General features: G+C 51.1%; 3 protein-coding genes and 1 non-coding gene across 6 annotated transcripts; 3 read left to right on the top strand and 1 right to left on the bottom strand.

Moving 5' to 3' along the window:
* Window positions 1–59,970: 59,970 nt before the first annotated feature.
* On the top strand, window positions 59,971–214,641 carry KSR1 (kinase suppressor of ras 1). 3 transcript variants are annotated; one of them, XM_012781601.3, is made up of 21 exons: window positions 59,971–60,356; window positions 139,787–139,927; window positions 167,286–167,433; window positions 171,483–171,942; window positions 173,746–173,750; window positions 176,606–176,666; window positions 180,344–180,427; window positions 181,809–181,870; window positions 181,972–182,078; window positions 186,000–186,168; window positions 189,790–189,831; window positions 192,189–192,243; window positions 193,062–193,110; window positions 193,998–194,377; window positions 196,928–197,024; window positions 200,187–200,320; window positions 201,370–201,501; window positions 202,401–202,536; window positions 206,307–206,440; window positions 209,675–209,755; window positions 211,597–214,641. In XM_012781601.3, the coding sequence occupies exons 1-21, from the start codon at window positions 60,132–60,134 to the stop codon at window positions 211,670–211,672; spliced, it is 2,778 nt and encodes a 925-aa protein (XP_012637055.2). In that variant the 5' UTR covers window positions 59,971–60,131; the 3' UTR covers window positions 211,673–214,641. The 3 variants fall into 3 exon arrangements, with proteins under 3 accessions (XP_012637055.2, XP_012637057.2, XP_012637058.2); XM_012781603.3 differs by lacking the exon at window positions 209,675–209,755; XM_012781604.3 differs by lacking the exons at window positions 59,971–60,356; window positions 139,787–139,927; window positions 167,286–167,433; ... (2 more) ...; window positions 189,790–189,831; window positions 209,675–209,755 and having other exon boundaries at window positions 176,531–176,666.
* LOC142862322 (small nucleolar RNA SNORA65) lies at window positions 114,471–114,583 on the bottom strand. Its single transcript, XR_012913388.1, has one exon. It is a non-coding gene; the product is annotated as a small nucleolar RNA SNORA65 (small nucleolar RNA).
* Window positions 214,642–235,795: 21,154 nt separating the features above from the next.
* On the top strand, window positions 235,796–236,701 carry LOC142861934 (small ubiquitin-related modifier 2). Its single transcript, XM_075994327.1, has one exon. It carries the CDS (start codon window positions 235,885–235,887, stop codon window positions 236,170–236,172), a length of 288 nt encoding a protein of 95 aa, XP_075850442.1. The 5' UTR covers window positions 235,796–235,884; the 3' UTR covers window positions 236,173–236,701.
* A 4,939-nt stretch (window positions 236,702–241,640) lies between these two features.
* LGALS9 (galectin 9) lies at window positions 241,641–258,181 on the top strand. Its single transcript, XM_012740799.2, has 9 exons — window positions 241,641–241,791; window positions 247,993–248,084; window positions 250,182–250,383; window positions 251,216–251,326; window positions 252,291–252,383; window positions 254,975–255,016; window positions 255,451–255,539; window positions 255,694–255,856; window positions 257,375–258,181. Exons 1-9 carry the CDS (start codon window positions 241,753–241,755, stop codon window positions 257,519–257,521), a joined length of 978 nt encoding a protein of 325 aa, XP_012596253.2. The 5' UTR covers window positions 241,641–241,752; the 3' UTR covers window positions 257,522–258,181.
* Window positions 258,182–261,082: the final 2,901 nt, after the last annotated feature.

Here is a 261,082-nt window from a genome sequence, read left to right as displayed (position 1 = left end):
CGGGGCTCAGGCCAGACTCCACAGCAAGACTGGGAGCAAGGGCCACGTGGGCACTGCCCTTCCCCAAAGCTGGCTTCTCCCCGTGCTCAGTTCTGCGTCCTCTGCATCCTGAAGGGCTGTGTCAGAGCAGCAGAAAGACTTCCAGCTTTATAAAGGAATTTGTTACAGGACTTGGGTATTGCACCATTAATTGTGCAAATAGTCAGTGTAAAGCTGTTGACTTTGCATCCAGCGCAGGGGCTGTAAGTCGGTGGGGTAGGCAATGGGCAGGGAAGATGGGTGTGGAGCTGGGTGGAGCAAGGACAAGCTGGAACTCACGAAGGTGGGCGGAGACCCGTGTTGGCTCTGGTTTCCTCTGACCTTGCGGGTGCAGGCGTCATGCGGCAGAAGCTGCTGACCACACACCTGGCCCAGGGGCCCAGGAAGCTGAAGGCAGAGCAGTGGCAGGCCCAGCTGCTGCCCTGGGTGTGCCAGCAGGTAAGTGACAACAGGTGTGAGCTACAAAGGTGCCTGCCCTGACCTTCTGAGCATTAAAAAAAGAAATCTTTATTAGTCATCTATTGCTGTGTAACAAAGTATCCCCAAACCTAACAGATCAAAACAGCATGCATTTCTCATCTCGCACAGTTACTGTGGGGCAGGAATCTGGAAGTGGCCTGGCTGGGTGGCTCTGGCTCAGTGTCTCTTACGATGCTGTGGTTCAGGCCTGCCACCAATGGAAGGCTGTGGCTGGAGGATCCACTTCCAAGACGGGCCACTAGCACAGCAGGTTTCAGGAGTCCTTAGTTCCCTGCCACATGGACCATGCCCAAGGGTTGCTTGTGTGTCCTTTTTTTTAGAGACAGAGTCTCACTTTGTTGCCCAGGCTAGAGTGAGTGCTGTGGCATCAGCCTAGCTCACAGTAACCTCAAACTCCTGGGCTCAAGCAATCCTCCTGCCTCAGCCTCCCGAGTAGCTGGGACTACAGGCATGCATCACCATGCCCAGCTAATTTTTTGTATGTATATTTTTAGTTGGTCAATTAATTTTTTTCTATTTTTAGTAGAGACGGGGTCTTACTCAGGCTGGTTTTGAACTCCTGACCTCGAGTAATCCTCCCGCCTCTGCTTCCCAGAGTGCTAGGATTATAGGCGTGAGCCACCATGCCCGGCACTTGTGTGTCCTTATGACATGTCCACTGACTTCTCCCAGAGAAAGTGACTTTTCCCCAAGAGAAAGTAAAGCAGATGCCATGATTTGTTTTATGACCCTGCCTTGGCCATCACAAACCAGCATTTCTACAGCATCTTACTTGCTGCACTGTTCAGTCCTACTCCACGTGGAGGGGATAAGTGATACCAGGAAGTGGGGCTCAGTGGGGCCCTCCTGGAGGCTGGTCACCACGAGGGACATCAGAGCACTGCTGGAGTCAGGGGACCCCAGGGAGCTTTACCAGGGCATCCTGCCCTCCCAACAAGCCTGAGAGCTCTTCAAGTTCATGGGCAGCCTCTCACATCCTGACGTCTCCCACAGTTGCCAGCACCATGCTGCCTCAACGTCACCATCTGGAAATCCAAGAGGCACCTCACACTAGCGTGTCCAAGGCTGAACTTGGGAATTTCCCCTAAGCCTTCTCCTCCCACACTTGCTCCCATGTCAGTTAGTGGTGACTCTTGTGCTTACTCAGGGCCACACTGCGACACCAGCAGTGCTCTTCTCTTGGTCTCATTTGCCATGTCCAATGCACTGCAAATCCTCTTAGATGTACTTTCTTTTTTTTTTTTTTTTTTTGAGACAGAGTCTCGCTTTGTTGCCCAGGCTAGAGTGAGTGCCCCAAGGCGTCAGCCTAGCTCACAGCAACCTCAAACTCCTGGGCTCAAGCAATCCTGCTGCCTCAGCCTCCCGAGTAGCTGGGACTATAGGCACGAGCCACCATGCCCGGCTAATATTTTTGTGTATATATATTTTTAGTTGGTCGATTAATTTCTTTCTATTTTTAGTAGAGATGAGGTCTCGCTCAGGCTGGTTTCGAACTCCTGACCTTGATCGATCCGCCCGCCTCGGCCTCCCAGAGTGCTAGGATTACAGGCGTGAGCCACCGTGCTCGGCCTAGATGTACTTTTAATGTGTGTCTGGAGACACCCTGCTGCTGCGCCCCGGTATCAGCCCCATTCTCTCTTGCCTGGGTCACTGAGGTTTGACTCGCTTCTGCTTTTGCTGCTTGGAAAGTCTCTCCACACAGCAGCCAGAGGGAGCCCGTTCAAAGCAAGTAAGGTCACGTCACTGCTCGCTCAAAGCCCTGCGATGGCTCCCACTGACTCGGAGAAAGAGCCAGTCTTTATAATGGCCTGCAAGGCCCTGTGCCATCGGCCCCCCGCCCCCACCTCCACCTCCACGCCCGCCGACCTCCTGTCTCCCCTCTGCTCCTTGCTCCCCTGCTCCGGCCACACTGGCCCCCTTGTTCCTTAGCATGCACTGCCCCCTCCACCTTGGTGCCTCTGCTGTTGCAAATGCCATGAGGATTCAATACACGTGCTAGTGAGCCTTGGATGTTTCCGAGGGAAAGGATTCCAGACTGTTCCCTCCATCTGCAATCTCTTCCCTCGGAAACATCCAAGGCTCACGCCCTCACTTCTTCAGGTTTTATCTCAAATGTCACCTACTCCTTGGGCCCTTCCCCCTAACCCCATTTAATCCAGCAACCCTCACACCCCCCACGCCCTGTCAGCCTTCCTTGATCTATTTCCTTCCACTGTAATTCACATTCCTATCCATTGCACAATTTACTTGTTTATTTGTTCACTGTCTGTTTCCCCATCTGGAATGTCAGTTTGACGGGGACTGAGGTTGTTGGCTGTTTTGGTCACTGTGTCCCCAGAGCCTAGAGCAGTGGCTGGCAGGTGCTCAGAAAGTGCTTGTTGAATGAATAGCAGGTCCTAAAGAACAATTTTTTTTTTTTTTTTTTGAGACAGAGTCTCGCTTTGTTGCCCAGGCTAGAGTGAGTGCCGTGGCGTCAGCCTAGCTCACAGCAACCTCACACTCCTGGGCTCGAGCGATCCTCCTGCCTCAGCCTCCCGAGTAGCTGGGACTACAGGCATGCGCCACCATGCCCGGCTAATTTTATATATATATATCAGTTGGCCAATTAGTTTCTTTCTATTTATAGTAGAGACAGGGTCTCGCTCTTGCTCAGGCTGGTTTTGAACTCCTGACCTTGAGCAATCCGCCCGCCTCGGCCTCCCAAGAGCTAGGATTACAGGCGTGAGCCACAGCGCCGGGCCCTAAAGAACAATTTTTAAAAGGACAAATGAAGGACGATAATGAGTCATGTGTTTCTTCCCAGCTGTGTGGCGTTAAATGAGTCACTTCACCTCTCTGAGCCTAGATTCTGCATGACCAGACACAGGTTCAACCAAAAGGATGCTTATTGTCATAGAGCAGGCTCTGGGCGGTTTGGGGCTCTAGCTGCAGTGGCTTTGCCACTTGCCGGTGGTGAGATCTTGGGCAGGTCACTTAACCTCTCTGCCCCTTGGTTTCCCCCTCTGTAAAATGGGAACAATCATAATGAACACCCTAAGGTGTTGTTATGAGGATGACACGAGTTAAAGGCCCAGCCCGGTGCCTGGCACACAGTAGGTGTCCACAGAGAGGAAGGAACATTGTCCTGCGCGCTCCACGGGTCTTTCTGTCCTGGTCATGGGGCGACTGCGCAGCCAAGGCTCTTGGCCATCTGGGATTTTCCAGAGCCTGGATCCACATCTGTTAGGATCACCAGTATTTTTCCACAGCGAAGGAATCAATCTCTTCAAGTTCTGCCCCCTGGGAGTCAGGGACAGCTGGGAAAGGCACGCAGGGTGTCCTTGTCCACTGGGAGACTCCGATAGGAGAGGAGAGGATGCTTCACCCCGTGTGACTGCAGATGGCAGGCAGTGATCTCGTCACCCACAGGCCGGATTACAGAAATCACTGGAGACAAGCTCACCCGGAGGCTGCAGAGTGGCGGCCAAGGGCTGGATGGGAGGCACAGACCAGGTTGTTCTGTTGGCCTGTGCCACATTTAGAAAATAACAGTATCTGAATGCCTGTAGGTAACTAGGGAGAGCCGGGGGTCCACAGACCCCACCACTCCCTGTTGCCTCACACCCGGCCGGAGTCGCACATTTGCTGTTGTCTGGACTCCAGGCAGCCGCCTTCGCATTCCACAAGTGGGACTCTGAGAGAAGCTGACCCCTTGAGAAACCATCTCAGCCGCCTGCTACCAGGCTCATTTTGGATTCCTGTCCAGCCAGCAGTGGCCTCTGTCACCTAAATCCATGGGGTCATCCCCAGCCTCTTCTTGTTGGTTCTTGACTTGCTCCCCTATTTTTCATACTCACCTCCTAGCCATGTCCACTTAGTTGTAAGAGGAGGGGAGGGAGCCCGCTGGCTGTCCCCTCTGCCAGGGTATCCTCCTTCTGCAGCCAGCCTGATCAGCACCTCCTCACAACTCCGGTCCTGCACCACCTCCTGTGAGAAGCCTTCCCTGACTGCCCCCCTGCCCTGCCTTGGCCCCCAGCCAGCCTGATCCGACCACAGTGCTCCTGGATGGCTGCTTATCAGGGGCCCTTTCCCTCCTGATTGGGCTGGTGGTATGGGTCTGCTTGTCCCACGAGACTGTGCACTCCTCCAGGGCAGGGGCTGTAGTTCATTCATCTCTGTGGACCTAGGGCTTGGCTCATGTAGGTGCTCAATAAATTGGCCCTGAAAGTGTAAATTCCTTCCTTCCTTCCTTCCTTCCTTCCTTCCTTCCTTCCTTCCTTCCTTCCTTCCTTCCTTCCTTCCTTCCTTCCTTCCTTCCTTCCTTCTCTCCTTCCTTCCTTCCTTCCTTCCTTCCTTCCTTCCTTCCTTCCTTCCTTCCTTCCTTCCTTCTCTCCTTCCTTCCTTCCTTCCTTCCTTCCTTCCTTCCTTCCTTCCTTCCTTCCTTCCTTCCTTCCTTCCTTCCTTCCTTCCCTCCTTCCATTAATTTGTTCTTTGCTTCCACATATTTGCCTGGCAGGGTCCTGTCACTTTAAGTGCCAGCCCCCGGCTGTGGAGGGTGTGTGTCAGCCCCCACGGAAGAGGAACCTGGTTCTTGGCCAGCTTGTACATAACACTCATCTCGATCCCACCCTGATCACAGTGTCACACCCAGTTTCTTTTTTGAGACAGTCTCACTCTGTTGCCCGGGCTAGAGTGCCATGGCGTCAGCCTAGCTCACAGCAACCTCAAACTCCTGGGCTCAAGCGATCCTCCTGCCTCAGCCTCCCGAGTAGCTGGGACTACAGGCATGCGCCACCATGCCTGGCTAATTTTTTCTATATATATTAGTTGGCCAATTAATTTCTTTCTATTTATCGTAGAGACGGGGTCTCGCTCTTGCTCAGGCTGGTTTTGAACTCCTGACCTGGAGCAATCCGCCCGCCTCGGCCTCCCAGAGTGCTGGGATTACAGGCGTGAGCCACCGCGCCCGGCCTCGTGAACATTCTTGTACGTATCTTAGGGAACATACGAGTACATTGGTGCCGGGTATGTACCTAGGTGTGGAAGTGCTGGGTCATAGGCAAGGTGTACCTGCTACGTCAATGGAAACTTGCCATGTGCCACGGCAGCGTGTGAGAGTCCCTGCTGCTCCTGTGCTCACGCATACTTGGCATTCCTGGGCTTTGGGTTTGTTGTTCAGCCATTCTGGCAGGAGAACCGTTCCGTCATTGACCGCATGCTCCAGCGCACTGGCAGTCCAGTCCGATCCCGCTCTCTGTGTTTGGGGTGCGTTCTAGAAAACCAGCCTCTCTGGTTCTTGATGCTTGTCCTGCAGTTTTATCTAGAGTTAGTCTCCACCCTTGCAGACCTGGACAGGCCTCTCTGCTGTGCGAGGGGACACCCTTTCCTGAGGAGCACTCCAGCCTCGGATGACAGCTCCCACAGAGCATGGACCCCTGTGAGGGGAGGACAGGGGAGGGGACAGAAGGCATCAGAGACCTGTCCCCCCAAAACCCACACAGGCCCTTCCCATGACCATAGCTTATTTCCTGACCCAACCTGTGGACCCTTCTCAGCCTATTATACTCAAAACATTCGGTGGGCAGGCGCGGTGGCTCACGCCTGTAATCCTAGCACTCTGAGAGGCCGAGGTGGGTGGATCGCTTGAGCTCAGGAGTTTGAGACCAGCCTGAGCAAGAGCGAGACCCCCGTTTCTACTAAAAATAGAAAGAAATTAGCAGGACAACTAAAAATAGAAAAAGTTAGCTGGGCATGGCAGCACGTATCTGTAGTCCCAGCTACTCAGGAGGCTGAGGCAGAAGGATCGCTTAAGCCCAGGAGTTTGAGGTTGCTGTGAGCTAGGCTGACGCCAGGACACTCTAGCCCGGGCAATAGAATGAGACTCTGTCTAAAAACAAACAACAAAAAAACCCCAAAACAAAACAAAAACCAAAAAAAACCCCAAAACATGGGGTAGGTAAAGAACAAATATAAGTGCTAAGACTGTGAAACTCTTAGAAGAAAACGCAGGGGCAGTCTTTTGTGACCCTAGGGGCAGCAATAGTTTCTTAGCTACGATACCAAAAGCAGAAGCAGCCAGAGAAAAAATGGAATTGGACTTCATCAAAATTAAAAACCTTCTTGCTTCACAAGACACTATCAAGAGAGTGAATGGACAATCCACAGGACTGGAGAAAATATTTGCAAGTCATATATCTGACAGGGGGCTTGTATGTAGAATATATAAAGAACTCTTGGAGCTGAGAAGCCACCCGAAGCCGGAAGGGGCAGCAAGGATCCTTCTCCAGAGCCTTCAGACGGAGTGCACCCTGCTGACACCTAATTTCAGACTTCTGGCTGTCAAAACCACGAGAGAATAAATTTCTTTTGTTCGAAGCCACCAAGTTTATGGTAATTTGCTGTGGCAGCTCTAGGGAGAGAATGCAGGAAGTTACACTGAGAATGCAGCAAAGCTTTTGAAAGCCTGTTTCCTTAAGAATCTGTCTGTCTGTCCTGTCCCTGCGTGCGTGGCAGCTGTACCTCCTGCTCCCTCCCAACATCTGCCTTTCAAATAGCCTCAGCTGAGCTTCTGTAGGCCCTTCCTCCTCCTCCTCCTCTCCTTCCCCGTTACCATGAGCCTTTCAGCATTTTCCGTGGAAATCCAGCCACCCCCCCCCCCCACAGTTCTGCTGCCACCATGAAGCCCAGGGCCCCAGGGCGGGCTGATTCCAGAGCTTTCCTTGGCGGTGGAAGGAGGAGGAGGAATGTGGAGGCCTGTCCTGCTCTTCTCTGAGTAGATCTTTCTCGGAATGGCCATGCGGTTCTCCAGCTGCCCTTGACTCTTCCCTTTCCCTCCTTCCCAACATGCACACCATCACTGTTTGCCTTCCCAACAACCCTGGAATCAGCCCAGGCCCCTCCATCCCATCGCCTCTCCCGGGCTCAGGCCACCAGTGTGTCCCTGTGGGCACCTCCGGGCACGCTGTCCCCGACCCAGCCTTCGCTCTTCAGCCAAGGAGCTTTCCAATGCACAGGTCTGAGCCTGCCGAACCCCTGCTGTGCCCCCTGTCCCTCCCCTCCCTCTAAGGCTGAGCCCAAGCTCAGTAGGGCTCACAAGGACCTTCCTCCCCCCTGCCAGCCCCATCCAGGCCTGTCACCTGGGCCTGCTCCTCTGGAACCACCGTGATGATGCCCCTTCCTCAAGCATCGCTTGCTCTGCGCAGGCTGTCTCCTCCTCCTCAGTGTCCTCCCACCCATCCAGCACCGCCCCCCCATCCTCTTCCTAGGCCTTCGGTCCCCAGCAAACACCTCCTCAGAGAAGCCTTGTCTGGCCCTCTAAGTCAGGGATAGCTGTCCTGCCACGTGTCCCTAAGGCTGGGGGTAGGATGGGTTGGGTAGTGTGTTTTTGTTCCAAGTGACACAGGACCCAACTCAGGATTAAGCAAGAAAGGGAATGTGCTGGTTTATGCGACTGAGAAGCCCTGTGGTTGGGTCTGGCCTCAGGCATGGCTGGATTCTGGATTCAACAGTGTCTCCCAGACCAGACCGCCTTGTCTCTTGGTTCTTCCCTTCTTAGGGTTCACACCATGTTGTCACCCCGGCAGCCCTGGGTCCTTTTCTCACGGTGGCCAAGTGGCTGTAGTACATCCCAGTGCCCTAAGGCCAGTGGGACAGCGAAAAACTCTTTTCCAGGGGCTCCTGCAAGAGCCCGGCCATCCAGCTGATGACCAGCTCGAGTCACTGGTTTGTCCCTGAGCCAATTGCCATAGCCAGAAGAAGGCAATGTCCCAGTGGTTTGAGGATCCCACCGAATGTCGGTCCTGAACGAGATGTGGGGCCTTCCTGAGAGCAGGGGAGGGTGGAGCCCTGAGCGAGGACAGGGGATGTTGCTGTAAGATGGGGAATGGGGACCAGGAGGCAAGTGACAAATGCTCACCACCCTCTCTTCTTTAGAGGCTGGGACGTAAGGCACACGGAGAGGGAAACTGACACCCCAGGCCACACTGCTGGTGCATGGCAGAGCTCAGACTTGATCCCAGTCTCCTGACTTCATGTAGCTCTTTACACAAAGCCACTCTGCCCCAGGGAGTAGACTCAGACAAGGGGGGGGGGCCTGGAGTCCCTACCCAGAGGTCTTTCTTTTATTTTTATTTATTTATTTATTTGAGACAGGGTCGCCCAGGCTAGAGTGCCATGGGGTCAGCCTAGCTCACAGCAACCTCAAACTGCTGGGCTCAAGGAATCCTCCTGCCTCAGCCTCCCGAGTAGCTGGGACTACAGGCATGCACCACCATGCCCGGCTAATTTTTTTTATATATATATTTTTAGTTGGCCAATTAATTTGTTTCTGTTTTTAGTAGAGACGGGGTCTCACTCTTGCTCAGACTGGTTTCAAACTCCTGACCTCAAACGATCCGCCTGCCTCGGCCTCCCAGAGTGCTAGGATTACAGGCGTGAGCCACCTCGCCCGGCCCCGGTCTTTCTTTTCAATCATAGGGTGTCGAAGCTATCTCCCCACAAACTAGGCTTTAGTCGGTGGGTCTGAGCAAGGAAAGGACTGCACTCTTTGCCCTGGAAATCTTCCTCTTTCTTGATTCTCTTCTTTTAAGAAAAATTCCTCTCCCTTCCCAGTCATTCCAGCCCTTGGCAAGGATCCTCTGGGCTCCAGACAGGGCTGCTGCTTGACAGATGAGGTCAGCTCAGCAGCAGCCGATATCGGGAGCGTCTCGCAGAGCAGTGCTGTGTCCTGCCCAGGGTTCACTGCAAGCACTCAGCACCCGCCTCTCCTCCCGGGCTCCTTCCTCCGTCTGCGCCGCCTTCCCTCCTGCTGGCTGGAGGGCAGACGGAGCAGCCAGGAAAAGCACAAGACAGTCTGGCGACTGAGGACAAACCAGGTTTCCGTCTGGGGCTCTGTCCCGGAGCCTGAGGCAGCCCGGCATTCTCCCTGGGGCTTGGGCTCCTTTCGCTGTCGGCTCCGCCCTGCCCTCCACACCCTGAGCAGGGACAGTCCACTCCCCGTGCGTGCCAATCTCTGTTCAGCTTCCTTTTGCTGGATTAGTTTCCATCACATTTGGTATCAGGTTGAATTGTGTCCCCCAAAAGATACATTCGGCTCCTAAGTCCTGGTACTTGTGAATGTGACATTATCTGGGAACAGGATCTTTGCTGATATGATCAAGGGAAGATGAAGTTATGCTGGATTAGGTTGGCCCCTAGACCCAGTGACTGGTGTCCTTGTAAGAAAAGGAAAATTTGGACACAGAGACACGTACAGAGAGAGAAGACGACACATGGGGAGAAGGTCACATGGAGGCAGAGACTGGAGTGACGTATCTGGCATCTGCAGGCTGAGGACAAACACCAGGAGCAAGAAAGAGGCAAGGAAGTGTCCCCTCCCAGAGCCTGCAGGGCGGGCGTGCCCCGGCCAACGCCTTGATTTTGGACTTCTGGCCTCTGAAAGTATGAGAGAATAAATTTCAGTTATTTCAAGCTACTCAGTTTAGGGTAGTTTGTTGCAGTAGCCATAGGAAATGGATGCAGAGTGAACAAAGGGGCGCTGGTAGCATGGAGCCATAGAAAGGCCAAGACAGCCGTGGGCTCAGATAAGTGGCTCGTTCACGTCTTAGCTGTGTGGACTTGGGCAGGTTACCTCCCCTCTCTGAGCCTGCATTTCTGTTAATACTCAGTGGTTGTCAGTAAATATTAGGAGTTGGCTAGGGCCCTGGGCCAGACTGGGTGGAAAACAAACACTGTCTTCAAACACTTGAAGGCTGTCAAGAGGACAAGCCATTTGATCCATTCTGTGTGACAAGCACCTCAGGGGAGAAGTTAAACTGAAGGACAGGCAGGGAAGAACTTTCTAGCAAGGAGACCTGCCCGGTCGTGGTCGGAAGAGGCAATGAGCCCCCGTGACTGGAGGAGATGACGCAGAGGCTGAAGGACTGACTGAGTGACATCGCCCACCACCCAGGGCAAAGCTTGCCCCCCTTTCCTGTGTCATAGGGTGACCAAGGACTGAGGTGTTTACTGGGACGTGGGACTTTCGGTGCTGAAACCAGGAGGGCCCTGGGCAAGCTGGGCTGAGCTGCGTGGTGAGGAGCCCACAGCTGATGCCCTGCCTGTGTCTCAGGCAGATCCGGGAATCCCGGAGTGGGTTTGCAGGCAGAAGCCACAGGAACTAGTTTTTTCCACTGGCTCTGAGACACAGGGGTCCAAGTCGCCCTGCTTTGGGGCCCGGTGACAAGGACAGCACAGGCGTGGAGAGAGGGGACGGCTCCTTACTGCAGACTAAACATGGCTTCCCACCCCTGTGAGGCCCACAGAGCCAGCAGCACCAGGAGGCCAGGCAGCTTCGGACATCACGAATCCAGGCCTTTCCACGAGCAGCGGCCTTCCTGGGGCGCCGGCGGCATGGCAGGAGAGAGGCCCTGCCCTCACGCAGCTCCCCAAACAGCTGAGTCACTGAGGGGCTCTGTGAGGAAGGACAGGGGAGGGGGGTTGCATGATGGTTTGCATGAGATACATCCGGGTGCCCCTGGAATTAGCCGAAGGGATGGGAGGGAGGCCTGCTGGCAGAGCCTGGCTCGGCTCCGGGCACAGTCTCAGCCACCTGGGAGTCTCCAGCTACACCACCTGCTCTGCCAGGACCCTGAGGGCAGACTCAGGCCTCCTCCTTGCCTTCTCTCTAGCCCCACTTCCAGGCAGTCTGCAGCCCTCTGGAGTCTCCTGCCAGGAAGCCTCTGGAATGCCTCTAGTCTTCTCTCTGACCACTGCCAGGCTGGCACAGTCCCTACCCTCTCTCTCCTGAGCAACCGCCTGGCTCCTGATGCCTCCCTGTCGGCCTCTCCCTGGCCCTGCTCCCCTCACCGGCACCGAGCCCCGGCCACCATGCAGCCCCTGCGCTTTCTCGGGGGCAGCTGCAGCCCTCTTGCCCCCCAGTCTTTGCGTAAGTGGGATCCTTTTCCAGAATGCCGCTCACCTTCTTTACTCTGCTAACCGCTACTCAGCTTTGGAGATTCACCCAGGTGCTACCTCCTCCAGGAGGCCCTCCCCAAGATCCTTCTCTGTCCCCAGAGCACCCTGTGCTTGCCACTGCCCCACGCCAGTCACGAGGTCATGCACTAACAGAAAGGGTGTCTCTCCTAACAGCCTGGGAGCTTCCTGAGGGCAGGGGACAGGTTTCCTATTTGTGTATTCCCAGCACCTGGGGCAGAGTAGGTCCACAACACAGAAGGAGGGAAGGCATGAGTGAATGAATGCATTGTCCTGTTTGTCCTGTTAATCCTCAGGGCTGAGGGGCCCCTGCTGAGCTGTGCTGGGGACCCCGAAGCAGAGGGGAGTGCAGGGCAGGGAAGCCTGGGACTCCTCAGCTGCCGCCTCCTCTTACCACTGCTGTGCTGGTCCCTGAAGACCCCTGAACCCTGGCCAGATCACACCGGGGTTTGTGTGTGGGGCTAACGTGAGGCGGGGAAACTGGAACAACCTGCCAGGCCTCAAGTGTGGAAGGGGACTGTTGGCCTGAATATGATGCATATCAAAAAATCCCAGGTAGTAGGGGGAGAGGGGGAAAGGGCATTTATTGAAACCTTAAAATCTGTACCCCCATAATATGCCAGAAAAAAAAAATCCCAGGTAAAGGACTGTGGCTGTCTGCCCTTCTGGGTACCTGGGTAGGATAAGAGGAGGGGAAGGCTGAAACAGAGGGAGACTCTGGCTCTGGAAGTGGGAAGAGGACCTCCTACACCATGGGAGCCAGGCAGGGAGGGTCAAGCCTGGGTCCCAGAGGTCATTTGAATGGATAGGGTGTCCCTCCATGGTGACTGGACGATATCAGCCCACTCCTCCTAGGCTGAGTGAGAAGCTGTCCTGCCCGTCCCCACTCCCCTCCTCCAGCAGCCACTGCCATCTTTCTCTTTTTTATTGAGACAGTCTCACTTTGTTGCCCAGGCTAGAGTGCTATGGCCTCAGCCTAGCTCACAGCAACCTCAATCTCCTGGGCTCAAGCAATCCTTCTGCCTCAGTCTCCCGAGTAGCTGGGACTACAGACATGCGCCACCATGCCCAGCTAATTTTTTCTATACATTTTTAGTTGTCCAGCTAATTTCTTTCTATTTTCTGTAGAGATGGGGGTCTCGCTCTTGCTCAGGCTGGTTTTGAACTCCTGACCTTGAGCGATCCTCCCACATCAGCCTCCCAGAGTGTTAGAATTACAGGTGTGAGCCACCACGCCCGGCCCATAGCTATCTCTTAATCTCATGACAGCTCTGTGCAGGGCGACTGTGCAATCTCCACTTACAGGTGAGGAAAGCTTCTTTCCTGCCTTCTATTGATTTGTTTGAAAATTCTTCAGAATTCCATTTTAATTACTGTCTTCAGTGCTTTCTCTAGGAATTACAATATATATTCTTAACTTTTCATACTCTCCTCAGAGTTAATCTTGCATTATTTCATATGCTACTCCCAATTATTCACCATGGCCACCGTTTATCACACTCCTGTCTGTCCTTTATGCTAGAATCAACCTATGTATTATATTTACATACTTTGTGAACTCTGTAAGACTATGCTACAATTTTTTTCCTTAAAGAGTTATATCTATTTAAAGAAATTAGAGGAGAAATCACCTTATATAGCTACCCAGATATTTACCATTTCTAATGCTCTTCATTTCCTTGCTGAAGATTTGAGTTTTCATATGGTATCATTTCCTTTCTACCTGAAGAACTAACTCCCTTTGGCATGTCTTATAATGCAGGTCTGCAGTGATGAATTCTCTTAGTTTTTCTTAATCTGATAATATCTTTCTTTTATTTTCATTCTTGAAGTATATTTTCGCTGGGTATATAATTTTATACAGAAAAAAATTCTTTCATCACTTTGATGTTGTTCCACCATCTTCTGGCTCCATAGTTTTTGAAGAGATGTCAGCAGTCAATGAAATTCTTGGTGCTGTGTATCTAGTGTGTTGTTTTTATCTGTCTATTTTCAAGAAAGACTTCAGAAAAAGTCTTTTTCTTCAGAAAAAGACTTTCTCTGTCTTTTTCTCTGTCTTACTCTTTCTCTTTGGTTTTCAGATATCAGTTTGACTTGATATTCCTTGGCATGGCGCTTTGGAAAAAACACTCCCCAAATTGTCCTTTCCTCTAATACCACAACAATCAACAAAAAAAAGAGGACTTCTGTGACCAAACGTGGGGTTTCCCACACAGAACAAGCAGCAAACACCAGCTGGGTGTCCTCTAATTCAATTCTGACATCGTCTCCCCAGAGACAGCATTAGGTCCCACAGGGAGAGCGCGCAATCCCTAAGACTGATCTCTTCTTCCCACCAGTCACAAGTCCAGGCCTGCAGAACTTCCGACCGACTGGCTTCAAGTTGGTGTTCCCATGACCCCCTCTTTGGGTTTGATTAATTTCTAGATTTGCTCACAGAATTCAGGGAAACATTGACTTACACGTACCAATTTATTACAAGGGATGTCTTAAAGGATACAAATAAACGGCCAGATGAAGAGGTATATAGGGTGAGGTCTGGAAGGGTCCCAACACGGGAGCCTCTGTCCCTGTGTAGTTGGGGTATGCCACCCTCGCAGCACGTGTGTGAGTTCTTTTTCCTATTCCTGTTCACCTGCACATGTGCAGCTCTCCAAACCCTGTCCTTTGGTCCTTTTATGGAGACTTCACTGGGTGCCGGTGACTGAAGCATGGACAACCATCTCAAAATGTGATTGGACAAAAAGTGCAAGATCTAAATGCAGCAAGGCCTGTCTGTTCAGATTCTTTCTGGCCTCTCCCTGCAGCGTTCCTTCCTCCAGGGTATGGGGCAGGACCTTCTCTGGAATGGATCTTTTGATCCACAATCAGATTAGAGTCCTGCCTTGGGCAGGTAAAAGGAAGACGGGAGAAGGTCAGAGAGAGATCCTGTCTTCTGGGGCCTAAAGCACCCCAACATTGTAACAAGGACTATGGGAGTTATGAGCCAAGAACTGTGGGTGAATATATATATATATATATATATATATATATATATATATCATAACACCATCCATGGTTTTCTTTAAATTTATCCTGCTTGGAGTTTGGTGAGCTTCCTGAAATTTTAAATTTGTATCTATCAAATTTGCGAAATATTTGGCCATTTTTCTTCAAATATTTTATTCTGCCTTGTCTTCTTTCCTCTCCTTCTAGAACTCCAATTACATGCATGAAGTCCTTACAATTACATGTAATTGGCCTACAGGTCTCTGAGACACTGTTTTGTTTACTTATTTGCTTTTAATCTTTTTTCTCTGTGTTCTTCAGGTTGAATAATTTTTATTTATCTATCTTCAAGTTCACTAACAGGTTTCTATTCCTCTCCATTCTGTCATTCAACTCATCCAGTGAATTTTTTCCTCTTGACATAAATAGACAGTGTTTATTTCTGGTCTTGAATTTCCATTTGTTCCTCCCTACACCTCCCCATTCCTGCAGTTTGGTTCTTTAAAAAAATAATTTCTATTTCTTTGCTGAGATTTCATTCATTCACAGATGAGAAGCTTTTAAATTTAACAAAGTTCAATTTGTGGATATTTTTTCATAGATCATACTTTTGGTGCTATACCTAAAAATTCATCACCAAAGCCAAAATCCCTGAGATTTTTCTCCTGTGTCATCTTCTAGAAGTTTTATAATTTTTGCATTGTGTATTTAGATATATGCTCCATTTTGAGTTAGTTCTTGTAAAAGAAGTGAAATCTTTGTCTAGGTTTTTTTTTTGCATGTACACACCCAATTGTTCCAGCATCATTTGTTGAACAGACTATCCTTTCTCCATTGAATTGCTTTTGCTCTTTAAGTGTAGGTCTATTTCTGGGCAAAAACATAGATTATATAGGGCTTGGTACTATCTGCAGTTTTAGAATTCCACTGGGGGTCTTGGAATTTATCCACTGTGGAAAAAGGGGCTGACTCTATTAGTAATGTGTGTCTTCCTTATTGTTTTTGTAGTTAGCCTGGCTGTTGGTTCATTATTTATATTGATCTTTTCAAGGAACAAGATTTGGGTTTTATTTATTTTCTCTATTTTCTGTTTTCAATTTCACTGGTCTCTGTTCTAATTTTTATTATTTCTTTTCTTCTGCTTGCTCTATGCTTAAGTCACCCTTCTTTCTCTAGCTTCCTAAGGTAGAAATTTAAAATTATTGATTTTAGATCTTTCTTTTTTTTTATAATAATGCATTCAATGGTATAAATGTCCCTCTAAGCACTGCTTTTATGGCATTCAACAAATTTTGAATTTGTATTTTTATTTTCACATAATTCAAAAATTTTTTAAATTTCTCCTGAGACTTATTTGACCTATGTGTTATTTAGAAGTGTGTTGTTCTAAATAACAACATGGGCGGTGGCTCATGCTTTATAATCCCAGCACTTTGGGAGGCCAAAGTCAGAGGATTGCTTGAGGCCAGGGGTTAAAGACCAGCCTGGGTAACATAGAGAGACTCCATCTCTAAAAAAAAAAAATTTTTAAGTTAGCCAGGCATGGTGGCATGTGCCTGTAGTCCCAGCTATGTGGAAGGCTGAGATGGGAGGATTGCTTGAGCCTAGGAGTTCAAGGCTACAGTGAGCTTGCCATCGGACTCCAGCCTTGGTAACCAAGAGAACTTGTCTCAAAACAACAAAGCAAAAAACAAAACAAACCAACAAAAAGTGTGTTGTTTAATCTCCAAATATTTTGGGATTTTCTAGCTAGCTTTCTGTTACTGATTTCTAGTTTAATTCCATTGTGTTCTGAGTACATACTTGTAGAGCAACAGGACATTGTGCATGTTACGTTGTGGGAGGTCTCGTTTCTGTTATATTCCTCCGGTATGTGTTTTATTTTATTGTTTTATTAGGCAATTAACTTCAAACTCTGCTCTTGGATGGCAGCTCAAATTGCAGTTCAGTTCTTTTTTCTCTGCAGAAGTGTTTTCCACGCACGTGTGGTTGGGGGAATCAGCCAGAGGTTTGGACAGAGTTTTTTTTTTTTTTTTTTTTTTTGAGACAGAGTCTCACTTTGTTGCCCAGGCTAGAGTGAGTGCTGTGGCATCGGCCTAGCTCACAGCAACCTCAAACTCCTGAGCTCAAGCGATCCTCCTGCCTCAGCCTCCCAAGTAGCTGGGACTACAGGCATGTGCCACCATGCCCGGCTAATTTTTTCTCTCTCTATATATATATTAGTTGGCCAATTAATTTCTATTTATAGTAGAGACAGGGTCTCGCTCTTGGTCAGGCTGGTTTCGAACTCCTGACCTCGAGCAATGCTCCCGCCTCGGCCTCCCAGAGTGCTAGTGGACAGAGTTTATACACGGGATCTAGAGCTCCCTGTCTCTGGGTCTCTGCTTTATGGGACTCCCTCCTTCACTCTCCAGTGGCTGCAGTTGCCCTAAATTTTGTCCTCTGGTTCTTCAGGCCAGAAAGACTACAGGTATCCTACGTGCTGTGCTGACTGGACCCCCCCCCCCAAACCACATGCCAGTCCCTTCTTCCAAGTGTTGACTCCCAGCCAGAGGTTGCTTTTGCTCACTGTCCAGGGCCTTGAGGTGTTTTGTTTTGATTTTGGTTTTATATTTTGTCAAGAGTTGTTATCTGTGGGAAGGTCAGTTCAGTAGGATCTTAGTTACACTGCAAGAGAAATCTCCGAAACCGAGGCATAAGAAGGCAACATCACTGGCTTGTGATGACCCAGCTAGCAAACTGCAGAACTGGAATTCAAACCCAGGCGTAACCAACTTCCAGCTCTTGCAAGTACCTTTTCTTTTACTTACCTGTCTTCCAACCTCTTGTTTGTCAACCGAGAGCCCTAGAACTTCTTTTTATTTATTTTTTAATTGATTCCTTATATTTTTACTCTTTTTTCTTTTACTTTGAGTCCAGGTTGCTGCATGATAGAACTTCTTATAGCTTGAGTGACAACGGTGGGGTCTTCCAGCATTTCTGACTTTCCCTTTGCATAAAATCCAACCAGATTAATAAGGGGACTTTATTCATTGCCTTTTGTCATTCTCTGTCCTGTGAAAGGATGGTGTGATCACATTGTATCAGCTTTGAAGTTAGAGATATTTGTGTTCAAATTCTGCATCTGGATTTATATGCAACCTTGGGCAAGGCACTTCCGTTTCCTTATCTGCAAAATGGGGGAACCAAGAGTATTGACCTGAAAAGGTTGTGGCGAAGATTAAACGAGATACTTCATGGGAAGTTCAAAGGACTGATATATCTTAAGCACTCATTACGTGGGACCTGTTGGGGATTTTTCCTACTCTGAGGTAGCCGGGTGGTCCCAGTGGGATGCTGCATTAGGTATTTTTCTAAGAAGAAGTTACACAGGGGCCTGAGCCCAGGGCACTGCTTTAGAGGCTGGTCCTCCTGCGAGGTCAGCCCTGTTAAGCTGGGCTGCTTCTATCATCTCAACCCCGGTGGCACAAGAGTCTAGGTGTGAGCAGGTGCTCCTTGCAGGGAAAGACACCCAAGTCCAGAAAGCCTTAGCTCCCGCCTGAGGGCTGTAGCAGAACCAGGAGGGCAGGCCAGCTCCCCTGAGCTCTGCCTCCTCCATCGATGGTGTTTCCTTTCTGTTGAGATGCCCATGCCCGTCACAGGGGGAGCCCCGGGCCCAGGGGCTGGGCACGCAGGGGTGGGGTGGTGTCGGGGTTCTCAGAGCCCAGGGGGCCCAAAAGAGGGGGCCGTGAGCTCTGCCATAACAGAAGATGGATGAGGAGGAGGTTTCTGCTTTATTTTTCTCCAGCAGGCTGGAATGCTTTCTAGAAGGAACACAGAGAGGAGGAGAAGCCACCGAAGAAAGAGGGAAAGGCACGGGAGGCGGGAGCAGGGGCGGGTGGCACTGCTGGGTCCTGGGGAGCAGGCATACTAGAGACAGAACGAGAAAGCAGGGCGGGCGCTGGGGGGACCCTCTGCCTGCCCATCCCCGGCTTGCCAAGGAAATGCCCCTGCAGTGAGCACGGACCATATGCTGCCCTTCACCCACCTCACGTGTTTAAGAACTGCACCCCCCTCCAAAAAAAAAAAACCCAAACTCTCTCACTAGACAGCCTTACAGTGGCTTTTTTTTTTTTTTTTTTTAAGATAGGCGTTGTGAGGCTCAGAGAGGGTAAATTAGAAGCTGGAGGTCACAGCTGGTAGACAGCAGGACTGGGTTGCTCCAGGCCCTGCACCAAGCTGCCTCTAGCATCCCAAGCCGTGGCGTGGCCTGGCGTGGGAGCCAAGGGGACAGCACACCAAGGTCTTCTCAGTCTTGCTTCTCTCCTTGAAAGCAGCCCTCTTTCATCGTTTACTCATGCCAGGCATGTCTCCCTGCCACCCGGCCACAAGGGGGCGCCGTGGGGACCGGGAGCAGCATCTCTAGGGCTGTGCCCACCACACCCCCCTGTGATTTCCAGGCTCTCCAGCTGAGCCTCATGCTGGCCTCTTGCGTCACCATTTCTCTCCCTTTGTGCCCCAGCCCTACGGGGAGGGCCGATCTGACTTTTCACCTGGGCCATGTCTTGATGCGGCCACAAGCCACTGGGAGGTGCTTGGCTGAGGCCTGGGCCTCAGGTCTCCGCTCAGGACGGTTCTCTCCTGGGAGCCTCTAGATGCCCTCTCCCCGTCCCCTTCCGCCGACAGCCCAGCGTTTCCAAGCCATTGATGCTGGGACCGCGGCCGGCCTTGACGGAGAGAGACCAGCTCTGAATCAGGCAAGTTAGCTGGGAGTCGCCACTCAGCTGTACTTGAAACCAAGGCTCTTGTCCTTAAGTTGATTCCTGTTCCAAATGGCAAACGCTGAGGAAAGCACCGAGGCAGCGGATTCAGATCTTCTGACCTTCTGTGGCCCAGGGATCAGAGTTTCGGGGGAGGTAAAAGGAAGACAGACCCAGCAACTGCATGCCAGATACGGTGCTGCGAGAACTCTTCATTTTCTCAATCCCGACAATGACCCTGCGCTGGGACTTGTTTTCTGTCTTTTACAGAGAAATAAACAGAGACTCAGAGAGGTTAAGTAACTTGCCTAAGGACACACAGCGAGGAAGTAGCAGACCTGGGACTCCAGCACCAGTGCTTCTGCCCCTTCAGGGCACTGCAGTGGCTTCTGGTCTTCCTACTGCCCTCTCTGGACCCTGCAGACAGCACAGTGCCCTCCCTGTCCCTCCTTCCGCCTCTCACCTCCCCAAGTTTTTGAATGTCGCTCCTCATCTGCTCCTCCACCCGCCTGCAGACAGTCAGGGCCACCTTCCCCATTAGTACTGGGAGGGTTTAAAAGAGAAGCCCAGCACCTCAAGGCCACAGACAGGCTGGGGCTCTGTGTGACTCCAAAACACAGTTGTCTGGATAGATGAAGTGACCTCTCACTCACCATATAGCCCGAGCCACGGAGATGCTGGACAGTGACCAGAGAGAGCCACGCACAGAGAAGGAGCGCTAGAGAGATGGGTTGGAACAGGAAATGCTCCCATGGGAGCCAGGGGCCACTGCGGCTGCCCGTGTGACTGGGAGGCCACATTTCTCACCGCCCGTTCAGCCCTGGCCACAGGCTGCCTTAAGCCAGGGTTATAAATAGCTGGGAATATAAATGTTGGGCGGGGAGAGCTGGATGCAGCCTGCTCATGGGCCGGGAAACACGAAGTGGGAGTGTGGGGATAGCGGCTGGTCTAGAACCAGGCTCAGGGTCTGCAGGAAAGATCTGTGTCCTCCTCCAGAGATCTGGGTTGTGAGCTATCTTAGGCTTGGGGAGGCCTCAGTGGGACCCTGGGTTTCACAACCACCCTGCTCTGGGTACTCAAGGGTACCTAACTGCATTCTAAATGACACCGGCCCCTTTGGCCTCTGCCAAAGGGGAGGAAACTCGCCTGCATTGAGCACCTACCAGGTGCTGGGCACTGGGTACATCATGATGCCATCACTGAAATAAAAGCATTAATAGTAACCACTTCTCCATAGCTGCTACATCAGGAAGCACGTCGAACACTTTCCATGTCATGATACCGTTGTGTTAGGATCGTTAATGTCAGCGGTAACACAAGCTAAAATTTCCTGAGCACCTTGTATGCTTCAGGCACTGGCTTGGGCTTTACAGACCATCATCACCACCATCAGGCCGCCATCTGTGGGCTACTGACAGCTGCTGTGTTTGGCACTTATCAGTGACTCTCATGCTGTCTAGTTAAACTTAATTCTTTTGTCCACCATGTGAGGGAAGTAGTCTTACACCCATTTTGTAGACGAGACTGAGGCACACAATGATTAAATGATTTGCCCACAGTCACATGCTAGTAAGTAGCAGATGAGGATTGGAATCCAGCTCTCTGACTCCCAAGCCTTTCTCCTCCCACCACACGTCCCTTCCCAAGGGCAAGAAATGCTTGTTGGACGAATGAATGGACAAGCTCAGAAACATGTGATGGGTGGAATTTCCAAGCCCCAGGAGGTTAAGCAGGTTGTTCAAGGTCACGGAGCCAGGCCGGGCACGGTGGCTCATGCCTATAATCCTAGCACTCTGGGAGGCCCAGGCAGGCGGATTGCTCGAGGTCAGGAGTTTGAAACCAGCCCGAGTGAGACCCCGTCTCTACCAAAAATAGAAAGAAATTAATTGACCAACTAAAAATATATAGAGAAAAAATTAGCCGGGCATGGTGGCACATGTTTGTAGTCCCAGCTACTCGGGAGGCTGAGGCAGGAGGATCGCTTGAGCCCAGGAGTTTGAGGTTGCTGTGAGCTAGGCTGATGCCAAGGCACTCGCTCTAGCCTAGGCAACACAGTGAGACTCTGTCTCAAAAAAAAAAAAAGTCACGGAGCCAGACAACAGTGAAGTGGGGAGGGGTCCGGCTCTGGTGTCTCGGTGCAGGCTTCTCTCACAATCTATCTTGTTACTTTGAGCAGAAGCAACGTCTTTTTGGCAACCGTTTGGCCCTGACTCATGCCTGGGCTAACAGTGGACTCCGTGTGCATGCAGGCTCATTTCCCACCCTCAGGGAGCCTGGCGGGAGGCCCAGCAGCTGGGCCTGCCCCTCCCCAGGCAAGCCATCAAACGGCAACCGCTGGCCAGGCATGGGAGAGTGGTTTTATTCTCCCTCCCTTTTTCTGAGGTCCTTCCAGCTGGAGGGCTCTAGAGTTCCTGCTGGATTGGTAGGGGTCCCTGGGGGCCTCAAGGCTGGCGGGGCACCTTGGACTTCCCTACCCAAGCTTCTTGGGGCCGACTGCCGGGGAGGGTCACTACAATGGCGTGGGGACAGTTTTGTGGCCTTGGGTAACCAAAGGCCCTTTTCCAGGTCTGTTCTTGCTTATCTCCCAAATTGCAGGGACTGGGATTGGAGTAGTTGCCCTCTGGGTCAGCACTCAGTGTCCTGGGCTCTTCCTGAGGAGTCTGTCAGCCTCACGTGCAACTGCTCCAGCCTCACTCTTGCTTGGATGGGGGGGCGGGGCAGGGCCTAGTCCGGGCCTCCTAACCAGGCTCCCTGAAGGGCGGGAAATGAGTTGGCATGGAAATTAGAGTTTGCTGTTAATCCAAGCGTGAGTAAGGGTGAAATTGGTGCCAAAAGTTTCTGCTCGAAGCAGCAAGAGAATTTGCGACAGAAACCCTGTGCTCAAAGACAGGGGAGGCAGAGAATCCTAAAGAACTTAGTCCCGATGCTGAACCAACATGGCAACTGCCTGCTTCCGGAGTTCTTTTCGTGTGAACAACCACTGTGGTCAGGCCTCCGTCACTCATGGGGAAACCAAGTTTCTAACTGATACACTTGAACTACTCGAGACTGGTTTCTTCACGGTCAGGGAACGTGTCTTCAACAGCTCCGGGCTTACTTCCTCAGTGCTTTATAGCCAAAAGGAAAATGAGTGTCTCTCCCTGCTGGAACTTGAAAATGCCTGGGGAAGGACTGTGATTGGCCAGCTTGGGTCATGTGCCCCTTGCTGTCTCGGAAGCTAGGAGAGGAGGCCCTTTGATTGGCTCAGCTTGGGTCACGTGGCCTCCCCTGTGGCCATGTTGCAGAAGAGGAAAAGGGATGATGGGAAGACAAAACAATAGTGCTCAGAGCTGCATCCGACTCAGACTCCATCTGATGGCGTGTATCTGACTGCCTCACTTTCAGCCGTGTTAGCGCTACACCTCGGGGGATTTGGGGACCCTGAGCAAAGTCCATAGATCCACCTGGAAGGGCTATTGGCTGCTATTTAATGATGAAATATAGTGCCTGCCACCCTGTCAGGCACATAGACAATGTCCTCTCCCTTCCTGCAGGGTGAGAAAGGGCCCTGAGACTTTCAGCTGGGCTTCTGTGTCTCTCGATGTGTCCCCTTGCAGGGAAGAGCCCCTCCCGTCCTCACCAGAGTCCCCAGAGATTCAGGTCCAGGAGCTCCCCTGATGGGCAGTCCAGGGAACTGCCTGATATTGAAGGGTTGGTTGGACCTGCTCTTGCTCAGTCCTAACGAGGTGGCCTTAGGTGAATCACTCAACACATCGAGTCTCAGTGCCTGCAAATGGGGATCAGACCTCAGTGTGCTGTGGTGAGGGGTGACAGAGATGCTGTGTGGAGCCCGCTGAGCTCCGTGCCTGCCACGCAGTGAGGGCTCAATAAATGTTACTATTAATGATCAGTCTTGGGACTACTTAGACTCAAGCGTGGCCACCGCAGAAAACACAGTCCCGGGGTGCCCCAGAGCTGGAGGGCGGCCTTCGTCTGGACCCCCTAAGCCTGGTGAGGGTGGAGAAGGCCCTCTCAGGCTCTGGTGGCTTGGGTACCACGTGGGGGACGCTCTGAGAGCAGGTGACAAACAAGATGTTGAAACTCCTGATGCTGCCACAGCAGAGGGGATGCAGGGAGGAGACGCGGAAGAGCGGGAGAGCGAGGCTGTGGTCACTCACTTGTTGAGGGGATCCTCTGTTAGCCACGTCACCCCTCCAGACAGGCTGGTCCTGATCCTGCACACGTTGACTGATTGGAGGCAGATGCTGGCTACAGCCCACTGGGGCATCAGCCTGGGGCAGCAGGGACAAAGAGGGCAAGGCCACACGACTGAGGTCTTCCTTGTGCTCCAGCTCAGGGTTTAGAGCATGACTCTGGAGCCAGGCCGCCTGGGTTGATCCTCACGCTTTGACTAGCTGTGTGACCTGGGCCAGCACACTTTACATCTAGGTGCTTCCCTTTCCCCATCACTGCCCCCCTCTCTCTCTCTCTCTCTTTGGCCAATTAATTTCTTTCTATTTTTAGTAGAGATGAGGTCTCGCTCTTGCTCAGGCTGGTTTCGAACTCCTGACTTTGAGCGATCCACCTGCCTCAGCCTTCCAGAGTGCTAGGATTACAGGTGTGAGCCACTGAGCCTGGCCAACTGCCTCTCTTATTTAACATGCTCAACCACCCACAAAGGCAGTACAGTCACTCTAACTTAGGAGAGAGTGGGTAACCTGGTCTAGATCCCACAGGAAGGGCGGGAGGTGCCACAGTGTGGGCCTGATTCCAGAGCTGGAGCTCTGACCTGACACACCAAGTTCCAACCCCGATCCCGCACCATGTTTTCATAAGCTTCACAGAGGCACAGAGGCCACTCGGGCCCCGTGGGATATTCAGACCAGAATCTGATGCACGGCCATGGTGTGAAGGTTTTGCTGGAGATATTGCCTCCCTGAAAGGACCATGGCACCAACAATTTTTGCCTCCAGAGCTCACTGGCTTCATTCCAACCTAAGCACTTCCTGGCAAAGTCAGTGTCTGTGTCCCCTCCTCCAGGAAGCCCTCCTGCTCCACCCAGAGAATTCCTGTATTCTCAATACTTGACACTGCGTTTGCACTCAGCGCCATTCACCTCTCCACTTAGAGTCAGGACATCCCGACAGGGTCCTTCCTGCCTCCCCTCCCATCCATTTCTCAGGCAGGAGACTACAGTCCACAGAGGGGAAGGGACTTGCCGGGGTTCCACACCGAGTGGCAGGGCAGGGTCAGAACCCAGTTCTCCTGCCTTCCTGACGTGTAGAAAGCACGGGCATTTGGGAATCTGGCAAACATGAGTTCATGTCTCAGCTCTGTCACTTGCTGGCGTTGTCACCTGTCCTCTCCCACGTGGGAGGGATCCCATATGCAGAGAAGGTAGTCAATAAATGTTGGTCCCCTCACTATCCGTCCTCCTTGGGGCAGGTGGCAAGAGTGCTCCTTCCTCCAGCACACCCAGCCTGCTGGGGAAGGCCTCTCAGCAGCAGTAACATGAACAGAAAAGGAAAAAAATAAAATAAAAACAAACAAAAAGCACACGCAGACACGGAATAACAAAACCACATGCTGAGAAAAGCCTGGAAGGAAACATACTAAACCTACTAAAATGTTACTAGTACTTTTTTCTGGATGCCATTATTCTTCTTAATAAGAAGAATAATTTCTTATTAAGAAGAAAACCAAACTTCTATATGGAGAGTGCATGTTGCATGTGTCTATTTGTGCATGTGCATGCATTATATATGTGTCTGTGTGTGCATTGTGTCTGTGCAGATGTGTGCTCATGCTTGTTGTACATGTGCCTGCATGAGGATCTCTGCCTGCATGTGGGTCAGGGAGCCTGTCCCCCTGTGGCTCTGTGAGGCTGAAGGGAGGACTAGGGAACCTGCCAGAATCATCAAATACTGACCAGGCCCGTTCATGGAGTCTCTGAGGCAGTGGATTCACATGGTTGTTCCTTCAGGGCCCTGGTTAGATGAAACGGGGCTGCATTTGTCAGTTGTTAGCATCAACCTGGAGTGGGGACAGGAAGTGGCCTGGAAACATTGGTGCAGAGTCCCATCCCCCGCTCAGCTGCGAGCTGGGGCTCAGGCTGTGCTCACAGGGGAGGTGTGGGGAGAATGACTGGAGAGCAGGGGTGTCTCCAAGAAGGTGTATGCAGGTGCCTCGAAGCTCTGTGGCTGATATGCCTTCAGTCACCTGCGCCTGCATGGCCAGTTTACAAAGTTAAAGTGGGGGGCTCTCAGCCCTCGTTGGGCCCCCTCCCAGGATATCTGGCTGTGGTGGTTTCTCCCTCAAAGTGACCAGTAGAAGTTAAGCAGTTTGATTGATTTTTTTTTTTTTTTTAAGAAACAAGGTCTTGCTCTATATCCCAGGCTGGAATGCAGTGGTGCAACTGTAACTCACTGCAGTCTCGAACTCCTTGCCTCAAGCAATCCTGCCGCCTCAGCCTCCCAGAGTGCTGGGATGATAGGCGTGAGCCACTGCACCTGGCCTGGATTGCTTTTGAGTGTCAATGTTGGGGATGGGAAGCAGCAATAGATGTGATCTCCCCATGTAAGGCCATTTACTCAGGAAGCGAAGACATGCAAGGTATGTATTTGCTGGGAAACGCCGGATTTGAGCTAGAGAGTCGCCATGCTCAAGAGAGGCCGGAAGAGAGAAAGAGAACAGCCCATCTGCAGTAAAAGCAGCCAAGCGGGGAATAGTGCTGCCCCTACTGCCATTCACTGAGCACTCTCCAGGAGCAGGTACTAGCTGACTCTATGGGTTGTATTATTCAGGACTGCTTTGGTTGCAAGTGACAGAAACCTCTGCTCACATTGGCTTAAGTGAGAAGGTAAATGCACTGGTTTACAGTGGGGGTTACAGTGGCTTCAGCTCTTGCTGAGGATTCAGGGCAAACTCGCAGAATACAGACTCAGTGGAGCTCCTCCCAATTGTGCCAGTAAAAGCCCCAGGACTCACTCTCATTGGCTGACCTGGTTCCCATTCCCATGCCCAAGCCAATCACTGTGGCCAGGGAGAATCCTGTGCTCTGATTGGTCAGGCCTGAGTCATAAAGCCACCCCTGGCCCCAGAGAGATGTGGGGGAGTCAACTTCACCTGGAACCGCACTAGCCGGGCTGGGGGCAGGAGATCCTCCAAGAACATCCTGGGCTGGCAGAAATGCATATGTCTCCTCACGATTTGACCCCCAGTGGCAGGTCCTCTCCGCCCCATTCCTCTTCCCATATCTGGGGCTTCCGAATCCCACTGCACACTCAGCCTTATCAGAGACCTCGGGGTCTTAGATGCTTCGGCTCCACCCCGTGGGACTCAGTCCCCAGTCACTAAGACCTTGTGCCCCATTCTGAGAGCCCAGCCCCTGTCCTGTCTCCCACATCTTAACCTTGTAACCCTATTTTCTTCAAGGAATGGTCCTTCTTTCTTCTTTCTCAGCCAAACTTTTCCAGAGTGTCTACACACTCTGCCTTTGCTTCCTTGTCATTTACCCTTTAACCTCTTGCGATTGAGTTCCCATTCTCCACCCTCCTGTCCCCTTTCTTAGTTTTCATCCCAGTGACTGTTCTGTGGCACTTGACCTTTCTGACCTCACCATTGCTCTTGTGACACCCCTCACCCCCATTTTTCCTCTGACCACATTCTCTCCATCCTTTCCCACTTACTCTTAAATGTTACTGTTCCCCAAGTGTGTGTTCTCAACTCTCTTTCCTATGCTTCCCGCCCGCCTCTCATCCTCTCCCAAGACTCTGAATTCAGCCCACATCACTCCTCTGAGCCCTGGACCAATACAAGCTACGACACTGTGCTCTCCCAATATTGTCCTGAATGACCCGTAGCCGCTCAGATTCGACATGTCCCAGCCTGAACACAACCGCTTCCTCCCTAAACCTGCCTTCTGAAGGCGTGGTCAGCCACTGGCTGCTTAAGCTGAAATATTAAATGCATCAGGTCCTTTCTCTGTCACCCCCACCCTCCCTTCCCTGCTCCATTCTAACCTGTCTTGAGAGCCTCTTCTGTGACCCAGATATCTCCGTACTCCAGCCCTCTTTACGTCCTTCATTCAGGCTCTCGTATCTTCTCACCAGACCACTGCACACTTTCCAACAGGTCTCCCCCTATTTCAACCCACCCAACCCTTTCTCTACATAGTGGCCTGAATGACACAAGTTGGGTCATGACACTCCCGTGCTTAACCTCTGCACGGCTGTCAGGGAGCAGTACAAGCCCATTAGCTTGACGTACAAGGCCAAACAGGAAGACCCATTCTCTGCCTTTCCATCTCTTGCCTCTCTCTTACATTCCCCCATAAAGTCTATCTTAAAGATTTGAAAAACCTTTAAGCTTTATTGAATTATAGTTTGCAATCAATCTCCTTCCCCAACCGCCAGCCCCAGGCAACTATTGATTTGATTATGCTTGTATTCCAGAGTTCCATAGAAATGAAGTCGTACAGTTTGTTGTCTTTGTGTTTGACTCATCTCATTTAGCATAATGTCTTTGGGATTCGTGCATATTGTTGGGTGAGTTAATATTTCATCCTTTTTATTGCTGAGCAGCACCCTTTATATGAATATATTACAATTTGTTTATTCATTCATTTGTTGGTGGACACTTGAGTTATTTACAATTTTTGGCTAATACGAATAATACTGCTATGATCATTCCTGTACTAGGCTTTGTGTGAATGCATGTTCTAATTTTTGAGGTGGTAAATACCTAGGAGTGGAATTACTGGGCCCTATGGTTGGTGTGTGTTTAATTTTATAAGAAACTGTCATAGTCTTTTCCAAAGAGTACAGTGTGGTGGCTGTAGGATTTTGCATTCCCACCAACAACATGTGAGTACTCGAGTTGCTCTAGGTCCTCTCTAACATTTGATATTGTCAACTCTTTTACACTTCAGCCATTCTAGTGGGTGTGTAGTGCTATTTCATGTCCCAGTCGCCACTGATGTTAAGTGCCTTTTCATGTGCTTGTTGGCCACTCATATAGCTTCTTTTGTGGAGTATCTCTTAAAATCTTTTGCCCATTTTTTATTGGCTTTTTTTCTTCTTCCTCGTACTTCCTTTCCTCCTCCTCCGTCTCCTCCTGCTTTTTGGTTCATTTTTAGATTTATAAGAATTCTTCATGGGTGCTGGATACAGCGCTTTGTCAGACATATGTTTTGCAAATATTTTTTCCCCCTGTTTGTCAACTTGGTGGTTTTTAAGCTGTGGCTCATGAATCACTAATGAGTAATGAAATCAATTTAGTGGGGTGGGACAAATATACAGTTGATCCTAGAGCTATGTGGGGGTTAGAGGCACCTACCCCACACGCAGTAAAAATTCTGCATGTAACTTTTGACTCCCCCCAAACTTAACAGCCCACTGTTGATCGGAAGTCTTACTGATACCACAAACTCTCAATTAACACATATTTTGTATGTAAATGTATTGTGTGTTGTATTTTTACAATAAACTAGAGGAAAGAAATGTTGTTTAGAAAATCATAGGAAGAGAAAATATATTTCCCATTCATTAAGTGGAAATGGATCATCGTTAAAGTCTTGATCCTCATTATCCTCACATTGAGTAGGCTGAGGGGGCGGAGGAAGAGGAGGGGTTGGTCTTGCTGTCTCAGAGACGGCAGAGTTGGAAGGAAATCCACCTGTAAGTGGACCCATGCAGTAAACCTGTGTTGTTTGAGGGTCAACTGTATATTTTTTGAGTGAAGTAGAATAGAATAGCCACAGGGCACACACAGTAAGGCTGGGCGTTGGTGCACACACTTTTACTTGTGTATGTTGTGTGTGGATACTGCATCAAGAAGTAAGATGTGCCGGGCGTGGTGGCTCACGCCTGTAATCCTAGCTCTTTGGGAGGCCGAGGCGGGCGGATTGCTCGAGGTCAGGAGTTCGAAACCAGCCTGAGCGAGACCCCGTCTCTACCAAAAATAGAAATAAATTAATTGACCAGCTAAAAATATATACAAAAAATTAGCCGGGCATGGTGGCGCATGCCTGTAGTCCCAGCTACTCGGGAGGCTGAGGCAGTAGGATCGCTGAGCCCCGGAGATTGAGGTTGCTGTGAGCCAAGGTGACGCCACGGCACTCACTCTAGCCTGGGCAACAAAGTGAGACTCTGTCTCAAAAAAAAAAAAAAAAAAAAAAAAGAAGTAAGATGTGTTCCTTCCTGTGGCCAATAAATGCTTGAAAACCTCTGCTCTATTCATGTGTGTTTAATGAACAAAGAAACAAATGCATCGACTGCCCATGGCCTGGGAAAGTCTCCCAGTCTGCTAGATTTCTCAGAATTTGGGGGCATTTTCAGCTTACAGAACACACCCTCCGGTGGCAGCAGCAGGAGGAAGGCTGGAACCCTTTTTACAGTCTGTTTCCTTTGAGTTGAGTTCCTCCAAATTGGTGGCTTCTTTTCAGTAAAGTCATTATATTCCCAAGGGTGTACTTTGACAAACACATTCCTGGAATCGCTTCATTTCTGTGTGAAGGATGGTGGAGGAACCCTGGGAAGCACTGGGTCAAGCAAAGATAAACAGGTGCCTTTATTGTAAGGACTTCTCAGTGCCTTTAATATGCTAAGGAACATTGTGAATCTCCAAGAGGGAGGCAAAGCTGGCATTACTTCCAAAATTTATTTGAACACAAACCTTTTCTTAATCATATTAGCCAAAAGATGGAAATAACTCAAAATGCCTATCAACTGAGGAACAGATAATCAAAATGTGGTATATTCATACAATGGAATATTATTTGGTCATCAAAAAGAATGAAGTATGGACACACGCTACAACATGAATGAACCCTGCAAACATTACCCTAAAGGGGAAGAAGCCAGACACAAATACCACATGTGATGTGATTCTATTCATATAAAATGCCCGGAATAAGAAAATCTATAAGATAGAAAGTAGAACTGTGGTTGCCTGGAGCTGATCAGGGGAAAGGGGGAAGAGGTTTGGAGGGTGACAGCTATAGAGTAATGGGTTCCTTTTGTTTGTAATAAAAGGCTCTAAAATGGATTGTGGCGATGATTGCATAATTCTGTGAATATACTAAAGACCATTGAAGTGCACACTTTAAATGTGTGAATTGTATGGTATGTGAATTATATCTTAATAAGGATGTTACCAAAAAACCCCAAAAGCCTTTCCTCACGGAGCTTTTGGAAGGACCGGTGTTTTAAGGAAATTACTTCGGGAAACAAAGGTCTAAGCCAAGCCACGGGGGGCCCCCTGGTAGCCTGGGGGACCACATTCTCCTGTGGACCCTGAAGACTCCCCCACCCCACCCCACCCCACCCCACAGTCAGGCCGAGATGGTAGTCTTTGCCAAGACAGCCAGAGTTAGGGGAAGTGCCCTGCACAATGACATTCCCTCCTGATGAGCACAGGGACAGAGCCAGGGCTGGGTGAGTGAGTGTCTAGCGCATTCTTGTCCCTGTTTATCTGTGCACGTGACTGTTAGCTGAGAGACGTGCTGAACTCTTCCAGCCTGCGCAGCGATGACAGGGCCTTTGGCACCCAGGTACCAGGCTCACCCGGGCACCAGCAGACGGTGCTGCTGCGCCCGTCCTGTAAGTGCCCCCCGTCCTGGCCAAGGGCGCCAGTCAGGCGCCAGTGGCGCAGGCTGGGCCACCAGTTGGGAAACCAGATGGGAAAGTCTGGAGCTCGGAGAGGAGCAGACACGGTTTGTTCCCAGTTCTGCTGCATGTCTGCGTGACCCTGGGTGCAGTGTTTAATCTTTCTGGGCCTCGGCTTTCCCACTCACTGTGCAACGAGGCTTCTGGAGGAATCCAGGCTGAAGTCTGTCAAGGCTGGAATGGACTTTGCCGCTTGAGCCTGTGCCCCTCTCTGCCTACCAAGTGCTCTGCTCCCCCAGGGCCGGGGACTCCCTGCCTCCCGTCTCATTGCTGGAGAGCCGTGGCTGTCAGGACGCCCCTCCTCACACCGGACTGGTTTCTGGGAGCTCCCCCCATTAGCCTCAGCTCTCCTGTTGGGCCCATGACATGTGACGAGCCACTCTGCTATGATGCCCAGCAGGGCCCGCTTCATTCGGCCCTCTGACTTCCCTGGGTGCCAGCCAGGGAGCCGCTGCCCACCCAGGGCAAGCTTGCACGTTCCTGCCTTGCTCTGAGCCAGCGTCCTGCACCATTCCAGCCCCCAGCCTCCCAGCCTGTCCCTCACCTCCCTGGCCTGGGACATCTGCCCAGCCTCCCAGCACTTCTCAGACCTGCTGTTGTACGATGCCCTGGGCTGCTCCACTTCCCAGCTGGGACCTCCACTTGCTGCTCAGATGAACACTCTTCCTGATTTCTGTAAGGAACCCTCAGCATCCACCTGGCCCCAGGACGCCCTCCCTGTCCCACTGTGGCTGGTGTTCCTGTGGGGTTGTCCCAGCCTCTGCAGAGGGAGTCTGACAACTGGACAGCCCACCGGCTCCTTAGAGATACTGACCATGCCCATTCAACTGTGTCCCCATCCAATGGTGAACCTGATGTCCGTCCACACTCGACAGGAGCACAGTGCTTCCAGCTGATCACAGCCCCTGGCACAGCCTCAGCAGGGCATCCTGACCACAGCAGAGCCAGGCAGGACAGAGGAGCACAACCTGTCTCTCCTTCTGTTTATTTATTCATTTTTATTTGACTTTTTTCTTTCTTTTTTTGAGACAGGGTCTTGCCCTGTTGCCCAGGCTAGAGTGCAGTGGTGTCATCATAGCTCACAGCAACCTCAGACTCCTGGGCTCAAGGGATCCACCTGCCTCAGCCACCAAAGTAGCTGGGACTACAGATGCATGCCACCAGGCCCCGCTAATTTTTTTTTTCTTTGTAGATATAGGGTCTCACTATGTTGCTCAGGCTAGTCTTGAACTCCTAGGCTCAAGCGGTCCTCCTGCCTCAGCCTCCCAAAGTGCTAGGATTACAGGCGTGAACTACTGCCTGTCTCTCCTACTAAAAGCCACCTTCCATTATCACCCACTTGTCTGGGGTGATGGAGAGAGAACTCACTTGCCATCTAGCAATGCCATCCTTCTTAGGTGGTGGTTGTACCCCATGCCACTGCTGTCTCTCTTCTTCCATGTTCTGAGGGGCACCATCCCATCATAAGAAGTCCCCACCATGGTTCCCTCACAGTGTGACCTCCCCAGGTCCTTGCCCTGGTTCTCCAGCCCCCGATGAGAAGTTGGTTTGTGCCGTAGGTGAGCCCACCTGGCTCTTGGGACTGGCACCCAGGCTGTCCTTCCCCGGCCCTGCGTCGGCCGTCCCTGCTGTGTCAAGAGATTCAGCCGACCACAGTCCCTTTCCCCGTCTGGCTTGCTCGAAGCAGCCACATCCCGCACATGGCTGCTGTCTCCGTGAGTCACTGCACGACGGCATGTTTATTAGGACGGCGGGAGCTCCGTTTTTGCCAACTTTGGAGCCACAGGAGCTGGCTAAGTTTAGAACAAGCCTTGAGCGTGAGGACGTCGTGTTCCTTCTCCTTCTGGCAAACACGAGACTTGAGCTATTCTTTTCGTCTTCATTCTCCCAGACAAGCCCTAAGCGGCACTTACCACTAGAGCTGCCTCCTCCCAACACAGACTCCTCTATAATTAAGAGGAGAAGCTCCCCCCAATCATGCTAAGGTTGAAAAGCGTTGGATCGTTGGCTTGTTTTAAGAAATATAACAAAGGCTCTAAAAAATGGGGTGCTTTGAAGCCTTAAAGCAGATGTACTTAACTCTGTTTCTGGGGCTGGGTTTCAGGGGGTGCCCCAGAATTCTTGAATTCTTCTGTGAATGTGCTTTTCCCTGGGGAAAGGGCCCCATAGCTTTTATCAGATTCCCAAAGGGGTTCTTGACTCCCCCTAAAAATAAATGTCAGATTTAGAAAAAGATGCCCACTTGCACTTGCATTGCAGAGTGCTCCCGAGCTTTGGGGTTTCCACTGTTAAATATTAAATCCCTCTCAGGGTCTGTGCTGGGACCAAAGCCCCCAGAACCTGGTTCAGGCTGGGAGGATAGTCGCAGGCACCATTGGTGGAGGTGGGGAGAGAGATCTGGAACATTCTATCTGCCCGGAGGGAAGTGATGTCATCAGTGGAACTTGGGCGCCAGGTCAGATGGGCCAGGGCAAGTGACGCGAGATAAAGAGGGTAGTAAGAGGAAGTGAGGGGCCAGCTGGGATGTGCCAACACCCGAATCAGACTCCGAACAGGTCCAATCGCGGCGCTACGTACTCCATGCAGGGATCTGCTATTTTCCACCCTGGAGAAGATGCACTTAGACTTTGTGGCACCTACTTATTCTCCTGTTGGCTGCCTTCAATCATCTGAGCTCCTCCCTGCTCCCTCGTCCCACCACCCTAATCTCCTGTGTCCTGCAAACAGTGGAACTCATGGTCTCGATATGCAAATTCACGTGAATGTAGCTGAGGTCACACTAATTCGGGAGGTATGTCTGCTGTCCAGATAAAACAAGCGATGTGTTTGGGTGTCAAATGCCTGTGACCTTTAGCTTATCTACGACACCAACAGGCCTCCTTCCTAACCCACAAGGTTAGTAGAGAGTTATATGCATCCTGCCCTAAGTGTCCAGGGTATGAAATGGAAGCGGTGGGAGGGGCGGGGGGAGCTAGTGCCCAACGGTGATCAACACATTAGTCCTTGCGTTAACATCTCTGCCTCCCATTGCATAGCAGTCTGGCCATTTAACTGATGGCTGCTGTCTGTTTAAGGGCCATGTGGGATCGAAAGGCCCAGACTCAAATTCGAGAACTGCCATTTGTTGTGTGACCTTAGGAAGGTCATTAAACCATTCAGAACAAATAAAACATTGAGGAGATAACAAATCCTTGCCTACACACCCAGAGAAGAGTTTGGGAGAGAAAAGAACTAACATTTATTGACTATCTACTGTGTGTCAGGCCTTCCTGTTTGTCGTCATTTTTTTCTTTTTTTTTTTTTTTGAGACAGAGTCTGGCTCTGTTGCCCAGGCTAGAGTGAGTGCCGAGGCATCAGCCTAGCTCACAGCAACATCAGACTCCTGGGCTCAAGCGATCCTCCTGCCTCAGCCTCCCAAGTAGTTGGGACTACAGGCATGCACCACCATGCCCAGCTAATTTTTTCTATATATATTAGTTGGCCAATTAATTTCTTTCTATTTATAGTAGAGATGGGGTCTCACTCTTGCTCAGGCTGGTTTTGAACTCCTGACCTCGAGCAATCCGCCCGCCTCGGCCTCCCAGAGTGCTAGGATTACAGGCGTGAGCCATCGCACCCAGCCTGTTTGTCATCATTATCCTTTTTAAACTTGATAATCTCCAAAAATATCCCAGGGTTGCTCCGAAAGCCCACTGAGAACAAATATTTAACAACTGTCTAGGTACTGGGGATACAGCTGTGAACAAAACAAAGTCCCTGTCTTTGCGGAGTTGACATTCTAGAAGGTGAGACAGACAGTAAGCAAATGAATATGAACATTGTCAGGGGCAGGGGTGGGGAGATACGAGTAATGGAGAAAGGTAAAGCAGAGGGAAAGAGAGAGACAAGGCAGGGTGTGTGTGCTGTTCTGTGACAGGGTGACATCTGAGCAGCACAGCGGGAAGAGAAGGAGGAAGCCAGACTCTGGGAGAAGAGGGTTCTAGACAGAGAGAACTGCCAAGTGCAACAGCCCCAAGATGGGAACGTGTCTGGCTTATTTAAGGAAAGGTGAGCGGTCAGGGGACCTGGGGCAGAGGGGTCCGGGGGGAGAATAGTAGGAATTCAGGACAAAGTAAGATCCCAGTGAGGGCTTTGGGTACGAGCACCATGGATATAAAATTGTACTGCAAATAGTTAAGCACTATCTACAATAAATGCATTTCTCCATTTTCTGTCTTTTAGGACTTGGGAGTCTTACTTTTAAAAAAAAATCTATTCTATTTTTTCTTTTTTTGAGACAGAGTCTCTGTTGCCCAGGCTAGAGTGAGTGCCGTGGCGTCAGCCTAGCTCACAGCAACCTCAAACTCCTGGGCTCGAGCAATCCTCCTGCCTCAGCCTCCCGAGTAGCTGGGACTACAGGCGTGCGAGCCACCACACCCAGCTAATTTTTCTATTTTTAGTAGAGATGGGGTCTCACTCTTGCTCAGGCTAAAAAAAAAAAAAAAAAAGGAGTCTCCAACTCCTGAGCTCAAGTGATCCTCCTCCCTTGGCCTCCCAGAGTGCTGGGATTACAGGTGTGACCCACTGCACCTGACCAACACTACATATTTTTAAAGTGCCATCCAATACAACCACCACACAAATCAAGATACAGAACATTTCTATCACCCCAGGAAGTTCCCTGGTGCCATTTTCCAGCCGATAGTTCACTCCCCAGAGGCAACAAGCAACCATCTTTCAGATATTTATCACTAGAGATAAATTTCCCCATTCTTGAACTTTGTATAAATGGAATCATACAGTGTGTATTCTTATGTAAGGAAGGTTTCTTTCACTTGGCATGAAATGTTTTGGAGATTCATTCATAGCTGTAATTAATTCCTTTTTATTGCTGCGCAGTATTCCACCTACCCAACACTTGAAATTGTCAGTCTTTTTATTTTAATTCACGTGCAAGGCTATGAGGTGGCAACTCAATGTGGTTTTAATTTGCATTTCCCTGATAACTAAAGATGTTAAGCATCTTTTCATCTGATTATTGGCCATTCATATATCTTTTGAGGAATGTCTGGTTAAGTCCTTTGCCCATTTTTAATGTGGATTGTTTGTCTTTTTTTATTGATTTATAGAAGCTATTTATATGTAATGGATACAAGTCCTTTGTTAGATGTATCTCTTGTGAATATTTTGTCCCAGTCTCCCAGTAAAGAGTGATGTGCATTTTTACTTCTTAATTGTGTCTTTTGAAGCTTCTATTTTTGATGATGACAAATTTTTTTTTTTTTTTTTTTTTGAGACAGAGTCTCGCTTTCTTGCCTAGGCTAGAGTGAGTGCCGTGGCGTCAGCCTAGCTCACAGCAACCTCAAACTCCTGGGCTCAACCGATCCTCCTGCCTCAGCCTCCCGAGTAGCTGGGACTATAGGCACAAGCCATCATGCCTGGCTGATTTTTATATATATATATTAGTTGGCCAATTACTTTCTTTCTATTTTTATGGTAGAGACGGGGTCTCGCTCAGGCTGGTTTTGAACTCCTGACCTTGAGCAATCCGCCCGCCTCGGCCTCCCAGAGTGCTAGGATTACAGGCGTGAGCCACCGCGCCCGGCCGATGATGACAAATTTATCCTTTTTAAAAAATGGTTAACACTTTAGCATCCTGCCTAAGGAAATCTTTGGGTACTCTAAGGTCAAGAAGATATTCCCTGTGTTTTCTTCTAGAAACCTGATAGTTTTATCTTTTACACACAGGTCTGTGATCTATCTTGAATTAGTTTTTGTGTCCGGTGTGAGCTCGGGGTAAAGGTTCGTTTTTTTTCCCCATACAGAAATCTATTTGTAGAACATGGAAATCATTTTGGTTGAATCTCACACATAAATTCTTTTGGATAAATTGTGCTTGTCTTAGCACTCTGTCTCCCAGAACTGATTACCTAGCTGCCACTGATAACCTCTGAGTAGGCTCAGAAGATGAAATAGTGACGGTGAAGAAACAAACGAACCCCTAAGTTGAGAAAACCAACACCAGCAAAAACACGAATTGCCCTTTTATCATATTGTCCTGCCTTTAGCCTCTCTCACGGCCCAAGCTGCATTTCACTTCCCCCGGCCAGAGTGGAGGAGGGCAGAGGTGAGGGAGAAGCAAAGCGTGGAGCAGGATGAGGGGAAAATAGGAGCAAGAGTTGGAAAAGCCCCCATAGGGCTGAGCCAGCCTAGGCCGGAAGTGGGCTGGTTCTTTGGGGCCCTGCTACGGTGTGAGGTTTTGTGTTCCCTCCAAAATACATGTTAAAAGTTAAATCCCCAACGCAACAGTATTAAGAGGTAGAGCCTTTAGGAGGTGATTAGGCCATGAGGGCTCCACCCTTATGGGTGGCATTGGTGTCCTATTGAAGGTTGGAGGGAACTAGCGAGGCCTCTTTGTGCCTTCTACCTTCCACCATGCGAGGATGCAGCAAGAAGGCCCTCACCAGACACCACCAAATGCTGGTGCCATGTGCCAATGGCTGCAGAGCTGGGCAGCCATGGGCCAGCGTTCCTCAGCCTGCCTCCCATACTGGGACTAACAGGTGGCCTTTAGTTTTTCAGTGCCCTAGATAACACTGGAACCAACATCTTTGAATGCAGAGCTTCCCTCACTCCATATTGGGATTATTTTATTTTTATTTATTTATTTTGAGACAAAGTCTCACCCTGTTGCCTGGGCTAGAGTGCCGTGGCATCAGCCTAGCTCACAGTAACCTCAAACTCCTGGGCTCAAGTGATCCTCCTGCCTCAGCCTCCTGAGTGGCTGGGATTACAGGCATGTGCCACCATGCCCGGCTAATTTTTTCTATATATTTTTAGTTGTCCAGCTAATTTCTTTCTATTTTTATTAGAGACAGGGTCTCGCTCTTGCTCAGGCTGGTTTCGAACTCCGGACCTCGATCGATCCTTCCCGCCTCGGCTTCCCAGAGTGCTAGGATTACAGGCGTGAGCCACCACGCCCAGCCAATATTGGGATTATTTAAAAATATATATATATTCTGACGCCACGGCACTCATTCTAGCCTGGGCAACAAAAGTGAGACTCTGTCTCAAAAAAAAAAAAAAATATATATATATATATATATATATATATATTAATAATAGATTACCAAGGCATGGAATTACTGAGTCAAAAGGTTTCTGTGCTTTTAAATGACTGTTTTCCCAACGTTAATAATAATAGTGTACCCCAAGTGGAGTAGACAGCTGCTGCTTTTTGAATCCACTCTGTCAGGAAACTGCTGGTTTTCAAGCCATCTGATCCTGATGGGCTGTCGCTCCAGCTGCCTGTCCCTTGACCCAGGTTCCTTGTCTTGGGCGTGGGCACACCATCCAAAGTGGCCACTCAGAAAACCCCAGCCCTTGGGCACAGCAGTTGGTCTAGAGTAGATATGTGACCTAAGCAGGTTCAATCAGAATCCTTTTACAGGTGTACAAAAACAATTTTTTAAAAACAACTTTAGATTTATAAAAAAATTCTAAGTACTATACAAAAACCTTTTTTCCCCTGAACCATTAGAGAATACGTTTGCAGACACAATGCCCGTCACCTCCAAATACAAACTTCAGTGTGGATTTCCTACACACAAGGCCATTCTGCTACACCAGCTATGAAAGCCAGGAGGCTCATGCTGGTGCGGCTTTATCATCGAATCCTCAGATTGCATCCCGGCTTCTCGACTGTCCCGGGAGTATTCCCTCCAACAAAAGGGTCTGTTCGGAATCACACGTCCAATCCGCAGCTGTTCCTTGATCTTTTCTTGCCTCTCATGACCTCAGCCCAGTAAGGATGAGCCACCAGCTATTTTGTAGAATCGCTTTGTGTGGCGTTTCCTTTTGATTCGATTCAGATTCTGCGTCGTTGGCAGGAATATCCCAGAAGTGCAGCTGTGTCCTTTTCATTGCATCTCATTGGGGTGTCGTTTTGATGTGCCCCATTATTGATGCTCTCACTTTGTCACTGCATGAAGGTGAGGTTGGCCAGGACTCCCCACGGGGAAGTTACTCTTTGCCCTTTGTAATTAGTAAGTATCTTGAGGGGGGTTACTTTGAGACAAGGTAAATATCCTATTTCTCATGAAGCATTCAATTTATGTGTTTACTTATTTATATCGGTAAGGACTCAGTGATTGCTGTTTTATCCAGTAGGTTATAATCTATTATTTTTATTATTTATTTTGATGCTAAAATTGTCCTGGATTTGGCTGGTGGAGGCTCCTTCAAGTCAGCTTCTGTGTCCTTTTGATGTGTCCCTGTCTTTCTTTAAGTGCTTCTGTGTTTTCTAGTTTAATAAGATATTTCAGGTGCGTATTGTGCTTTCCCAGGATCAGCCTTGGAATTGGCTGTTTCTCTAGGGCATTCTAGTTCCTTTTGGCATAGAGTTGCATTTAGAAGCCACGCTTTCTGCCCTAGTTGTGTTCATTGTGATTGGGGGACATGCTTTATCTCTCTTTCTGTATTGAACACCATGGGTTTACATCTTTTTGGAAGTTTTATCATGGAATGTGGAACAGAGAGTCTCTCTCTTTGGAATTACAACTTCTAAGACACTGTAAACCTGGAGCTACTGGAAGACATCTCACTATGACTAAGAACCTGTTGGGGAATGAAGTCAAGCAGAGGCAAGTGGATCTGACAGACAGAGAGACACAGAGTCCCATGACACTATTAGAGCTAGCCATGCCTGAATCCCTCAAATGTCCTGGCTACATGAGCCAACACATTTCTTTTTCATCCAAAGCTAATATGAATTGGCTCCTTTGCAAATGAAGTATATATGAAGTAGCTCATGAGTGACTAGTCTGTACCGTTGTGTTTGGGAGGTAGGCTCCAGCTTTCAGCTTTGTCCCCCCCCAGTTTTGAGGGCAGAGGGAGTTCGTCTCCGTCTAGTTCCCGTCTATCAAGGAGGCTGTGACCACACTGGGACCTGGCTCCCCAGTCACTCTCTTCCACATGGACCTCTGCCACTTTGCTGCCAGTCTCTCCTGAAGTGATGCTGCACCACCGTAGAGGCCTCAGAGAAGGTGGCCCATGGGGATGGCTGTTAGCTCTCCGGGGGTCTGCCCCGAGTATGGACACTGGCTGTCCTTTAACACCCCACAGCAGAGACTGGGCTGCAATGGTCAACCCAGCATTGTTCCTGAGGGCTTGGCAGTAGCAGGAGAAGCTGCCAGGCTGGAGAAACAGACTCGACACTGCAGGGCAGCAACAACTGCCCCAGGGGCAGCCCTGCCAAAAGTCCCGCCTCATCCCCCACTGGCCTCCTTCACCTCTCGAGCAGCTGCCCTTTTTCCTCCTCCCCAGATGGGGAGGTTGACCTCTAACTCCTCTGCTTTGGATCTGCATTCTCTACCCTTAGATTTGCCCCTTTCTAGAATGACTGGTCGAAGGACTGGTGGCTGCTCATGTCAAGAAACAAAACTCGACCCCTCCCAGGACAATCTAGAAGAATCCATGACAGTCTGCGACTGTCATGAACCAAAGCCTGGGAGCTTTTTTCTGGAATGACTCCAGGGGGCTCTGCAGGCCCTGCGGAGACTTGAAGACATCCGTCACCAACAGGAGATGAAGACAGAGCCTGGTCTCCTGGACAGAAAACACCTGCCACCCCCCCCCCCCCCCCGCACACGTCTCGTACACGCCACTGGCGCCACCCACACGCCATATCCATGTACTCACATGCTCACACACACACACACGCTCTTCTCCCAAGAACAATTTTCAAAGTAGTGCAGTCCATACCTCTATACCAAAAGGGAGAAAAATCTTATTCCTAAATATAATACCACGTAGCAGAATTCCCATCTGTGCCTACTCAAGGCAGTCTTTACAGCTGGTCCTGGTCCACTCCAGAAAAAGATCTGGTCCAACCCCTGGCCAGCCAAGGTCCCTAGGGGTGTTTCTCCCAACACAAGAGGGACCCGTGGCACAAAGGCTCATTTAAGACTTTGCCTCCTCTCTCAACACAGAAAACAAGGCAGCTTTGAAGTTAGTATTTTTTTTTTTCCTCTAAGAAAAATTTTCCAAAGTCTCAGATAATTGTTTTAGACAAAGCTCAGGGCTAAAGAGCTTGGGCTTCCCATTCCCCTCGGGACCTCTGCAAGCAGAGAGTTGTCCCCCGCCTAGCCCAGCCCTGCTTGAGAGGAAGGTGAGGGAGTGGAAGAGGCCGCCTCCCCCTGCAGGGCAAGCCCCAGGCACAAGGTTGAGCATCTCTGCTGTCCTTACTACAGCTGCTGGAGACGGTGCCAGGCTCTGAGGGAGGACTGTGCTCCTTCTCGGATGACAGTGGAGGCTCTGAACAAAGTAACCCCGGGGCATGCAGTTGGTAACAGGCTGAACTGGGATTCCAACCCTGGGCTGGCCGACCCCGACCCCGGAGCCTAGAGCTCCCAGGTTGGGCCAGCAGCCTCTGCAAACTGCTCTCCACACAGTCTGCAAGTCTCCCCGTCTCCTGGCCCCACGCTTCCTTACTCTTGCCCTCGAGGAAGCTTCCCCTTTTCTGTCCTAACTTTCTCTTGCTGCCCATCTCTGTCCTCACACCAGCAAAAATCCCGCCCTCGAGGCCACGAGTTTTAGAACAAAGTTTCCTTCCAACCCTTCCCCGGGTGTCACTTCTGTTTCAACAGTTACACGTCCTTTGTCATCTAGTTCTTTCCATCTCATTTTTGTAAGTCATGCAATTCAACCTGTTCTTTCCACCTCCCCTGCTGCAGATTTCTGGAGGCTCCCACTGTCGCCATTTCCCGCAGAGCCGATGGCTTCAGTCAGTCCAGGACTACGGCAAAAATGCACAAGTTCTGGGGCTGAAAGATGTGCATTGAATTTGCCTCGACTGCTTACCAGCTATGTGGCTTTGCAGGAGTCTCTGGCCCGCCCTGAGCATCAGTTTCCTTGTCTCTGACCCTCTCTCTTCTCATTGGACTCTTGTGAGAGTCGACTGGGATAAGTGTTTCTTTCATTCCAGAAATATTTCCTTTTCGAATGACTGACGTGTGTCGAGTGCCAAGCCTCGGACCCTTACCTGCAGTTTAGCAGCTTGCAACCAAGCAGGTGAGGCGCCTCGAGTGCGTGCCTGACACACACCAGGTGTTCAGTAGTGGTGGCCCCTCCTCCCTCTCCAGACTGGGAGAGATCTCTTTGTATTTATTTCACTGGAAATTTTCCTATTTCTCTGCAGTTTCCCAGGAACAAGCAGTCTCTGCCTTAGTTTGCAAATTAGTACATCCCTCTGCAGATGGCAGGCCTGAGATCAGAGTACACCATGGGTACAAAGTCACATGGCAGGCTGGTGGGTGGTTGACAAGATGGTCCCAAATCAAGCCAGAAGATTCTGCTTCCCCTCCCCATCCCCTCCAACGTCACTTGGATGGTTCCAGGTCTTGCTGAGCTCCTGCTCGACCCTCTCTCATCTTCTCCGTCTAGGTGTTCCTGCTTTTCTCCAGCATACACCTGCTCAAGTATTAATAAAAAGAGAACTTATTAACTTGGGCACCTGGGAAGTCCAAGGGCAGTTCAGACATGACTGGATCCAGAGCTCAAACAAGGCCTTCAGGGTGGTCTCTGTCCACGTCTCCTTTCTACTTCCCTCTCTCTGTTGCTTTGTGTGTCCACAGCTGGTCTTCTTCACGTGGCAAAAAAATTGTCCCATGGCAGCCCCAATTCTGTTTCCAAATCACTTAGCACCTCAGTGGAAAAGACCATCTCTCCCAATAGATTCAGCACAAAAATCCAGGGAAGGCCTCTGATTGGCCCTGCCTGGTCACATGCCTACTTCTGAGCCAATAGCTGTGGGTGTGAGGATGGGTGTTCTAACCAGGCCATGTATCTCTCTTTGGGAGCTGGGGTGAGAAAAGAGCAGGGTCAGCTCACCGGAACCACACAGAAAGAGGGACAGGCTGCTGGAACGGGGAGGGCTATGGCACAGACAGAACGAGGAGGTATTGCCCGTCATCACTCTGACTTCCAAAGCCACAGTATGTACCCACAGCTGCCGCAGGACCTCTGCCTCTTGTTCACAGAAGCTACAGGGAGAAAAGAGCATGGTTGGTGGGGTCAGGTAGGGCTGGGTACAAATGGCAGTTCTGCCCCTTATTGAGCTGTGTGACATTAATCAAATTCCTTAACCTGCTGAAGCTCAATTTCCTCATCTGTGACATGGGATGATATTAATAAATCCTACTTCACTGACTTACCATGAGGATTAAAGAAGCCAAACACCAAACCCAGCCCACACACAGAAGGGGTAATTCATCCACATCTGAGCTCCTTGCCTGTGCTTCCTGACCTCCAGCTCGGCTCCTGCGTCCCAGCTCTGTAAGTCAGATCAGGTGTGTCTCCATGGAGCCCCCCCACCCCCACCCCCTGCTCCTCCTCACCGCATGGAACTCTCAGGGGCCTCACCCTGGTGAAGTGGCAGAGGTGTCACTAGGAGATGGTGCACATGTTTTTCTGTTTGTTTGTTTTTTTCTATCTTGATAAAAAATGTGCAGTTTTTACACTGTCACAGAACAAATAGAACCTTGACATATGGGCCTCTATTTATGTGCCTGATTTAATTAATCATGTTTCATGTTCCATCATCTTAAGAATGCTATTTTTCTCAGGGATCTCCTTCCTCCCTCCCCTCCTCCCGTTCCTTCCTTCCTTCCTTCCTTCCTCCGTCCCCTCCCCTCCCCTCCCCTCCCCTTCCTTCCTTCCTTCCTTCCTTCCTTCCTTCCTTCCTTCCTTCCTTCCTTCCTCCCCTCCCCTCCCCTCCCCTCCCCTCCCCTCCCCTCCCCTCCCCTCCCCTCCCCTCCCCTTCCTTCCTTCCTTCCTTCCTTCCTTCCTTCCTTCCTCCCTCCCTCCCTCCCTCCCTCCCTTCCTCCCTCCCTCCCTTCCCTCCTCTTTCCTTCCATCCCTCCCTTCCCTCCCTCTTCCTCTCTCTCTCCAAATACTCCCTTAGTGCTCATTCTGTGCCAGGCTCTAGAGGGTTCTGGGGTAGTGAACAAGACGGCCACAGCTCTGTCCCCAGAGAGCTTCCAGTCTAGCAGGAGATTCTGATGTTAAATGATACTCATTAAAGTACAATCATGGATGCTATGAAAGAGAAATACACAGGGCTATGAGAAAGGAGTTCGGCCTGGTCTGGCTTATCCAGAAGGGCTTCCTGGAGGAGGTAGCTTTTGAGCTGAGCCCCTTAGAGTAGGTGGCGTTATCCAGTGAAGGGACTGGTTGTGGAGTTAAATGAGGTGGGGGTTTCCACAGCAAAAACAATGTGATGGAGAAGAGAAGGGACATCGCGCCTTCTAGAAAAAGACGGAAGGCCGGCATGTCTGGAGGAGACAGGGCACTCAGGAGAGCAGCTCCAGACCAGGCTGGAGGGAGGAGGGGGAGGGGCAGGCCACACAGGGCCTTAAGGCCACAGGAAAGCTCTTGGTCCTCATTCTAGAGCAAGGAGACTTAAATAGTTATGGGACTGCACTCTGACTCCGAAGTGGGAGCTCTCACCAGGAGGTGGCACTTAGAAGTTTTGCTTGTAATTTCCGACTAGATGAAAAACTGTCCATTGCTTGAAGTCACAGAGCAGGGAGTGTGGCAGGCTCATGGCCTGGGTGCTGGCGTGCACTCTGCTTCTGTCTACTTTCCCTGGACGCCACCTCTGGCCAGCTGACTCAGAGGCCCTGCTGGCCCCTTGTCCTATGCAGCTGAACTCCAGAGACAGAGTCACCGAGGCTGTAATTATCAAAAGGAGTTTTATTGTCTAGCTCGAGCTAGGGTCTGAGCCCCCAGAGTGCCAGCGCAGTGGCCTCTTTTCCGGGCAGGGACCCTCCTTTGTGTGTTAGTCCTCTTTTTATAACTCAGTTGTTTACACACTGGTCATGCATCCACCTCCACAGTGATTCTTACTTCATCCTGCCCCTGATAGGCTCTAACCTGTTCCGGGTCCTAGCTGAGAGACTCAAGTTTCCGCGTTCTTTGTCTTTTTCCTCTGCATCCCATAATGTACTCATAATGCCTTGCGGTTAGCAAACAAGCAGTAAACAGAAGCTGGAAGGTGTCTATTGTCCTTATAGCCCAGTATCTTACACCCCCACTCTACCCCCCAGATCCTTGGGCCTCCATAAGGGGTTTTGGAGAACATCCATCTTTGAGTTAGAGGACCATCAAACTCAAAGTAGTCTAGTTCTTTCTGGGACCCCTCCAAAGGCATTCCTGACAAGGGGCCGCCCCACCTCTGTCTGAATGCCACCACTCCAGGGAGCTTGCTCCCTACTCTGCTGGTGGCTTGGGCGTGGATGCAAAGCTTTTTAACAAAAAGAGAGGGGACGGTGCCTCCCGCCTGTCTAGCCTGAAGTTCTTTCGGCTGGCTCACCTAAACATCGTCGTTGCCATCTAAGCTCACTTTCTGATGTCCTCCCAAGACACGGCAGGGAGTAAGTTTTAGAAAATAGTTTTGAAATTTTTTTTTTTTTTTTTGAGACAGAATCTTGCCTTGTTGCCTAGGCTAGAGTGAGTGCCGTGGCATCAGCCTAGCTCACAGCAACCTCAAACTCTTGGGCTCAAGCGATCCTGCTGCCTCAGCCTCCCGAGTAGCTGGGACTACAGGCATGCACCACCATGCCCGGCTAATTTTTTCTATATATATTAGTTGGCCAATTAATTTCTTTCTATTTATAGTAGACATGGGGTCTCACTCTTGCTCAGGCTGGTTTCAAACTCCTGACTTCGAGCAATCCGCCCACCTCGGCCTCCCAGAGTGCTAGGATTACAGGTGTGAGCCACTGCACCCGGCCTAGTTTTGAACTATTAAGGGCCTTCATAAGCATGATACACAAAATTTGGAGGGAAAAAAGTTACTGTGCATGACCACATAAAATTCTAAACCTTTATAAAGGAAAAATAAAGATAAGTTTTAAAAAGCCAAATAATAAGGAATATTTGCAGCGCCTATATAAGACATCTAATATGCCAAGAACTCTTACAAATTAAAGAGTGAAAATTCCTACAGAAAAATGGGCAAAGAATGTGAAAAACCATTAGACGCATTATTTATATTCTATGAATGGCAAATTAAATCAATAATACAATACTATTTTTTCCATCAGAATTGAATGAGTTAAAATGATTGATAATACCCAGTCTTGGCAAGAGTGTGGGTAAACAAGAAATTTCATTCACTCTTGGCAAAAAAAAAAAAAAAAATTGTTGGCAAAAATTGTCTTGAGCTCTTTGGAGAGCAGTTTGGCAATATCTATTGAATGAAAAGCGTTCACCTCTTTTGACTTCACAACCTTACTTCTAGGAATTTGTTTGTCTATGGGCATGAGCTTGTATGGAATGTACAAAGTACAGCATCGCTGCATTATAATAATTGCAAAAAATGAAAAAGGGGGGGGATGCTTCATCCATGGGGATTGGTTAAATAAGTTGTGATCAATCCATGCAATGAAACTCTAAACATCTATTTTAAAGAATTAGGCTCCTCTCTATGTGCCGTTGTACATGTGTACTGAGATGTAAGTATGTAGTCTCCATGCACGTGGAAAGAGTCCATAATGTATTAAGAGGAGAAAGTGTGTGGTAAAGTCAGTATTTCCCTTGTGGGGGTGGGCAGATGGCTTGCACGTGTGAGAGAGAGAGTGCATTAGTACATGCACAACAAACACACCTGGGAACACGCAGCACAAACGCTCATTAATGGGGAGTCGGGGTGATGGGCAGCTTTCACTTTCTATGTCATGTATTTCCATTGGTTTGACTACTTATAATGGGTGTCCGTGGCTTTTGTACTCCTGAAGAGGGGACGGCATGTGCAAAGATCCGCAGCGATAGGTGCACTGGGGGAAACACTAAAACTGGCCGAAGGAGGGTGGCAGGAGACATGAGACTAAAGAGGAGGGCGGCGGGCAGACGGCCCAGGGTGGTCCTCGCTGTGCCTAGGGTGTGGGGTTCATCCTAGAGCAGCAGGGTGTTTTTGTCCTCACTGACAGCTGCTCTCGGTCTCTGATGCTGCCTCCTCGTCCTCTGCACACCTCTGACTGTGGAGTCTCCGGGGCGCAGTTCTGCTCCTGTCGCTTCTCCATGTACACTCTCCCCTCTGTGACGCCCCCACGCTCCTGGCTGTGAAAACCATCTTTGTGGGCCCACTCCGTGCCTTCTCTCCCGCTTGCTCTCCTGCCTCCTTGCCCCCTGCATCTGACAGGCATCTCAAACGCAACACGTCAGGAACTTAGCCACCTGCCAACCTTCCCTTCCTCCAATCTTTTTTTTTTTTTTTTTTTCCAGATAGGGTCTCACTTTGTTGCCCAGGCTAGAGTGAGTGCTGTGGCGTCAGCCTAGCTCACAGCAACCTCAAACTCCTGGGCTCAGGCGATCCTCCTGCCTCAGCCTCCTGAGTAGCTGGGACTACAGGCATGCGCCACCATGCCCAGCTAATTTTTTTCTATATATATTTTAGTTGGCCAATTAATTTCTTTCTATTTATAGTAGAGATGGGGGCTCGCTCTTGCTCAGGCTGGTTTCGAACTCCTGACTTCGAGCAATCCGCCCACCTTGGCCTCCCAGAGCGCTAGGATTACAGGCGTGAGTCACCTCGCCCGGCCCTCTCCTCCAATCTTGATCTCAGTTAGTGGCGCCACCATCCCCCCAGCTGCCCAGGGCCAGACACCTCGAATCTCCTTGGTGCCATCTGTCCTTCCCTGCAACCCCTCCCCCTTCCAATCCATGAGCAAGGTGGGCCTGGTTTATCTCCAAAATAGACCTCAATGTATCCCCTTGTCCCCATCACTCTTGCCACCCCCAGTCCAAAGTGCGGAAGTAAACAAAGAGCACTCAGATGAGAACAAGCAAAGCGGTCTACTCACAGCTTGCTATAGAGAGGCAGCGGCCACCATCACCTGCGTTTGGCAGAGCCTCAAAGGCAGGTGGGGGTGGGGAGGTGGGGAGGCTTGCGAGCGGACAAAAGGCAAGGTTCTGGGGTGCCCCGACTGCAGGCTGTTGGGGTGGGGAGCAGAGGTGGGCAGAGGAGAAGTGGGGCCTCCCGGGCGGTTGGTCTGGGGAGCATATTTGGCTTTCTTGGGTTGGTCCTAAGTCGGGAGTAAGGATGGGAAGGCGCAAGTGCGGGAATCGGGCAGTTAGTGTCCAAGTCCTGGCAGGTTAGGACTGATGGCCGCAAGTGCTGTGCTTTGTCCTGTTGGACTGGCTGCTGCAGGCTCGGGGCAGAGGGCTATTTTCTATGGGCTCTGGCTTTTGTCTGTGAGTATGTTTAGTCTCTAGAAGTGACCATCACGTCTCGCACAGCCATCTAGCCATTCTGTGCATCTCTTCTTCCTCTTAGGGCTCTGATTTACCTTTTAAACAACTCTGGCCTGTGTGACAGCCCAGCTGTAGGAGAGCTCCTCTTCCCTGCCCCCTCCTATGGCCGCGCACCCCACTCAGAGCAAACTCCAGCCTCTGACCACGTTCTGTCTTCTGACCTCCCAAGGCCCCACCCCAGCCCCTGCCCTGCCCTGCTTGTTCCTGCCTCAGGGACTGTGCCTGTGGGTTCCCGCTGCGTGCGCACTTGCTCATCCCCGTGGCTCTGCGGGTGGCCCCACCAGCAAACGCCACCTGCTCAGACCACCCTACCTGAATTTACTTCCACGTAAATCTCTTCAAAGCACTTCTCAAGATCCAAAGTTATCCTGTTCCTTTATTGCTTCCTTGTTCATTGACTGTCTTCTTGATCGGAACATCATCTCCATGAGGGCAGAGTCCACGAGTGTCATTTTCAACAGAGTGGCCCTGGTCCTTGTGCCGAGCTTGGAATCTACTAAATACTTACTATATATAGAATGAATGAGTGAATGAATGAATAGAGAAAACCCATTTAAGGTAGGCTAAGCTATGATGTTCGGTAAGTGAGGTAAATGCAAAAAATGCAAAAAAAGTGAGGTTGACTTACATTTTCAACCTACGATGAGTTTATCAGGATGTGACCCCCTCCTAACTGGACAAGCATCTGTATATAATTTGGTGTGTGTGCTTATCATTTTGAAGTCTAGGTAACAGGATTTGCTGGTGGATGGGAGGTGGGGGAAAGAGAAGAATTAAGGATGACTCCAGCGTTTTTGGGAGAGCGAGTGGGAGAGCAAGATGGGGGAAGACCACGGGATTGGAGCTCCGTTCTGGGCACTCTGAGTTCGATCGTGTCTGCTAGAGATCCACGTGGAGACGCGAGGGGTGGCGGAACCTGGAGTTCTGAGGTCAGCTTACAGACGGGATGGCTGGGGAGGTGGCAGGACACCACCAGGGGCGAGAGGGTGGACAGCGAGGAGGCGAGGAGGGAGGCCCGCCCCAGGCCTCTGCAGGTAGAGGTTGGACGGTGAGGGAGACTCAGTGAGAAGACCAGGAGTGGCCAGTGCGTTGCAGCTAATCGTGCTGACGTCAGCTTCCCTGGTGGTAACCAGGGATTAGTAGTTAATAGTGGCTCCTTCACAGGGCAAGGCGAGGACCTGCATGTGCCCTGAAAGTGCTTGGAGCAGTGCCTTGCCCGTAGGAAGCCCTCGGTACATGTTAGCTCAGAATAAGGACCTTCTCTCTGAACCCTCTAAGGACCTGCACATTTTGGGCTTTGGTCTTGGCTGTGAGGTGACAGCACCTTCGCAGGGGATTGGAGCTCAACTGTGCCAGGTGGCCTGGGCAGCACAGGACGCTGCCTGCTCTGGTGGAGGACCGGGCACCCTGCTGAGCCAGCCGCCAGGCGCCTGGCGCTGTAGGCCCAGCCCAGGCATGTCGCCGAGCCAGCAGGTTTGTGCAACAAGCCAGCAGGTTTGTGCAACAGGCTGGACTCCCAGAGGGAGGCCCCGACACCCGCAGGGGCAGGCCTGGCTGCGGACCGTTGTTGAGGAGGGCGAGAGTCGCAAGTTCTTGTAATGTTGCTGTTAAACAGAAATGTGACCTCAATTTTACACTCCTGAGCCTTGAAGCCTGGGTGTAAGGACTAACCTTCGGTGGACGAGGCCAGGTTCCAGGACTGGCTATGTAATTTGCAATGCCCAGTGCGAAATGAAAACGTGGACCTCTTCATCAAGCGTCATGAGGAATTTTAGAACAGTTATAGCAGAGCATTAAACCTGGTGTGGGGCCCTTAGCGTAGGGCCTTGGGTGACCACACAGGTCCTAGGCCCACGAAGCTGGTGGAGCTGGTGTTGTCGGGCCCCATCTGGTTTGCAAAGGATGGGGGTAGGGGGGAGCCTGGAGGGTTTGAAGAAGGAGCACTGAGCACTAGGTACTTGGGGGTTAGAGAGGCCGCTCTGGCTGCAGTGTGGAGAGTGGTCCAGGTGAGCAGGGGTGGTGGGGGCCATTGGAGCTTCCTGCTAAGATGCAGGAAGGGAGTGGATGGGCGAGGGGCGGGACCCTCTCCCTGGGGAGGTTGCCCTGCAGCTTCCTGCCTCTCCAAGTTCCCCACTCACTAGGCCCTTTCTGCTTTCCCCTGGGGAGTTCTCCTGAGACTGCCATTTTGGCATGCGGGTGTCCTTTTATTCCACTCCCTTTGGCAGGGTGGGAAGCTTCCCCACAGGTGTGGGGGCTGAGAACAGATTCTCCCCGTTAACTGTGACATAGACACTGCAACCCTTCCTCGGAGGCACTGTTGACATGCCACTGGGAACTGCAGCTTGGGATGTCCTATTGGGTCATCTCACACCCAGACTCTCACGGGCAACCCTGGCACACCATGTGTGTGACGACATTCAAAGACAGAAAACAAGCAATTCGACTTAAAAAAAAAAGATGAGAGCAATGTCATCAACATTTTGGCACAAGGGGCCTGGGTACTGGGCCACCAGGCATTTCTCTGAAATGCCAGGGCACAGGGAGCAGATGCAGGTCCCTGCATTTCAGTCTCCATGAAATGGGGACAATGGTTACAGTATGTGCCTAATTGTAGGACCTAATGCCTTATTCCTGGAATAAAACCCATGGAGCTAATACTGATTTCCTTCTGACTGCCAACCACATCTGGGAGATGTGGAGTAATATAGGTAGATAGTAATGGCAAGGTCATAGGTGAAGGTATTTTGCAGAATTTAAAGAACAATGGGACAGGCTAAGGCATTATATGTAACCGAAATGTTTGTACCCCCATCATAGTCTGAAATAAAACGAAATAAAGAACAATGGGACAATAGAAATGCAATGCACGATCATTATTGTTATTGACAATATTACAGGTATAGAAAATATCTCTCAGCACCCAGATCCTAGGAATTTTTGAACTTGTTCTGGATTATCTGTAGACAGGCAACAACACAAGGGTATTGAAAAAAATGAATTTGGCTTCAATGAATTTATCTAGAATCATGCAATCAGAAAATCTAGAAAGAAGCTATTTTCATTTCAGCAAACACGCAGATTTGTGTTTTGTGGGTTTTAGTGTTAAGTTTTTTGTTTTGACTCATACTTGTAGGAATGGACACCATAATCTCTTCAATGCTTTGACCCTGGAAAGAACATTACATTATCCTGCGTTTCCAGTTGCTCCCCTCCCGTTTCCAAACAACCTGCCAGAAACAGCTGTCAGCCCTCAGCTGCATGACCTAATCCACATTCATGACTCCCTTTTGCAGCCTGTGATCACTGGAAGTTTCTGGAATCAGGAAAGCATATAATGATATAGAAACGATTAGTACTATCACGGCGTGCTTGCACGCGCCAGGCTCCGAGGCTGAGGGATTGTGTGCATGGCTCACTTAATCCCTGTGACGACCCTGCTCAGCCACTTAACACACGAGAACCCGCTGCTCAGAGAGATAAAGTACCTTGGTTAAGGTCACATTGCGAATGAGGGCTAGAAACGGAGTTTGAACCCAGATCTGCCTGGTTCAGGAGCCCTGGCCCTTGGTCCTTCTTCGTGCTGCCTCATGGAGGCTGGACCCAGGGCGGGGGAAGAGATGATCTCATTATTAGTCCTCACTTTATGGAATTACATGACAATAATATGGGACCTCGCCGGGCGGGCGTGGTGGCTCATGCCTGTAATCCTAGCACTCTGGGAGTCCAAGGCGGGCAAATTGCTCGAGGTCAGGAGTTTGAAAGCGAGACCCCATCTCTATTAAAAATAGAAAGAAATTAATTGACCAACTAAAAATATATATACAAAAAACATTAGCCGGGCATGGTGGCGCATGCCTGTAGTCCCAGCTACTCGGGAGGCTGAGGCAGTAGGATTGCTTGAGCCCAGGAGGAGTTTGAGGTTGCTGTGAGCTAGGCTGATGCCACGGCACTCACTCTAGCCTGGACAACAAAGCAAGACTCTGTCTCAAAAAAAAAAAAATAATAATAATATGGGACCTCATCTATTTCCAAATCCAGATTCTCTGCTTGGGTTACTTTCACATATATGTGTAATACATGCAAGTATAAATTTAATAAGAGAGGAAGTTTTCTTCAAAAGACCCAGCAAGTCCCTATTAGGAAATTCAGTCTTGCAAAAGTAAAAGTGTTCTTATTGATGTTATCTTGCAACGTGACCTTTGTAAAGACCCTTACTATTCATTCATTCAGCAACTATTAATATTTATTTAGCAGCCACTGTGTGCCACGCACTGTTCTAAGTACTGGGAACATAGGGATGGGCAAGACTGCCGGAAAACAAGTCCCTGCATAAACAAGGAAACAAATCCATAAACTCACCAGATTGACAAATGGTCATAAGGTCAGATTGACAAATGGTGATAAGGTCAATGAAGGAAACAGGCAGGCAGCATGACACAGTGACAGGGGCAGGTAGGGAGTGACTGGCTCTAGAGAGCTTGCCCAGGGGAGGTGACATTTGAGCTGAGAGCTGAAGGATGAGAAAGCACCCTGCACCTGGTCGAGGTGGGCCAGAGAGGGGACACAAAGGAGACAGGCCGCACGGGGAAGAGAAAACCACCCCAGGCTGAGCTCTGGGGCCAGCAGATTCAGAGGAGACACCAGCGAGGAAGACCAAGAAATTGGGGGCCGGAGGGGCAGGAGGGGAAGCAGAGGCACTTAGGGTCAAGGGAGCCAAGAGGACTGTTTCCAGGGGGATGAGGCAACTATGCTTGAGAGGCTGCTCTTCGGATTTGGAATGTGGAAGTCGCTGGTGACCTTGAAAAGAGGAATTTCGGTGGAACGCTGTCAGGCTGTATGACGGAGAGAAAGCTAGACTAGCAGCTTGGAGAAAATGAAGTGTGAAGTGAAGACTCCGAGTGCAGACAACTCTTCCAAGAAGTTTTGCTATACACGTAAGCGGAGAAGCAGGGCAGCAGCCGGAAGGGGATTTGGGGAGGAGGGAAGGTGTGCTGGCCAACCTCCCACCCAAGATCCAGTCTCTGCCATTTGTGTCCCACGCTGGGCCCTGCCAGAGTGACCCTTTTGTGATGCATCACCAGGGCTCTTGTTAGAACACGTCCAGATGGGTTCAGCCAAGGGGAGGCAAAGGCAGGAGGAAAGAGAGAGCGGGTGACTGTCCCCTCTCCCCCTCCACTTCCGTGCCTTGTCCCCTGCAGGAGCTGGGCCCCACCCCCACCCCCAGCCTGCCGTTCCTTCCGGGCTGCCCCTCCTCCATGGCTTCTGGACACTATTTCTTCCCCTGGGCCTTTCTGCGCCAGGAGTTACCACTCCATCCACCATCGCTCATCTGCGGGTGCCCCAGCACCCTTGTTTGTTCCCTTAACTTTGGAAGTAGCCCCTTTGACATCAGTGGAGCCATCTGAGCGAATTCTGATTCCTGCCAGGCCCTAACTGATGCAGAGGTCCCTCCTTCACTTCCTCCCTCTCTCTCCCCCTTTCTCTCTTTCTTCCATCAAGGGAGATCCTAGAACACGTGTGTATGTGTGTGTGTATGTGTGGAATGGAGGCCTTGAGCCTGCTGGAGGGCCAGCGTCCAAGCAGGAGGCCGCTGCCTGCCCCTGGAGCAGGAATCCTGCGGCCCCGGGAGGAGGGGCAGGAGGGCTGGCGGATGGGGTCTGGTGGCTTCCAGTTTCTCAGTGAAGTATGAACCGGGACCATCAGCTGAGCAGTGCGAGGTAGTTTGCGGAGTCAGAAGGAAGGGCGAAATACCCACCTCGGAGGGCAGGAAAATGAACTTTCTAGGAAAGGTCGGTAGGGTTGCCAGGCATGAGGAGTGCCCATTTGAGGTTTGTGGTCACGAATTTAAAGAGCAACCGCCAGCAGGGCTGTGTGCTTTCCTCCTGCATCATTGGGCTGCTCCGGGGGGAGCCTGGAGAAGGGGGGGGCAGGTTTTACGAGGGTTGGGATTTAGCCAGGTTGGTAGTGTGGGCAGAGAGGGGGCAGGTTGACTGAGGGCGTCAGCCAGGGAGTGACAGCTGTGATGAGCGTGGGGTCTACTGGGGCTAGGAGGGAAGGAAGGGCATGAGCACGTGATGGTAAGGGAGGTGATAATGAAATTGGGGGTGGAGAGGAAGCCAGAGCCCATGATAAACGGGCTGCAGTGATTGGGAGATTAGTACAAAACCCCACAAGACGAGGGAGCACTCGGTGTACCCTGATGGCATTAGGCGGGCAAGGATTTGGAAAGTGGGGGAGGACAAACATCCTGGAAGGTCACTAGGAGAAAAGAGGGCACCCACATCACCTCCTGGCCTTCCCTGGCCAGTTTCTTCCCTGGCCCTGCATGTCCCAGCGTGACTCTCTTTCCTGCTAGGTTGCCTGAAAAAGCCCATGACAAACGTGTGTGTCTTCAGTTTTAAGGCTGAGAAGGCCATTTTCCCACAGCCCGGTTCTGGACACACCGCACAGGTGGTAGTGACGTGTCTTCCAGAACGAGCAACCTGTGGGCCCCTCGGGAGTCAGTATCCCAAGATACAAGCCCTGGCTTCCATGCCATTATTTGTTTGTTTAAACTCGAGTTAAGCACCGTGTGTCCCAGGCCTGCCTGCTTTATTCTCCCCCTCGCAGGAGGGAGGGATGATTACACTCATTTGTACAGATGAGGAAATAAAGGCTCAGAGAGGTGAAAAACTTAGCCAAGGTCACACAGGGTCTATCTGAGGTCAAGGCAAGAACGGCAGCCTGAGCGAAGACACCGAGACACGAAACTGTGGCGTGACCAAGGCTATGGAGCAAAAGGCAGAGAGCACAGCGTGGGGCAGGTGCCTGGCCTTGTCTATAGGCCTGGGGTTCATGGACAGCCTCGAGGGGGGCCCCAGAAGTTCCAGCACAATTGTGAGTATCTGTGTATCATTTTTTTTCTGAAGAGAGGTTTTTTTTTTTTTTTAATTTTTTAATTTTCATCAGATTCTTAAACTGGGACATTTACTCAAAACAGCCTTGGGTGGCAGATAAGCTTGGAGAGGTCAGTGGGGCCCAGGAATGCAGGACCTTGTAGCCCTGGTTCAGGAATTCGTACTTCACCCTGAAGTCAACAGGGAACCCGTGGGCTTTTCTAGCTGGGAAGTGACGTGGGACCAGTCTTAGGAAGACAGCAGAGGTTTGCTGTGAGCTCAGGTAGACGGGAAGTCCTTTTATAGACTATAAAGTGATGTACTATGTACCTCGTATCCCCAGAGCCTGGTACAGTGCTGAGCCTATACTGGGGGCTCAGTAAATATCTGTTGAATGAACGAATGAGTAAATGAACTAATGAGCACAGGTGTATGTAACAGCAATTTAAAAAGTGCATGAGGAAGGAGGAATGCTTGAGTCCAGGAGTCTGAGGTTGCAGTGAACTGTGATGATGCTACTGTACACTACTCAGGGTGACAGAGTGAGACCCTGTCTCAAAAAAAAAAAGTGCATCTCTCCAGGGTAATTCCATGCATTGTTGGATGATTTAACTGAAGGTGAAATCCAGGAAATGCAACCTTCTCCCACCTGCCCTAAGCTCTAACGGAGACCTGCTGAGTGCTGAGATGGGTGGAGGTGGGTGTCGGGGAGAGTGGACGTGGCACTGGAGGGTGTGGCCACACCTGGCCGCAGCACAGGGCTCTTCCCAAGTGCATCTTTGGAGGAGTGCCGGGATGGCCAAAACCCTTTCTTTCCTCCTTCTGCATTTAACCCATCAGCGTGTCCCGTTGACTCTGTCTCCAAAACGTGCCCCCTGTTCCCTCTGTGTCCTGCAGCTCCTCCACTCCCACCCAGTTCCTGCTCCCCCGCCTCGCCTGGGCAACTGCAGCGGTCTCAAAACCAGTGCCACTGCTCTGCCCTTGTCTGCTACCAGCCCTTCTCCATGTGGCAGCCGGAGGGATCTTTTAAAACATTTCTGCAAAGAATGTGACTTTCTTTCCATGTGCTTCTAAAACTGCAATATATATTAGGGTCGAGTGGGAATTTTGCCAAAATGCAGGCTGCGATTCCGTTGATCTGGAGTTGGGCTTGAGACTGCATTTCTAACAGGCTCCTAGGAAATGCAGTTGCTGCTACTCTCGGACGATGTTAGAGTAACAAAGGCTTACAGAAAAACCCAAACTTCCTTCCCATGTCCTACTTTAGCTGGCCCCTGCCCAGCTCTCCCACGTCATCTCCAATCCCTGTTCTTCTCTCTCATCTTGCTGTCGCCACACTGGCCTTCATTCTGTTCCTGGAGTGTGCCAAGTTGTTCCTGCCTCAGGGCCTTTGCACATGATGTTCCCACTGCCTGGAATGAACCTCTCCGGAACTCCTTTTCTTTATTTAGATCTTAGTTCAATGGTCGGTCAGAGAGTACTTCTCTGACCACTTTATTTAATGAAGTACCTCATCCCCCAGGGACTCTCAGCTATTTGCTTTTTTTTTTTTTTCCTTCATAGCACTTATCATTCCCAATTTATTTTGGTAATATATTTGTTGACTTGTTCATTTCCTGTTTCCACCCTCGTGTATGTTGCACTTGGATAATGACTTGGTTTCCTTCACTCTGAGCCTAACCCTGAGCCTTTTCACATCTGTGGGGCCTGTGCATGAACATGCTCCTGCCAGTGTTTAGATGCAGGCTAGCTGGAAAAACTAAACGGAGGTGCCTGAGGCAGAGGGGAGGGAGGAGGGAAGGAGCAAACTTTCTCTACTCAGGGGCTGCAGAAAAAGTCTTAAGAACCTGGAGATGATGGTGAATCTAAGAATCAACATGTAACAGATGAATTCATCTAACCAGAAGAAACTGGAAGGCAGGAGAAGAAAGTAACTAATGTTAGTTAAAGGAATTAATAAGGTATTTGGAACAGTGTAAGTAAAATAGTGTTTACCGAATAAATAAATATGTGGAACCCTGATTTTATGACTATCACTTCACATAATCTGTTCATCCTCACCACACACAAGAAGCTGTGCTGTAAGATTAGATTTACTCAAGGTCATATAAGACTTGCCCAAGGTCATACAGCGATTCAGAGACCGAGCTGACAACCCCACTCTCTAAAACAGCTCTATTCCAAGTTGTAAACGCCATACTCCCTGTCCCTGTCCCCTGCTTTATGCGGTGCCGTGCCATCTGTTACCTCTTGATACTCCATGCATTCTACTTGGTTGTTTATTTTCTCTCACCAGAATATAAATCCTTACCTAAGGGTAAGGATCTTTGTTTTGTTCACTACTGTTTTCCAGAACCCAGAACAGGGCCTGACACATAAGTAGACACTTAATGAATACTTACTGAATGTTAGAAGGATGAATGAAGGGGTGATTTAAAAATCCTTGCTTTCTCCACCTCTGCGTGTGGCTGATGGAACCCTCAGATCCAGGGAAGAAGGTGGGAGTCCCACTGCAATGAACTGGGACGGAAAGCCGTGGCCCACCAAACACTTTCCACATTCAGAGGGAAGACTGTATCCGCAGAGGAGGGAGGCTGCACCGAGCCTGGTGGGAGAGTAGCCAGGGAGCTGGCGTTTGTCCAGTCTCCAGCTCAGACTCCACCGCTGTGGTGGGGTGGGTGGGCGTGGAGGCCACAGGCTGGCCATGGCTCTTCTCAGGAAGTGGCTTCCCACATAAAGTGGCCCTGGAGGGAGAATGTGTTGACCAGGCCCCAGTGGCAATTATAAGCTTGATGTAAGTGCATAAATAGGCACTTATCAGATAATCTCTTGTGAATTGAGTTAGAGTGAGTCGGTTGCTCAAACCTGGCAGCTCTGGCTGCTGGCAAATAGAGGTTCTAACCAGCCAGCCTGAGCCCTGGATGGCTCTTCGAGATAGTTCTCTCGGGCCCACTGACCTTCTTCCATGCCAAGGCTTCTCAGAGTGTGATCTCCAGACCAGCCATGTCAGCACCACCTGAGAACTTGCTAGAAATGCAAATTCTCTGGCCTCATCCTCTGATCTACAAAATCAGAAGCTGCAGGGGTGGGATCCTTCAGGCCCAGAGTTAACAAGCCCTCCAGGCGATTCTGATGCAAGTTCAAGTTTGAGAGCTATGATTACAGTTTCTCTTTCAGGGCAGTAATTACTTTGCTGCAAGGGGTAGGGTGGAGTTCAGATAACAGTCAGGCATGGGGGGATTTATACATACAATGCATGGTGTCCTGTTATACATCCAGTGAGGATTGGATCAGTGATTCTTAGTGGGAAGAGTCAGGGGTTCAGGAGGAATACCTTTGGATTTCACAAAATCTCCATGAGTTAGTTTGCAAAAGCACATTTTAACATTATTGTAGTTTTGCTTTTTAGACTTGATATTTAATTTATTTTGAAATGACAAATGATATTAAAAGAAAGTGTAATGTAAACTGCCACCCAGGACTGATTGTTTTAGTGTCTATAGCTCAAGTGAGAGTACACTGCTTGGATCCCAACTCCTGTCCAATCCTCATCCTCAAAAAAAACCACAAAACATTTTTATCTATGCGCGTGCACACATGTGTGTGCACACACACACACACACACACATACACACCCTTACTAGCTACCTAGGCCTCAGCTGCCTGAGAATAAGAGAAACATGACTTGGGACCTTTCTGAAAGGGCTCATGAGACAGGCTGCAAACTTTACGGAACCCAGTGTGCCTTGCACTCTATTTGGCTCTGTGAAGAGGTGCAAAGATAAATTAGCCAGTGGTTTCTGCAATCACGACGTTTGCAAGAGAATATTCACGAGGGAGACATTTCTTCCGGTTGGCAGATGTTTGAAGTATGGAGATCGAGACCTTTGATCAGTGTCTTGGTTTTTCAGTTTCACCTGATAACAGGGCACATGAGGTGAACTGATGGGAGAGGAGGGTGAACAGATGGCGGGTTAGGAGGCGCAGAAAGGCATAGACAACAGAGGCTACCAGTCCCTGGCAGTACTGTTCCCATGCCGGCTGCTTGGGTCCAGGGCCATATTTAGGAGATCTGAGGTTAGACTGTAACAATTGTTAACATTTATCCGGTGGCCACATGTGCCAGTTAACAGTCTAGATGCTGTTCTTATATTTAATATTAACTCGTTCTTCATAGTAATCCTATGAGGTAGGTCTTTGACTGATCAGGCACGCAGAGGAAAGTGAACTTGCCCAAGATCACACACTAGGCAGCGGTGGAGTCAGAATTCGAACCCGGGCTGCCGCACGTGTCCGTGTCCGGCGTGGCCTGCTGGGTCGGGGACGGTGGAGGAATGGAACACTTATTTTGATGAGTAAAAGGGGCCCAGAAGACCGCCCTTCCGTCTTTCTCCATGCCTGAGCATTCCTCTTGGTGGACAATCGAGAGCAAAGTGCTACGTGAACAGCTACAGGAAAATTACTTTAAGCCCTTTCCCACTAGATGGCGGCCCCTAAACCCACATAAAAATCCCGAAGCCTCCACCGTCCCCGTCCTCCAGGCCGGGCCTGCGCCCGAGGTGCCGCCGGACGCACCCCCTCCCCGCGCCCAGTGGGGCAGCGGGCTCGGCCCCGCCCCATCCGGGGGTCGCGGGAAGCTCCCGGGCCGGGTGGGGGGCGGGCGGGCGGGGAGACGAGCCCCCGACCCACCCCCACTCGGCGCCCGAGGGCGGAGCCGGCGCGGAGCAGCCCTGCCGGGGCGCCCAGGCGGGGCCTTCCCGCACCGCGCGCGCCGGCCGGGCAGGGAGCGCCGGGAGCGACGGCGGGGCGCGGCCGGGCCCCGAGGGCGCGGGCCGGGCGGCAGGTGCGCGGCGCGGACTACAAGTCCCAGCATGCCCGGCTGCCCTGACCCGGCCCCCGCTGCCGCTTAAAGGCTCCGGGAGCCGCAGCCGTCGGGTCGCCGCGGCTTTCGCTTTGCCGCCGCGGCTGGGCGGGCGGGAGGAGCAGCAGGCTCGGCGGCCGGCTCTCCTGGGGTCCCGGCGGGGCAGCGCCGCGTCCAGCCCTCCCGCTTCGGGGATTCCCGGCCGAGGCGCCCGCGCCCCCGGGCTCCCCGCCTCGGCCCCCCGCGGCCCCGATGCCGAGGCATGGATAGAGCGGCGCGGCGCGCGGCGGCGATGGGGGAGAAGAAGGAGGGCGGTGGGGCCGCGGCGGCCGCGGATGGGGGCGCCGGGGCCGCGGCCAGCCGGGCGCTCCAGCAGTGCGGGCAGCTCCAGAAGCTCATCGACATCTCCATCGGCAGCCTGCGCGGGCTGCGCACCAAGTGCGCGGTGTCCAACGACCTCACCCAGCAGGAGATCCGGACCCTGGAGGTAAGGGGGCCGCCGCGCCCGAGGGTCTGGGACCCGGGCTGGGCCCCAGCCCCTCCCTCCGTGGCCCAGCTCACGCCTCCCCGAGTTGCATCCTTGAGCCCGGGTCGCACCCTTTGAGGCTTCTTCTCCCTCCTCCACTCTCTGCTGCGGCAGCTTGGGAACCCAGGACCAGCCCTCACCTTTGGGCAGGTTTTGGGGGGCGGGTGTGCAGTGGGAACTGGGACGGAGGAGCCCGTGGGCCGGGTGGGCGGCGTGTGGACATCCCCTTCTCCGCCCCCACCCCGTTTCCAGTTTGCGGGGCCGCAGGACTCATTCTCCCACTGAGTCACACGCTGGACTTTTCCTCGTGTGGCTGAGTCGAGCAGCCGTGGGCCGGGGTGACGGGGAGGTCCCCTGAAGTGTGAGCGCAGGCCTGCCGTCCTCTGCCTTCCCCTCGCGCCCCAGCCTCCGGCTTGTCCTTTCCTCTCCTCCAGGTCTTGTCTGCCGCTATTCAAAAAGTGTTTGCTGAAACTGCATTTTTTTGCCGTTCAGGCGTTTGGTGCTTTCCTTTCGCGTTCCCACAGTTCACTGCTTAAAATGTAATTACCCACTGACTCCCCCCCACGTCCCCCCAAAGATTGGATTTTGGCTTAGGGAGGATTATGCTGGGGAAGGAAGCCTTTGGTGGGAAGATGACACTATTTAAGGGATTGTGCTGCAGACAGCCTGGAGTGTAAGGAAGAAATAAGACATACGGGCCCTCCTCTCTCAAATTGTAGCCGGGAAGTGCAGTATTAGAAGGATTAGGAAGATCCAGCCAAAAGGGTTGTTGGGTTCTCAGAAGGCTGAGCCCCGCCCCCCACAGCCCCCAGTACCCAATGGAGGGAAACTCTTGCATTCCCAATTTGCTTTTGTCCAGGGACTGGGCTGTGAAACTTCAGGACCAGTTAACAGCCACCCTGTCTTGAAAGAAGGGGCCTCTCACCGTCTTGCATTGCCACATCTGGCTTTCTGCAGGTCTGAGGGTGTTTTGTTTTATTAGAGCCTCAATTTCTCACCCCCCTCCCCCCTTGCTAATTGCCTGTGCCAGCTGTCATAGGGCCCAGCGGTGGTTGTGGTAATTATCATATACAAGACCAGTCCTCCCGCCATGCACACCACAAGCCTGAATCCTTCCTTGTTCGGTTCAAAATGCTCAGGGGTGACTCTCCCGCCGTTTTATTTTCTTAAAAGCTACGAAGGCCAGGGACATTGGAAGAGTCCACAATCAGTGCTTGCTATTATTATTTTTTTTTAATCACAGTTGCTATAGCAGTACTGACCAGGGCTTCGCTTGAAAAACAAACCAACAACCCCCCCCCCCCCCACAACTGGCCCTTCTGTGTGCTTGCTGCTGCTTTCCACGCGGCGAGAGAAACTGATTTCTTGAACGCAGCTGTGAGTGTGTTTGCCCAGCAAAGTTCGGTTTTTAAGCCAACACAATAGGGGGCTTGTGTGGCTTAGTTCCGGGAGGAGGGGTCGTTGTCCAGCAGTGGCTGTCTGGTTGGACTGCAGTGTTGTTGGGCTGAGAGAATGTTCTCTGTGTTGGCCTCTGGCGGATTGTCCCCACGTCCCTCTGAAGTGCTCCTGGCTCCCAGAGTGTGTATATAAGGAGAACCGTTTGCTGTTCATTCTCTGGAAATGGCCCTTTGTCCTCCAGGTACCCTGACTTCCAAAGTCACTCTTTTTGGTGAAGGTGGGGCGTCATGACACCCCAAAGCATACAGCTATTTAAGTCTCCAGTGGCTTCCCCTCCTTAGTGTTTGTTTGGATGATCGTCTCTGAAGGCCCAAAGGGGATTTGCAGTGTAAATGCAGCTTCTTCTTTCCACCATGATGTGGATTCAGGTTCACGCTACTTGTGGGAAAGGCGGGGCCTGAGTTGTTTGTTCGGATGGGACTTTAGACCCCTGCAGCTGGTTCCCTGGGGCTGCCACCAGCTGGTTTGGAAGAATCCCCTCATCCCAGAGGCCTCAGCCTCCTCACCTGCAAAACTAGGAGGTCGGAGTGGACTCAGGGCTCTTGTAGCTCTAAATTCTGTAGTTTAGTGAAAGAGACCCAGCTGGGTTGAATCAAATGTTTGCGATCACTGTCATACATACCCCCCTTTAAAAATATCCCTGTTTATGAACGGTTCTAAAATTCAGATTTACCAAACTGATAAAGTAAGGGGGTAAGTTTATAACTACAAGATTCTTTGCCCTAAAAGCAGCATGGTGAACAGAAAGCCCATGGCTTTGAAATTGGGTCTGAGTTCTGTGTGCGTGACCTTGGGCAAGTCCTGTGACTTCTGAAGCTCAAGCTTGCCTCTCTGTAAAGTAGGGATGAGGCTGCGTCCACCTGCCAGGTTCTTGTGCGTCTGTCAGTCTGTGCTGTTATTACTGAAAGATCTGCCTATAAGCTTTCCCTAGTGGGAGTCCGGTAGCATTTATGTCACAGGACACCTTTAGGGGAAGGCACGTCTACAGCTGGCTCTTATTTCCTAGAGGCCGGTGACACGGGCCAGGAAACAATCCCAGCAAGCTGGGTGGAGGTGGCCCACCCCCAGCAGCACGTGGGGAGGCCAGGCAGGCCAGTGGCCGTCCATGCTGGCTTTCTTTCCTGTTCTGTGGGTTCCTCTCGAACTCCAGGCCAGGGCCTCCCGAGACTGTGCTTGTGACATTGGATTCCTGGCGTCTGAAGAACAATCTGACCAGAGGGCTTGGCTTACGCAACTGTACCAGTCTGCTCCCCGGAAGCTTTGGAACCCCAGCCCACTTTGGCCTTCATTAAATAAGCTCTCAGTGGGAGAAGCAGCATGTGAAATGTCCCTGGAAGTCCCTGACCTGGGACGGGCTGACGTTGCCCGAGATGCAGGTTGTGCTGGTGTGCGGGGTCAGCGTGTCTGGCTGCCCAGGGAGGGCTTTGCTCTTTGTGAAAGGGGTAGAAGGAGCTGAGCTGTAACGTTCGCCTTCTTGCCAGCAGTGTGCCGGACCCTTCTCCACCTCATACGATTTCCTGCAGACCCACCGGTCTTCTTCACTCACACACATTTCCCCTCTCTACATGGAAAGGGAGGGAGGCCAGGGTCTTATCTGTACACAGAACTTGTGAGGCTACTTCATCCTGGCAGGACCCGGTGTTCGGTCTCCCTTAGAGCCTTCCAGGGGTCCGAGAATTCTGCCAAGGCAGGTGGATTGAATGTTTTCGTTCCCCGGATGTGCTCACGCAGGCACACCTGGCCTGCCTCGTAGCTGGGCCTGGAGCCCATGCCAGTTCATTCCTTTATTCCTTCGTCCCCTGTGGGTAGAATCTGTGCCCAGCACTGCACTGGGGAGACAGGGTATGCAGAAGCAGACACTCATGTTGCCTTGTGACAATTCACTTTCTGGGGACATTGCAACTTGCCCTTTCCTGCCAGGCCACTGGTACTTCCCAGAGACAGGCTGTGCTGCACCAAGTCTCCCTACCTTGTGCTCTTATAGGTACCAAAAATCTCCCCTAAGCAAGCTGAGTTGGCAAAAGGGGTTTCCCAAAGGACCTTGACCATAGCTGGGGAGGAGACACCGGGAAGCTGTGATAGCTACAGTCTCTGCTTTGCTGCTTCTCTGAGCAGTTGCCCTGGAGCCAGGAGGTGTCTGGAGGAAGGTCAGAGAGGCCTGACCCTTGCTCAGCTCTGCGTGGCAGAGGTCAGAGCTTCGCTGTGGGGAGGACCTGAGCTCTCCCTGTGTTCTCTGGAAGCATCTGGATCGTGGAACTGCGGGGAGAGGAGAGGGGTGTATGTGCTCATATTGGGTTCTTAGGGCATGCATGGACATGCATCCACCGGCCAGACCTCCCGTTGTTATTGATTTGCTTACTGAGCTCCTAGCCGGCAGCCGCCTGGCAAGGGTTGTGAGGGAGGCGGGATGCTCTCCCAGTCTTTGGGCTGTAGGGGCACTGTCCATCTAGGGGGAGCCAGACAGGTGCACCGTGGTGACTCTAGTACCACAGCTGGCAGGCCGTGCATTGGGAATACTACTGAACCCTTGACCAGTCCAGCCTCCTGTTTTTATGGGAAATATTCCCAGAGTCTCGGTGACTTCTCCCAGATCACACATACCTGGCAGAACCGGGAGTGAAACCTGGCTTTCCTTTCCCACTCAGCCACTGTCTAGGGGGGTGGCATTTCAGTGCGGCTGTGCGCAGCCATAGCTGTAACCTCCTGCCTGAGCGACTCCAGTTACCCCTGAAGGGATGTGGACCTGGGGCACTGTGCCTTTTGGTGTCCACTTTTACCTTGGCAACGTTTTCCCTGGTGTAGCCTACTTCCCGAGTGTTCCCGGGAGGCGCCCCGCAGGGCCGGGGTGCTGGAGATAGGCCTTAGCAGACCTGCAGCCCAGGCTGGTGTGGGTGCCTGCGTGCAGACAGCGGGGGAAAGGCCTCCTTCCCTTTCAGGGTTGTGTCCTTTCCTCTGAGTGGTCTGGGTTGGCTCCAAAGCCAGGGAAGGGGCATTCATCCACACCACAAGCACCCTGGTCCTGCCCGCTGGCTGTGGTCTGCAGGGGGACGGTGCAGAGGTGCTAGCCCTCGATGGCAGCGTCTGCGATGCTGGGGACGAGTAGCAAAGCCTGTGGCCAAGTCCCTCTAAACTGTGCTTTTTAAAAAAAGACACCCTTCCAGAATAGGCTGGTTGAGATCTTTTTTCAACCTTTAGTTCAAGGGGAAAGCTGCGTAATGCCTTTGGGGTTATGGGAATGCCCTTCGAGTTGAGAGGGCAGACGTGGAATGAGAAGTGTTCTTTCTTGGTCACCTGTTCTGTGTTGAGCATGCCGCTGGCCTTTAACACTCACGGTGACCCTCTGAGGTTTTCTCAAACCCAGTTTGCAGACGCGGTCATTGCAGCTCAGAGGGATAAAGAGACTGTCTGAGTTAGTTGGGGGGTGGGGTTGAACCTGAGCTGACTAGTCTTCAGAACTCATCTTCTGAACTCCACAGCTCTCTCTATCGTGGGGGAATTCTGGCCAAGGTCATAGCTGTTGAAGTCAAGAAAATGGCCTCTAATAAAAAGGGCCAGCCCAGGGGCATTTGGTGGCTCAACTCCAGGTTTCTGGGCTGCCTAGTGGCCACCCAGGCTGTGCAGCCTCTGAGTTCAGACGTGGGGCTGCTTCTCTGTCGTCCAGCCCAGCACATCCTCAGAGGCGGTCCCCGTCTGCAAACTGTGATGCAGCCGGCTCCATGCTTGTCTCATTCTGAGAAAGGAGTAGCTGCCTGGAGATCAACTTGCTCATGATTTTTTAATGGCTATTTACTTTATTGTTTCTCATCAGTTCTTCTGATAATAGATTCTTTAACTTTCTACTTTTAATTAAAATATTTTAAAAATACATAATGATATATGTTCACTATAAAAAAAAGCACAAAATGAACAACATCAAAAATCACCCATAATGCCACCTTTCAGAGTTAATTCCTATGAACATTTTCCTGTATATTCTTTCAATCTTTTTATTCATTGCATTTGCATACAAATGTACATGTGTATATTCATGAAGCATACCATGTGCATTGCCTTTTATTTTATTTTTTTTTTTTTGAGACAGAGTCTCGCTTGTTGACCAGGCTAGAGTGAGTGCCATGGCGTCAGCCTAGCTCACAGCAACGTCAAACTCCTGGGCTCAAGCAATCCTCCTGCCTCAGCCTCCCGAGTAGCTGGGACTACAGGCACATGCCACCATGCCCGGCTAATTTTCTATATATATTAGTTGGCCAATTAATTTCTTTCTATTTATAGTAGAGACGGGGTCTTGCTCTTGCTCAGGCTGGTTTCGAACTCCTGACCTCGAGCAATCCGCCCGCCTCAGCCTCCCAGAGTGCTAGGATTACAGGCGTGAGCCACCGCGCCCGGCCTGCATTGCCTTTTAAATGTCTTCTGTTTAGATCAGCACATACACATATGTATTGTCACTATTAGTGGCTGCATCGTGTGGTCATACCACCCAGTGTTGGCCATTCAGGCCGTTTCCTCGTCTTGCTTTTATAAACCATGCTGCAGTGAGTGTCTTACTAGTAGTGGAATTTGCCAGGTCAAAGTGTATGAATACATTTAACGTCTGTCTGATTCTTTACAATCTTTAGGGCATAGTATAACCCTCCTCCTCAGCAGGAATGGCAGCCGTTGCATGTTTCTCCCTTTGCCACTGCCTCAGTAGCCACGCTGAAGTACGAGAGTTTAAAAAGGAGAGGGGACGTGGTCCCAGGGCTGAACTTCTGAACTATGTGGCAGGAATTATGGGTTCTAGCTTTGCGGTTGCTTGTGTCTGAGGTTCTGGGTAATGTGTTAGGGATTGTAGCGTCTAGTTTTGTGGTTACCTGCAACAAAGGGAGGGCCCTGGGCTGACCAAATAGAGGAGGGACCTTTCCTTGCTCCAGGAGAGCAGAGGGAGGGGCTGGGTTTCAGGTCTCTCCGTGTCAGGGGACTGCTCACCTTTGGGCAGTACACAACCAAATGGTAAGGTATTGGTCACTTAAGGCTCGTGAAATGCACTTTAACTGCAGCCTTGGTTTCATCACCAATCACACGTTGATCAGACAGCTATTTGTGCTATTTGTGGTGCCTGCCTTTGGGGATGATTTAGTAGAGTTGTGGGTTCCTAAGGGCTGCAGAGGATCTTAGGATTTCCATCTGGCTCAGCACCCCCATCTTATAGGTGAGGAAACTGAAGGCCTGGGGGTGGAGGGAACTGACTTGCCAGGAACCCCTGGTAGGGAGAGCTAACAAAGGATGTTGATAAGGGAGCACTGAGTTAGGAGTCAGACCTGGGGGCCTGCTTGAGTAAGACATTATACCACTTTGAGCCTGGTCTGTTGATTGAAGGTGACCCAGCAACCTGCCAATTCCACCCTCCTATGACGATGGGGTCTCCACCTCAAGGGATTTCCTGCAAGAGAACGCAGGTGGTTTGCTTTCCTAGTTCTGTCTCAATGCCTTAGGGACCCTGAGGACGGGAGAGATTCTTGGAGGGACATCTGGGGTATCCTGTGGGTGGGCCTTTATTGAAAGTCAGTCCGCCCACTGGGCTGGCTCATCCCGAATGGGCTGTCTTGAGTCTTGCACTGTCTGTGTACCTTCACTGGCTTCTCATCTTTCTACCAAAAGATCCCCTGGAAATGAAGTGGGGAAAACTTTACTCCTGTAAAGCCTAGTGTTTGTCTTAGAAACTAATGCAGATTTTGCATTTTGTACAACCCATTGTTGTTCGTTTTAATATAAAGACAATGTTATAAATTCTTTACAATTGCTTCTAGAAAGAGCAGCCTTTTAATCTAGTGTCTTCTGTCCATTTTGGCTTTCTCCCCATTCCAGAACTCAGCGGAGATGCAGAGGTACACCCTGGGGACAGCTGTTGAGATTAGAGAATGCTTTGTCATGTATTCCCAGGCATGACTGTCTCATCTGCATTGAAAAAGTCCCAGTTCAAACTGCTGCCCTGTAATAATACCTACATATTTATATACACTTGCATTTCTCTGTTGTCTTGGTCTTGGTGGGCAACAGTGTGTTTTAACTGGGCAGATTGCCTTTCCACATAACAAAGCTGAAGCCATCCCACTTGCTTGCCTTTTTTCTGCCCCATTCCATTTTCCTACCCTGAGGATAATTGCAAGAATGAATTAAGACTTGTGTTTAAAATTAAAAAAGAAAAAAAAAAAGGAAAAGAAAGTATAATTCAGTATGTGGACTTGTACCAGCTCTGCTTGGGAAAAACAACTTTTCATACAGCATAAACTATAGACTTGTACTGGCAACATAGTGATCATAAAGGTTTTGCTTTCTGCAGATCTGATGAGATAAGCCGCTTTAAAAAGTGGTGGGGCTTTCTTCTGCCTGGCAACTGGGGGTTTTGAGTTCCAATTTACCCAATTAATTTGGGTTCAGTTTTGATATGGATAAGCAGGGCTAGCTTCACTCATGGTGCACACAGAGTTTTGCTGATAAGAAAAAGAAAGTTACAGGTAACTTTTAAAAAGCAACCTGAGTGTTCCTACTCATTACACACTATCTTGAGAACTCCTGCCCCCCCCTTCAAGACTGGAGCCCCTGAAAGTACTTACTGCATCCTTTCCCTCTATTCTGTGTTCTGCAAGATGCTCCTGTGAAAGAGGGCTTCAAGGAGTTGAGAATGTGCTGCATCAGCCACCTCCCTCCTGGAGATCCCTGAGGAGAAGGAGGATTTGTGTTTTAAAGGCTCTGATAAGTCCTGCAGCAAGGGTTCCCAACCTTGTTTTTTTTTTTTTTTTTTTTTTTCATTTGAGGTTCCAGGTAGAATTGGGTGGGTTAATTGGGTGGTATCCCTGCAGACTTACCCAGTCTGGAGAGGTTGCCTTTTGTTGAGGGAGGTGCTTTACAAAAGGAAGCAGGGTGTCTTCTGGGAACTACACCAGCACTTAAAGATATTTATCACTCAATCCTTCCCGCAAGAAGAGGAAAACTTGCCCAGAGAAGCCTGCTTGCCTGGAGTCAGCACCTCTTGCCTCCTGCTGGCCCTGGGTGCATTTAGCCTGGTGTGAAGGGCATGCTCTGCGGCAGGGTCTACCAGGAACCTCATGATCCCCTTGGTGGGCAGAAAACAATCCAGTCCCCGAGAAATGCAGATGGCTGTGGGTGTGTTTGAGCCTAGGGCTGCAGTGGGGAGGGGAAGGGCTGGGCTGCAGAACCGAGGAATGCTTTTTAAAACAAAAAAGGAAATGCTGGCTCTGAATGGAGAGGAAAGGAAGCAGCTTCCTGTTTCTGGCAGTGGCTTTTTGAAAGGAGGAGCTCTTTCTGGCCCCGTGGCCTATGGCGGCCTGGGCTAGCTGGGGCCACTCTAGGTGCACGAGAGTCCCAGCTCCCACACCCCTGCCTGAGGTTTCAGAAACAGAGCACTAGTTCTGCCCCATTTCATTTTCCCCAGGTCACTGAGTCAAATGGATGTGTGGTTTCCAAAACGAACCTCTATACCTGTTGCAAAATGGGTGTGTCATAATAGCTGACGTTTTCTTTTACTGCGAGCTTACTCTGTGCCTGGCCCCATTGCCAGGGCCCGTATGTGGCATTTACTTCTCCCAAGAACCTTATGAGGAAGGTCCTCTTGCCATCCCCATTTTATAGATGCAGAAACTGAGGTGTAGGTTAAATGACTTGCTCAAGAGTCGACACAGCTGAGACTGAGCTGTGACTTGAACCCAGATAGTCTTAATTACCTGTCTGCCCTACAGTTACCTGCCTGTCCTGCCCAACTTGCATTTGCTAACTCCTCCAGCTGGAAGATCTGTTAGCATGGAATAATTTTTTAAGACTCTGATGGCCTTTGTCTGGACTCTGGAGGGTAGCCTCACAGCTCCGGCCATGTCCTGGTGATTCTCAGGTGAAATGCCTGGGTCTGAGCTTACGTTTTTTTTGAACGTTATTATGGAAATGTTGAGACACATACAAAAGTGGAGAGAATGGCATGATGACCCCTCCCCTCCAATGTGGTGATTCTCCAGCCTCTGCAGTAACCAGGGCTTGGGTCACCTGGTGCATTTATGCTCCAAATAAGCCCGGTTTGGTCTCCGGGAAGCAGAGTGACCCTGGGAGGTCTTCCAGCGCAGCCTTCTGCCTTTGGGCAGAGCTGTACTTATCTCAGCAGACTGGGAGGAATCTCTTTACCTTTGGTTTTAATTTTTTCCCCCACAAGCTTGCTCTGGCTTCTGCAGCCTGTACGTTGTGGGGAGTCCGTCTCACTATCTCACCTGAATCTCCTGCTGCACCTGAAACCCGATCTCGGGTGGCGGAGTGCCTTCCCTGTCCCCACGGCGCTGCCTGAGACCGAGATGAGAGTCTTTAACAAAGCAGGGCCACCAGCCCCAGCAGAGTCACACTGTGACATGTCCTGATTTCCAGTGCGCCCTTCTGCGTGGCTCTAGTATCTCCTCTTCTGCCTTTCCTTGTTGCTTTATCCCCACTATGAGGTCAGTGTATTTCAGCCAGCGTTTATCGAGCACCACCGTGCGTGGCCCCTGGGGAGAAGAGCCGGAGAGTACAGGCAAGCGACAGTATTCCCTGGGAGCCCTGGGTGAACCCTCATCTCTGCGGTTCCAGCCTGGAAACTGGATCCAGCACCTGCAAAGGGGCTTCCTTGCCCTTGGAGGCTTTTCTATCATGGTTCTGCTCAGACCTTCCCAAAGCCTGGTTTTGCCAAACACTCTGGAATGTCTTTTCGCCATGGTCTCTTGAACCCAACAGTGGTGGTTTTCGTTTTTGTCTTGTTTTTTGCTGTTTTCTCTTACAAGTGTGTCTCAGGTGCCATATCACTTTTTGCTGGCTGTTTGAGATCTCTGGGTTTGGCCTCCCCAACACAATCATGATGTCATTACGGGAAAGGACCACCTCTAGCACTTAGTGGGCGGTTGAGGCACACATTAAGGACGTCTGGGCTCTGGAGAGAGAACAACACTTTCATATCCTGACTCTATTCCTTGGTGGCTCTGTGACCTTGGACAAGTTCTTTAACTCTCTGGACCTCAGTTTTGTTAAAAGGGGATAAGAATAGGCTTGTTTTGGACTCTTGTGAGAAGTTACTGACATACAGAGATGTGCTGGACAGTTGAATTCTTACAAAGAAATCAATATATATATTTTTTGACCTTCTCTCACTTAGCATTATTCTAAAACACTTTTCCATGTTGCCCTATTATCTTCCTCTGGTCATTTAAATTGCTGCATGATATTCTATCTAGTGGATATGATGTAATTTTGCCAGAGCATCGTTGGATATTTCGGTTGTTTCCAGATTTCTGCTATTATAAACAACGTGACTGGAATCATCTTTATTACAGGAGCCTCTTTATTTTTGTTCCTATTCTGAATTCATTTCCTTGGGATAATTCCCAGGGATGGAATTACTGGGTCAAAGAGCATGGATCTGTGTGTGTGTGCACACGAGTAGTAGGAATTGCTAAACCATTCTCCATGTTATGCCTTTTGAACGATGGCTATCTTAAAAGTTGTATTCCTGAGTAAATATCTCATTTTTTTTAACAGTCCTTTTGGTCTTTGTGCCTTTCTTCCCATCTCCTCCCATTTTTTTGGTTAAATCATTCCCCATCTTGAATTTGCTATCTATTTCTCTCTTCTGTCCATTCATTTGGTGACAATCATTGAACATCTGCTGTGTGCCAGGCACCGTTTTAGGTACTGGGGAAGGGACAGGGAAGACAGGGGGCTTCCTTTAGTGGAAAGAGAAAGAGAATGAACAAGCTGACAGACAGAAGTGGTTTGAGAAAAAGAAAACCAGAAGTGGGTTGGAGAGTGGGGGGCATGGGGCGGAGGTTGCTCTTTTACATCAGGCGGTTGGGAAAGGATGTTTGAGCTGAGTCTTGAAAGGCGAGAAGGCCGCTGGAGCTTTGAGGAGTGTTCCAGGCAGAGGGACCACGTGTCCCTTGAGGCAGACATGAATGTCATGTGTTCAAGGACCAGGAAGGAGGCCGGTGTGCCTGGAACAGTGTGGGGAGGCTGATTGGCAGCCAGGTCGGGGAGGCAGGCGGAGGTGTGGCTGTTTCTCCAATGCTGGGCCCTGGGGAAGAATACACGCACTAATTCAGCAAATGGTTGCTGTCCCCCCCACCCCCCACTGTTCTGGGATAGGAGTGAATGGGGAGTGTATTGTGCTCCAGAAAGTCAGCTGAGCGGGGAGTTTGTGGATGAGTAAGCCAGTGGAAGGTGCTAGTGAGGTGTGAAGGAAGGCCCGTGAGGCCGCAGGGCTGACTCATCTCTGCACTGAGGTGTGTAGGGACTTGGGAAACGTTTCTTGATCTGCACCTAGCCGCGCTCTGTGCTGCCAGCCTTCGCCGTGGCAACTGAAACTCGGTTCTCTGATGTGAGGCCTGGCGGTCTCGGCGGGGTTGGGGGCACCCTGGACCTCTGCCAGGGAAGGGGGCCTGCGAACTGAGGTGCCAGCTCAGATGTGGGGCTCTGATCCGCGGTATGAGTGTCTGGGTACCCACTTTCGGGAAACAAGCCTGAGAAGTGGCCATGGGAAAACCCCTCCCCACCAGGCTGCTCTGCCCTGACCCGTGCCTGCCCCACAGGGGCCTCTGGTGTGTGGCTCTTGCTGGGAATGTGGACTTGGGGACGTTGTGCTTTTTCGTGGCTTTCTTCCCTTAGGACGGGGCAGAGAGGGGCTGTGGGGTCTGAGATGATGCTTCAGGAAGCGTCTGGGACAGCTTAGCATGCATTCCCTTGGTGAGGGGTGGTCTCACGGCAGCGCAGGAAGTGGCCGGTGGAAAGGGGTGGGCGCCATCTTGTTTGGAGGAGGCCGAAGGATTCATGAGTTCCAGGGGCTCTGATGCCGTTGACCTAGGGGCCGGCTTTGACCAGAGTTAACCAGCCACGTGGGTTCCTTGCATATGAGCTTGTTGCTCCATGGGAAGGGAAGGGCAGATCCTGGGAATGTGCTAACTCGGGGTCTCCACTTCTTCGCCCCCACAGTTATGGCTGGCTGGGGCTGGAGCTGCCCAGGTGTAAGATAGCGGCTTTTGACAGGAGTTCTCTCAGTTAACGTTACCATAATGACCACTTTATGAGCCCACCTGTGGATGAAGACGTGAGGCCCAAAGTCACACAGTAATTGGCGGAGCTGGGGTTCAAATCTAGAATTGTCTGAATTCACATTCGAGTTCATTTGATGGCACCCCTCAGAAATCCACTTGACCCTGGGCCTTGTTCAGGGCAGGAGGAGGTCGAGAAGGGCTTTGGTAATGCTTACGTGCCATTTTGGAAGAAATAACGCTGATGGAAAAGCGTTTGAAAAATCTCTCCTTTTTCACAACTCATGGGAGTACCTCAGAGTTGTGAGCAGGACTAAGTAACAGGGCGTGGGGATCTGGGCAGCAGGTGACCATTTGCAGAGAGAAGGCAAACAAGAGGGGCGTCCTGGCTGAGGAGGAAGGTGGGAGAGGAAGGGCCTTGGAAAGAGCAGCCTGCAGATGGGGGTGGGCCGGAGCCTCTTATCTGATCATCTCAGAGAATTTTGCCCCTGCTTTGAAGCTCTGGCTGGAAAGGGAGTGAGTACTTGGGCCTGGGGGCACCGGCTTGCAGGCTGGGTGGTATTTTAAGTGTTGGTGGCAAAGCTTAGGAGGAGGAAGGTGACAAGTCTCTGGGGAGATTCCCCTTGGTGGCCCTGACTCACCCTGGCCGAGGGGACAGAACAGAGCAAGGAAGAATCCATCAGCGAATGGAAACTTGTCTTTTTAGGGGACAGGAAGCCTTTTCTGTGTGGTTAGCCTGGTGGTTATGAGGAGAGGTGAACATTTGAGACAAAGCACCAGGCCACTCTTGCAATTGCATCTTTGACAATTTTGAGAGTTTTAGGAAGTAGTTTTAAAAAAAGAAATGAAAAGCCAAAGACGTCATTTACTCACAACACCTGTGCACAGACAGCCGTGTGGGCTGCGACCTGCCACGGGACTGGTGGAGACTCGTTCACCTGCACCCTCCCGCCTTGACCCCTCTGCCCGAGGGGGCTTCTGACTGTTCTTAGAGAAAGACTTAGGTGGCCTCAAGTGACCAGGCCTAGTCTTGGGCATCTAACAGCTTAAGCTCAACTTCCTCTCTGGCCCTGTTTGGTTTAAGCAGTTTCCTGGTCTGGCAGGATTTGTTATCTTAGCACCCAGCTTGTCAAAGCCCCGTCCCACTTGTCACAGCCAACAGGCCTTTGTCACTCCCTGGCTGCAAACCAGGCCGTGCTTGTGTTCTAAAAGTCAGGCCTGCTGCTCCCCTGGGGCTCCCAAGGCCACTGCCTGGGCACACTGCTTCTGCCTCCTCTTCCCCCGTTTTTGTCGCAGGATGGGTGCTTGGTCTTGTTCTGGAAAGCTCTGCTGGTCCATGGGCAGCTTCTCTCTCTGAATGTAAGGCACCCCATAGTTGAGCAAGAGCACAGGTTCTGGCGCTTGATAGCCTGGATTCAAACTGCCCTCCCTTCCTGGCTTGCTGTGTGTCTTTGAGCAAGTTACTTAACCTGTCTGGGCAGTAGTTGCCTCATCTGCAAAATGGGGATTATAATAGGGTTGTTGTTCACCTGAGATGAGCCATGTCAAGCACAATGCCTGGCACAGAGTAAGAGTATTTTTATATTATAATATTGCTATTTATTTTCTCAACAAGTGTTTCATCAGCTCTTACTATGGACTGGGCCCTATTCTAAGCTGTGGGGAAAATAGCAGTGAACAAAATGGACAAAAACGTGGCCTTTGTGGAACTCACACTTTTGGGTTGGGAGGAGACATTCAGACGATAAATGAGTAAGTAGAATACATCATCTGTGCAGTGGTGAAAGTGCTATGGAGAAAATGAAAGCAGGGAGGGCGCCAGGGTGGGGAGTGGTATTATTGTAAATGAGGGGTCGGGCTGGCTTTGCAGAGAAGGTGATAGTTGAGTAAAGACCTCAGAAGGGTGAAGAGGGCTCCGCGGGCTGAGGGCTTAGAGCAAGTGCGGAAGCTCATGGGAGTGAGCCTGGGTTGTTGGAAAACCCTGGGGCCAGGGGCGAGGCTGGGGGGGGGGGGCTGTAGGCGTGACACTTAGGCCGGCACCGGCTCTCAGGTGCCTGCTGCAGTCACATGATGACTCTGAGCCTAGGCTCGAGGCTGGGGGGGGGAAGAGCAATGAGAAAGGAAGGTTGTGAGAGATGCAGGGCCTCACGTGGGCTCTTTAGCAGGCCTTGCTCCCCCCTGTAGAATCCAAAGGGACTTGGAAACCTGGCCCTCACTTCTCATTAACAAGTGGAGTTTGGGGGCCCCGCCACCAGTCTGCGGACTTACAGAAAGTGCACTTTCTGGCCTCGTGGCAGGTGGCAGATGCCTGGCCTGCGGCGGCCGGTGGCTCTGCAACCCACTAAGGGCGCCACCTGGGTGAGCCACATTTATTCGTTCCACAGCATTTATTGAGCACCCACTGTAGTAGATCACACCTGCGCCCTCCTGGTGTGGCTCTGCTTGTCTGTAACACGAGGATGGTAGATGCCCTTTGATCGGGTCCATCCTTCCCAGGGTGTCTGTCCTAATAGTTCAGTAGAAAAGAAAACCGGAACTTATGAAGCTATTTGCACTATTTGTGATACAGAAAAAAAAAATGAAAACAAGGTAGCTGTCCAGTGGTAAGGGGATGATTAAACACACCGTGGCGCAGCACACGATGGACGGGTTATGGCGCCACCGATGTCAGTGATAAAGGCCGGCTAAGAACGTGACCGTATTTATGATACTACATTGAGGGAAAATATACAGTATGTAAAATGGCATGTATGCCACATTTGTACATATGTATTATAAATATATAAAAATACGTGTGCACATGGAAACATTAGAAGTGATATGGGTTGTGTGTGGTGGGACTGTCTTCCTTTTGGAAAAATTCCTTTATTATTATTGTTTTAATTTCATCCCTTGGCTTATTAAAGTGATGACTATCTGGGTGCCCACTGGCCTCAGGCACCGAGCAGCAGGTGCTCAGATAGGGCGGCTAGGGTGGCCCCTGCAGCCCCTCCACTGGCCACACCAGATGCTTCAGGGACAGCCCCCTGTTCTCTACGAAGGGTGACTAAAGCCCTTCAGCTTCAGAGGCAGGAGTTCCTCTCTCTTCACGGGTAAAGACCATGTCATGACCTTTCTATCCAGAAGTCTCGGGGCCTGGTACGGTGCCTGGCACATGGCGAGTGCAGAGGAATTGAATGAGGGCTCTGAAGAGCAGACTGTAACCAGCACTAAATTAACCTCGTGACACTCCTAGAAGAGTGATGTGAATCAGGACATAGAGAATGGGGCGCAGGGCGCAGGGCTTGGAATGTGGCCCCTGGGATCAGATGGCCGGGTCTGACTTGCGCCTAACCTTCGGCAAGTTATTTTGCTTTTCTGGGTGCCAGTTTCCTCATCTGTAAAGGGACAGTCATAGTACCTACTGGTCAGGCCTGTCGTGAGGGTCATTATTATTGCCGTGTTTGGCATGATGTCACCGTATCGATCAGCGATGATGTGAGGATCAGTGAGTCAGCGTGTAAAGTACGGGGACCAGGGCTTCGTGCCCAGGAGGCACTTGGTAAACGGGAGGTGTCCTTTATTGCTGTTGCTGTCTCGGAGAATCCCCGGCTCTCAGGTGTGGGCTCTTACCCGTCCTTGGCTTCGGAGTCCAGACCTCCCAGCCGTGGAGCACTGTGGGTGGGGCGGGCCGGGCTGGGGGCTCACCACCCCAGGAAGATTAGGCGCATCTCGAGGTGGGAGGTCTTGGGCAGCCCCAGGTCCGAGTCCCCCAGTGTTGTTGAGTGCTGTGACCCCGGGTAGTACCCTCAGCTCCTGGGAGCCCATTACCTAATCCGAGAAATGGGAACGACCGTTGCTGGGGTCAGAAGAACATGGTCGATGCCCAAAGCATCGTCACAGGCCCTCAGGAAGCGTTCCTCCTTGTCCTAGAGGACAAGGGCCACTGAGACTTGGCGAGTTCCCCAGAACCCTGACAATAAGGAGAGAACGACGCATAGCCGGTTTCTCTTTCTCACTGCAGCACCCCAAGGCCGACCATCCTCACTCCCCTTTCTGTGCTCTTCCTTGTGTTCCTTCCAAGGCAGGTGGGGGAGGTGGTGCAGAGGACGGGTGGGCCAGCCTGCCCCGCTCCGGCCCCTCCGCCTGCTCTCCCTGCTCAGACAGCTGGGCCCTCTTTCCCCTTCAAGCGCCATGGGGCAAGAATGATAGACACTTGGGCTGTCATTCAGGCTTCCCTTGAAAGGTGGGCACCCCAGACCTCTGCTGGGGCCCCGGAGAGTGTTGGGTGGGTTCTAGTCGGAAGGAGGAAGGGCGTCGGGGGGATGTGAGCTGCCAGCACAGGAGAGGGTCACCGCTGCGGGTCTAAGCAGCTGGAAAGAGGCTGTTCCCAAGGCCCCTGCAAGCGCAGGCGCAGTGGGTCCGCAACTCGGGGTCAGGGGATGAGAATGAATGACTAATAGGGGGGCAGCAGCACCATATAGACATTAGGGGTGGCCTGTGCCACCCAGGGCATCGGAGTCAGACGTTCTCCGGGGTGTGTGTGAACGTGTACGCGCCTGCACGTGGGTATGTCTGAAGGTAGGTAGGAATTCAGGAAAAGATTTAATGATAAGAGGGTCCTTTAAAATGCAAGTCAGCTCATGTCGTCCCTGATGGGAACCAGTGACTCCCATTCATTCCCCTCTGAAAGCCACAGTTTCTGTCCTCCTCCCATGGCGTGGCTCGTCCTGCCCCAGCCCGGCCGGCCTCCTTCCTGTTCCCACTCTTTGTCTCTCCTGGAATGTTCTTCCCCCATGTGCTCCAACATGAAGGCTTTGCTGAGTCCTCACCCCAGCGAGGTCTTCTCTGACCACCCCACGTGAGGGTCCCCTCCCCGCTTGGTCTTCTCTGCAGTCACCTCTGTGGAACACGCCGTGTGGCATCAGTGACTTGTTCATTGGCGTGAACGTTCTTCAGTGTCCTTTTATTTTTCTTTTACTCACTGAGAGATCCTCAACACCCAAACAGACTAAGTAGATTCCCCAGTAATATTCAAATGAACGAAAGAAAGATCAAAGCAAGTTGCTAAGAAAACTGCCAACACCTAGTGCAGTTGAGCCGAGTAGGACCCATGGAGTGAATTTTCCAATTTTGGAAAGTTGGAGTCGTTGCGGCACCAGTCAAGCTGCCGGTGGGTCTGGGCGGGAACCTCCTGTTAGTTGCGTGCTTGCGTGTGTGGTGTGCTCTGTGCGTGTGTGTTTTCTTCTTTCGTGTCAGCCAGGATAATGCTGGGTGTGTCCCAGGCCTCTGATTAAGGTTGCGAAAAGACTCTGTTGTCAGTTTTACAAAATAAAACTACCTTTGACTGAAACACTTTATTATGTCTTTATTGTTGTTATTACCATTATTTACATCTCTTCATTTTTTTTTTTTTTTTTTTTTTTTGGTCAGATATAGCAGAGACATCAGATCAAATCCTTGATCAAAGTCCTGTAAATAAGACAGTCAGTTTTGTGTAAAATCCAGGTAAGGCCGGGCGCAGTGGCTCACACCTGTAATCCTAGCACTCTGGGAGGCTGAGGCGGGAGGATCGCTTGAGCTCAGGAGTTTGAGACCAGCCTGGGCAAGGGCGAGACCCCATCCCTACTAAAAAAAATAGAAAAATTAGCCAGGCGTTGTGGCATGTGCCTATAGTCCCAGTTGCTTGGGAGGCTGAGGTGGGAGGATGGCTTGAGCCCAGGAGTTTGAGGTTGCTGTCAGCTACGATGACACCATAGCACTCTACCTGGGGTGACAGAGTGAGGTGAGACTCTCTCTCAAAAAAAAAAAAAAAAAAGAAAAAAAAACCAGGTAGAAATTAATATTTTTGGGAATTCTTATGAGTTTTGTGTTTCACATACTGCTGTGAGTTATCTCTTGGACCACTAAGTTGAGGAGCTGGTTTTGTGACCCAGATTCCTAGAGCCTCAGTTTCCTTCTTTGTGGAAACAAGTTGAGGGAATTGGACTGGCTGATTTCCTCTGAGAACCATTTCAACTTTGTAATTCTGTCTCTCATGGGCCAAGCTAACAGAGATAGCATTTAAGTTCATAGCACATGCGTGCCCTATTTTAGCCAATAAGGCATGCTGCACTTTGTATTTTAGATGCCGTTTAGATACTGAGGCCCCTCAATCATGGATCAGCCTCATGCCTTCCTGTCATGTGGTTTGGGGCCTATGGAGCCACTAGCCTTACTGCTTGCCTCCCTGGTAACGGGCAGCGTGGTGGCCAGGGCCACCAGCATTTGTATAGCCATCCCCGTCCTATGGAAACTCATCCATACGGGGCTTTAGTCTACTGCCTTCACCAGAACTGTAGATTTTATTGCCAAAGTTTGAGTGTGGTGACATTGGGCTTTGGCTTTGATTTGGTTTGAATCCTGAGTGCTGTCATGCCAGCTTTGTGCATCAGTTGGATTCCTTATGATGAACCTCAGTTTGCTCATCCATCAAATGGGGTCAGCAATTTCTCCCAGAATGGTTTTGAGGATTAAAACGTGACAGTGCATGCCAGCTGCTTAGTAAAAAGCATAAATGTTGTTGATGGTGACGATGATGAAGAACTGCTGTGATGTGTGGGTGAAGAATATCTCCAAAAGCTGAAAGGAGCTAAGAGAATCTTGGGAAATCTGTAATCTATAAGACCGGTTTTTTAATTTAAAAGATCCACGGCCGGGCGCGGTGGCTCACACCTGTAATCCTAGCACTCTGGGAGGCCGAGGTGGGCGGATTGCTTGAGGTCAGGAGTTCGAAACCAGCCTGAGCAAGAGCGAGACCTCGACTCTACTATAAATAGAAATAAATTAATTGGCCAACTAATATATATAGAAAAAATTAGCCGGGCATGGTGGCGCATGCCTATAGTCCCAGCTACTTGGGAGGCTGAGGCAGAAGGATTGCTTGAGCCCAGGAGTTTGAGGTTGCTGTGAGCTAGGCTGATGCCACGGCACTTACTCTAGCCTGGCAACAAAGCGAGACTCTGTCTCAAAATAAATAAATAAATAAATAAAATAAAAGGTCCAGAATTAATTGCATTAATGCCATTTGTCTGTAAAGCAAGTGATAAGTCAGATGAGATTCCAGGGGAACCTGGGGAAGCCAGTGCTCTGTTTTCTAGGCAGGTGCCTCTGAGTGTCTGAGGCCACACAGGTGGGAAGACACACCTCGCCTGGGCTGGGGTGTGGCCCATCAGCCCATCTTGGGATGCAGGAGCTGGGATTCGCCAGCCGTAGAACACCAGCAAAGAGAAGGCCCCATCTTTTGGAGTTGCTGGAGCCTGTATGTCCTCTCTCAGCTGGTAACCCCATGCTGCAGGCGTGAAGAACCCGATACATAGGTTTGTAAGATGCCAGTTCAGTAAAGTTACGTGAGTATAGGCGCTGGGGATTTGTGTTAAGGACCAGCCAGGATTTAAAAAGAATTTGGTTCCAAGGATGTTAATTGCAGCATTACTTACACTGATGAAGAAAATAATCTAAATATCCAATATCCTAAACATACAACCCTGGGATGTTGGATAAATAAAACTGGAGCACCTTTAGACCTATGGCCTTTAAAAACACCAAAAACTTGCTGTAAAGAATTACTACTTGATTGTTCACAATAATGGAAAAAAATGGGTTACCAAACAGCATGCGTCTAATTAATTATTAAAAATGAAATAGGTGGAGGAAAAGAGAAGGAAATGTATGTAGTTGTTAGTGGTGGTTCATCCACTATTAGTGGATGATGGCATAATAGTTATCTTCCTCTTGGTGGTTTCTTTCCTTTGCCAGTTTTGCTTCAATAAACCTACATTTCTTATGTATTGGGGGAAAATCATGTTATATTTAAAAAATATTTTCGATGGATTTTCGTGTACTTTAAAATGTGATGTTTTTCACATTTTATTTTTGTGCCCACTGTAAAGTTTTAACCATTTTTTCTTTTTTTTTTTTTGCCCAGACCTTGTCCCCAGCTTGATGTGAATATCTGCTCATGTGATGTGGCTTGAGTCTGCAGATCAAAAAATAGATTTTTTCCCCCCCAAGTGTGTGAACTTGGAGCTTGAGAATGATGAGGGAGAAAATGGAAAATTCACAGAGCAACTCGTTGACAGGTTTTTTGAAGTGAAATTATGTGATCTTAAAAATAATCTAAAACCAGGAAAGAGAACGTTAGATCCTATCAGCTCAGTTGTGAGAAACATAGAAATAACAAAGTGCTTTTCCTCTGTGTCTTTACGTGTCATTTCTCTCTGAGATCATGGGACTCGTTTTCTGTTCTAGAAGAAGCTCTTCTAGAGGGGGGACCATTTGAGAAGGCTTAGTGTGCCGCCCGGCCCACCGCGCACAGAGCTGAGCCCCAGCGGCTGTGAGTCCCGGCTGCCAGCAGCTCGTGGCTGAGTCCCTGTCCTGGGATTGCCTTCGCGGACGGGAGTGTGCGCTCCCAAGGTGACCCCCACCCCATCCAACGTTAAGTGTCCATCATAAACATGACACATCCACCAAAATGCACATTTGAAAGGATGAGATAAGGAAAGCTCTGCTTTGAGGCCTCTGGACGGGAATTCCTAGAGTGAGAACTTGTGTGTGTGCAGGGGAGTTGGGGGCGGGCCTCCTGTGTCCTCAGCCCCAGGTACGGATGAAGCCGACTTTGCTTTGTGGCGAGAAGCTAGCTGGGGTGGGAGAGTCGTTTCTGGGAAGCAGACAGAGCAGGGAGGTTGCAGTGGTCCTGGTCTGTCCCAGTGTTGGAGGGCCCCGTAGGGAGCCACTTCCCCGGGAAGGTTCTGTGTCACTTCACAGGTTTCAGAGGGTGATGATGATAATACCTGTCATTTATTTAGTAAACACTTATTGAGCACCTGGTGTATGCCAGACACCCCCAATATATATTGTGGGTACAGAGGACATCCTTAAAGAGTTCTATAAAGTAATTCTTTACAGCAAGTTTTTGGTGTTTTCAAAGGCCATAGTTTCTAAAGGTGCTCCAGTTTTATTTATGCAACATCCCAGGGTTGGAGAAATTGACTAGATTCCTGTTCAGGGTGACAGGGAGGTGCCCTGGGAACAAGAGGCACCTGCAGGGGGAGGGGAGGGCTGATGTGCACAGGAGGGCATGGACAGCCTGCCTCGGGGTGGAGGGGTCGGGGGGTGCCTCTCAGAGGAGCTGGCATTTGATCTGAACCCTGAACCTTCCCATTCAGAAGTGCATAGAGGATGTTCCAGGCACAGGGCAGTCATCGAGGGAGCCGCACGTTCTTGGTCATGGCCGTGGTGTACAGGGAGTGGTACCTCACGTCTGTAAGATATGTCTCGGAACTTTTTTTTTTAAGAGACAGGGTCTCGCTCTGTTGCCCAGGCTAGAGTGCAGTGGCACGATCATAGCTCACAGCAACCTCAAACTCCTAGGCTCAAGTGATCCTCCCACGTCAGCCTCCCAAGTAGCTGGGACTATAGGTGCATGCCACCATGCTTGGCTAATTTTTTTTTTTTTTTTTTGAGAGATGGAGTCTTGCTGTGTTGCCTAGGCTGGTCTCAAACTCCTGGCCTCAAGTGATCCTCCCGCTTTGGCTTCTCACAGTGCTTGGATTACAGGCGTGAGCTACTGTGCCTGGCCTTAGAACTCTTTTTAAGAAGTTTATGTGAATAGGTCACTTTAACAAAACTCCCTTCCCTGTGGGTTTAGGGATGGAATATCACCCCTATTTTTATAGGTGAGGAGGAGACATCCCAGAGAGGTTTAGGGAATTTCCTGAAAAGGGTTGGCAGCCTGGATTGACCCCAACTCCCCACATCCTGCCCCTTTCCCCAGCCCTGCAGCACTGGCCCTGCCCACAAGATGGTCTGCCAGCCCTTGGGCCATGACTCTTGGCCAGGAGGGTAGAGTTTGTCCGTCCCGGACGGTTCTCCTTGCATGAGTCCTCCTCTCGCAGACTGCCAGCCTGCCGTGGTGTCAACATGACAGGGGCTCCAGGACCCTAGGTCTGAGCTGAGGCAGAGAGGGCAGCCAGCGTCGTGGATGGATGCCTGGCTCGGGCTTTGTTTGGAACTCCTGGCCAGGTGCTCCCTCTGACCCGAGGCGTGGTCAGCCTGGCCCCCAGCCCTGGGAAGCTGCCGTTTCTGCAGTTCCGAGGACGGGTAGACTTGGGAGTCTGGGAGCGGGGAACGATGGGCCTGCCTGGCCCTCTTCAGGCAGGGCGGAGTTAGAGGAAGCCCAGAGCCCGGGAGAGGGGTTGCTCCTTGAGCACAGGGCCACGTCTTGCGCAGTGGGCCGGGAAGGGGCGTCGGAGCCAGACAGACCCCAGCTTGCCATTTGCTGGCTCTGTAACCTAGGATGGGCGACTTAACCCCAAAGCATTGCTTTCCTTCTCTGTAAAACGGGACTCTCCCGACAGGGCCGCTGGGAGGGCCGAGCGAGGCGCTGTGCAGGCAGCTTGGCTACGAGCCTGCGGTGTGTTAAGCTGTACGGCAAGTGTCCTCCGCGTGTTTGTTCTTGTAATTATTCCCAGTGACCCCAAAGTGCCCGGCTCACAGTGAGGTAGTGTTTGTTGAAGAGGATGTATGAACTCAGGTTTGCGAGCATTTGTTAAGTAAGGAAGTATTAAAGTTTGGATTGAGTTATTTCTGGCCACTAATAAATGAAGCAGGCATGGTGGATTTTGACTCCAGGGAAAACCATCCTGTTTTCTTAACTCCCCCCCGGCTCTGAAATTTTATGATTCTTTGGCACAGCCCTTCAAGGATTTTCCTTAATGTAAACACACCGACAAGGGTGGTATTAACAAGCAGAGCGTGGTTTGGCTCTGGGCGCCCACCCATTGGCTTGGGTCTGGTATCCAGGGCTGTGTCCGGGGCCTGGTTACTGGCAGGGAGGCATCAGGGTAAGTGCTTTTCTCCCCCCTCCCCAAAATGTGGTTGTGACTGCAAAGTGGCCAGCATGTAGAGCTCCCCCAGTGGGTTTGCTGGGCAGCAGTTTGCCAGGAGGATCCCCTGAGGAAAGGCCACACAGGCAGACAGTGCCCTGAGTGTCAGGATGGGAGCGGGGAGCCTGCCCTCCCATCAGGGTGCCCACGAGCTGGAGGCAGCAGCCTGGGGGGTGGGGTGGGGAGCTCCAGAGCTGGCACCTCCAACCTTGACTGTGTCCCTTGAGTGCCCCCTGGGACCTGTGGGCCCCTCCCCGGATTGTCCCTGCCCCGCCTGAGACTGCAGTGGGGGAAGGGGCTGCAGGAGGGTGTGACCCAGCCAGGCAGGTGGTCCTTGGGTTTGAGCAGTCTGGGAGTCTCTGGGTGAGAGAGCGGGCTAGACAACAGCGGCTCGCACGCGTGCAGGAGACTTGTCCTGTCCTCCCCAGCCTACCGCCCATTTGCTGTGCGCCCTTACACAGGACGCTCAGATCCCCTGGGCTGTGGCTTCTTCAGCTGTAAAATGGGGAAACTGGCCCCCTGGGTGCTTTCCCGACCTGTGATGCTGAAACACCCTGGAGAGTTGCCAGCGCCCTGTTTTTTTTTTTTTTTTTCTAGATAGGCAATTCATGCATGTGGTAAAAGACATTGAAAAGTTTTAGAAGGATGTAGAGTGAAAGAGTAAACCTCCCTGGTACCCCATCCCACTGCCTCCCCGTTTCCCTTCTTGGAGGCATTCACAACAGTTTTGAGAGATTTTCTGTGCACTTGCACCCATAAATGTGCATACACGTTCCCACTTTTACAATTTTTAAATTGTGAAATATCATATATTCAAATGCACATACAAGGCATATGTACAGTTTAAAGAATGATAAACTGAATACCCACGTACCCAGTATTCAGGTTAAGGAATACAATGTTCCCAGTCCGTAGAATCCTTCTGTGTCCCTCAGCTCTTTTACTCAAATGGAAATATGCTATTTTTTTTTTTTTTTTTTTGAGACAGAGCCTCACTCTGTTGCCCAAGCTAGAGTGCCGTGGCATCAGCCTAGCTCACAGCAACCTCAAACTCCTGGGCTCAAGCCATCCTTCTGCCTTAGCCTCCCGAGTAGCTGGGACTACAGGCATGTGCCACCATGCCCGGCTAATTTTTTTCTATATATTTTTAGTTGGCCAATTAATTTCTTTCAATTTTTAGTAGAGACGGGGTCTCACTCTTGCTCAGGGTGGTTTTGAACTCCTGACCTTGAGCAGTCCTCCTGCCTCGGCCTTCCAGAGTGCTAGGATCACAGGCATGAGCCACCATGCCCTGCCGGGAATATGCTATTTATGCTCTTCTGTGCTTTTTTGTTGTTTACTTATTAAATCTGGGAGAGCAGCTCACATGTGTCGTGTTCTTTTTAATAGCTGATAGCATTTCCACTGTATGGATGTGCCATTATTATTATAATAGTCTGTTGTTTATTTGTCAATCCCCTCTTGATGGATATTTAGGGTGTTCCCAGTCTTCTGCTGTTACCAACAATGCTGCAATAATTTTCCTGGCTTCCAGGAACTGACATTTATCAAAATGTGCTAGGAGAGGTCATATTGCATCAGCGTCTCTGACCTGTCAATCATCTCCAGAACAACACGGAAACACTTGAGGCAGGGAAGCTCTGCATGGCTGTCCTGTGCCACTCTCCCGGCACCTTGCTGGTGCCAGCAGCGTTCCTGGCTGATGCCACACCTTCCTGGAAGCCCCCTGGGGCTGGGTCTCCAGGAGAGCATGGGACTCCCAGGTGCATCCTCAACTGGGTGTCCGGCGTGGGTGGGTGTGGAGAAGCAGGCTGATGGGAACCTGGCTGCAAGCTTTGCTCCAAGAAGAAGGGTTCCTTTTCTTTTGATTTTGCAATGTCCCCTCGAGGGATCTGCATCTGTTCTTCTGCTTTTCTTCATGTCTCTGCAGAGGGGAATGAGGCAGCGGGGCTGCATTAGGGGTTCCAGTCCAGGCCACTTGTGTTTTTGAGATGAGCCTCCTCTTCTTCCTTTTCTAGCTTCATCTGCCTCTTCCTCATTTCCTGTTTCCCTTTTCTCTCTTCCCTTTTGTTCTTTCTTCTTTGCTCTTTCTTCATCCCCTCTTTAGACTAAATTTCCTGGTGACGTGGCTAATTCTTCAGTCCACACATGCGAAAGTTCTGGCTCTTCTTTCCCCTCTCTCCTGCTTCTGAGTGCGGATGACGCCCATTGAGAAATTGTAGGGCAGTAGAGCGAAGGTCAGAGGTCAGCAAATCAGGGCTGGGGACCTTGGCTCCCTGCTGCTTCCGTCTCCTGCCAAGCTGACCTTCCACCATCCTCGTGCAGGTGTGTGGCTGTGAAAGGGGGACAGATCTGCCCTGGGGAGGTCGTGAAGGATTGGCGGCGGGGGTGCTGGAGGACCAGAGGCAGAGAGGTGGCTGAGAGGTCTCGGGAAGAGGAGGAGGTGCTGCCACCTCTCGCAGTGAAAGCATTCCCTTGGTTCACCAATCTGGGCAGAGAGGGACCACCCAGAAGCTCGTCACATAGAGTTGGTTCAAAGAAGTCATTAGGCTGAGATCTGGGAGCCTTTTGTGTTTGTGTGTGTGTGTGTGCACGTGTGAGCATGTGTGTGCACGTGTATGCATGCAAGGTGGTAGGTGCTGGGCAAGTGTGTGGACTGTGGAATCAGATTGCCTAGGTCCAACCTGCTCTACCTTTCATCAGCCCCTGGTGGGACCTTACGAAAATAACTTCTCGACGTTTCTCTTTCCCGATGTCTCAGTTTCTGCATTTGTAAAACGGGGCTGAGAGGATCAGATGGGATTATCCTTGCGAAGTGTTAAGCACATAGGAAATGCTGCATAAATGCTAGCAATTTATTAATTCATATTTTAGGTGGTTTTATTGATGCTTTCTGTAAAAGACTGCAATAGGCTAGATCCCTTATCATAGAAAATAAGGTGAATAATTGTGAAATGACTAGAAGGTTTTATGTAAAAGTAACTACATTATCCTTCCCCATTGTCTAAGAATGCAGGTGAAAGGAGCCTTAGAGTTCATTTGGTGGTTTTCAAACATTTTAGCCAGAGCAATTGCCCTTTCTTTCCCAAGTGAACTCTTATGTGGGAAGCCTGTATATAAAGAAGGTGAAATGGAAGCTCTACTGGTTGAAAGGATGGGGAGGGGGTCAGAGAACGTGGGCAGCAGAGGCTCATGGGGCTTTCTGCTGGCTCCCTGAGCCCATACATAGTTGAGCTGTGCAAATTGGTACCATGGTGTTGGATGGTAACTTGACAGTACTTACTAAAACTGCAAATGTATGTTTCTTAGGATTCAGCAGTCCAACTTGTGGGAATCTGACACCTATGGGAACGATAGCCTGTGCATACAAGTATATGTACCAGACTGTGAATTGTGTAAAAGGTTAGAGACACCTGAATGTCCAGAAATAGGGGAAAGGCTCAATCAATTTCAGAATTGATTATACAACCATAAATGGACAAAGTAGACCTATGGACTGTCTTGGAAAGATTTTCATGATATATTAAGTATAAACAACAAAAACAAGATGCAGAACGATACATATGGTATAATCCTATTTTTAAAAGCATATATATGTACTTGTGGGGGGAGGGAGGAATGGGCATTTATTGAAACCTTAAAATCTGTACCCCCATAATATGCCGAAATTAAAAAAAAAGCATATATATGTGTGTCTATACCTATATGTGTATGTATATATGCACACAAATACACAAAGCATGCTAATGCTCACTGCTGTAGGAACCAGCTGGGAAGGTTACAGACCAAACTGCCAACAGTACTTAACTTTGAGGGGATGGAGCGGAAGCTGGCATTTTTTGCTTTATGTAGTTTTCCCCTCCCCAAAAAAGGCTGGCACTTTGTATAATTTTACTTTCTAAAATGGATGTTTTCCTCTGATTTAAAAGAAAGAAAAAGAGAAATAAAACTATCAATCATCTTAGAGGTAAGGAAACACTGCACCTGGGCAAGGTGCAGTGGCTCACACCTGCAATCCCAACCCATTACGAGGCCGAGGTGGGAGAATCACTTGAACTTGCCAGGAGTTCAAGTCCAGCCTGGGTAACATAGTGCAACCTCGTCTTTACAAAAAATAAAAAAATTACCTGGGCATGGTGGTGCGCACCTGTAGTCCCAGCTACTCGGGGGGCTGAGGCCGGAGGATCGCTTGCACTCAGGAGTTGGAAGCTGCAGTGAGCTATGATCGGGCCACTGTACTCCAGCCTGGGTGACAGAGTGAGAGAGACCCCTTCTCTAACAAAAACAAAAAGAAAAACAACTCCCTGAAGGGTGGTGGATTTGCCCAGAGTTGCACAGGTCTTTGCAGAAAGGGAGCTGAGGGGCTCTGATATTGTTAAAGTTTGCCTGCTGAATGGAGGCCCCATGCTCCTGCCTTGTTTTTGCCCTTGGCAGGCTGGCTCTGTGGGCTGCCGAGTTCCTGCTACCCTCTGCTCACCATCTGTTGAGGAAGCAGTTGTTAGGCTGGGAGCAGTGCCTCCCTCCCATGTCTAATTTAACAAGCCACCCTCCTCTCAATAGGCCTCCACTGAGGCTGTTGGATCACCCTTTAATTATTTACAGGGGTCAGCCACCTGATGGAACTCCCTTGCTGGAGACAGACGGTACTGACAAGCAGATTAGTTGCAGACTGGGAGGAGGGAGGGAGACAGGAGAGTGCGTGCAACAGCCAAGATTGGGTCACAATAGAAATTCATGAAGTATCTAAGGGTAATTTTAAACACCGATCATTTAGAGGCTATGGTTTAGGGGTCAGCCAAGCTGAAGGCAGCCTGCCCAGCATGCATTGGGCAAGCTGGCCTTGCTTTCCTGCCAGACTTGGGAGGGAGGGGTCTGCTCAGCTCACCTTTGCATTGCTCTAAAACCAGTGTCTGTACATAACTACACCTGCTTGTTCCTAGTGCTGGCACACTCCGCTGGGAACTGTCGGGGCATTCATGGGCAAGATCTTCCTCCAGAGTCAGTAAGTAGACCTAGGCCTAAACACCAGCCCTGTCTCTGACCTGCCATGTGACCTTGGACAAGAAGCTACTTCCTCTTCCTTGGGCTGAATTTCTAACACTCCTAAATCAGGGAATCAGAAGCTCTAGAACGTTCTATGAGTAATATGTCCACGCTTGCTGTTTTCAGGGAAAGAACCCTGAGCTAGAAAGAGCCCCAGAATTCAAGGCACCGTGCCATCAAGCAGACCTGTCGAGTCCTGATCTGTTGCTTATCTGCATTGAGACTTTGGCCTGTAATAGGGAGCAGGTGTGGGACGTGTTTCAAGCCTGGGTCCCCCATGTACAAAGTGGGGCTAACGACTTGCCTTGTAGGATGATGACGATTCCTGAAAATATGGTTAAGTTCCTGGCACACGGTAGGTGCTCATTAAATGGTGTTATGCACTTAGTACTTGGCATTCCCAACTCTGCTTTTTGTCTTAGCTGGAAAATATATTCCATGTGGGGAGGGAAATGGGAATGATCTTGCTTTATAGATGCCATTTCATAGAAAGCACTGGCACCAAGACTTGCCACTCTTTTCCAAAGCAGTGTACATTCCTGCATCATTCTCATTCTGATTAACACTCAGGGAGCAATCGACTGTGTGGGTGCACTTGGTAACCCCAGTAGTCTTTGATCCTCCTGAAATCCTGTGAAGTAACAGGCACTATTATTGTCTACACTCTGTGAATGAAGAAAGCTCTGTGAAGTTAAGTGACATGCCCACGGTCACCCAGCCAGTACGTGGTGACTCTGGGACTGGAGCCACATCTTTCAGATCTTAGAGTCCTCGTTCTTGACCATGAACCTGTGCTTTTCAGGATGAGGAGGGCTTTAGGGGGCTGGGAAGAGCTCTAATTATGAGGCAAAGGCTATAAAACACCTGGGCTATAAAACATGCCCTTGAATTTTTAATCCGGTAGGTTTTCTACGTCAGAGACATCAACTATCAGCCCCGTGCAGTGTTTTCGGCTTGTGTGACCCTGGGAGGTGGTGGACACCATGGCCCACATGGCCCAGATGATTCCGTTTTCTGTCTTGTTTATTGCAAATGACCTTGAATTACCTAAAACCCAGGGCAATGTGTTCTTAATTTGCCCTTTTAACAATGCTGATTTTCCTCTTCTAACTTGGATTTATATAACCCTTCTCTGTTGTCACACACACACACACACACACACACACACACACACACACACACACACACAAAAAGCAGCATCATAAAAAAACCCAACCCCAAACTTTCTGTAATTATGGGGTATGGCGAGGAGGGAGGGGCACTGAATAGGAAATAATGGGCCCGTCGGAGCATTCTGAGTTGCACTGGTTATATTCGGCAGCAGAGCTGAAGGTTTTTGCCTGCTGCTGGGAAAGTTCAAAAGCAAAACAACCCCTGCCTCAGCCAAGAGCTTTGGCCCTTGAATGTCCTCCCTTTAATTTGAGGCACCTGAGGCTCCTGCTTTGCGGTGTGGTTGGCTGGGCTCTCAACCACCTCTTCCTTTCCCTCGTGGGAGAGAAATTTGGGGGTGCTGAGGCGGTTTGGGGCAGTTGCCGTCAGCTTTGGCCTTTGATGGCCGCAGTGGTTTGGAACAGGGGCCTGGAAATGCTCCAGAGTCCCTGAACTCAAGACAGGGCTCTTTCTCCCACTCCTCTGACTGACAGCAGTGCACCAAAGTACAAAGAGCTTCCAGGAACCTGTAGGGATTATTTTTTTAAGACCCTTAAATAAAGACTTGGAATTTGAGGTTAATGCTGTGGGGTTCTGTGCATAGAATTCTTCCTGGAGACGGGGCATGGCTGGGGCTAGAGCTGCGTAAAGTATCGTTTTGTGTGGCAGGCCAAGCAGGTGAGCTAGCTTTTCCAGCCAGTTGGAAGAAGGAAGAGAAGGTGACAGCAGGTGGCAGTAACTGGGGAGCACACTGCTGAGTGACATGAACTAGAATGCGTTGGTCCCGGGCGTTAAAAGAGTGAGCGAAAGGGACAGATTTCTCAGGGTCACGTGCCTGGTTGGTGCCTTAAGTGGGCCCGGGATGAGGGCCCCTGTCGGCCCCTCTGCCTCGGCTCCAGCAGGGTTAATGTTTTGCCAGAGACCAGTTGAGGCACCGATATTTGGGATTCGGAGACATGAATGAACAGGCCTTCTGATTTACATTCAAAATCAGTAAAGAGCAGGAAGGAGGTTTCTGGCATCTGTGCAGTTTCAAAACCAACTAGACAAAAAGTCTGGACGGAGCTGTTTCCCGGTCGGCTGGCAGCTTTGTCCGCATAGACGGCGTGACAGTCAGGACTTCTCTGCGAGCGCGTTGGGCGGTGCCCCTTCCAGGTTCTCCAGGAAGCCAGTTTTGGACCCTGGCCGCTGACTCAGTGCGGCGTGCTGAGTGGCTCCCTGCGCCGGGGAGGCGGCCCTGGCAGTGTCTGGGCCCAGCCCATGAGCAGGTGCCACAGGTGATCCTGCCCCCACTCGGTGGCTGGCGAGGCAGAGGGAAGGGCCTCCGGCGGGCAGGTCCCAGGCGGGCGCAGCTGGTAAGCGGGTGGCCGGGCAGGGCAGGGGAGGGAGGGCGGAGGCGTCAGGTGTGCAGAGTGGGCGTGAGTTCTGCGCAGGGCCGGAGGCTGGGAAAAGATTTCTGCCATTACCCATTGGGCAGGGAAGGACGTTGGAGAAAGTTGAGCTTGGTTTTGGAGAGGGACTCTGCTGGAAGCTTGGCTTCAGCAGGGCCGCAGCTTGCCGGCTTTTGAAAAGAATGTGCGCCTCCCCGGCAGAGGGGGCCTGGGGGGCGGCGTGTTCAGCAGCTGCTCCTCTTCCTTCTCCCTGAAGTCTCCAGTGCCGATCTCTCCCTTCCCCGGCCTCATCTGATGTCTTGGGTGGCAGAAGAGCATAGTTATATATGTGCGTTTGTCTTTGTGTGAGACTGTGTGTGTGTGTGGCCGTGGCTGTGGGTGTTTCTTTAACTCAGAAGTCCAAGAAACCCCCTTGCTTGGAGGGTGGTGAAGTGCGGTGCAGTGACAGCCTGGGCCACTGGAGCGGGAGGACATGGGTCCTGTGCCTGCCTGATGACGACTTAGGTCTAGTCCCTTGGTCTCCCAGGGACACAGCCCCTGATCTGCCCCAAGGGTGGAGATGGGCAACAAGCCGGAGGTGTGGTGATCATTCCTAGTGTTCCTTCCAGCTCTGAAACCCTGCGGACAATGTCGTCCAGTGAGACTGTCTCCACCGAGTAACACATGACTGCCAAGTGGGTATTTTAATCACTGTGCTTTCAGCATAACAGGGCGAGTTCTCACGGAGGGTTCATTGCTTCGTCGATCATGCAATCCCCGTGGAACCTGAGTTGGTGGCGGGTCTACAGTCGGTTCGTTTTTCTTGCAGCTGTCTATCATTGGTCTGGTGTAGACATTCTCTTCAAAGCCTGGAATCATAATTTCTTTTTTTTAGGTGGCATTATATTTGCCCATTATGGTTAGTAAAGTTTTGTTTCAGAGTTGCCCCTGAGAGCCCAGGGGGAATAGTTTGCAAAAGTGCTTCCCTTTTGGGATGGGCTGGCAGTGCCTATAAGCGTCTTTCCACAGGCAGATAGTAAATGGTTCTGGAACCTTCTGAGCTCTGCCCCTATCCCATGAGCCACCTCATGGACCAGTGGTCAGGCTCTGCATGTTGAATCCCTTTTGGCCAAGCTCCCGAGATAGACGAGATAGACCCGTCTTTCCCTTAATCACTGCAGCATGAGCAAGTCTTATTTTGGGTAAGAGACTGAGGCCCGGGGTGGTGGTTTCTGTTTGCCCGAGGGGGATGCCTCGTCTCCAGCCACCCAGATAGGACGGGAGACAGCCTCCATGCTTCTTTTGTCTCCAGTTATGTTTAATAAGACGAGGGTGGGAGGGGGGCAGAAGGGGACATATAACAGATACTTCTAGTCAATGGAACCCCAATTTCCCCTCAGATTAGAAACCCTGAAACTCCTGAGTTGACTAGGACAACCTAGATAACTTGCTTTCCTCTTTCTCTGTTTTGTTCAGCCTTGTGGCTGAGGCTGCCTGATTTTTTTAAATCTTTGAAATGTGTCACAGCCAGATTTCCTGGTCCTCTTTCCTCACCACCCTGCCCTCCTCCCTGCCCCCCTCCAGGTGCGGCACAGCCTGCCTAGCAGGGCCTCTGGCTGACAGCGACCCAGGGCAGGAATCTGGGAACCGGGCTGGGACTCTGGGGATCTTGCAGGTGCCATAAGCCAGCCTGGGGGACCTCAGGTTAATGAGACCTCAGCTCTTCCTGGAGATGAGGCAGTGGCCCTCAGCATTCCTACCCCTACAGATGAAACTGTCCCTGAGGGATACGGAAGGGCTGGCAGCTGCTAGCAGCTGCTAGTGAGTTCGCTGGGGTCCTCCTCTAAGGTGAGAATGTGGCCCAGCAGGTTAGAATAGCTCTAGATAGCTTCGTGGAGGTGTGGCTGCTCAGGCGTGCCCTGAAATTCAGCTTTTGTTTTGTCAATTGCATAGAAAGTTTTAAAAGCTCACATTTGTTATCATTGAACAGGAAGCATCAGATCCTGCCTGCTCTGGCATTTTCTAGGGGGCAGCAGTCAGTGGGCTGTGCGGGCAGGGGCTGTGAAGCTGCTCATTTGAAGTCAGCAGGGGAGCAGATAATTGGTCTTCAACTCTTTGAGTTGCACCTTTTTTGTGATATGGGACAGTGGACATTTGTCTAGGGCTTGCAGTTTGTGTTATTGGTAATCCCATTCCACCATGTAATACCTCCAGAGGGTGAAGGACTGTCACCCCCTTGTATAGTCCCAGCGGCTGAAGCTGGGGGAGACTGAGGAACTGGCCTTGGGGGTGGGCTTCGTCCTCTTGTCATCATGGGACCGGCCACGTCTCAGTACTGTTGTCCTTTCTAGACCACTGAGCCTAGGCCAAAGTGAAGGGTGGCGCCCCAGACAATTTCAGATGAGGCATGAATGACCTTAAATCCCATAAAGAAGAAGCCATCTCTTGGCAGTCCCCTCCCAGTCCTCGAATAGCCTCTAGGAGAAAGCCTGAATGCACCTTTCTAAAAAGCAAGGCTCAGGACCAGGAGAACACAGGCCTCGGGATCCCAGCCTTCTTCAGGCACTGTTTTGTGTTTTTTTATGGACATCATCTCTGTACTATAAATAGTATGGTATACAGTTTCTTTTTTTAAAGAGTAGATTTAAGAAAAAAAATAGTAGTACAGTAGCATATGCCAAAAGTGGACAAGGAACGGTGGAGAAGGCGTGTTCGGCTACAGCAACACGTGTGCAACGAGGAAGAGCCACAGTGTTGGTGAGGAAGCTCCGAGAGGGACTGGGAAGGAGAGATGTTGTTCTGGAAAGTCGTCTGGCAGAGTCAATGCAGGAAAACACAAAACCGACCGACGGGTGGCAGTTTCTTTCCGGGATGGGCAGGCAGGTTCCTACAGGTTTTGCTGCAAAGATGGGGAGTGTGTGCGTGCGTGCGTGTGCAGATTTTCCCTTCAGTAGTAGTGAGACATCGAAATGTCTCTCTACTTACAACCGCAAGTGACAATCCTATGTAGGTGATTTTAACCACAGGGAAGGAGCCCAGGAGCTTCCAAGGAGAAATCCGGATTGGCCAAATTCCTTTTTCAAACTGTCTGATGTCCCATTTTTGAGACAGTCTGTGATAGTTCTCGAACTTTCCTCGTTGTCAGGATCACTTGGGGAGCCTGGTGGGAGACAGAGGCTGAGGACCTGCCCTGCCTCCCCCAGCCGGGCCCTGTACACACCAGCGTTTGGGATTGTGGTTTGGGATTGTGGCCTTGGTCTTGCATCCCAGCTGGTCACCTGGAGAGATGGCCTAGATCGAGAGGCCTAGACCTCACCTTACAGAAGCCCAGCCCCAATCTGGGGTGGGACCTGGACATTGGAATTTTTTTCCCCATCTGTAGGACTCTGCTTGATGTGCAGTGGGATTTTTAAAGTGCTCCCCATGTGATCGGGTTGCGTGGGCATGTGGAGACCCACTGGCCTTCGTAGACTTTTAGGCAAACTCAGCAGACATGGGAATGTTCTTGATGAAGAAGCAAAGGGAAGCATGAGGCATCTAAAACTAGTGTGGCTGCTGGGGAATCCCTTGGATCTGAGTTCAGGTTTTAGAGGCTGTCTGTGCAAAAATGCAGTTAGAAGGCAAGTAGGCCAGGGTGGGCCGGGGAGCAGCCCCAACCTCGTTATAGCAGGGTGGGGAGGTTGGCAGCTTCAGGAAATGCTAAGGGCATCAGGAGGGCTCTCGAAGATTTGCTCAGAGCGAGAGGAACAAGGGCACAGTAAGCAGAAGCCCAGGCAGTGCCGTGCTGTTTTCTGTTGGGCCTTTGGGTAGCAAGCTCAGCCCAACAACGAGCAAGGGGGAGCTGAGGCAGGGACCACAGGCTGCTTTAAATGAGGCCACCCTGTTTCTTCCCCAGGACTTATTTCCCTGCGCACTTAAGAACCTGATCGTTACCATCACTGGGCTATTAGTCAAATTAAGGAGCTGGGGAGGTCCAGGCACTGAAAGAACGGGAGGAGGCAATATTATTCTAGCTTTTAAGATGTTAGGAAAAAGTGAATTCCAGAAACCATAATCTGCTGAGGTTGGCCTCTATTTCCAAGAAACTTCCAGAAAGCATTATTAAGCATATGCTTTGTGAGCACATGTTGAACCCCGGCTGGGTCAAGGTGGGTGGTGGCCACTTCCTTTTTTCAGGACGAGGCATGCAGGCTCACCGTGCCTGTTCTGGTGGGTAGTGGACGCTGGTCCCTCGGCAAAGCGTTTGCCAAAGCTCTTGGGACACCTTCACAGGCTCCCCAGGGTGAGGCTGGGTCTGGCTCAGGTAGGCACTCAACGCATTTGTGACAATCCTTGTAGAAAGGTGGGGAAATGGGAACTGAGCGAGATACGGCTGTGTGTCTTTGGAGTTTTAAATTCATCAACCACCACCAAAGCAGAGGGGCCCCTGAAATGGGATGTAGAAAGGGCGTGGTGAGGCCTTCTCCCTGGAAGGGAGACAAAGGGCATTTGTCTCAAGTTAACATCTGTGGCAAGCTCACAGTTCATTTAGAGCACCTGTTACCTGAGACTGGCCTGGGAGGACTGGCAGAGCTGGCGGGGGCTGAAGCCACTTGCCCTGTCTCTGCCAGCACTGCTCTCTTCTTTTGAGTGGACGGACCCGGGTCAGTCCGGAGAAGGCACTTTCGGCCTTTGCCATTCCGTTGGATCATCCTGGATAAAGGCGTGTTTCCTGAAGACCTAGGTCAGGGAGGCCTGAGCCAGGATGGGAGACCAGCGAGCTTAAGCCCCTGCCAATCACAGGGCAGATTCCATGCTGTGCAGTGCACCTGGTCAGAAGGCCCCTAGACCCTTGGTGAAGCCTTCGTTTTAGCATGAGTGTCAGAAGTGGCCCTAGATCTTAGAGATGATGAGAACTGATGCTGGAAGTGACATTTCCAAGGCCACCTAGCCAGTAAGTGTTAGCTGTGCAAGTAACTTGATGGAACAGTCTAGGTTTGATGGTGTGAGAAAGACTGAGATTTCAGTTGCTGTCGTGTCCAGATAGTTCCGTGGAGGTGTGGCTGCCAGCAAAGCAAAGGCCATCTTGGGCCACACCAGCAGAGGCTTGGTATGTTCAGACATCATCAGGGCTCTGTCCACCTGGACCAGCCAGACCACATCGGGATGTTCATGCTCTGTTCTAGGTACCACACTCTATTTTTAACTGATTTGGTTGAATTAGAGGCCATTATTTTGAAAGAATATTTTAAAGTTCTAAAAGTAGCATTACACAACAACTAAAAATTTAGGAAAAAGTGGGGGTCACATCTTGGAAGAGATTTGTAGGTAATTGGGAGGTGGGCGACAGGGGCTGCCAGGCCTGGCTCTGACTCTGCCGTGGCTGGCACCAGCTACTTTATATGTGTTAACTCCAAATCCTTGTCATAGCTTTACCAGGAGAGCAAACTTACATGAAGCTCCATGACGCAGGACTTAGATCAAAGGCTGTGCACATGTGTGATAATAATTGCTGATGTTTGTCTAGCTCTTCCCTTTGCGCTAAACCACTTGCATACATTGTCTCATTTAATCCACATTGCAGCCCTTTGAGGCAGCATTTAGGCTTGTTCTGGTTGCTTTGGAAGCAGAATGTTGGCCAAGGCTATAAATTAAGCCATCCTCTTCATTGGGAGCTGTCATAATTTTCATCACAATGATTGTTGTGCCTGGCACTGCTGAATACGTCGCATACATTGTCATCAATCTTCATAAAAGCTCTGGAGATCTGGGGATTATTATCCCCATTTTGAGGTGGAGGAATTGAAGGTCAGGTGGGCCACTGGAGCATAGCATGCTAATTTTATGCAAACTACTAAAAGGTATCAGGGCGGACCACTCCAGGATGCTGAGCTTGGTGAAGATCGAGCGGGCTGGCTTCCTGCCTCCATGCCTGCCTTCTTGACTAGGGCCTCAGTGCAAGGCTTACTTAGACTGTACAACTGTAGGGGATAGCCCTGAAGGATGAGTGAGGCTGAGAACTTGGCAAAGCCATGCAGCTAGGAAATAGCAGAGCTGAATTCCAAGCCGGGTCACCTGCTGATTCTGGAGCCATCGCTCCTAAATCAGTGCCAAGGAGAGAGAACCATGTGCCCATCAGAACCATCCAGTGTGGCCTGGACTGTCCTTGGGAGGGCTTGCTTTGGAAGAGGTCTCTCAGAGACAAGGTGGCTGTCTGTCAGCCCTACAAGACAGACAGTGGGTAGGGGGAGGGTAGGCTCAGTGACCCTGAAGTGCCCCCTGCAGATTCTGAGAGCCTGTGACTCAAGTGAGACATCTGTCAAAACCTAACATCTTAAAATCTGACATTTCTCTTGCACTGTCTTTTCCTTTTCCTTTTGCTAATTTAAAATCTACTCCATCCTCCCCTCCTCTCCCCTCCCCCTTCCTCCCTCCCTCCAGCCCTGGGGGAAAAGGCAGGGGTGTGGATGCAGGGAGGGGCGGGCTGGCCTCCAGCCGCGTGCAGCCTCACAAACGGTCATTGTAGGCTCGTGGGTGACCGAGTCACTTGTCAGGAGCCCTCCTTTGGGCAGACGCTGGCTTGTCATCTTTCTGTGCTTGCCCACACTTGAGTGTCAGCACATTCCGGGACCTACCTCCACCAGGGTCAGCATAATCATGACACAGATGTCCTGTGACTTTAGTCGCTGGAGGCTGCAGTGCAAATGGCAAGGATTCTGCAGCAGCCTTCCAGCCTCAGATTCCTGCCCCCAGGACAAGGATGACCTTGGGTCAAGTGAGTGGCTCCTGGCTCCAGGCTCCTGGCGCCTGGCTTTTCCCATCTCCTCTCAAGGACAGCAGTGCTAGCAGTCACACTGATAGTGACATAACACACAGCTTGAAACTCACAGGCCATGTCATCGCTGCTCACCCTTACCACGTGCCAGGCCTGGGCCGAATGCTTTACAGCAGCGGTCCCCAACCTTTTTGGCACCAGGGACCGGTTTAATGGAAGACATTTTTTCCACAGGCCGAGGAGGGATGGTTTTGGGATGATTCAAGTGCATCACATTTATTGTGCAGTCAGACCTCTCTGGTAAAGATAATCTGTATTTGCAGCTGCTCCCCAGCGCTAGCATCACCGCCTCAGCTCCACCTGAGATCGTTAGGCATTAAATTCTCAGAAGGAGCCACAACTTAGACCCCCTGCATGCACAGTTTACGGTATGCTTCGTCCTTCTATGAGAATCTAATGCAGCTGCTGATCTGATAGGAGGCGGGGCTCAGGCAGTGGTGCCAGCCATGGGGAGCGGCCGTAAATACAGATGAAGCTTAGCTGGCTCACCCCATGCTCACCTCCTGCTGTGTGGACCAGTTCCTAACAGCCCATGGACTGGTACTAGTCTGGAGCCCTGGGAATTGGGAACCGTAGCTTTATAGGCATTTGCTCCTTATTGATCCTCACAATGACTCTTGCAGGTGGGTGCCTATGTTATTCTTATGTTGCAGATAACAACACTGTCCCTTAAGATAGTTCTGAGTAAAATATCTTGAGGGAGGAGAAGGATGTCATTATTTTCTTTGCTCTTTAAGAGAGATTATCTTTTTTATACGTCAAAAGCAGAAGTTCTCAATCAGGGGTGATTTTGTCCCCTGGGGCACATTTGGCCAGTGTCTGGAGACATTGTTGGCTGTCACAATTTGGAGTGGGAGTTTGCCACTGGCTTCTCCTGAGTAGAGGCCAGGGACGCTGCTAAACATCCTGCGGTGCAGTGTGGGGTGGAGGGCAGCCCCGTGCAAGGAAGAATTTTTTGTCCCCAAATGTTACTAGTTCGAGGTTGAGAAACTGATCTAAAGAGAGTAAGAAACTGTATTCAACCTCTCCCCCAGTTTGACACCGTTAACTTCTGCACAAACCCTGCTGTGGTCATTAGTGCAGCTCGCCATCTGTTTCTGGCTCCCTTTCTACTGAGCACAGGGTGGGATGGCACTCGCCTGTCTTCTTTGATTAGGTGTGGACATGTGACTTTCGCTGGCCAGTGAACTGTGAGCAGGAGGTAACATGAAACCTTTAAGGGGCCATGCGTAATTTGCCACCTTCCTTAACCTTGTGCTCATCAGCCTAGTCCTGGTATGAGCAGATGGGACTAGAGCTGCTAGTGGGTTCACAATGGACCTGTAGTGCGAATGGGCTAGAACCTTTGTTATTTAAACCACTGAGATTTGGGGGTTGTTTACCAAGGAATAGCCTATCCAGTCTGACTGATGTGCTCTGAACAGAACACAAACACAGAGAAGTTGGGATTTAGATTCGGCAGGTGGGTATCTGGGTACTGTGGATAAAAGCTCAAGCATCTGGTATTTACGGACTGCTGACTGCAGTGAAGATACTGTGTTAGAGCCTGGGGGACTGTGGAGCTGCTGGCAGATGGCTTTGTATGAGAAATGAAGGGAGTTTAAAAGATCAGTCTCTGAGGTCTAGAGAGGTTTAATGACTTACCCAAACATCTGTGAGTCCCCTGCTGGGATCCCAGCTATACCCAGGGTGGCTCTCTGAGGCTGGGCCGCAGTCAGCCGGCCATACTCACCCAACTTAATAAAGGGGTTCAGATCAGTTGCTGGTCTAGAAATGTTTCCAGGGCAAAGTCCATCTTTGCGTCCTAGGGCCTGGCACAGGGATGTTTGTTGAGTGGGTTGGGTGTCGTCGGGGGAGGCTAGACAGTGAGCAGTGCCATGATGGGGTGCAGCTGGGGGGCTTTGAGGGTTCTGGGGGAAGAGGTGGCCAGAGGTGGCTGGCAGGGACCCCAGAGCCTGCTTGAGGGGTGGGTACATTATGGGATGGAGCCTGGCCAGGGAGGAGAGAAGGGCTGGGCCTTCCTCACTTTCCTCTGCGTTTCAGATATGAAGGAAGCAGCCCAATCCCGAGGGACTCTGGAAGGAGCAGTGCTGTGGGACGGGGTGTTCTCTCGGAGACGGTCCTGGGGAGGGTCTGGCTGCCCCATCATCTTGCCTGAGCAGGTGCTGCCTTACCTGAGTAGCTCGGGCCCTGGGGGGGTGTCACTGTGCAGGAAGTGCTCTGAAGGCTCATTCATTCTGTTCGCCTCCCTCACAGGCTCAGGGAATGATGATTTCGTGCCAGGAGCAGGCTTATCCTGGCCCAGAGCCAGAGCTCTTCCCAGCAGCACAGAGCGAAGTCAGCTCGACTCATGCTCCCAGGTGCCTCAATGTTCCTGCCTATAAAAGGGGCATACTCAGGAGAGCTCTCCCTACCTGCCTTCTGCCAAGGTAGGCGTGGGGAGGGCTCTGTCCTGTAAAGCCAGGGACACATGCCCTTAGGGGTCGGAAAGGGTGGAATGACATACATTAGTTTCCAGCCACTCAGTTCAGGTCTTCAGGAACTCTTGGCTATAGCAGGGATGGGACCGGGACCCTTGGGGCAACTCTGATAGCACCTATGGAATGAGAACCTGCCGGCGGTGGCCAGGGACTTGCTTTGAACACACTTACCATTTGAATCCTCTGGGAGCTGCTGGCTAGCTGGAGGGAATCTGTCCTCTCACCTCGCTGTTTTAGGTGTTCCTAGCCTGAAGGGTCAATCTTAACTTGTAGTGGACTCTACAGTGCACCCCATTTGCCCATCAAAATGGCATCGCCCTCAGTGCCCACAGGCCTGCGTGTGCATGCGTGTCCTTCCTGTGCGCCTGCCCCCCCCTGCACTCAGCGATCCAGGAGGGATTGGGTCTTCATCCAAGAAGGGGCCTGCAGTCTCTACCCCAGCTGGGTGATTCATCCAGATGCAGGCAGCAGCAGAGGTTCACTGTCATTGCCATTGTGGCAAAGAGGCTCTGCTCTGGAGCCAGACTGCGTGGGTTTGAGTCCCGGCCTTGCCACTCCCTGGCTGCATGATCCCTAGCGAGTTGTTAATATCCCTGGGAATCAGTTGCCTTAGCAGTAAAATGGGGATGATAGTAGGACCTACCTCAATATGGTTGTTGTGTGGTTTAAATGAGTTAGTGTGATTGATGCATGCAAAAAGCTTGCACCAGTGCATCGTAAGCGTGTTTGCTGGTAATATTTTTGTTGACGTTTCTCCCATTTTGTGCCATGTATTGATGTCACCAAGGGGTTACCGTCAGCCACGCCTCCACCAGTTCTTTGACATAAATAACTGACATGTTTTCAGTCTTTCCTGAAGGTGTTTTCAGTCTTCCTGAAGCACAGTGTCAACACAGTGCAAGTCTCAGTCCCCTCCCTGTGGGGGGTGTGGGGCTTCACACCTCAGGGGTGGCAGGATGGCTTTGTGCATGGTTGACTTTCTTGGTACATCTCTTCTTTTTCCTTTTCCTAGCTGCCTTTAAAAAATGGCTTATTATGTAAACAGCTTAATAATGTAAAAATAATTGGCTCAGGGCCCACCTCCTCACCAAACTGCTTTGTATTTCTGTTTCCTACCTGGCCTTGCCTGTGGGCAGATATGCGTCTGTTCACCTCCCCCCAAAACATCCCACTGGGAGGCAGTAGCATAGTAACAGGTTTGGTCTTGGGTTCTGGGTTCTGATGGGCTTTGGCTTGGTGTGGCCTGGGCCCCTGGCTGGCTGGGCCATTTGGTGATTTACTTTGGGGGGCTGTACTCTCTCATAGCATGGGAATGATGCTATCCTAACTTATGACTTTGCTGCAGTAAGTGAAAGAGGTATTCCAGGTAAAAATTCTAGTTTAGTGTGGTTTAACAGAGCACACTTTTTATGATTAGTTGTACATGTTCACTGTAGGGTTTTTAATCACTGCCCAATTCTCGGTTGTATGCATAGAGGTGAACGGATCCAACCTGTGTTTGGGGTTGGTCATTTTGGTTATTTACACCTCTCCTTCCTTTTGATCATCTCTTTGGAGGGAGCAGTCTTGGGGGCTGGGAGTCCTCTGGGGTCCATCTCCCCCTTTGCAGTTGGTAACTTGGGTGTTAGGAGGGGCTTATCCAGCTAAGGGTCTGCCCAGAGCCCTGCCAAGGGTCTTTATCTCCCACCCTCCCCTGCCCTGCCAGACTGCATTTTTCTCTGCTGTGGTCTGACTGTCGTGCAGCTCCCTGGGGGACACGTGCTTTGGGCTCTGCAGGTGTCCTGGAAACCCCCCAGCCCTGCCCAAGCCCCAGGAAGGAGGGGAAAGCTTTTTCACAGCCAGACAAACAGGTATTTCCTGTCAGCCCCTAGCTGTCAGAGAAATCAGTCCCTTTGGTAATTCAAAGAGCCCCACCCATGCCAGCCTCCTGCCTCCAAACTCCGAGGAGAGGAGGACATCTGCGTTGTCCAGTAGAACCTTCTGCAAGAATTGACATGTTCGTTCTGCTTTTTCCAATATGGCAGCCGTCAGCCACGTGTAGCTGGTGAGCACTGAACATGTGTCTGGTTCGAGTCGGATGTGCTCTAAAAATACATGGTGGATTTAGAAGACAATAGGAACAAAAGAATGTTAAAATAGCATTAATTTTTTTATATCGATTTTGTGTGTGATTATCTGTTGAAGCGATATTTTGGGTATGTTTGGTTAAAATATACTGTTAAAATTAATATCGTTTTTTACTTTTAATATGGCTACTAGAACATATAACATTCCATAAGGGGCTCACATGATGCTCAGTACTGCTCTAGAGAGTGTAGACTGGCAGCAGCTGTCCTGGTGCCCATGAAGGGCTAACTTGGCTTGAGAAGGGAGAAGTGAAACCCACCCAGGCACCTCCCCAGCCCCCCATGTGCCCTTAGCCTCTCCTGCTCCTGGACCTGCTGCGTAAATTAAGAAGGAGCAGGTGCCCTGGGCAGTGTTCGCTGGGGCAGCCACCTTGGTAATGCCGCTGAGGTCTTGGGATCAGGAGCTTCTGAGGGTGGAGTGGCTGGTTTAGAGTGGACTTTGGGGGCATCGACATGAGCTCAAGGATGTCACACTGGACAGAAGAAGTCATGAGCCCTGGATGGAATCCCGGCTCTGGGCGTTAGAATAATGGCTACCATGGATTGGGTGCCTGCGGCCTGCCAGGCGCTGCACTGGGCGCCTTATCACCCCACTGAATCTTCCGACCTGCCTGGAGGTGTCATGGTGCCCATTTTGCAGATGAGGATCACAGAGGGCCTGAGTTGTAGCATACTGGCCTGGAGTCATGCTATTTAGTGAGTGTGGGAGCTTGTAGTGAAACCCCCTAGTGACTCAGGGCCATGCTCTTTGCCCCGTGCCACTGCGCTCTGGGCTCAGCACCTTTTCCCTCCAACCCGCAATTTCCTGATGAGAACAAAGGGGGCTGGACACGTGCTCACAGGGGTGCAGGCAGGGTAGGGACAGACACAGGCTTTAGGTTCAGGTTGCCCATTTGTCTCCACTGGGCCGTGCTTTCCTGTGTAAACCTGGTTTTGGCCTGAAGTATGAGCAGGCAGAGAGGCCGGGTGGGCAGCGCCGACGCCCCAGTGCGTCCTCTGCAGAGCCAGCGGCCGAGCCCAGTTTCCTGCATTCCAGGCGTTTCTCCACAGCCCTGCTTTCTGGGCCACGTGGCTGTTAAACACGGAATAAATATGCGTTAAGGAGGCCAGAGGCCGTCATTAGGTGTGGTAGGGGAGGGCAGCAAAACCCAGCCTTGGCCGTGACCTCCTTTCTAGGGGCCGTGGTGGGTCAGCCTCGCCTCATGGGTAGTGGAGGTCATTGCATAATCCCAGTTATAGGGGCCTGAGGAGGACAGTACCCACGTGCCATCACCTTGCCCCACCCCTCCCCTTGCATTTAGCGGAATTGGGCAATCTCTGTCTCTGCATGAATCCTGCTGGGCCTCATCCTCACTGCGAGCTGCACCCCGCCCGGAGGTAACCTGTGTGGCTTTCCCTTTTTCCATGGACTTCTGATCCTGAGGGCCGTGAGTTGTGGCAGAACCAACAATCCGGGGAAACCATCCCTGTTTATCCTGGGAAGGTGGCAGGGCTGCCCCTCCACGTTGCTCTTCCTGGCTATGGTTATCTCGGTGACCTTGGGCAAGTCACTTTCCCTCCCCAAGCCTTAGTTTTCCTCATCTGTAAAAGGGCAATGTTAGTGGTGACCAAACACACCCCGATGAAGAGTTGTAAGGGATGAGTGAGTACATGGGAAAGGGGTCAGGGAGCAGTAACGCACATGATACTGGTCGGAGTGGTGGTTTCGTGTAGTTTCATGGACATTTTTCAGATGATGGAATTGGAAAGAACATGGGAACTAGAGAAATCCACATCCTAACACTGAATAGCTGAGTGGCCTTGGCTTGATGTAACTTAGGTAACTTACCCTTCCCAAGCCTCAGCGTCCCCATCTGTGAAATGGGGTTGTTGAGAGGATTTGAACGAGACTGTTTGTGCCTGGAACGGTGGACACTCAGTCGCCACTTGGTGATTTTGAGTGCGTGGGTGGTGGTGGTGTGATCTGCTTAGCTGCAGGCTGTCGGGAATGCTCGTCTAGCATCTTTTAAAAGTGTACAGATACCATTTTCTGGCTTGGTTCCCTGCAGCAAATGCCTTTTAATCCTCCTCTGAGCATCCTACAGTGCCTCCCGGGCACACTTCTGAGCCAGCCTCATCTCAGTAGCAGGGCTGCTCTACCCCGTCAGCAACGAGGCATTGTCCCCATTGCTTGATGCTCACAGCTGCCTCGCGGGCGGGTAGGACGGCCATCACCCCCGTCTTGGAAGACGGAGGCTCAGAGGTGGGGACGAGCATACCTGTGTGTACACAGCTCTCGGAAAAACGTTCTCTGGAAGCTCTAGAAAGGAGCTGCCTTAGCTGTTTGTTTCTTTCTTAGGGAAAAACGTGAAGAAGGTGAGGAGGTGTCTCCTGGGTAGAGATTTTAGTACATTTTGCGCTTGCAGGTGGTTGGCTGTGAAGAGGGAGACCGGGAAACGAGGAGACAGCTGGCTGGGGCTGCCATGTGTGGGAGCTGACTGTACCATCAAGGCATGTCAGAGCTGGAAAGGGTCTCTTATTGCCGTCCGTCTGAGTACTTTGACAATTCTAGGGAGGTGGCAGGTGAGCAGGCGGGCGAAGCTTTGCTGGCCTACAGAGTGGTGGGTGCAGACTGGGCACTGAGGGCTGCTCTGCTGGGAAGAAGTTTAACACCCATCAGTGGGTGGGGGTGTCAGTAGACACTTGGGTTCTAGACCTGAGAAAGCCAGGACAGCAGCCTGCCCTCTGGAGCCATCAGACCTCACCCAGGAGGGGCCTGCCGAAAGTTGGGCCATGTTTCCTGCAGGACCTCGGGATGGGGTGGGGATAGCAGGCTCCTGGGCCTTAGAGATAATGTATGATTTAAAGGCAGCCTGCTCAGCCGTGGGAGCTTAGGAAAGGGAGGGTCCTGAGCAAAGCTTGGCAGGCCAAGCAAGGTTGCCCAGGGGGGAGGACACCCAGCATTGGACTCCTGTGCATTCCCTTTTGCTCGCTGGCAAGCCCATCGCTGGGGTTAGTTGCAAGGATCCAGATTTGTTTGCCCAATGCCACCAAGCAAGCATGGCAGTTCTTGAAACTGGTTTTTGGTGTTAGGTCAGGATAAGCTCACCTAACTAACATCTGCTTAAGTGTAAGCCTGCTCACCAGGGAGACTACACTGGCCTATGTGGACTTCTAGGATAGCAGAACCCAAGGTGGCAATTTCTCACCATAAAATGACAAAATGGCTTTGTGCAATTGATAGCAGTCACATGTGCATTAAGTTAGCTTGAGTGCATTTTGAGGGCTGGGAGTGGACCCAGTGGGGCCTGAGCATGGACCCCTTGCCCCTTCCTGGAGGTCCTGACCACTGACTTGGCTCCAGCCTTTGCTTAGATGACTGCAGCAAAACTTCCACCTCTTTCTCCCTGTGATGGCTTTTATTGTGCTTTCTGAGCTGCTGCTATCTTAGGTATCCATCACTAATCTACGGAGGAAACGTGTGTGACCCAAACTGCTTCCTTCCTCAAAGAAGCTCGCAATTCTGGCTTTGGGAGTTAGATTCATATACTTGAAGCATCCAGGGAAGGACGAATTGCAGTACCCTTGCTAGTTTCTGGCTGAACACAAATGTGAATACCCTGTCTTTGAAGAGAAGGGCACCAGGCAGCCTAGAGGGTTAATGAGGTAGCATGAGATTCAGGTTCAGTTAAGATGGATTCAGTACCCACAACCCAAACCTAGTAGACTAGGTTTGTATCAAGACATTCCTTTTCATTTTTAATTTTTAACTGTTTATATTGTAAAATATGATCCAGACTCAGAAAAGTATACAAAACATAAATGTACAGCTTGATGAATTGTCACAAAGTGGACACCTTTGTAACCACCATCCACATCAAGAACTGGAACCTTGCTGGTACCCCAGAAGTCTCTCTGCATAGCCCCTTCCCTTACTGCCAAAGTAACATTAGTTTGACTTTTATAGTAGTCACTTCATTGCTGATTTAAACAATTACTTATCAACGAATGTGCACCCCTAAACACTGTAATTTAGTTTTGCCTGTTTTTCGAACTTTCTATAAGGAGACCCGTACCAAATATATTCTTTAGCATCTGGCTTCTTTGGCTCAACATTATGTTTGTGAAATCCATGCATTTTTGTTGCACATAGCTGCCATTCATTTTCATTGCTGTGTAGTATTCGATCGAACGATTAACACAAATTTTGTATTCCTTCTCCTGTTGATGAACATTTGGCTTGTTTACCTTTGGAGGATGTTACTAAAAAACATTGCTGCGATCATCGTTGGACATGACTCTGGGTAAGCCTGTGTGTGTGCGTGCGTGCACACGCTTCCTGTTGGGTGTACCCAGTGGTGGAATCACGGTATCTCATTCCATCTTCACTCACATCAGCCTCGTAAGCAAACAGGGAGGGGTGGCTTGGTTTAGCAAGGGTGTGTCTGCTGAGATCCCAGGGTGGCTTTGTTTATTGTCTTGTCTTTGTACCCCTTGCGATGTCTCCGGGCCCCTCTTGAGGGCACAGGTGTTCTGGGAATGAGGGCACTGAAGCTGCACGCTGCTCATGTTTAACCCCTGCAGGTGGAATATGTGGGTGGTGCATAGCCCAGGCGAGAGGCTGGAGAGCAGGGTCTGCAGCCTGTGTTGGGGGCACAGCTTGCTCATCACAGTCCTCCAGAGAGGACCCGAACACCCAAGCCCTTTAAGCCTTCGTGTCTGCCTGCCATGTTTCCTCCCGCGTGGGTTGGCGCCCGGCCAGCATATCGAGCGGAGAGTGGTTAGGAGGGCCGAGGCCGAGGCCGAGTCTCCTGGCTGCAGCTTGCGGTGCAGCTAAGCCCTTAATGTGTTTTCATAATCATAGCAGAAAGGTCCCATTGTGGCACTGACGCCTTTGCCATAAAGCACTTTTTGTTTCCTAACAAAATTCCAAGTTGCAAAAGCAAGTCAGCTTAGCAGAGACACAATACCAATTAATGGCCGTTTGCCACTCGCAGCAGCTCGGCAAGCTCCCAGTAAATAACGGTTGGCTAGCCCGTATATTTTGGGGGGCACCCCGAAGACACAAAAATACTTTTCAGGCTACTTGGAGGAAAACAGTAAGTTACTAGGAGTCATGTTTATCACCCTGGCGTTATAATCCTATACTGATGTGCCGGCTAGGGTTTGGTTTTGCTCCGTGTTTCAGAAAATCCAAGTAACACTGGGTTTAAACAAGTAAGGGGTTGTTGTTTTTCTCATGGAATAAGAAGCCGGAGAGGCAGGCAGTCCTAGGGCTCCATGTGCCGCCTCCTGTCTGTCTGCTTTGTCATTCTCGGCACACAGCCTCATGCTCTCAAGGTGGCTGCTGCATCTCTAGGCATCCCGTCTGCATTCCAGGTAGGAAGTTGGCTTTTGCCATCTGCTTCTTGTCCATTTTGATGAGAAGATCTAATTTCCCGGAAGTACCAAGCAATAGGCTTCCCCTTACATTTCATTGGCTAGAACTGGATCACATGACAGCCGCTGGTTACAAGGGAGCCAGGAGCTAGTTTATTGTTGTCCGAACAAAATCAGGGATCCCCAAAGTTAAGGAAGAAGGGGAGGATGGGCATGGGAAGGCAGCTAATGGCAGATGCAACAATTCACTGGACCAATAATAGGAAAAAAGTTGTTTTATATAAATTTCCTTGGTAACTGAAACTTATTCCTATAAGCACCAAAATGTATTTTAATAATTTAAAATACAGTCATCTGGGGCCGAGCGCGGTGGCTCACGCCTGTAATCCTAGCACTTTGGGAGGCCGAGGCGGGCGGATTGCTCAAGGTCAGGAGTTCGAAACCAGCCTGAGCAAGACCCCGTCTCTACCAAAAATAGAAATAAATTAATTGACCAACTAAAAATATATATACAAAAAATTAGCCGGGCATGGTGGCGCATGCCTGTAGTCCCAGCTACTCGGGAGGCTGAGGCAGTAGGATCGCTGAGCCCCGGAGATTGAGGTTGCTGTGAGCCAGGCTGACGCCACGGCACTCACTCTAGCCTGGGCAACAAAGTGAGACTCTGTCTCAAAAAAAAAAAAAAAAATACAGTCATCTGGCACATAATGTTGTTTTGGTCAACTAAGGGCCATATATATGACAGTGGTCCCATAAGCTTATAATACTATATTTTTGCTGCACATAGAAATATATATAGATATGTTTAGATACATAAATACTTAGCATTGTGTTACAGTTGCCTACAGCGTTCGGTAAAATGCCGTGCGGGTTTGTAGCCTAGGAGCAACCGGGTACTGTGTAGCCTCAGCAGGTAGTAGGCGATACTGTTTAGGTTTGTGTGAGTGCAATCTGTGATGTTCACACAATGACAGAGTCTCCTAATGATGCCTTTCTCAGAACATTTCCCCGTTGTTAAGTGACTCACGATTGTGGTTCAAGAAGGCACACACATTTAAAATCTAAGCAATTTAATGACCATTTTTTCCCACTACGGCTGGGAGCCTCAGTAGGCTCTATTGAAGTGTGGTTTGAATGGCCACTTATGTCGCATTTAATGGTCCCAGAAAGTTATGCTTTTTGAATCTTGGGTTTGCTTTGTAGTTTTCCCACTTCTCCCGTTATTGCAGTCTTGTGGCCTCTGCACTGGCCTCTCGATACGTGCTTCTTTTCATCTTCAAATGTTCCGCTTTCTATAACGTGCAGATGGGGGAGGAGACCAGGTCATCAAACGTGATAGAAATGCCCGCAGATTAAGGAACCAGGCTCCGGGTGGAAGCACGAAGGATCCTCTTCTAGGTCAGGTGGGGCCTCGTCTCCTTTGGCCTGTCAGTTAAGAGAATTAATCATCATACTTCTTTTTCAAATGAGGGGAGGGGGTTTCTAATCATACCCCCCAATCAAGGTGGTATTGGGCATTTGGCTTTCCATGGTTGACTTATTGCTAATTTCCCATCTCTGCTCAGCACAACTCCCTCCTTACTGCACCTGTCTCTGGAACATAAAGCCCCATTTTATCAGTACAATGTCTGGAAAACCTGGTTTTGTCTGTTATAATTAAGCGACCTATCATGCCCAGGCAGGAGGCAAAGGAGGAATCATGAAAAGGTAGCTGTGTGGCTGTGAGCTAGTTATCTGATCTTTCTGTGTCTGTTTCCTCCTTGTGGTGATTGTAAGAAATAAATGAGAATGTGTTAATGGAATAGTACCTAGCACGTAGTAAATGCTCAATAAAAGCTGCTATTAATAGCATCATTATCATAGATGGGGTGTGTTCGGTGTGGGGTTGGGCCACCCTGGGAAGATGTTTGGAAAGAGGCCAGACTGAGCCACAGTTACCTGATGACAGAGGTAAGTCTTAGAACAGATGTCTAAATGTCTCTTGGCCCTTGTTCCCTTTCTGCAGTAGTGCAGAGTGGCCTATGTCTCTCTTTCCCTTGTCCCTCCCTCTCTTCCTTCCTTCTGTAATTTTTATATCTGATTATAAAACTAATATATGTTCCTTGGAGAAAATTTGAAAAACAAAGAGAAAATTTAAAAATAACTCTTAAATACATGTAAATAGAGAATTTTTAAAAGATGGGGTCATCCTGTACTGTCTGCTCTGTAACCTACTTGCATTTCATTGAACAATAAATTGTTCGTGTATTCGAATACAGCTGTGTAGCATCCCATTGGCTGGATTTTTTACCTAGAGTTGGAAGAGACCCCAGAGAATTGAAGACTGATTGGTTTTCTTGGGTGATCGTAGGGAATCCTCCATTGGCCCATTTCTGTATTGTAAACCTGCTTTTGTCTAACTAAGAGACTGAGTGAATTGCAGTCGGGGCCTTATATTCAGTAATTGTGGATGTTGTGAGCTCCCATGTTGTAAGTAGAAGATTTGGGGGCCTGGAATGATTTCAGATATGGGCAGGAGCATATTTAAGGAAGAGGAACCACTGTAAGCTAAAGCAGTCAAGCAATTCGAGCTATTCATTCATTCAGTCATTCATTATTGAGGCCCTGCTAGGTGCTACCACATCAGGCCAGATGTTCTAGATACAGAAATAAGTAGGACAGGGCCTGGGCCCTCGGGGAGGGTCTGGTCTCAGATGGCCTCTCAGTCTCAGTGAGTGAAGGCTTCAAAAATCAGCTAGTGCAACGAGTCCTTAGGGATGCTGTGACTGAAATCCATCCTGGCCCCAGAGGGAGCCCCAGGGAGGGGCTTGGGCAGGGGTCCTCAAACTACGGCCCGAGGGCCACATGCGGCCTACCGAGGACATTTATCCGGCCCACTGGGTGTTTTTGCCGCCGCTGCCTGTCCTGCTTAGCAGCCGACTCGTCCCGGGCCCACAGTGCGCATGTGTGGAATGTGCGCCGCACTCTCCAACGGTCTGAGGGACAGTGAACTGGCCCCCTGTTTAAAAAGTTTGAGGACCCCTGGGCTTAGGGCTGGGCGACTGGGGCTGGCAGGGGCTTTGTAAGGTGTTCCGGGCAGAGGGAGGCTAGGAGCAAGGCTTTGGAGGAGTGGAGCAGCTTGCATGGATTAGGCTGGCATGGCAGCAAGATGAAGCAACAGCTACACCTTTTCATTTCTCAAACAATTTAATACTGGGCGTGGTAGCTGTACTTGTGAAATTTGGCACGAACTTTAATATTCTTAAAGTGAAAGGAAAAGGCAGAAGGTACTTATTTTCAAAAGCACCCCGTCCTTCCTCTGGGAGGTGTGGATTTCCCTAGAACAGCTGAGAAGTGGTCTGTTAACTCCGTGCTTGCAGTCTGCCTGGCCACTGCGCCACCCGTGCGCCTTCCGAGTACCAGGTGCTGTGCCGGGGGACCCAGGGCCGCGCCAGGCCGCACAGTCTGTCTGGGGAGGTGGGCTTCTACGTCAGTGACAGACAGTCTGTGCCGATAAGCTCCGTGGGGAGGTGGAGGCGGGCGTGGGGAGAGGTTGAGGCCATGGTGCTCAAAGGGGAGGAAGGGTGGACGAGGGATGCCCCTGTCTGTCCCCTACTCTGTCCCCTACTCCCCAGTGAAACAGGCGTATTCTCCCATGGTGCTGGGAAAGTTCCATATTCGTCAGTCGTGCTTGGGGGAGAAATGACAGGGAAAGAGCCCTTCGGGGGCCCTGCCGTTTGCTGGGGTCCACGCCGCCGGCCGGTGCTGAGGCAGGATGCGTTAACCCCATGTAGCGTGTTGGGGTGAAGACGTTATGGCGCGGATGCTGGGTGGTGTGTCCAGGCTCATCTTGCCCAGTGGCAGGGTTGGCACTTACCCCGGGCTGGCTTGAGCCTGAAGCCCTGGCTCTTTTGCTCATACCCTGGGCAGTCGAGGTCACTTCTGGGCCTTGTGAGGCTGCTGCTGGTAGTGGTGGCGGCGGCAGTACCGCCTGGCCAGAGGCCGTCCCTGAATACTGGCTCGTGGTGGTCAGTAGGTGGAAACTCCGTAGGTTGTCTCCCTGCAGAGAGGAGCCCTGAGGGCTTGGAATGAGGTTTTTGTTTTATTAAAATTGTTTGTAAATTACTTGGTTGGCCCTCACCTCTTAACAATTCCAGATAGGTCCCAGCCCCTCAGACAGCGGCGTCTGGGAACCGCTGCCTGCCCTGGGCCTCGGGTCCGGCTCTCCAGGTGCAGGCACAGGCCTGCCCTGTGGCTCAAGCGTGGGCAATGTTGAGGTTGCATCAACTGCTCCCTCAGGGCTCCCAGAGGGAGGAGGACAGGAAATCCCTTCAGGATTGTTTAGTTCAGCAACGCTCCTCCCCACGCCCATTTTACAGCTGAGGAAACTGAGGCTCCTTCAAGCCCAAGCATTTGGTGATTCCGTGTTGTTGGCATGACGTCCTCTCTGACCAGGCTGCAACAGGTTTCATGCCAAGAACAAGCAGCCTGGATGGTGACGGCCAGTCTGTGCCACACTGGAAGTCACAGGACTCCAGCTGTCTCCCAGAATGGGACCCCCCCAACCCCACCCTTCTCTGCACAACCTTGCCTTGGACACTTGCCTGTGGGGCCTGCAGTGTGAGCATTTGTCGCTGCTGGGTTGGCGAGGCACTTTTGCCGTGGCTAAAACCAAACCAAACCAAAAAATGCAAGGAACTCTACTGAGCTGTATGATTGTTTAGACTCCAAACCTGGGTGGGAACGGGGCCATGGGTGAGGGACCCAGAGTCAAGGACAGGAGTCCATGGCACAGGCTTTGAATCTGGGCCCCACCACCCAATAGCTGTGAGCCTTTGGAGAAGCTCTTTATCTAGCCGAGCCTCAGTTTCCCTATCTGGGAGCAGGGACAGTAATACCGAACCTGGCAGGGCTCCTGATAGGTAATAGGTACAAGGCACAGCAGAGTCCCAGTAAGTGGCAGCAGTGGGACTTTGCAGATGGGAGAAGGGAATAAACCCACAGCTGAGCGCATGCTCTTTGTATCTAATTATTTCATTTCACACCATTACACCTCTGAGATAGGCTATGCTGTTCCCATTTTATAGACACCGAGACCAGTTTCTGAAACTTGTCCAAGTTCATGTAGCAAGTAGAGTTTAACTTGCAAATTTTTCCCACCTCGCCGGGAGAACATTTCCATTCTTATGGAAGACGGCCTTCTATAAATTGTCGGGAAGGGATTTAAGTCACACCCAGGGACACAGTCCTAGATCCAAGTGGTGTCTGTATCTTGTCACAGGCCAGACAGTGGCAGAATGCAGTAGGTAACTAGCATCCTTAGTTTATGTGCCTATGGAGAAAGGAGAATTCATTTTTCCCTCCTCCCAGGACATTAACTAAACCTCTGAATTTGTGGCTAACAGGATGATCAGAAATTAAATGAGTTACTATCGGCACTCTGCTTGGCACGTAGCAAGTGCCGTGTCCACTAAAGGTTTGTTAGGTATAAAATGAAAATAAATAAATGTACAAAATGCTAATAGCACCTCTGGCCCTAAAGTCTCCTTGTCTCCGCTGGCTTTTCCGTGCAGAGTGTGCACAATGGAGCTTTGTTCTTCTGCCCCTGTGTCCGAAAGAGGCCTCTCGGGCTGACTCACAGGCAGGGAGGCCAGCCCGTGCCCGCCCCACTTTCCCAGGCCCTGCCGCCTCCAGCGCCTGCTGGCCTCCTTTCCCAAGGGGTGGCTGCCCCGTGCCCAGCGGGTGGAAGGGTGCTCTGCCTTCACCCTCACCTGATTCTCCTCATGGCAAAAGGAGGACGCAAGACCGGCCAGCGGGAGGGGGCTGAGAGCAGGTGGAGCGAGGGTGAGCTTTGGAAGACGGTATAATCCCCCCCTTGCTTGCCTTCCACGCTGGATTGTTCCCCAAGCCCCTGCATCCCGTGCACGGTGGCCCGTCCTCACGCAACAGCCTGGCAGCATTTGGGGGAGAGGATCTCGAGGGATTCCTGTGTTTCTGCTGTAGCTAGTTCAGAGTATTAAAGTGAGAAGAGAACAGGCACTCACGGGCTGTTTGGCCTTGGGTCTAGCTTCCCGCTTTGGTCTCCCATCCAAGTACTAACCGGGCCGGGCCCTGCTTAGCTTCCGAGATCAGATGAGATCTGGTGCGTTCAGGGTGGTGTGGCTGTAGACTGCTTCCTGCTGTGGGCAAGTTCTCAGTTAGGGCTGTCAGGTGGGATGCCCGGCCCCCAGGCAGGCACCAGTGGCTGCCACCGCTGGGAACATGGTTTAGAGCAGTCATTCTTGACCCCGTTTGCATGCTTGAATCCCTGGGGGTGCTTTTTTTTTTTTTTTTTTTTTTTTTTCTAGGCTGTTCCCATGCTTTCGGCACAGAGTCATCCACATGAAGAACAACCCTGTTTCCTAAGCTGGGGTCTGGGGGTGCTTTTTAAAACATACGCGTATGAGGAGCACAGCCCAGGACCAATTGACTTAGTATGTCTAGGGTGGGACCTGGCCTGGGCGTCTGTTTTTATCCTCCCTCCAAGTGATTGTGACACACAGGGAGGGTTGAGAACCTCGGGTTAGAATGCCTGAACTGAAAGGACAGTTCTAAGTTGCTCGTCTCCACCCTGGTTTACCCACAAGAAGGACAATGAGTTGGCAAAGGCCACTCCGATGGAGGCAGGTTGGGTTAGAGCCAGGCTTTCCCCTGCTTTGCTACTCGTCCTGTTCATGGTTATGGGAAAGGAAGGCGATTGGGATTACGACGTTGATGATAAAAATGTCCTCTCGTCACCCATGCTGGCGGGGAGACCAAGCTTTAATCTCCCCGTTCTGTGCTGCCCTTTATCTTGCTCATTGTTGACCATCACATCTTTCCGAACAACATGGCAAGTGTTTGTGTTCTAGGCTGCGTGCTCCCTGAGGGCGGGTTCCAGGGTAGGGCCGGGTTACGGCCATCCATCGTTGAGTCCGGTGCCTGGCCGGTGCAGGCGCCAGCAAGTGTCGCGGGACACAGAGCCAGCCGGAGCGTCTCTCTGCTGAGCCCCCTGGGTTGAGAGGGTCAAGGCAAAACTCCCTCCTTGCATTTGAGGTAAGCTCAGAGGGAAAGTGTGTGGCCAGGCAGAGTTAGGAACAAGAGGACTGGGACGGGGCAGTGGGTCCGATCCTGGGAGAGCTGGCTTCCCCGAACGCAAACAGCCGCCTGACCCTCCGGCTCCCCGCCCGGCCGCCTTTGCAGGGAGCAGATCCCGTGTACGTGTCACAGCTGGAATCCGGCTCGTGTTTGGAAATAAACAAGTTGGCCCCTCTCTCTGCCTGGGACTTTTCCTTTGTCAGGGGACACTCTCGAGCCACTACCCGAGGCGAGCTGTTTCTTTCCTGCAGCTGGGGCACTCCGGGGGAGAAGAGGGAGGGCTTTGCGGTGGGCCGTGCACTTTTAAATCGTCCTCTTCTGACTTCACGTTGGTGTTTGGAGAGGGACTGGGTGCTCCATGAAATAATTGGAGGGGTGGCGGGTGCAGAGGACTAATCCCCCCACCTCTGCCAGGGTTACAGGGGGGAAGGAGTCTGGATCCCTCTTACAGGGGTGCCTTACGTGGAGAGAGGTGGGTGTCTCTGCTCTGGGTGGCGGCTGCCCAGCGACATTGCTTTTTGCAGGGTGGCCCATCCTCCTGCAGCGGCCATGCAGCGACTGGGGGAGAGGATCTCGGGGGATTCCTGTGTTTCTTCTGTAGTTAGCTCAGAGTATTAAAGAGAATCCTGCTGCCATGATGTCAGGGAAGAACTGGTGGTGCAGAAATAAGTGCAGCATGGCCAGGGGAAGGCTCCTTTCTCATTTAGGGCTGGGGGAGTGTGAATGGGTGCATCTCCTCTCGAGGAACTTGACTGCATCTAGGAAAGTTAGGGATACGTTTACCCTGTAGCTGGAAATTGCACCTCTAGCGTTTGTACCAGAAAAACCACCACATGGGTGCTCAAGGAGAAATAGACGGATGTGCGCTCAAGCATTTTTGGTGATTATGAAAAGCTAGAAGCAACCTAAATGCCTGCCTATCAACAGGGAGAGAGATCAGTAAATGCTGGTGTGTTTATACAACGTAGTACTATTCAGCGGTTACAGCTGACTTACACGAGTTAGCCCGGCTACACTTAGAAAAAGGTTGGTAGAAAGTCAAGTTGCAGAATATAAATAGTAACGATGCTATTTCTGTAAGGTAAAAAAAAATCAAGGCCGGGCGCAGTGGCTCATGCCTGTAATCCTAGCACTCTGGGAGGCCGAGCAGAAGGATCACTGGAGGTCAGGAGTTCGAGACCTGACCTGAGCAAGAGCGAGACCTTGTCTCTACTAAAAATAGAAAGAAATTAGCTGGACAACTAAAAATATATAGAAAAAATTAGCCAGGTATAATGGCGCATGCCTGTAGTCCCAGCTACTTGGGAGGCTGAGGCAGAAGGATTGCTTGAGCCCAGGAGTTTGAGGTTGCTGTGAGCTAGGCTGATGCCACGGAACTCTAGCCCGGGCAACAGAGCAAGGCTCTGTCTCAAAAAAAAAAAAAAAAAAAAAAAAAAAGATCAAAACAGTGCAGCCAAAGCATAAAATCCTGGATAGGAAAGATACCATTTTTGTCGGTCTGAATTATCTTATTTAGAAAATGAGAGACATCTTCCTGCCATTAAGTTGCTTACAGTCTAGTGGGGAAAATTGGCAAATAAACAGCCAGAGGCTTCCACATGGTGAATGTCAAGGTTATTGACCAAGACAGGGAATGCAAGAAGGGATAGTTTGGATGGAATATAAGTTAAAATGAGGTTGAAATACCAATACCTCAGGTCTGGGCCATGCAGACAAGCCATCCATTTGGCAGTTGGGTAGATGGTCTGGAGCTCAAGAGAGGGCTTGTGGCTCAGAGGCTTTTTTTTTTGGCTGTTGTTGTTTGTTTTTGAGACAGAGTCTTGCTCTGTTGTTGGCTAGAGTGCAGTGGCGTCATCATAGCCCACTGCAACCTCCAACTCCTGGGCTCAAGCGATCCTCCTGCCTCAGCCTCCCGAGTAGCTGGGACTTCAGGCACATGCTACCATGTCTGGCTAATTTTTTCTATTTTTGGTAGAGACGGGGTCTCGCTCTTGTTCGGGCTGGTCTCGAACTCCTGGGCTCAAGCAGTCCTCCTGCCTTGGCCTCCCAGAGAGGTAGGATTATAGATGTGAGCCACTGAGTCCAGCCGAGTTTTCTGAAATAGGAGGTATCAGTATGTATGCTGGGGCCTGGGGAGGAGGCTGCTGAGCAGGCAGAGAGGTAGGGGGAGAACTGAGAAGCCAGAGACGGGAATGTCTGGGAGTAGAGAGATCACCTGAGCCAGATGCCCCAGAGAGGTGGGCAGGATGAGGGTGGGAGTGAGTGCACTGACTTTGGGGGTTTTGGTGGCGTGGAGAGACCAAGACCAATGAGGGTGTAACATTGGCAGCTGAGAATGTTTCAAGACCTTTGGGCTTAAAGGGAAGGGTGGGTGGAGCTGGAGTGAAAGCGTTTCTTCTTAAGAAAGACCTGAATGTGGGTTTGGAGGCTGAGGAACATCTAGTCTAGACCTCCCTCTTCTCTCCTCTTCCTAGGGGAGGAGGGTGGGAGGGGAGGAGGGTCATAGGGGAGGAGGATGGGAAGGGAAGAGGAAAGACAGGTTGAGGGAGCTTGGGCCAATGGCCTCCACTGTCTCTGCAGAGGGGCTTGTAGAGCATGGAGCTAGTGAGACTGCCACCCCAGGAGTTGGGGACCAGCAAGGAATTAGGCAGGAGCAAGTCAGAGAGCCACTAAGCCCAAGGAAGATTAAAACCCAAAACTTCGAATGACTCCAACCCACCTGCATGTTCGGTTTTCTCCAGGAGCAATTAAAGGAGAAGAGAAAAATGACCCAGGATCGGGAGGCTGCAGGCTGGGTGGGTGCCAGGGAGAGGCTAGGGGCAGTAGGGCGTGGGGGCCGGCGCAGTGGTGTGGAGTTCAACAAGGTTAAATTATATTTGGTTGTACTCTGTCCTAAAAGGCAGAGAAGGGTGGGGGACATTTTATAAATATTTCTGTTAGAAATGGCAAAAAAGAAAAAAACCCTTTGGTCCACGAAGTTATAAATGTCAGAGCATTTTCCCTACATTGCTGAAAATGTGATCACTGTCGACACACAAAACTGGTACTCTCAGTCACCCAAATCAGCGCTTCTGTGTACTTTGTCTTGTGTTAATTAATTTGCAGACCACTTATTCAATGTGAAACTGCACCTGCTTGTTCCTAGGGAGCAGACTTGGAGCCAGGTGGGCTGGGTTCAGATCTCAGCTCAGCCTCCCGCTAGCTGTGTGATCTTGGACCGCGCTGCGTGCAGTCGAGCAGGTTGTGCACTGTATAAGGGGGGTCAGGGGTTCCTGAGATCTAGACTGCCCCTGTTGCCAGGAACGTGCCCTGTGTGGGGTTGTGCTGTGTTTGTGCAGAGTGAGGGATGCACTCCTCGAATTTGCACAAAGGCGCTGTGTAGGATAGTTCTGGCTCTGGCCTTGGGCAAGTTACTTCTCTAGGCATCAGTTTCTTCTTATTTTAGGAGGATAAATGAGTTACCACATGTAAGTGCTTAGAACAGTGCCTGGCACATGGTAAGAACCATGCTAAGGAGTAGCTGCTGACTCGTGTAGTGGGGAAGTGAGCTGAGCCTCCTGGGTCCCCTTCCCTGAAGGCTTATCTTGATGAGTTTCGCGTTGCATAAGTGGGTGCGGTTTTCCATCGCTTATGGTTTGGTCACTGAGTTTACATTTGTTTCTAAAAGGTCCCTTCTAAACCTTAAGCTTTCCCAGGGTGTAGCTACTTGCTCTTAAGACAGCCAGCCTTGGTGTTCCTGGTGCCCTCTTCATCTGAAAGAGGATGGACACCCTCAGGTAGGCTAGCAAGGCTTGCCATGCAGACGTTTACCTAAATCTTCTCTCTAAATGTCAGACTGGAGAAATGTAGGTGGGGCTCCAGGGAGAATGACAGCAGCATTCTCCAATCCAGAACTGTTTTCATGGGAGGCGGGGCCTTACCCCTGAGACGTGCAGGTCTGCTCAGGACCTGCAAGCCAACTTCTCCTCTGTTTCTTCGTTGGGGCACAAATCAGACTATATAAGAAGCATGAGGACAACGTTAATGTCATGGGCTTGGACCAAATGCTTCACCTAGTCATCACTGTGTTTAGAAGAGATAAATTTCCGTAGTTCCTTGATTTTAGGATAAATGTAGTTCATAGTTTAATATTTCTGAAATTGGGATGCATGTGCAACGTCTTTAATGTAGCACTTTCTTGTTTTCCCAAAATGCTGCTATTACATCGATGGTGTATTTTGCAAATGAATGTTCTACATCACCGGGGTGCATTTTCTTACACTAGTCAGTAGAAAGGGCTCTGAGAGAGAGAGTTGACGGGGGTCCCTGGCCTACATGTCAAGTGGGCGCTCTGTGTAAGTTAACGCGTTGAGTCTTTGGAGGAAGCTGAAGCCCAAGAGTGGTGCAGTTGTTTATTAAAGGTCACACAGCTGGGAAATGGTGGATCCAGGATTCGAGCCCAGCTCTGTCCAATAGTGATGTTCAGCCCTTCCTCCTCCCTGGGACAGACCTATACTTCTTTACTCCTGGCTCCTGCTATTTTTCTTTTTTTTCCAGACAGAGTCTCACTGTGTTGCCCGGGCTAGAGTGTTGTGTCATCAGCCTAGCTCACAGCAACCTCAATCTCCTAAGCTCAAGCAATCCTGCTGCCTCAGCCTGCCGAGTAGCTGGGACTACAGGCATGTGCCACCATGCCCGGCTAGCCTGCTATTTTTTAAGCCTAGGATGCCCCCTCCTCCTCCTGCTGAAACTCCTTCTCTTTCAGTTTGAATAACCTTTTAGGATTATCAAAATGACACTCGTAATTTGTAGAAAATACAAAAAAGTAAAAGCACCACGTAAGAATTCTCTTTCCAGTGTTTACATTTTGATATATTGGTTTTGCTATAAAATAGAAATTGACCTCAAAGTTGAGAAAAGAAAAATAATGTTTTGAAAAAATCAAAAAGATAAATGGGGGTTGTACCTTAAATGTAGTTATCTTGAATTGGTAACTTGCTAGAATATCATGGTCTTTGCCCCACGTCATTAAATATTCTTTTAAAACGGGATGATGATAATTATTATTTTTTAGTTGCCTCAGAGTTTTTGACACACCAGAATGTAGTTACCTACTTCCCCACGATTGGCTATTTAGGGTTACACTTCCGTGAATGGCCGTATGCTTACACTTAATTGTGTCTTTAGGATAAGTTCCTAGAAGTGGCGTCTGGCCGTGTGAGACTCCTGCCACAGTGTCATGTTTCCTGGCTGCCCTCCAGGGAGGCGGTGCCACTCCACGCTCCCACCGCGGCCTGCGTGGAGACCACGTGGAGTCCCTTTGCCAGTGTCACCGAAAACCTTTGTCCATTTGTTCCCATTTTGTATTTCCTTCCTTACTGTGGGGAGAGAGGTTTCCTTGGCCTGTCTGACCTCTTTATGGACTCCCGCTCGTTCCTCAAGGCCCAGTTCAAAGCCCGCCTTTTCTACGAACCCTTTTCAGATAACCCAACTTTGCTCTGAAGCTGAAAGTTGTAACTTTCACTTCTGAATTCTCACAGCAGCGTGCGTCTTGCAACCCTTATCAAATACCCCCGTGCGTTGTAGCTGGTGCCTTTGGCCCCTGCTGGGATCTAAGGTCTTCGGGGCGGGAAATGGGTCTTTTTCATTTCTGTATTATCTACAGGGCCTGGCACTGTGCGGGGTAACTAGTAGGTACTTGACGCTCTTGAATGGATGGATATGTGGACACACATTATTCTTAAAAAAGCAAACAAACAAAACCCACACATTTCAGCAAAGTTGAGTCTCAGGCCATCTTACGAAATCGCTCTCTTCCTTTCCTCTTCTTTCCCTTTTGTATCAATGAGGCTTTGCTCCAACTACAGCCCCACCGGGGCAGGTGGCGTGGCCAGCACAGCCAGCCTCCAAGTGGGACAGGGACTGCCAGCTCCCGGACTCTTCTCCCCTTGCCAGAAGAGAAGCATCAGCACTCTCTCTTTTCCTCATTTGACAGCTTAAAATATTACCATTGAAAGACTTAGGAAGCCAGTACATGGTAATTACAGAACATTCAGCAAGCACAGAAGAGTGGAAGGAAGAAAATGGTTACCTGTAGCCTTCCCACTCAGATCAGCTCGCTGGCAGTTGACATTTCTGCTATTTTCTTTCAGTTGCATTTTCTGGGCAGAAATCTGACTTTTTTTCCCACATAGCTGTAGCCATCCATCATGCAGTGTTGTTTTTTGTTGTTGTTGTTGTTCTGCCTGTCGATAGAATAACACAAAAAGCTTCCCATGTTTTTGTAAACTTGCTCAGTGGCTTTGTAATAACTTATTAAGTGGTTTTACTGTAACCTACTTAGTGGAGCATCTATGGTTGGGTCTTGGGGCGTTTCCACTGCTGTTCCTCTTGCAAACAGTGCTGGGGTGGACGAGTGTGTGCGTGGTGTGTCCTTGTTTCTTTGGCGGTACGTCCAGGCACACTGACCCATACCAGCCCTGCCCCCCTCCTCTTCCTCCCTTTGGGGCCGGTTGCTCTTAGTCTGTGTTTCTCAGTATTCATGTGTAGCAACATATTGAGAAATGGCTTCCTTTTTCAGGAAGAAAACTCAAGTTCTCGAGCCCCAAGGAGGCCACACACAGGACTGCAGCATCGCGCCCTATGGGGTCTGGGGACTTGGCACTGCAGGCCAGCCCCCTCCTCGCCTTGCAGGCCTGGGGGTGCAGGGGGTACAGGTGGGCGAGGTGGGGGGAACATGCCTTTGGAGGGGCCACGGACCTCGTGCCTTGCAAACCTCTCCCCCGACAGTAAGCAGAGGGTGGGGTGGTTCGGTCACACGCCCCAGGTCCCTGGAGGGGCTTATAGTGAACACGTGGGTCCGCTGGTCTGTGTATTCTGTGGGTGAGTGTTGGGGGGGGTATCCCTCCTATGGGGGCTGCTGAGACAAGCGCTGTCCTGAAGGCATCTTCAGCCCTGATGCTCTGAGGAGCTGCCCGGGGCATGCTGTTGTCAGTGCACGGCAGCAGCGACAAAAGCCGCGTCCCGGCTCAGGTCGGACTGTGGGGTAACACGGCCCGGGTCCACCTCCCACCGCCGACAGTTACTTTATCTCCGTGCCTGACTTTCATCCCCACGTGGGCACCGTCACAACACCTACCTCCCCACACGACATGAGTTAGCATTTATGTATACTTCTTAAAATAGTCCCTGTTTGCTAAACAAAAATAGGGAACCGGTGCACCAGCTAAGCCACTGGCTCACACAGCGGGTTGAAGCCAGGCCTTCTGCCGTCCAGTCTGGTGCAGAGAGTGCTGGATGGGAGCCAGGGGACTGGGGGTCTGTCCCAGCACTGGGGGTCTGTCCCCTCTTCTAACTTGCTGTGTGGCTGTGACTAAGTCACCGTTCCTCCCTGGGCCTCACTTTCCCCAACATTTGTTATTCTGTTTGTGTGAAATGGTCTTGAAGGCCCTTTATACCTTAGAACATTCTAGGATTTTGTCATTTGAAGATGTCTGAGCTATCTCAAGACGGGCCCAGTCCTGCCCATAGCCCTGCTGGCTTCTGTGGGCCTTGGTCGGGGCCGACTGCAAAGGCCAGAGGACAGGAGATGCGGAGCCCTTTAGGGTTCACCTCGTTTTTCCCAGCGCAGGTGAGCTGTGCTCCACCTGAGGGTTAATTAGAGTATCTGGGTCACCTGGACTGGTCTCCCTGGGCATGTGCGGCTTGCATGGAGGAGCGCAGCCAGAGGGACGGGCGCTCCACTGGGCCACGCTGTCTGCTGTGCCCCGGCAGCAGCGCTTGCTCGCTGGCCTTGAGGTCTGCGTGTGAGTGGAACTGGGTCTTACGCAAGAGCGTGTGTGCAGATCTCCCTGCCTCGAGCTGTTACATCAGAAGGCTAAATATGCAGAGCTCTTGCGATTGGAGAACCAGCAATAGGCCCTCGCTCTGGTTCTTTCTGCTGCCAGGTAAGAGGGAGTAGGTTGTGTCTTACAGCCTCTGAGGAGGAGAGGACTGTGCACTGAGGAAGGGCGTTGAGGCAGGTGGATTCTCTCCCAGGTTCTGCTGGTCCCATAGACCTTCTAGAAGGTTCTGGCCTCCTCCTGCTCAGGTGGCCCAGGAGCCCTTGGCTCTTCACCGAGGTTTGTGCACTCTGGGACAGTGATGTGTCCATCTGCACAGGTGCTGGTGGGCATAGTGGGAAAGGTCTAGCTCTAGACATGGCCGTGGGGCAGGGTGGCCCAACCCCGTAAGGTCAAACCCAGCGTCTGGAGCCTGGAGGGGTCGCACGCAGCACCAGCCTCTCCTGAGTGTAAGTCAGCTCTGGTGTGTACCAGCTGGGGGATGTTGGGGTGGCCCCCTGACCCCTCTGGGTCCTCGTTTATAATTGAGGATACTCGTACCAAGATGCCCTGCACTGGCCTGATGCTCGGTAGGTTCCAGACATCTCAGTCATTCAGGGAGGTCACGCAGCCTGGTAGGAGCTGGACTCAGCAGCCGAGCTGCCGGGGTTCATACCTTCACTCTGCCCCTTCCCAGCCACATGAGTAGGGACAGCTCCTTGACCTCAGTCTACTCTTCTGTGAAATGGGGCTGTTATGTTAGGGTCTCACTCACAGGTGTGTTGTGAGGATTGAGTGAGTTAGTACAGTCATCCCTTGGTGTCCGTGGGGAGTCGGTTCCAGGATCGCCCTCGGATCCCAAAATCCACAGTGCTCCAGTCCCTTATATAAAATGGTGTAGTATTTGCATACAACCTGTGCACATCCTCCTGTATACTTTAAATCATCTCTAGTTACCTGTAATACCTAATGCAATGTAAATGCTATGTAATAGTTGTTCCCTAAGCAATATAGTATAATAAGGAAAAAAAGTCTGTACATGTTCAGTATAGGTGCAATCATACATTTTTTTCTAAATATTTTTCATGTGCATTTGGTTGAATTCACAGATGCAGAACCCACAGATAAGGAGGGCCACCTGTATATGCAAAGCACTTAAAGCAATGCCTGGTGTGTGATAAACACCTTGTTAGTGTTAGCTGTTACCATCCGATTTCTTCAAAAAGTGTGGTCAGTTGATTTCTTGGGAGGTTGGCAGCCCATGGCCTCTCTTTATTTTGAAATGGGTCCTGTCTCGGTTTAGCTGGAGCTTGTGCAGGATGGCAGACGTGTGCATGCACTCTTCTGTGTGTGTATGTGCACGAGTGTGCACATCAGTGTGTCTTTTCGAGCCATGTCACCCTCGCTCCAGACCTGGGGAACACCCGTGCCTCGGCTCCCCGGCCTGCTCCGCAGACTTCGTGCATCTGAGTGGCCATCCCGCTCTCCCGTGCTCCGTCCCCGTTCAGGGGTTCCTGTTGCACGGTTGTCGCGCAGTCTGGCTTGGGCGTGACCCGTTCTTGATCTCCTGGGAATAAAGCGAGGGCCAGGAAACCTGTCCTTCAGGGTGAGTGTGTTCCAGCCACGCCTGACCTCGTCCACATTTGCTCCTTTCCACGGGCACACAGGAGTAGCTTGGGACGTGCCACATAAATAGGTTCATTCGGGAACATGATTGAGAATCTTAAAGCAATGCACAAGTCAGACTCCAGCTGCTTTCAGAGGTAACGGGAGACTGGAATTTTCATGATGCAATGGCTGACAATGAGGTCTAGCGGGCCTCATGCTGAGCGCTCGACATGTCCCCCTTCCCCCACTTTACAGATAGGGAAACTGAGGCAGAGAGAGGTTGAGTAACTTAATCTAAGTTAAGGTTTGAACCTGGGTCTACCGGACCCTAGGACCCAGCCCCTGGCCATCCCTCCCTAGCCTGCCCTGGCTGGCCTCCCTGGGATGTCCTGCCACCCGAGCCCTCTCTCATTCCCCAGCAGTGGCCGCGCACGTGATGTGAGCCCAGCTACAGCTGTGGCCACCCGGCTTCTCGGGAGAAAGCCTGTTGTCCCTTGGCCATTGCTTATTAGAGAGGGTGGTCTCACTCTCTTTCTGCCTCCCAGAGCTGAGGTCCCCTCAGCCCTGCTGCAGTTTCATTCTTGGGTTTTAGGTCTTTTTTTTTTTCTTTTCTTTTTTTTTAATATGTCCCCTAAGTCCCTTAAGGTAATTTCCTTACCTTCCTCTGCCCAGACAAAATGGCCCCTTAGGAAGAGAGCTTTGATGATTATCCAGTGGAGAAGGCTGTGGCTGATTGAATGGCCTTCATAGATCCTTTATGACAAGTCGTGGGTGTCCTTGTCAAGCTGTCCCCCAGCCTGCCTTCCCTAAGAAGTATCTGAGGGGTCTCTAGGGTAACAGCTGGGAGCAACCTTGGGTGGGACTCAGTGTTTCAGGAGTGCTTGGTTTTAATCTGTTAGCCTAAAATCATGCCGTCCTTGGTGGGGGGCAAACAGTGGACTCAAAGCTGGCGCCACGACACAGCGCTGGTGCGTGGGCCTGGCCATGTCACCGCGCTCTGGGCCTCGGTTCCTCATCTCCCTACAGCAGACGTGAAGAGAGTCCTAATGGGCTTGTGGGGAGGATCAGATAAGATACTGCCTTCCCAAAGTGCTTCGCAGCAAGAATGGACGGTCGTGTCACTAGCGGGTCATTTCGGGCTTGTCGGAATCTCAGCTTGGTGGCTGGGTGTCAGAATGAAGTGTCAGGGTGTGGGTGCCAGTCTGTCCTCTCCGCAGCTATTTGTGTCCGTAGCTGGTGGCTCTCCCTGTTCCACAGGGAGCCTGCGGACACATTGATGGATCGATAGTTGAGATCCTTCATGTGGACACTTGCCTTTTGAGGTCTCCCCCGGTTACCCATCCTGGGTTCCCGCCAGCTGGCAAAGGAATGGCTTTCCCACGATTAAGGCCGCAGAGATCGAAGACAGGAAGGAGTATCTGCTGGGCGCCCGAGGCAGGCCGGCTGCTAGGTATATCCTTTTGTCTTCGCAGTGATCTTTTGAGGCTGATCCTTCTCCCTTCATTTACAAAAGAGGAAATAAAGGCTCAGACATTCTGTCAGTTGCCTGCAGTGCTCGAGCTAGGTAGAAGTTAGGGGTGAGATCTGAACTTGGGTCTGAGTAATACCAGTGATCTCTCCCACTGAGATGGGGAGATTGCCCCCTCCCACTCTTGCCAGGAGCGCGCAGGCCCACTCTCCTTTATGGGGTGCGATGTGTCCTGCACTGGGTGTGGGTCGGAGCGGCTGGACAGCGCCAGCGTCCCAGACTGGCGGGAGAAGGCCCTGTGGGGTCTGGCCTCTCTGGCAAACACTGCCTCTCCCCAGTTGCCTTCTGTCTGACCTGGCTCCAGGCTGCAGAGACGAGCTGGAGAGGGAGCTGCTGGAGCAGCAGCTTTTGTCATTGGCGAGTGCAGGTTTCCTGTGTGCCTTGGCGGCTGGCAGGTGCAGGGCTCAGAGTGGAGGCTTGCCTGGGCTGAGAGCTGCCTGCAGGTGCCACTGCCAGGTGGGACGTTCTGCCAAACGCCTCCAACAGGTAGGAGACCCCACTTCCCCCAAGGAGTAGTACTAAGTTCTAATAAATCAGAAAACCAGGCCGGGCGCAGTGGCTCACGCCTGTGATCCTAGCTCTCTGGGAGGCCAAGGCGGGAGGATTGCTCAAGGTCAGGAGTTCGAAACCAGCCTGAGCTAGAGCGAGACACCATCTCTACTATAAATACAAAGAAATTGATTGGCTAACTAAAATATATATAGAGAAAAAACTAGCCGGGCATGGTGGCGCATGCCTATAGTCCCAGTTACTTGGAAGGCTGAGGCAGGAGGATGGCTTGAACCCAGGAATTTGAGGTTGCTGTGAGCTAGCCTGACGCCACGGCACTCTAGCCAGGGCAACAGAGTGAGACTCTGTCCCAATAAAAAAAAAAAAGAGAGAGAAAACCAGCAGGGCTCTGCTCAGTCAGCCTGTTTGCTTGGAGGAATGCGGCTTCAGCTTTCTGCTGAAGGTATGCCGGAATGCCAGAAATGCCCCGGACAAGCCAGAAGGGAAGTCTTGTCCCTATAGTAAAAACACTAATGAAACATCTCTAGAATCTGCTCCTTCCTTTCCACCCACAATGCCACTAACTAAATTACCTTTTGTTCTCATCATTTGCTGAATTGCAGCAGCTTCTTAATTGATTTTCCTGTCTCTGTTTCTCCACACCCACCTCAATCTGTCCTCCACATGGTTTCCAGAATGATGACCGGACAGAAATGCAAATCTATCACGTTTCTTCCTTCGCTTCCCTCCCCACGCCTGCAACATTGAGTGCAGATGCCTGAGTGGCCTTCTGGGACATTCTGGAACTTTCTGGAACCTGCATGAGCTGTTCCTGGGCTCTGGCTGACTTTGCTGTCCCACCCTCTAGCTACTCGTTGTCTCATTTAAAAACAAAAAAGTTATTTTATGACTCTGGGCTTTGGTCGTGCTGTGCCTGGACTGCCTTCCCTGCCCCTTACCCTGCCTGTGTGCCATGCCCTGCACCCCAGCCCAGCCTGTCAAACTCCTCCAAGGGATTGCCTCCTCTTTAATGCCTTCTCAGGACCCCAGCCACTCCACCCTGCAGCGTTGGGCTCAGCCTCCTTGAGATCCCACAATATGTGCGTACTCCTCTGTCTTGGCACCTGGTTGCCTGCTCCACGTGGCACCAGTGTCCTGATCTGGGGGCCCTGAGAAGGTGCTGCTCATACACCTGGCCCTGGGTGGGGACGGCTGGAGGGCTGGGCCCAGTTGGCCCTCCCTCCCCATCTGGGCAGGTTCAGGGCCACTCTACGTGGTCTCTCCGTCACAGTAATCGGGGCTCTGTTGGACACAGCCGCTGACAACCCAGAGTCAGGGGGAGAGGAAACAGACCTAGAGATGGGAGGAGTGTGAAATGCTCTGTGGCCATCTTCACTCCACCGTGGTGGTCCACACCTGTATCCCAGACTCCGATGATGCCGCGGCTACCTGGTGGGGAAGAGCAGCTCCCACCACCCACTGCCAAAAGCAAGCGCAGTGCCAGCCTTTCTTTAGCTCCAGCAAATGCAAGACCCTGTGTATCCTGCTTCACCCCCACTGTGTGTACTCCTGGAAATTGGGTCACCCTGTATCTGCCTAAGAGCAGGAGTGCAGCTGGAATTTGTGTTCCCAAACATCAAATACCAGCAAGGATTCCACATCTCTCTACCTCTTTAATCAGGGTAAATGTCTCGTTGTGCTCCAGGTCCTGTATGATGCACTTGAAGGTGCTCTAAGGTACTACATGTGGGCTGTATTACACTAGGGTCCTTTTCATGTATATGTATCTCTCTAAGCCTCAGTTTCCCCATCTGTAAAATGAAATTAATAGTGTTTGTCAGAGGATTAATGGGGTATTAGAGGAGATATAATAATATGCATAGAATGCATAGCACAGTGTCTGGTACATAGGAATGCCCAGTTAGAACAAAATGCACAGTTGTGGTTAAAACTGGCCTGGAATACAGTAATTAACTCAAAGTGGGTCATAGACCTAAACAAAAAAGATAAAACTATAAAACTTCTAGAACCTAGGAGAACATCTTTGTGACTAAGGGCTTGGCAGGGATTTCTTGGATTGGAAGTAAAAAGCACAAGCCAAAAAAATCAAAAAAGATTGATAAATTGGACTTCATAAAATATTAGCTGCTCTTTGAAATTTAAGGACTTTTAGAGGAATGCTTTTGGTTGGCATGCGGTCCCAAGAAGAATGAAGGGGTATGGTGTTTTTCTTATAGATTTTCTGGAAGCCAACAGGAAGCCTCACCCTTAGAAACATTAGCCTTAGAAGGAAGTTTGAAATATTGTGAGCTTAATAAATGCTAGAAAGGACTACTTTTGGTTGCAAGTGACAGAAAATGTGACTTGATAGGCCATGATGTTTCTCCTAGGATAACTTTGGAGTCAGGTGGCACTAGTGTGCTGGGGTGGCAGCTGAACAGGGATAGTCTGTCTGGTTCTCTGGGCAACTCTTGGCCATTCTAATGGTTACAGGATGGCTGCGCAGCTTGTCATCTTCAAAGCAGACAGCAGTGGTGGCCAGGCCCAGGGTCTGTCCCATGCTTTCCCAGTGGTTCTCCAGCAGACATGTCCTGGTGCCTCACTGGCCCGAACTGTCACAGTAGCCAGCCTCAAGGGAAGCTAGAAGTGGGGACTGAGTTATGATGATAGCCTTGCTGGGACTCCATCCCAAGTCAGTTACATCAGAATCTCGTGGGCCGTGAAGTGAAGACAGGGCTGAGAACCACTGACTCAGACCAGGTGGTCACCAGGCACAGTGCCACCCCAGACAAAACTGGGTTCTGTGAGTGAGGAAGACGTCAGGAGTGGATGGATGTTGGGTAGGGCGGAGCAGGGCCTAGTGCACCGCTCCATAGTGAGTGGTGGCTCTGGCACCGGTCATCCTTGCAGGGCGTTTGTGCTGCATGGGTTGACCCCTGGTGTCCAGGGCATCATCTGCCCTTCCCTTCATCCTTTTCTGTGATGGCCTGAGCCATGGCCCTGGAGAGGAAGCCCTTTTATCTCTCCGGCATCGGGCACAGTCTCCTCCTCATAGCAGGTGCTTACACACCAGAGGTTTGTTTTTTATTTTAAGACAGGGTCATGCTCTGTTGCCCAGACTGGAGTGCAGTAGTGTCACATCTCACTGTAACTTTGAATTCCTGGGCTCAAGGGATCCTCCGACCTCAGCCTCCTAAGTAGCTGGGACTACAGGCCACATCACGGCGCCTAGCTAATTTTTATATTTCTTTCTTTCTTTTTTTTTTTTTTTTGAGACAGAGTATCACTGTGTTGCCCGGGCTAGAGTGCTGTGGCGTCAGCCTAGCTTACAGCAACCTCAAACTCCTGGGCTTGAGCGATCGATCCTTCTGCCTCAGCCTCCCGAGTAGCTGGGACAATAGGCACGCGCCACCAAGCCTGGCTAATTTTTTTCTCTCTCTGTATATATTTTAGTTGGCCAATTTCTTTCTTTCTATTTTTAGTAGAGATGGGGTCTCACTCAGGCTGGTTTTGAACTCCTGACCTTGAGCAATCCTCCTGCCTTGGTCTCCCAGAGTGCTAGAATTAGAGGTGTGACCCACCTCGCCCGGCCTAATTTTTATATTTTTAGTAGAGATGGGTCTCGCTCTTGCTCAGGCTGGTCTTAAACTCCTGGGCTGAAGCGATCCTCTCACCTCTGCCTCCCAGAGTGCTAGGATCACGGGTGCGAGCGTAATCTGCCATATACACCTGTGTTTTAAGTGCCTCACCTTCCCCATCCCTGCCTTCCAGTGGCTTCCAGGGGAACAGGTTTTAAGGACAGGTAAGGGGGGTGGGCCCATTGGCCAAAATCCACCTTTGCTGTTAGACACGACCTCTGCCTTTTTTCCTAGGCCTCCACTTGGTAATTCACACCAGGGTCCCTTCCAGTGGTGTGGTGCCAGGAATTCTCCAGGGTTCTGTGTTGTAATTGAGGGGTTGAGGGGTAAACCAGCTCCATGGCCGCGCCCTGTGGGCCTGGCCCACAGACGTTTGCACCGGGACGCAGGCTGTGTGGACGGAGGACCTGGTTTGTGGGCAGCACTACACCTGTGGCTCCTGACACGTGGGCCAGCTCTCCCCTTGGCCTCCCAGCAGATCCCGAGCGCTGGGGCTGCCGCGTCATGGACACTGAGAGGTGGGGACGCGTCCGCTTGCTGTCTGCCTCGCTGCCTTCCTCAGCCAGGCACATCTTTGGACTCGTCTGTCACCCCCACTCGTGTGAGTTCCTTAAGCTTGTGGGCTGGGCTGCTTATGACCCGTCCTCGGTGCCTAGCACGGGGCCTGGCATTGGAAAGACGTCTCTTGGCTGTTTGTTGAATGACTGACTGGACGGTGGATAGAAGTCCTTCTCTCCTTTAGTCCCCATTGGAGTTAGGGGTTAAAGTAGGCGTCTGTCTTTCTCATGATTGAGTCCTAGTTTGTCCCCACAGCCCCCAAGGACTAAGAACACATGAGGTATTGGGGTTTTGCATAACAGCGTTGAACTGAGGCAGGAAGCAGAACTCAAAAGGCACTTGCCGGGATTTCGACAAGGTAAACTTGCTTTCTGAAGAGCACAGTTTTTTATCGGATGCACCTGGCTTCTCAGGCGGCGGCTGTTGGGGGCTATTTGGATCCGGGAAGTGCCTTCCTCTTCAAGCCTGAGTCTCCTGACCTCAGGTGTTGCTGAGAAAACTCATGTCCTTGGCTGTCCTCCCTGGCTCAGCTCCAACCCCGTGTTTCCCAGGAAGCCTTGTGAGTGCTTCTAGCCCGCACTTACCCACATGGTCTCTGCTGTCTCTGGCCACTCATGCTTGGTGTCAGGGTGATCGGAACAGGTGACGTTATCTGAATAGGGCGCTGATTGCACAGAGGAGCTGACTTCGTGCTTCGGGGCAGGGTCTCCTGCACCCACTGCCGCGCCATCATACCCATCGACAAAGCCAAAGAGTGATCTGGTTTCTTCTCAGCCCGGGGTCGAACCTCCCGGGAGTCCGCAGCCCTGGTGGATCTGAGGGCAGGGCGGGAAGCCCTGAGTTCCCAGCTGCGGCCGCTCTCACCCCTGGCCTCCTTGGGAACGTCTCCACTTGTGGTCTGGGGCAGATTTGTTTGTTTGTGTTTGAAGTTCCCCGACTCTTGAGTTTGACGTCAAGGCAGGATCGCTGGGGGGAGGCTTGGCGGGGAGGCTGTCTCTGCGCGAAAGCACAAGTCTGGCAGCTTCCCCAGGAGAATGCGGGCAGGGGACAAGCCGCGCAAGGGTTGCTGTTGCGAAACGCCTAGCCCAAGGATTGAGGTCACTTGTACTTTCTCCTCTCCCCACTTTCCCTGGTGCGCGCTCTCACTCTGCCCCTTGCCTGAGAATGTCATGCCCCTCCTTGAGGGCTGGGCGGTGTTTACTAGCAGCCAGGGCCGCCTTTGGCACCCTTGGAGCCGGGCGCTGTGGTCAGCCCGCACCTGGGAGTGAAGCGGTCAGCTGCGTCAAGACCTCCTTATGTTCTCAGAAATCATTTTGCAACATGTTGGCCGCGGCAGCCAGGCCAGACTGCCTAGCTGGCTGGGTTGGCAGGAAGTCTCCAGAAGCACACTCCAGCTTTGGCAAGGAGGTAGATGTATGGGGACCATCCCTGAGGTCTGGGCAGCGCAGGCTTGTAGTTGTTGGGAAAGAGACCACTGGGGAAAAGGCTGAGTAAGTCAGGAGGGCTTTGGTGACTTGCTGAACTTTGGGATGGCTCGGCCCAAGCAAGGACTGGGTAGGCATCCATGCAAGAGGGCGGTGCTGCCTGGAGGAGGAAGAAATCAGGGTCCTAGGGGTGCTGGTGAGCTGGAAGCCGGTCCACAAGCTGCACCAGCTGCAGGAGGACTAAACAGGCCAAGAGGAAAGGGGTGGATGAGTACAGGGGCTGTCCACCCTTCACCTCACTCTGCAAAGCTTGCTGGGATCTTCCTGAAAGGGTGGCCAGGTGGTGGTCAATGTCAGTGCTGATTTGGAGCCAGGGATGGGGTGTAGTTTACTGCAGTAACCCCAGAGGCTAGGTTACTGCAAACCAGGACCAGAGGTGGTGTCCCATTGGGGTGGCTGGGTACATTTAGAAGGTGTGGGCCAGCCTGCAGCTTCTATTCACATTGCTGGATTTGGGGCTTTGGGTCCCAGGAGAGGTAGACCCTGCTCCCTGCCATCCTGCTCCCACCAGTCAGGACCACTTGGATGAGCTGAGGGTGTGGGTGGCAGGGGTCGTTATTTTGGGACGTAGTGTGACACCTAGAGACAGAGTGTTGGATCAAGATCGGAATCCCTTCTTTAACCACAGCATTTGAGAAAGTTATTAATATAAAGCTTGGTGCCTTGGTTTCCTTGTTTGTAAAATGGGACTAATAAAATACACCTTTTAGTCTCATGGGTTTAACACACGTGGGTTTGTGAGTGACGCTAAAGGAGAGTGTCACTCATCCTGCTGAGGCTGGACTCAGAATTGCATGCCTTGCTGCTGGCACGGTGGCGGGCAGGCAGCCCCTAGCCAGTGGGCGAGCCCAGCACCCACGTGTGGGCATAGCTCTGTTTTCCTCTACTCACTGTTGAGTCCACGGTACTTCCCATTAGAAGTCGGGATGGGTCTGTGATGTTTTCAGTTACAGGTGACGGTATTCGGTAGGGGGAGTGATATGTTTCAGGGACATTGCCAGCTTAGGAGCTGTGTGAAGATTGGGACGTCGTCTTTGTGCTGTCAGGGATCTTCTGTAATCCCTGTCTCCTGGAATTGTCACTGGCAATCCCGGGAGAGAAGGTGATGAGGTCCCATACAAATAGAAGAGATTATTAACACTGCTAGGCTGACAATTGCATACTGACATGATTTCTATAACAGAGGGAGCCTGTGAGGGCTCCTGCTATTCTACGTGGGAGTCTGGTGTTCCTCTCATCCTGTGCCCGGGATTCATTTGTTCATTTATGTGTTAACATCTGTCACCTCTGTCCCCATAGACTTAACCTCCTGTCCTGCTTTTGAGACATGAGTATGTTGGCCACCTCGAGGGTCCCATGGCAGCAGACGTGTGAATCAGGGTTAGGGTGACACACATCTCGGCATCTGGCCTCTTACACAGCCCAGATCACGGGCTTGGGAGTTGCCCGCAGAAGGGACCTCCCCATCTCAGGCCCTGCAATTTTAGGGTGGAGCTGACTTTGTTTGCGAAGTCAGTAGTCTGGAAAGAGGTGTTTTCTGTTTTACCTTTTCTGTAGTTAAAAAAAAAAAAAATTTTTTTTTTTTTTTTTGCAAAAGCTTAAAAAAGCCTGGGTGGGGTATAATCCAAGTGGCACCCACCAAAAGTCTTCCTGCTCCTCCTCATCAAGGCTGTTCTTGCAGGCTGAGCAGGAGCAATACTAACAGGGTCCTATTCAGCAAGTATTTTATGCGTTCTGGACTTGGATAAACACTGCATGCATGAGTCCGCAGTGAGTTCTCGGCGGAGCTATGGAGCATGCGTTCTTTTCTGCACTTGACAGATGAGGAAACTAAGATGAAGTGACCCAGTTCCTGCCACACAGCTGATGCGTGATGGTGCCCAGGGTGGAGCTGCCTGTCTGCCAAACCCCAGCTGCCCACGGGGGGATGGGGCAGTTAACAAATGGCGGGCATGGCCCCCGAGCAGTCAGAACAGGCGCTGGTAGAAAACAGGAGGTGTGGGCAGTTTGGTCGTCACCACTGCACCGCCTGGCCAGTCCGGCACAATGGCTGGCCCCCGTCCAGTGCCCTGTGGAAGCCCGCGGGAGGTTTCTGCTCAGACTGCCATCGTAGCCAGCGTTGTCCTCTCGCTTTTGGAGGCAGAGCGGCTACTGCTCTAGCTCCACGGGGGCGACCTCCAGGGCATGGTGGGTTCTGTGGCCACGGAGGAGCCCGGTCTCCCAAGTCAGCCTGGCCTTTGAGCGGGTCGCTTGTGACAGCCGTGACGGACCCTGGAGGGTGGACCCAGGGTCCGTGGGTGCCAGCTGTGGGGAGGCAGTTTGAGGCCCAGCGTAAAGGGAAATGATGAGGACGAGGCCAGCACTGATTTCAGGGTCTTTTTTCGTCCCATCCCTGGCACGGACATGATCCCACCCACATCTTCACTACTGCTAAGGAGGACACAAGGACTTTGCTGCTTGGGGATACCACCCGCTCCAGCCCCCCCACCACTGAATGAGGGTTTGCCCTGTTGCAGGCATTTTGCTGAGCATTTTACATTCATATTTTCTCGTGTAAATCTTTGCAACAGCCTTTTGAGGTGGATCGACCCCATTTTACAGGTGGGGAAACTGAGACTTACAGGTCAAATTCTATGGCTGTGTTCACTCATTGAAGGAAGATGGTGTTGAGGGACTTTAAGGCCTAGTCTGCCTGTCTTGAGAGCTGAGGTCTTCCTCTGGAGCTCTCTTGCCTCTTGTTTATGGTTGGAGCAGCCAACTGTAATGTCGGAGGACCCGTGTAGCTTTTTTCCAGGCAATCTTTTGTATATAGCAACTCACTTGGCCCCAACCTCCGTAAGTGATGCTCTCGCCTGTAGGTAGTGAGACTGAAGCTGAGCTGAGGATGATTTTTCCAAGATCTTTGATCTTAAACGTCAGACCTGGGACCAGAGCCGAGGTCTTTCAGCCCAGGACACTTAGTGAGTGCCTGCTGTGTACAGTGCATCTGATAGTACCCACCAACTGTTTATGGGCTGATTTGATGCTCTTCTGCTCTTTCTGTAAACCAGGTTCTGTGTCAGGTGGGGGTGGGGTCTATGAGTCTGGCCAGGGCCTCTCCTATGGCCAAGTTCCCTCTTGCTGTTGCTCCCATCCCTAGAACCCCAGGTGCTTTTCTGTGCTGGAAAATTTATATCTTGTGGTTTTGTGGTTAAGAGAAAATGACACTACCAGCGAAAGGTCCCTTGTAAGCCCCTAGGGCTGGGTTGGCAGGGCCACCCCTTGGTGCTTCTGTCATTGCAACCAACTTTCCAAAAAGCAAGAGCAGCTGTATGTCACTGACGGGGAGTTTGCCACACGCTGAGCTCCTCTGTCCTCTGTGAATGCGAGAACCCAAATCTGCAGGTGTCGTTTCTTCTTCATGAGCTCGGGGAGATAGCAGCTTCCAGAACACCAAATGGGTCCCTGGCAAATGGGTCACAGTGTGTCATGTGTCAGGCTCAGCCTGCTGGGTTTATGGATTGTTACCTGGGCGCAGCAAGGAATCACTTCGGGTTCTGCCCAGTCCTCCGCGGGGACTGCTCTGGGCTATCTAGTGGGCACCTCTAACACCCTTAAAAAAAAAAAAGAAACCACTTGCTCTTCTTCTGGGGAGCGTGCTCTGGGTTTAGATATGATCAGGCTCCTGCCTCATCACTTGCCTGATTGGCATTTGTTTTCCGCTACCATTTGATAAATGTCTCGTGCTTGTCGGGCACAACGCGTCGTGTGTTCGTGTGTCCACCCATGTGACAAAAGTTTTAAAATAGACAAGCAAAAAATCAGAGCTGTGATATGGGATCTGGGCAGGGGCCAGAGGGCTCAGGGAAGGCTTCCTGGAGGAAGGGGTGTCTGGGCTGATCTGTGCAGGCACAACAGTCCTTGGGAAGAGCCCACCTGGCAGAGGAAGGGGGGGCCTCTGGCTGAAAAGGGCAGCAGGTGGTGGGGAGGAGGCTGAACTGGAGAAGCCCCAAATGCTGGCTCGTCTCGATGTTGGCCTGCGATGGCCCCAACGTCTTGCGCAGAGCAGATGTTATTAATCACTCCCGGAGGAGCGTGGTCCCTGAAGGCCTGTGCCAGTGGCGGACGGTCTTCATAGCTGCTGCTGTTGGTGCCAGCAGCCCAGCCTGTTCAGTTGACGTGGAAAAGAGTGGTTTTGAGTTTGGACAGCTGCCTGATTTATATAGTCCTGTCTCTGGTCAGCCCTTCGAAGTGGTGGTCTGAGAGCTGTTTGGAACGGAGGGAGGAACTGGCTGTGAGAAACACGGGGAGAAGGCCCCCTGTTTCCTTCCTCGGGCATTTCTCAGCACTTGTTAAGTGCCAGGTGCGGAAATAGGCAGGTAGGGACAGTAGTGAATGAGGTGGGCACGGCCCCTGCCTTGATGTATGACAATAGGGGCATCTGACCTAGTCTCGTGTGGTCTCTGTACTGCAGTGCAGTGTGAGCTTGGTGTCGCCATTCCTGTTTCACAGACTCAGAAAAATTAATGTACCTTCCTCAGAGCCACACAACTAGTGAATGGTGGCTTTGAACTCAGATCTGTTCACCTCAGAAGCCTTCTGAGATGTGCCCGTGCCCGGGGAGCTCAGATCTATTGGGAGAGACTGAAGCAGAAGCTGTTAACTTTAGTACGAGGCCCACCGTGGTCGGGCGTGATACAGTCACACGTGGTCCACTTGGCAGGGGACGTGGGGACTCTGGCTTGGCGTGGGTGGGAAACTCCAGGAAGGATTTCAGGAATGGCTGGTGGGTGGGTGTGTACCTGGAGGGCGGGGTGGGGGCAGGGGCTGCGGAATGGAGATGGGTGGGGGGAGACTGAGGTCCTTACTTGGGGATTAGCCTCTGATCTCACCGGGAGGGAGGGTCAGAGTGGGGTGAGCCGGGACAGGGCACTGAGTGCCTACTTACACCTGTAGGGTAAACGCGCAGGTGTCAGCTTTGTCCCTGACGATGTTGGTCCCTTAATAGGACAGCGAGTAGACTTCTTATGTGATCACTCTCTGGCCTCAGTGAGAGTGTGGGATCAGCAGTGTCTGCTCCGGACGCCTGAGGGCATGTGGTGCAGGAATGCACGGTTTCCCCAAACATCCGGACTGTACAATTGAGTGGGATTATTTTGATTCTGACTCAGGGCTCCCTGTCTAGCGATTGTCCCCACTTGCCACTGAGGCCCTGGTGTCCTGAAGGTAGCAGGATTTACGGAGTTTGGGGTTACATGAGAAGGGCTAGTGACCCTGAGTGGGCTGAATCTGGGTTTGCCAGATTCTTGGTGAACTTGGGACCAAGCAATTAAATGGTTTCTGGGGGGCAATTTCAGACAGGCTGATGTGGGAGCAGTGGTTTTGTTGTCATTGTGGGTCTCGTTTCATGTTCACATCCCTCTAGCCACAGGAGTTCTTTATCTAGGGTCTGTGGATAGGATTCAGGGACCCACAGACTTGGATGGGAAAAATGCACTTTTATTTTCATTAACCTTAATGGGAATTTAGCATGCTGTTCCACTTGGTTGTAAGCAACAAGGCACGGTCATCTTAGTAAGTACCTGCGACTCGGTCACCAGTAGCAATCACAGCTGTTTTCATACAGTATCACTATGGAGCTGTCGAAAAAGTAGTTTACACTTGCGACAGCTCCAAAGTCATGGTGGTTATTAGACCCACTGCTAGATATCATTTAATACTTTAATAAAGGTGCTTTAATTACATTCACACTTTTAATATCTTGATTAACGTATTTAAATAACAATTGATTTCCATTGTAACCCTAAGTGTTTTATGCATTTAAAAGCATTGTTCTTAGAAAGAGATCATGAGCCTCCCCAGACTGCCAGAGGGGTCCCTACTCTGAAATGGTTATAAGCTCCTGTTCTAATTGGAAATTTGGAGCCTTTCTAGATATTTGAAATTTAAAATTATTATTTTTTAATATTGTGACTGTTGACAAAAGAATCCTTGGCCTTTAGAAAAATGTACTAAGATTTATTTATACTGAGATTTACTAAGTGTTGAGTATCCCTTATCGAAGTGCTTGGGACCTGAGGTGTTTTAGATTACAGATTTTTTTTGGATTTTGGAATATTTGCATTTTACTCAATGGTTAAGCATCCAAAATCCGAACTGCAAAATGCTCCAGTGAGCATTTCCTTTCAGCATCATGTTGGTGCTAAAAAAGTTGTGAGTTTTGGAGCATTTCAGATTTTGGATTTTTGGATTGGGAATGCTCAACCTCTATTTGCAGATGGAAGGAAAAGGAATGAATTAACAGTAACTGCAAAACCTGTGAGGGGCAGCATGACCCAGGAGGTGTCTCTGAATGGCAGGGTCCTATAGGAGACTTGAAGGTGGTGCTTGCCTTTTTGGGGGGAATCTTGGAAGTCACCAACAGGAGGGCACTAGAGTCCCGGCAACATTTCGGAAGCTCTGGCTGGGTCCCTGGTTCACTTGATCTCAGCCAAGCCAGGCGCCTCCTCGGGTCTCTGCAGTGGCGATGTGCTCATTTCCCTCTGTTCAGCCTGCTCAGCCTGGCCTGGCCTGGCCTGGCCTCCAGATGGGACGCGTCTCCTTTGTTTTTTAACCACCCCTGGCTGCGCCCTCCTTGTGCCCCTCCTCCCCCATTTCTTCAGTCCAGTACTGGGCGCCAGGTCGGAGCCCAGTGTTTGTCACGGAGACTGCCAGGCTGATCTAGGTCTGTCTCTGCCTGTCCTCGTTTAAACTTACCTTATTTGAAGTTTTAGCCTTTCAAGAGTCTTTTGAAAGCTTTGGACACCCTTCCCTTGGAAAATACAAAGGCTCACGTGTCTGAAATTTGCATACATTTCAGGGTATGGATCCCTGAAAGCTTATTTGGGGACCCTGACCAGCACTGCTACAGCCCTGCAGTCACGGCCACACTTTGTTGTTCACTGCATGCTGGGCATGTCCCGCGGGCGTCATTCTTCTCACCTTCCCTGAGAGGCAGATTCTGTTATTACCCTCATTTTCTGGAGGAGGAAATGGAGGTTCTTCTGGTGGTGGGGGTTGGGGGCAGAATTAAGTAAGTTGTCCGAGGTCACAGAGCTAGGATGAGACCGAGCCACTGGACCCCAATGTAGGCAGTCTGCTTCTAGGCTGGACACATCCTTGGTAAGTTACCCATCCTCCCCAAACCCCAAAGTCTTCCACATTATCAATTACCGACTCTCCCACCCCACCCCAGCAGGAAGGCGTTTTATGTTCAACCCAGTTCTCTGTTCTGACCTCATGGTCTTGAGGGTGGGGCAGTGTCAGCCCGGCTGTGTCACGCAAACAGCCGAGAGCAGAGCCGGCAGGCCGCTGTCCTCATCACATTGCTCGTGTCTGCCCGAGCTCCCCTGTAGCTTGCTGGGGGCTGCCACGTGCCTGGGCCACGAATGAACGCGGCCTTTTCTTCCCTGGCCTTCCCGCAGGCGAAGCTGGTCCGGTACATTTGTAAGCAGCGGCAGTGCAAGCTGAGCGTGGCCCCCAGCGAGAGGACCTCGGAGCTCAACAGCTACCCCCGCTTCAGCGACTGGCTGTACACCTTCAACGTGAGGCCGGAGGTGGTGCAGGTACGCGGGCCGGGGCTTGGGCAGGGGTGGAGTGTGAGGGGCCACGCAGAGGGACCACACAAACCCGTGGGCCAGCTTCACCGTGGCTAAGGGCGGGGGGTGCTCTCTGCTCTTGAGAAGGGGATGGGAGTGGCCCAGAGTAAAAGTCACTCCAGCGAGTGCCCTGGCACTTTAAGTCAGTACCTTATAAACCAGGGCAGCCTGACCATGCTGGCCATTCATTTGTTCATCATGATGACAGCAGCCAGCACTTCTGGAAGCATTGGCTATGTGGCAGACACTGTGTTAAACATTTTGTATAGATTTACTTCTCACAAAACCCTATAAGGGAGTTAGTATCCTTGTTGCCATTTTATATTGGGGAAAATTAAAGCACAGAATGCTTAAGTAACTTGTTTAAAATTACACATCCAGTAAGTGATTGCCTTGAAAGTTTGAAAAGAGAATTTGACTTCAGTTTACTCTTCTGACTGCTACAATGTACTGTTTTCCTTCCTTTGTTCTCTCTTCCTATCCATACAACCCCGCACCCCCCAACTAACCAACCAGTGTATGTGGAGCGTGTACCATGCTAGGTGTCAGGGGTGCAGGGATAGCTCTCGTGGGTGCAAATAAATCCATGCTTGCCAAGTAAGTTTCACCCAGTTGGGTCTCTAAACTCCCTGCTTCTATTCTAAAATTAACAAGGTTGGCTCTTGCTATTGTGTAAAAAGTAACATGAATTCGTTATATTTAGACACATTGGAAAACAGAAAGAAGGAAAAAAAATCACGTAACATATTCCCACTGCTCAGAGAAAATATGATCATTATGATCTAGTCTTTCCCCACCCCATCACCGATTCAAAAGTCTTTTAAAAATTTCTGGGTGAGAAACGGGCAAGACCTGGACTGTCTTGTAAGGTCGTCACTAGCCTTGTGTGGCTATTAAGCACTTGAAACATGGCTAGTCCAAATTCAGATGTGCTGTATCAAAGATATAAATTTGAAGATGGGCTGAATTCTGAAGACTTGGTACAGGAAAAAGAGTATAAAATTTCATTCAGAACTTTTTTTATGTCTAGTATAAATCACACTCCTTTGGATATATAGAGCTGAATAACATTAAAATTAATTTTCTACATGTTTGTTTTCTCTTTACTTTTTAAAATGTGGCCACTTGAAAGTTAAAATCTAAGTAAGTGGCTTGCATTATGTTTCTGTTGGCCAGCACTGGTTTAAACCATCCTGAATAAATAATGTTAGGTTTTGTTCTTATCATTTGACATGCCTACCAACACGTTTTCTCCATGTTTTCATGCTTTGATGTTGTATTTATTACTTATTTGTGTCTTGTGGAGTGCCTGTGGTGTGGTCAGTTACCAGGCAGAGGTTAACCCCAGCCATGGGCTATTAGTCACAGCACAGGGGCTAATATTATTTATGAGACTGTTTGTATACTTAGGAATTTTCCCTAGGAGAGATTCCTGGACGGGAAATGACAACAACATGAAAGGTTCCTGTCGTGTGGTGGGGGGTGGAGAGGTGGGGGTAAATGGGGGACCCACAGGGGAGCTCATCGATAGAGTTATCGACACCTCACATGCCCCTGGAGCTATCCCAGGCCCCAGCAACCCTCCTAACTGTGGGGTACACCAGCTCTTAAGCTGGCAGAAAGGGGTGGGTTGGAGGAGTTTGAAGGAAACTGTGCTTTGCGAGATGGAGTTTTCTAGAGTATTCACAAATAGTTGCACATGCGCGTGTGTGCACACACTCAAACACACACACGTGCGCAGATAATATGCACGCTGGGCTATGGTCTCCATCCACCGCCCCACTGCCTGCCTGCCCAACAGCTTCCTGCCTTCAGGAAGGAGTCCTGAACATGTAACGATGAGTCCCCGGGTACAGGTTTAAGATCATGAACTTGGAGGCCATGGAAAGTTGAGGGGCCCCTCAGCCCCCTGCCCCTTCCCACCTTGCCTCCTTCCTACCCACCCGCCCTCCCCGGCTAAGAGCTCAGAGACAGCAGATCCCTCCTACTCACGGCTTCAGCTTACAGCCGGGGACACTGGGGCCCTACGCCAGCCACAGAGCTAGTAGCAGGGACAGACTCGAGGTTCAGACCCAGGCATGCTGGACTCCAAAGTGCCTTTTCACTTCCTTTCCTGGGCCTAAGGCATCTTTGGCAGAAGCTCCCCAAGGGATTTCCCTGCAGAGATCTGAAATGTGCAGGCACCCAGCTCCATCCCTGTCCGTCTTTGAGAGAGGGGCCGGGTGTTCCCAGGGCAGAAGCCAGTATGATGGCGGCTGGCTGCGGGGGCTGCCTTGTCACGTGGTCAGCTCTGCGGTAGCTGGGGAAGGGGTGTTCTAGCCTTGCCCAGAGGCATAGGGGATGCTGAGTCAGGTAGTGTTTGAAGCATGAAGTGACAAAACAGAGCTGGGTGGTCACTGAGGCGTAAGCTCATTCATATCTAGGGATCAGGCAGGCAGCAGAGGCCAAACGCCAGAAGGACATTGGGAGCCAGGATGTCACTTGGTGTGGAAGACTGGAGTGGAAGTCTGAGGAGAGAGCTGTGGGGATGGGGGGTCAGGAGCATCCCGGCTGCCCGGTGACCTCTCCAGCTCAGAAAGTGACGTGTTTGGAGCAGGCTCTTCCTCCCCAGCCATATACACATCCATGCTTGCTTTCCCACCCCCCGTCCCATCTCAGTAAATGGTAGCATTGTCCACCGGGTGCCTAAGCCACACACCGGGAGTCAACCCTGGTCCCTCCCGTGCGAGCCCTGGGGGCTCCCCTCCAAGACACGCTGCAGACCTGTTCACCTCCTCTGTCCCCACCTCCAGCACTGGGTCCAGGCCTCTTGTCATCTCTCGCTGAACCCCTGTATCAGTCCCATCAGACTAGTATTGACTAGTCTTCCTGCTTCATCCTTTACCCCCTTCACTCCCTAGCTAACCAGCAGCTGGAGTGTTCACTTAGAAACGTGAATTAGATCACGTGCTTGTCCAATGCTTCCCATTTCCTTTAAACGCCAGATGCCTCCTGCGATTTGGCCTCTGCCTCCCCCTTTCTGCCCTCCTCTCGCTCACACTCTCTGTTGCTCACTCTGCTCTGAACTTGCACCAGCTCCTCCCCTCCCTGGAGTACTCTGTGACTCATTCCCTGAACATCATCCTAGTGTGGGCCCATGGTCACCTCCTCCATGCTGTCCTCCCTGATGATCTGATCTAAAGATCACCCCACCCTTTATTCTCTACCAGTGCACCTTGGTACAGTGAACACTCTCGGGAGTTACCTAACTCATTTGTTGTGTGTGGTCTGTCCACTCTCCCACGGGGATATAAACTCCGTGAGACAAGGACCTAGCTGCTCTAGTTGGTTGGCCACAAAATCCCCACTGATTATTGAGCTCAACATGGCAGTCATTTGATTGAGCTAGATATAAAAATAAATACCTGTTTATTTATTGGGTGAATGAATTTCATCGTGACATGGTCGGTGGCCCCAGGAGCCAAGGCTGTGGTTCTGATTGGTAATGACACAGGTGGCTCTCAGCTCTGGCTTTCAGTTTAAGTCTTGCACGAGAGGCCACTGTAAGGGTCATAGCCCCCAAAGAGCCACCTTTGCACCCGTGCCCAGCTGCCCAAGAGTCCCTTCGGAAAGAGTCCTGGGAGAGTTGGTGCCCCCAGGGGAGATGGCTTTCTCCAGGAAGGCTGGGCCGGGGAAGGTGGGGGAGCCAGCACCCCAGAGAGTTCTTGGGCTGCTGCAGCACTCTGTCTGACCATGCTGATGTCCCTTCATTCCTTAGGGGGTGCTGCTTCCAGGAGCCTGAGCAATTTTGCTGGGAGCCGCTGCTATCTGGATTTGAGCCGCACCTATGGCCACGTGGGGTCCTGGGATCCTTGAGAGCCTGTGGCCCGTTTTGCCTCAGAGCTGACACTTACAGAGCACACTTGATGTGTAGTGCTAAGTGCTCTAAGGCATTGTCTCATTGCATTGTCCCAGCACCCCAACAGCAGGGACCATTTGCACCATCTCACAGTTACGGAAATGGGGGTGCAGTGGGGTGCAGTAACTCGCCCATAATCCCAGAGCCAGTGAGGAGCAGAGCTGGGTGTCCCTCCACACCTTACTGTCCAAGTCCTGGCTCTCAGCCACCCTCTCTCCCTCCTTTCAGAATGGCTGGGTTCAGGATCCTGGCTAAGTCTTTCTCTTCCCGGAGCCTCAGTCTCCTGCTCTGTGAAATGGGGGAATAACGCATGCACCGCTTGCCGGCCCAGGCAGTTGTAAGGGTCAGGCGCTTAGAGGCACTTTGGTGTTCACTGGAGTGGAGGAGGGAAAATTAAGGCACTTTTCCATTTTTTTTTAATCCTCAGCTGCTGTTAATCCCGGGTTAGATCCAGACCCAACAGAGACTGCAGGAGAAGCTTGCACTTCAGTGGCTCTAAATAGCTTCCTGGGAGTGAAAGGAAGGCTGGGAACAGGGGCTGACAGGAGGCTGGCTTCTGAGTCAAGAGGCAACAGGAGTTGGCCCAGGGCTTAGGACAGAGAGAGTGGCACATTGGACCAAGCGGCCAACTCCTGTTCCCCAGCTGGTACCGAGGGCATCCCCACCAGCAGGGCTGGGGGGATGGGGCTGGAGTGGGTGGGGAACAGGAGGAGGGCGGGCTGGGCTGCAGGAGCCCAGGGAGTGGGCCCAGCAGCCTTCTGCCTGGGCTTTGAGAACCAGAGGGGACCATTGGCTGGGTGTCTTCCCCAAACTCTCTGGTCCCTCTTTCTCAAGATTTCTCTTTTTCTTCCTCCCAAATCTCATGTCAATTCCTGGGTTCTGGCCAGAGCGTTCTAAAGGCTGGAAAAAAAATGCTATTCCCTTTGGTAAATCCAGCTGCAGCCCCTTCAGACTGGGGAGACGGCTGCCTCGGTTCAGCTCTGCTCCTAGGAGTTTCGTGTGTGTGTGTGTGTGTGTGTGTGTCTGTCTGTCTGTCTGTCTGTCTGTCAGTCAGTCTAGTGATGGGGGGGGTGCCTCGAGCTAGAGCAGTCCTCTCGGGGTGTGGGCCTCAGGGCTGGCCCTGGGTGTGGGTCTGCTTTATTCTGTCACTGGGACTCTGACCTGTCCCCCACTCCCCCCCCCCCCAGGCCCTGAAAGATTCTGTGTGCTTTCAGTGGGAATCGGTTCTGGAAGTTCTGCCTATCAAACAGAGGTTCAATAATTAGAAGAGAAAGTTCCAAACTGTAAAAACCTATGCTTTTCCAAAGTTGATCTCATAGGTGGAATCTTGTGACTTCTTAATGTCATGTAAACCATTGTTTATTTTCTTAAGTAACTTTTTATTTGGGGATTTACTTTAGAGTTTCAGAAAAGTTGCAGAGATGTGCAGAGGGTTCCATACGTGCCCTTCACCCGTTTCCCCATTGTTAATACCACACCTTACCAGGGTGCAGTTGTCACCGCTGAGGAAGCAGCACTGCAGTGTCACTGGAGTGTCAGCTAAGCTCCAGACTCGTTGGATTTCACCACTTTTCCCTTTAATGTCCCCTTTGTGTTCTAGGATCTAGTCCAGGCCGTCACATTGTTTTTATTTGTCACGTCTCCCCGGTTTCCTCTGCTCTGTGACGGTTTCTCTGTCTTTCCTTGTTTTCCGTGACCTTGACAGCCTTGAGGCCAGGTTTCTGGGTTGCCTGTTGTTTATTGGGATTGTGGGGTTTTGGAAGGAACGTACCGCAGGTGAAGTGCCCTTCCTGTCCCATCACACCGGGGAACACAGTGTCCACGGGGTTTCCCTGATGACAGGACCTTGTCACTTGGCTAATGTCACGTCTGCAGGTCTCTCCAGTGTAAAGCTACTATTTTTCCCTTTCCCCGCCTTACTTTTTGGAAGTGAGTCGCTATGTCTGGCCCGCCCTTAGGACTGCAGGGAGTTGGGTGATGCTCTGCCTCCTCTAGGAGGCGTGTCTACACGTATTCTTTGGAACTTTCCTATAGGAAGGGAGCAGTCTTCTCCCCCATTTATTTATGTCTGTGTGGACTCCTGCCTGTTTCTTTTACGCTTCGGGTTATAATCCAACACTAACTACCGTATTGATTTCGTTGCTCGTGTTGTTCCAGCTTTGGCCACTGGGAGCTCTTGCAGGTTGGTCCCTGTGTCCTTTGGCATGTCCCCATCCTTCCGTTTGTTTTCTGTTTGGACTTCGAGCACTTCCTCGCTTTCTGGCACCACAAGATGCTCCATCCAGCCTCCTCCTTTCTTTTCCACCCCCAGCCCCAGCCCTGGAATCAGCCGTTTACCCAGGGCCCCCCCCCCCAGAGCCAGAGCTTTGCTTGCCTTTGCTTTTATTATATTATGTTTATTTTTGAAATTGTGGTAAAATGCACATACCATAATTTATCATTTTAATAATTTCTGAGCGTATAGTCCAGTGGTGTTAAATACATTCACGTTGTTGTGCAAACATCACCACAACTTTTTCATCTTCCCAGGCGAATCATTGCTTTTTAAAACATTGGTTTTATTAGAAAATATGTTTATTGTGTGTGTATATGGGGAGGGTGGAATAAAATGAGATAAAATGACAGAAGTCCCTCCTTCCCCATGTCCCTGGGGCCTGCCCATCCTCCCTGACACTTTCTAGCCCTCACCTGCCTCTGTCTCTTCTGCACACGTGGGGTTAGACCAGACCTGTCCCTTCGCTTGGTGATTACAAACGCTGCTGCCAAGAACATCTGAGTGCACCTGTGTCTGTGTTCCTGTGGGAAAAGAGTCCTGGGAGTGAGCTTGCTGGGCTGATTTTGTTTTTGTTTTTAATGCTGAGTATGTCTTAAACACTGGGATGGATTTCAACGTGGCCAAAGTGTCCTTCAAATATAATAAAACAATCAAAGTAGGCTTTTGCCCAGCTTTTTCTAGCAGGCAGTGCAGAGAGAGACTGTCATTCCAGATGCACCTGGGACAGACAATAGGCTACATGTGTACCTTTTCCAAACTTGAACTTGGTTAGGTCGTAGTTAGGACTCCCCACCCCTGTCCTTGCATGCTCCCTGAGAACTTGTGCAGGGCCACGGCCTCAGAATAATGAGAGAGGCAGAGGAGAGACGAGGGTCCCTGGGTGGGTCGAGTGGTCGCTGTGGTGCAGGGCCTGATTCCAGGCCCGCTCTGGCCCTGCCTGGGGAACCGCCCAGGAAGCCCAGGCCTTTATGGGATCATGTGTCCTCTGCTGTATCTGGACCAGCCCAGCACCTTAGAGGCTGCAAGCTCAGTGGCATTTTCTTCCTGGCCTGCCTGCCCTGGTGCCTTAGCCCACCCGCTGTTTAGGACGACACAGATTCTGCAAGGGGCTGATGGGATAGGACAGCTTGGCTCACACCAAGGAGAAGGGGTGCCAAGGTCTTGCCAGTGCCCTCCTGGGACAGCCCCGACTCCAGAGTCCAGACCTGTGAGGGTCAAGCTTTGTCAGGCTTCAGAAAGGACCCAGAACCCATGAGGATCTCCAGAAACCTGGCCTGGGATGTGGGGGTAGGTCCTCGGGGTCTCTGTGGAGCAGCTGGTCTGGCTTGGAGGATCCTTCTAGAGCTGGCTCTCTTTCTATCTGGCCCTGAAGTTTGGCCTGGAGAGAGTCTCCTCCAAGGCAGCTCAGCACCCTGAAGAAGTAGCGCCCAGTGTGTGTGTGAGAGAGGGGTTTGGACCAGAAAGTACCTCCAGGATTAGGAGGGACTTGTAGGGGGTAGAGGAGGCCAGGAAGTCGTGGTGTCTGCCCCTCTTTTCCAGGGCAAGGATCACACACATACCACGCTTACCTGGCTGGCATGTACCCTGGCCCCTGTAGGTCAGCCCCTGTGGTGGGCACTGCAGGTGGGCCACAGGTACCTGCTGCCTCCCAGAGCCGCCATCCAGTGGAAGCAGGATGGCCCTGCGTCCCTGTGGCTGTGGTTGGCCCGGCGTGGGGGCCAGGCAGCACCTGAGATTCTTTGAGTATCTAGAGTGGGCCCCCACTGCCTTTCACACTCTGAGATCCCAGGCTTCATCTCTCTGGGCCTCAGTTTACCCATGAGAAATGAAGGGTTAGATTGTTTTTTAAGTTCTTGCCTCAGACAGTTGCTTCTTTTGGAGAGTAAGGAAGCACAGAGTAGAAGCTATGTCCTTCTGCTTCCCCAAACCTGCCATTGGGCGGCTTTGCTTTGCCTCTTGGATGTGTCTGCTCTCCACACGGAGAGGAAGCAAGCAGATACCAGTACCGAGAAATGGGGATTTTAAACTGTTGTCTACACCAAACGAGTACAGAAGTGTTATAAAGTAAGCAGGCAAAGGCCCTCTCTCCTCTTTCACGTCTCAGGGTCCCAGCTTGTCAGCAAGTTGATGGGTCCCCTGCCAGACACCTTCATGCACTTTTCAGTCATTTAAATTGACGTATAAATCTGTTCCCTTCCCTTTTTTTACTTTGCGAAAATGGCGTCCTGTGATATATACCATTCTGCAGGTTTTTAGTCTTAACCTCATCTCTGTGTTAGTCCGTAAGAGTCCACGTATTCTTAGAATAGTAAGGTACAGGATTTCTTCAAGGCATCTTACGAATGCAACTGAGGGGTGCCCACCTGCCCATGTAGCCACGCACCGTGACATGCAGCCTCTTGGTAGTTCAGGTGGCTGGGCACCTGCAAGAGACGGGGTGCCCGGAGGAGGGCAGGCGCCCCGCTGCATGACACCTGGCACACGTGCGGGAGGCCTGTGGCACTTACCTGTGGGGTGAGGGAACGAACAGAAATCACTGTGGGTGGATGTTGGAGACGCCAGAGTCAAAAAGGGGGCCCCTCTCAATATCTGCCCTTCTGTATCTTGGATTTTTTTTTTTTTTTTCTTTTTTTAAGGGATCCAGATCCATGAAGTCTGTTTGCTAAGCTGTCAGTGCTGCAGGGCCCAGCACCAGTGAAGTCAGTACCCAAAGATGATTTGCCCCAGGGCTGCTCCCTGAGGCCTCTGGGGATGGCCTCTGTGTGGTCGGCTTTGTCCCTTCAGCCACTTCGAGTTCTCTGCTGACCTCGACTCTTCATAGCTTCTTGACGGGGAGCCTGATTTTTCCCTTTGGAAAACAAACGAACAGATCTTATGTGTGTGAAGCCATATGTGCGTGTATGATTGCCTCTTTCCTTTTCAATATTGCTTTGCTAGGGGCCGTCCCTGTAGGGCTAGCTCAGTATCATTTCAGCTTTTGTCTTTAGGTTGGACAGTGTTGTGGTCATGAAGTTTCCAGGAAATCTGCTGGGTAGAGAGAAAGGGCACAGACGTGGATGTGGTCACAGGGTGGCAGTTGCACCTCCAGGTTCTTGGTATGGCCGAGGTGACTCTGTGTGTTGCCTTCTGTTTCTACCTGAGTCAGCCCTCAGCCCTCTGCAGCTTGGAGCCTGCTGCGGCATTTCTGGCCTGCCTGACCTTTGGTTCCTCCTCTCTTTCCTGTCTGTGGATGTTGGGGACAGAGAGCTTGGGTGCCACCACTGTATGTGTTGCCCAACCCATCAGACCACCTTCTAGAGCGCCGCTGTCCTGTAGCACTTTTTGCAGTGACAGAAGTTCCCTGTACCACCCCATCCAACGTGGTAGCCGCTAGCCACATGTGGCTGAGGGACACTTGAAATGAGCACAGTGCAACTGAGAAACTGAAGTTACATTAGATTTTATCGTGATGGATTTTAACTGGAATAGACATCTGACTGTGGCTGCACTGGCCGTGCAGGTCTGGAGCCCACCCTGGGCAGGGCCCTGTGCCGAGAGCTGGGCGCTAAAGACACTGCCCCGCCCCAGGAGCGCACAGGCTGGGGTGAGGGGCCCTGGTGGCAGCCAGCCCGGGGTCTCCCAGAACTAGCGGGCAGACTGCGGACAGTCAGGGAAAGACCGATGCCAGGGAACACTTTCCAAGAGCCCAGAGGGGAAGGGGAAGACACACCACGCTCTGCAGAGACCCTGAGCATGAGGAAGCTGCAGTCGTGTGCGGGGCGGCTGAGGGACAGGTCCGCTCCTGGAACTGTTCATGTGTGCAGCATGAGGGTTGCGGTTTACCTGGGGGAGTTGGAAGCGTGTGTGAGAGAGAGGGGGAAGAAGAGTGACTATTGGAATTGCTTTAAGGAAAATAAAACTCCTCCTCAAGAGAAGGCTGGGTGTGCTGAGAGTGTGGGCATGAGGGCAGCACCCGCGTGGAGGCAGGGCCGGGGGCTGAGGGACAGGGCCGGGGTAGGAAACGAGCAGGAGCACTGGACATCTGGAGTCACATGCTGTGGCCATCTGCAGCCACCCTGTTCCACAGGTTAGATCTGAAACTCGCAGCCCCATGCTCTGGCTGCAGCTGGGGAAGTGATTTCAGAGCCTGCTGGCGTGGAGCCAGATTTTTTTCCCTTCAGCGATTTCCCCATTGGAAGTTGTTGAAGGAAGTGGCAAGCGCTGGCCGGGTCGGTTCTGGTGGCGGGGAGCGGCGGGGGCCGTGGAGTCGGGGATTCCAGGGCGACCGCTTCAGGCTCCCCGAATGAGCTCGTGCTGCTGGGGTTCCTGACTGAAGATGCAGGCAGGTCCGGTAAGGGGTTTGCTGTGGCCCTGACGGGGCAAGTTTCTCTTTCCCTGTCCCCTGTCCTGCCATAGTCCCATGTTTCAAATGAGGCCCTCGCTCGGGGTCGGGGGCGAAAGCTACCTGCCTTCTGCCGCCATCTTGGTTTCCCACTGGCTGGCGGTGGCCGTGGCCCTGGGCGGGTCGGCGAGTGCAGGCTGTGCGAGCTGGGAGGACGTGTGCGGTCTGAACGAGACACACGTGAATCCTGTGCCCACGGCCCCTCCCCCAGCCCCTCCTCCCCCCCCCTTGCCATTGGCCCCGCACTCCCCCTTTGGGAGCCAGAGGCCCGGGCATCCTTACAGCCTCGCTCTTTGGCGACTGGGAGCCTCCCCAGGAAGTGCCACATGTCCTCACCCGGCCTCGTGGGGCCTCTGTGCCGGCGTGCCGGGCCCAGCAGCCCAGGGCTGCCTTGGGACTGAGGGGCTGAGAGCTCAGCGCTGGGTGTGGGGTCTCAGTACCAGCCCAGGGGGCCTGGGTCGCAGAGCTCCCCACTTACGATGGGGAAATGGAGGCCACAGTGGCGGACTGGCATGCCTGTGTCGCCCAGCCCGCCGGGAGGGAGCTGCAGTTGGGACATGGAAGGAAGGGGGCAAGCTACAAGGCTGGCCTTATATATATGGTGTCCTGTTTAATCCTTACACCTGGGGCAGGGCGAGAGGGAGAGCCGATGATCCTCGTTTTGTAGCTGAGCAAACTGAGGCTCAGAGAAGTTGAGTGACTTGTCAGTGTCACACAGCAAGCTGATGGCGCAGTCAGGATTCAAACTCAGGTCCTGGTAACTCCACTGCCAAGCTTCCTTTGCCCACACAGTTTTGTCATCTAATCTCTTAGCCAGAATACCCTAGTCTGGGGCTACTGTGTGTAGTTGTGTAATTGAATTAACTGACTGCCTCCCATCCTCCCTCCCTCCCTTTTCTCCTTTTTCTCTCCCTCCCTCCCTCTTTGTCCTTATTCTTCTCATTTCTTCTTTCCTTTACATTCACTCATTATGCACCCACTGATCACTTACCTTGTGCCAGGCTCCCAAGTTAAATATCACAGAAGATTAACAGACAAAATAGTCTGTCCTGGAGGCTTACAGCTGGTGGGACACACATATGTGCAGGTCACCAGGATGCAAAGCTGGCTGGTGGACCCCAGAGAGGAAGGAACAGACTGTGGGCAGGTGCAGAGCTGGGGCCTACTTCCAGGTGTTCTCATTTAGTGAGTGTGTACTTAGCACCTCTTGTGTGCCAGGTACTGTTCTAGGCACTGAACCCACGTTCCTGACCTTAGAGAACTGGCATCACTTTCTGCAACTAATTGTTCTGATCTTGAGCCAAAGGTATCCTCTCTTCAGCTTTCGGGGTGGGGCTACCTCTGGTTTCTAAAAATCTGAAAAACCATGGCATGAGTGTCCTGCTTAGGCCCGTACGTACTACTTGGCATATTTGATCAGCTCTTGGGATTTCCGGGCTGCCAGCTGCAGTGGAAACTGACTAGACTGGAAGCAGCATGTGGGCAGAGACTGGGCTGTTTCATTCACGGCCCTGTCCCCAGTGCCTGGCAGAGAGAGTAGGTGCTCTAATTGAATAACTGGATTCAAATAAGATGATCCACAGAGTCCTGGTCTCTTGGGAGCTCTCCTGTCTGGGCCAATGCAGGTTGCGCTGCAAGGATCTCTGGGGAGAGTGAAGATGGGGGGGCTGCTGGTGGCCTGCTGAGGCCTAAGCCGCCTGCGGTTTCCACTGGTGACAGGCGGACTTGAGCAAGAGTACATGCCCATGGCCTTGCTGTGAGACGTCTTCGGCATCGTGTGTGCTGAGCCTCTTCTGGGGACCACCTGGCTCCTGGACTGTCAGCTTGTGTTTGCCCCCTCCTCCTCTGGGGCCACCTCAAAGGCAAGATTGCCCTAGAAGAGATCTGACTACCCAGATACCATTGGGAAATTTTGCATCAACACTGCACTGTTTTTATTATTGTAAAGCAAGAGTCTCTTCTCTCATTATCCTTGTTTTTAAAAAATAGTAGCATATACATGTCAGTCGTCCCTGCTCTCAGCTATATATGTGTCTTTGGGCTGGCTGCAGGATTGGAAAGCAAGATTGCTTAAGACTTTGACTCCTGGAAGTAGATGGCCCAGGTCCTGGCCCTAGGAGACAAAATCCAGACTTTGTCACTTGCCAGCGTTATGACTTTGGACAAGTCCCTCAACCTCTCTGAGCCTGTTTACTCCCGTGTCAGTTGCTCTAGGTAGAAACTTAGGAGTCATTTCAGCTCCCTTCTGCTTCCTCAACCCCCACATTCGATCACCCAGCAAATCCCATTGGCTCTATTTCCAAGTACGTCTCAAATCCACCTATGTCTCTTTCCTCACCGCCACCTCCCTGGTCCTGGCTACTGCTGGGACCTCTGCGCTGCCCCACATCGCTCTCTGTGTCCACTCTTGCCCTCTCCTTCCTTTTATTCTTCATAAGCCAAGAGTGACTTTTCCGAAAACCCAAATACGATCATCTCACGTTTCCGAGTTAAATCCCTCCTCGGTGTCTTGCTATAATCACTGCAGAGTCCAAACACCCCACATTACTGTCGAGGCCCTGAAGAGTTCAGCGTCTTCCTCCTCCTTGCATGTCATCGGCTGTCACTTTCCCACTGGCTGTAGAACACGTCAGATGGTTTCCTGTCTTAGCCCAGGGCCTTTGTATGCCCTGTTTCCTCTGCCTGGAAATTTCTCTGCCCTCATGGCTAGCGCCTTCGCATCCTCTGACCAGGGCTTGGAGGTCAGCTCTTTAGAGAGGCCACCCCTTCTGAACTTAGATGCCCCCCCATACCCGCGACTTCACCTCAACATCTTCTTTCCGTCTTTCCTTTCTTTCTTTCCAATTTAAATTGCAAATTTCAATTACATATTTTAGTTATTTTTGATTTGTTTTTTATTTGGTGGTTCTTATCAGAATGCAAGCACCCTGGGGAAAAGATTATATGTTTTGTTCAGTGTTGTATTCCTAGTGCTGACTAAGGTGCCTGGGACTTAGCTGGTAGTCAGTAGCTATTTGTTGATTGGATGGATGGATGGAGAAATGGGAGAATGACATGGCATCAAGGCACATAGTGAGTACTTACTTAGTTAAAAATGTTATATTCTTCTCCTAGTTAGAACTTATCCATAGCAAGTTCAGATACCAGTTGGCTTAAAACAGAGACTTGTCAGTTCAGGTGATACGAGTCCAGGGAGGTCTGGGTACAGGGGCTCAGGTGGTGCCATTGGTGCTTCTCAGGCAGGCTTGCTCCGCCTGGCAGGCGCAAAGGGCACAGGAGCTGAGCCCCACTCCCTTCCACCACCATCGTCTTGTCAGTGAAGAGCTGCTTCCCTCAGAACTGCAGCCGAACTTCAGTCTCAGGGGGGGCTCTGATTGGCCTGGCTTTGGTCACATGCTCATCCTGTAACCCGCCACCTGGCTATTCGGATGGAGAACTCCAGTTGGCTCAAAAGACTTGGCCTTGGTGGAGGAGCCTGAGGGGCCAGGGCCACCTGCTCTCAGGAAGTGGTTCCTGGAGGAGAGACAGCCCTGCGCACAGGAGGCCGGGTCCTGTGAAACTCTCCCTCCCTCGGGTCACAGTGACTGTGGCTACTGTGGTACCCGCCCCCACACTTCCTCGGGGTGGGTTGTCTGGGGGGTCTCAGGTGACCCTTGGGTCTCCATTTCCCGTCAGGGAACAGAACTCCGGTGTCTGGGGGAGGCGGGCTGAAGGGCCTCTGGCTCAAAGGTGGCTTGCCAGAGGCTTTGCCATTCCCCAGGAGGGGTCTACGGTGATCGTGTTTCTAGAATGCAGTAGGTGAGCCCATCTCTCAGTTTTTTGATAATATTTCTCATTTTCCTCACTATGAAAATAATAAATGTTCATTTTAGAAAATACAAGAAAGCAAAGCAAAGTCACCTATAATCCTATTCAGAGACAATTGTTGGTTCTTGGCTTTGTAGGTTTTTTTCTTAATATCCAATAATTTACACATATATTTGTCCTTCCTTCCTTCTTTCCTCCCTCCTGCTCTTTCTTTCACTGTTTTAGACAGGGTCTCACTGTGTCACCAGGGCTAGAGTGCAGTGGTGTCATCACAGCTCACTGCAACCCCAAACTCCTGGGCTCAAGTGATCTTCCGCCCTCGGCCTCCCAAAGCACTGAGATTACAGACATGAGCCACCATACCCAGCCCATATGTTCCTTTTCAAAATGTGAAAAGTATAGAAATTACAGAAAACAATAATAGCCACCATTTATTGATGGCTTATACCATAATCTTACTACCCAAAGGAAACAGTGCAAACGTCTTGTATTTTCTTCCAGTCAGCCATCTTGGTATGTTGGGCTTTTCTTTTTTCTCTTTTTAAATGTAGTTTATTCGTGAATTTATGCCACGGTTATTTAGTGAGCATTCCCAGTGTGTCTGGGACTGAGCTGCGAGCTGTACATGGAGGGTCTCATCTAATCCTCTCAATAACCTTATGAGGAGGCAATGCTCTTACCCTCAGTGTACAACGGAGGTAGAGAAACTAAGTGACTTTGAAGTCACCTAGATCTGCCACACAGCAGGAGGTGAGCAGCGGGCCAGCAGGCAGGTGAAGCTTCCTCTGTATTTACAGCCACTCCCCATGGCCCACGTCACTGCCTGAGCTCTGGATCTCCCCTGCTTCCGCCCCTGGTCCTCAGAACAATTGTCTTCCATACCAGTCCCTGGTGCCCAAAAGATTGGGGACCGCTGGCCTTAGATGTTATGTGGTAGAGTCAGGATTCATATCCAGGAAGTCTGGCTCCAAAGCTGGGTCATGAAATTCTCTCATTCATTCATATTCATTCTCATTCTCTCTCTCTCTCTCTCTCTCTCTCTCTCTCTCTCTCTCTCTCTCTCTCTCTCTTATAGATAGGACAACATTGTGCATACTCTCTGGGCATCTTTCCTTTTTTATTTTATTATTTTTATTTATTATTATTTTAAAGCAACATTTTCTAAATCTAATTACAAATGTCCATTGTAGGAAAATCCGAAAATACAGAAAAGCTTGAAAAAGAAAATCCCTGCATAACCCTGCCAGCCCCAATAGTCAGCACTTTTTTTACATTTATTTTTCCATTTCCATCTACTCACATTATGATTTCTGGTGTTTGCTTCTAGGAGCTTTGACAGCTGAACACCCTTTTTTTTTTTGAGACAGAGTCTGACTTTGTTGCCCAGGCTAGAGTGAGTGCCATGGCATCAGCCTAGCTCACAGCAATGTCAAACTCCTGGGCTCAAGCAATCCTCCTGCCCCAGCCTCCTGAGTAGCTGGGACTACAGGCATGTGCCACCATGCCCAGCTAATTTTTTCTCTATATATTAGTTGACCAATTAATTTCTTTCTATTTATAGTAGAGACGGGGTCTCACTCTTGCTCAGGCTGGTTTCGAACTCCTGACCTCGAGCAATCCGCCCGCCTCAGCGTCCCAGAGTGCTAGGATTACAGGCGTGAGCCACCGCGCCCGGCTTTGAGCACCCTTTTTAACTGCTGTCTTGTGTGCCGTCCAGGGCATCTGCTGTGGCTTGGGGCTCCCTGTGAGTGTGCAAGCCACCCACCTTGAGTGCATGAGAGGCTGTAGGGGGCTGGGGGCAGGTGGCGTCCATGGTGACGGGTCCCCTAGTTGATTCACTGGGAGGAGGGAGATGACTGTGCTCCTTATTGACTCAGATCTTAGTTTTTGGAGGGAGGTGCTAAGGCAGGGGAAACCTCTTTGCGGCCTGGTGTCCTGGGTGCCAGGTTCCCAGCCCCCTGCTGCGAGGGCCGCCAGAACCTGTGTGTGTCATACCCAGCACCTGCTCCGGGAGGTATGTGCTGACTCCCCAGCTCCCAGGCACAAACTATTTTTGGCTGCAGTGGCTGCTCACTACAGTCATGAAAACAAACCCCTCTGCCTGGGACGCTGCACCGGGGGCTGGGGCTGCCGGGGACCCTGGGCTCGGGCCCCCTCACCATGCATTGCCTGTGGAGCTGGGTGACGGCTAAGGCACCCAGGGGCACGGAGGCCCCGCCACCCGTGATGCCGAGAGAAGCCCGAGGCCTGAGCCAGCCTGGGCCGGAGGGTTGCGAGGTAGGCCCGGGCCCAGGAGGCCTTTCCACGACCCCCCGGAGTGGCTGCATGCGACTGGGCTGCAAGTCCTGGCTTTGCTAACTGGCTGCAGAGCGCACTCGGAGAAATCAGCATGTTGGGGTAGAGGTGCCTCCATTTCCTGATTCCATTCCCATCTTTCTTGTGATAAAGTGGCTGGGGACAGTCAGACCCTCCCTGAAATGGATCCTCCCCACCCTGCTGGGGAATGGTGTTCGGTCCTTTCATGCTTACGGTTTGAACAGGACACACACTGGTTTTGAGCTTGCAGCTTTGACAGGGAGCTCAGAACCCTGAGATGTGGAGGCCGCCCCAGCCCTGCCTCTCCATACTTGTAGCCAGCAAGGCCAGGGAGGCCTGTCCCAGTAGGTATGCTGACTTTGCAGTGACACAGGACCAGGGGCCGTCCAGGCCCTGTTACTTACTTGCTGTGTCTTAACGTGAATAACTTAGTCTCTCTGAGCCTCGGCTCCTTAGCCACCAAGCCGTGGTGCCCAGGCCACTTACTGGATGGTGGTGGTACCAGTGCCTGTTATTCTTATGATGAGACCAGTCGTGAAAAGAGGAAGTATGGCGAAAAGCTGAGTAAGAATCAGCATGCCACAGCCCCCAGTGGGTCTTGGGCCCTGTCTGAGAACCTGAGTGTTTGGGTGTAGCTGGTGATGTGGGTGTTCTTCTTCTTTTCAAAAAGAAGAAAAGTGTGCACTGTCACCAAAGTGGGGGCGAGGAGGGGGCAGACAAGAACCTGGACTTGAGTTGTGTGTGCCGCCATCTTCTAATCCAAGACATTAGGGATCGGCCAGGCTCCGGGTGAGGCCACGAGCCCGGAACCCCAATCCTGGGCACGCAGGGCTCTGGGCGCAGGAGGTGAGCACGTGGTTTGGTGTCCCACGGGCAGCTTAGTCCTTGGGGAATCCTCCCCTTGGCTCCCTTCTTAGACCAGCTCAGAAAACCTAGAAGGAATGAAACCTTTACATCAGGGTAGGAGTGTCCACCGTGGAGAGTAGTGAGCTCTTCCAGGGGCGCATATATCCTAGGTTACTGGCAGGGGTGTCTGGACACCTCGTCCTGCCACTATTGCTTTGGGCGACCCAGGCTGGTCCCCTCCTCTCCCTGGGCTGTGGTTTCCTCTTCTCCTAAATCAATTTTGGACTAGATAGTCCCTAAGGTCCCTCCAAAGTCTGCCTTTTTTGACCTTGGCGAATAAATGGTTTCTTCCCGACCTCTTGAGTGTCTGCTGGCCCCTTTCATGCCCTCAGGACCTGCTGGCTGTGGCGATGGCCCCCCCAGCGTGGGTCCTGGCCATCTGCTCAGGGGCTCTGTTGAGCTCCTGTAGCATTGGAGCCCCTTGCCGCAGTGTGGCAGGAGTTGTTTTCAGGGTTTCTGGAAAACTACAGAGAGGAGCTGCCTCCCCCCAGCCTCTCCTGCGAGATCTCTGCCTCCTGGCTGCACACCCGCGGGGGGCTGAAACAATGCAGGCCTTGTCCTCGGGCAGAGGAGCCTGGTGCTCAGGTCTCCAGCTCTGGGCCCGCTTCCTGCAGCCGGGCTCACCCCCACCTGGACAGACAGGCAGACTGCTGTGTGCTGGACACTGGGACATGTCCCTCTGGCTGGGGACGGAGGGTCTGTGCTTTGGTTCTTGGCCCTCCTGGGGACCCACCAGGCTGCAAAGCTGGTGTGCAGAGGCCTGGTTGACTCCTTGGGCACGCTCTGGTGCAGCAGCCTCACGACTGCATTCCGAGCTCTCACCCTGTGCACATGGAGGAGGCAGGAGCAGGACGAGGAGACTTATCTGCAATTTCTCTTCTTCATGGTGCGCCTGAGCAGGGGAGAACTGAAAGGGGGAGACGCTGGGGACCAGCAGGCAGGGAAGATGCTGCAGCCGTGGCCACACCCGAGAGCCCTGTTTATTTCTGTCTGTCTGCCCTGGTCCCTGGGAGGGCGAGGGTCCCACACGTGGAGATATAATTCAAACCAGATCTGGCTCCCCGCACCCTCTGCATTGGATTACCAGCATTCCAGCTTGCCGGGGACTGTCCCAGTTTAGGTCTGTTGTCACAGCTCTACCCTTCCTTAAAGGAGAAGTGTCCCTGTTGCGATGGCACATCGTGGGCTCAGCCTCCTCTGTAGCCCTCACCCAGCCGCAGTCCTGGGGAATGGGGCCCTTCCGCACGGCTCTGTTTTGTATGTGGGGAGGGCTTTCCCATTTGCTGGTTCTGCAGAAGCCAAGCCTCACCCAAGGGTTAATGCAGCTCTTTGGCTGCTGGCAAACCCTCCCTCTCCCTTGTCCTACCCTGACCCTAGTCTTCCTTTTGAATATTCTTTAAAAATTTTAAATATATTCCCCCCCTCTTTTTTTTTTTTTTGAGATAGGGTCTTGTTCTTTTGCCTGGGCTAGAGTATAGTGGCCTGATCATATCTCTCTGCAACCTCAAGTTCCTGGGCTCAAGCGATCCTGGCTCAGCCTCCCGAGTAGCTGGAGGCACACACCATCACACCTGGCGAATTTTTAAAATTTTTTGTGGAGATGAGGTCTTGGTCTTGCTCAGGCTGGTCTCAAACTCCTGACCTCAAGTAATCCTCCCATCTCAGCCTCCCAGAGTGCTAAGATTATAGGTGTGAGCCACTGCACCCAACCTATTTTAGCATATTCCATTTTTGGCTCAAGTTTTAGTGTGGGGTCTCGCGGATAATAGTGTTTATTTAAAATTTTCTTTTTTAAATTTCACAGTCAGCAAACATCCTGGGTGTAGGGAAACCTACTCTGAGGCCGCCTACCCATCTCCTCTCTCCGTTTTGGGAGGAGCATGTGTTTCGGGAAACCCAAGTCGCTGAAGCTGGGGTCCATGTGTGTTCCTTTAGTGCAGGACATGTCTGGGCGTTTTCAGACAGCAGCCAGGAGCAGCGATTTTAGCAATGTGTGTTGATGACACAGAGAAGAATGACAAAATGCAGGCTGCGTCCATGGCAGATGTGGGCTTGCTCATAAGCCTCTCCTTGGTGTTCCTGCTGCCTGTGTGCTGGGGGTTGGACGGGAGAGGACGCGGTGACAGACGAGGGAAAAAGCAGAAGCAGTGACGCCCAGGGCCAGCAGGAAGTAGAGCCCTACTTCGCTGCTGTGCGTTTGTTGAGTGGCTGAGTGACCCACCAGACTGGGGCTTGCTGAACTATGACCCCAGTACCAGAGTTCACCCTGACTGGATTGGGGGGAGCAGGGTAGGGTCAGGAAAGTCAGATGTGACCTGTGATGCCAGTGGCTGCAAACTTCATAGAGCAGGGCAGTGGGCACCAGAGCAGGCAGGGCTGGCTGGCTGGCTGGCAGTGGGTACAGACAGCCATGCCCCAGCCTCACCCACCATGCTGTGTGGCCTTGAGCAAGTTCTCCACCTTCTCTGAGCCTTATTACCCATCTCAGGATGTTATGGGGCTTGCATGTGCCAACCTCTGTAGCTAATCCAGCAGGATGCCTGGTGACTAGGTCATGCATAGTAGGTGCTCATCACTCGCCCTTTCTCGATCCCCTCCCGTCCCCTCCTCCTCTTTGACCTGTACCCCTCCTCCTCCATCCCTGCACCTTGACGTGCCAGTGCCCAGGCCAGAGGCAGCTGGTCCCTGAAGGTGTCCAGCCCAGCTCCCCACTGTGAGCTCCCACCTACCTTGTGGGGAGGGAGGCAGGCACTGGTGCACAGGAGGGGACATCTCCTGGGGCATCTGTGAGCATGGGTAGGCTGGGGTCACGCTGAAGGAATGTGGCCTCCCAACGGGACAGGGAGAGGAGGACAAGCCCCAGAGCACAGCCCCGCCGTGGCCACATCTGCCTTCTGAACCAGGCGTCCTCAGTCCCTTGCCGCCCTGGGCTACTCTGGCCAGACTTTAGGTGCCAAGCTTGTCTGCCCTCGAGGCCCCCACCCCATGAAATTCTCATTCTGCTGGTCTGTGGTAGGGCCTGGGCATTGCTCGATTTTTAAAATCCCCTGGGTAATTCCAGGGCACAGCCAGAGTTGAGAGCAACTGAGCTGATCTAGCCAAAGCCAACTCACTTTATAAATGAGAAAACCGAGGCTCAGAGAAGGACAGGGCCTTTGTCCAAGGTCAAGGGGGTTGCAAGGACCAAGTCTAGTTCTTTCCTTCCCTGTGCTGGCTGCCTGGGAAGTGGTGTCTAGAAGCTGGGGTTTGCCCTCAAGGAAGCAGCTGATTGCTCCCAGGAGGGGGCTGTGCTGCCCTTGTTTCCCAGGGTGTGACGGTGAAGAGGCAGGGCCCAGAACTGGCCTCCATGCAAGGCCTTTATCCCCAGACTTTCTGCTGCTCTTGTGGAAACCCCTGGAGGTGCCGCCTGGCCCAGGCCCTTGCTGCTTCAGCCCCTCCTTTGCCTCCCAGAATATGTGACTATTCTTATCCTGTCTCACTCCTCCCTCTCCGCAGCCCAGCGGTGGGGGCCGGCGGGAGGAACATCTGTCAGGTGCTCCCTTGCCGATCAATGTGTGGCACGTGCTCGCGGCTCCCATCCTGGGCTGCCATAGAAACCCTCTTCCCTTGCTCCTCCCCCCATCCTCCCACCCCCCACCGCCGCAGAGGGATGTGCAGGGGTCTACGCCACCCTGCAGGGCTCTAGAGGTCCCTCTGGCCTCTCCCGAATAACCGGTTCCGGGAGAAGTGTCTGTGCCCCTTTTATTACTCCACAGCCGGGGGACACACATTTTCCTGCACACACCGGGGGTCCAGGCTCTGCAGGTGACTGAGGCAGCAGCCTGCCTTTACTGTCACATGCTCTAGGACGAAAACGCTCAACAGAAACATAAAGCGTCAGTTTGTTTCTTGGTCTTCTTCAACCTGGCATTCGCCCCCAAATTCTGGCTTGCATTGCACCATGTTTGTGTATGTGGCCCGCACACAGGCGGCGACACCCGTGGCATTCCTCCGTCCACCTGACTGGCACCCAGTGAGAGTGGCGGCTCTGTGTCCGCCAGCACAGGTTTCTAAGTATAGCCCCGGCAGCCCCGTGGCTGCTGGTAAGTCCCAGGACGCCATCTGATACCCAGCTGGCCCGAGCTTGCTGCTTACCCAGCGTGGCCTGTGACGCCAGCTGCCGAGGGCAGGGGCAGCCGCGTGTGACCAAGCCCTTCCCCACCTTCCACTGTAGAGAATGGAGACCTGCAGCCTCCTGCTAACGGCATGGCTGAATTGTCACAGACTGGGGTGACCTCAGTGCTCAACTGGTCATGCTCTCTAATCATTATCAGAAAGAATAACTCAGTGTCACCTACTGGAAAACATATTAATACGTCGTGGTTTGATGGAAAGGCAGAGGCAGGGAGCCAGTATGCTCTGGCACTGCCCGGCTCGTGTGCTCCCTGGCTAACCCCGAGGCTTGTCGGAGCCAGGGCAGCCATCTCCCAGGATGGTCTGGGTGTCCACGTGTTCCCTTGGTTTCTGGTTCTGTATTTCTTGAGACAGCAGCCGGGGTGGGTAGTAATTGTCCTGGAGGCAGTACGGAACTCCCAGCCTTCATCTCTTCTCCAGAACCTCAGGGGATAGCAGAAATAAGGACTCTTGACGCCTTTGGCTTTGGGACAACTTAGCCTCTTCTATGTGGCACCAGGCAGGTGGGATGTCCCCCTGGGGCATTGGAGCCTTTCAGGCCTGAGAAGGTTTCAGTGTGGCTTTACCTGCGAGTTCACCTTCAGCAGGTGGCAAAAGTGATTCCCTAATTTGTTTTGAGTGAATTCCTCTGGTTTGAAATAATGGGCTGTGTCTGTCCCTGTGGGTAGGTGAGCCACGTCCGTGTGCGAGGTCTGGGGTGCCAAGTTGCTCCGGGGCATTGTTGAGTCATGATAGTAGGAGATACCAGGGCCGCTGCCAGGGGCCTGCACAGCCACGAGGCCCAGTGGAGAGCAGGCCTGCCTCCTGCACATCCCCTCTTGATTTAATCAACGTTGGGCCCCAGAGTCGGTTGTAGGAGTCCGAGCCAGGCACTCTGTTTCCAGGCCTTGCTGAGAAGGCCTGGCCACTGGAGTTCTTGCTGCTGGGCCACCAGCCCTCCCCATTTGCCTACAGAAATAACCTCTAAAGAGGTCACTGGTCAGATCCACCTTCAGTAGACACCTGATTCTTCCTATAAGGTCTCCACGCTTGGGCCTGGGGGCTCTATGCTACCCATGGACGTCATTTGTTTTGTCTGCACATGTTTGAATTCATTACCACCGTGAAAAAAACGAGTCATTTAAAAATAACAATTCAGATTTCTTTAAAACCAGAAGGTCTGGAGTCCTTCCATAGGCCACCCTCCAAACCCGGTCCCCCAACCCTGAGTGAGAACAGAGGGTGGGTTTAGGATTAGTATTGCCATTGCTGCTATTGGGTTTCTCATCCAGTGAAAAGACAAGCCAAGTGTTTCTAGCACCTGTAGCTCCCTCAAAAGATAGATAGAGGGGGCCTGTCCCTGCTGGTCTTGTCTCTTCCCAAGGCTTGGGCCTGAGGCTTTTGTGTTTGAGACCCTTGTACCAGGTAGCCTGCCTGCTGCCCGGTGGATGGCTGCACCGCCCCAGTTCAATAATCCAGTGCTGTAGGGAGGAGGGGATTAGACAGTGGGAGGGACATTTGCTCAGAAATGACGATCGTAATCTTTGGTGCTGGATGGCTTGCTAAGCACGCTAATTTCATTGTGTGGAAATGCATAGTTCACAGACCAGAAAGCAAGGGCTGGAAGGTTAAGTTGCTTTGTCTGGGGAGAGGCAGGGGCAACGCTAGTTTAAGGGACCCTAGATCAATTCCCTTGACCCCAGCACCCCTACCTGCACCCCAGTTTGGTCTTGCCCACCCATTAGTGCTGGTTTGAATTGGAGCATGAAGGGGAGGCAAGGGAGGGAAAGGAAAGATGCCCCCCTACTTTATTAGAGTGGGCTAGATGGATTCCCCGAAGCCTCGCCTCGGAAGCTAGGGACGCTTTCCAGCTAATTCGAAGCTGTAGCGGAATACCTTTTCTCTTTTTGTCATTTTTTAAGGGGATGGGTTTGAATATATTCTCTCTCTCTCTCTGTCTCTCTCTTTTTTTGTTTTGAGACAGTCTCACTTTGTTGCCCAGGCTAGAGTGAGTGCCGTGGCGTCAGCCTAGCTCACAGCAACCTCAAACTCCTGGGCTCAAGCAATCCTCCTGCCTCAGCCTCCTGAGTAGCTGGGACTATAGGCATGCACCACCATGCCCAGCTAATTTTTTCTATATATATTAGTTGGCCAATTAATTTCTTTCTATTTATAGTAGAGATGGGGTCTTGCTCTTGCTCAGGCTGGTTTCGAACTCCTGACCTCGAGCAATCCACCTGCCTCCGCCTCCCAGAGTGCTAGGATTACAGGCATGAGCCACGGCGCCCTGCCTTATTCTCTCTTTTTAAGGAGGTTACTTCACTTGCTTAAAGAACAAAGAACATTCTAAAGTATAGGTTTTTCGGAAAGTAGGTAGAAATTAATTTACTTTGAAAAAATAATCTCCCCCAAAAGGAAGCTGCTGCATCCCAAGGCTTTGCCACATGGAGCAATTGAAGGAGCTTCGAATTGGGGCACATCCGGGCTTCAGTTCTGGCCCAGCCATTTATTAGACCATGTCACATGAGGTCTCTGAACCTCAGAAAAATGGGCTTAAGGCATCTACTTGCTGAATTGTCTAGAGCGGAGATAATGTATAGCCCTGGGCATATTGCACTGGCAAATATTAACAGTTTGTAATAATGGTGTAGTTATTATGTTTAAGAAACTGAAACTCGGTGGAGGTGAAGAGGAGAAGAAAGGAAAGAAAGACAGCGAGCCCTATCTGCATTATAGTTGGGTTGGGAGTTGGGTTTCCAGGCCTGGCTCCCTTCTGGCCACCATCAAACAGGTCTCCCATCTTCAGGAAAACCGCTGGGTCATCGCAGCCTGGGGCTGTGGGATGTGGGGAAGACTGCTGAGTCATCACAGCCTGGTGGTGGAGGGAATGGAGCTGCTGAGTCATCACAGCTTTGGGAAAATGTGCGGGGACTCTGTGTGGAGGGTAGGGAGTGACAAACTAAAGAGCCCCAGCTGGAGAAAAGGTGGAGGCTTGCTTTGTGCGGTTGTGTTAAGGTGACGGTCACTTTTGTTCTTGCCCTGACAATATCGCCAAGTTGCTTTTCTTAGTAAAATGAGATAAAAGATGTCAGAACTGCTTTTCGATGAAGGTGCATTGACTGAATAAAAGCTTCTGCGCAGGACCGTGTATCTAATCAGCCTCTCCTGGGCTGTTCTTATCAGAGGTTTCCTGTGATGCTTTAGCTTATCTTCTGGAAGGATTCCTGACAACCGAGGGTCTGGCCAACCGGTGATGAGCTGCTTGGTACTGTTACGTGTCTGTTTTTATTTTGGGATGAATCCTTCTAAACGGTGAGGGGATTCTTGCCCACGGCCCTGGAGGTGAAGAATATACTGACATGGTAGTGAGAGGGGCTGGGCTGGCCCCATGCCGCAGGACGATCAGGTTTTACACTGGAGTCAGAGATTTACAGCTTGTGAATGTCAGATACAACTCGCCCCAAATCACTGAGCATCCACTTAGATTCTCAAGAGCCGTGAGCTTTGTAGCACTTACAAAGGTGCGGGATGTCTGGCCTTCCCTGTTACAGAAAATCTGGGAAATACAGAAAGGGGTAAAAAAGGGGGAAAAAGAAAGCCTGATTTGGTTCAGTGGCTCTTCAAATTCTCTCTCTCTGCTAATCCATATTATTGCATTGTAATTACTTGTTTTCATGTCACCTCCCACTGGGCTGCAAGCCATTTAAGGCCAGGGACATGTCCCGTTGGTCTTCGTATCTGTTCCAAGCTTGGTGTCACATGTGGCTCAAAGGAGTCAGAGCTGGAGGGGTTTCTTCCCTCCTTGACGAGAGGGAAGGGCACAAGCTTTGAGGCCAGTTGGGCCTTGATGCATATGCTTGCTCTTTGTATTAGTTTCTATTATGCCACAAATTTAGCAGTTTAAAACACCCCCCATTTATGAGCTCACGGTTCTGTAGGAGCGGAGGAACGCAGGTGGACTGTGCTAGAATCCCTGCCTAGGATCTCATAAGGCTGTGGCCAGGTGTGGGCCAGGCCAGCCTCTTAAACCTGGACGCTTTGGGGAAGAATCCACTTCCAAGTTCATTCAGGTTTTTGACAGAATCCAGTTCCTTGTGGCTACAGGTCTGAAGTCCCTACTCCCTGTCGGCTGGGGACCACTCTCTCCTCGAGGCTACCTGGATTCCTTCTTATGTGGCCCCCTCCTCCTTCAAAGTCCTTGTCATGCTGCCAGCCTCTGAAGACGTCTCTGCTACTAGCCAGAGAAAACCCTTTGCTTTTGAAGGGTTTGTGATTCGATCAAGCCTACTTGGGCAGTTTTCCTCTTGCCATATACAGCAGCCACCCCTTATCCAGGGGATAGAGCAGTCACCCGGCATCCAGGGGATACGTTTCAAGAGCACAATGAATGCCTGAAACCACAAATAGTACTGAACCCTATATACGCTACGCTATGTTTTTTCCTATACATACCTCTGATAAAGTTTATAAATCAGGCACAGTAAGAGATTAACAGTAACTAATAATAAAATAACAATTATGATATACTGTAGTAAGAGTCAGGTGAATGTGGTATCTGTCTGTCTGTCTCTCTCTCTCTCACTCTCACTCTCACTCTCACTCTTGTACCATCCTGTGCTCATCTTTCTTCTTGTGATGATGTGAGATGATAAATGCCTAGGTGATGAGATACCGAGACAGTGGATCTGATAACCAGCGTGGCTGAGTGACCGACAGGCGGGGAGTGGAGACAGCATGGATACGCTGGACAAAGGGATGATTCATGCCCTGGGTGGGACAGTGTGAGATTTCATCACGCTACTCTAAACGGCGTGTAATTTAAAACTTACGAGTTGTTTATTTCTGGAGTATTTCTGGAATTTTCCACTGAGTAGTTTTGGACCACAGTTGACCGCAGGTAACTGAAGTTGCAGAAAGCAAAACGGTCGATGGGGTGTGGGGACGACCGTACTGTAATGTAATCATGAGTGACACTGGGGACTCGGGTCAGAGGCCACCTTAAAATTCTGCCTGTTACCTTCTTGCCCTGAGGGCCCAGTGACCTTGTACAGGTGACACAAGCCCCCTTGTGTCTGCACCTCTTCCTTCAGCTGTCAAGTGGGCCGGGCGAGAGGCTTCGACAGTTAAATAATGCGGCATAGTAAGTGTCTCTGCAGTGCTTGGCAAGGGTTTTTTAGTCCTTCCCTTGTTTGAGCCAGTTTTATTTGAAATCTCTCTTGTCTGATTCTCATACAACAAAATTGTTAAGGGCCATCTTTGTCCGGAGTACCTGTCACTCTGAAAAATTGTCATGGTTCACAATTTTCCTTTGCAGAAGAATATGAAGAAGCGAGGGGGGACAGCATGCTGTCGTCAAAACCTTTCAGGCTTTTTCTTCTTCCCCACCCCGAGTCCCTTCAGCTGCCGTCTCTGGGAGCACCAAGGGTGGGGGGAGGGCTCTCCGCCTGTGTCCTCAAGCACGTGGTGGCTCTGGTGGCAGCAGCTGGCCCCTGCCACTCAGCGGGAGGCCAGCCTTCAGGGGAAGGGGCCTCCTGGTCTGCCGACTGCTCACCGCCTCTCCCCTGTCCCTCCGTCCCTCCGTGCCCCTCAGGAGATCCCCTGCGAGCTCACGCTGGATGCCCTGCTGGAGATGAACGAGGCCAAGGTCAAGGACACGCTGCGGCGCTGCGGGGCCAGCGCCGAGGAGTGCGGCCGCCTGCAGTACGCCCTCACCTGCCTGCGGAAGGTGCCGGGCCTGGGTAGGTGGGAACTCCCTCTCCCTGCAGCCCAGCCTGGCCTGGTTCCCTGGGGCCGGGGCCTCTGCCCGCAGCGGGCGATGGGGCGGGGTACGTGTGGCCCAGGGTTTCTGGGGCAGCTCGCACAGGCCAGGGTGGATGTTCAGATGGGCCTGTCTAAGAGGGAGCCTCCCCCACAGTCCCGGGGCTCTGGATCTGGGTCGGTCTGGCCAGTCTGAACTCCGAGAGGCTTTAGTGATTGCTGGAAATCCCAGGCCGGTCTGCTGGGCTGGTCCTGTGTGATTTTCCATCCTCGGAGGGCTCTGTGTACCCTCCACTAGCTTCCTGCATTCCGGCCCCCAGCCCTTGCCCCACCTTCTCCTGTCCCACTGGCCGGCTGGGCTCTGCTCTCCAGAGGCACACGCTGATGTGGGGCAGCCTGAGCCACGCGTGCTTAGAGACACCGTGTGGTTTTTCAGCTGGGAGCATGTGCATGGCTGTCCCGGGCAAAGTGTATGTGTCCCTGGCATTGTGATGAGGTCCCTGGAATTACTTGCAGGCGGTCTACATCTTGCCTTGGAAATAGCGTCAAGTGCCTGACTTAATGCTCCTGCTACTACACAGATAAGGCATTAAAATGAGCCTAATGAATGGAATTAGGTCCAATTTTTAATTATCTGAGCCTCTTATCTCCAGCTGCCTGAGGCTTAAAAGGAGGGCACTGAGGTTTATATTCTACTCGACTGTTTTCTTCGCAGAGAGGACTGGGCTTCATTTCTTCCCCGGCCCCATTGTCTCAAGTCCTCTCAGCATGGAGCAGTGTAGAGCGTTTCACTCAATTCAGACAATCTTGACATGCCAGGCCTCCCAGCAGGTGCTAGAGATAAGTGTGACAGAGGCGTGGCCAGCATTCTCATGCCCACATTTCATGGAGGAGACTCAGCCCAGGGAGGGGACGGGGCTTGGTCAAGGGACATGCAGCAGTGGGGATTTGAGCCTCGAGCTGTGATAGAAATGGGGTTGTTCCCACGCTGCCACCCAAGCTGGGATCTCTGGGGTAGCTCGTCAGCCCTCCCTCCCTCCCATCTTATGCCTGGATCTTAAAGAATTGCGAGGGGAGCAGCTGTCGAGTGGTAGTGACCCATCTGTGTCATGAAGGCTGCTCTCTGCCCGTCCCAGATGCCGAGACAGGGAGATCGTTAACTTATTAAGCACCTACTGTGTGCCAGGCATGTGCCACACACACTGTGGCTGCACCTTATTAAGAGGTGGTGCTAAGCTCATTTTGTAGCTAAGACACCTGGCCGTTGGAGGCGTTGGGTGAGTCACCTGGGATCCCACACCTGCCGCAGGGCAGAGCTGGGCTTTGAACCCACAGGGTGCTTTTTCCACCAAGCCCAGGAGGAGGCCCCTCAGGGACAGACCTTTTCCAGGTTTCTTCTTTCCCATGCAGTCTCAGCTTGTGTCCCTGCATCCTCAAGAGAGTCCTGGCCACATTGCAGTCCCAGGCAGAGGCCTTTCGTCTGCCCAGCAGTGGTCGCACTTCATGGGTACCTGCTGCGGACTAGGTGGGCAGCAGTGACCCCCATCTGTCGGGTCATGTAGTCAGAGCATCTTTTTTGCAACCCAGCAAGGCCAGGTGAGGGTGTTCTGCTCACAGCAAAGATGGGCTGTGCAGTCAGACTGCCTGGGCCAGCACTCTGCTCAGCCACTTTAAACTGTGACACCTTGGCCACTTCCTTCATCTCACTGTGCCTCAGTTTCCTCATCTGCAAAACGGAGGTAATAGCACCACCTCTCTCTAAGGGTTGTAGCGAGGATGAAATGAGTTAAGGTAAAGTGCTTAGACCAGAACCTGGCACATATTAGATGCTCTTTTCAATATTAGGCCCGTGGGGTGATGGAAAATGTTGACGTCACTTCCTTGTGGTCCCTGGTCTTAAGGAAGGTGAGTGGAGGAGGTTCCCTGTGCTGCTGAATAGGGGCCGATCATTCCTGCCGATCCCCGTCTTTCACTGTAGCAGACATCACTAGTCAATCCACGAAGAGCGACTCCAGATTCATTCACAAGCACCCCCGTGCAGGTTGACTGGGGTCGGCACCCACATCAAGACCCATCTGCCATCCCTGTGTTGGCCCAAAGCCATGGTGATTAAATAGACAATGTGAAGACTTGGGGGGGGGTGTTTCCTTGGGTGGCAGACTTGCTCACAGATTCATGAAATTCATTCTTTCATCCACTCACTAAGAAACATGTTCAGTGCCTCCAGCAGGCCAGTGTGTAAGCTACAGTGTAAGTCGAGGCTGCAGTTCCAAAGCAGCAAGTAGCATAGGAGCACAGAGACTGAGCACCTCGTCCTGCCCCGTTGATCCATGGATAGAAAGTCACCATGCAGTGACAGGGAAGGGATTGGAAAAGGGGGTGGATGTACAGAAGAGCCTTACGAATTGTGAAGGCTAAACCCTCCCCACCACCCCTGGTAAATGGCCCCACCACCTTCGAGGACAGAGAGCTTGTTACTCCCAGTGCTGTTCCACTGTGGGTCATTCAAAGTCGCCGGCATTGCGGGAGGGGGCATGTGCTGAAATTGAGGTTTTCAATTCCCATCCCACCGCTGTCTCAGTCCCGTGGCCTCTCTGAGTCTCAGCAACCTCCGCTGAACACCAGGGAGAAGAACGGGCCTGGCGGGAGGGTGGAGGGAGGCGGGGTATGTGTGCATGTAACGTGGAGGCTCCTTTTGTCTTGAGTCAAAATCTGCCTTCCTGCACTGTCCACTCACTGGTAGATAGGAGAGGAGGGGGATGTCTTCTCCTTCCCCATGACAGCCTCTTGGGTCTCTTCGGATGGAGTCCCTTCTCCCTGCCCTCAACCCTTCTGTGTCTGAAGTCCCTGATGAGACATTCCAGGCCCTTCCTGAGTGGCCCCAGCTGGGGTGACCCCTCTGACTTCATCTCTTGCCTCCCCCTGGCTTTTCCAACCGTCATCAGCAGGTGTCACGTGCTCTCCTACTGTGCATGTGCTGTCCCCTCTGCCTGGAGTACCTTCTGCACCTTCTTCCTGAGCTGGTCAGCCCAGGCACCACCTCCTCGGGGAAGCCTTCCCTGGCCAGCCCCCACTCCTCCACAGAGCCCCCTTGTGTCTCTGTCCTGGGACACAGCATGCTCTTGTGTGTCTGTCACTCCCATCGGACTCTCCAAGTACAGGGCGTGTGTCCTTTTTAGGCATATGCTTGAGTGAACAGCCGGCCTGTGCAATTGAGTTTGAGCCCCACGGGTCTCAAGGTCTTGGGAGCCTGGGGCAGGGGCCATGGTGGGGGCAGCTGAAAGTCACTTGGGGGGCTCCTCTCAGAAGGGAGTGGCTGTCGATCCATTTCTATCTGGACCCTTTTTCACAAGCCTCAGGACAATTTGCTATCCGAAGGTTAGGGCAGCTCCTTGTCCTGACATTTGAATTTTCTTGAAGTGGCGTTTTCCCTCCCTTTACACACTCAGCTTACCCTTCCTTGAGGACCAGTCGCCATTCGCTCTGAGTCTCCCACTTCTGGGGTGGCTTTCCCAGCTTGTCCCCATCAACCTGCCGGGAAGAGCCCCGCACAGGCCCTGCCTCTCTGGGCCTTGTCTCCTCCTCTGTAAAACAGATGCAGAGTGAGTGTCCCTTCTCTGCAATGCTTGAGATCAGAAGGTTTTGGGTTTTCTCTGGTTTGGGGGTATTTGCCTTTATCAGCACCTATAACCCCAAAATCTGCTGTGCTGCAGTGCGCATTCCCTGTGAGCGTCATGTTGGTGCTGAAATGTTAATAGTTTCCGATTTGGGAGCATTTGGATTTCAGATTAGGGCTACGCACCCTGTAGTAATGTCTGCCCCGGTGGCCCCACGGTCAGCAAAATAGCGCGGAAGATGACGTGTGTGCAGGAGAGGCCTTTCTGAGCCGGCCACAGGCTGGTAGTCGAAGCCTTCCATTAAGGAAAGGTGACTCCTCGCCCACGGTGTTTAACCTCTCTGGCCCCTTGTCACCTCGCCTGGAAGCGCCTTCTCGCCAAAACCACCTGTGACTCGACTTCTCGGCCCACAGGAGGGGAGCACAAAGAGGACTCGGGCTGGAGCATGTCCGACGCTCGGCGGGAAAGCGGCTCGGGGCCCCCCACGGACACCCTCCCGCCGGCCGGCCTGGCCTGGCCCCCGGGCAGCGCCGCGCTGGGCAGAGTGGGCAACGGCGCCCAGGGCCCGCGCTCCGTCTCCGTGTCGGCTCTGCCCGCCTCGGACTTGCCGGCCCCTGGCCTCAGCGAGGGCCTCTCGGACACCTGTGTCCCCCTGCACGCCAGCGGCCGGCTCACGCCCCGCGCCCTGCACAGCTTCCTCACCCCGCCCACCACGCCGCAGCTGCGCCGGCACGCCAAGCTGAGGCCGCCGCGGACGCCCCCGCCGCCCAGCCGCAAGGTCTTCCAGCTGCTGCCCAGCTTCCCCACGCTCACCAGGAGCAAGTCCCACGAGTCCCAGCTGGGGAACCGCATCGACGACGTCGCCCCGGGGAGGTGAGTGCTCCTGCCACGCAGCTTTGGCGGCCGTTTCCTTGTTGTCAGGGTTTATAAAAGGGACACACAGAATCAACCAATGTAGAAGTGTGTGAAGTAAAAAGTAAAAGGTGCCCCCGTCTCTCAGTCCAGTCCCCAGACTCCCTTGGCAATTTGGGCTGCATCTGCCTAGATTTTGTTCCGTGCATACATACACATGAAATGATGCCATGTATCAGTCAGGGCAGGCTGGGTTATGCCGCAGTAACAAACAACCTCCAAATATCTGGGTCTTAAAATGACAAAGATCTATTTCTCACTCATGCTACCTGCCCATTGTGGGTCAGCCTTCTGCCCAGGCCCATGCTGACACAATAGCCACTGTCCTGAGTGTGGCTGGTGGCAGAGAGAAAAGCGAATTCTGGGTGTCGTGCCCTGGAAATGGAGTACTCTTTCCTAGATGTTACACTCATAATTCATGGCCCTACCCAGACAAGGGATTGAGCAATGCAGTTCTCTCATGTGTCCGGCAGGGGAGAACTGGAACGTTTGGCTAAAACCACCAGTGACTGTCAAATACCATGCGCTCTGCCCTGTGACCTGTCCTTTCGACTTACCTTGATATTTCTGAGAGTGTCACGTCAGTTTCTTGAAACACCTTACTCTTTTATTTATTTTTTGACTTAAAAGGTTTTCTATCTATGTATTTTGAATAAGTTGAGACAGTCACATCGTCCAAAACGCAACAGTTCTGTGCCTTATATCTTTCTGTTTCTGCAGGGTACACAGTAAAAAGTCTGCCCCTTACCATTTCTACTCAGTCACCCGGTTCACCTTTCAGAAGCCAACCAAGTTACCAGTTTTGTATTATATCTGTAATTATTCAAACAACCTCATTTTGTTTTAACTTGTCCATATCATTCCATTGTATAGTTTAACTTGTGCCCTGTTGATGGGCACTTAGATCATTGTCTGTTTTTGCTATTATAAAGATTGTCCTTGGCAATATACCCTTGTGGGCAGAATAGAAGACAAGGGGTGTTTTCTTTGGGTGCCTCTGACTTTCTTATACCCCTGTGGGTTGGGACACCTCCTCGACATGGGCATACACTTTTATGGGGCTTTCCCTGGGCCCTGCCTGGTCTGTCTTGAGCCTTGGAGTCACCTTTGGTGGGATGGGCCTGTTCTCCCTGTCCCAGTGCAGCTGTCTCAGGCCTTCATGGCATGGACTCTGGACAGGTCTGATGGCTTCGAGTGTGCTGTCTAAGGAGGAGAAATCCAGGTGTGACCTGCCATGGTTACTGGCTTAAGGGCAGACTGAGTGTCTTGGCTCCTCCCTGCTCCCTGCACCTCTAGGGCCAGTGGCAGCCCTAGGGTGGGCACTGCTCAGGGTGTGTCCCTCCCTGACTCTTCTTGCAGGGGCCACATCTCTGCTTAGCAGGCTGCCCCTCCTGCCATCCTGCCCAGCCACCCATCTCCAGTGCACTGACCCCTTCTCTGGCTGGAACCTAGGCAGAGCTCTCCCACTCATGAGCCTCAGTTTCCCTAGCTGTGACGTGGGGTGAGCTCTAATTGCCATGCTTGGTGGCTGGCGAGGCTCAGATAAGCTGGTGTCCCAGGGAACGCCTTCTAGCCCCTGCCCTCGAGGAAACATCCCCATGGGATGGCAGGGGTTCCCACAGCCACTGGGCCAGCCTGGCCCCAAGCCAGGCCTCAGAGTCCCACATTCCATCCCCTTGCCTGTCCCTCCCAAGGGTAACATTCTAGGAACATGCCGAGTCAGCATGGTGACATAATCCCCTTTCTCTTTTTTGTCTCCTCCAGGTTTGGTAAGAGTGATTCATTTCCGTCCCCTCTGCCACCCAAGAGTCGTGTTTGTGTTGCTGTCCCCATCGGGGGTGGATTTCTTTGACCCTCTGTTCCCATAGTCCAGAAGCAGAGGTGCTGGTAACCGCCTCAGGAAATAGCCCTAAGACAGGTGGCCTTAAAGTGACAGGCTGGCTTCAGCCCAGCCGGCAGCTGCTCTCTGAGAAGCTGGGACCTCGAGAGTGTCATGGTCCATGAGCAGCCCATCTCTGCCTTGCCAGCCCACAGTGACCTACGGTGACCTCTCTGGCAGGGACACTTGCCCGCTGGGCTGCCACGTAAAGCAGTGCTTCTGGGAGGGAGATGCCACCCGTCTGGTTTAGGTGGACTTCAGCCACCCTGGAACCCCACCTGACGTCTTAGGACCCTTCTGTCCAGGAGGGGCACTCCTGGAGGCAGGGGTGCGGCTCAGCCCTGAACGAGGCCGGGATGGATGGGAGGGTGCAGGTGCCCCTTAGGGTGGGGAGGAGGATGCCAGGACGCCCTGGTCCCCTCTTCCACCCTCCAGCTCAGGCTGGGAACAGCTTCCTGCATGTCGCCGGGCTGTGCGGCTTCTCTCTCATGAACCCAAGCAGAGGGAGCAGCCGTGCCTCTGCGGCCTGCTTTTAATTGAGTGGAAATGCAGAGACACCTGGTTTTTGAACAAAATAGCAGCGTATGTTCATACTACCCTGAGCTGACAGAGGAGAGCAACGCAGCTGTGTGTGGGGTCGTGGGGACGGGCAGGGGCACAGTAGGCAGTGACGACGCTGAAATGGCTGCAGGCACCCCAGGGTGTTACGGGGTGAGGAAGGAGAGCAGCTACACTTTCTTCTCCAGAACACGGGCGGAAGCTCCCAGGGCCCTTACCAGAGCCTTGGAGGAGAATCCAGCAGCTCCGTCCCTAGGGCAGCCCATCCCTCCAGTCGCCATAGTAATGCAGGGACCGCAGCGAGGCTGATAGGCCTTCAGGGCCAGTATTTCCATCCAGATCCGGGAGAGGCGACACCCGGCACCCGTACCACCTCCCTGCCCGGCCCCCGCCTGGGGCAGACGTCACACATCACAGCTCGCTTCCAGAGCTGGGCGGCTGACCTCTCATTTTCTCATAGTCTGTTTTCTCAGGCTGACAGCAACCCCTTGCAGCCCCTTGTGCTTTGAGGCTTTGGCTGCCGACTGGGTTGGGGTGGGCCCCGGGAGGGACTGGGGGTAAGTCCGCCCCGTGCACGCGTGCCAGAGCTGCGGGTGCGACCCCTGCGGGTTCCCGAGCAGGGAGCGGGCAGAGGGCCTTTGGGTGCTGATCACGCTCCCCGTGGCATGGGCGGAGGCAGTAGCACCTGCACCACGCCCTTCGCCTTCAGGTGGGGTGTGTCGTCCTTGGCCGTATGTGAACCAGCCCTTAATGAGCACCAGCTGTGTGCTGGGCCAGCCCTCAAGGGGCCTTCTGATGTAGAGGACACAGCATGTGTGCCCACAGGTCACTCCAGCACAGGACAGTCTAGAACTGGCTTTCCAGGGAAAAGCCCACAGTGTTCTGCTGGCCAGTGCGGAGGGTCCCCAGGTCCCTGACGCCTGTCCATGCGTTTTTGGGGGACACAGCGCTGAGTTTGGGGCGTGAGTTGGACACGTGGGCCGCCAGTGGATGGCTGCTCCTCACTGCCGAGCCTGTAATGCCATCAACGTGGGAGACACCTGTTCCCTCAGGGAAGCCCAGGTCAGGAGAGGGGGCGTCCACGAAGCCCTCCAGGAAGTCAAGCAGTAGGGGCACCTCAAAGCTCATGGCTCTTTTTGCAGCAGAGAAAGAAGGTTCCTGAGACATCCCCAGAGGCTCAGACTGTGGCACTTGGGTAGGGCTGGCCCGGGTGGGAGTGTGGTAAACCTTCCCCTTGTCCTCTACCTGCCAAGACCTGCCAGTGGTGGCTGTCGGAGGAATGTTCTCGAGGTGTTTCAGGCTGGGAACGTACTAGCCCCAGACTCCCCTTCAACGATCAAGCATCTTCTACCCACTTAACACGTATGGTTGACTTCTGAACAACAATGGGGTTAGGGGCACTGACCCCTGCCCCCGTGCAGTCAAAAATTTGTATATAACCTTTGATCCCCCCAAAACCTAACTACTCTTGACTGGAAGGCTTACCTATAGCATAAACATTTGATGAACACACATTTTATGTTATGTGTGTTATGTATTGCATTTTTACAGTAAAGTAAGCTGGAGAAAAGAAAATAATGTTTAGAAAAATCATAAGGAAGAAAAAATCATACTATTTATTAAGTGGCAACAGAGCATGATAAAGGTCTTTATCCTTGTAGTCTTCACGTTCTGTAGGCTGAGGAAGAGGAGGGTTGGTCTTTCATCTCAGGGGTGGCAGAAGCAGAAGAAAATCCACATACCGGTGGACATGTGCAAATTAAACTCATGTCATGCCAGGATCAGCTGTGACAGGCTCAAGCCTTTGCAAGCAGGTGGCCTGTGGGTGTGTTGGTGAGAGAGTGCAAGAGCTGGGGTGTGTGGAAACTGCTCCCCTCACCTTTGCTCTGGCTTCTGCCTCTCAAGCCCGCCTTCCACCTGTGCCAGAAACCGCACAGGGACGGCAACCCGAGCTGCCTGCAGAGGCCAGGCAGTGACGGTCCCTAGAGAAGGAAGCCATGCCACTCCACGGGTCTCGCTTGGCCAGCCCCTGTTTTGATAGACGTAGGTTCAGGGACATGGTTTTCTCGCGTGTGATAAATTGCCATCCCCCATCCGGCCTGTGACCTCTGACATGGGAGGCCGCAGGCACGAACCGTCCCGCGCAGGGCTTCTGCAGCCTGCCCAACCTGGCTCCTTTCCTCGCAGATCTCCTGCACGGATCCCCACAGATGGTACGAAGGGACATCGGGCTCTCGGTGACACACAGGTAGGCCCGGCCGGCCTGGTGGGGAGGGCTGCGGGGCTGGGTGCCCCCACTGAGGTAGGGGATCTGTCCCTGCCGCTGTTTCCCTGGACTCCTTGCCTCTGTTCAGCCTGTCTGTCTCCTCACTGGGACTCAGCCCTGCACCCACCTGGAGCCCCTGCGTTGTCACTGGCGGCCACGTGGGCTTGCTGGTCCCTCGCCTGCCCCTCCTTGGGTCTCCTCCTCGCTCTGCTGGGGGACGTCACTCTCCTCCTTTCCCAGGAGCCATACGGAGGAGCCAAGAGCTTCCTCTGCACCCAGTGTGACGCCGTGCGGGTCCCACAACTCTGCACTTCAGAGTCCCCGCTAGAGTTCGCTGAAAATCCAGATTCCCAGGCCCTATCCCCGAGGCTCTCAGCCTGGCAATCTGGATTTTTTTTTGTCTTTTTTGAGACAGAGTCTCACTTTGTTGCCTGGGCTAGAGTGCCGTGGCGTCAGCCTAACAGCAGCCTCAAACTTGTGGGCTCAGGTGATCCTCCTGCCTCAGCCTCCCGAGTAGGTGGGACTACAGGCACGTGCCACCACACTCGGCTAATTTTTTCTATATATATATATTTTTAGTTGTCCAGCTAATTTCCTTCTACTTTTAGTAGAGACAGAGTCTCACTCTTGCTTGGGCTGGTCTCGAACTTCTGACCTAGAGCAATCCTCCCGCCTCAGCCCCCCAGAGTGCTAGGATTACAGGCGTGAGCTACCGGGCCCGGCCTTGGCAATCTGGATTTTAACAAGCTCTGCAGGGTCTTTGATGCTCGTACATATTGGGGAGGGTGGATATGGCCCCGTGACGGGGACTGCCAGGGGCCTTGGCTCCTTAGGGCGGTGTGTGCTGGCAGCAGCAGGTCTGGGTGGCGTCTCATCACCGGCAGGTAAGTGCCTTGGGATGCCCGTGCTCTGGCTGTCCCTGTCAAAGGCTGTTGTAAATGCAACAGGGAGTGCCGCAGCGTCACAACATGCCAGGGCCTTGCGTTTCCCCCAGCGAGCGTGAGTTGCTCTCCAGCTTGTGCGGGAGGCAGGCCTGGAATTCTCACCCCAGAGGGTGACACCCAGGCTCCCAAGGGTTGAGTAACTTGTCTGAGGTCACACTGCCAGTAAGACAGTGCTTGATTGAGCCCAAGAGGTGCCCAGGACCTGTTTGGTGCCTTGTCAGGGCTAGGATGCCTGTTCCCCAGAGCCTCGGGGAGGAGGGTCCAAGGTGCCAGCAGCCAACTAGGATAGGGCTCTTGGAGCAAAGGTCACAGTGTGTCCCTCCACCACACCTGAGGTGTCAGGTGCGATCTTCCAAGGGCTGGGAGAGAACTGCCAAGAATAGGACCTTTGATACTGGGCACCTACTCTTCCCCTGATGAGCTGCACACCTGTAGGCAGTAACTGCTCCAAGCCTCAGTTTCCCCCTCTGCAAATGGAATGCTGATACCTTCCAGTCCCATCATGAGCATAAAATGGGGTAATGTGCATGTGAGCTTCGAGTGTCCAGCAGTGGCGAGTGCTTGGTATTTAACCTCGGGCTCTAGCACCCAGAGGGGCTGACACTGAGGGCCGCCGGGGCTGGCAGGTTGCCCCATTTCACAGAGGATCCTCGGCTGAGCTAGCTTGTCCCCAAATGTCTCCCAGGCTACTTTCCCCTCCACCTGTGGCGGCCAGTTTCAGCCTCCAAGTGTGGCCGCAGCCTTGCCAGGCTGCCCCACGCCTCCCCTCGCTGGGTTCTGGGCTTGAGGAGGTGAGGTCATGGTCACACCATTCTTGGTTTTTACCATGTATGTATGTGTATATTTATGTATTTATTCATTTGTTTGTTTGTTTAGAGATGGGGCTCGCTGTGTTGCCCAGGTACCTGCCTCTGCTTAGTCCCAGATCTGACTGTCATTTAGACTTATTTTCAAGATCTCCCAGTGGAGATCATCTCAGGCACCCCTCTTGCCCCCCGTCACCCCCAATGTTGACGTGAGAGGCAATTAACACCCAAGGAGAGCGCGAGAGAAAGAGAAAGCATGCTTGCTTACACAAACCCGGGTTCCGGGGAGATTGGATTGGGCACTCCAGGCAAGTGGCCGTCCTTTGCCACCAGAAGTTGGGGGGGGGCAATGACATTCATGGAAGGTCTTTCTACCTTCCAGGCACTACACACGTGCACAGCATGTGTGTGGCTGTCCCCAGATCCCTGTGCGGGTGAGTGACAGCCCTGTTACAGGGGCTCCGAGGCATCCTGCAGCCTGCAGCAGGCTTGCTATGAGCCCGAAGCTGGTACGCTTGCTCCTGCTCAAGGCTTCCTTTGGCCTCTGCTGCAGAGAAGCTCTGTAACGCTGAGTTCAGAGACCTGGGCGCCAGCCCTGCCGCACAGCGTCCCACCTGTGTGACCTCAGGAACGTCACCTGAGCTCTCAGAGCTGCTTCCCTTGCCTGTGTGCTAAGATCCTGGACCTGCCAGACTCCCCAGGGCGGTTGCAAGAATCAAGCGTCAGTGGATGCATTACCAGTTACTCCCCCGATGTTGTTGGTGTTCATTCTGTTGTTACTGTGATATACTATGCTTTAAACAAATCTATTCCTCAAAAAATATGGGCTCTTCCCGCTCTTAGGCCTGCCAACCCTGTGGGCACACTCAACCCCCATCACTCCTTCCGCTCTATCTTTTGTGGTTTTTTATTTTTTAAATTTTGAATTGAAAATACATGCATATATTCAAAATTCAAAGGGTATATATAGAGAGAAGGCCCCTCTCATTCCTGTCCCCAGCTCGTAGCTCCTCCTATAGACAGGACTTAGCAGTTTCTCGTGTATTTTTCTGGAGGTGTTTTATACAAATAATGTGTATATGTTCATTCTCCTTTTATTCTAAATGAATGCTATATATGTTATACACACACTACTCTATACTTAGCTTTTTATAAAAATTGAGATATCTATATGGAGCAAAATGCACAAATGAATTTTTATATATATACACGCATCATGCACACATCCAGAAGATTTAGAACATTCTGGCACCCCAGAAAGTTACCTTTGGCACTTCCTAGTTGGTAGTGCTACTACCATCAAGTGGTTACTAGTCACTTTTGTCATCATAGATTAGTTTTTCCTATTATAAATGGGATTATATCATACTGTACCTTTCTTTACTTGACAGTGTGATTTGGAGATTATTGCACACTTGCACAAAAGGAGTGTCCTTATTTGCTGGCTGTGAGGTGTTCCGTTGTATGTATGAACCATGCTGTAGTTTGTGCCCTACTGATGAATGTATAGGTTATTTCCAGTCTTTTATGGCTACAAACCTGCCACAGATGTACCTTGTCCATATGTCTTTTGACACCTGTTATAGTATCTGTTGAATAAATTTGTAAGACTGGAATTGCTGGGTCAAAGGGTATGCACACTTTGTAGTTTTGATTGCTATTGCCAAATTTGGTATCAGTGACCCCGTGAACTCTAGGATATTGATAGTGAAGGCTTTGTGGCTGGGAAAGCTACATGCCTGGGGGGAAGCAGTGGCCCCCGGGTGTCCTGCCTTCCTGGGAGAGGACCCCTGAGGCTCTGGGATGGAGCAGGACTCTGAGTTTCCCCGGAGCTGTGTGGGAACCCTTCTGTGGCCGGGCCCTGGGTTCCTGGGCCGTGTGAGCATGTGTATGTGTCCACCCCCTGCAGGTTCTCCACGAAGTCCTGGCTGTCGCAAGTCTGCCACGTGTGCCAGAAAAGCATGATGTTTGGAGTGAAGTGCAAGCATTGCAGGTGATGGGCGGAAGGTGGGGTGCGGGAGCAAACACTTTCGGTTTAGTAAGTCAGAGTTAAGAGGAATTCTCCTAAACCTACTACTATTCATAATCCCATTCAGCACACTGGGGAGTGATCAGGCCTCTCCAGGGAGATTAAGCAAGGTGTTCCTGGAAGAAGGGAATATTTGAGGTGGGTTTTGAAGGATGAATAGAAGTTTATAAGGTAGATCAAGGGGGAAAGAGAATTCCAGGCCAAGGGAGCATCATGTACAAAGGCAGGGAGGAATTTGAGGACTGTTGTGGGAACTGTACGGAGTTCTGAAGTTTACCCTTATATTTTAGCTGGGACATGGGGGGGATAGACCATGGTAAAAACAGAGCTCTGGCTTATAGAAGGGGAGAGCGAGAGAATGTGAATTTTATACAAATCAAACTTTTCTTCTCATACCATTGTGGTTTCTGGGGGGAAAGAAGGGCGAGGACAGGGGACAGTGTGGGCTGAGCAGAGTCCGGTCCTCTGCCATCTGGCTGTCCTCATCTTACAAACAGTGGCCGTAGAGTCTTGGTTCCCACTTTGCCCCTGCATTACTGTGTGACCTGGGGCAAGGTGCTTGCCCTTTCTGGGCCTCATGTCTTATTTATACACCTGAGAAGATGACTCCACTGAGGTTGCTCTGAGAGTCTGAGCTAGAACGTGTTCATGCACTGGGGCTCCGGGCAGACTCCAGGTGCTGGGTCTTGTGCGTATCACCCTGATAGATCTTGTTTCCCTGACAGCTCTGCTGCCCTCCAGCGAGATGCTGGAGTTTTCTCTCCAGTCTAACTCTCCTGTGGTTCCAGGCCACTTAGCTTTGAATGAGGGACTGCCAGCTCCCATTCAACTGTGGCTTTCTGGTGGAGAGCACAGAAAGCCCACGCTGGCCTGCGCGCACGTGGGGTGGGCGGATACAACAGATACATCTCTGTTGTATCAACGAGATTCAGAGCAGTTGACAGGCCAAAACAAGAACCCGGCTGTGTCCACTCCTGACCCTCACACTGCACAGCCCAGTGCTTGACCGTGGCAGGAGGGGCTGCCCTCTGGACCCCTGGGGGCCTTTGGGATGCCAACATTCACCTTCTGACTTTTTTTTATATAAGTTCAGCTTTATCTCGAGCCTTCTGCATGTAGGTAGAGGGTCTCTTTTTCTTAGAAAGGGAAGATAGATATGTGACCTGTGACAAGTTAGATGGGCATAATTAAACCTGCTGTGCTGCGAGGACTGGGTAGATGACAGCAGCACGTGACCAGTGCTCAACAGGGCGTGGCTGCTGTCACTCTCGATGTCAGCCACCTGCCCAGGCCATGCCCCGGCGTGGCCCCGCACCCTGACCTTGCCCTTGCCCTCCTTCACCAGGTTGAAGTGTCACAACAAGTGTACAAAAGAAGCCCCCGCCTGCAGAATATCCTTCCTTCCACGTGAGTTCTCTGTGCTCCCTCTCCTCTGCCTTCTGGATCTGGGGGTGAGCTTCCTTTAGCTTGGTCTGCGCCCTGCTGACGGGTCCCCCCTGTTCCAACAGTAACGAGGCTTCGGAGGACGGAGTCAGTCCCGTCGGACATCAACAACCCAGTGGACAGAGCGGCAGAGCCCCATTTCGGAACCCTCCCCAAAGCGCTGACAAAGAAGGTACGCCGGGCAGTGCCGGGAGAACCGCCGCCGCCCCCAGAAATCCTTTCTGTAAAGCACCCCTGGCGGGGAGGCTCGGTGGGGAAGTGTGGCATGGCACCACAAGCCAGGAGGGTGGCCCTGGGGAGCGTATCTTTGCCGTCTAGGAGACTTCTCGGTTCCACCCAGAGTGTTGTGGTGTGGCTGTGATGCCCGCGTGCAAATTCTGTGCCAGGAGCTTCCTCCATTGCCATTTCATTTGACCCCTCACAGTGGTTCCAAAGGGCACAGACTGATCTATTTTACAGTGAGACACTGAGCCCAGCCCCCCCCCCCCAAAGAGCAAGAAGCAAACCCAGAGCGGTAGCCTTGGTGTTTGCCCGACCCCAAAACCTGGGCCCTTTGTCGCAGTGTGGCACACACGCCTGCAGTTGTGCACTAAAGCAGTTGCGCGGCTGCAGCGAGCAAGGCGCTGCCACCCTTACTGGTTCGCACCCCAAAGTGGGTTTCTTTGCATAGCCTGGGGCCGGGCTCCTCTGCTGGTGCAGACAGGCGTCCTCTGCGGTAGACAGACTCTGGAAAGCCTTTGTCCCCCAGGACGCTCTGCAGACCTGTCTTCGGCCCCTGTGCGCAGGTGTTCCTGGTGTCTGCGAGGCGCCGGTTTCGATGGCTTCTGACAGCCGCCTCCATCCTGGCGACCACGCGGCAGGCAGCTTCCTCCCAGGCTGCAGGCTGCGGCTGTGTATTTTTAAGTGTGTCCTGTCTCAGCCCCAGACCAGGGCGTAGCATGTGCCTCCCCGATGTGGAGCGTGTCACTACTGCTGCTTGGCTGTGACCGGCCTTCAGTGGCCCAGGCCAGCCTCAGTGGAGGCGTGAGCTGAGAGAAGAGAGAGGCGGGTGGGCGGTGTGGCCCCTTAACCCAGGGGCTGCTCCAGGAGTGTCCAGGGCCACCTCTTACTGTCAGACAAGGCCATCTGCGCCAAATCTGACCCCCTCTCGGGCCTCCTCCTGTCCTTTCTCCTGCCTCTGCCTGTCTTGTGTTTTCCCTCTGATGGCAGCTTCCCAGCAGGAATGGTGGGACCGAGTGGATAGATGTTAGGATCCTGTCTTAGCCCATTGGGGCTGCTATGACCAAATGCCACAGCCTGGGTTCTGGAGGCTGGGAAGTCCACGATCAAGGCACTGGCAGATCTGGTGTCTGGGAAGGCCCCATTTCCTCGGAGACGGTGCCTTCTTCCTGTGTCCTTATACCGTGGAAGGGTCCAACAAGCCCCCCCAGGCCTCTTTTATAAGGCCACCACTCCTGTTCATGAGGGCTTCACCCTCATGACCTGGTCACCTCCCAAAGGCCCCACCTGCCGATACCATCATTAGGATTTCAGCATAGGGACTTTGGGGGACACAGTTGTTCAGACCATATCGTATCACAGCCCTGGGTTTGAGTCCAATTAGTCCCCTTTCTTGCTTCTGTGACCTTCAGTGAACTACTTGACCTCTCTGAGCCTCGATAATAATGCTTCATTCCCAGGGTGTCAGAGGGCAATGAAAGAAAGTTCATGAACTCAGGTGCAGGGGGAGATACCATCCCATCACCCAGTATTTGTTTCCCAGCCTGTCACAGACAGGAGTAATTCCTTAGCAGGGACGCTGGCACACCCCACCCCGTCACCAACACCATCACCGCCCTGCCGTCTCCTCTCCAGCTCTGCTGTGCACACCTGTGGCCTCACAGGGTACTCACGCCCGCGCTCACCCACGTCCCTTCGTGCCCTGGCGCATTCACTCCCGCACCTCCGCCCAGCTGGGCGCCGCTCCTCGGCCCTGCTCTCGGCTCGGGACTCTCAGTCCCACCTCCTGCACGCACCTGCTCGGCCCCTGAGCCGACGGAGCCCTGGGGTGTGAGGAGCAGAGCAAGGGGTCAGTGGCCCAGCCCCCTTCTTAGCTTGGCACCACGTTGTGTCAGCTGTCCCTGGAGTTCACTGCCACCCAGAGCCTTCAGGGCCCGCGGAAGAGTCACCTGCGGAACTTGGCGTTTGACCCAACTTGGCCCCAACGCTTTTGACCAAGAAATTCCTCTTCTACCCCTCCCAGGACCTGATTTTTGGGGCTGGGGGACACCCATCATATCCGGGGTCCTGCCTAACATGGAACCCCGCAGCCTTCTGTCTGCTGGTAGCCTAGGCCCAAACCACTGGGTGCTCCTGGCTAGCAGGTCAGCAGAAGAGTGGCACAAGCATTTATTAGTCACCTACTGTGTACCACACACTCACCTTTGTGAAGCTGCTAATACAGCCACCCTCTGACATAGGTGTGGATGTCTTCATTTCGTGGTTGAGGAAATGAGAGCTCAGAGAGGTGAAGGAAGTTGCCCAGTCACCCAGCTCAGAGGTGACAGAGCTGGGTGAGAATTGCAGTTAATCTGCCTCCAAGCCCACTGCTGTTTCTGCCGAGAAGTCTGAGCTTGGGCCTCCCCAACTCGAGTGCAGCACCCCGTCCCCAGAGCGCTCTGCGTCCTCCCCCAGGTGCTCGCTCTCGGCTGGGAGATGCTGCTGCTATTCTCGGGGTTTCCTCTGTGCTGTGGCCCGGGGAGCCCTGGTCAGAAGGAAGCCCAGAGCTGGGATCCAGCCAGGCCTGTCCCCCATGACCGTGGGCAAAGCCGCTCGCCGCCCCGGGCCCTGAGCTCTGGCGTGGGGCTGGGGTGGTGCATAGTATGGGGAGAGCCAATGCTAGAATCATCAAGTTGCAAAGCGTCTTCATGGTTTCTGCCTTAACCGGGTACCCCCTGGGTTAATGTTTACATGTAAGAATTCGTTTTTATGTAATCATCACTGTCATAATTGGAAAATCCACCATCTCCATAGAGAGAAGGTAATCATTAAAATCAATATAGTTTAAACCAAAAGGTACTAAATTCCATCTAGATACCATGCTTGCTTACGGCTCGGAGCTTGACACCTTCAGTCTTCGTTAACTTGCCTGGCCGGTGTGGGGAGGCCTTCAGGACACAGCGGCAGGGACTGAGACCTTCGTGCAGGACAAGGGAGAAAAGAACACTCTTCCTTCGTGGCTCAGTGTCCCCATGGTGTGTCCAAGGGCCTCTTAAAGTCCCCTTGTGGGCCACCAGACATGCGTGAACCCTCTGGCAGGCTCTGACTGGCGTGATCTATTAGTAGGGGGGACTGTGCTTGCTTTTGCGTGGGTAAGGGATGACATTATCATTTAAGTTGGGACAGCAGGAGCGAACCAGGTTTGTCCCGACAAACCAACTCTTGCAGTTATCTTCTAGAAAGTTCATTCCAGCTCTGGAATTTTTCACAGTGGCAGACAGCACCGGCCCTCACTGGCTTTGCAGCTTAACGTGGGTTCCTAGAGTTCCCAGTGCCTTTGAGACAACAAGGTCTGCAAAGACAGGGCCATTTGCATCTGGCTTGTCGTAGTCTCCTTACTTCTAGCGGGGCGCCTGGCAAGAGCAGGCGTTACGAGTAAACACGCGTTAGAGGTTGAATTCACTTTATTATATAAAACCCTACTACTTGTCTCACTCAGAGGCAGGCACTGGCCTCACAGCACACACGGTATGGTGGGAATGACGTCCAGCAGGAAAAAGTGCCCCGATGGAAAATCGCTGGGAGCTATGGGAGGCTAAAGAGGAGGAGCATGGACCCGGCTGGGGTTCAGGGAAGGCTTCTGGGGGGAAAGGATGCTTGGGCTGAACAAAGATGAGTGGGAGTCCTCTAGCGGATGGACATTGAGGCGAGGGTCTCTGTGTGTGCCCCTTGCTCAATACTAGGCCCATACAACGGCAGCTGAAGGGCAAGACCCTGAGGATCCCCTGGGCTGACCTCTTCCTTTTCAGTGGGCAAGGGAGGGTGCTGACACGGGGCAGGCAGCCCGGGTCAGGTGGTGACAGCCCTGCCCACCCCAGCGCCTCTGGTCCTGCAGGAGCACCCTCCGGCCATGAACCACCTGGACTCCAGCAGCAACCCATCCTCCACCACCTCCTCCACGCCTTCCTCGCCAGCGCCCTTCCCGACGTCGTCCAACCCCTCCAGTGCTACCACGCCGCCCAACCCCTCGCCTGGCCAGCGGGACAGCAGGTTCAACTTCCCAGGTACCACATCTCGGCTTTTCTGGGTTCTCAGGGGAGCCACCAGATCCCCCTTCTCAGCAGACCCTGGCAGGTTCAAGGTCAAACACCACTACCACAAAGAGCTGATGCTTATGGAGCACTTGCCAAGCACCTCGAGCACGGTAGCACTGAGGGTGATGCTGTCATTGTACCCATTTTGCAGACAGGAACACTGAGGTTCAGAGAGCAGGAGTGGCTTGCCCTGCGTTGTATCACTCAGAAGTAGCACAGCAAGGACCAAACCTGAGACCATATGATGTAACATAACCCCCACGCTGCCCTCCCGTGCACAGGTGGCTCCTCTGGAGCATGGCTCGCTCACTCAGGGCGGGCATCTGAGCTCCCAGGAGGTGTGGCAGGCAGCACAGTGAGCCAGGAGGCCTAGCAGAGGGGCCCTGCTGCCTACCTGCTCTGTGATCTGGGTAAGCCACTTCAAGGAGACCCTTGGTTCATTTTCCATAAAATAAGGAGCCCATGCGAAGCTGGGCTTAGGTCGTCCCCGTGGTGTGGCTGAGGACACTGCGTCCCACGGAAGAGCAGAGCAAGAGGCCCAAGCCGGAGCTGACTCCAGCTCCCCCCCGCAGCCCCGCTGCCCAGGGCTCCGTGGGGAGAGGTCAGGACCTCAGCCCCTCCTGGCCAGGCCCGGCGGGGCCGCCTCTCCCAGGAGCAGAGCCAAGCCCACTTGCCCCTTTTGGGGCTCAGCTGCCACCGTGGCCTCCCCAGCAGCTCCTCGAGGCTGGACTCAGCCTTCAGCTTCTGCAGTTTGCAGGCCTGGAGGAAGGAGGACGGCAGTGACGCTCAGCTCCGGGCCGCCACAGGCTGTCCCCGGCCCGTGGAGTCCAGGTCAGGCCCCTGCCACTGGCCCCTGGGGCTCCAGGCCCTGGAGGACAGAGGTGCGGCTCTAACCATGCCAGGGGAGCACAGCTGGGGCCACGCAGAGCCAGCAGGAGGCCGGGCCTTGGGCCGCCTCACCAGCGTTCTGGGGGGACTGCTCTTAGGGGTGGCGGGACACCAGGTTTTGTAGGAATCTTTTCTTCTCTTGTGCCTGTCCCTTCACCTCCATATGCACGTGGCTGGGAATCCTGTGACATTAACACCTGTCCTGAGCACGCCCTCCCCTCCCGCAGGTGAGCGATGGCCCATTTGATTAACCTGCCCTCCCATTCTGCTCCGTCCTTATTACGCTCCGAAACTGCCTTTGCTAACCTCCTACTTTGGGTTTTTCTAAAAGGAAGGGCCTGTTTGAAAAACAACAGCCACAGAAAAGGGCCTTTTTGTGATGTCAGCCAGACCTTCTCCGCTTTCCCCGATGTCTCTGGACTGGGCCCTCATTGTCCCTATACAGAGGCCTCCCCCTCTCCAAGATCTTATCTCTCTGGCCCTGGCAGCACTAATTGGGCCAAGCCCTCAGGGCTGGGCTGCCCGGTACTCTATCTGGGAAGGAACTCCTGTCGTCCCCTGCTCTGTGCCGCACGCACGACAGCATGGCACTTGGTCTTCAGGGTTAAACCTGGGAAAAGGTTAGGGTCACAGCACTTCCTAAGGGGGTTACCTGCTGAGAAATGCGCTGTGAGGCAGTTTTGTCGTGTGGGACGTCCTGTGTACTCACAGAAACATAGCGATGGCAGAGCCTACTGCACACCTAGGCTACGTGGCACAGCCTGTTGACACAAACCTGCACAGCAGGCGACTGTCCTGAGTGCTGTAGGCAACTGTAACACACTGGCATTTGTGTATCTAAACATAGAAGAGGGGCCGGGCGCGGTGGCTCACGCCTGTAATCCTAGCACTCTGGGAGACCGAGCGAGGCGGGAGGATCGCTCAAGGTCAGAAGTTCGAAACCAGCCTAAGCAAGAGCGAGACCCCATCTCTACTAAAAATAGGAAGAAATAATTGGCCAACTAAAAATATATATAGGAAAAATTAGCCGGGCATGGTGGCGCATGCCACCCAGCAATCCCAGCTACTCGGGAGGCTGATGCAGGAGGATCGCTTGAGCCCAGGAGGTTGAGGTTGCTGTGAGCTAGGCTGATGCCACAGCACTCTAGCCCAGGCAACAGAGTGAGGCTCTGTCTCAAAAAAAAGAAAAAAGAAAAAGAAAACATAGAAGAGGTATAGTAAAAATGTTGTATAAAAGATTAAAAATGCTACACCTATACAGGGAGCCTGCCACGCAGCTTACAGGCCTGTAACTTGCTCGGCGTGAGTGGGGAGTGAATGCGAAGGCCCTGTGCACACGTAGGGAGCACTAAATTTATTTTTAGAAATTTTCTTTCTTCAATAATAAATTACCCTTAGCTCACTGTAACTTTTTGACTTTATAAACTTTAAAATTTTATTTTTCACTTTGAGTCTTTTGTAATAACACTTAGCTTAAACAATTTACAGCTGTACCAAAATATTTTTTCTGTATATCCTTTTTCTATAAACTTTTTTATTTTTTAAATTTAAAATTTTTTTTTTTTACTTTTTAATCTTTTTTGTTAAAAGCTGAGACACAAATGCACACATTAGCATAGAGCTATGCAGGGTCACGATCATCAATGCCACCGTCTTCCACCTCCACATCTTGTCCCACGGGAAGGGGCAGTAACACTGGTGGAGCTGTCATCTCCTGCGATAACAGTGCCTTCTTCTGGAACACCTCTTGAAGGACCTGCCTGAGGCTGTTTTTACAGCCTACTTTCATTTTTATTATAAACAGGAGGAGAACACTCTAATAATGATAAAAAGTATAGTAAATACGCAAGCCAGTAACGCAGTCATTTATTATTATCATTGGGTGTTACGTTCTGCACATGATTGTATGTGCTATACTTTGATACAACTGGCAGTGTAGTAGGATCGTTTACACCGGCATTATCACAAACACATGGGTAATAATACTCCGTGACAACGGCTACAATGTCACTAGGTGACAGGAAGTTTTCTGGTCTGTTACAATCTTACGGGGCCACCATCAGACATGTGGCCTGTCGTTGACTGAAAAATGTCATTAGGCGGAGCAGGATTGTATGTGTAGCTACGTTTTACAGTGAGACAACCAGAGAGGGTAACTAACTTGCCAAGGTCCCAGAGCCTAGTAAGTGGCAGAGTGGAGGCTAGAACATGCTGTGTCAGATTCCAGAAGTCCAGTGTGTTCCTTTTGGTTCCCCTTAAGAGAGGGGGAAAAAAATCTTGTGTTGGGGGTGACACTCTGGGGGTGAAGGTGGGGGCCCGTCTTCTGCACACAACACTGTTACACTTTGTCGTGATCACTGTTTTCTCCCACATTGTACGTTGCCCTCCCGGGCTCCAGTGCATGTCGCAGAGCAGGGCACTGGCCCGGCCTCTGCAGCAGGGTGGCCGCTGAGACTGGGTCTCGGAACCGCCAGGCCGCCTGCCCCAGCCCCTTTACTCCTGGAGGCTCCTGCGGGGCCCGTTTCCTCCCAGCTCGTTCCGTCCTTCCTGCATGGCTCAGCCTGCCCCTGCCAGGCCCACCTGGGGCAGGGCTGTCCCAGCCCAATAACAAGCCCGTATCTCCCGAGCTGATGCCTGCGTTCCCTCCTCCCTTGCTGAGTTTGCCGTTCTGTGTGTGTGACTCACTTCCTCTTCTGTTTAAAGCTGCCTCCTTCATTCATCATAGACAGCAGTTTATCTTTCCAGGTGAGTCCTTTGCATGGTTCCACTAACTACCTCTTGCTGCAGCCCTTCTGTCCAGCCCACCTGGGTGCCCTCTCCCTGGGCGCTTCTGGAGGTATTTGAGTCTCCCTCCACCTGTTTTGAGAGCTGACTGCCCATTGAGGATCAGAAGGGGACAGGGCAAGTGTCCTGGAGGTGGGCTCCTTCCATGAGCAGTCCTTGCTAGGAGAGATCCTGGAATCCATCCTGTCCTGCCTTTTGCACAGAGACTGCAGGCAATTTTTTCAAGGTCACACAGCCAGGAGGTGGCAGAAGCAGGACTAGAACCTGGTTTTGCAGAATGGAGGAGGAGAATTTTTGCTGGTGCCTTATGAGCAGCTGTCACCATATCCTACCCTACATACACAATGACAGTAAACTACTACCTTATCTTACAGAAGTGGAAACCAATTTGGGAAGGTCTGCAGGCTTCAAATTTGTCCAATGCTTTACAACACAGTGCCATCTGCTGGCCATCACTGGAAGTGCCTCCTATTGAAGAAAATTTTTTTTTTTTTTCCAAACAAGTCAGTTGTCTGATTGAAGAAAATTTAAAGGAAAAAACTTTTCAATTTAATAATATAGTCCAGTCCATTGATACCCTTTCAGAAAAATTGTTTTGCACACCTACTATGTGCCAACCTTTGCCTTTGACCATATTTCTTCCCCTAAGGAGTTTATAAGATCAGTGCTTTTTTCCTCTAGGTGAAGGTATCAAGCATGGTGGTGTTTAAACAAAGACTGTAGCTGCTTGGTTTTTTTCTTGGATTAAACAGGACTGTCTTGAAGTTACAGTATTTTGGTTATTCCAGGATTTTCTGTTCCCCCAGCCCAGCTGCATTAGGTGATTGACTGGGAGCACTTGTGGCCCCACGGGGGCTTCCTGGGAATAGCCGAGCTGCCTCTGTGCTTTCACGCCCGGTTTGCTGCAGTTCCCCTCCAAGTGCCTCCCTGGTTACTCGCTCTAGGACGCATTCAGCGGAGCACCCCAAAGCATTGGGAAAACATGGCTCTTCTTCCCGAAGGGCCCATTTTGCCCTGAAGATATGTTGAGGGGAAGGAAAGGAAATCTATTTCTATTAAAACAAACACAGACACATTTTAGGGGGAAATGCACAATACACTCTTAACCTTTAAGCAAACGTGTGAGGCTTTGGAGACATTTCGCCTTCTACCTGGGGTGCGGTTTCTCCCCAGACCCCCAACTCCCTCCAGTCCCCCCCTCGCCCCAGGCATGTGTTTATCTGGAACACGGAGCAGCATGGATGAGCAAAAGCTCCAGGCCGCCACTGGCAGTCTGTCAACACAGTGTAGCGGTGTCGGGGGAGGCCTTAGCAGAGGCTTCTGATGCCCCAGGTCCCCAAGAAATGGTGCAGGGTGTTGGCCCATGTGCACAGTTCCCTGATGAAAAGGATGAGCCTCTGTCAGGTTCTCCACATCTACGAGGTCCCAGAGAGGTTGACGCCTCTGGTTCAGGTGACCTTCAGGAGTAGCCTGGCGGCCCGATGGCTGAGCGGGGAGAGTCTGTGTCCACAAAGGCAGGAGGGAGGGCCACTGCCACTTCCAGTCTCTCTGTGCAGACAAGGCGGGGAGTGAGGGCCCCACGCCCACCCTGAGGCCCCCAGTCTCTCTGTAGCACTTGGGTTCCACACTGGGGTGCCCTCTGTTCTGGTGTCCCTGGACAGGGGACTTTCAGTGCTAAACCTGGGGAAGTCCCTGGCTCAGGGGTCAGCCCGGCTGCCCATTCTTGGGCCCCCTGATGTGGACGGGGCATGTCTTCCTCTCCCCTGAGAGCTGCTCCCCCAGTGACACCCCCCCAACACAGAGACCATATTCGGAAGCTGGGTTGGGGGGCGGGGTGTTCTGCTCTGGAAACGCCCAGCAGCTGCACCAGGTGTCGCTGACAGCCACCTGCCAGTCCTGCCCTTGGCCTCCACTGGCCTAAGGAAGGAGTCTCATTAGGTGCAAGGGGGGCTGCCCAGCCCCCGCCTCCAAACAGAAGGACCCTGCCACCGAGAAGGCGCTCTGGCCGCCTGTCCAGTGAATGATAGCCCGTTTGCTCGTGCCACTTGCCCGTGTGGGCAGCTTGGCCTCGGGAATGAGAGGTCCCGCCCTCCTCCCCCACCCGGAGCCCCTTCCTGGGCCTGAGCAAGCGCTGTGAAGGCTGCATGCAGGTGAGCGACCTGGAGGAGCGCAGCCGGTCCTTCAGGAAGCGTCTGGCGCACACGTGGCAGCTGCTCACGGAGGGGGTGCCGGGTTTCAGGTGTCTTTTCAGGCACGGTGTCTTCGTGGGGACTGGAAGGGTGGTCTCAGGCTTCGTGTTTGCTTTCTGTCGCCCGCAGACATCTCGGCCTCCGCGCAGGCGGCCCCGCTCCCCGATGCCGCCGACAGCACCCGGTAGGTGTCCCTGTGCTGGCCCCTCTCCTAGCGGACCCACACTCCTGACCACCGCCCCACCTTCAACCCCCCACCTTCCTGCGCTGGGCGTTGCCGTGTGCCTGGACCAGCCAGCCAGGGATCTCGGGCTGACTCACCCTCTGGGCCCGCGAACCGGCCGGAGGGTTTTATTAGCCTGTCAGTGTGGCCAGCATCGCGTGGGCCATGTGTGAAGCCGGAGGAGTCTTGTGACCGGGGAGGGCTGGACCAAGCACACCAGAGTTGGAGAAACCTACTAGAAATAACTCCTGTTTGTAGAGTCCTTTCTCCGTGCCAGGCTGTGCCGAGCACTTGACTCACGCACATCCCCTCACTTAGTCCGCGGACAGCCTGCTGAGGTGGGTATTAAAGTGGGTGTCAGCCTTAGTGGACAGCTGGGCCAGAGAGGTTAAGAAATTACATAAGGTCACACAGCTAGGAAGTGATAGAGCCAGTTCTCAAATGCAAGGCTGTTGGGTTCCAAGTCCTGTGCAGGTGCCCTGAACCCTGGTACTGCAGTGTCAAATCTGAAAGGGGCCTCGGTGGCTCCTGCCCACCTCTGATTCCCACCTCCCTAATCATCTTGGAGAAGGCTGAGCCAGGGTGAGGGTGGGCCTGGTCCTCACCTTCTGCCTGTTTCCTCAGCATCCATGTTGCCTTTCCCAGCCACGTGTGGGTCAGAGTAAGGATCCAGCCTGGAGGCCTTTTGTTTGAGCCCTCACTCGAGTCCCCTGCCCAGTGGGAGCAGAGTAGCCCGCCCACGGGGTCTTCTTGACAAACCCTGTTTTATTTACTCTTAGGCTCGACGACCAGCCAAAAGCAGACGTGTTGGAGGTTCACGAAGTGGAGGTGAGTGAGGGTCCGACACGTGAGTCCATGGACAGCCCCTGCTCTGTGCACCCCCCCCCCCATCTCCGAGCACGTAGGGCTCTGGGCCGTGAGTGGGTGCCGGGCCCCGGCCAGGGCTGTCCCAGGTGCCCGCTGCAGCAGGGAAGAACGATGAGGCTGGGGCAAAAACGTGCTTCCGTTTCCTTCTGTTTCTGAGGCTATCTAAAGTCCCTACTTCCCGTGGTCCTCACTGCCAGCCCGGATGCCTGGGCCCTGGCCTGGGAGACTGTCCGTCCGGTCAGTCCGGGATGGGGTCGGGCGTCTGTGTGTTGTCAGGACTCCCCAGGTGATTCTGATTGTAGCCGGGGTCAAGAACCGCTGTCTTGATCTTTGAACAAAAGTGTTGACGGAGCCTGGATGTCCCTGCAGTGCAGGGTGGCTTAGAGAATATTCACAGACTGATTCACTCCTGCCCAGGGGAGAGTCGGAAACTCTGTGTTTAAACCAAAAAAAAAAAAAAATACCAGAAAGATGAATGTAGTTAATCTCTTCCTTGCCAGGGATGTTAAATGCTCTTTCCTGAGTAATCAGATGTTGCTCATAGGCAGATCTCGGAGTGTTAGCAGGATGAGGGACCTCAGGGATGCCCTGGGCCGACTGCCACATGTTGCGGCTGAGGACATGTCGTCTAGTCGTGCTAATAAATGATCCGCCCACCGTCCCCAGCAAGCTGGGCAGAACTGCAGCTAGAACCCAGGTCTCCGGCTCCATGCGTCTTTCCTGCCTTACCTCCGTGTGTGCTCTGAACGCCGTATCACATGGGGGGCTCCGCAGAAGGGAAGAGAGGTCGGCTGAGCCCAGGTCTGCTGCCCTTCCCCGTTCTTTCCTCTCTCCTGCCTTCCTTGCAGGCGGAGGAGCCGGAGGCCGGCAAGTCCGAGGCAGAAGACGACGAGGACGAGGTGGACGACCTGCCCAGCTCCCGCCGGCCCTGGCGCGGCCCCATCTCCCGCAAGGCCAGCCAGACCAGCGTGTACCTGCAGGAGTGGGACATCCCCTTTGAGCAGGTGGAGCTGGGCGAGCCCATCGGGCAGGGCCGCTGGGGCCGGGTGCACCGCGGCCGCTGGCACGGCGAGGTGGCCATCCGCCTGCTGGAGATGGACGGCCACAACCAGGACCACCTGAAGCTGTTCAAGAAGGAGGTGATGAACTACCGGCAGACGCGGCACGAGAACGTGGTGCTCTTCATGGGCGCCTGCATGAACCCGCCCCACCTGGCCATCATCACCAGGTAACCCGGCCCCTCCCCTGCGAGCCCCCTCCTCTGGGTGCGCGCCTGGAGAGCGGAAGCGTTCACACAGAGAGAACCGAGAATGGGTGGAACTTCCCACTCACGGAACCCCACCGACATTGAAACATAAAGATGATACCTTTCTACAGGTAGAGGAAATTCAAATGTCCCATAAAAGGTACAAAGCAAAATTCAGTCCCCTCCCTCCCCGCCGGCTGGGCGCTTCTCCCCAAAGCTGGGGACTGTAAACGGTTCCTTGACATTCCCTCCACTGATAGGAAGAAGTCTGCATGTGCTCATGTGTTTTTAAACTACGTATATATTCCTTGGTAAAAGCACACAGGAGAGATTACGCTGGTTTATACGTTGCTTTCTCCACTTAATTGTAGCTCTGAAGCCCGCTCTATTCTTCTCAGCACCTGCGGGTGTTCCCATCCCAGGTGAACCCGGTGGTGTGCTGGTAATGTTTAACAGCCCGCTTTGGGGCAATAAGGACTGAGGCCCTAATTTGTAGCCATCTGTCAATTTCATGGTCAGTTTCAAGATAACAACACGATGTCACTGAGAGTAGAGCAGAACTGGGAAGAGTCACACACGTGGGCCTGTGGTTCTCTCGCCGGTCATCTTGTAATTTATTTAAGCAGCCCTCTTGTGCTGGACACTGTCACAATGAGCATCCTCGTTTGTTTGTCTTGATGAGCTTCAGCGAGTATATTTGCAGGCTAGGCCAGAGCCTACATATGGAACATTTGGATTTCTAGTGCCCGTTTCTACTCCAGAAAGCATTCACCAGTTTACTCTTTCTCCATCCACATATACGGGAGTGTCCATTTCCCCAGAGCACCAGGGGGTGTGGAACTAAAACATGTTTGCCCAGGGCGTTTAAGAAATTATTGTTTGCTTTTATTTTATTTATTTATTTTCTGGACAGAGTCTCACTCTGTTGCCCAGGCTAGAGTGCTGTGGCGTCAGCCTAGCTCACAGCAACCTCAACCTCCTGGGCTCAAGCGATCCTCCTGCCTCAGCCTCCCGAGTAGCTGGGACTACAGGCATGCGCCACTGTGCCCGGCTGATTTTTTTCTATATATTTTGAGTTGGCCAGTTAATTTCTTTCTATTTTTAGTAGAGACGGGGTCTCGCTCTTATTCAGGCTAGTCTTGAACTCCTGAGCTCAAACGATCCGCCCATCTTGGCCTCCCAGAGTACTAGGATTACAGGCGTGAGCCACCGCGCCCGGCCTATTGTTTGCTTTTAAAATCAGGAAAAACAATATAAAGTCAGTAGAGAAATGTTGGAATATACATAGAAGTTTCGAGAAGAAACTAAAAATCACATTAATCCCATCGGCCAAAAGAACTCACATTAATATTCTGATGATGTTCCTATAGCTGAACTCTGTGCTTTAAAAATAAAAACAAAAAAAACCACAAAACTTTTTTCTACTCAAACTGTATCACCCAAGTAAAAATGAATTTCCATTTTCCTTATGTATCCGAGACATAAGTAACCACCCACCAGAACTCGTGAGCAGTGTGACATCACCAAGGTCACCACATGAAGGGGACACGATTCCAGCCTAAAGCACAGCACCGCGACGTCTTAGGAACCCTTGCGGTCATACAGCTTAGCCGCCCCCAGTGTCACCTGCCCGTCCGTCCACCTTCCCATCTCTCTCTGACTCACCCACCCAGTTCCACGGGAGATTTGAGTCTGGTAAAGACGATACACATAAGTAAACAGCAAAATATTCACAAATTTTTAAAGAACTTAATGTGTTTTTAGAATATGCTGAGGAAAAATGGAACCCAGATAAGTCATCACCAGTATTCCATACCCCTCGCCTGGTTCTCTAAATCTCTGAGGCTCCAAGAATCTTTTCCTTAAAAATAGTCGCTTCCTAAGACGGTGTAAGGCAGCCTGTCCCTGCAGCAGGGGAATGAGCCACACATCTGAGTCCTTCCTCGCTGCCTTTTAGGAGACGATGCAGGCAGGGACCCCAGAACGCAAGTGCCTGTCCCGGTAATACTCTGACACCCCTGCCATCTGCCCCCGCCCTCCTCGCACACCCCTGTATCATAGTAGAAGCCCCGTGATGAAAATACTCACAATAGCAACAACGAGAGTCTTGACAGTGGGCTCCAGGGCCTTGATAGTGTCTGGGTTTCAGCCCTGAAAGGCCAAGGTCTTCCCCGTCGGGATTCCAGTGGTGGCGATCGTGCCTTGAACCCGTCGAGGACGGCTGCTCCGCATTGTTGGCAGCTCCGACGAGCTGAGTCTGCTGTTGCAGGGCAGGGCAGGCCCTGGGCTCAGGGAACAGGGTGTGTGTGTGCATGCATGTCACTGTGGGTGTTTGTGCACGGGGCAGGCGACGCCCCAGCGGGAGTGAGCGTCAGGCTTGGTCAAGAAAGGATTCTTTGGCTCGCAGTCGAAGGGGGCGCAGAGAGTCCTTGGGGGTGGGCAGTCACAGTTCTCTCCATGGGCGCAGTTCACCCACGAGGGGTCGGGGCGGCTGCACTGGCCCCAGACCTCTGACCCCACCACCCTCGACAGCTTCTGCAAGGGGCGGACGTTGCACTCGTTTGTAAGGGACCCCAAGACGTCTCTGGACATCAACAAGACGCGACAGATCGCTCAGGAGATCATCAAGGTAAAGCAGCGTTCGGCTGCGGGAGGGTGGGTTTCTGCTGGTGCCGGAGCCCTCAGTCGTTCCCCTGCTCTGTGGCCATGTCAGGGGTCACTTTGTCCCTCCCTCTAGCTCAGGCTCCTCGATGGTGGGACCCTTCCCCCCCTTATCTCTGTCCCTGTCTCCTCCACTTGGAGCTGGGAGCTGTCCACTCCTTTAGCCTTGATGGAACGGAATTGGTTGGGGAACTCAGCAGGCTTTAAAGACGGTTTGAATCCTGGCGCACCAGCTCTGTGACCTCAGGCAGGTTGTTGAGCCTATCTGAGCTTCAGATTCCTCCCCTGTAAAATGGGGGTGCCGATATAGCCTCCCTTGTTGGATTGGCACGAGGATAAACGCAGTAATGCACGGAGAGAGTTTGGCACAGGGCCGGGCACTCGGCGAGGCCCTGCTAGGACCGAGGATGGGAGGAGCAGAGGGGCGCAACTTTCCTTCCAGGCCACACAAGGACCCACGTGTTTTGCCTGAAAGTTTTTTTCCATGTGGCTAAACTAAGGAATTAAACTTTTGAAAACCAAAGCCAGATCTAAGTGTTGGGCTCAACTGGGCAACTTTTTTCCTTTCTTTTATCATGTTTTAAAGTGATTAAATAAAAGTGAAAGAAAAGTGTATTTGATGCTTTATTTTTAGCAACAAACAGGCTCAAATGAAAACTAGAATGCTGGTGGATAGGGGTTCCTTTTTCTTTTTTTATTGAGTTGAGAAGCTTCTACTTATCAGCTGCCACCAAGCTTCTCCCCTTTTTATCTTCTTTCTTTTCTCCCGCCTGTCTTCTCCCTCCCTCCCTCGCTCATTCTGTCCATTGTGTGTGTGTGTCTTTAGAAAGGAAAAAATAAAAATCACAGTGATAGCCGGGCGCGGTGGCTCACGCCTGTAATCCTAGCACTCTGGGAGGCTGAGGCGGGCGGATTGCTCAAGGTCAGGAGTTCGAAACCAGCCTGAGCAAGAGCGAGACCCCGTCTCTACTATAAATACAAAGAAATTAATTGGCCAACTAATATATATAGAAAATTAGCCAGGCATGGTGGCGCATGTCTGTAGTCCCAGCTACTCGGGAGGCTGAGGCAGGAGGATTGCTTGAGCCCAAGAGTTTGAGGTTGCTGTGAGCTAGGCTGATGCCACGGCACTCACTCTAGCCTGGGCAACAAGCGAGACTCTGTCTCAAAAAAAAAAAAAAAAAAAAAAATCACAGTGATGTTTTTAGATAAACCAAGATTTCTGCATGACATTTCCGTGTGGCTAAATTGATGAATTAAGAATTAAACTATTGAAGACCAAAACCAAAATGTCACACTTTCGCCTTCACTTGTAGTCTGTGTGATTTCAGAGCGATCGGCGGGCCCTGCAGAATGTTACACAACTTCCTTTCCCCCAAAACCCTCCAGCTCTGCCCCCGTCTTGCCCACCCTGCCGCCCTCCCTCGAGCTCTTCCCTCTCCTTACTGTCAGCGCTCGGGGACTCTGGCTGGCTGCTGACCGGCTGAGTTAGGAAGCAGGAGGCTTCTGGAAGATACCAGGGCAGAGGACAAAAGTTACTAAAAGGTTTTGCAGCCGCAGAGCTGGAGGCTGCCTCTCTGCTGGCCTTTTTGGGTTTTGTCCTGATGAAAAACCATCCCTCTCCCCCTTTCTGCTGGGAACTTCTGAGCCACTCCCTTCGTGTCCTTGCCTCCAGTGCTTTCAGACTCAAAATGAACAGGGGAGGCCTGCCCTTTGGTTAGAGGATCAGCAGCTCTGGGGCTGCTGCGGAAACACTGTGAACTTCTGGGAGGGGAGGAGAATTTGTGTTCCAGAGTCAGCACTTTACCTCTTGTCTCTTTAAATGGGCCTTTCCATTTAACCTTACAAATAAGACTCAGAGAGGTACAGTGGCTTGGCCTCCTGGAGTCTTTGGCTCTGTTTGGCTACTGGGGAAGGCATGTGCCTTGGTTGGTTTGGAGAACAGGCAGATAGTTTAAAAGGATCATCTTGTATTCAGGCTGGAGTTTGAGGAAGGAGCAAGTTACCTTTTCTTGGCGCTCCCTGCCCCTGTCCCATGCAGGATAGCAGCTCTCGGACGACCCTGCACCCTCCCTTTTCTTTCAGAGGAGAATCTGCTTCTTTTTAAGTTCTTCTCTGATGCTCTCTGGCTGGGGCTGAGTTCTGTCTGGTTCCGCCTCACAGTGCAATCTATTTCCTAAATGTAGCTGGTTTTCCCTACATGTCACTTTTCCACCCCTTGCCCCAAGATGCCTTCATAGCCGGGAGGTGTCTCTGTAACACACAAAGCACCCTGAGTGTGGGGATTGGGGGGTGGATTTACATTTGCTTCTCCTGAGCTGGCAGGCACAGCCATTCCAGCGGTGGCATCTCACTCCCAGTCCCAAGGTTATCAGGGCACAGGGGAGGCCGTGGCTTGGTGTTTGAAGACAGCTTTGACCTTGGATGAGACCATGCCTGTGTCTGGTCACCCTCGTTCCATGCACCTGGCCTGTTGGTGTTTGGTCCAAATAGAGTGTCGGTTAGGAATCACCCACTGTTGCCCTTTCACTTGACAAGTGAGGAAACTGAGGCTCAGACATTGAGTGATGTGTCCAAGGCCACACTGGATTCGAATTTGAGCTGAGATGGAGCGCAAACCCCAGATTTCTGTCTTAGTCCAGGGCTCCTTCTGTCACAGTGCAGATACTGGGACTGCCCAAACTTAGGGACTCTTCTGGAAATGCCTCTCTGTCCCTCAGGAGAGCCCTTGCCCTGCCTGAGGGCAGAGACCAGCTGTGCAAATCCTGATAGAAACCCCAGCTCACTCAGGCTCTTAGTGACTTAACTCAGGTGGTATCACTGCTCTTTATATCATCCCCTCCCCCACCCCAGAGCCTTCCACCCCTCCCTCACCCTGTCCACACTGCACACCTTATCCAAGTTCTAGGTGGATGGGCCTCAGGTCAGATCTCAGCTCTGCTACTTAACTGCTCTGTGGCTTGGGGCAAGTGACTTTCCCTCTCTGAGCCTTGGTTTCTTCATCTGTCAGATGGGAACAATATACTGCATAGAATTATGAAGATCAAATGAGGGGTTTTAGGTAGCTCGGCCGGGGGTGGAAGCTCAGTCACCTGAACTCCCTGCTGACGTCAGGCTCACTCTTTTCCAGGGCATGGGCTACCTTCACGCCAAGGGCATTGTGCACAAAGATCTCAAATCTAAGAACGTCTTCTATGACAATGGCAAAGTGGTCATCACAGACTTCGGGCTGTTTGGGATCTCGGGCGTGGTCCGAGAAGGACGGTGAGTCGGCGTGGGTGTCTGGTGGGGTGGGGGAGCTGGGTGGCGATGGGTGGGCTTGGGGTCTGGCTGTGAGTGGCTGGGGTTGCTTTGGTCCTGCCCTTGTGGTTCTGGTCTGGAATCAGGTTTGGGTCACACTTAGATTCTCAGGCTAATCCCCGTGGAGGCTGGGTCCCCACACTCACATTTGCCCTGGCTATTCCCGGACTTGGGCAAGCAACCAGGATTCACGTCCCCGTGATGAGAAAGAGAGTCAAGTTTTGTTTTTGGGTTTTTTTTTTATTTTTTTTTTTGAGACAGAGTCTCGATTTGCTGCCCAGGCTAGAGTGAGTGCCATGGCGTCAGCCTAGCTCACAGCAACCTCAAACTCCTGGGCTCAAGCAATCCTCCTACCTCAGCCTCCCAAGTAGCTGGGACTACAGGCATGCACCACCATGCCCGGCTAATTTCTTCTATATATATTAGTTGGCCAATTAATTTCATTCTATTTATAGTAGAGACGGGGTCTCGCTCTTGCTCAGGCTGGTTTTGAACTCCTGACCTCGAGCAATCCGCCCGCCTCGGCCTCCCAGAGTGCTAGGATTACAGGCATGAGCCACCGCGCCCGGCGGAGGATCAAGTTTTATTTCCCCAAATCTTGAAGGGGTTGGTATGGGGAGAAAGGCTCCTCCCCAAGCATCGGGGGGGACCGTGGAAGGGAGACTGGCCCCCAGGCTGCAGAGCCCGCTCCAGGCAGGTTTGCAGGCTGCAGGTGGGTGTGGATTTCTGGTTGGCGATGTACCCCCTCCTAGCATAGAGATTCCACACTTTCAAGTGCAGCTCCCTGTCAGTGCCGTCCTGGCCTGCTTTCCTAGAAAAACCTGGTTATGATTCTTTTGTAACATTCTCCGAGAACACCGGTGCCTTTGCAAGTACAGGATCAACATGCTGGGTCCGGGTGCTTTCTCTGAGCTGTGCGTGCGCTGCTGGCCCCGGGGCACGCGTGTGCCAGGCAGGCCTCTTTGCTGCCTGCTGAAAGGCCCGTGTCCTTGTCCTGGCTTCTTGGCCTCCAGGAGGGAGAACCAGCTGAAGCTGTCACACGACTGGCTGTGCTACCTGGCCCCGGAGATCGTGCGCGAGATGACCCCCGGGAAGGACGAGGATCAGCTGCCGTTCTCCAAAGCCGCCGACGTCTACGCTTTTGGGTGAGCAGGCCCCTCGTGCTCCGAGGCCAAGTGTGGCCAAAAGAGAGGGCCCTGGTGGCCATCGGGGCAGGGAACCGGGTGTCCTGCCCGCCAGGCTCTGGTGCCCCCCAGAGAGCTGGGTGCCGACCAGTAGGAATAAACTGTGAGTCAGATACAGAATTCACAATTTCCTAGTAGCCATATAAAAGAGAAACAGGTGAAATTAGTTTCAATAGTATATTTTAGTTAATTCAATATATCTAAAATATTATTTGAGCATGTAATGAACATACAAAATTAATGAGATATTTTATGTTCTTTTTTCTTACTAAGTCTTCAAAATCTAGTGTGCGTTTCTCACCTCCAGCACACCTCAGTTTACCTGTCCCCACCTCAGTTGCTCAGTAGCCCCCTGTGGCGAGTGGCCCCCACATGGGACACTGCAGGACTGACGGGGATAGTCCCGTCCTAACAACCCGGGGAGGCTCCGCACCCGGCCACCCTGTGCTCTCTCTGGGTTTCCTTCCCACAGTGGCCTGGGCGCTGTCTCTTCCTCCCTTGCCTTTAGCTGTATCACTTCCTGAGCTCCGATGTGTGCCAGGCGCTGGGCTTGGCATTTCTGTTACTCTGGAGGTGTCGGCCCCACTGAGGTCAGGCAGTTGTACCCGGATCCCCCGGCTAGAAAGCGGCAGGACCTCTACCACCACGGCAGCAGGGCCCAGATTCTGCAGGACAGGGAGAAGCCTCCAGATGCCATCATGGCATCCCTGAAGCCTGGCAGGTGAGGAGCCAGGCCGGAGTAGGACCCTGGTCCTCTGGCTTGGCTCCTGGCTTTGGGTAGCAGGTTCTCTGGTCCCAGAGCCCTGGGGCATGAGCTGGCTGAGCCATCAGGAGCTCACGCTGTGGATGGGTCTCCGCAGGACTATCTGGTATGAGCTACAAGCAAGAGACTGGCCCTTTAAGAACCAAGCTGCAGAGGCCTTGATCTGGCAGATCGGCAGCGGGGAAGGAATGAAGCGCGTCCTGGCGTCCGTCAGCCTGGGGAAGGAAGTCAGCGTGAGTCACCACCTGCTCTGGGAGAGAGAGGGAAGCAGGGCCGAGGGTGGGGCTGGGCTCATGACACCGCTGCCCTTCACTGACCCCCCTGGCAAGCGGGACCAGAGGGGGCTCTGCTGCCTGGAGGTGTCATAATTAGCAATTAGCACAGTGCACACGACTGAAGACGGGGACCCATAGCGGAGAAAATAAAACCATCCATCTCACCCCACTGGTCACTTCTCTCATTTCCTTCCAGTCTTTTGTTTAAAAAAAGATAATGGTTTTCACTGATTTACGAGATGAAAAGAGAATAAACCCCTGTACATTATTTACGTGAAAGAAGATAATAAAAAATAATCGCTGCTCAAAACACAAATAGTAGGGTTATGCTGTGGTATCAGATCTTTCTCCATAATGTTTTTATTGACTGTTCAGGAACAGATCGAAGTTTCCACGGCAGACTCGTTTTCAAGATGCTGAATCTTAGTTATAGTGGCTGGCTTCTCGTTTCTGGATGGCTTCTGTGCATTTGTGAGTTTCCTTGTCCTGGCGCAGTGGAATGTGAAGAAACCCCAGGGCTTGACGTTTTCAGTGCGATCAGTGATAACCACGTGTGCACGAGTCACGTAGGATTCAGGCAGAACAGCTTTATGTTACTAGGTAACTCCAGTAGGTGTCTGGCCAGCATCACGGGACGTGCTCAGAGGGACCACCTCGCACCTGTGCAGGTTAAGATCTCAGTGGACCGTGAGCTGCTTGTTAAAGTCACTGGCAGCGTCGCTGTCTGTGAACCCCGGACAGGCACAGTGATGAATTCAGTCTCTCTACCCTCTCCGCCTCCAAAGTCACCGGCGTCTTGCTTCATGAGCTCTTCACTCTCCGTCACTCTGTCCCTTCCGCCGCGAGCTTAGGTCAGCTTTCCCCTCACTCATGTGTCGCTAAGGTTGATGCCACGTTTGCCTGGGTAAATCTTGCACGCTGGGTCTGCAGACTGAGGCTAAGCGGGAAGACAGCAGGCAGTGTGTGCGCTGTTACCTTAGACCATAAGTGCGTTGCCCGCTGGTCAGGCAGGTGCCTGGGGTGACATTTTCTTCTTTGTGGGTCCGTCTCTTCCACTTTGTTACTCAAAGGCCCGCAATTTTTTTTTTTTTTTTTTTTTTTTTTTTGAGACAGAGTCTCGATTTGTTGTCCAGGCTAGAGTGAGTGCCGTGGTGTCAGCCTAGCTCACAGCAACCTCAAACTCCTGGGCTCCAGTGATCCTTCTGCCTCAGCCTCCCGAGTAGCTGGGACTACAGGCATGCGCCACCATGCTCGGCTAATTTCTTATATATATATCAGTTGGCCAATTAATTTCTTTCTATTTATAGTAGAGACTGGGTCTCGCTCTTTCTCAGGCTGGTTTTGAACTCCTGACCTTGAGCAATCTGCCCGCCTCGGCCTCCCAAGAGCTAGGATTACAGGCGTGAGCCACAGCGCCCGGCCTAAGGCCCACAATTTTGATGGCTTCACATTTGGACTGTGGCTTTCAAAATTGTGCAGTGTTAGTTTTTCCCTGTAGTTTTTAACTGTCTTTTTTTTTCCTTGTTGAGAGAGGAAACAAGCACCTTTATCATATTCCTGAGGTCTTTTATTTTTTTTTATTTTTTATTTTTTTGAGACAGAGTCTTGCTTTGTTGCCCAGGCTAGAGTGAGTGCCGTGGCGTCCGCCTAGCTCACAGCAACCTCAAACTCCTGGGCTCAAACAATCCTGCTGCTTCAGCCTCCTGAGTAGCTGGGTCTACAGGCTTGTGCCACCATGCCCGGCTAATTTTTTCTATATGTATTAGTTGGCCAATTAATTTCTTTCTATTTATAGTAGAGACGGGGTCTCGCTCTCACTCAGGCTGGTTTTGAACTCCTGACCTTGAGCAATCCGCCCCCCTCGGCCTCCCAGAGTGCTAGGATTACTGGCGTGAGCCACCGTGCCCGGCCCCTGAGGTCTTTTAGCGCCTTCTTCGTTCTGTTTATGGAATGGAACTTGTGCCATTCTTTTAAGAGCCCTTTTCTGATTTCTCATCATTCGAATCTGTGGGCTTTTAGGTCTGCCTGCACGGCTGTTACCTTCTGTTTTCTGTTCGTTCCTTCCTGGGGCAGTTGCACTGTCCTTGTGTCTCATGTCTGCCCTTCTCTTTATTTGCACTCCAGCAACATGACAGAGAAACCTAAAGAAACTCTCTCCCAATGGATGAATGGGAGATAATCTTTGCGTGCCTAAAAAAATCTTATTTTGTCCACATAGCCGGAGTAGAATTTTAAGTTTGTGATAATTTTCCCTCAGAACACAAAGATTTTGCTCTGCTATCTGCTAAGTGTCCAGTGCATTGTTGAAAAATTCAGTTTTGGTCTGATTCACAACCTTTTGTAGACTCTTATTTCTTCTGGAAGCATCTAGGATTTTCTCTTTATCTTTGCTGTAGTGAAATTTTATATGTGTGAGTTTAGGGTTTTCTGCTTGTTTGCTTTTAGTGAAGTCCCTTTATTGGGCCTTTTCAGCTGAAGACTCCTGTTTGATTTGGAAATTTCTGGGAAATTTTCTTTTATTATGTCTACGATAATTTTCTGCCAAGTGGTTTGTTTTCTTTTGTGGAAATTCATGCTCAACAGAATCTAGTTCTTAGTGAGCCTCCGTGTATTTTACCTCCTTTCATATTTTCCATCCCTGTCTAAAATTGGGTTCACAATCTGAGGAATTTCCTCAGTTTTATCTTCTGGTACTTCTAATGTTGGTTCAGAAATTATATTTTCAATTTCAAGTACTTCCTTATTTGTTGGTTTCTTCTTTATTGTACTCTGGTCTTGTTTTATGGATAGAATAGCTTCTCTCTCTCTCTCTCTCTCTCTCTCTCTCTCTCTCTCACACACACACACACACACACACACACACACACACACACACACACACACACACACACACACACACACACACACACACACACACACACACTGTATCCTCCAAAGACGATATTTTGATCCGTATGTCTTTGGTCTCTGGTTTTCCTAATACGGCAGGCAACCCCATGGGGTCGCATTGTATTTAAGAAAAAAAAAAGCCCAAGTTGCTGAGTCTAGGTGGTGTGTGCCTTCTGCCGCATGTTCCATCGTTCCGTTCCGGCCCATCTCCTCACAGGCGGGTCCCCTGAATCGGAAGGCCGAGGGGTGCAAAGTGTACACGCGCAGATCCTGAGAGCAGGTGGCAAAATGCCACAGTGCAAAGGGCTTTCCTTGGGGGTGGGGGTGGGGCTGGCTGTTGGGACAGCTGTTTCTGCCGATTCTCAGCTGCTTCCCCTGTATTTAGTTGTCCTTGTCACTCCGGGCCTCCATTCTGGTGACACTGAGGCTCCCACCTCTGCAGCAGGCCCCGCATGTCTTCTGAGCATCTTGCTTTTTGCATTAACTTGTGGACATTGTGCCGTCCATTTTGCGTCATCTAAAAACCAACAACCCCATTTCTGACCTCTGTCCCACCACCAGTCTGCCAACATGGTTACTCTTATTTGGGGTAGGGGCTCATCTAAGAAGGAAGGAATGGAGGCAAACTCATGTACTTCGTCTTGAACTAGAAGCATGAGAGCTCTTCTGAAACAGTTGTTTCTCGGCTCTGCAGGTTGGCAGGGTGTTCAGAGGGCCGCCCGCCAGGGGGTGCTCGAGAGCATTGCAGGGGCCCGTTGTGGAGCACTCTGCTGTGCCGCCTTTTGTTTTCTTTTCCTCCCAGCCATCCTACACACCGCTAATGGCAGGTCTGTTTGCAGGAGATCCTGTCTGCCTGCTGGGCTTTTGACCTGCAGGAGAGACCCAGCTTCAGCCTGCTGATGGACATGCTGGAGAAGCTGCCCAAGCTGAACCGACGGCTCTCCCACCCCGGGCACTTCTGGAAGTCGGCTGAGTAAGTTCCCTTCAGTGTGCCAGAACCTGCCCGCCAGGCCTTACCTGGGGTCATGGAGGCACCTTCTGCTCTGTCTGCCCAAGATTTTGGGGAATGCACCAAGCTGATTAGCTAGAGGTGACTCATCCCTTTGCCCAAGTGACACCAAGAATTTCCATTTACCAAGTTTATTTTGGAGACTCGCTTTGACAGGCAGGCACCTCCAGTTCACATCTGTGAAAAACTGCACGTCGCTGTTATGAGACCAGCACTGACGCCAGGCCAGGACTAGGAGGCTCTGCCTAGGAAGGGGCAAGATGGGCCAGTTGGGAGTCAGAGTGACGTGGTACTGAGTGTCACCAACATAAGCAGAGTCCATATTGCTTACAGTGGCAGTGACTCAAACACAGAGCTCTTTAGCGCAAAAGGCCAGCCACCTGTTAGGGGACCACACATTGCGTGGGTTTACATGGTGCTTTGATGCTAGAGGCTCCCTCCTCTGTTTAATCGCACAGCCCTTTGCACCCCTTGGTGCTGCTGCTCTGGGCAGCTAAGGCCTCTGTCATTTCTCCTGCATTCTGTCTCTTCCCTTTTCTCCTTTGTTCCTCTGGCTGCCTCTGCCAGAACACTCAAAAGAGACCTCTACCTGCCTTGAATGCTTCGTGAGAACCCAGGGAAGTTCTTCCTCGTGCTGGGCCTCGCTCTCTGCAGCTTTAGAAAGCCGAGGTAGGGCAAGATGCAGGGTGGCCAGGTGGTGCATAGTTTCTGCAGACCAGGTGGGCAGTTCGAGGCCTTCACACCTGCGATCCTAGCACGGGAGCAGCCACAGGCGAAGCTTGCGCCAGGGAGCTGGCTGCATTCCAGTAGCCCTTGATTCTGGAAATCAGAGTTTCGAGGAACTTTTCCATGTCATAAAATACTCTTCTTTTGATTTTTTTCCTCCCCAACCATTTAGAAAGGTACAAACTATTCTTAGTCTTCGGATTGTACAGAAACAGGGGACGGGCCACACTTGACCCACAGGCTGGGCTCCTGGACGAGATGAACAGTTTTAAACTGTTTTAAGGTGAAGGACACTTTGTGAAAGTGAAGTCACCCTCAGAGCCCCAGTGTATAAAACAGTTGAAGTGGCACCATTCTTGATGGAAATAGGGGCCAGAGCCTGTCTGCCACCCCCTGCCCTGGTTGCCCCGGAGGCCCCAGTGCCTGCACACGTGTCCTGACCCTGAGGAGCTGCGTACCCAGCGGTCGCACCTGGTGCCCAGGTGTGTGATGGCAGCAGCGTTCCTTGTCCTAGAAAGGGCCAGGTAGGAAATAGCTTAGGCTTGCAGGTGATACAGTCTATTATGTGTCTTTTTTTTTTTTTTTTTTCCAAATATTTTTTTTTTTTTTTTTTTTTGAGACAGAGTCTCGCTTGTTGCCCAGGCTAGAGTGAGTGCCGTGGCGTCAGCCTAGCTCACAGCAACCTCAAACTCCTGGGCTCAAGCAATCCTCCTGCCTCAGCCTCCCGAGTAGCTGGGACTACAGGCACGCGCCATCATGCCCGGCTAATTTTATATATATATATTAGTTGGCCAATTAATTTCTTTCTATTTTTATAGTAGAGACAGGGTCTCGCTCAGGCTGGTTTTGAACTCCTGACCTTGAGCAGTCCGCCCGCCTCGGCCTCCCAGAGTGCTAGGATTACAAGCGTGAGCCACCACGCCCGGCCCCAAATATTTTTTAAAATGGTCAAAACCTTTCTCAGCTCGTGGCCAGATTTGGTTTGCACACACCTTGCCAGCCCCGGGGAGAGGCCCCGAGTGAGGCCCTCAAACAGAGGATGCGAGTCGGGGAAATCGCTGAGGAAACACCTCACGCCCTGCAGATTTGGGCCAGTTGCAGGGACGGTTGAGAGGAACACCAGTTCGGGGTTAGGGAACACCGTATCCTCTAATGCAATACTGGATTCAGTATTTTGCTCTTAGGACGGGTCAGAGTGCAAGTTACCCCATATTTAGGGGTGTGAGTTTTGCTCAGCCATTTGCTGCGTACCTGCTACACACCTGGGAGACACACATGGCCAAGACCAGGTGTCCACCAGCAAGGAAGTCACAGTCTAGTTGGGAATAAAGACAGACAGACGCACTATAGTGACACCTCCGTCTTGTCACCTTTATATTCCCAACTCCTAGCACAGTCCCAGGGACGTAACAGCTGGTCAGTAAATATTTAATGGGTATGTGAATGCATAAGCAAATGATGACAACAAGCTGAGTGCCATGGGAAAGCACAGAATGGCCTGTCCCCCACACGAGGGGCTTGAGAAAGGGCCTGCAGAAGGAGGTCATCAGAGCCAGGTTTTTTATTTTTTTTGAGACAGAGTCTCACTTTGTTGCCCAGGCTAGAGTGAGTGCCGTGGCATCAGCCTAGCTCACAGCAACCTCAAACTCCTGGGCTCAAGCGACATTCCTGCCTCAGCCTCCCGAGTAGCTGGGACTACAGGCATGTGCCACCATGCCTGGCTAATTTTTTCTATATATATATTAGTTGGCCAATTAATTTCTTTCTATTTATAGTAGAGACGGAGTCTTGCTCAGGCTGGTTTCGAACTCCTGACCTCGAGCAATCCACCCGCCTCGGCCTCCCAGAGTGCTAGGATTACAGGTGTGAGCCACCGCGCTCGGCCTCAGAGCCAGGTTTTGAACCGGAACTGTCCCCACAGAGAGCAGTTCAAGGAACGTGACCTGAAGCCAGGTTTTGAACCGGAACTGTCCCCACAGAGAGCAGTTCAAGGAACGTGACGTGAGGCGGCAGGGCTGAGCTCTGGGCTGGTCCTGTCAGACCTCGGGCAACTCCATTAACGACCTGGGCCCTGAGTTTCTCATCCATGAAAGGGAAGGCTGCACAGGGTGGGCTCTGCATTCAGGGGATGATTCCATATACCCCTAAAACCAGACCAGCCCCACCTTCTCATGTCATGGCTGGGAAACTGAGTCACAAATGGGGGAAGGGAAAGCACGCCAGCCTACCTGAACCAGTCTGTGTCCAAGCTTCCTGGTCACAATGTTTACTTTCTCTTTTCTTTCCCATTGTCTTGTTACTCTTTTTTTTTTTATTTCCGGGGGGGTGGCGGATGCGCTGTCCTGTCCTGTCATCTCCCCCTTTCCCACCACGCTGACTCCTTCGCCTGTCTGCGGGGGCCGGCACGACCACCTGCGGGGGCTGGACTGCTCTTTTCCCACACCTGGCGCCATGGTCGCGGGGCACTTCCAGCCGCTGGAGGAGCCGCTACTACGGGAAAGGACGCTACGGCCACCCCGACTTTAAGAACTCCTGTCCGGTTCTGGAGGAATAGTGTGTCTCCTGTCACTCCCCTCACTCTCGCCCTGTTTGCGGTTGTCCCCTTGCGCACCCTGCTTCCCGTGTGCCTGCATCCCAACTTCCCATCTTCGTGTGATTTATTCCCTGAAACCAAGTGGCGTTCTTGCAGCTCACACGGCCACCAGCAAGGGCCACACAGGCTCGTGTCTCCCTCCATGGGCGAGAGAAGGCAGGGCGAGAACTCAGATCGTTGATTTCAGTCCCCAGGGTGGCCGCTGGCCAGAACCCAAAAGAAGGGACTCCAATGAGCAAAAATGCTCCCAGAAGTAAATTCTGATAGTTGCGGGCTGAGCGCCGTGGGCCTGGGAGCCGGCCTCTCTATGAGCATCCTGTGATGGGGCCTGCGGGCTCTTGGAGAAGCGCCTTTGTGCCCGGGCTCTCTTCCAAGCTCACCGTGCCGCCCCGCCTGGGGAATGGAGGTGGGGAATGTCCCGTCTCTCTGCAGGGACAGCAGGTCCCTGCCCAGCCGCTCTGGCCAGGCCTCCAGCTCCCCCAGGTGCACGGCTGGGCTCCGGCTCTGACGCTGCTCTCCCTTCTCTCCCCCTGTAGGTTGTAGGCCCTGCCGCTTTGTGCCCAGCGGGGCCTTCCTCCCTCCTAACCGGCAGCTCGGCACCGTGACTTCTGCTAAAACGCAAACTGAGATACGGGCACTAACCCGGGGGACGCGAGCTCTGCTGCTCCAGTCTGCTCGCCCGAGACTTCCTTTGCTTTGTCTGTTTTCACAAACGGCCCTCCCCCCTCTCTGCGTGACCTGCGTGTGGCCGAGTGGCTGTTCTCGGAGGATCCTACTAACTGAGCTCCCTCCAAGGCGGTCCGAGCAGCTTCTAACCACCTTCCTGGACGTGACTTGTATTTCCGTCTCGTGCTCCATCCGAGGGCTGGTCTTGTTTCCGTTCGGGTGGCCCTGTCTCGCTGCTAACACCTCCGTGAGAGCCGTCCCGCCCGCCTGGCACACCAGGCTCGCGGGGAGGGGTTCTGCTTGGCGTCTAACCCGCGGGGGTCTTGCCCAGCACGGAGTGGAGTGGTTTCAGAGCTGCCCAGAGGCCAGCACCCCGGTCACAGACCCTCTTCCCGGTCCCTCTCAGTCCCCTCCGGAGATGGGGGCAGGAGGCACGGAAAGTTCAGTTGCCGTGATGACACCAGCTTGGGAGGGTTGTGTCGGCGGCGGCAGGCTCCGGAACGCTGTCCTAGAGCAGCGGGATGCCTGTCTCCAGACAAGTTCGCTGATGAAAACAAAGCTGCTGCCCCCACGCCCCGCCCTGGCAAAGTGACTCCCTTTACACGTGCCCAGTGCTCCGCAGGCCGGCGTTCATCAGGAGTGTGGCCGGTGGGCCACCCGCGACAGAGCCACCACACTGTTTGCTAAACGCAGAGTCCCGCCCACCCTCCCCGGCGTCACCTGCCGGGGCCAGATCTCTGCACTCAAGCTCTGGGAATCTGCATTTCACCCCGCTTCCCGGGTGGCCCCGGTGCACCCCAGCACTTGAGTCGATTTCTAAAAGGAGCGTGGGCCGTCACTCCTGGCCCTGGGAGTCAGGTTTTAATGCTCGCCCAGTTCCCGGGCTGCAAACGAGAAAACGATTCGGATAAGCCCACGCCGAGTGCTGGGAGCTCGGGAGTCAGACGAGCTGCCGTCGCCGGCCAGGGCCAGCTCTGCCGAGGCTGTTGCCAAACAATTGGTCTCACTTGCCGGTATGCGGGCGGGGGCCTCTGCTGAGCTTCTGGAACTAGCCCATTTCGTACGTGACTAGTGTGACCCTAATTCTGATCAGGACCAGCAGAGCTGTGACCCTTGTTTTTGTTCCTCTTTGCAGCATTAACAGCAAAGTCGTGCCCCGGTTTGAAAGGTTTGGCTTGGGCGTCCTGGAGTCCAGTAATCCAAAGATGTAGCCCGCCGTGCAGTTTTTCTGCTGCCTGTTTATTTCTTTTTCAAATGTGTTTCCAAAACACCCAAACGACCACCACGACAAAAAACACACTCCGCCCGCCCGGCACTCTGCAAACGGGAGCACGGGGACGGAGCTGCACCTGCTGCGTCTTGAAACGACACCGCCAACCACCAAACCCGTCCCGGCCGACAGCGGATGTTTACATGTGTGTTTCTGCTTGGTGAACTTGATGTTTTACAGTAGTAATAATGAGAACAGCCTGTGTGTAGGTGCACTGGCACCGATGGCCAGGACGGCGGGAGTGGCCGTCCCCTCTGGAGGACCCGACAGGCAGTGACGGGCCCACGCTGGGCAGAAGGAAGAAAAGCATCGTGACTGTGGCTGCTCTCGGGTGGGGCAAGGGGCCCATGAGGTCTGGGCCGGCCCCTGCTTTCCCCACCAGTGGGGAATCTCCCTCTGTAGGGTCCTCTCCTCGTCCTATCACAGGGACACTGTCCCTCCCTCATCTTGCAGAGGAAACCCTGGCAGGGAACCAACCTGAATTACAGGGCTCCGGAGCTCCCAGAGAGCTTGGACCTCAAGCCCTGTACTCCAGGCTGTTCCTGCTGGAAAAGTAGAGACGGAATTCAAATGACATCTGGGCTCATCCAGCGGTTCCCAGCCAGGGCTTCTGCCGCAAGGCGAGGAAACATCCACGTGCCTGTACAGATGTCTCTTTTTTAAAGGCAGGCACTGATGGGATGGACCTGAGGTCCCCGGCTTTTGGACACATCCTGGTCCCTGACTGACATTTGACCGTAGGGCTGAGGGCCAGCCCAGCAGCTATGGGGACCATGAGAGCTCGGTGGGTGGGAACTAGGAAGATGAGGGAGGGCAGGGGAGTGGGCAGCAGCAGGTACCTAACCCCCTTCCTGGCTGCAGGGTGACCCTGGCACTTTAGAAACCCATCATCAGTCATGCCAGAAGGTTCCGGAACTACCCACCTCTTCCACTTCCACTTCTCCAGTCCTATTGAAACCCCTTAGCCCGTTCCTGACTCCTCTGTGCGTGCTTTGAGCTCAGACGGGGGCAGGTGGCCTGCGTCCACGCCTTTCGTTTGGACCCACCCAGCAAGCCCCATCCGCAGAGCTTTCCCCAGCACCGCCAGGCGTCTGCGTGAGTCCCTTTGAGCCAGAGGAGGGGCTGCATTTGGGAAAGTCTTTGACCTGAGAGCGCCACACCTGTCTTCGTTAGAAACTGTCACCCACAGAGAAAAGTTCCAAATGGCAAAGAAGCCCTTAAGTGGAGGTTAGGTTACACTGGGCTCCAAGACAGAAGGGGAGGGGGGTGAAGGGTGGAGATGTGATTGGATTCAGGCCCAGGACCTGCGGCCCTGCTCTGAGCTCAGATTGGGAGCCGGGGAGGCCTGTGGCTCCCCCGTCCCTCTCAGTTAGGCCCACCTAGCAGAGCCCCCGACTTCCAGAGCCTTTCCTAGCCCTGGAGTGTGGTCTAAACACCGGATGACACGGGCCACTCTGCTCTTCCCTCTCTTCAAGCCGAGTGCTCCTTGGGCAGCCCCTCCTGGGGGGGGGGGGCGCAGCAGTGCAGGCGTGCCCTGGGACGTTAGCATCCTGGCCCTTTCCGCTCAGGGTGTGGGGAGGAAGGAGGACTTGCAAGCCACTTGGGTTCAGCTCTGTTTGGGGCTTTTCTGTGTGTGGTGGGACTGTTCATTTCACCCCATCATCCCTTTGGCCTACCATATGGCTGCACCTTCCCAGAGATCGCAGTGTGTGTGTCTCCAGTATGTCACCTTTCCACTGTGACGTTGGCCCTTGCCCAGGCGAGAGCAGGCCCAGTGCACGTGCTGGTGAGCCCCCGGGTTGGGCAGCAGCTGAAATGAGTCAGGCTCAGCTCCTCCCTGACCCCAGGCCACAGTGGGCACCGCAGCCCACAGAAAGTCTGGGTTTTGCTTTCTCTTGTGAGTGTCATAGTTCTAGAAGCCCTCATGGAACACCTATGGTGTACCTGGTGCTGTGCAAGTGCTGGGGACCTAGAGGTAGGAGCAGGCACCGTCCTCACCCTTAAGGAACCGACGATCCGATGGGGGCCTGTGATCTGCCAGGAACCCAGAAGCCACTTGGCCGCAAGGGTGGAGCTGAGGACCTGAGGGACACCCTCTTCCCTCCTCTCCAAGGCCCTGGGCAGACTGTCAGCCTGCTGCCTCTGCACTGCCTGTCATTTAAGAACCCCACCACGATGGTCCCCTTCTCCCTTTTTTATTTAAGTGACTGTGAATGGCAGTTAGGAAGATGCGCGTGCCCTTCTGTGTGCCCTGTCCGTCTGCCTTGGAAACACACGAAGGACGACAGATACTGTGAATTCAGCCCTCACGGCGACTGTGAAGGGGACGGAGAAGGGTGGGAGGGCTTGGCGACAGCTCTCGGGGGCCGTGGAAGTCCCCACTGGGGTCTGAGCGTGGAGCTCGAGCTTTGATCCTTCGCGGCGCCCCAGGTGCCCAGCCTCCCCTCCGAAGCCCTGCTGCCTTTAACCACCAGAGCCGCAGCCCGCTGGGCTCGTGTCCAGCTCGACGTTGTGAGCCACAGCTAGCTCTGGGTTCGTTGTGAGCGCGTGTAGCAAAGTCGATCTCTCCACGGCACCAAATCAAAATGCCCTCTGTCATCTCCTGGCATTTCTTCTTGTCACAGAGAGGAATGGCAAGCCCTGTAAGCCTCTGTTGTTCGTGTTGGTTTGGAGCGGGGAGAGGGCGGAGACGAACGTGAAGCCAGCTGGGAAGTCTGTGCTGTGCTGTGACGTCAGCCGGGATTCATCAGTGTGTGCGGACCCAGTGTCTGCTGTGGCCACAGGGCACACACTTGCTCTTTTTGAATGTGATGTAAAATTTGTACAGTAAAAGTTTTTATATTTTCTATCAACTGCATTTGTCTTCCAGAAATGCTATTAATTTAAATTAAAATGGTTAGTATTAACAAATGTGCTGTATCGGGGTTGTTTTTTTTTTTGCCACTAGCAAGAATAATGGCCTCTGTGCTGAGCCGGGCCGGGTGTCTGGAGTTTGTGAATAAAGTTATGCCAAGGTGTCCCGGGGCTTGTGTTTGCTTTGGTGGGTTGCAGGAGAGTGTTGGGGACCACTTGCATGGATGACATAGGAGGACAGGAATGGACGGGTCAGGGGGTGTTTGAACCCCCTGTAGGGGTTAAGGAGCTCCTTCCAAAGGAAGAGGGAAGTTATACTTGGATGTCAGAAGCCAGTATTTCTGAACAGATGGAGGAATCGAGAAGGAACGGTGTCGGAAGTCCATGGTGCACAGAGGAAGATTACCCAGCACCCAACAGTAACAAAGCCCATGAGCAGACCCAGACCCAGTCAGTACCTCCCTTGGCTGGAGGTGCCTTTGAGGTGGGACAGTGTCCATCTAAATCTAATTTCTAGGAGCCTCTTGTTACCAGTTACATATACAGAGGTGGTGCTTGCTTTGGAGGTTGGGGTAAGCAGAATAGGTGGAGGAAGAGGACATTTGTGGGACCCCCTGCTGGGAGCCAGGGGGTGTTTTCTAGACCTTACCTCTCATATCAGTGCTATCAGGTAGGAATCTTGACGTTTCAGCTGAAGAAACAGGTTCTGAGAGCTTAAGGTGTTCATCCAAGATCACAGAGATGGGAGTGGGTAGTCCAAGACTCAGGCCACAGCTTGGACTCTTGCTGGATGGATGTATCAAAGGCCTAAATGTAAGAACTAAAACTATAAAACTCTTAGAAGAAAATTATAGCAAAAGCTTACGACATTGGACTTGGCAATGATTTCTTAGGTATAACACCAAAGACATAGGCAAAAACAAACAAAAAAATCTTACAACTGGACTTTATGAAAATTTTGTGCATCAAAGACAATACAGTAAAAGGCAACCTACAGAATGAGAGAAAGTATCTGCCTATCATATATCTGATAAGGACCTGATATCCCAAAATATATGGAAAACTAAAATTTCACAATAAACTTGATTCAGAAATAGGCAAAGGACTTAAATAGACATTTCTTCAAAGAATATATGCAGATGGCCAATAGACATGTGAAAAATGCTCAATATCACTAATCATCAGGGAACTACAAGTTAAAACTGAGATTCTGCCTCACACTCATTAGGATGGCTGCCATCCAACAAAAAAAAAAAGACGAGTGTTGGTGAGGATGTGGAGAAATGAGAACACTTGTGCACTGTTGGTGGAAATGTAAAATGGTATCGCTGCTGTGAAAAACAGTATGGGAGTTCCTCAAAAAATTAAAAATAGAATTGCCATATAATCTAGCAATTCTGCTTCTGCATATATACCCACAAGAATTGCAAACAGGGTCTTGAAGAGATGTTTGTACACCTGTGTTCATAGCAGCATTATTCACATAGCTAAAACAGGGAAGTAGCACAAGTGTCCTTGGTGGGTGAACAGGTAAGCAAAATGTGGTATATATGTATGTACATATTCAGCCTTAAAAAGGAAGGGCATTCTGCAATATGCTACAACGTGCATGGACCCTGAAGACATAATGCTAAGTGACATAAGCCAGTCACAAAAAGACAAATACCATATGGCTGCACTTATAGTAATGTCAAATCCAAATAACAGAAGGTTTCTAAAAGAAAATATTTATTCAGGACTAGCATTGCAAAGGGAACATGCGTGGCATAGTAAACTATACGTGTATTCAAAGAGGTTGGAGGATGGGGGGTTGAGTAGGATTGCAAAAATTGTTTTGAATCCATTATTTTTGGCTACCAGGTTCAGTAACAAATGTGGTAGCAGTCCAAGGTTGGACGGTTGCTGGACAAACATCCTTGCAGAAGTATTTTCTGTGGTTGTACTTTTCAGGTTGCAGTGGTGCAATGTTGTGGTTTTTGTAGTCTTTTGTGATAGTTCTTATTAGTGTGTGAGAACCCTCCCTTCATGGCCTTCCCTAGCTCCCTTTGTCAGAGTTTTAACACAAGTGACTCCATTTTGATTCTGACGACTTTCACATCTTCCCCTTTCGATTAAGATGTTTCTCTTAAAGCAGCGGTCCCCAACCTTTTTGGCACCAGGGACCAGTTTCATGGAAGACAGTTTTTCCAGGGACCGGTCAGGTAGGGGATGGTTTCGGGATGATTCAAGAGCGTGACATTTATTGTGCACTTTGTTTCTATTATTATCACTTTGTAATAGATACCGAACTAATTGTACAACTCACCATAATGCAGAATCAGTGGGAGCCCTGAGCTTGTTTTCCTGCAACTAGATGGTCCCATCTGGGTATGATGGGAGACAGTTGATTTATTATGGTCTCTGTGCAGTCAAACCTCTCTGCTAATGATAATCTGTATTTGCAGCTGCTCCCCAGCAATAGTATCACTGCCTCAGCTCCACCTCACATCATCGGGCATTAGATTCTCATTAGGAGCCGCAACCTAGATCCCTCGCATGCGCAATTTATAGTAGGGTTTGCTCTCCTATGAGAATCTAATGACCCCACTGACCCGACAGGAGGTGGAGCTTGAACAGTGATGCCAGCAGTGGAGAGCGGCTGTAAATACAGATGAAGCTCCACTGGCTGGGCAGTGGCCTCCCTCCTGCTGTGCAGCCCGGCTCCTAACCGGCTACGGACTGGTACTGGGTTGGGGACCACAGTCTTAAAGCCCTGCTGACCAATCATCCTGTACTTAGGTTTTGATGTTCCTTAGTGTCAGGATGGATCTGTCCCAAGTTGGTCTGGTCCCACATCACAGGGAGAGATTGGCTACTGGGAGTCAGTGTCAAAACCTTTTTAGTTATATTTGAGCAATAAGAGAGGTTCAGAGGGAGTGGCTCTCAGGCTAAGTTGACCTGGAATCTATTGTTAAGTTCAGCTGTATCTGTTCTGCAGTCTTTTAGCTATCATCCCAAAGAGCTGGGCCAGCATTATTCTGTTAGGAGTTGTACTTCTGCAAACATTGGACAAGCTACAGGTACAAAGTTCAAAAAGGAACATACAAAATAAAATTATTAGCAATATGATAACCACAGTTTGCATAATGTTTTCAAGCTATGAACCCAGGCTTAAAGGCCATCAACTGAATAAATCAAATGCCCACGGGGAGCTAGGTGAGACCTGTTGCAACCATGTGGCTTGTTTTCTTATTTTGTGTATTTAGGTCTCAGCTTCCCCAAAGGAATTTATCCAGGCACAGCATATGGTATTAGCAGTAATATAGGCATATTCTTATCTAGCCAATAGATAATCTAGAGCAATTTTATCATCTCATATCCCATGACTGGGTTGAGTTAAAGCAAAGAGTGAGCAACAGTTGTATTAGGAATGTTATTACCCGAAGTCACCCACCAGGTGGACTAAAGACTCCTAGGTCAGGTTCCGACTAGTTACTAGCAGAGGCTACTGATTGTGAAGTTTCAATTACATCATTTTCCTGCCAAGTGAAAGAGGTAAGCATAACAGGGAAAAGTTAAGAGGGGCAAGAGTCTATATGATGAAGAGTCTCATTCTATCACCTTGGGAAAAGCTGCCTGCAACATGAAGGAAACCATCAACATGTCCCGATTTGCAGTCTGAATGTCTCTGGTCATGGCACTGTGTGGCCTGGTGAACTTTCTGTGTAGCCCATACATCAGGTACAAGACTTGCCCCTTAAAATTAACTTATTTTCAGCTTATAGGGCTTCAGGAACAGAGCAGTTCTAATTTCATAGAAGAAAGTTGGATTGGAGGAACCCAGAATTTAGGTCCAGTCCAGCCTACAAGTGGATAACAAGAACTTGAAAACAATGCAAAGGGCTACAATCTAGTAACAGGTATTATATTTTTTCTTTAGTAACATAACTTTTTCTCTCTACAGTCACCCTGATTTCTATCAAAGGTAATCAGAGTAAGACTACTTTGTTTTTAAAATAAGTTTAGTTTTCATTTTAAAAATGAAAAATACTCATGAACAGTTTCTAAATTTTTGAGGGATCAAATAGAAAGAGTAATTATTTCCACCTTTGTTCACAAAAGTATACTTACCAAATTGCTATAAACTATAGATAATTGAAGAGAAAAAGTTTTGTTAAATCTGAAAAACAAAGCATTTAAGAGCCAACAGTTGTTTTAAATAAAAGTCATAAAAATATTATCAGTTATTCTCATGTAATTAATGTTCTGCTTGATCTTGGTTAGCAATTTCATGAATTTATCGTTTCTTTGTTAGAGTTCTGGAAAATTTTTATTTAATCCATTGAACTTAAAAGTTATTAGAAATCTATATTCAAGAATTATTTATCTTTTCCACGAATCTGATTGTATATCCCTTTAGAGTGGAATCAAAAGAATAACTATGGATGACAAAAACTTAGAATAGCCATGGTTAAAAAAACTAATGAAAGGTCACCAGAACCAGAAATGGACCAGGACATTTGGTGATTTTTTGTGGCATAGAACATAACAACCAGAATTATGACTGATGGCATATTAGATTTCTAAGAATTTAATATAATTTTGAAACAGTCATGAAACCACCCTTTATAAAATTAATCAAGGGCCACAAGGTGGAAACTGTGGTAGGGGCCTAAACTCTGCAAAGGTGTAGATATAGTTGAAAAATAACCAGCCATTCATTGTTTCATAGCTTGCCTTCCTATAATTTCTTATTGCTTAGGTGTTATGTATGATGGTCACAAGATTTGCGACCTTCCTAGTTACTTCTGTAGATAACATCACTATTGTGAAACCTAAGAGTGGTCTTTGAGGTATTTTCCAGACTCTGCATTCAGGTGGACCAACTGATGCCAACCAGTAGACCAGTGGCCATACTTAGGAACTAACTCAACAGGTCCTGCAACCCTCAATTTCTGCTTCCCAACTCTATGAGTTGATCCCCAGCCAATCAGCAGACCCAATTCCCTACCCCTTGGCCTGCCAGACTGTCTTTAAAAACCCTGGCACCAAAATTTTCAGGGAGATTTGGGGAATTTCTCCCATCTGCTCTCTTGGTAGCCCTGCAATATTAAACTCTTTCTCTGCTGCAACACCTGTTGACTCAATATATTGGCTTCCTTCTGGGCAGCAGGCAATAGAACCCAGTTGGGTGGTAACACTCATACCCATAAATGGAACCGAAAGATGATCTATCATCATTTATCATTTGACGTTGTTTTCTGTATAATTCAACAAGTCAATCTTGATTTAGTTCACTATCTCTCTTCTATAAACCTTTGAGAAGTCCTGAGGTTAGTTCAAGGTCAAGAAAACTTAATCTAGAACTTAATCTTGGGGAAGCCTTCCAAAGATGTCAAAAGGTTCAAAACACTTGATCAAAACAGGAACATATATCATTGTGAAATTAATAGTCATTGACTTAACCAGAGTGACAGTCAAAAGACTTCAATACGGAAAATTACGTGGATGTAAAACAAACAAAAAACACCATAACCCTTTCAAAGCTCAGTTTTCCTAAATAATCAAAACCTAATAAAGGCAACATGAAACACAGGAAATCATCTGGATAAAACGCAAAACCTTTGTTTCTGAGGCCAGTTACCAAAAAGTAAAGAAAAACTTCCTGCTATGTGATTGCTTCTCCTTATGGGAAGCTGGTTTAGATAACCCAAACATTGAACCTGACGAAAGTGCTTGAAGTGAACCAGACACAGGAAGAGATGTGTCCCAGGTTATGAGTGTATACTATGTTATAGAAGAAATAAATGAGAAAAGCAGTACCTTGAGCAGGGCAGTATATGACTCAGAGAGAAAGTAGAAGCACTCGAAATTGCCTGGTGACACAGAATAATTTAGATACATCAAGAAAAACCAATATTACAGACTCAAGTTATGCTGGAGGAAAACATTGCTCTAAAGCTATAGTTCAGAAAATGGTCGGAAATTTAAACAGATTTCAGAACTAAAATCAAAACCTCTTGTACATTTTACTAAGAGCAGATCAATACCTCAAGACAACCTTGTTCTGATATAGGGGACCAAAATTTTAGTTTTGTATCATACACACACACACACACACACACACATATATTTTAGTCAAAGCTCAATCGTTAGAAAGACATAAAAAAATTCCCTTCTAATTTCAGCCGTCTTAATCACACACAAAATTCCTTTCACCAATTAATTCTTCGCAAACCTTCCATGACCTGCTCAGACTGTCTGTGACCTGCTCAGACCTTTAGTTTTGTCCTATTCTTCCTGTTTCTTAATCATTTTACTTTAGGGCAGAATTTACTTTCCTTTTTCCCCTTATTTTGACTACACATGTTTGTTACTGATACCAAAAAAAAAAAAAGTATTCTTTTTTTAACCTTCCCTACCAAAAGTACATCTTCATACATACAACTTTCTAGAGATCTTTCTCCTATTTACTGATTCCTTTCTATCTTGTTTCTATTTCCTTTCTAAATCCATATTTTGAAACCTTTAAATAACTTCCCAATTAGACAAAATTATTCATTTTTCTCAATAAAAGAACACATCTTTTCTGGTACACTTTGCATACAAATGATATATATATGAAATGAGTTATCTATATATAAAGAATTTTTAACTCAGTTAAAAATTTCTAGTGAAAACCTAGGAAGTAAGCAATTTTGAACTATTTGTCACCTATTGACATTTTATGAATGCACATTTAGTAATTTTTAGAAATGTACTATCTCATAGGATGGGTTTTCAGTGTGAACAGGAAATACTGATTAACGGACCCAAATATATTTTGTCTGTCTGTAAAATTTACGAAGCCAAAAGTAAATAAACTTCATATTCAACAATTAATGTTTTAATATTTTAACTTATTTAGATATGACTCAGACATTTAATAAGTATCTATTAATTTTACCTTAAGATTTCAAGTTACCAAAAAGATTTTTGAATCTATGAAGAGTTCCTTTATAAACACCCATGCAATTTACATTTACTAAATTTGTTTTTAACAGTTATATCTAGATTACTTATGAAACTGAGATCTTAGGGCTAGTCACTATTTCTAGTCACTATTTCCTGTTAGCTAATTTTATAGCATGTGAATGTTATATGTTCACCTAAGAAAGAACATTAAAGTATATGGGCATTTGATCTTATTCTTCAAAGAGTTACACAAAGATCATTTGCTCTTCAGCTGGATTTATAGTTTTATTACCTTTGTGTCAAACACTAACACTTTAAAATATCGAGCAAAGAAAAATAGAAAACTGACCAGTAAACCCAGGCAAAAATGTATGCTGACGTCTCTGAAGAGGTTTCTGTTTTGTTTTTTGTTTTCTGAGACATAGTCTTGTCTTGTCTTTTCTCTTCTCTTCTCTTCTCTTCTCTTCTCTTCTCTTCTCTTCTCTTCTCTTCTCTTCTCTTCTCTTCTCTTCTCTTCTCTTTTCTTTTCTTCTTTTTTTTTTTTTTTAGACAAAGTCTCACTCTGTTGCCCAGGCTAGAGTATCCTGGCGTCAGCCTGGCTCACAGCAACCTCAAACTTCTGGGCTCAAGCAATCCTTCTGCCAGAGTCTCCCTAGTAACTGGGACTACAGGCATGTGCCACCGTGCCTGGCTAATTTTTTCTATATATGTTTTTAGTTGGCCAATTAATTTCTTTCTATTTTTAGTAGAGATAGGGTCTCGCTCTTGCTCAGAGCTGGTTTCGAACTCTTGACCTTGAGCAATCCTCCTGCCTCCACCTCCCAGAGAGCTAGGATTACAGGCGTGAGCCACTGTGCCCAGCCCAGAGACATAGTCTTGATTTGTCGCCCTGGGTAGAGTGCTGTGGCATCAACTTAGTTCCACTGCAACCTCAAACACTTGGACTCAAGTGATCCTCCTGTCTCAGCCTCCTGAGTAGCTGGGACTAGAGGCATGCACCACCATGCCCTGCTAATTTTTCTATTTTTAGTAGGGATGGGATCTCACTCTTGCTCAGGCTGGTCTTGAACTCTTTCTCTCAAGAGATCCTCCTTCCTTGGCTTCCCAGAGTGCTAGGATTACAAACGTGAGCCACCTCATCCAGCCAACATTTCCGTTTCTATTTTACCAACAAATTTAAAACCAGCTTATTTATTAAAATTTTACTTAACTCATGTGAACTAAAAGTCATTGGGGTTAATTACTATATGTTTTAGTAATGTATATGAACACTCATCTATGCGAATCTGAATAGAATTTCTTAAGGAATTTCTGGCCAATTATCCCAGATTTTACCAGGTAGACAAAAACATACAACATAATACCTGTACATATGCATAAACACACCCAAACACACACACACACACACACACACACACACACACACACACACAATCATTTGAAAATTTTAGTCATAAGACAAAAACAATGAAATAATTTCACTGGTTTATAAAAGGACAGTTGGATGTGTCAGGTCCAGAGCCAAGAGGGAGACACAGGAAGCCTTGTGTATAGCAAAATGCTGTTTATTTGAGCATCAGGGTGGAGCCTGAAAAAGGTGTCCACGAGAGAAAAGGGTAGAGCCTTGGGTTTTATGGAGGGTTTTTCTGGGGGAGTAAGCAACTGGGCCAGAACAGCCGCTGTAATAAATTCTTTCCAAACAACCAGGAGGGATGAGGAAAGGAAGTTTCCCTTCTGCATTCCATTCCCTTATCTCTCTAGGGGTCTGGCCAAGGCTACTGCGGATACACCCCTAGGAAGGAGAGAAGGGTGGGTTTATAGGAGGTTTGGATGGAAGTTTGAGGAGGGTGAATTCTTTAAGCCTAACAGGATGCAAATTATATTTTTGACAAATTGGGTCCTGTTCATATGGCTAAACTTTATATGCCCTTATAATCTTGTGAAGGCTGTGGACCAAATTTTGTGATAAAGAAGTTTGGCTTAAAAACAAAACAAAAACTTCTTTTATCTTTTTTTTCCTCCTTGTTTTTTTCAGTTTCGAATGAGTTTAAGGTTTAAATCTTCAAATCTTCAGATATTTACATTTTAGTTAGGACTGGCTGAAATGTGTAAGAAAAACAAAATATCCAAGAGGTCTTGATTTTTAGTAACAATTCTTTGTTTTGTTTGCAGGTCTGGGTTGCCTGACCGGTCAATATGGGCAGGGAGGCATTTTAAAGAAAGTTATTTGCAGTTTTTCAGCTTTTTCTGGACCATGCATGGCAGACAAGACAATTTTCTTTTTATGCCAGACATAGATATATTATTGCTCTGAACTCAAGATTTTGACCTGTTTCATCTGAGAGCCTAACTTTTATAAGCATTTATTTAATTCTTTCCTCTTAGACTATCACTTCTTTAATTAACTGTTTCACCACCCTAAGCAATGGTTAGCCAGGCAAACCTAAATTTATTAAAAGGGATGACTCTTAGGTCTAGGTTGTTGGTTGCCAGGGAGCTAATGTCATTTGTAAAGCCATTCATTTGAAAGTCCTTTAAGACTTAAAAAAAATTTTTTTTTCTATCTTGGCTAGAATGCAATGTCATGAACAGTGAGTTTATCTTAATCCAGCAGAAAAGTCAGCAGATATAAAGCAAGCAGGGGGCAGGGAGAGGAAAGATGAAGAGGTTAGAAGCCTCTACATGCCAGCATTTTACTTAAATTCTGTAGTTGTGGTCTCTTCATTTGGTACTAAGAAAAAAGAAGCTTGGGGAATTTAAATGATCCCCACGGTGGACACTGATTTAAAACTGTGCAGAAGGAAAAACCATGTAGCCAGCTGGAGTTCCAGAAAGTTTGGCATTCCTTAATATTTGAGAATCCCATTCCATTTCTTATTAAGAGCAAAGAAATCCTATAAATCCTGTCAGGGAATGTTAGGGCTTTGGACCAGTGTTTTAGACAGTGGTGACCATCCTAGTGGCTTTTCATTAGCCATGCCATGCCCACATTTAGAATGTTTATTTTTGCTCTTGGAAGATGTTCAGAAATGAGCAGGGAAGGAAAAAAAGTAAAAGAACTGAATTATTTACAGATGTGCATAACCAAACTAAAATGAAACCCTAGGAGTGCTCATAAAAATTTCAAACCAGGCATGCATAACAAACAAACAAAAAATTTAACACGTTGACTACTACACAAAAATCAGAAACTTTTCCTTGGGGCCACAATGTTTTATTGTGAAAATAGAAGATAAACTTCCAGTGTAAATTCAAGGTAAACATAAATAGAAAAACAAAATTTATTGACTTCTATTAATTTAATCCACATTTTTAGAATTAAATAGTCAATGTTAATTATAATAATAAAAACATCAACAAGTAAGATTTTATTTGTGCTTCATGCAACCCCAGGGTCAAAACTAGAGTGAATTAAATACAAATTCTCATGGCAATTGCTGTGTTAAACTAGGCATGCAGAACCAAAAGTGAATTCGCCAGAAAGGATATATGATCCTCACAGGCAGAATGGAAATTCTGTGGAAACCAAAGTACTCTCCAAAAGGACCCTTGTCTTTTTTTTATCAGAAAAGGCTTGCCAAAAAATGCTTTTATAGTCCCAGGAGGGATACAGGCAGAGTTATAACCAAAACTAAAAGTCAAGAAGAACTCACCAAAAGGAGGGAGGGAGTCTGAGAATCTGAGAGGAGATTCACCAGGGCAGAAAAGGTGATTCTCAGAAGCAGAGAGCAAAGGGCTTAGTAGCTTTGAAAGGGCTTAGTAGCTGTGAGACTCAATTCCAGGGGTTGCCAGTCATTCAAGGTGAACTCACTTTTATCCCACTTCTGACACCAGATTACGTCAAACCTAAATAACAGAGTTTCTCTAAAAGAAAATGATATTTATTTGGAAGTATTGTTGCCATGGGAATCTGTGTGCCACAGTAAACTATGTGTCTATTCAAAGAGGTTGAGGCAAGGGGAATTTTTTTAAAGGCAAAATAAAGAGGATTCCATAAGTTCTTTCCAATCAATCATCCTTGGCTACAAGGATCAATAACAAGGGTGGCATCAGTCCAAGGCTGAAGAGGCAATTGCTGGGCAGACATCCTTGCAGAAGTATTTTCTGTGTAAGGTGGTTTTTGCAGAGTCTGTTGTGATAGTTCTTATAATCAGGCATACATGTATAAGAACCCCCCCCCACCCATGGCCTTCCCTGGCTCCATGTGTCAGGGTTTTAACACAAGTGACTCCATTTTGATTTTGACAACTTTCTTATTAGAATAGTCAGAATCAGAGACAGGCCGTAGAATGGTGGTTTCCAGGTGCTAGGGTGGATGGGGAAATGAGGAGTTATTGTTTGATGGGTATAGAGAGTTAACTAAAAAAAATTTAAGAAGGTTTCTACTTTGGAAAAAGTAGAGATTTATTTCTCATAAAGGGTAGCAGCCTACCAGGTGGCCAGGTAGGGAAGCCAAGCCCCAGGCAGAAGCCAGGCACACATGCCTCAAAGGGGCAGACAAAAGGAGCAAGAATTTATATTAAGCAGGGTGGTCAAATATGCATATTCAACAAGCTATAGGAGGAGTCATGAATATTTATGAAATGGGGAAATGATGTGTATTTGTAATTGTGTTTTATCTCTCCCATCTGTCATGGCTGGGAACTCAGTCTGAAGGTGTTTCTGGGGTCCCCCTTGGCTGAGAGGGTTACATTCAGTTAGAGGGCTTAGGATTTTATTTTTAGTTCACAAGAGTTTCAGTTTTACGAGATGAAAAGAGTTATGGATATGGATAGTGGTGATGGTTGCACAACATTATGAATGCAATACCACTGAAAATATTAATTAATACCACTTAAAATGGTTAAGATGGTAACTTTTGTATTGTATTTTAACACAATAAATCAATGGAGAAAAATAGTAAAATGAGAAAAGTGCTAAGTGCTGGGACAGGTGGAAAGGTGGCATTTTGGTGTTCGGTAGTGAGCTAGTGAGTGTCCTGAGGAAGGGGTCCCTCAGTCTGCTTGGCAGGCTCCACAGAGGTGACACTGGAGCTGGCTCTGAAGATTGAGTAACATGCCTGGTGCAGAGAAGCGAAGTGAGGGCCTCTGCCCAGAAGGAATGGCATATGCAAAAGCTCAGAAGTCCGGGTCATGGTACGACGCATGGGATGGAATTTGTTTGAGGTTTCCGCCCATGAGATTTATAATATCACGCAGGAAAGTGGTGGACTTATGGGCATAGGTCAGCCTCATTTCCTACCTACAGCTGTGGCTTGTATGGGTCCCTGCAGAATTCACATGTCGGAACTTAAACCCCAAGGTGATGGTATTAAGAGGTGGGGCCTTTGGGACGTCATGAGCCCATGAGAACCCTGCCCTCGCGGGTGGGATTAGTGCCTTCTAAAAGGGCTGCAGGGAGCAAGTTCCTCCTCATTCGCCCTTCTGCCCTTCTACTGTGTGACGACACAGTAGCAAGGAGATGCCACCTGGAAGCAGAGTGAGCCTTCAACCAGACACTAAATCTGCCAGCGCTTGATTTCAGACTTCTTATCCTCCGGAACTGCAAGAAATAAATTTCTGTTCTTTATAAATTACCCAGTCTGTGGTATTTTGTTACAGCAGCACGAATGGACTAAGACACTTACCGAGTCGGAAGTGAAACTCAGAGGCAGCGAACATGATGTCATTGCTACCCAGACAGGCTGGGAGGAAACTGACCAAGGGGAGCAAACGCACGACAAGTGGCCGTGTCCCCTCCCCAGACACAAGGCTGAATGAATGGTTCAGCTGTGAACGTCAAGTGCGGGCGTGTGCAGGAACGCTGGGATAACCTGCAGAGCGGAGGTTAGCGTGTGTTCATGCGTCGCTTGGCAGGCAGCACACGTTCAATAAGTGTTTGCTGCAGAAACGAATGAGTAAGCCCCTGCCCTCCTCAGCGAAGGGAACTAGGCAATTTAATCATCAACGTAGGAAATGCAAATTGGGCCTTATGGATTCCACTTCCATTAGATGTGTACCTCTACTTGGATTTACTTGTCAAATTTAACTCAATGAGAAGAAAATTTATTGCTGAATCTAATTGTTTTGCGGGACTTAACATTTTTAGAGGTTACTAGGGACAGACTTAGCATTTGCAAAGATTTGTATGTTTTTCCTTAAACTGCAGTGGGATTTACGGAGTGGGGCAAATATAGCACCATTGCGTCGTAGCCTGTTTGCAGGAGAGAGAGGCGCACAGCGAATTAGGAGGCAGTTAGAACAATATGTCTGACTTCATGGATGTAGAAGACACTCAGTGAGAATGTTCTCTGGAGGGGCGTGCGTGTGTTTCAGTGGTTAATGTGGTTCAATGTGGCTGTACCTATACAATGAGGTTCCCAAAGGGAACTGGATGAGAGGACCCAGGGCCCCCCAGGCTGTACACCAGGACTGATCTCACTTTTATTCTTTTTTAACCCTTTGCACTCGCTTGCTTTTTTCTCAATTCCTTTATTCTACTCAGGATTTAATTTTTTAAATACCCCAGAATTTACAAAGTACGGCAGTAGAATAAAAAAATGGAGTTTCTTTTCATACAAACTTATTTATTTGGATTTTTTTTTATATTTCAAATTATTGATACATTCAAAGAGTAATTTTAATCTCTATAATTTTTCATGGTATGATGTTTTTTGAAACATTCATCCACGAAGACCTGGTTTACATTCACATGTTTCAGAAATATAAATCGTCTCTCTTCTTCCTCCTTTGATTTTTCTGTTAGAACAAACAACACAATCTTTGTGTTTTTTGTGAGGGTGAGGTGTGGTTATATGGAGCTTTCCATCTAAATGTTGCTCTAAGTTAGTGGATAATAATCTACCCCTGGAAGTTAGTGTACCATCTCTGCATTTACATTTTACTTGTCCTTTCATGCTAATGAAAACAAGAAAAGATACTGGAAAAATAGACAAAAATCCCCTTCCACCCGCGCTGAAACTACGTGTCGAGTGTGGCTCGAAATACGAGCTGCTACCAATGCTAACCGTGTCGAGTCAACTCGACATCCAAGTGCAAAGGCTTAAGAGACCGCTTCTCACTATATTGCCCAGGCTGGAGTGCAGGGCCTATTTGCAGGTGCCATCATAGCACACTGCAGCCTCCACCTCCTGGGCTCAAGTGACCCTCCTACCCTGACCTCCTAAGCAGCGGGAACTACAGGTGCGCGCCACTGTACCCAGCTCTGATCTCATTTTTAACACAAAGAAGGCAGGCTTTAGACTCAGAACTTTGGGACAATATTATCCATCTGGAATTTAATAGCCTTCCTCCCCCCACACACACACACACCTTTTTTATTGTGGTAAAATATACATAACACAAAATTTATCATCTTAACCATTTGAAGGGTAAAATTTAGTGGCATTAAGTAAATTCACATTATTGTACAATCATCACCACCACCACCCCATCTCCGGAACTGTTTCATCTTCCCCAAATGAGACTCTCTTTAAACACCGACTCCCTGGGGGACATCAGGGCAGCCCTCAGCCCCCTGACTGTGTGACCTAGCGTGAGTTCCTGCACCTTCTGGAACCTCAGTCTCCTTTTCCATAAGGAAAGTGGGATCTTGCTATCTGGCATGCTTGTGGTGTCAACCAAACAAATGAAGGATGTGAAACACTCAGTGCATAGTGAACGCTCAAAGCTCGAGGGCTGCCCTCATCCTGGATGGATGAGCCAGCCAGGATCCACACTTCTCACTTCCGGGAGCACCAGGCCCGTTCCCAGAAGAGGAGCCATTCCAGTGACCCAGTGACTTTCTTCTCTCCAGCCCAAGCGGACCTGGCAGCATGCAGACAGCCTGTGACACTCTAGTCTCCAGCGTGCATGTGGGTTTCCACCTTCCACCCACATCCCATCTTTAAAATAAAAAAATAAAAAAAAAACGTTTTTTTAAAATTTGTCATTTCAGTGAGTTTCTAGGCTGGGAGGCAGAGCAGCAATGGAAAAGTATACACACGTAGGCTCTTTCATCTTCCCATTACCGGAATGGGCGTCTACTATCTTTCCCCCTTGAGCACGTTGCTGCTCGACACCCGTGAGGAATAGAGGCGGTCAACAGAGGGAGGAGGTGCAGGAGGCCTAGGTTCTGGATCTCCCCAGGTCCCACCTTTGCTGGGTGCATGGATCAGGCCTTCCATGGCAGTGTGGAAGGAAACAGGGCCTGAGGCACGGAGGAAGTTGCCTGGCATTATCCATGTTTCTGTAACTTCAGAACCGTCATGTTGGCAGCTGAGTCATTTACAACGGCTGCTGGGAGGAGCAGAAAGAGCAGCTGCTACATGTGCAAAGAATGGTAGGATGTTAGCTGGGGAGTATCCCTGAGTGATATGGCTGCCAAAGTTACTAAAATAATCTTAGGCTGCGTTACTAGAGATAGAGCATCTAGAAATGAGGGAGGTGAAAGCTCACACTCTGCGTTGGTCAGATTCCTTGGGGAACAGGGTCCGGTTCTGAGCACACACCAGGAGGCCAGGACAAAGGGAGGGGACATCCCTGAGTGCCTCCCGTGTGGCAGGACCATGCTAGGTGCTTTACATGCATTCTCTCCTTTCCTGTCACAGAAAGTATGTGGGGAAAGTATCACACCCACTGACAGAAGGGGAAACTGGGCGTTGCCAAGGAGAAGTAACCTGGCCAGGTTCATCCAGCCGGGACGGAGCTGGGATTTGGAGCCACTTCTGGCCAACTCAACTCACCTGGGCTCCCCTGTAAGATGATGTTCCTCTGCATGGAAAATCCCATTTTATTCCACGTTACATTTTTCTCAGGAGGTGCCCAGATACAAAAGAAAATGAACTCATTTTTTCTTCCTGTTCAGCAGAGCAGCTTCCCTGCTACCCATCTGGAGTCAGCCCTGCAGGAGACGGGGGTGACAGGACAAGGAGCTGAGCCATGACACCCTGGGCATCCCACTCCCCAGGCTCAGAAAACATTGGTCAAAAATGAAACCAGGAGGACATTGGGGCTTTGAGACAGGGGTCTGCCAACCTCCTCATTTGCTGGCAAGTTAGTAACTCCTCTTTCCTTTTCCTCAAACCACCTGTCCTCATTCTTCTGATGCGGCTTCAGGGACAAATGGCAAACTTTTGGTAACAACACCTCATCATGCCCTCCATCCCCTTCCTTCCTTTGGAACTTAGGGAGAAGGGAAGACATACGAGACCATGAATGGACTGAAAATGGTCCGATTTGGTGGAGTTTACCCTGCATTGACTTGGTTGTGGAGGGAGTCTCAAGAAAGAAATTCAGTTCAGATATAAAAAATAAAATTACATATATTACACACACACACACACTGAAACCAGGAGGCTGGTTCAGAGCCCTCCTTGCTCCCCGGGGACCACAGAGTCAGTAGGACCCATGTTCCTTGCAACAGATGTTGGTTCCATAAAAGGAGGTCCGTCCTAGGAGAGAGCATCTGAGAAGACAGGCAGGGCGGTACCGTGGTTAGCAGCACAGACTCCATGGCAGGACCGCCTGGGCTGAGTCCCAGTTCTAACACTTTGTGGCTGTGTGACCTTAGGCAAGTTCCCTCGCCTCTCTGTGCCTTCGTTTCTTCCCATGCAGAATGGGGATAATTAATTGTACCTACTTCATAAAGCCGGCAGGGGAATAAATGTAAGGCACACAGAACCGTGTCTAGCATATAGTCAACACTATACAAGTGTTAATCTTCAACAAAATATCTCCATGCATTCACCCCTCTATGCCCAGGTAGCTCTAGCTGCATATTTCTCTTACCCTTGGGAATAGGAGCTGCTTAAGGCAGGGACCGTGTCCACCTCTTCTCTGTACCCAGTGCCCAGGAAGGGTCCAGAACTTGTTTGTTGACTGTGGCAATCACTGGATTTTACAAATATTTCTGGTCCCACATGCTCTTCCAGACCCTTGCTGCTACCTGTCAAGAATTGAGGTCTCTTTTCCCTCTCTTGAACCTGAGTGAGGTTCATGTTATCACCTCAACAAATATTAATAGAATGTGGCAGAAATGGTGCTGTATATCTGCTGAGCCCCATTTTTTTGGAAAAGGATGTCCTTCCTTTGAATTGCTTTTGCTCCTTGGTCCAAGATCAGCTGGGCATCTTTGTGTGCATCTATTTCTGGGTCCTCTGTTCTTTTCCATTCATTTATGTGTCTATCCTTCCACCAATACCACACAGTCTTCTTGAAATTTCAAAATATTAAGGAGGTGTTAATACAAATGTTTTAGTTACATGGATAGTTTTTGGAATGCTTGAGTCAGGGCTATATGTGTGTCCATCACCCAAATAGTGTTCATTGTACCCATTAGGATGGTTTCAACCCTCCCCTCCTCCCTGCTTCCCCCAGCTTGATTTCTAATGACTTATAGTCCCCTCTGTGCACATGTGTTCCCACTAGTTAGCTCCAATTTAATAAAGAGCACATGTGCTGTTTGTGTTTTCATTCTTGAGATACTTCACTTAGGGTAATGGTCTCCAGTTCCATCCAAATTGTTGCAAAAGGCATTGATTCATCCTTTTTTATGCCTGAGTAGTACTCCATAGTATACATATACATAGTACACATTTTGTTAATCAACTCATGAATTGATGAGCAATTGAGGTGATTCCACATCTTTGCAATTATGAATTTGCTACAATAAATATTTGAGTGCAGGTGTAGATACCCAGCAGTGGAATTGCTGGATTGAATGGAAGGTCTACTTTTAGTTCTTTGAGGAATCTCCATATTGTTCTCCCTGAGGCCATACTAATTTGCAGTCCCACCAACAGTGTATAAGCATTCCTTTCTCTCTGCAGCCATGGCAGCATCTATTGCTTTTAGACATTTTACTAAAAGGCATTCTAACAAGGGTAAGGTGATATCCCATTGTGGTCTTAATTTGCATTTCCCTGATGATTAGTGATGTTTTCATAGGTTTGTTGGCTCTTTTGAAAAGCTTCTGTTCATGTCTTTTGCCAACTTTTAAATGGGGTTGTCTTTTTTTTTTACTCATTTGCTTTGGAGATTATCAGTATTAGCCCTTTATCAGATGTATAGTGTGTGAATATTTTCTCCCATTATGTAGGTTGTCTATTTGCTCCATTCATTATTTCCTTAGCTGTGCAGAAGCCTTTTAATTTAATCAAGTCCCATTTATTTCTTTTTGCTGTTGCTATAATTGTCTTCAGGGTCTCAGTTATGAATTCTTTGCCTAGGCTGATTTTTTTTTTTTCTTTATAAGTGCCTCTCAACTATTGGTTTTGGATATGCCTTGGTCTTTGTTTATCTTACTTGAAATTCATTGAGGTTCTTGGAACTGTGGGTTTGTATTTTTCATCACATTTGGAAAATCTTTTACCATTATTTCCTTAATTGTTTTTTTGGTCTCAGACTTGCTTCTCTCTCTGGAACTGTAATTTCATTTTTTGGCTTCAAGGACTTCAACATTTCTGTTGTCTGATGCTGAAGAATTCTCTTAGCCTTTGTATATATATGAAGAAAGCTTTATTTCCCCTTTGTTTCTGAGAGATGTCTTTCACTCGGCATACTGGGGACAGTGATTTTTTTTTCCTTTCAGTACTTTTTAAAATACTGTTCCACTGTCTTCAGGCTTTCATTGTTTCCAACAAGAAATCACTGTCATTCTTATTTTTGTTTCTTTGTACACACTGTCATATTTCTCTAGCTGCTTTAAAGGTTTCCTCCTTATTACTGCTTTAAATAAACAAAACATGGTTCTCAAACAATTGGATATCCATATGCAAAAAAAGAACTTCTTTCCATAACTCATAGTATCTTAAAAAAAAATTAATTCAAAATGGACCACAGACCTAATGTAAAATCTAAAACTATAAAGCTTGTAGAAGAAAACATGAGAAAAAAATCTTTTTGACTTTGTGTTAGGGAAAGATTTCTTAGATATGACACGAAAAGCATGATCCCTTTAAGACAAGGTTGATAAATTGGGCCACATTATCATTAAGAGCTTCTGGCCACTGCAACCACCAGTGTAGTCATGGAGTGAAGAGGAGACATGGGCCACTTCACTGCCCCTCCTTAGTTGGCTGCCCTCACCTGAGACTTGTTCCAGCAACCCATTTAAACATGGTGAATTACTAAAATGTTTTAGGTGTGCAGAGACATACCTCAGCTGAGGATATTAAAAAGGCATTTTGGAAACTGGCACTGAAGTGGCACCCAGATAAAAAATTCTCATAATAAAGAAAAGCAGAAAGAAAGTTCAAATAAGAAGCTGAGGTATAGGAAGTGCTACCAGATATATTTAATTTCTTTTAATACCCATTGTGGGCTTTGGGGGGAATCGAAGGAGTCTGGGTGGAAGCAGAAGCTGAGGCATGGGGTTGTTTGTCTCTGCATTCAGTAAATGCCCATCTTTGGAGGATTTACCTCATTCATTCCCTAGGCTATAGGGGCCTCACTTCATTCTCCTCCACATTATTTGGTGGTAGAGGGATGAACAACTTCAAGTCTATGTAACTTCTACTAAAATAGTTAATGGCAGAAAAAATCACTATTAGGAGAATTGTTGAGAATGGTCAAGAAGAAGCAGAAGTTGAAGAAGATGGCCAGTTAAAGTCCTTAACAATAAATGGTAAAGAGTAACTGCTAGGTTTGGACTACAAGTAATTCACACACATTTAATGCGGGGAGTTAGCAATGCTCCCAGCAAAAATATCGGGTCTCTTAGGCAGGAATCATTGCAAAGGATAAAAAATTAATAGAAAATTGAAATTAATAGAAATAAAAGAATACACAGAGATAAAGGTATAGTTTTATAGATTTATAAAGAAAAAGCGGGCATACTCAGAGGTCCCCACAATATTCCCATCAATTGTGAGGCCAGGAGTGAAGTTTCACGTGGGTATTTATAGGTACAGAGATGGGTTGCCAGGGGTAACGGATTTACATAATAACAGGTAGTTCATTTTACATTAAAAGTTTTTCAAAAGGCCTCTATAGATCCCTTAATTAACTCTATCTACGTGAACAAATGGTTATAAAATCTTTCAAAGACAAACTTCTAAGTTCTAAGATAGAGTTATCACTTAGTGGAAAGGTTACACAGAGATATAGTGGCTCCATATTTCTTTATCTAGTTATTGTGGATGGAGACAGGTAGTCAGGAGTCAATCAGGAACTGTCCCTTGGCCTAATTGCTTTTAGCGCCAGGTGTCTGTCTCTCGTGCTGGCACTCTTTGACCAGCTCTCATCCCATGGTTCCATGCAAACTTGTTTTGTCATTCAAAGCAGGTGAAAACCACAGGTTTGAGACTACATCATCACCTTGGAAAGCAACAGCTACTGACCTTTAGACACCCTCCTAAGAGGCAGCTTTTGATATGCAAACTAACACGGGTTCACATATTCCTTCAGGGTAAAAAAGCCCTGCAAAACTCCTGAGATAATTTCTGTTTCTAATATTATAGGGGGCATTTCTGTAAAGCAATAATTCTATTGCAAAAATTTAACAGAAATTTCCAACTCTAACAATCACCATTTGAAGATTGACAGGAACTTTGTTTTAATGATTTCAAAGGCACATGACTTTCTGTATAACTATACCTAATCTGAAGTATTTAAAAACAGTTGATCAGAGCCCCTATTTGTCATAGACATTGCAGTTTATTTTTGAGACCACATGGTAAGACCCTTTTTTGTCTTTAAAATTGTAGATCTCTCTATGCACAAAGCTTTTTGATTAAATGTAACCCAAATTGAGCCATGACTCTCTAGTAGTGCTAGAACCAGACTGTACACTAACACCAGCATGGATCTGATTTTGAATTTTGTTTGAAATGTGATCCAAGTGGTGTCAGCCTACTGTAGTTAACATTGCCAGGATAAATCTTTTATAGAAACAATTGAAATTTTTTTCAATATTTATTAGTGAAAGATATTAATAAATTGATAGCTATATATTCTTGGTATAATATAAGTTAAGCATGTTTTCCAGTCATGCACTAATACTGGCTGATGACTTAGTAAACTTTGACAGTTGCTTAAACATGTAACTTTAAGCTGAGGTTTCAGAAAAGTAAAACTGACAATCTGATCTTTTTTATTTACATTAAAAAAGAAAATAAATATGAATGTGTTTGGTGCATTCAAAAAAATTAAGAACTTCTTTTTTTTTTTAAGAACTTCTTTTTGAAAGACACTGTTTGAAGAATGACAAAACAAGCCACATACTGGGAGAAAATATTTGCAAACCAAATTTCTGATAAAGTACTTGCATCCAGAATATATAAATTACTCTCAAAACTCAAATATAAGAAAACAAACGGTGTGTGCTCGTTCGGTGCGGACCTGGTACCTCTTTTGTGAAGCGGCAGCTGAGGAGACTCCGGCGCTCGCCATGGCCGACGAAAAGCCTAAGGAAGGAGTCAAGACTGAGAACAACGATCACATTAATTTGAAGGTGGCGGGACAGGATGGCTCTGTGGTGCAGTTTAAGATTAAGAGGCATACACCACTTAGTAAACTAATGAAAGCTTATTGTGAACGACAGGGTTTGTCAATGAGGCAGATCAGATTCCGATTTGATGGGCAGCCAATCAATGAAACAGACACACCTGCACAGTTGGAAATGGAGGACGAAGATACAATTGATGTGTTCCAACAGCAGACAGGAGGTGTCTACTAAAAAGGGAACCTGCTACTATACTCCAGAACTCTGTTGTTACAGACCAAGATTACATTCTCAATTAGAAAACTGCAATTTGGTTCCACCACATCCTGACTACTACAGTAGAGTTTTCTCTATTCTTTCATTTTCCCCTTCCCCATTCCTTTATTGTACATAAAGTAACTGGTGTATGTGCACAAGCATATTGCATTTTTTTTTTAACTAAATGGCCAATGGTATGTTTTGATTGACATCAAGTGGAGATGGGATGGGGAAAAATACTGGTTCTGTGAAAATACCCCCTTTCTCCATTAGTGGCATGCTCATTCAGCTCTTATCTTTATATTCCAGTAAGTTATTTTGCTCTCATTGTTTTAACAAAAAACAACAACATAAAAATCCTTGCATACCTTGTTCAATTGGAGAATTTTAATGTTTTTCATTTATCATTGTAAAACCAAGGACAATTTTATAACTTTTTTGTACGTAGCTGTTACATGTAGGGCAATCTGTCTTTAAGTAGGGATAAATTACTCTAAAAAGAAAATGAATCCTAGATAGTTTTCCCTTCAAGTCAAGCGTCTTGTTGTTTAAATAAACTTCTTGTTTAAAATGAAAAAAAAAAAAAGAAAACAAACAATCTAATTTTAAAAATGGGTGACATATTTGAACAAACACTTCAAAAAAGCGGGCACAGCTACATAAATAAGTAAATGAATGGATGTAAAACAATTACTGAGATACCACTGCATACCTATGAGAATGTTTAGTCAAAACATTTCACTCAGGCTTGAGAGGCTGATAATGAAGCTCTGCCTAAGTCCTGCCACCCAGAGTTCTCTGATGAACTTCAGGAATGAACTCCAGGTGTATAGGAATGAAAAGCTCTGGATCTTTTCTCCAAATGAATGGGAGGAGCAGTGCAATGGTCATCTGAGGGCATGCCCTCAGGCAGGTGGCCAGGAATATAGGGAGGAAGGGAAGGAGGAAAGGAAGAAACTATTAATAATTTAATTCAATGTAGACAGGAGTTTGGGGCCATGGCCCATGAGAAAATGACTTTTTCACCTCACACAGGAACCTAGAGGAGGCCCTTGGACATTCTCAAGGTTTGAAATTTGGTTTGAGATAATCTTATCTAAGTCATAAGGGACAGGACCTCCCCAACTGTCTTAGTTTATTTTCTGCTGCTATAACAGAATACCACAGATTGGGTAATTTACAGAGAAAAGAAATATATTTGGTTCATGGTCCCAGAGCCTGAGAAGTCCAAGAGCAAGTTGCCAGCATTTTGGCACAGCCTTTGTGCTGCATCATCCCATGGCAGAAGATGAAAGGGCAAGAATAGGTGTGAGGGAGGGAGCAAGAGAGGATCAAACCAGCGTTTACAGCAAACCCACTCTCACAATAATGGTCTGCGCCAGCACCTTCATCACTGCAAGGCTATGAGGTCAGACCCATAATACACATTCTCTTTGGCAGGTGACAGAAGTCAGAATAGTGCTTGTTCTTGGAGGATGCTGACTAACAGGGGGCCCAGGGACCCTCTGGGGAGCTGGAGGTGGCCCATATTTTGATCGCAGTAGTGGTATCATGGATGTATACACATACAAATTGAATCACACTGCACTGATAAGATATGTGTATTTTACTATGTATAGTTTATACCTCAACTGAAATAATTCATATCCTCTAAAGGCTTCCCATTTCTTAGAGAATAAAGTCTGGACTCTCCTGGGCCTTCCAGGTGCTGTAACAGCTGGCCTGCCTTCATCCGCTTTGTCCCGTGCACTCTTCCTCTTGCTCTCTGCACTTCAGTGTTCTCCATCAGTTCCTAAAACTGGCCACACTCTCAGCTCTAGGATTTTTCCCTTGCTGGTTCCCTTGCCTAGAAAGTTCTTCTCCAGTTACCCTCCCTCTCCATAATCCCAGGCTGAGAACTAGGCCTTACTGTTTAGCAATGGAAAGACCCAGTTCCCTGGAGAACCTCCCTGCAGGACTTCACATTCTCACCCTCTCCACCCTGGTATTGCCCTCTTCCCTCCTCCCAGAATCTTCCATGACTGTATTTCTTTTCTTTCAGGTCCTCCACTCTCCCTTAGATACCTTAATCCTCTTAGTCCATTTTCTGCTGCTATAACAGAATGGCTAAGACTGAATAATTTACAAACAGAATAGGTTTGTTTTGGTTCACAGTTCTAGAGGCTGGGAAGTCCAAGATGGGGCAGCCTCACCTGGTCCGCTTCCACTGAGAGCCTTGTGCTGCCTCCTAACATGATGGAGAATCAGAAGGGCAAGTGAGTACATGCAAAAGAGAGGGGACAGAAGAGTCCAACCCACTTTATAACAACCCACTTTCATCAGAACTACTCCATTCCCTCAAGAGCTACCGAAGTCTGAAGAGAAAGATATTAATCCACCTTAATGAGCTAATCACTTTTTACAGGCCCCATCTCCCAACACAAATCGCCAATTTATATTGGCAATTAAATTTCAGCATGAACTTTGAAAGGCACATGCCACATCTAAATCATAGCACCTCTCAAGCCAAGAGACCTGCCTGCCCTTAACACCCTGACACAAAGTGCCCTGGGTAAGGCCCTGTGGGGAAAAGCAGACCAAGAACCAGGCAGTGGCAGAGTCTCAGTGTGACTTGTAGAAATCATCAGACTCACATTTCAATGAACTTTAATTGATGTAACATACATGTAACATAAAATTTACTATTTTCATCAGTTTTAAGTGTACAGTTCAGTGGTATTAAGTATATTCATGTTGTCATGCAACCATCATCACTATCCTTCTGCAGAACTCTTTCCATCTTGCAAAACTGAAACTCTATACCACTAAATAATAACTCCTCATTCCCCTGTCCTCCCAGCCCCTGGCAATTACCATTCTATTTTCTTCTCTTTGATGTTCATGACTCTAGGTATCTCATACCAGTGGAGTCATACAGTGTTTGTCCTTTTGTGACTGGCTTATTGCACTTAGCATAATGTCCTCAAGGCCCATCCATGGTGTAGCATGCGTCAGAATCTCTTTCCTTTTCAAGGCTGAATTATATAGATAGACCACATTTTGTTTATCCATTCATTCATTGACTGACACTTGGGTTGCTTTCATCTCTAGGCTTTTGTGAATAAAGCTGCCCTGAACATGGTTGTACAAATATCTCTTTGAGTTCCTGCTTTCAGTTATCTGGGGTATATATCCAGAAGTGGGCTTGCTGAAGACTCTGGCAATTTTCTGTTTAGTTTTTTGAGGAGCAGCCAATACCATTTCCTACGGCAGCTGCACCTTTTTACTTTCTCACCGACAAGTCTACAGCGCACAGAGCAGAGAGCTTCAGACAAGGGTCCGGGTCTTTGAATAACAGAGCTCTGAGAAAGAACTTTCCGGAGGGCTGCCTCTTGCCTCCGTAAGACCACAGCTAACCCCTGGGAATGGATCACGGCGGCTGAGCAGTGCTAGCCACACTGCCAAGGTCAGAATTCTGGGCGGCCCAGCACTCTGTCTTGACAATTTCTCCCTACTGCGCTGATTAGTCTAAAAACACATTGGTCTGTTTTGTTTGCCTGGTCCCCTCCCTGCAAGGCGTGTGGCAGAGCGCCCTTCTTTTGGGCTGGACTCATTAGTGACACTGTTTACCTATGACTCACCTCCAAGGTAACGCTAAGGCGCTTGTTTGCTGGAACTCTTAGCTGTGCCTGTGTCTCCCTAGGATCTCAGAAACTTTTTCTTTTGACAGTATTTATGGAGATATTGTTTATGCGAACTGCACAGACCCTAGTTTGCTGCATGCTTTTGTACGTATGTAAGCACCCGTGCGACCACCACCCAGATCAAGATCGAGAATATTTCCAGCACCCAGAAGGCTCCATCGTGCCTCTCTCAGTCCGTGACCCCCAAGGGGAATCTCTACTCTGACCTGTGGTTGGACTTGATATGAAAGGAACTATCACAGCCTGTGCTTGTTCCTACCTGGCTTCTTCCACTCCGTTGTGAGGTTCATCAATGTTTCCCTTGTTCTAGCTCCTTTACATTGCTGAGGGCTGTTCTGTTCAATCCACTTCTCCTTTCTCCTGTCGGTGAACACTTGCATTGTTTCCAGTTTGGGGCTATGACAAGAAAAAAGCTGTTATAAACACATGAATGTGTTTTTCTTTTTCTTGGGTAAATAAATATTAGGAGTGGAATGGCCAGGAGATAGGAGAAGTAGGTATTTGACCATCTTACAATTCAACAAGCAGTTGCACTAAGTTGTAGTTTACACTCCAACGTGCAATAAATGAGAGTTCCGGTTGTTCCTTATTCCAATGAACTGGCAATTTCCAGTGAGTGACTTGCCATGACAAAATTGTCCACGGTGTCAGAGAGGAGTGTGAAGAATTTCCCTTTTTTTCCCCTCTTTTCTGCTGCAACTGTTGCTGGTCGATCCAGGAACATGATGGGGGATGGAGCGTGCAAAGGGGATGCAGAGCCTCAGTCTATGGGATCATCTCAAAGACTCTCGTGTGCAAATCCTGGTGCATCTAGGCGGAGGCAAGCAAGAAAAAACATGCAAACACGTGTATGGCTCCGGGGTGCCCACTCGTGCCAGTATGACCCTCACCCGTTCATCCCAAGGGTGATCACTGGGCCTTCTGCCTAGCACATTGCAGGTGCCTGGTTGACTTCAGGCAAGTCTATTGTCGTGGCTCCCCTCCCCTCTCTCCTGCCCGTCCTGCTGTTCTCTGATTCAGCCAATTATTTCCCCTAAATAGGTTGCAAAGCCGATTAAAGACGTATGACATAAAAATGTCATATGATCCCTACCACTCCCTTGTCACTTGGAATGCTCTTTAGGTCCAAGACATCCCCTTTCCTCACACTAAAGCCCAGGAAAAAGGGATAGAGAAGACAGGGAGAAGAGAGGACAGAGATCAATTCACAGAAAGGGGTATGAGAAGCTTCTGGGCACCACTATACTCTGGAATAAAAATCCTCATTATGGCCTGTCTCTTGCAAAATATTCTTTTCTACAGAATTATGTTTTCACATGAGGAATAGAAATTTAAAGAGGAGAAATGCTTTGGAAGAGCCTAAGTATCTTCATATAGCTCAGGCTGCCAAGAATTAGCTGTGTGACCTTGGGCATGTCCCTTGGACTGTGAGCCTCAGTTTCTCTGTGTGTAAAATGGGTTGAAGCAAGCCTTGCCCACCACCAGCCTGTGCACAGGCAATGCCCAGCCCCATTGTTTTTGGGACACTGTGACAGAGCATGGCCTCATGCTTCTGGGTCCTGTTGTCTAGAGACTCGCTGTCATGTATCTTGAACCCACATGAACCACATGTGATTCCATCTCAAGGGCGGAGCACAAGAGGAGAGAAGAGGAAAAGGTCACCGGGACTGGGAGTGTCCGCCTTCCTCCTGCCCAGTTCCACCCTCGGCCCCCCCCCAGCACCCTGCCCCTTCTGTCTCCCCAGAACCACTTCCGCATGCTCCTGACACCTCCCCGTTTGAATAATTGCCAGCTTGCTTGGTGTATATAACCTTGTCAAGCCACACCCTGTGCAGAGGACCACCTGGCTGGTGAGAAAGGCAGCAGAGCACAGATGGCCGGCAGCGGGGCCCAAGCTCCTTACCTGAGCCCGGTGAGTCCCAGGGCTGGGGGCGTGGGGCTGAGCTGGCTGCCACAGCCAGGGGGAAGCAGCCCTGGGTCTCTAAAAGGAGACACCTGGTGGGTGGCAGGGGGTGGTGAGGGCATCCCAAAGAAGGGAAGAAAGGCCACATGGGGTGATCCTGACGCACCTTCTGTCCCACGCCGAACTCGCCAGGACTGCAGGGATGTTAATCGCCACTGTTCATGGGTTTGGCAGGTGTTTAGTGAGCTGTCCTGCCCTGCTCCCGGTGGGGTTGGGGGCTAGGCATAAGCACGGCCTAGAGGGTGAGTGCTCGTGTGCAGAGGAAGGGAGCTTCTGGGACGACAAGGACCCAGCGTGGTGGCTGAGGGCAGCGCTCTTGGAGTTCCACCGTGTTCTAGCTGGGTGACATCAGGCAAGGTAGTTTCACCACTCTGGGCCTCAGAGTCCAGATCGGTGAAAGGGGAATGTCACCTGAGCCCACCTCCCAAAGCCGGGGTAAGGACTAAGCAAGGAGCGCATCTAGCGTGTGTGAGCGGTGCCTGCGCACTTCAGTGCTTTCAGCGTGGCTCGTACTAGTGATCTGGGGTGGCAGGGAAGGAGTCCGAGGGGGCGTCTGAGCCCTGAGGGGTCAGTCAGAGCTAACAAGGCAAGGGCACGCCCAGGGCGACTGCAGAGGGGCAGTCAAGAAGGGGGAGGGGAGCAGAGACCCTCTCTGCAGTGCGGGGTGCACAGGTGTATACGCCCTGTGTGCAGGTGGCCTTGTTAAGCGCTGTGAGGTTTGTGGTTCCCACTTCATGCACGGGAAACTGAGGCTCGGAGAGGTAGAAGACAAAGGATAGGTGCAGCCACCTCAGGTGTCGAGAGCACCCGTCCCTCCCACGGAGGCTCTCCCAGGCTGAGCAAGGTGAGGTTCACGTGGATGACCCAGTGACCTCTGGCAAACGCTCCCTGTAGGGGAAGGTCACACAGTCCCCTGTTCTGCTGAGGAGTGACACATGCCATGAGGGCCTGTCCAGCCTCCTCTAGCCCAGCCTCCCCGGAGGCCCAGGAGGGAAGCGGAACCACCAACGGGGGTGGGGGGCGCTGTGTGGCCCAGGGAACACTGGGGAGCTGGGAGCACAGATGTTCTGTGCCTGTCTGTGAAGGCAGCCTGTGTGGGGGTTAAAACGTGGATTCTGGGGTTCAAACCCCAGCTCTGCTGCTGACCAGCTGTGTGGCTTTGGGCTAGTTACTGAAGTTTTCTGTGCCTCAGTTTCCTCATTTGTATAAGAGGCACTAAAGATGGCCAGGGTGGTTGTGAGGCTAAATGAGGTAACACAGGCACGGAAGGGGGGTGCCAGCAGGACCTCAGGGGCACCTGAGGACAGTCCTGGTGGACGGTCCTGCTGGTGGACGGTCCTGGCCAGCCAGGCTGAGCCGGGATGGATATCCTCTGGTGACACTGAGTCCAAAAGGAGGCTGCCCACACTCTGGCTGCAGGGCTCGGCTCTGCTTTCTAGACTTCCAGACAGGAAGAGGAAGGGCAAGTCCCCACCTCTGGACATGACCGGGAGCAGAGAGCAGGTTCTCACCCAGCGAGGGATAGCTGCGTCCCATGCAATCAGCTGCGTCGCAAGGCCACCGAGAGCCAGGCCCTTTCCACGTGGCATCTCGCGGAGCCCTCTCCGGAACACTGCCAGGCTGGCGTGTTCTGTTGGAGGGAACCAGGGCACAGACAGCTCAAGTGACTTGGCCACCACCAGGACTGCTAGCTCACGGAGCTGGGAGCCGAGCCCAGGCCTGTGCGACCATAAATCCAGTGCAAAAATCCATCCTCCTGCGCCACACGGAGCAAAAGCAAGTCCAGTTTTGTTTTTGTTTTTTTTCCTGCGCCTTCTGCTAAGATCCCTGAGTAACACACAGGGACCCACATTCCACAGCAGCCTTGGTGGCCAACCTTTGTCAATGGGAAAAAACCTGAACTCTGTAAGATAATCTCAGGAGCTTTACCTAAGTGAACTGTGACTGCAGGTGAGGTCTCACCTTTGTCTTACATGGCCTTAGGCTTCTTGATGATTTTATATCTTACTGTTACAAAGATTAACTCCAAAAGGGACAGGGCATAACTAGGGCTGTCTTTCCTCCCTTGGCTTCACGGCCGGCAGCTCAGCATTAAGGATGTTTTCCGGGGAGGGGAGTCCCCTTGGCCCAGAAGGGGTCCATTCGGTGGGCTGGGGGACTTAAGATTTTATTTTAGTTCACATCTTTACAACAATTGTGTTCTCCTCCAGTCCTGGGCTCGGAAGTCTAGAATCAAAGTGTCAGCAAGGCTGTTTCCTTCTGGAGGCTTCGAGGGAGCACCTGTTCCCCTGCCTTTTGCAGTTTCCAGGGGCCGCCTGCACGCGGGCTCTGGGCCCCTCCTGCCACCCTGGAGCCGGCAGCTTCCTGCTTCAGTTGTCACATCTCCTGCTACTGACCCTTGTCCTCCTGCCTCCCTGGTATAAGGACACTTGTGATTACGTGGGGCCACCCGACTAACGCAGGACAATCTCCCCATCTCGTGTCCTTCACTCAGTCACCTCTACAAAATCCCTTTGCCATGAAAGGCAACATAGCCACAGAGATTAGAATGTGGACCTTTCTGGGGGTTGAGGAGCGGGGGTTGCAGAGTATTCAGCCTAACACACCCTCTTTGGAGTCAACCAGTGTTAGCAGTTTCTTGCCAGTCAGTCCAGACATGTTGCATCTATACGTAAGTAAATGCAAGTGTGCAGCCCTGTGCCCCCCATTTCATATACAAATGACATCATTCCATATCAGTGCTTGAAGAATTCCCTGCTTCCTTTCTCTTTTCTTTTTAGAAGGCTACATAGAATCTGTGGTACGGAAATAACGTAATTCCTTTCACCTTTTCACTTTTAGGCTCTTTGCAATCCTTTGCTATTATAATGCTGCAATAAATAAACATATTTGTAGCATTATATTTAATTTAGTTACCATTTCAGACATACTGAAATCTCACATAACTTTTGAGGGTAATTGTTGCCTTAGAGAGAACCTGTATTGTCCCGACCGGGTGTTGCCTACGCTCCTTGCTTCCTCCAACCCAGGTTCCTTTTCTTTTTTTTTTTAATTTTTTTTGTTGTTGTTGTTGCTTTTTTATTTTTTATTTTATTTTATTTTTTTATCCCAGTTTCCTTAACGCCTTCTGTGCACATGTGATGGATCACGTGGTCATCCACTCTGCTTTCAGGTCTTTTTTTTTTTTTTTTTTTGAGACAGAGTCTCGCTCTGTTGCCTGGGCTAGCGTGAGTGCCGTGGCGTCAGCCTGGCTCACAGCAACCTCAAACTCCTGGGCTCAAGCAATCCTGCCTCAGCCTCCTAAATAGCTGGGACTACAGGCACGTGCCACCATGCTCAGCTAATTTTTTCTATATATTTTTAGTTGGTCAATTAATTTCTTTCTATTTTTAGTAGAGACAGGGTTTCGCTCTTGCTCAGGCTTGTTTCGAACTCCTGACCTTGAGTGATCCTCCCGCCTGGGCCTCCAGGAGTGCTAGGATTACAGGCGTGAGCCACCGCGCCCGGCCTACTTTCAGGTCTTTACACCTTAGTGGGAATGTGCTTAAGCAGGGGGTGCAGGTGTGTCCCAGGGCCATGCGTGTTTTCAGCGCTGTCTCTCAGGACAGTACGAGAGGCCCAGAAGAGAATTTCAGGCTTCCACAAGCAGGCGAGGGGAAAGGTTGCACAAACATTTCCAGGGAAGGGAGGCTTCCCAATACTATGCCGTGCTGGTCCACACCCGCGAGTCAGGCCGACTCGCTTCTCCCCAGCCACTGGCACGGACGGGGACGACAGAGAGAACTCGGAGACACAGAGAGGCTGTGACTGGCTCAAAGCCACTAAACGATTTAATGGCAGAGCTCAGACCTGCCCTGAGGTGTAACAAAAGACGCCTCTCTCAAGTCCATGGGTAGCAGAGTCTGTCTGGATGAGACGGGCATTTCTGTGGCTCTCCTGGTGTCTGTCATGGCACACTGGGCTTGCATGGGTTCTGCAGGCTCTGCGTGGCCACACAACTCAAGGACACAGGCCAGAAAGCGGAGGCCGTGCCCTGAGTTAGGCTGGTGGGTGGTTCTTGTCTGGGCTGCACCGTGTTTGTTTCAACGAGTTATCGTAGGAAATTCACACATGCGGAGAGAATACTATCAGATGTCACACAGCCACTACCCAGCTTCAGCAGTGATCAACTCTGGGCCTGTCTTGCTTCATGCATGCCCTCAACTATTTCCTTTTCCACCCTCAGATACTTTGAAGCAGATCCTGATGTATCATCCCATTGCAAATATTTCCTTATGCAGCTCTATAATGTAGAAATTTAATGGAGAAATTTTGAATGATTTTTTTCCCCAGAAATTACAACGTTTTATAGAAAAAAAAATCAATCGGAATTTCTGTTTCTTCCTAAAGGTTTGGAAGCTCTGCCAACGCTGGGCCTGGGTGGCAATCATTGGTTATAGGGCTGAGGGGATGCTGCCCCTTTAGGTGTGGGGGAGGGGGTGATATCTACTTTGCCACAGTCCCCACCACTCCCTATTGTCCTACCTCCCATCTCATTCAGGCACATCACTGCCTCACCCCTGTAAGCATTTAATTTTGTACAAATTGACCTAAAGGAGATGTTAGAGCACACAATAACAACTTGAGAAATGCGGAAATCAGCTAGGAGATGGAACTGTGCTTTGAGGCATTTTGCAGAACCACATTGGACAAAAGATATTTCAGAAGTAGCTTTGACAGTGCAGAAGTACTAATTTGGGCCTTTTGCTCGGAGAGACCAAGGGCAACTGCTGCATGCCAGTGTCTTCCACCATAGACATTTTCTCAGTAAATCATCAGACAATGCCACGCAGTAGGGGGGGATTATTCCTATTTTGCAGATGAGGAAATAGAGGCAAAGGGAGGTCAAACAAGGTTCACGAGGACTCGGGTAATGAGCAGCGGAGCTAGGGAGCAAACCTGGAGGCGGCCCAGACTCTGAAACAAAGCGGGTCCTCTCGGTGACCCATCGCTCCTGTAACGGGACAGGGAACAGAGGTTGCCGGCGGGGCCAGGGAAGGGTGGAGACTCTCAGCCAGGGCTTCGGAGGCTGCCGAGGGCCTGAGGGGAGGAAAGGGGAGCCCAGGGGCAGGAGCAGATGAGGGGCTGCCCTGGGGCATTGGGAAGAGGCTCTCCTGGAAGTGGCCAGGAAGGCAAAGGAAACGGGGGCCATTGTCATATGGCGATGGTGGCAGGGGGACGCCTTCTTCCTGGCCCTCTCTGGTGAGGAAAGGTTGAGATTTGTCATTTTGTCCCTTGGCTTCCGAATGCCCAGCCTGGGTTCTGGGGCCTTTGCTGGGAGCGTGGCTTGGGGTGCAGTTCCCCCCCCCCATACCCCAGTTCCTTACTCTCTCAGGCCAAGGCCACATCACTTCCCGGCCTGAGGCCTTCCTCCTGGTGCGTTCCCCAGCGCAGCTTTCACTTCCTCTCCACTCTCAAGTGATGTCGGCTCCCTGTCTCGTCCTCTCAGCCCCAGGCCGTCCCCTTATCACAAGCTGAGAATGTCTGAGTCTCTGATTGGATCGGTGTCTGCCTCCAAACAGGACCCTGAGGCCGGTGAGGCTGGGACTCCATCTGTCCTGGTCACAGCCACACCCCAGCCCCTAGCACAGTGCTGTTGCTATGGAAACCGCAAGGGGCTCTCGGGTCTAGTTCCGGTTGCTCCTGTACAGAGAGAAGGAACGTTGCCAAGGGACACTTTGGTCAGGAGATCGGGAAAAGCCACCTCAAACCCTGTCCCCGACCAAAGGCACGTGTGGCCTTTTAAACAGGGGAGATGAACAAGAGGCTACGTGCATTTTTGCAAGCGGTCTTGAAACTAACAAGGGGCTACATGCACAGGGGCCGGCCAGAGGGAAGTGGTCAGTTTGGGCATCAGGAAGTCTGGCCAAGAGGAGCCTTCAGAATCTCACCCCCGTGTCTTGCAGAAACTCCGCCATTTCTGGGAAACAACTCAGAAAGGTCAAGCAGTTGTTGAAGAAGAGGATTGTGAGAAAACACAGAGGGGTCACTGAAACTTGTTCATAGAGCTGGTTACCTTGTCCCGCCCAGGCAGCCACTGGCTATTGCCACAGGGGAACAAACAGGAGGAGGGCGGCCACGGACTGATGGCCTCACACCTTCTCCCTGCAGGTCGTCCCCTTTTCCGGGACAATCCAGGGGGGCCTCCAGGATGGACTTCAGATCACCGTCAATGGCTCCGTTCTGAACTCCTGGGAAAACAGGTGTGTACGTGGGAGGCTCTGCTGTCTCCCGCCAGCCTCCTCCCTGAGCAAACCCGCGCCTGTCAGCTCAGGTCGGATCAACCAACAACCTACAAGCTGGCCACCTGGCTCAGGGGAGCCTGAATGCGTCCCTGTCCCCGGCACAGGGCACAGTCCACACCTGCCTCCAGGGCCACTGTTAACATAGACTCCAGGGCTCAAGGGGCCCCCTGTCTCCAGAGAGCTCACTGTCTAAGGAGGGAAGCGGGAGAGGCCAGAGGTAGATAATTATGTTACAGAGTGGAATTTTGTACACCATGACTCAGAATTGCAAAATGAGAACTTCTTTTATTTCCTATAAAGTACATCCGTCTACTTGGAATTCCTCATTCTCCTATAGTGGAAATATTTAAAGTTGCCATCCAAAGTAATTTGGTCTGTTACACTTTCAAGGCCTTTTCTGGAAAATACTAGGTCAGTTCAAAATACCAGCGTGTTATGAGGGCTGTTTCCCACGCCCCGCCTCCTTCCAGGGTGGGCTTTCTGGGAACAGGGAGGGGCTCATCTGTCTTCTCCAGGGCTGGAGGCATCTCTGACCCTCACGCAGGCCTGGCTGACGTCTGCCGAGGTATCCAGGTGGCACAGAGGCGTGCAGCTCTCACCTGGTTAGGGCGGGGACTCCATGGTGGCCGTGGACCCCCCTCTGGACACTCAGCTCTCTCCCGGAATCCTCTCTGTCTCAGTCCCAGGGGTCATTTCCTGGAGATCTTCTACGTCCCCTTCACGCTGTAGCAGACCCCAGCTCACCCTCAGCTCGGCCACGTAGATCCCACGTGACTTCTCCACCATTGCCATCCCACCAGGGTGGCATGGCCACGTGGGCCATGGGACTTATCTGAGAACCCTGCAGTGGGGTACCCAATCCCACCCAAACCCTCCCAGCAGGAGAGTCCAGGACCTTTGACCTTTCATCCCGCTCTCTCTCCCTCTCTCTCTCTGCCTCCCCAGTGCCAGGAGGGCTTCTCACCCCCGTCCTGTGTGGCAGAGACGGCCCCTAACTTAGACTGCTCCCCTCCCCTTGGGAGTGTTTGCTCTCTCCCTTCCCTGGGGCAGGAATTTTCCAGGGACTACAGGAGTGAAGCCGGGGGACCACAAAGGGAAATACATTCAGGGAAGTTTCAAACACAGTTTCTCCATTTAAAGAAAGAGCCGTGTAAGAGTCGTGAGTTTGCTAGGTGCTCACAGCAAGGGTGGAAGAAGATTTCGCACGCGTCTTAGGATACATCAAAGTAAAGAGTTTATTTCACTTTCTCAGAAGGAGAGACATAAAGATGGAGAGAGAGAGACAGAGGGAGAGAGAGAGAGGGAGAGAGAGACAGGACACGCACTTACCTGCATGGGAGACTTCCTCGACATTTATTTATTTATTTATTATTACTTCCTCATTTATTCACCCCCAAAGGCTGGCACCCTTTCCTGGGTGTGGCAACTCAAAGGAGGTGAGGCTCAGGGGTCATCCCTGAGTGGGGTCACCCCCAGAGTGACTCAGGGGGTCACCCCCAGAGTGACTCGGGGGCCACCACTCCCACACCTCTGCTCCCCCAAACACACGCCAACACCTGAGAGGGAGAGACTGACACGGTGCAAGTCTTCATGCCTGGAGAGCTCACATGTATTCTACGCCTCCCATATAGACACTGTCTTTCTAGGTCAATTCCCATCCACTTCACATGTCCTTTGAATCTGTTCTCTTCTTTCCCAGTGACTCAGGCATGTGCTGGCCTCCAACGAGTGTCCGCTGGCGCCGAAGTCTCTCTCTTCCAGGCTCGCTTAACAACTTCCATCCTCCGTACCAATTTGGAACTGGTTTCCCAGACCTTGCATCTTGTTGCTAGTGCCGGCGCTATTCTTGACCCATTTTCTGCTTCTTTTTAGAATAATCAAGCTGTAAAGGCAAAATGCAATAATTGCACAAAAACACTTTGGGTCCAGATTAGCTGAACAAAGTAGTGTCACCACGCAGGTGATACACCAGTTCCCAGAGAAACTCGCGTCTGAGGTGCCTGTCATTGGCAATGAGCCATGCGACAGAAGGCTGTTTGCTCTCCTTGGGTCTAGGTTTGCTGTGAACTTGAAGACTGGCTTCAGTGACAACGACATTGCCTTCCACTTCAACCCTCGCTTTGAAAACGGAGGGTATGTGGTCTGCAACACGAAGCAGCAAGGATGCTGGGGGCCTGAGGAGAGGGTGGGGCACATGCCCTTCCAGAAGGGGAGCCCCTTTGAGCTCTGCTTCCTGGTGCAGAGCTCGGATTTCAAGGTGAGCAGGAATCCCCGCCCCACCTCCAGCTTCCTGTCCCCACGGCTCCATGGGACTTGGTGAAAAGCCTTCAAATTATCGCCTTCATGGAAAGGCAACCACAGTACCACCAGTGTGCAGATAGCGTGACCGTTTCCTTGTCAGCTGTCACCGATGGCATGGTCTTTGCACGCCCTTTCACTTGGATCTACATATGGGTGCACATGTTAATTCTGTTCCTCCAAAAATAAGGACTAGATAAGTGACCATGTTGCTTTTGGTATCGTGTGTCTTGCAAGTCCGAGTTCATTCCCATCCTCTGCTCTAGCCATTCTTCCACTCCAGGTCCATGGTAACATGTGTTTTCAGCACGTGTTTCCAGCCTTTATCCGGGTTCTATTAACGCTATAGCTTTGTGAGCCCATGCGCATTGCCGTGGCAAGCAGAGTGGTGTCTCTATGTTCACATGTGTGCTTGTCCGGGACATGGATGTTCCCATCCACTCAGTGTGCAGCCGGAGGTCGCCTCTCCTCTGGTCCTTGTGCGCATTTTTATGCACATATAAATACTACCCCAGGTGAGCTATGCTTAGAAAGACAAACCCACTGCAAGACACAAACGTAAGAACTAAAAGCCAAGAACTGGAACCAAGCAGAGATTCAGGCTGATGCACTTTGGATCCCAGGCATGTTCTGGTATCTGGCACAGCGCTGACGGCCGATGGCCCTGGGTCAGGGTGGGTGTGAGGACCAGACTCAGATCTTCATTTCCAGAAGCAGGGGTCTGGGAGCTCAGGATCGCTCCCCTGCCCTGCCTGGGACTCCTCCCTGGAACATGCACTCTCCTTTGGCAGGTGACGGTGAACGGCAGCTTCTTTGTGCAGTATTCACACCGCGTGCCCTTCCACCGTGTGGACAGCATCTCTGTCGATGGCTCTGTGCAGCTGTCCTACATCAGCTTCCAGGTCAGATCGTCCACCTGGCACCTGGCCCAGGGGCTGGGGTGCAGGGCCCAGCCTGGCTGTGCCTAGGCAATGTTGGGTGGGCCCAGGGTTACCAGCCAATCTGCTATGCAGGTGACTTTGGGGACCCACCTCTGGTTCCCCGTCCCAGTGTCTGCCTGCCCCTTACCTCCCGTCCCTCTGCATTCCTTCTGAGTCCGTCTCTCTGAGCAGAACACCTGCCTCGGTCTCCCAGACTCCTCGGCCACTCCTTCCTCTGTCCTTCTCGATTCCCACCCTGGTCAGGCGGCCATATAGTCCCAGAAAGGGCCCAGGCTCAGGATCCAAACTGGATACAGTTCCAGTTCCCAGCGCTGCCGCTCTCACCGTCTGTGGGTTCTTCCATGAGTGACTTCTTCTCCCAGCCTCGGTTTCCTCATCTGTCTAAAGAGCATCATCATGGCCACCCCACGGGTGGTTGTGTGGCTCAATGAGATGACAGACGTCAGAGGTCACATAGCAGCACCTCTGGGTACCCCCCCCCAGGGTTTGTTTGTCCCTGTCTGTGTTTTAAAATTCTGGTGTGCTGCCCACATCTAAAAGGTCAGGAGATATCAGGGGAAAACTAGGAAGTTTAGGGTGAGCTGGGCCCACATTCCCGCAGGGCACCAGGCTGTACCACGTATTGGCACTTGAGTGAGCTCCTTGAGATGAGCGAAGCACACAGTAGGTCCTCAACAAATGAGCTTCTCTACCCGGGGTCCTCATCCCTCCCACTCCTCCCCTTCCTGACTCTCTCCTGGGGGTTGGAGACATGGGGAGAGGAGGGACACTGGGCCCCTGCTGGTCCCCATGGCTGGCCCCTTCCCCCGCAAGCCCCTCACCCCTGCCCAGCAGTTCTCTCCCTCTCCCCCCACCCCTGCCTCACAGCTCTGCCCCAGCTCCTCCAATGCTTCTCCCCACCCACTGCCGCCTTTTGTTTTAACAGAACACCCGCGCAGCCCCGGCCCAGCCTGCCTGCGTGCAGCGGGTCTTCCAGCCCGTCATCTTCACCTCCAGGCCCAGGGGGCGCAAACCAAATGTGAGTTTAACACGGAGGCCCTGGGTGGCTGAGCATGCAGCAGGAAGGACAGGGGGTCCCGAGGCCCCATCTTGCTCACCCAAGAGTTCCCTGTCCCCATCCACCAGGTGCCCAGACCCGGGGACTTGGGAGTCGTTCTGGATCCTTCCCTCCCTCTTCCTATATCTCTCTCCTGCACCTGCAAGTCTCTCCCACCCCAAAGCCAGGGCCTTGGTCCAGGCCACCGAGAGTCCTCACCATGACGACAGCTGTCTCGTTCTCCTAACACCCACCCCCGCCACAGTGACCTTCCTATAAGCAAATGTGATCATGTCCTCTCCTTGCTTAAAAATCGTGAAAGCCCCAAGCCCTTCTAAACACACCTGAAATTCCCTGGCAGGACATCCAGCCCCAGTCTGCCTCCCGGCCTCACCCCACCCACCCCCACGAAGCTCACGCAGCCTCCGCTGCTCCCTCGAGACCCCTCGGCCCACCCCGCTCTGCACGTGCTGCCCTTGGTGCCGAAAGCTCCCTTGGCCAGTGTCGCCTAGCAAAGCCCTCACTGCCCTTCAATGCTCTGCTTACATGTTGCTCCCTGGGGAGACTGTGGGATGCTCCCCTCTGTGTTCCCATGGGCCTTGCACAGTCTGTGCTGTGCCAGTCTCCACGTCCCACTGTAACCGCGTTTGTGTGTCTGTCCCCTCACTCTACCCCCATCGTCCCCATGCCCTTGAGCCCCGGGAGGGCCGGGATTGTGGCTTGTCCATGTGCACAGTGCCTGGCGCTCGGTAGGGACTCAGTGAAGGAATGTGAGATGTGCTTTGCCCAGCCAGGTGGACGGGACACAGCCAGGCAGGAACAGTCCACCGGGTGGGGGCAGCGTCCAGGACAAGAAGGCACGCAGCTCTTCCCTTGGCCACTCAACAGTGTGGGCTGCGGGCGCTCTATCCACGCATCCTTCCTGTGGCCCATCAAGGGACTCACGGGGCACCTGCCTCCTGCCACACTGACTTCAGGGCAGGTCACATTCCGGGGAACCTTGGCAGGGCAGCCCAACTTTGGCCCTGGGCAGGAGAGAGGGGTGATGGGTACAACCAGACAGAACTGGGTACCCTTTTGGATTCTATCCCTTCTACCCGGGGAGCTCGGGCAAGTCGCTTAACCTTTCTGAGCCGGGTGCCTCCCCAGGGAAACAGGAGCTAAGGATGCTTCCCCCGCTGGAAAGCACTGGCGCCCGGAGCCAGCCCACAGCGAGCCTTCAGCAAAGGCTGGTTTTCATTTGGTGGCTGAGACGCGGCTCTGGGAGCTGCGGGAAGCAGTGTGGTCTCCATTAGACCCGACCCCCTCTGGCTCAGGAGGAGCCAGTGGGGATTTTCCACCCCCGACCCCGAGTCCCTGGGTCCCTGGGCCCCCGGGGGGTAACAATTTGGGTGCCACAGGCTCAGGAAGGCATGTTGGGAGACGGAGGGGGTGAGCGTGTGTGGGAGGCATTTCTCAGCACAAGACCCTCCCTGGAGCTCTGCCACCGTCTCCCTCCTGAGGCGCCAATGGTAACCACCATTCTGATTCTTCTCGCCCCTTCCAGCGCAGGGCATGCGTCCTGCCTCCCCGCCCCCCTTTGCAAGTCTCCTGCTCTCTTTGTGCACCCTCTTCATCTTGGTTCTTCCTGGGCGTCAGAAGGAGGAGGCACCCGTCTGAACCCCGCGGTGTTGCAGGGAGGAAGATGGCGGGTGGGGTTGGTGGCCTAACGAAAGGGAAACGACCTGAATCGCCACTCCCTGGGCCCCACGTTCCACGTCCTTGCTGCAAAGTGAGGCAACGCCAGAGGCCACAAGTGCAGCCATCTTTCTTCACCATCCAACCCCTGCCCCTCCCTGGGTGCGCTGAGAGAAGAAACACCCCCACCTGCCCTTAGTGGGGGGCTGGTCAGGGCCTTTGGGTGGTTGCGGCTCAAGGTTAACTCACTGCAGAGGGTGCGCGAGACGTGGCGCCCTCTGGTGGCAGGTGGTGGTCTTGGCGCTGAGCGCTGGGGAGGACCTGCTTTCCTTCTTCCAGACTGAAACAAACCCCTGATTTCCCTGGAGTCCTAGAGGTGGGAAGAAAGAATGGTGGCAAGGATGATGGGGACATTTGGGGCTGGGCCCCCAGCTTAGGAGACATGTGTCTAAAATTCTCCTTGGGACAGTGGCAATTGTGGAGCAGGCTGAAATTATCCAGTGGTCCAAGAGGCAGGTCCCCTAGAGACCAGCAGGGAAACTGGTCCTTCTGTTACGGAGAGGGGACTGCAGTGGCCCCAGAGCCTGGATATGAGGTTCCTGCATCTGGGGGCCAGCCCCCAGGTCGCCACTACAGCTCATGGCTTGAGCTCTTCTCCCTGTGATGGCACAAATGAGGCAGGGGACCTGGGTGGGATCCAGGAACACAGCAGGAAGGTCCAGGAAGGCGGAGGTGAGAAGGAAGGTGACCAGGAGAATCCAAGGGCCGAAGCGTCATGACCTGCACACATTGGAGCATCCCCCCTCCAGACTGTGTGGGTGCCCGTGTGCACGTGTGTGTGTGTGTGTGTGCACACGTGTGCTGCCGCATTGAACATCCTCCTCTCTTTTCGACAGAATCCTATCAAACCACCTATGGCGTACCACAGCCCGACCTATGTGAGTGGCTCCTGGGGGAGGGGTGGAGGTTTGTTGGTGCCGGGCAGGTGGGGGTGACGGGCAGGTTGGGGGGGGGGTCCCCTGGCCCTGCCACAGTACGAGCAGGACTCTGGGGAGCTGAAGTCCTAAACACATTCAAGTCAATTGGAAGAGTGTTGAAAGGAGCTTTCACCCTTGAAACTGTCACTGTGCGCACAGTTCTATGGCCTGCCCCTGTCAGCCCACTTGGCCAAAGTTCCTTTCAGGACGGTTTAAGCCCATTAACCTGAGTATCACTGGAAGGTCTTCCTTTGGCATTTACTGAACCAAGTAAAGATATGGTGAGGTTCTTTCACGGGTGACCGTCCAAATGCACGGAGACTGGTACAAAGTCCCCTTCTGCAGTGGCAGCTGCTCCTGCTGCCACAGGCTGACCCGGCCCCTCCCCCCAACAGCCGATGCCTTACTTCACCTCCATCCCAGGCGGGCTGTACCCGTCCAAGTGCATCATCCTGGCGGGCACCGTCCTGCCCGGTGCGCAGAGGTAAGCCACGCGCTCGGGGGCTCTCTGGGAGGGGAGAGACCTTCAAGGTCATTCTGGCCACCCCCCTGGCTCTGGGCAGGCTAGGGACGAGGGGGAGGGGCTGGGGATCAGAGTCCAGTGGGCAGAGAAGGTCCATGGGAGCTGCCCACCCCAGGTTCCACATCAACCTGCGCTCGGGGAGTGACATCGCCTTCCACCTGAACCCTCGTTTCGATGAGAACACCGTGGTCCGGAACAGCCAGATCTATAGCTCTTGGGGGCCTGAGGAGCGAAGCCTGCCCCGAAAAATGCCCTTCACCCGAGGCCAGGGCTTCTTGGTAAGGTGCCACAGCCTGGAGCTCAGAGGGGCTCTCAGGGGTGCACGAGGAGCGGGTAGAGGAGGTCTGGGGGTGCCTCAAGCAGGATGGGACATGATCCCACTGGGTGAGGGCCTGGGAGAAGAGAACGTGGTCGCCAAGTCGTTATCACTATCACTGTCCTGCATGAAGGAGGTGTGGAACCTGCTTTGACCTAGGAGGAAAGAAACTCACTAGCGCAGGTTACTGCCTGTGGTCACGCAGCCAGTTAAGTGCCACATCAGACCCCAGAATGGAGTGTCATCCATTTCTTCACTTATTCATTCAACAACCATTTAGCAAGCATTTCACTGGGGTGCATGTTGTGCAGGAAGCACCCCACATGCTGGGGGTGCGGTCACAGAGCAGACAGGTCCTGTCCCCAGGGCGTTCCCAGGTCAGCTGGGGAAGGAGTAGGAAACAGAAACTTGAACAGAGCATTGCAGATAAGGACAGGGGCCAGGCAGAAAGCAAACAGAACAAGGGCGTCATTGTGCACAGGTGTGGCCTGTGCAGGGACAGCGAGGCCAGGGCCTACAGGGTGAAGAGTGAGGCCCAGAGAGGTGTGGGGCACAGCTGCAGACCCAGTCCACACAGAGCCGGCATTCTCCACCCAGACAGCTGATAAAAGGGAAACCAGAGCCCCGTTCCTGGCCAATGAGGCCGTGAGCCTGGGTGTCCGTATTTTTAAGTTGTACATTAAGTGATTATACTCTGCAATCCGGGTTGAAAATAACTGGAGTGGGGCTTCATAGGCCATGAAAAGGAGCTTGATTTTAATACAATGCAAAGCCACTGGAGTGTTTCAAGCTGGGGAACAGTATACTCTGATATATAGATAGCTGTGTGACTCTCGCAAGTGACTTAACCACTCTGTGCTTCGGTTTCCTCATCTACGCAATGGAGCTAATAATAATATGGATCTCACAGAGTTGTAAGAGTGGAATGAGATAGTATCTGTAGCATGCCTAGGGCAGCGCCCAGCGCACAGTGTGCTGTAAGTGTCAGCTATTGCCATGGGCGTCATGTCTCCCCATGTGTCCCGGGCTGCCTCGTGGGAAGGCACCAGGGTGGGAAAGACAGGTTAGGCGGCGGCTGCAGGAGTCCTGGCGGGGAGCCCTCCCGCGCGCTGGGTACTGGGCACACACATGGCACCCGCCAGCAGGTCTGGCAGCTCAGGGGCCAGTTGCAGAGTGGGGCTGGAGGTGGGAGCGTGGCCTGCAGGGGCAGGTGACTTGACTAGGAGGGGTCAGGAGGTCGGGAAGGTGGGCGGGTGGGATGCAAGGAGGGGAACAGCATTCCAGGCAGGGGAACAGCGTATGCCAATGTTCAGGGGAAGCAGCACTCAGGGCGTGTCTGCTGCAGAGCACGTCACTCCCCGGGGCTGGAAGGCAGGTGTGGGGCTTCTTAATGCTTGAGGAAGGGGGGGCAGGACACGAGGCTGCATCTTGGGCTGAGGATTTTCTAGTGTAGTGCAAATGACGTGGCCTCTCTGCCCAGGTGTGTATCATGTGCGAAAGCTACTGCCTCAAGGTGGCCGTGGATGGCCAGCACCTGTTTGAGTACTGCCACCGCCTGAATAACCTGCCGGCCATCAACAGCCTGGAAGTGGGGGGCGACGTGCAGCTGACACACGTGCAGACATAGGGGGCTCCCTGGGCCTGGGGACAAGGGCCGGGGTGACGAGTTGCTGCCTGAGTCTGCCCAGCACGTCCCCTTCCCAGCCCCAGCGCCCCCCCTCCACCGTGCCCAGGCCCTGGGCTGCCCTGCAGAGGCGTGTCCTGTCTGCCCGGCTCCTGGCTGCAGCCAGCCTGGAGGGGAGAAGGCAGCTGGCTGGGATGGCCTCGCTTAGCCGGCTGTCCTGCTCCTGCCATCCAAGGCCAGGGGAATAGGGGGACGTGGGGTGCAGCCCCATGATCAGTCCCCTGGGCAGAGTCAGGGTCCTGAGGCTTCCCAAGCCCCAAGCCCAGGCCTACACCCCATCTTGCTCCCAACCACCTGCCTGTCCCCCATGCAACTCCGCCCTAGTCCCAGGCCACCAGCTGTCCACTCCTGGTAGGAAGTGACCTCCTTTGCCCTTTCCCTTCCTGTGGCCTTTGTCCTCACTCTCCTACCTTGTACCAGCCCTTCACGCCCTCCAGGAAAGCTACCCTGATGACGTCCCGCTGGCCCCCACCAACCGGCCAGCACTTCTCATCGGGGGCTGTCTTCTGCCTCTGCACCCTTCAAATAAAGAAATAAAAATGCTTGTTGTTACACACAAGTGGGATGGCTCTGGCTTATTAAATACATTTGGACACATCTGGGATTCTCTGGGACGGGGGCGGGGCACAGGGGGGGGGCTGCCGAGCGCCGTGGGAGGAGTGGCTCCCTTTCCACAGGGGGTCCTGACACGCACACCTAGTCCCAGTGGGCCCCCACAAACCCCACAAGGGTGTGGGACAGAGCAGGTGGGGCTTGGCCGGTGGGCAGGAGTGTCTGACTGTAGCAGTGGCCATGTTCCTTTTCCTGGGGGAAAAGGAACAATGTTTTCTGTCTTTTCACAACCTCCTCCACTCTTTTTGGGAATGGAAACCTCCATCCCTGCCCCAGGCCAGTGGTCAGGAAGGGTAGAGGATTGTCGTTTATTCTTTGTACCATAAGAGGTTGTTCAACGGTATTGTCCGGGCAGAGGTCCGGGAGGTCAGGGTGGGTGGATGTCGTGAGATTGTGTTCGCTGGAGATAGGGATGGATCAGAGTCATTGACTATAGTTATGCAATAACCCGAAGCCAAAATCTCTTTAAGAGCTCTGTATTTCTCCTTAAGATTAGGACAATGGTAACACAAGACAAACACTAGTAAAAAAGAAAAAAAAAAAAAAAAAAAAGATTAGGACAATGGCATTTTAAGACGGGAGTCTCCAGCCTCCTGCTTTGCCAGCAAATTAATAAACTCCTCTTTCCTTTGAGGACTAAACTCTGATCTCTTTCTTTTGCTAAAAACTCCTTCCTAAGGAGGACAGCTGGGTCAGGCTGACAAACAGTAAATTCCCACTAAGCTCACCAACCTGATTCTGGTATGACATTAACATCACCTAAAAGTTAAGAAGCCCCTATCTTAACTCAAGCATCCTAGCAGATGCCTATCATAAATTTAAAATATCTTAAAGCATCCTAGCAGGTGCCTATTGTAAATTTAAAATGTCCTCCTGTCTGGACCTCCCAGAGTGCTCACCCCCTTATCTTAAAATAAGCATCTCCTTTCTGGTCTTCTAGATACAGTATAACTCTCTCAGCCAATTGCCAGCCAAAGAATCTTTAAACTCACTTATAACCTGTAAGCCCCACCCCCCTTGGAGATGTCCCACCTTTTGGGGCCAAACCAATGTATGCCTCTCATGTACTGATTTGTGACTTTGCCTGTAACCCCTGTCTCTGAAAATGTATAAAACGGAACTGTAACCCAGACACAGCGAGCCCACTTGCTCAAGTCCTCTTGGCAGTAGCTCTGGGTCATGGTCCTCACATTTGGCTCAGAATAAATCTCTTTAAAATTATTTTACAGGGTTTGGCTTTTTTTCGGTTGACACCTTTTCCTCAACCACTTGTCCTCATTCTTCTGTCACGGCCTCAGGAAAAAGTGCTGAGTTTTCAGTGGCAGATTTAGCGTCCCTGGGTGGGCCCACTGGCTCCCCGGTGGAAGGGCACCCTGGTACTCCTGGAAGAGGCAGGGAGCAGCCCCGGGTCAAGCCGTGGGCAGGAGCACCCCCTTTTGGGGTAAGAAAGCAAGGAATTACCTAGCAGCTGCCAGGGCCTGTTTAGCCTGGGGAAGTCTCGTATCTTTCTCCCGGATGCAGCTCCAACCAACCTGAGCTGAGTTGAGGAGAAGGAGATGGATTTGGGAAGTGTCTGGACAGCCCCGGCCGTTTGAGTAAGCTCCCGAGCATGCGCACTGACAGCCTGATTCCACCCACTTGGAGGATTTCAGACCTTCCCGTTGGATTTGTTTGGAGGTGCCATTGGGCCGCAAGTCACACGGCTGAGTGGAACTAGGGAAGATGGCTTGGACGCAGACCACGCTGTGGTTCCCAGGGAAGCTGGGGTGGGTGGGAGATGTTGGTTCTCACTGAGGTCTCAGTTTTCCTTCGGTGGTTCCCATCTGACAGGTGTTGGCATTTTCTGCGTTGAAAATTCCCGGTAGTTCCTGCGTTTGTCATTTGTGAATTTCGTTTCAACACGGGAGGCTCCGATTGTGTTCCACCCGAAAGTCCTTCAGGAGAAATCTTGGGTGACTGGCCAAATTTATAGCCCCAAGTCTATGTTTGGGAGAGAAAGGTGTTTTTGTAATCCAGCGTGCGTGCTGGAGTGTGAGGAGAAGTAGCTGTCGAATGAAACCTGGAATTGCTATAGTGTCTGTCTTGCAGCTGGAATTACTTTGTCAGAGGTGGGGTAAATGGGACAAGATCCCGTATGTTGAATCTTAAAGGCCTGGGACGAGGTAAATGGCACAAGACACAGCTCTGCCGGTGACGGGACAGTCGCAATACTTCGTTCCAGTTAAACAGCAGGATCCCCTGTCTGCACCAGTTCTGGGCCAGCCGCGCTGCATGAGAACCGCAGCCCGGACGGTGGCCCTGGCGGGGAGGGAGCGCCCGCCACCCGACTGACCCCACCACACGGCGGGGAGATGCCGGCGCCCACCACCGTTGCGGTGACCCACGGGAACTCACGGGCCTGGCCGCACTCAAGCTGGCACTGGCGAGGCCCCTGCCGGAGCCCCACTCAAGAAAGCGACGCCTTCCCCCAGCCATGCGGTTCCCAGCCTGGGGCGATCGCCGCCACCCCCATCTTGGCGCCCTGAGAGGGGTGGGGCAGAGGGCACGACTGGAACTAATTCTGCAGTCCCGCGTCCACATGGTTATGACTTTGGGGTGCAACAGTCCCTCTTTCTAAACAATTTGGCCGGAGGGCACCCACATAGCCGGAGCGGGGCAATTTGCGTACAGTGTGATTTTTGTAAAAAAAGAAGGACCTTGGAAAGAGCCTTGCCCCAAAATTGCAAAGGACTCCAGGTAGCAAGAAAGCCCCAGGATGGAGAGCAAAGATTTTATTGCAGTACAGGACTCAGACGAGGAAGGAAGGACTCAATTCCCCTGCCTCACTGGCGGTTCGTTCCAATCCACGTGCTCCCGCCCAGCGGCACAGCCGAGCTGCAGAAGGCCGGGGCC

Source organism: Microcebus murinus, chromosome 18, assembly GCF_040939455.1.
Source record: "Microcebus murinus isolate Inina chromosome 18, M.murinus_Inina_mat1.0, whole genome shotgun sequence".
NCBI classification, from domain to species: Eukaryota; Metazoa; Chordata; class Mammalia; order Primates; family Cheirogaleidae; genus Microcebus; species Microcebus murinus.
This window is presented reverse-complemented; position numbering and strand designations above follow the sequence as displayed.

What these genes read in the sequence shown, in the direction of transcription:
- KSR1 (XM_012781601.3), top strand. Translation starts at nt 60,132, where the DNA reads ATGGATAGAGCGGCGCGGCGCGCGGCGGCGATGGGGGAGAAGAAGGAG. An exon ending in CAGCAGGTTCAACTTCCCAG is followed by an intron (nt 186,169 to 189,789) that starts GTACCACATCTC and finishes TTCTGTTTAAAG; the next exon opens with CTGCCTCCTTCATTCATCAT. An exon ending in GGCGTGGTCCGAGAAGGACG is followed by an intron (nt 200,321 to 201,369) that starts GTGAGTCGGCGT and finishes CTTGGCCTCCAG; the next exon opens with GAGGGAGAACCAGCTGAAGC.
- LGALS9 (XM_012740799.2), top strand. Translation starts at nt 241,753, where the DNA reads ATGGCCGGCAGCGGGGCCCAAGCTCCTTACCTGAGCCCG. An exon ending in CTGAACTCCTGGGAAAACAG is followed by an intron (nt 248,085 to 250,181) that starts GTGTGTACGTGG and finishes CCTTGGGTCTAG; the next exon opens with GTTTGCTGTGAACTTGAAGA. An exon ending in CCAGGGGGCGCAAACCAAAT is followed by an intron (nt 252,384 to 254,974) that starts GTGAGTTTAACA and finishes TCTTTTCGACAG; the next exon opens with AATCCTATCAAACCACCTAT.
- LOC142861934 (XM_075994327.1), top strand. Translation starts at nt 235,885, where the DNA reads ATGGCCGACGAAAAGCCTAAGGAAGGAGTCAAGACTGAGAACAACGAT.